At 36.0% G+C, this 270,970-nt stretch overlaps 9 protein-coding genes across 17 annotated transcripts in view; 8 read left to right on the top strand and 1 right to left on the bottom strand.

Annotated features, from left to right (window-relative positions):
• The window catches only part of unc5db (unc-5 netrin receptor Db), a 167,671-nt gene extending 110,158 nt beyond the window's left edge, over positions 1–57,513 (top strand). Inside the window, exons 5-17 of one of the 2 annotated variants that reach the window (XM_051110439.1) lie at positions 15,149–15,329; positions 17,139–17,306; positions 21,807–21,971; positions 22,418–22,450; positions 27,111–27,296; positions 33,607–33,963; positions 34,807–34,891; positions 42,340–42,511; positions 47,130–47,357; positions 48,677–48,826; positions 51,995–52,159; positions 55,177–55,355; positions 56,282–57,513. In XM_051110439.1, the coding sequence (XP_050966396.1) occupies positions 15,149–15,329; positions 17,139–17,306; positions 21,807–21,971; positions 22,418–22,450; positions 27,111–27,296; positions 33,607–33,963; positions 34,807–34,891; positions 42,340–42,511; positions 47,130–47,357; positions 48,677–48,826; positions 51,995–52,159; positions 55,177–55,355; positions 56,282–56,465 (2,253 nt within the window). In that variant the 3' untranslated portion in view covers positions 56,466–57,513. The remainder of the gene's footprint in view (positions 1–15,148; positions 15,330–17,138; positions 17,307–21,806; positions 21,972–22,417; positions 22,451–27,110; positions 27,297–33,606; positions 33,964–34,806; positions 34,892–42,339; positions 42,512–47,129; positions 47,358–48,676; positions 48,827–51,994; positions 52,160–55,176; positions 55,356–56,281) is intronic. The other variant, XM_051110440.1, reaches the window with a different exon arrangement.
• A 4,463-nt stretch (positions 57,514–61,976) lies between these two features.
• hdr (hematopoietic death receptor) lies at positions 61,977–68,449 on the top strand. Its single transcript, XM_051109136.1, has 10 exons — positions 61,977–62,190; positions 63,551–63,707; positions 63,791–63,919; positions 64,085–64,196; positions 64,640–64,731; positions 64,910–65,002; positions 65,084–65,124; positions 65,212–65,304; positions 67,539–67,575; positions 67,991–68,449. The coding sequence occupies exons 1-10, from the start codon at positions 62,170–62,172 to the stop codon at positions 68,281–68,283; spliced, it is 1,068 nt and encodes a 355-aa protein (XP_050965093.1). The 5' UTR covers positions 61,977–62,169; the 3' UTR covers positions 68,284–68,449.
• Positions 68,450–69,693: 1,244 nt separating this feature from the next.
• On the top strand, positions 69,694–73,750 carry LOC127164952 (lysosomal membrane ascorbate-dependent ferrireductase CYB561A3). 6 transcript variants are annotated; one of them, XM_051109141.1, is made up of 8 exons: positions 69,694–69,769; positions 70,236–70,305; positions 70,411–70,449; positions 70,594–70,790; positions 72,153–72,361; positions 72,609–72,763; positions 73,031–73,202; positions 73,388–73,750. In XM_051109141.1, exons 4-8 carry the CDS (start codon positions 70,604–70,606, stop codon positions 73,409–73,411), a joined length of 747 nt encoding a protein of 248 aa, XP_050965098.1. In that variant the 5' UTR covers positions 69,694–69,769; positions 70,236–70,305; positions 70,411–70,449; positions 70,594–70,603; the 3' UTR covers positions 73,412–73,750. The 6 variants fall into 6 exon arrangements, with proteins under 6 accessions (XP_050965098.1, XP_050965095.1, XP_050965094.1 ...); XM_051109138.1 differs by having other exon boundaries at positions 70,236–70,337; XM_051109144.1 differs by lacking the exon at positions 69,694–69,769 and adding an exon at positions 69,788–69,877.
• A 578-nt stretch (positions 73,751–74,328) lies between these two features.
• On the top strand, positions 74,329–74,739 carry zgc:153409 (uncharacterized protein LOC767650 homolog). Its single transcript, XM_051109146.1, has one exon. It carries the CDS (start codon positions 74,353–74,355, stop codon positions 74,662–74,664), a length of 312 nt encoding a protein of 103 aa, XP_050965103.1. The 5' UTR covers positions 74,329–74,352; the 3' UTR covers positions 74,665–74,739.
• Positions 74,740–77,109: 2,370 nt separating this feature from the next.
• Positions 77,110–78,425, top strand: LOC127164954 (histone H1). Its single transcript, XM_051109145.1, has one exon. It carries the CDS (start codon positions 77,181–77,183, stop codon positions 77,781–77,783), a length of 603 nt encoding a protein of 200 aa, XP_050965102.1. The 5' UTR covers positions 77,110–77,180; the 3' UTR covers positions 77,784–78,425.
• Positions 78,426–79,539: 1,114 nt separating this feature from the next.
• Positions 79,540–80,890, bottom strand: drd7 (dopamine receptor D7). The gene has a single exon (XM_051109135.1). It carries the CDS (start codon positions 80,888–80,890, stop codon positions 79,556–79,558), a length of 1,335 nt encoding a protein of 444 aa, XP_050965092.1. The 3' UTR covers positions 79,540–79,555.
• A 1,360-nt stretch (positions 80,891–82,250) lies between these two features.
• On the top strand, positions 82,251–116,121 carry loxl2b (lysyl oxidase-like 2b). The gene is made up of 14 exons (XM_051109134.1): positions 82,251–82,383; positions 84,335–84,706; positions 85,161–85,336; positions 95,836–96,047; positions 101,338–101,554; positions 102,273–102,456; positions 107,469–107,626; positions 107,725–107,892; positions 110,576–110,741; positions 113,024–113,264; positions 113,571–113,686; positions 113,843–113,979; positions 114,513–114,624; positions 115,084–116,121. Exons 2-14 carry the CDS (start codon positions 84,367–84,369, stop codon positions 115,149–115,151), a joined length of 2,295 nt encoding a protein of 764 aa, XP_050965091.1. The 5' UTR covers positions 82,251–82,383; positions 84,335–84,366; the 3' UTR covers positions 115,152–116,121.
• Positions 116,122–143,252: 27,131 nt separating this feature from the next.
• Positions 143,253–154,637, top strand: sfrp1a (secreted frizzled-related protein 1a). The gene is made up of 3 exons (XM_051111195.1): positions 143,253–144,185; positions 146,783–146,863; positions 153,154–154,637. The coding sequence occupies exons 1-3, from the start codon at positions 143,672–143,674 to the stop codon at positions 153,477–153,479; spliced, it is 921 nt and encodes a 306-aa protein (XP_050967152.1). The 5' UTR covers positions 143,253–143,671; the 3' UTR covers positions 153,480–154,637.
• A 2,462-nt stretch (positions 154,638–157,099) lies between these two features.
• On the top strand, positions 157,100–268,218 carry zmat4a (zinc finger, matrin-type 4a). 3 transcript variants are annotated; one of them, XM_051108714.1, is made up of 8 exons: positions 157,100–157,182; positions 166,562–166,657; positions 190,345–190,446; positions 202,271–202,360; positions 221,120–221,276; positions 233,171–233,395; positions 249,558–249,654; positions 267,192–268,218. In XM_051108714.1, the coding sequence occupies exons 3-8, from the start codon at positions 190,345–190,347 to the stop codon at positions 267,217–267,219; spliced, it is 699 nt and encodes a 232-aa protein (XP_050964671.1). In that variant the 5' UTR covers positions 157,100–157,182; positions 166,562–166,657; the 3' UTR covers positions 267,220–268,218. The 3 variants fall into 3 exon arrangements, with proteins under 3 accessions (XP_050964671.1, XP_050964672.1, XP_050964670.1); XM_051108715.1 differs by lacking the exon at positions 166,562–166,657 and having other exon boundaries at positions 157,124–157,182; XM_051108713.1 differs by lacking the exons at positions 157,100–157,182; positions 166,562–166,657 and adding an exon at positions 172,193–172,384.
• The last annotated feature ends 2,752 nt before the right edge of the window (positions 268,219–270,970 follow it).

Here is a 270,970-nt window from a genome sequence, read left to right as displayed (position 1 = left end):
TGGCGTATTAGTGTTTTTTTGCATTTACGCAATATACTGGAGCCAAACCTGAGAAAGTAGGAGGAGACTATGCTAATTGTGAATGAAGATGCACAAGCTTTCTGTTTCCGAATTCTGAATTCATTAACATACACATGTTTAACTATAAAACTGGACATTTGCGAAGCGTTTGTGAATCCAGAGGAAGGGTTTTGGAAAGGTGCGTCTTACGCGCAAATTGCTCAGAATTTACTCATGTATTTACTCAAGTTTAATGAAAGAGGCCCATTGACATTTACTCAGCCTTATGTTGTTGCAAACCTGTATCACTTTTTTTCTTTCTTCTGTGAAGTACACACACACACACAGCTAAATAAATAAATAAATAAATAGATAGATATAAATAAATAAAGAGCTGTTTTGATCCATATAATGAAAGTCAATGGGGTCCAAAACATGCGAAAATTATGACTATGGACCAAAAAAAAAAAAAAAAGAACTGATGTATTTTTTAAAATATCTCCAATTGTGTACAACATACAAATGAAAGTCATACAAATATTGTAAGTAACTTTTTTGGTCCATATAATATATGTCAGTGGGGTCTAAAACAACATGCAACCATATTAAATAAAAAAAAAATAGCTCGTTAACGCAGACGATTAATCCAGTTCGCCTCAGCGCCAGGCACTAGTCAAACGAGCACGGAAACGGTACAGGTACCAAGGGAGCTTCCGTAGAACATGTTGTCAGCCCATATGTCAGTAAAAACAAATTTACCTGTCCTGTCAGGCGTTATACTGTGCTCATAGCACACGCGTTTTAATTGCACGTACAAATACAGCAGTATCATTTCATAATAAAGCGCGAATTAAACTACAAGTATGCGTGTCAGATTCGCGTCACATTCAGTAGCGGCAGCTCTTAAAGTAACAGCAGCCAAAATATGCTAATAACCCAGCTGCTGTGATGTCTGTTAAACAAAGAACAAAAGGAAAAAAGAGGAAATCAATAACATTTGTAGCTTTAAGGATTCATCTGTATTTAATTTAGAATTTAGTGTTTGATAACTTTATTCAATTTCTGTATATTTCCTCCTTGTTGAAGGGCACAGGTAAATAATGGGTTTATGTGAAGATTTTTTTTTTTTTCAAGTTTACTTGCATTAGAAGACAAGTTGTTATTTAGTCTAATAATTGTTGAAATGTATAGCTCTCAATTATACTATAATTTTGAATGGCTATAGTCAGTGGTTAAATATTAGGGAAAAAAACTATTTCCTAGAGACATCAGTAGTATTGGTGTCAGTGATACTCACCTTCAGTCATAAAGAAGGTGGCATTAAACAAAAAATTAAAAAAATATTGTGTTTGTTGTTTCTACATTAATTTGAAGATTGAATGTAAAATTATTGCAATATAAAAGTCTATATATATTTCCTTATAAAGTATAAGGAAAAAAAATTGCGATTAATAAGTTTATTTTAATTGATTGACAGGACTACTTTCAGTTTATGGACCAAAAAAGAAAAAACACCCACAAAAGCATAAAAAAAGATAAGAAAGAAAGACATACAGATTTGGAGCAGCATGAGGTTGAGTGAATGATGGCTGGATTTTATTTTTGGAGCGAACTTCCTTTAAACAGAACTGCGACTGACTGTGCACTGACTGTTGTCGTCAAATTTGATAGATTGATTTCAGTTTAATACGCATTCGCTTGTAGTTAAGGGTCAAGTAGGGGACAAAAACGACAGGTCCACATATCATGGATTATGAGCAGGCAATATATCCGTGTACATGCGTGTGCGATTATAGTAGGGGGTTTGGTTCTTGGCAGCCACCAATGCTTTATGAATGATTCAGTGATGAAATGGAAGAGCTCTGTCAGCGTCTGTCTCCTCAAGAGCATGGTGGACAGAAACACAGGAAATCTGGGAAGTACTGCAAGACAAGAATCTCTCTTCAAGTACTTTGTCAACATAAATGAAGTCAGCTATAAGAGGGGCTAGTGAATAATGTAGAGTGTGGACCAGCAATTGGCGATCTGGTCCATTCCAGCACACCTCCACTATGAAAAATTTAAATCCAAGCTGTGAGTGCAAAGATTTATACGGCATCATTTTACCAGCATGCTTGAATGCTGACTCTGTCTCTCACTCACTCGCTCTGTCTGTCCTAGTAGAATGTGTTTGTGGTTTTAAATGGTCATAAACACCCCCTCTGAGAAATGCTCTGTAAGATATGTAAGATAGGCTCATATAGTTGTAAGATAAGATGTAAGATGTAAGATAGGCTCATATAGTATGATATGTGGAGCTCATACTCATGTAGTGTAAAAAATCCCTCAGAGACCCAAACTGAGCAAAAATCTGCAATTTGGTGCAGTTGCTGATATTATAGAAGAAAGAAAACATCATGGGGTAACAATTGCATGGAATTACATAAATACTAACGACTTTAATTTATGGGTAACCTATTCCCTTAAAAGGGTGTGTTGTCCTTTCAAAAGTTAGCAGTATTGATGTGTTGAATCTGAGTGGCAAATTATACACCAACATGATACTGTGTCCATGCAGGGGGCCTTCTTAGCACTTCGGTAATTACAACTCAAACACAAAAAAATACTGAAATGACCTTTTAGAAAGAGAACAAGTTTCCTGTTTTAGAGCGAAACTGTAAATATAAACGAGTTTCCCCAGAGAGCTGCTTAAGCCTCTCTGCAAAGTCGGTCTAGACTGTGTTATCATAAAAATCTTTTTAATGAGATTATGCACTCTGAGTTATGAGACTGAGGCATAGTCTTCATTTAGAGAGAGATTTTGCTTCCAAAACTTTCTGAGAAATATATTCACCTTCTTTTTTTTACTGTTTTAAGGGGTTCAAGCGCATAGTGCTGAAACTCTATTGTAATTGTTAGAGTGGTCACGGATCAGAGATGTAAAACAGACCAAACCGTAAGCCTCAGAGACTTGGTTTATGTTGTTGGAATCCTTAACTCACGCCGGACAAAACGCACGGCTTAGATTCAGTTGTGAGCTAGACAAAATTTTCAGGTATTTTGGATTTTGCAAAACCTACTTTTGCCAACTAGTCCTAGGTTTTTCTCCCGAACGGAACAAAGCCAGGGCTGAAAGATCTCTGGAGAATGAATATCAATAATTAAAATAAATGTAAAAAATATTGAGTTTAGTCTTTATTGTCTTAATCCATTAAGCCACATTATGCCATGTTTTGCGAAGGAAAACACTATATAGCTATATATATGTATCTTAATACATTAAGCCATATCGAGTGTTAATGGTTTTCTACGGGAGGAAAAAGCTTAACGAGAGACTTTGCGCATTGCGTTCAAGTCTTTAACGGAGATATCTTTGCCAAGCTCAATCTGAGGTCGCAGGACTAAAAATCACAGAGCTTGTCCAGTTGGAGCCGAAAAACACAAAAATCAGGGAAAACACAAAAATGGCTATGAAAATCACTGTGCCGGTCTTGGTCCAAAGTACCACAAGGGTCTATAACAGTAGTTCTCAAACCCCGGTCCGCGGGCCACTTGCGGTCCATCATGAATCCAAATGCGGCCCACCGAACACGTTGCAAAATAATTTACAGTTTTACAATTCATTTTTGTTTTTACATTAATTTACAAATGTACTAAAGAAATATAAACTATAATGTTTTTGAATGAAATAATTGTGTTTTTCATAAATTATTTTCAAACATGAGCAATAGGGTCTGGCTGCAGACATGCACCTGCTCTCTCAGACGCCTGCACTTCCGCAAGTGACGTAATTAGCAGTCTAGTTTATTTTTTACATTATTTTATGTATTTATTACTTTTTTTAATCGAATCTCTCAACATTTTACAACAGCAGCCAGGTGGTGAAGACGAGAAAAAAGAAACTAAATTACAATGTCACTTGCAATCGCCTCTCAGCTACCTACCACGTCACTTGCAATCCACACAAATTGTGCATGTTGACAGTGGAGACAAGAAGCTGTATTGGTTAAATGATTAAAACTAATTTAGCATTACATACAGGGTCCTGCAAGTCATCTGTAGGAGATCCGCAAATCCGTGGCCGCAGGATATGCACGAATATGAATGTGAAGCAGAATATGAACGAGAGAATATGAAGTCTCTCGTTAAGCGTGTTCCTCCTGTAGAAAACCATTAACACTTAATATGGCTAAATGTATTAAGATGCAATTAAAAGGTCAAATTTGATATACAGTTTATTAATATAATGTATATGTAGGCTATATAGTGTTTTCCTTCGCAAAACGTGGCATAATGTGGCATAACGGATTAAGATGATAAAGACTAAACTCAATATGCTCCTATGCATTATTAAAACAACTACACACAAGCAGGTGAGCCCAGAATAAACACAACGCCGCGTACATTCACATTTTCCCATAAAGAATAATCTCTACAGCTGTTTTTTATCGCTGTATTTTGTTTATATAGATTTTCTGTGGGAGGAAAACGTCTATTTAACGCATTGCGTTCTGGGCTCGTCTGCTTGCCTATACAGAGTTGGTCCTTTTAATATCACATAATGCCTTTCTTATGGCGCGTTCATATCTGCTGGTATATCGTTTGACAACAGTAAGGTTTATATTGAGTTTAGGCTTTATCATCTTAGTCCGTTTTGCCACATTAAGCGTTTGCCGGGCAAGTATAAAAGTGAAAGTTTGCGCATTCATGGCCATATGCTTGCTTTAAAGTACATTAAATTAATAAACTATATTACAAATTTGATCGTTTAATGGCACTTAATGTATCTTAATACATTAGGCCACATCAAGTGTTAATGGTTTTCTACGGGAGGAAAACGCTTAACGAGAGACTTTGCGCGTTACGTTCATATTCTGCTGTTCTGTGGCCACGGATTAGCGAGTCTTGTTTTAATCTCCTACAGATGACTTGCAGGACCCTGTACGTTATGCTATTAAATTAGTTTTAATCGTTTAACGACCACAGCGTCTTGTCTCCGTTGGCAACACGCACCATTTGTGTGGATTGCAAGTGACGTCGCAGGTAGCTGAGAGTGCAGGTGGTGATTGCGAGTGGCATTGTAATTTAGTTTATTTTTTTCTTGTCTTCACCACCTGGCTACTGTTGTAAAATGTTGAGAGATTCAATTAAAAAAATAAAAAAAATAAAATAAAGTAAAAATAAAATCGACTGCAAGTGACGTCACTTCCGGAAGTGCAGGTGTCTGAGAGAGCAGGCGTCTGAGGGTGCAGGTGCATGTCTGCAGCCAGACCCTTCTCGACATGAGCAGTATTCACGTTGGCCTAATTACAAATTTAACAAACAGTTCAGTCATGATCAGCAGCCATTAGTTTGATAAAATTAAGCATCAAAATGAACAAATTTGTTATTAAGGGAGAAAAAAAACGAAATGTGGAAAATGCCAACAAAGGAATACATACAAACAAGGAAAGTCGAAGTATCAACAGTGAAAGTATAAGAGTGCTGACTTTCGGCATCAACTTTCGGTTTGCCCCGCCACTCACTTAAAAGATGAATTGATAGATGTTCAGGCAAAAGGAAACGCCCATACTACGCAGCAGTTATACTCAGATTAAGTTTGAAAGTGCTTTCCATATTTGGATCAACATAGACTACATTTATGAACACACATTTTCTGCAGTGTCGCGCATCAAGCCACACTTCCACGCGCATCTTACAGACAGCATTTTACAATCGCAACTTCATTGTGCTGTTACTCCTTTTGAGGCGAATTTCACAAAATTTCACAAAATTGTAAATGATATGCGGCCCGCGAGACTTGCACTTGGAACATAGTGCGGCCCAGTGGTAAAAAAGGTTGAGAACCACTGGTCTATAAGGACATTTGCGTATCTCCAAAAACATGGCCGTCATTGGCAGATGAAATTTGAGCACTTATTAGACATGGTTATCGGAGGCCGTTTGGAACAAAACTTGGTGGGCCTGTTTGACTCACGGCCCCAAAGGTCTGTGAGACATTTGAAAGAAATCAGCCACCCGAGGGGCGGTATCATGTTTTCAAGAACGTAAACGATTGTACATTGCGTGGTTTTACGCACAAACACGCGATATTCATATTCATATGATAGAACTCCTTATTCCGGACAACTTTGCCTCTGTCAATCAAATCGTTTGTTAAATGATTGAGAAGATGTAATAAAAAACTACTTTTGTGAACTAGTCCTAGGTTTTTCGTACAATATGGAAAAAAATACTGCAGTATAATTCTTTGGTCTCTCTAGGTCAGTAATTATCAAAAATTTGAAATTGACCCTTTGGGAAGCTATAACACGGTTGTTTAGAAAAGGGGCCTGTTCGGGACCACAGCTGGCACTATAACAGTCATAACCGTTAAAAAACATTATATTTTTATGGTAAATTACCTGGTTTTACCAAAAATACTTTTTAAATCAGTGACTTAGATGATTACAAGCTTGCTAGATAATGTCCTTTTCATATGTGCTTAAATGCCTTAAAGTGCTTGTTATTGACTTGGAATGTGAGAAAAGAAAAATTACAAATAAGATCTCTTTAGTATATTATTGGTATAAATGGAGATTTAAATCTTCTTCATGTGGATCTCCTCATCTAAAGGATTAGACAGACTCTTCGGATTTGTCAAAAACTGGCCTTTGCAGTCAAAAGCCAGATATTTCATCATGAGCTCAAATGAAATTCATCCAAGGCCAAATGATCTGAGCTGATTCATATTTATAGCTCTATACACTTACTGCATGACAATCATCATCCAATTTTTTTTCGTGAGGAATTTTTGGAGTAACATCTGGGACAAGTTGGTGTATCAGTGAATTCTCTTCCTTATGCTTTTTTACCTTTTTCCTAATAACCTTTAATATGCTACAGGAATTTATATATTCAAAGAGCTGAATAGCTAAGTGCTCAAAATAGCTAAGTGCTCACTTCATGTGTTTCTACCTGTTTTCTGTATTTTTTCCCCTCCCCTCTCTCTCCTGTACTGTTCCAGCCACCATGAAAGTGAGTGATGATCCTCATGATCTAACAAGCCAATTACAGGCCCGTTGGAGCTGGGTGGTATCCTGTCTCTATGTGTTTAGCTGTGATAAGGCTGATCTGGGAAGCATGGTAATGTGGTTGTGTATTTAGGAGAGGAGAGGATGAAAGGAACAACCCTGTGTGGTTGAATTTACTTCTGCATGATTGACCAACACCATAATGGTCATAGAAGTGTTTGCCTTTTTTTCCTCTGTGTTTGCCAAGTCTTGGTTTAATTCTTTATGTGTGTGTGTTTACCCTTTACGTTTAGAGTTACTTTTAGAGTTGATGAGAATAAGAAAACAATGAGTCTGTGGAAAAATAAATAATTTGTGGACTGATACTGCAGGCATTAATTTAACAGAAATGACCTGGACCACTGATAATTCTTTCCATTACAAAAGTCTATACTGCATAATACTGCTGATTTGTAGTACCAAGGCTATTTATTTTGCATATTTTTAGATGTGCATAGATTTATTATTTCTGATATATTGGCGTGTGAAATGCCATGTTAACTCTTAAATGTTTTCAGTGTTTATTTATTATAATAAATATTGGAATTAAATTATTAATCACACTTTATATATCTATCTATCTATATATATATATCTATCTAGATTCTCAGTGGGTACGGAAAGTATTCAGACCCCCTTAAATTTTTCACTCTTTGTTATATTGCAGCCATTTGCTAAAATCATTTAAGTTCTTTTTTTTTTTCCTCATTAATGTACACACAGCACCCCATACTGACAGAAAAACACAGAATTGTTGACATTTTTGCAGATTTATTAAAAAAGAAAAACTGAAATATCACATGGTCCTAAGTATTCAGACCCTTTGCTGTGACACTCATATATTTAACTCAGGTGCTGTCCATTTCTTCTGATCATCCTTGAGATGGTTCTACACCTTCATTTGAGTCCAGCTGTGTTTGATTATACTGATTGGACTTGATTAGGAAAGCCACACACCTGTCTATATAAGACCTTACAGCTCACAGTGCATGTCAGAGCAAATGAGAATCATGAGGTCAAAGGAACTGCCTGAAGAGCTCAGAGACAGAACTGTGGCAAGGCACAGATCTGGCCAAGGTTACAAAAAACTTTCTGCTGCACTTAAGGTTCCTAAGAGCACAGTGGCCTCCATAATCCTTAAATGGAAGATGTTTGGGATGACCAGAACCCTTCCTAGAGCTGGCCGTCCGGCCAAACTGAGCTATCGGGGGAGAAGAGCCTTGGTGAGAGAGGTAAAGAAGAACCCAAAGATCATTGTGGCTGAGAAAGTTGTAGAAAGTCAACCATCACTGCAGCCATCCACCAGTCGGGGCTTTATGGGAGAGTGGGCCGACGGAAGCCTCTCCTCAGTGCAAGACACATGAAAGCCCGCATGGAGTTTGCTAAAAAACACCTGAAGGACTCCAAGATGGTGAGAAATAAGATTCTCTTGTCTGATGAGACCAAGATAAAACTTTTTGGCCTTAATTCTAAGTGGTATGTGTGGAGAAAACCAGGCACTGCTCATCACCTGTCCAATACAATCACAACAGTGAAGCATGGTGGTGGCAGCATCATGCTGTGGGGGTGTTTTTCAGCTGCAGGGACAGGGCGACTGGTTGCAATCGAGGGAAAGATGAATGCGGCCAAGTACAGGGATATCCTGGACGAAAACCTTCTCCAGAGTGCTCAAGACCTCAGACTGGGCCGAAGGTTTACCTTCCAACAAGACAATTACCCTAAGCACACAGCTAAAATAACGAAGGAGTGGCTTCACAACAACTCCGTGACTGAATGGCCCAGCCAGAGCCCTGACTTAAACCCAATTGAGCATCTCTGGAGAGACCTAAAAATGGCTGTCTACCAACGTTTACCATCCAACCTGACAGAACTGGAGAGGATCTGCAAGCAGGAATGGCTGAGGATTCCCAAATCCAGGTGTGAAAAACTTGTTGCATCTTTCCCAAAAAGACTCATGGTTGTATTAGATCAAAAGGGTGCTTCTACTAAATACTGAGCAAAGGGTCTGAATACTTAGGACCGTGTGATATTTCAGTTTTTCTTTTTAAATAAATCTGCAAAAATGTAAACAATTCTGTGTTTTTCTGTCAGTATGGTGTGCTGTGTGAGGAAAAAAAAAAGAACTGAAATGATTTTAGCAAATTGCTGCAGTGAAAAATTTAAGGGGGTCTGAATGGAACATGGAACATGATCCTTACTTACTATGGAACATGGAACATGATCCTTACTTAATATCCTAATACTTTTTGGCATAAAAGAATAATCGAGAATTTTGACCCATAAAATGTATTGTTGGCTATTGCTACAAATACAGTGGCTTGCAAAAGTATTCGGCCCCCTTGAACTTTTCCACATTTTGTCACATTACAGCCACAAACATGAATCAATTTTATTGGAATTCCACGTGAAAGACCAATACAAAGTGGTGTACACGTGAGAAGTGGAACGAAAATCATACATGATTCCAAACATTTTTAACAAATAAAGAACTGAAAAGTGGGGTGTGCGTAATTATTCAGCCCCCTGAGTCAATACTTTGTAGTACCACCTTTTGCTGCAATTACAGCTGCCAGTCTTTTAGGGTATGTCTCTACCAGCTTTGCACATCTAGAGACTGAAATTCTTGCCCATTCTTCTTTGCAAAACAGCTCCAGCTCAGTCACATTAGATGGACAGCGTTTGTGAACAGCAGTTTTTAGATCTTGCCACAGATTCTCGATTGGATTTAGATCTGGACTTTGACTGGGCCATTCTAACACATGGATATGTTTTGTTTTAAACCATTCCATTGTTGCCCTGGCTTTATGTTTAGGGTCGTTGTCCTGCTGGAAGGTGAACCTCCGCCCCAGTCTCAAGTCTTTTGCAGACTCCAAGAGGTTTTCTTCCAAGATTGCCCTGTATTTGGCTCCATCCATCTTCCCATCAACTCCGACCAGCTTCCCTGTCCCTGCTGAAGAGAAGCACCCCCAGAGCATGATGCTGCCACCACCATATTTGACAGTGGGGATGGTGTGTTCAGAGTGATGTGCAGTGTTAGTTTTCCGCCACACATAGCGTTCTGCATTTTGGCCAAAAAGTTCCATTTTGGTCTCATCTGACCAGAGCACCTTCTTCCACATGTTTGCTGTGTCCCCCACATGGCTTGTGGCAAACTGCAAATGGGACTTCTTATGGTTTTCTTTTAACAATGGCTTTCTTCTTGCCACTCTTGCATAAAGGCCAACTTTGTGCAGTGCACGACTAATAGTTGTCCTATGCACAGATTCCCCCACCTGAGCTGTAGATCTCTGCAGCTCGTCCAGAGTCACCATGGGCCTCTTGGCTGCATTTCTGATCAGCGCTCTCCTTGTTCGGCCTGTGAGTTTAGGTGGACGGCCTTGTCTTGGTAGGTTTACAGTTGTGCCATACTCCTTCCATTTCTGAATGATCGCTTGAACAGTGCTCCGTGGGATGTTCAAGGCTTGGGAAATCTTTTTGTAGCCTAAGCCTGCTTTAAATTTCTCTATAACTTTTTCCCTGACCTGTCTGGTGTGTTCTTTGGACTTCATGGTGTTGTTGCTCCCAATATTCTCTTAGACAACCTCTGAGGCCGTCACAGGGCAGCTGTATTTGTACTGACATTAGATTACACACAGGTGCACTCTATTTAGTCATTAGCACTCATCAGGCAATGTCTATGGGCAACTGACTGCACTCAGACCAAAGGGGGCTGAATAATTACGCACACCCCACTTTTCAGTTCTTTATTTGTTAAAAATGTTTGGAATCATGTATGATTTTCGTTCCACTTCTCACGTGTACACCACTTTGTATTGGTCTTTCACGTGGAATTCCAATAAAATTGATTCATGTTTGTGGCTGTAATGTGACAAAATGTGGAAAAGTTCAAGGGGGCCGAATACTTTTGCAAGCCACTGTATACCCGTGCTACTTAAGACTGGTTTTGTGGTCCAGGGTCACACACACATATATTTGGCATACAGGTCAAAGGGAATTGCAAAATTTAGATTTTTTTTGCAGCATAGTTTATACCGTATTCATATCAAAACAGGAGTAAAACAATGTATACTTAGTAATGTCATAAAAGAGCAAGACACTGTATTGAAACTGTCTCTGTACCAAAATGTAAGGCACAATTACAGATATAATTTAAATAGCTTGAAATACACTGCTGATAAGCAGGGCTTGTTATCCAAAGCATAATTAAAAAAGGTTTAGTAGAATAGAAACTGACCTCTTACAGGGATATTGTTAAGTTAATTAATAGTGATTTCTATTGCATCTGTTGTGACATCGAAAAGGGTTAGGGGTCAGATCCGTGATTCCACAGTCCTGGGGTTTCTGCAGTTGAGTACTTAAGCTTATAGCATTAGAATCACAGCTCACTGTAGCATTACAGCAGTTTACTCACCCTGAGAACTTGGCAGCCCTTGAATTACTTGAAAAATTGGACCATTTTCCACAAAAGCAGACACTTTGTGTTGCCCACACTCTCCAGCTCATTGTCTCTTATTCTCAAGACTAGAGTAAGCCCTTTCTGCCAAGTTCTTGCAAGGGTCCCCAAGCAAGATTCTGTTGCCATAAATAAACCACAGTATCTCGGTTAATTTTCATCTAATATGGATCTCATTTCACATTCAAAGAGATTATCCAATCATAGAACATGTCTTTTGCACATGGAAATCCTAAAGGTACAGTGTAGCAAAAACAGTGTGTTTATTTCTAAATGGAAGGAAAGGTGGACAGTGGTTATCTGGAACTTTTTGTCGGGTCCTATGAATTCTGCGATGCGGAAAACATGAACGAAATCACGGAATCCGGTCATAAAAACTTTAATTTTTTTTTGACGTTCACTGTGTTTTCAGCCTCTCAATATATGAGTACTTGAACACACAAACAATCTCTAGAATTGCTCTGAGAGTTACTTTATAAGAATTTTACCATTTCTTGTGAGAAAACCTATCATCATATGATATACAAACAGAAACTCAAAGGACTTCACAGCAAACCATCAAAATAAAAGTTTGGTTTAACTTAAAGAAACTGTGACAGAAATATATTACTGAACATAATGATAGTCATAATAAATTATTATTTTTTTAAAATATAAAATCAATTATTTAGAGATGCTTTTGATTATTAATATTTAATGTAACCATTAAAATGAAATGGAAAATGTGGTAAAAATAAAACAGAATTTGAGGAAAAAAATTAATAAAACATTGCATAGGGCCATTAACATTGGTTAAATTTGTAATAAATTGCTGTTAAATTGTGTAAGTTTCATGACTTCAATTAATTAGGCATGCTTTTTGATTAATAAAATTTCATTTAATCATTAAAACAGATTTAAAATAAAAAATGTAATCCAGAAAAAATGAAAACAGGAAAAAAGAGAATTTGGAAAAATAAATAAATAAATACAACAGAATTTGAAAAAATAAAGCTACTCAGCAAGAACCTTTGATTCAATAAATACAGCTATCAAGCATATGAATTAATTTTAATTATGTGAATTAATTTACACAAACACATTCTAGAGTTGAAACTGCAGTGTTTCGTTTAACCGAAGATCCATTTGAATTGTTTTACACTCATATACCAAAAATGGAAACTAAAGCGGTTGCAGAAATTTAGATTTACCTCTTTGTGCTATCAAAGGTTGGTGTCAAAAGCATTTTCAAAGCTACTGTAGGTGTGTCTGCTTGTGTCGGTCTTGTCGTTGTGTTGTGTTGTGCGTGTGTGGGTTTGATTGAATTCACAGTCAGTGAGGCGGCGTTATATTTCTGCTCCCTGAGGGCCGTCTATCAGAGCTGTTTAATCTTAGTAATTACTTTGCTGAAATATGAAGCAGTTTCAACAGCCTCTTCTCCACCATACACACACTTCACAGGTAAAAAACCTCCTCTAACATCACCAGCAACACTGATCCAAACATTTTCTAATACCTTGTTTTACTGAGTTCAAAACATTTTTGAACTCTGACCGGCTCTGACCTCCCGTCCCGCTTTTATGCACAACAGCCGCAAAGCCCCCCGTGTTTGCGATAACAGCGAGGTCTTCACTTCGACTGATCTCTTCCTGTCAAAAGGACCTTAATCAGGCAGAATGGAGGCACTAATGAAATCATGGGATCCTCTTGAGACTGTGGAAACTCCTCTGTCAGCCCTGCCACTGTTAGCCACGCTGTAATTGAAACAAATGTGCCAATTAGGCCATTCATTTCTCACATCGTCTGCCACACGTTTACCCAGCTAATTTGTATTTGTCCCCTACCTTTCCTCCTCTCACTCCCTCTCTACTTCTATCCTGTTTGTCGTTCTCTTTTTCTCCTTCTCTTCTTCATGTCTGTGCACTGCACCTTTTCAAAGGCTGAGGAAAAGTGGTGCTCTAGAATGCAGAGCATGGAAAATGTCTCAACAGAGAGGTCTGCTTTCACTGTGTGCTAATTGCCTATTTTAACTCCCAAGTTTCTCTGAAAACTTGTAAATACATTAGATGATAGATGTGCGCATCACGTCCATGCACAAGTAGTATTACTCCCTACTAAAAAACAGCGTGAATTGTGTGATGTGTTGGTTTTAGCTGGTTTAAACTGGTTAGCCAGTTGTCTTCACAGTCTGACTGACTGTAAAGTGCACAAAATCCCTTTTAAATCTACTGCCAAAACTTGACCCCCAAAAAACTGTATTAATATTTTTAAGTTTTACAGATTCAATTTTTCCCAAAAAAAAAAAAAAAATTAAACCTTGAAGGATTAGTTTACTTCCAGAATAAAAAAATCCTGATAACTGATTCACCCCCATGTCATCCAAGATGTTTGTCTTTCTTCAGTTGCAAAGAAGTTTTTTTTTTTTTTTTTTTGAGGAAAACATTACAAGTTTTTCTCTATATAGTGGACTTCAGTGGAGATCAATGGGTTAAAGGTCCAAATTGCTGTTTCATTTCAGCTTCAAAGGGCTCTACACAATCATCTGAAGAATAAGGGTCTTATCTAGCAAAACGAACAGTCATTTTCTTAAAAAAATTAAAATGTACATCATTTTTAACCACAAAAAAGTATCCTTTTGTCACTGATGACCTTTCCAGCGTGATTCCGAAATGTGTGAGGTCAAGCATTTGTGGTTAAAAAGTATTTATTTATTTTTATTTTTTTTTTTTTTAGAAAATGGACGATTGTTTTGATAGATAAGATGTTATTCCTCTGCTGGGATCGTGTAGAGCCCTTTGAAGCTGCATTAAAACTGTAAATTAGACCTTCAGCCCATTGATCCCCATTGAAGTCCACTATATGGAGAAAAATCTTGGAATGTGTTCAAAAAAATGTATTTGCGACTGATGAAAGAAAGACATCTTGGATGACGTGAGGGTGAGTAAATTTTAAATTTTTATTATGGAAGTGAACTAATTGTTTAACTGAAATGATAATATACCAAATGACTAAAATATTTTTTTCTCTATAATATGTTGACAACTGGCTGAAAAACACAGGTAATGAAAAGAAATTCAAATGGTAAATTAAAGCTTATCACAAGTAGCTTTTCCACAAGCTGAGGTAAACACTAAAATAAAGAAGGTGCATGTTTGCATAGACACAAATAATGCAGTAAAGATTCATTTAACAACATAAGATATAATATAAAACCCTAATGTACAAAACTGATAAAAAAAGCAGTTAAAAACAATTTCTATGAAATATCATTAAATGTGAAAATACTGGGAATGTCAATTATAAAATGGCTTTGCTCTTTTTCACAAAATATATATATATATATACATATTATGAATATATACATTAGATCGACTTTAGACTGCCAACTGTGTTTTTGCAGCTTTAAAGTGCAGGATCATAAACTATGTTATGAGCTATGAACATGAGGGCTAATGTGATTCTGAGAAATAATATGTGAACAGAGCAAACTTTAAAATGCTGTGATGAAAGTAGAGGAAGAGAGGGTAAAGAGGGCATCACTGCTGCTACTGCTCAGAATAAATGTACAAACAGCCCAAAAATAAATAACGGTTTTCATTGTTGTGTGGGATACAAACTATTTCTTTGTTGAATATTTATTTTGCTATTTAAAGCTTTGGTTATTACATGCTTCTCTTTTTGTCAGGTGGAGTGGTTGAAAAATGAAGAATTGGTTAGCTCCCTTGAAGACGATAACATTGACACTCGTGCTGACCACAATCTGATCATCAATGAAGCCAGGCTCTCCGACTCCGGCAACTACACCTGCCTCGCCAGTAACGTGGTTGCAAAAAGACGCAGTGCAACAGCTACTGTAGTCGTGTTTGGTAAGATGACACTGATATGCTTCACTGACTTGTGCTGTCTCTTCATCTTTGCTAAAAATACTGCTAAAAGGCACTCTGCTTGCAACAGGGTTGTGAACTCATTAATTATCACATTTTACCTGTTAAATTATTAATTGGTATACCTCTTTATGATCATTTTCACTTTTGGGTGTATTAGTATTATTTACTCAACCACATGACTTCAGTCTGTAATTGGTTTTTTTTTTTTTTTTTTTTTTTTCATGGCAGTACAATCAGTGTCAGAGTCAGTGGTTTAGAACAACAATAAAAGTTTTAATTTTTAAAAATGTTTTTGAAAAGTCGGTCCAACTTTATGTTAGGTGGCCTTAAGTACTATGTACTTACATTGCAAATAAGTAAGTACTAATAATAACTTATTAGTACTTACAATATACTTACGGTGTTCATATTGTATTGCAAAACTATTTTGCTGCTATTAAGGTGGGATACAGGTAAGGTTAGTGACAGGTTTGGTGGTATAGGAGGTTTAAGGGTGGGTTAAGGTGTAAGGGATGGGTCAACAGTGTAACTATAAATGTAATTATAAAAATTAATTACGGATGTAGTTACATGCGGGTATTTTTTTTAAATATATAAGTACAATGTAAAACATGTATGTACACAATAAGTGCATTGTATCAAATGATTAATTTAAATGTAAGTACATAGTAGTTTAGGCCATCTAATATAAAGTGGGACTGAAAAGTCTCTTTGAAAAATCGTACCCCAGATTTTTAAAATAAAACTGTATACTGAAAATTCAGCTTTGCCATCACAGGAATAAATAATGCATTTAAATTATTAGGGATGCACTGAAATGAGAAATCGAAACCAGAAATTCTGGATGCACTGGCCAATAACCAAAGGCAAAAAGGAAAATGCTTTGTAGTAAATATTTATTATTGTATTAAATAACAAAGTATTTTTGTAAGACTTTAATTTAACTCAATAATTTTAATGATGCTGAATTTTAAAAAGACGAGCTAATAAAATAACCACACTTTTACTGAAAGTATCACCATAAAATTGGACAGAAAATGCATTAATATTAAATTATTATTAAATATCAATATATTATTTTTTATTCAGTTCTATGCAACCAACAGAATCAGATAGAACAGTTTTTTCTTTTCTTTTTCTTTTATTTATTTATTTTTTTAATTAATTAATTTATTTTTTCTAATTATCCAAATAATGTGTAGTCCTACAAAACTTATTATCAAAGTATGTGAGCAGAGCATAGTGGGGAGCAGATCAGTGAACGAAAACATCATTTTACCAGCGTTGCTATGTTATAGCACAGTAGCGCTATTGCCGTTTTTCTTTTTCGCAGCTGAAATTTCAGTGCATCCCTGAAAATTGTTAATAATTATTAACAATTTTAAATTTCTATAATATTTCACAGTATTACTGTTTTTATTAGATTTTTCACCAAATAAATGCAGCTTTGGTGAGCATAAGACTTTTTACAAAAACATTTTTAAAAAATCCCTAATGATTCCAATATTTGACTGGTAGTCTTTAGCTGTATTTTATTATTTGCATTTATCATTTTCCCTGTTACGTAACCTTATTGGAACAAATTGTTACTAACATTGGTGTTAAATTATTGGCAGTATTACGGGTTGCGCAGCTAAGACGTATGTCAAACCAAGATGTAAGAGAAGATTTTCCTTGAGCCTATTAGTCATCCTGACCTCTGAGTGTTTTTGTGGCAGGGTGAGGGAAAGGTTGTCTCTCAAGTTCAGTTGTTGTCTTATTCAGCGGAAGATCTCTTTCTCTCTGCAGTGAACGGTGGATGGTCTCTCTGGACAGAGTGGTCTCCGTGTAGCGTGAACTGTGGGAGAGGAGTTCAGAAGCGATCTCGGACCTGCACTAACCCTGCTCCTCTGAACGGAGGAGCGTTTTGTGAGGGCATGTCTGTGCAGAAGATCACCTGCAATGCACTCTGCCCAGGTGAGTTCCTCATCAACCCCTATACAACCCTCAGGTGCAGCTTGTCCTCCAGCATCTAAAGTTACAGTAGTATTTAGTGTCAGTGTAGCACCTAAAAGCCATGTTTTACATTCATAATACACCAGACATTGTAGTACATTCTGTAATAAATCAGTGTAAGGGTATTATTATGGGTATTACTGAGGCTTTACTTCATGTATGTAAATGAGACCTTTTGTTCTCCTGTGAGAATGAAGAAATAATCTCTAGTTAGTATAATTTTATTAGAGGAGTTATGCATGTGTTCTCATCCTCGTGATATTTAAATCAATTTGTGAACCCATCTTTTTGATCTGACCACACACGATTACTGCTGGTTTGCATAATAAATTTGAATCTTTTCATTTTATTTAATAATTTGTTCACAATTAAGCTTCAAATGAGTGAAACGTTTAATTTGTTTAGTTCTTAATTAATCATGCATTGAGTTTATATATGGTATGTAATGAAAATTAAGAAACAAAGTAATTTTTATAGAAATTAAATAGGAAAACGTGTTCATAGCATTCTCAGTTGGCTTTTAGGTTGGGGTTGAGAAAATTAATTCCTTTGATTAAAAATCCTGTCAGTTTTTAGTAGAGAATGAAATTGTTTTCACTATAGGTCAGTTATTTATCAAATGTTAATTAAATGACACAATATACCATGTTGATTAATTGTTTATAATTAAATTCTTAATTTCTAAAACCTCTAAAGCATCTGTCCAATTAAGCAGTTAAATCTCACAGTATTTATTTTCTTCTCATATTGTGGAAATGCATCAGTATAAGCAGCAAAACATTATAAGCAGCATAAGTGCCTTTGCATATTCAGCTTGACAGTGTTACACAACCATACAAATGTTTGATGTTTTTAAACTATCTTGCACTCATCAAATATGTACTTATTAGTGCTGTCAAATTTGGTGTGTTAATGCAGGTGATTAATTTTTCCAGTTTAATGGCGTTAAAAATATTTAATGCAGGGGCGGAGCTAGGATTGGCCGCTCCACTCACAACTGCTGCTTCTGTCTCTTTTTCTTGACAAGAATTGTATTTATTTAGACGCAGAATGTCTTTACTATCACATCAAACAGTGTGATGTGACAAAACATCAAATGAGTTTGGAAACTGTACAGACGACAAGGCAGCTTCAGTAAAACGTCACTGAACTGAGGTCATATAAGATGCTATCATTCATGTCATATGTCAGCAAAAACTAATTTTCCTGTCCTGTAAGTCGTTATACTTTTCAGTTGCACGCACAAATACGGCAGTACATTCTGTAGCCTGTATCATTTCATTTCGGTTCTTAAAGGAGAAGTCCACTTCCAGAACAACAATTTACAAATAATTTACTCACCCCTTTGTCTTCAAGATGTTCATGTCTTTCTGTCTTCAGTTGTAAAGAAATTATGGTTTTTAAGGAAAGCATTTTAGTATTTTTCTCCATATAATGGACTTCAATGGTGCCCCCAATTTTGAACTTCCAAAATGCAGTTTAAATGCAGCTTCAGAGGACTCTAAATGATCCCAGCAGAGGAAGAAGCAGCTTATCTAGCGAAACGATTGGTAATTTTTTTTTTCGAAAAATTTAAATTTGTATACAAAAGCTCATGTAACACTAGCTCTGGGATGCGTGTTCACAACGCTATGTACTACAGAGTCATGTTGAAAGGTCACGCGTGACGTAGGCAGAACTACAGACCCAGTGTTTACAAAGTGAACGTGCAAATACTACTGAAGTGCAATTAAGTCAAACGCTGTTTACAAACAAAAAGGTACAACGATGTCGGATGATTCTGAATTTGTAGGAGAAAATGAGATAAAGTTTTCCGCCATACCCAACCTTTTTGAGCCGGGGTACACAGACGATGAACTTAGAGAGAGGAGACTGCTGCGGCGACACAAGTTTCTCAAGCCTCGGGCAGACCACGTTTAAACAAGACATAGTGGTGCATGTGTGGAAAATGTCAACCATTGCCAACAAAGCGGGAATCTCAATGCTGTCAAGAATGGACCGTATCTATTCCACTGTCCACTGTGGTAAGTCATGCGTGAACTTTCGATGTGATTCTGTAGTACGTAGCGTTGTGAACACGCATCCCAGAGCTAGTGCTACACAAGCTTTTGTGCTTAAAACGTATACAAATTAAATTTTTTTGAAAAAAAAACAAAAAAAAGACAGATCATTTCGCTAGATAAGACCCTTCTTCCTCGGCTGGGATCGTTTAGAGTCCTTTGAAGCTGCATTTAAACTACATTTTGGAAGTTTAAAATTGGGGGCAGAATTGAAGTCCATTATATGGAGAAAAATCCTGAAATGCTTTCCTTAAAATCCATAATTTCTTATGGAAGACAGAAAGACATGAACATCTTGGATGACAAGGGGGTGAGTAAATTATTTGTAAATTGTTGTTCTGGAAGTGGACTTCTCCTTTAATCCTGTTTCTCGCACCCCCTGCTCTGCATACACTCTGCATCTCTTTGTCTCTCTCTCTCTCTCTCTTTCTCTCTCTCTCTCTCTCCCTCTCTCTCACACACACCCTGCTGAGCCCTCCTGCCCCTTTGAGCTCCGACTAAACTGCCCTTTCGGTCCGGTCTAGGTGCGCCGGTTTCGCGATTTCTGCCGAGGGGCTCTGTGTAGAAATGCTGCTACATCTGAAAGCATGTGAAAATACCACATTTAATGTTTTTTACACCAAATTCTCACTTCATAATGCCAGTCGAGTGATTGAAATAAATCCTTCTGTGAGATGAGGTGGCTTTTTAGACAGAATAAGGGATGCTTAGTATTCATTTCTAAGCAGTGATAAAGGCATTGCGTTATTATATACTGTACTATACGGAAAATTATAATAAGAAGAACTCAGATAAATCATACATTGTCGTAGTTGTGTGTTTATAAGTCATGTTGAATCAATGAAAGAAGTCAAATCTTCTGTTTATTCAGCTGCAGCAATCGTGTCTTCTTCAGGCGTATCTGGAGTTTCTGCACGAGAGTGCCCTCTGGCCTTCGGATGGAGATTTACTGCTGATCACAGAACCGTGTTTCACTGAAAGATACACATGACAGTCGCAGCTTTTGATTAATCGCAATTGCGATTTCATTTCGATTTATCGTGCAGCCCTAGTAGCATTTACAAATCACAGTGTATCTAAAAGTATGAGTCAACAACAAACAAAGAAACATTTGCGCATTTCTGAGGCTTCACAAAACCAAGAAATCTTCCTATCATTTATCGGAGAAGGGACAGAGCAGTGTAGAATAAAGGTAAATTATGTGAGAAATTATGTATTTAAAAAAACAAAAAAACAAAAAAAAAACAAAGCATTAACACATGTTAGACTGCACCCCATAAACACAATAAAGCCTAAAAAAACAGCCAACCACTCCTTTAAGTTCACTTAAATTAGAAGGTTTTTTTTTTTTTTCTAATAATAAGTCTAATAAATATTAAAATTGATAGCTGTCAAGTATACTGTAATGTTGAATGGCTATAGTCAATGTTTAAATTTTAGGAAAGAAAGAATCATTTCCTCATCAGTAGTATTGGTATCACTGATACTTGCCTTCATTCATAAAAAAAACAAAACAAAAAAAAAACTATTAAGCAAATAATAAAAAAAAAATATTGTCTTTGGTTTCTACATTGATTTGAAGATTGAATGTGAAATTATTGCAATATAAAAATATATTTAAAAACACTAATGTTAGGTGGGAATAATGACGATTAATTTCTGAAAAATGTGATTAGTTATTTATTTAATCGATTGACAGCACTAGTATTTATTTGATCACAAACACTGTAAAAGCACTGTAAAAACAGTAATATTGTGAAAATTAATACAATTTAAAATAAATGTTTTCTATTTTAGTATATTTTAAAATAATTTAAATATTAAGTAATTTATTTCTGCAATGCCAAAGCTGAATATTCAGCAGCCATTACACTTCAGCGCCACATGATCCTTCAGAAATCATTATAAAATGCTGCTTTGATTCTCAAGAAACATTTCTTCTTATTATTACAGCTGAATAATATGACTAATATTTTTGTGGAAACCATGATTCATTTTTTTCTAGTATTCCATTAATAGAAACCGCATTTAAAATAGAAATTTTTGTAATGTTGCCAGCGTGTCCTTGCTGAATAAATATCTAGTTTTTTTTTCTTACTGACCTCAAACGTTTGAACACAACAATAATTTAAACAATATCTTTTTATGGCTTGGAAATAAAATAAAGATCAGATTAAAACTTTGACCTACAGATAATATCGAGAATCTGATATATTGACTTAAAATATGCTGATGTAATGTGTATAACCGTGCCGGTGTGGTCAAGAGTTGGACCATTAAAACACTTTTAATTAAGTTTATGAAGTCTCTAGAAATCTGCTAAGCTCATTGCCAAGTGCAGTTAATGCACAGAGCAGCTGTTCACCTTCCTTAAACGGCAACCCCGTTGTGTGCTCTGCAGTGGATGGCGTCTGGGAGGAGTGGAGCGAATGGACGATGTGTAGCGCGCAGTGTGAGAGGCAGCGATGGAGGGAGTGCAACGCTCCGCCGCCTCGCCACAGAGGCAAGATGTGTGAGGGAGAAGGTCAAAGCGCAGAGAACTGCACGGGAGGACTGTGTACGCAAAGTGAGTATGTGTCATTTCATCGATGACAACAGCGTCATCGTCATCACTTGTTGTTCATGCTATTGCTCACTTGGTCCTCGAAGCTCAAGTATGTGAATTGCATGTTTTGGGAACTGTGATAATTGTCTGCTAGAAGTGGATGAAAGTGACGGCATCGTGCCCCGTGTCCCTCTCAGTATCTCCCTCGTAGCTGTTATGATGAGAACTTTCTTTGATTTCTCCTCCTTAATGAAGGATGGAAACATCCTGTAGCCTAAGTGATCCAAAACCATCTGCCAGTAGCTTCCCATGGCAACAATGCCGAGCAACAGTATCCACAGCTGATGCTGGCGTAGCCTGCAGTTGGACATCTACCCGTGATGTGAATCAGAGAGCAGATTTGTAATAAGTATTACAGGGATGGACTGTAATTCTCTCTGTCTTGTTCTGTCTCTTTTTCCCTGCAGATGGGAAGCTGATGCATGATGTTAAGCCTCAGAGTGAGTTCCCCCTCCATCTGAATTCATAATTGCCTTAGAGATAAGGGAATAAAACAACAAAAATAAGATGTTGCTAATGTTAGGTGAACTACTGTTTGAATCGTTTTATCTTAAATATGCTTTTTGTGCACATTTGTGAATTTTAGTGATGGCTTTTTTTTTCTGCTTCTTCCTTAATTAAGATAAGCTAAATATGTCTTCAAATCTATGCTTGGTTACCTGTATCATTATGCTGACAACAGGTGTCATTTTCATCTAAGTGGAAAAAATGATGCAGAAGATTAATTAGCAAGAATCCAATCTGTCTCTCAATTTGAATTTTAGTATGGAAATTACAAACCAGCTAAAGCATCCACAGTGAATAAACTTTACAAATAAGAGTTTATGCAATGTAAAAATAGTTGTTGAAAATATGATCACAAATAATACATTTATAATATAAAATTAAAGTACAAATTAAGGACAAGTTAAAGTTTGTTAATTAAAATAATTGTAGAAAAACTGCCAGTGGGAGTTAATGGTAATATTCTGTAATATTTTACAATTTTTTCTCTGAAAACAGGATATTTTCTCTGCCAGTGGAACAACAAAATAGATTTTAAAAACTCTAAAAACGAAAATATAAAAACGAAATATTTAAATTTTATTATTATTTTTATTTTTTAAATGAAGTTTATTCATAAAATAATTGTAAAAGTGTTTATTTAAATTCTGCCCATTGGAATAACTAAATAAATTTGGTAATATTTTATAGAATTTTCTCTAAAAATAGGATATTTTCTCTGCCAGTGGAACAACAAATTAAATGTTCTCTAAAAATAACATATATACAGGGGTTGGACAGTGAAACTGAAACACCTGGGTTTAGACCACAATTAGTATGCCGTTTGGCCTCCTTTTGCAGCCAATACAGCATTATTTCATCTTGGGAATGACAAATACAAGTCCTGCACAGTAGCCAGAAGGATTTTGAGCCATTCCTTTTGCAGAACAGTGGCCAGGTCACTATGTGATGTTGGTGTATGAAAACATTTCCTGACTCGCTCCTCCAAAACACCCCAAAGTGGCTCAATAATATTCAGATCTGGTGACTGTGCAGGCCATGGGAGATGTTTAACTTTACTTTCATGTTCATCAAATCACTCTTGTCACCAGTCTTGCTGTGTGTATTGGTGCATTATCATCCTAATACATGGCACCACCTTCAGGGTACAATGTTTGAGCTATTGGGTGCACAAAGTCAACCTTCACACTCTGCTCTTATTGGTGGAATGTGCGATCAGTAAAGACTGGCCACCAGGCTAAATATAGCCATGAAACCTCCAACACTATATTGGCCAGTGTTTCAGTTTCATTGTCCAACCCCTGTATATATATATATATATATATATATATATATATATATATATATATATATATATATATATATATAAAACATATATTCATAAAATAATCATTGCCAGTGAAACAACAAAATAAATTTGGTAATGTTTTACCAATTTTCTTCTAAAAACAGGATATTTTCTCTGCCAGTGGAATGTCAAAAATCAATATTATCTAAAAACTAAATATTTTTAAATTAAGTTTATAGAATAATTGAATAATTGTATTTTAATTTTGTAAGTTTATTCATAAAAACTGTCAGTGGAACAACAAAATAAATTTGGTAATATTTTACCAAAATATTTTCTCTGCCAGTGGAACAACAAAATTTATTTTCTCTAAAAACAAAATATTTTAATATTTGACATTTTTTAAAAATAAGTTTATTCATAAAATAATAAAAACAAACTGCCAGTGGAACAACAAAATAATTGTTCTCTAAAAACAAAATATTTTTATTTACATTTTTTAAATTGTTTTTTAATTACATTTATTTATTTTTTTTATTTAGATTTGTACATGATTTTTTTAAAAATAAGTTTATTCATAAAATAATTGTAGAAAAACTGCCAGTGGAACAACAAAATACGTTTTCTTGAAAAAAAACAAAATACTTTTAATATCTTATAAGTCTTATTACCTTATGGCAATTTTTCTTCTCAGCTTAATTTATCAGAAGACAAAGACGCTGATTAAAAAAGAGACGATTCTCAGCGTAGTCCTAAATATTCTTGAGGTGTGCTTATCAACTTTTCCAGATTTTCTCCTTATCCATTTGACAGAATTTCAAAGTACTAGTCAACGTATTGTGTCCTTTCAGATTAGAGAAAGTGAGTGATTGGATGTGGCATTTGAACATGTGCTATATTTAGAGGAAGCAACGAGGTGTAATCATTGAATATTAACTCACCTCGTCAAGCATATTATGTCTTAATTTCTCCCCGTGTATTATTTTAACCATATTGAGGTACTTTGCAAAACATCATTTTAAATATGTATTAGTACCAGGTGCTGCTGCATTGTTACAGTGATGTGGCTCTGAGACTCTTCCGTGTGCATTGATGTGTGAGCTGGGTTATAATGCTCCTAATTGAATCTATTAAATCTGTTCCATGATGGACATGCAATTAATTCACCTTTACCCTTGGACAGAAACTTCTTTCCAGCTTGAAGCATGTAATCCTGTTCAACTTTCTGTAGTGCGTCAGGATATTTGAAATGCAGCGCTGTAGTTTTCTAAGCATATTCTTCCTCTCACGGCATGATTAATGTCCTCTGTGTCCTCTGTGATCTGGCGAGTTGTGTCTGCCCAACCCTCCTGCTGCAGAGGTCACTTGGGCCAGTGCTGTTAGATGCCAGCTGAACAGATGTATCATTGCGTGGGGTGTTGGCACACCACCCTGCCAGTTATTAAAGTAGTAAGAGCCCTGGAATTCACACCTCCCAAACTGCCCTCACGTGCCAAGCATATCTTTATACACTGCTAAACATGTGCATATTGCACCTGTTCCATTTGCACAGGTGTCTAAAAGATTTGCAAGCCTAACAGCGATGACCAGACGTGACGGCTTTAAATGTTTCCCTGTCACCAAATGTTATTTTTTTTGCCACCATCAATACATTTCACAACAAAACTGTTAAAAACTGTATTTATCTTTTTATCTTATCTTGATTATCTTATTTGACTATCTTTTTTTGTCTATTTCATAACAATAATAGCAGCAATAATGATAGCAATAACAACAAATACTACTACTTACAATTACTACTACGACTACTAATATTGAAATATTGTTAAAGATTTCTTATTAACGTATTTTATACTATTTCATAACCACATAATATAATATTATATTAACATAACAATAATAGTAATTCAATATAAATAGTAAATATTTAAATAGTAATGAAATAAAAAATTACGTTTAATTAAAATAATGTTATATATTACTTAATAACTTTTACATTATTTCATATAGAAACTTGCAAACATTTCACCTGCACAAATGTACAAAACTATTACATGAACCACATTTTGTTTTATTTCAGAACACAATAATATTATAATAATTATTATTATTACTATTATTACATGATTATTACTTTACTATTATTACTTGTTTTGTTTCATAATAATAGTAAAACTACTACTACTCTATTATTATTATTATTATTATTATTATTATGAACATGAACAATGTCTTGTTTTGTTTCATAACACAATAATGATAATTTATAATAATAATAATATTAATAATTGTTGTTGTTGTTGTTATTGTTATTATCATAATGAACCATATCTTGTTTTATTTCATAACACAATTATTATTATTATTATTATTAGTAGTAGTAGTAGTAGTAGTAGTAGTAATATAATATAATATAATATAATATAATATAATATAATATAATATAATATAATATAATATAATATAATAATAATACTTGTTATTATTATTAATATTATAAACAAGCTACGGTCCATGTATAATAATAATAATAAAAATAATTATTATTATTGTTATTAATATTATTATACATGAACCATAGCTTGTTTTATTTAATAATACAATAATAATAATAATAATAATAATAATAGTAATATTACTTTTTATTAATAAAACTACTAGTAGTAGTAGTAGTAGTAGTAGTAGTAGTAGTAGTAATTATTATTATTATAATTTATTATTAACAACAGCCTGATCATGTCTTGTTTTATTTCATATAATAATAATAATAATAATTATTATTATTATTATTATTATTATTGTTATCCTGAGCATATCTTATTTCATAACACAATAATAATAATAATAATAATAATAATAAAAATAGTAGAACTACTACTACTACTACTACTACTACTACTACTACTAATAATAATAATAATAATAGAAAAAATAGTGCTTCTCATTAAAGTAATTATTTATGCGATTGCATAGCATAATAACACTTTCTTCTTCTTCTTCTTCTTCTTCTTCTTCTAATAATAATAATAATAATAACAATTAATGCATACACAATATAATAGTAGTAGTAGTAGTAGTAGTAGTGTTATGACAGTGTGTATTAGTACACATCCTTAGTATTAGGATTAGTTATCGTTAAAGTAATATTTTATGTTTTTTAACACTACTACTACTAATAATAATTACAATAGTATTCTGTCCAAGATAACAGATGAAAGTACATGTATGTGCTCTTTGGCATATTTTCCTAAATTATTTCCACAGTAAATGCAATAAATGAAGCCTGTGTGTGTGTGTTTATGTCCTAGGTATGGAGAGCTCTATTGATGTTGCGCTGTACTCTGGTTTGGCTGCGGGGGTGATCGCTGTGGTCGTGCTCATCGTGGCCATCACCCTCTACAGGAAGAGTCAAAGTGAGTATGGAGTGGACGTCATTGACTCATCTGCTCTTGCTGGGGGCTTCCAGTCCTTCAACTTCAAAACCACCAGACAGGGTAAGAGTTCACTGTATGTGCAGCGGTTTGGTTTAATGAATTGATTTACTGTGATATTGAAGTTTATGCGCTGCTTGTCACAATAACAGGCTAAGCCACAATGAATGTTCAGACAACTCCAGATAAATTAATTGCTTGTAAAGGCGTACAGACACACATTTCATAAGATTGATTTATTTCACAGTAAGACGCTTATTTGACTCACACGAACAGTCACCCCTGAGCAAACGTGCACTCACACACAAAAAACTCCAAATTCTTTGGCGAGTAAATGTGTAAGGCATGCTACGTTGACTTCAATTCTGCCTTTTTGTCAGCTGTGCCGATAACTTTTGTTGATAAGACCACGACTGTAGTCACATGACCCACATTTGGTTCCGCTACACGCGTCCATATTACCGACGCTGACACTTCTGGGTCAGAGAAAGTGATAGCCATCGCCTCGCAGGGTAATCAATCCTGCCTGCTTGTGACAGCACAGTGAAAGGCTGCGACTAGCAGCTTGTGTTTACTGTGCTCAAGGCCTGGGATGGCAAAACCCCCCGCCTTTGCATGCAACAGGAAAGAGGGGATCAAGGCTCAGCTGAGCTGCATCTGTCAGGTCATCAATCCTATTTAAAAAGGCCAACGTTCTCCCAGCCTCCCACTGCGCCTTATTCCAACAGCCAATCCGGTTCCCATCAGAGCTCGTCGGAAAGACCAAACCCCATGCAATGGAAACAAGAACATGCTGGATGTTCGTTTAAAGATGGGGGATGTCGAATCCAAAAAAAAAAAAAAAGTTCAAAAGTTCCATGCATTTGAAGTCATTCTGATTTGCTTTTATTTCTCTGAAGGTAGGCTTTGTGTTATTCATTATATTTTGTATCACTTTTCCTTCTAACTTATTTCACTGCATAATATCCATGCAGTTTTCTCAGTATGTAATTATGATAAAGTTTCTGAAGTATTCCAGCTGACTCTCTAAATCACAGGTAACAGTATGACAGTCCGGACCTTTGCCCGCCTGTCTGCTCTTGAAATCTGAGTCATTTTAATCACGACTCTAATTCCAGATCTTTCCCCGCAAGGTGCCCACTACAGGCCTGTTTCATTAACTCCTATCATCCTGCTGTCTCGTCCTTTCATTTTTCTATGTAATTTTTTAAGATTTTCCGTCCCACGGTGATCATATCCTGCTTCTGAAGAGATAAGGGAGTGGAAAACCAATTTGTTTTGGATGAGAATTTGCTTTAATTTCTTCATATGTCCGGTGAAACTAAATCAGGTTCAGTTCTCTGCTGTAGTTAGTGGTTAATTCACCCAAAAATAAAAATGTTGTCATCATTTACTCACTCTCATGTTGTTCCAAACCTGAATTTAGTTTCATCTGGGGAACACAAAGCAATATATTGTGAGAAATGTCACAATATATTTTTTTTTGTCCATACAGTGGATGTAAAAATGGTTTTGGACCCCATTGACTTTCTATCTTCTGTAGAGCACATATGTGACCCTGGACCACAAAACCAGTCATAAGGGTCAATTGTTTAAAATTGATTTACACCTGCATTAGCTTTCCACTGATGTTAGGATAGTACAATATTGGTCAAGATACAACTATTTGAAAATCTGGAATCTGAGGCTGCAAAAAAATTAAATATTGAGAAAAATGCCTTTAAAGTTGTCCAAATGCATATTACTAATCAAAAATGAAGTTGTGATATATTCACTGTAGGAAATTTACTAAATATCTTCATGGAACATGATCTTTACTTAATATCCTGATTTTTGGCATGAAGAAAAATCGATCATTTTGATGTATACAATGTATTGTTGGCTATTGCTGCAAATATACCCATGCTACTTACGACTTGTTTTGTGGTCCAGGGTCACATATTGTGAAGAACATTTCAACTGTTTTTGTCCATATACAAAAAGTGACAACTGTTTGGAGCAACTTGACGAGTAAATGATGAGACAACTTTAACTTTGGGCTTTATATAATTCCAAAAGTGCATATGCAGCAGCATGTTTCCTACATTTCAGCATATTTCCACCTTAATTTGTTTCATCCTGACACCTTAGAACTTTGCAGGACCACTCAAATTCGTAAGACACACCTGTCGTCACCTTATTGCAAAACCTTGACCTGCCCAAGCATGGTGACTAGAAATATCCCAAACGCCTGACACCGATCAGCCCAGCCTGGGGTAATTAACGATTTTCCTAAAAATAAAGACCCATTAGCCTCCTGCTTCCCACCGCTCACTGTGCAGCAGCTGGCCAGCAAGGACTAAGTGACTCAAGTGTTAGAGCTACTTTGGCATTGGGATGAATCGTGGGGGCTCGGTGACGGTGTGCGTCTGCCTCAAACTAGAAAAGGTGAGAGTGCAACAGCGAGGGATGAAGACCCCCTTCCAAGAGCTGGTCTGAGTTCAAGCTGGGAGGTGACAGATTTAAAAACTTGAAAAACAAAAAGGTCATTTAGATATAGTTCATATATGTACGTCCTCCAGAGTAGCTAAATGAATTCATTTTACAGGAAAGCGCAAATCTCTCATGATGTCACTGGGGACTTAATGCCAACTTGTGCTGATGGGTGATGACAATTTAAAGATGTGACTATTAAAGGAGGAGAAAAATTTTCTTCAAAAATTACGGATAATGTACTCACCCCTTGTCATCCAAGATGTTCATGTCTTTTTTCTTCAGCCATAAAGAAATTATGAACAGGATTTTTCTTCATATAATGGACTGGTATGGTGCCCCGATTTTGAACTTCCAAAATGCAGGTTAAATGTGGCTTCAAACGATCCCAGATGCGGTTGTGAATTATCCCAGCTGAGGAAGAAGGGTCTTATCTAGCGAAACGATCTGTTATTTTCATAAAAATAGTAAAATGTATATACTTATTAATGTCAAATGCTCATCTTGTCTTACTCTGCCTGAACTGTTTTTTTCCAGTTCATGACAGTTAGTGTATGTCGAAAAACTCCCATCTCATGTTCTTTCTCAACTTCAAAATCGTCCTATATCACTGTTTTACCTTTTTTGTTAAGGATGTTTGATCTTCTTTGCATGTTCACTTTGCAAAGACTGGGTCAGTACTTCTGCAGCAATGTAGGATGATTTTGAAATGATTTTTGAAGTTGAGGGAGAAAATACGAGTTTTTTAACATACCCTAACTGTCTTGAACCAGAATACACAGAGTTTAGGGAGAGTAAGACAAGATGAGCGTTTGAGATTAAAAAGTATTTAAATTGTTTTTTTGTTTTTTTTTTTTTATGAAAATAACCGATCGTTTCGCTAGATAAGACGCTTCTTCCTTGGCTGGGATCGTTTACAACCGCATTTGGGATCGTTTGAAGCTGCATTTAAACTGCATTTTGGAAGTTCAAAATTGGGGCACCATAGCAAAATCCTGAAATGTTTCCCTCAAAAAACATAATTTCTTTACGGCTGAAGAAAGGAAGACATGAACATCTTGGATGACAAGGGGGTGAATACATTATCTGTAAATGTTTGTTGTAACTGTGCAACTGTTGCCATCTACTGGGACTAAAAATTTAGTAACATGGTGACAAGTAAGCTGAATGCTGTCAAAAGTGTCTGCAATGTATAATAAAAGTTTATGAAAACAATTACATTTGTTGCTCAGGGCTGCTTGCAAAATTTTAAAGGCCAGCCAGCAATGGGTCCATCGTGAAGCAGGGTCAGAAATGAACTTTTCCATTAAGGGTCAATATTTGCCCCCTGGAATTTTTTTTTTAATGGCATTTTTTACATTCATGAGGGCAATTTTTATAATTACCTTATTATATAAACCATACAATGTTATCTTTAATGTCAAGTACGTAAGGGATAATCAACAGTTTGCTGTGCATTAAAGGATTTTAAATGCACAACGCGGAGAACCACCTGACGCAAAGCAGAGTGCATTTAAAATCCTTTAATACACGGCAAGCCGTTCATTATCCCACTTATTCCATGGTTATTTGCGAAGTAATAGACAAGTTAAAACTAGTTTTGCTCTTTGCAGTGCAATATTTGACTGAATGGGTAAAAATGATTTGTCAGTTATCGTCAGTTATCTCTCTTCCTCTCTCTGTGTGCACGTTTGTGTGTGAGTGTTGTGTCTGTTTGTGTGCATCAATTAAAGCAGCGCGTAATTAAACTGACTTGGAACTACCTGTGCATTAAACCAGCGTTTCCCAACTCCTCGCACCCAAAGCTCTGCATATTTTGCATGTCTTTCTTAGTTAACACACCTGATTCTGATAACCAGCTTGTTAGAAGAGAGCTACATGCATGAACTGTGTTCCGATTGATCCCTACAAAGTGTTCATTGCTCCCTGCTCCCTGAGCAGGGGAAATCCGTTGAAGTTTACTTCACTTCTGAACATTCATTCATGGATTTGTGCTGCACCGCTGCCTGCAGCATCTTCACACACAAACTGGAGTTGAGAAACGCTGCATTAAATAGTTTTACTGCATACCTGCCAGCCAATCAGAATCCCGTATTCAGACAGACCATTGAATAATTAAATTTACCCAATTACTTTAATCTATATTTTAAACTGCTGTCAATAACAATAGACTGTTTAAAATTGATCTAAATTATACGTATAAAAAACCAGGAACTCATAGGGCTGCAATATTATGACAAAAAATATTGTAGATTATTGCTCTTCATATTGTAATAATGATTATTAAAATCGATATAAAAAAAAAAACAATAAAACATTTTTGTTTTGTTTTGGGCACATCACATTCTGGTTTTACAGACCATGTCAGTACATGACGTTAACTAAGTGTAGCACAAGCTACGAAATTAATATTTTTTTTTTACATCGTATCTGCACTGCACTGCGAGCATGCGCACTTAATGACAGCTCTGGCATTTTCAACTCTAAATGTAATTCTGCATATTGGTTGCCGCCGATAGCCTTAGTGCGCCGACATATAGAGCAACTGTGCTTGCAGCGATCCGAGTTCGATTCCTGTCTTGAGGTTCTTTGCCGATCCTGCTCCCCTCTCTCTGCTCAGTACTTTCCTGTCATCTCTCTACTGTCCTGTCCATTAAAGCCACAAAAGCACAAAAAAAAAAAAAAAAAATTCTGCAAATTGACACATTTCGTTCATTTTCACGTTTCATTTTAATCACGACAGCTGTAATACATTGTTTAATTGTGCAGGGGCATTTTTTGTCCATTTGTCTTAAATTATGGGGCCTTTTTGTTCATTTTGGTACCATTTTTCCACAAACCCTCATTAATTTTTTGACCCTGCATGGTAGCAATGAATGTTATCAAAATCGTCTGCAATGTATCTTTGATAAAGGTTTATGAAAACAAGTACATTTGATGCTCACGGCCATTTGCATAATTTAAATGGCCAGCTAACAATGGATCCGTCTTACAGAGAAAAAAATACAGGTGTCCCAAAACTTTTTTTTTTGGGGGGTCATCTGAACCTCTTGCTGTATACTCACTGAAATAATATTTCAATAATTTACAGCACATATGCAAACGAATCATATTTATGTTTTTCTGATTTTGGTTAATGGTCAAATGGCATACAGGTAAAGAGATAAAATATTTAATGTTTAATCAGTAAATGTTTTATTTTAATAAAAAGTTTTTTTTTTTTTTATTATATACTATATATATATATATATATATATATATATATATATATATATATATATATATATATATATACACACACACACACACACAGTATATAATACCATATATAGTAAAATAAAATTAAAAAAAAGGTAGATTGATAGATATTTTAATAGCTTTTATTCAAGTCAGTTTGGGGTGGAGATCAGGACTGAGGTGAAGAAAAAAAAAAACTCTTTCTTCTTCTGGACTGACCTTGTTTTAGTTAAAATGATCTATAACACATTACAAAAGTTAAAAATTGGACTTAGACTTATACTCTTTATAATCTAACACCTATTCAGAACCACATTGTAGGTAGTTAGATGTTGAAGAGCCAGTGATTTACAGTAAAAATAAACCTAAATAAATAATTTAGTAAGTGCCAAAGCACTTTCTTTTCTCACATACTTAATATTGTCCTTTTCACTTTTGTATTTTTCAAGATAAGACCTTTTTTCCCTTTTTCCAGCACTCTTACAATGAATATTTTAGCCAAAACAGCAAATTAAATATTTAATCCTTTTCTTTTTGCACGCCTTGGTTTTCAGGCCATGGTGTGTTGCACCACAGTTGGCCTGTCAGGACCCCATCTAACTGTATTCTTTTCTTTTTTTATTAACAACCCAAAATATCACAAACTTTGTTTTCATCTCCCTAGGTAATCCACTTCTGCTGAATTCCTCCATGCAGCCCGATATAACCGTCGGCCAGACGTACAGCAGCCCGATCTGTTTTCAGGACTCCATAGACAAAGAGCTCTTTGATCCCCTGCCAGACAAGGTCAAAGTTCAGAGCTCCTTTATGGTTTCACTAGGTGTGGCGGACCGGGCTGAGTACCATGTAAAAACCCATCCGGAGACCCTTCCTGCTAACCATCACCCAAACTACAGCACAGTGGAAGCAAAGAAGACCACAGTGATTGCTCCTAATGGAATTCACACACTCAGGAAGACTCAGTTTAAGACGAGTGCGGTGTTTGGGCACCTGGGTGGCCGATTAGTCATTCCAAATGCAGGTGAGAGAAATTATGTGTTTGTATTAGATTCAACTCAAGTTATTTTTATGCAATGATAAGGTACAGTACACCTATAGTCATTTATATTCTGTTAGCAATTGGTTTAGATGGAGTTCACCTTAAAATTAAAAAATACTGTTATTTGCTCTCCCTCATTTTCTTCAAACCTGCAAACTGTGGCTTTGGTAACTGTGAACAGTATGCAAAATATCTCTAATCATCTGTTTGCATCTAATAAGTGCACTAAAACCAAATGTTCTTTTTGGCTGATACTTGTAAAGGTCAACAATTCACTGAACCCACTCTCTAAGGTCCTTGTGTTGAAGGGTTCTTAGGGCCAGAGGAAAAACACTTTGTCTCACATCAGATTGAATGAAACTACACAGAAAAAGAGGAGTGAAGATTGACGATTTTAATATTTTACATAAAACCACAATTATTGTTATTTTTACTTGTGAATGTGCATGAGAAAGTGAGACAGGCAGACTACATAAAATCACAGCTATTGTTATTAAAATACATGAGTACTGTTATTATCTGTAGATTATCTTGAATAAATTTGTAAAGACGAAGAAGAGGATTACAAAGTATTTGTCTTCTAAGTGCATTAAAATCTACTGCTGAGAGTATTGTGTACATATTCACCTTTCAGAAAAGACTGTAGTCAAATATGATAAAATATATGAGCACTTCATGTGTAAATATAGGGACACGGAATCATTTTACAGTCTTTATACTGAAGGTTCATATTGGCAATAATTTAATGTATCATAGGAATCTATGTGTATTGTGTAGCTGCACATAAATAGTATCTCAGTGTTGTTGATGGTGTTGGTTTTGTAGGAGTAAGCTTGCTGGTACCTCACGGAGCGATTGCCGATGACACCTCTTGGGAAATGTACATGCTCATAAATCAAGAAGAGTCTAGGTAAGACTGTAGATGACATATCTGTATCAGTTTCATATTGCTGTATAAGTGTTAGCATTTCTTCTTAACGGTTCAGACAAAAAAAAAACTTTTTAAACTTATTTTTAAGACATTTTCTGTTGTTCAAGAAGCTTTTAAGTATAAACAGCTGGGCACTATAATGAAATATTCAAATGATGGACATATTTCATAAAATGTTTAATTTGCATAATCCGCATATCTTGCCAAAAGAGAGACCCAGATTAAAAAAAAAATTGAATAGTGAAATAGTTTCAAGCTATGTTCATGAAGTTTCTGAATACTTTGCTTTTGATGTTGAATAACACATTCTTTTTATTCACTGTAATGAATAAAAAGAATGTGTAACTTGTAGAAGTTTCATGCATTTGATTTCAGCTTCCAGCTATGTACTATTGTCTTTCAAGGGCATACCTTAATACAGCTGTAGGATGGTTCTTGCTATAGAACAGATGAAAATGACTCTGCTACTTATACCAATGATGAAAGTAAGTCTAGTGAGAATAGCTAAATATATGGTGGAGTGTTGCTAGAATGTGACTATATTGTTGCACTTAACTGTGTACCATTAAAGGGGTGCTATTATGCTTTTTCACTTTTTGAATTTTAGCCAGTGTGTGGTGTGTATCTTTGGGCATAAAAAAAAGATCTACAAAGTTTGATGATCTACAAAGGTGGCTTGATGTGTAGGGACGAGGTGGGGAATTAGCCTAACTTTAGGGATGCAGCGCGGAGAGCCGCTTCAACGAACTGCAGTGCTGCGGGTATAAACACAAGCATTGACTAGAGTGGCCGTTTCAGAGCAGTAGCGTGCCACAGATGTGTGCAGTGTGTGGTAAGACATTTATTCATCATACAGTGTAGATAGCTTCACTTATAACGCGGGTGTTTTTTAAAATGCATAAACTTGCACTAGAATAGGCTAGGCTGATCAGTGATGATGCTCTTTGATAATGTTAGGCTGCTTTTAGCCTTATGCTGGAGCTGGTTTCGGGCAATGAAACTAAGTATGCAAACAATTAAATTAGCACGATCTTGCAGGCTGACGATAGGACTCAACACTACTGTAGCATATTATTTACTCACTCTCCATGCATCTTAGGTGTATATGACTCCCTTCTTTCAGACGAATGCAATATGAGTTATATTAAAATTTATCCTTGCACTCCTAAGTTTAGAACGGCATAGAAGGGTGTTTCTCTTCATCAGTCCAAAACAAGTCCAATAATTTGCATCCATCCATAATAAAGTTGGTTAATAAAGGCCTCCTGTAGTGAATCAATGCATTTTTGTATTTATATTTATATTTATATGTTTATATTTATATTTATATTTGAAAAATATCCATATTTAAAACGTAAGAATCACTTAAATCTAGCTTGCGCTAACAGTTCACGGAACTTGCTTCTTTGACAAGGGCCGTGGCAGTGCTGAAATGCCGTCTAAGCTGTTCGCCAATTGCAACGCAGTGGGACAGCTAACCAATCACAACACATTTCGTTTTTCGGAAGGCGGGCCTTCATTAAAGCCGGAAATAATCAAGCCATTTGTGCCAGGCTGGGAGAAATGTAATGTAATAATGTAAATTATGTTAAAAATGTTGCGCTTTTCGAACCACCAAGCATGAAAGCATATTCTAGTACACCCCCAAAATAAAGTCAAGACTTTGTAAAAGAGCATAATAGGACCCCTTTAAATCAACATAACGTCTAGTTTACACAGTGGTTTATTAACAGTACTGCTTTGAAAGGTTACATATTTAAAGTCAGATGCTACTGCTTTAAATAGTTACACATTAGATGAAATAGATGCAAATTAAGTAAATGGCATTTTCAGATGCATTGACACAGTACGTTTATAGGTTTTTATAAGTGCGTTGTGGTATACAGGTATGTTGTAGTCTGTTTTATGAAAAGAAATTCCATTAGTTAGACTCTCTTGCCTTAAAATGAGATCTGATTAATAAATATTAGAGAGGGAATTTGACTTAACACTGAGTGTGTAATGCCATAAAAGCTCTGTCAAACAAGCAGGTTTTGACTTTGAGTTATTGTTAACTCTTTTGGGTGAAAAGCTGAAGTCTGATTATGTCACAGGCCGTGGCTTGATTTTCCTTTATCACACTGAATATGAAGTTCACAGAAGTGAATCTTTTTTATCCTGTTCATTGAGTGATCATTTTATGTGAGTTGTTTTGGCGTATATAGGTCATGGTCTACACCCCCACCCAGATCTTTCCCCATAAAACTTTCTTGAGAGTTTCTGAAGGTCTTAGATTTTGACACGTTGTGTATTATGTATTCTCAGCGTGTAAAGGTAATGACCCTGCGTGAGCCTTGATGTGTCTCTGGAGACAATATGACTGTTGCACTGTGCCAAAACCTGAAGGAGATCCAACATAACTTGCTGTCATTGCTCAGTCAGAATACATCTTCATAACAACACTGGATGATTGAGGAAACCGTTACAACAAATGAGTGTAAAATGGAGACGTTATGAGTCATTGTTAACTGCGTCTGTGGCAGAACACTGATTTAGCCTGGAGCGTTGAGTTCAAGGTGCACCTTGTGATTTTATCTGTACTAAAAATGTTTTACTTATAAATAAATGAAATGAATAGCACTTTTTACAAATTATTACAAACTCTATTAATCAAAGAAACCTGAAAAACATACTCAGCTGTTTTCAACAACAATAATAATAATAATAATAATAATAATGTTTTTTTGAGCAGCAAATCAGAATATTAGAATGATTTCTGAAGGATCATGTGATTTAGTAATGATGCTAAAAATTCAGCTTTGAAATCACAGAAATAAATTACATTTTAAAATATATTCATATAGAAAACAGTTATTTTAAATAGTAAAAAATATTTCAAAATTGTACTGTTTTTGCTCTACTTAATAATAAATGCAGGCTCTGTGCACTGAGCCTCTTCAGCTCACAGAGCCTGCATTTATTATTAAGAATAAAAAACTTAAAAAATTATTTAAAAAACATTTTGCTGTTCAAAAACTTTTGACTGGTAGTGTATGTTTGCAAAATCCAAAAAACATAATATGTATAAACAGCAGTTTCCAGCTAAAATGAACACTGAAGGCAGTAAAACTGCAACTTTCCTTTCCATTTCAAACTAATTATTACTATGTGGGCAGATTAATGGTTTTTATAAACTTATTTTTGCACAATTCATTACATAACATAGTGCATGATTTGTAAATGAACACATTTTAACATTTGCATCACATCAGCAGCATTTGTATGGCTTTACTAATGTGGTGAACTTGCTTGGTAGCTCACCCGGTACAGCACTGAACTTGTGCTCATGTCATAATGAAAGAGCACAAAGACTTGTAGAAGCATGCTAAAATGGCACGGTTGCTATAGCAAATACATTTTTATCTTGTTTGTCAGTACTATCAGTTGGTATTAAGAGTAGGGATTTGTGTAGACTGTGCACGTAAACCTTTTAGTGGCACTCAATGGAACTGCTGTGATATGCACAATAACCAACATAATAAAACATTTCCAGATTCACATTCATCTGTCTTGGATAAAACCGAACACACTTTAAAATGCTGCAAAGCGTACACGCAACGTAATATCATTTTATAGAAATTTTGATGATTGGGTTACAGGTGTGTCTGTTACAGGTGTGTGCTGTTACTACTAATAATACAAATAAAAAAAGTTTTTAGAGGAGCGTGTCATCTGAGCTCAATATTTTATCACACTCTAAATGTTTTTGAAACCTTTATTTAGGTCTGGTTTTTGTGGCTTATCTTGGAACAGTAGATTTTGTATATGCATTAAAGCTGTGACTGTCCTCAGCTCAGGGTATCATGTAATTCCAAATAATATCATAATACTGAATTCTATTTTTTTTAAATAATTTTTGTCAGTCATGATAGAAGTAACTTTGTATTATAAAGTGATAATTCAGTCTTAAAACAACAAACCAGTGCTTGTTCCAAACTGTATAATTTTCAGACAAAGAAACTGATTGCGTAGCTGCTCTTTTCCTTTCAATGCAAGTGGATGGGGATAATCAGGCTCCCAAGAGGACAAAAAGCATCATAAAAACATCAAAAATTAGTCCACTGTAAAATTAATGCACTGTATTTCAAAGCCTGTGTAAGTCATGTGATAACTTTGTCAGTCCAAGTCATTATTCACAGATATTCTTTATGAAATCTTCTTTTGACATCTTCCTTAAAGAGCAGTTTGGACATTCTAAAATAACTCCTTTTGTGTTCCACAAAGAAGGAAGGTCATTGAAGTTTCAAATGACATGAGGTTGAGTAAGTGATTATGGACTTTTTCATTTTTGTGGAACTATTCCTTCAAGTCAAGTTACTGATCAATTTGCCACACTAAAGTCACGGTCAGATGCCCAAATGAGAGAATGAATACATAATGGAAGCATTAAGTTTGCCTGTCGCCTCCTACAGTGTCCGCTAATGCTCCAGCACTCTGCCGCCTGATCCTCTAACAGTGACTCATCAGTCTTTTTGAATAATACTTCTCAACATAGGCCTATAGGAGCTTGCAGGATAAGACCCTTGATGATAAGGAGGAGAGTAGTAAAAAGCATGACAAGCTACTTAAGGTACTAGAGTGGAAACTCATTTAGAAGTGCAGTTCCTTATGCAACCCAGGTAATCTGCCCCCAGCCTTGACTTAAACATGCAAACCAGAGTTGTGTTGCAGTGAAGGAACTGTTTGCATAGAGGAATTCAGTCTTCTGTTTGCACATTGTATTTCTAAGTAAACAAGCAGGGTATTATTTGAATTATGCAAAGATTATGCTTTCGATTGAGTGGTTATGTTTTTTGCTTGTTCAAATACACACTAAAAATGAAAAGTTCATTGAAGGACAGTGTTTTTACCTCAAGGATGTCAGTGTCAAACAGATACCGTTGAGGGATTTCAGACATTCATCATGCATTATCCTTTGTACAGCCTCTTTTGGTTAAACCTGAATGCGGTTTGAATCGCATTGAAGTTCCTACAGACCTGACATGTCTGAATAGTAATTAGATGTAAATAGAAGAATACTTGAAGAGAGTTTGGAAGAGGACAGACTGATTGGCTGTAAAGAGTGGTTTAGTCCTTATTCCCTCTTCAGCAAAGCTGAATTAATATAGATTCAGATAAACTGTAAAAGCTTATGGCGTCCTTTGGGCATACTGCAAAAGTCCTTAAAGCAAGTTCTGCTGCTGTGGTGCTCTTAGTTTTTTAGTCTGTAGTGAATTTTCTATTACAAAGTGGTTCGTTGGAAAGAAAGAGAACAAAACTTTAGATGTGCATGGCACTTTGGTGTCCCATTGGTTTCTTTAAAGTATTTTAAAGAACCACTTTATGTTTGTATTTTATTAGATATGTTTGACAACTGTTACCTTACAAAATGCCTACCTGGAGCTTATTTAAATTGGTTTTTAATTTGCTCAGTTGTGTGTAAATGTTAACATCTATCCAAAGCTTATTGTTGAAATCAAAAAAGAGACCCCTATGTATATATACATGTTCATGTTGTATTGACTATGCGATGTCTGTCGACAACCAGCTTTTCCTTCCTTTCTGTTTCCCTTTTTTTTAACCTCTAAATTTGCATGAAAGGCCAAATCCTTCATTAACTCTTTCTCATTAATGGGTTTTATGTTATGGTTTGCCACCACAAGGAAAAGATGGAAGGTAGCGATAATGGCCAGAAGATCATAAGCAAAGACTAATGAATATGCAAGAGCTGGTAAACGACTCCAGTGCCCTCAGAGAATCAGTAGCTTCCACTAAATCAAGGTTCTCAGAGTCGTGTTTGTAATGATTCTGTAGACTGCAGACGTGACAGTTTTTATCATTATGTTATTTATGCAGGATAACAAGGGTGGTGAGCACAGTTTTTTCTGTCAGTGTATACTTTTATTGTGTGTTTTTTTCAGGTTTTTTCTGATCACTCTGTTTGGTTTAGCTAAATTTGTTAACTATTTAAATAACTGGCCAGAGGGGTAGTTTAAACAATTGAGTGTAACGCTACTGATGACATGGTTTGATTCCCAAGGATTGCGTGCACTGATAAAATGTATACTTTAAATGCAGTGTAACCTGCTTTGAGTAAAGCATCTGCCAAATGCATATGCTTGTTTGTTTATTTACTTACATTACCACTCAAAATGTTTCTGAATTTCATCAAGGCTTTATAGTGAAAACTCTACTAATGTTAAATTGTTGTATTACAATTTACAATAACTGTTTTCTGTTTAAATCATATTTTAAAATGTTATTTATTCTTGAGATTTTCAGCAGCTATTACTCCAGTCACAGCTTCACATGATCTTTTAGAAATCATTCTGATATGCTCAAGATATGTGCTCAAGAAACTTTTATTATTATTATTATTATTCTTATAGTTGAAAACAGATCTGCTGCTTAATATTTTTGTGGAAACTTCAGGATTCTTTGATTAATAGAAAATTCAAAAGAACCTCATTTGTGACCCTGGACCACAAAACCAGTCTTAAGTAGCACGGGTATTTTTGTAGCAATAGCCAAAAATACATTGTGTGGGACTAAAATTATCGATTTGTCTTTTATGCCAAAAATCATTAGGATATTAATTAAAGATCATGTTTCATTAAGATATTTTGTAAATTTTGTACGGTAAATATATCAAAAGTTAAATTTTGATTAGTAATATGCATTGTTAAGAACTTAATTTGGACAACTTTAAAGGCGATTTTAATATTTAGATTTTTTTGCACCCTCAGATTCCATATTTTCAAATAGTTATATCAGCCAAATATTGTCAGATCCTAACAACCATGCATCAGTGGAAAGCTTATTTGTGACCTTGGACCACAAAGCCAGGGTCAGTTTTTCTTTTTAGATTAATACATTATCTGAAAAGCTGAATATAAAAACTTTCCATTGATGTATGGTTTGTTAGGATAGGACAATATTCGCCTGAGATAAAACTATTTGGAAATATGGAACCTGAGGGTGCAAAAAATTCAAAATATTGAGAAAATTGTCTTTAAAGTTGTCCAAATTAAGTTCTTAGCAATGCATATTACTAATCAAAATATACGTTTTGATATATTTACGGTAGGAAATGTACAAAATATCTTCATGGAACATGATCTTTACTTTGATTTTTTGCAAGAAAAATTTTGACCCATGCAATGTATTTTTGACTATTGCTACAAATATACCCATGCTACTTACGACTGGTTTTGTGGTCCAGGGTCACATTTATTTGATATCTTTTGTACCATCATATATGTCCATATTGTCACAGTATTTTCTTAGTGTAGTTTAGTATTTTCTGAGTGCGTTTTATTTATTTCATAATAAATAATGGCGTGGGTTATCTTGAAATTATCAGTAATATATTAACATTTATCTCATTTGTTTATCTTTTTTCGTACTAGTGCCCAATCAGAGGAAAGGTGTGAGATTCTGTTAGGGCCAGAGATCACATATGGACCTCCGGGGCTGAACCTGTCCTATCCTGTTGCCATGACGATAGCTCATTGTGCTGAAGTCAGCGCTGAAAACTGGAACATTAAACTCAAGAGACAAACCAAGGACAACAAGTGGGAGGTAGGAACAAAGACATGACATCTCTGTTTTTCAGAGCAAATTCATTTTAAATTCTTTTCTGTGTGAAACAGTGTCAATTATTAGCAGTGAGCCAGTATAGTAGAATGCACTGGCAACCTTTATCAACAAGATTAAGGTTAAGCCAAAAATGATTTTAACACTTTACTCAGGGAACATTTATGTTCCCATTTAGATATATTTCTAAAGTCTTGTGATACAGTTAACCTGGCAACATGAGCCATGAACCAATTATAAGTGAAATTCGTTTGAACCACATCCCGTAACTGCTTGTGCCAGCCTTCGGAGGTGTGCATGTTTTAAAAATGTGTTGATTAGGCGATTGCACGCTCTTGACAAGAGATCCAGGGACAGCAGTTCCTCAGAGGAGGCTACGGCAGTGAAGTGCTCAAGGAAAAAACAATTACAGCCTGTAATAGCTGGGAAGACACACAGTTCATGGCAGTCAAACAGCAGGAGCATCGGTACAAGGCGCCCCATCAGACCCAGGATATATCGATCTGGTTGTACTAGAGGACCACCTGAAATAAGAGCTGACACAAGGCAATCAGGACAGGAGTCATGGACGGGACCTCCCTCCTGACCCTACTACAATCACTCACATTTGTCCCAGTCCCATGTGTTTTACTCCGGCGTCAGCCTCTGAAAACCTAAAACTGTCATCACGGTTTGAAAGTTGATGTAATAATGAAAGTTTGCCGTAACGGCACAGAGTTTGTTATTGAATGCGATTAGATAAATAACCTTCTTTTTTGTGTCTGACCACCAGCGTGAGTCATTATTTAGATGAATTTCAGATTGTTCCACAGAGCGATACTTATCCTTGAGATTACCACCAACGGTCTTCACGAAAATGCATTTGCTGTCAGAGTTTTTCCCTGGCTTTTAAGAGTTTTATTCGAAACAGTGACAGCTCCAATGTTGGTGATGGCTGAAGTAATTACATAAAAAACTGCTGGTTAAATCACAGGCTTGTCAACGAAAGACTGCAGTGGTACAAATTTATATCCCTTTCAGGTGCATCACATACTTTGTTATCGGAGTGTTTTTTCTGAGGAGGTCGTTTTGTTTGATATTTACGTTGCTTTGAAGAGCTCTAGTCACATGAATAAATGTTCGTCTGTCAGAAAAATGAAAAGAAAGCCTGTATTGTATGAGTGTCTGTGCTTGACTTGATGTTAGCCTAACCTTGTCAGAGAAATACAGAAGTGACCTCGCTGATTTGTGATTTGTGAGTGATTCTAAGTCAGTGTGACGGAGTGAATTTAGCTTTTTCCACTGATCACACAATTACGCTGGCAAAAATACAGGCTGAGCTGAGATTATTTAACACGCTGAGGTGGAAAAAAAAATCTTGCAGCAGCTGCAAGTCAGTCTGTATGAAGATGGTTTCTTTTGAAGGTCTCCATACCAATGAGAAAGTTATATTTATGTGATGTGTAACTTTTCATAGCACTGGGCACTGAAACAAATCCAATGCATCATTCATCTTGGTGAAATTGTCATTATTTGCCATTACATATCATAGTCTCATTTCTTATGTTAGAATGAGACTTTGTGGACAGCTCTTTGGCATGTGCAGCTGCTGATAATCTTGTTAGCTGATACAGAACTGATAAGGTTAATTAAGTTTAATTGCTAATGTTTCCTACAGTTTTATTGTGACAGAAAGAAAAGGCTGCTCAGTTAAAGGGATAGTTCTCTCATATGACTTTTCCCATCTATGGAACACAAAAGGATATATTTTAATAATAATATACTGGTGTCTCTTTTCTATGCAATTATAATAAATCTGGCACAGATGGGAAGTACTGATTACATGTAATCTGTAAAATTAAAAAAAATTAATACTTGAAATTAGATTAAATTACATTTTAAAATCAGACTACTTTTTATAGTTACTTTTAATGGATTACCTGATTACATATTATTTAAAAAATAGCAATAAATGATTCAGAATTTATTGATTCTCCCTAATTCCTCTTTTTCATCTTTTAACTTTTCCTTTTAAAAATAGTATACTCTTTTATATATATATATTTTAGAAAGTCTTTAAGTTTTGTGGACATTCACACAAAGTTCAGTCATTAGTCAGGTGGTAGCACAGCATTGACCACTGATTTACAAAAATCATTACTCTGTAGGTATTTAACCTTTTTTCTGTCTTTGGAAGGCTTTTGTCTTTCAAACACATTAAAATGCACAAATTCACAAACATTTTTGTCATCTGATCCTCTTTATTCTAATATATTTAATTGAAGTACCACTGAGATTTTAATAAATACATATTTCAAAAATTAGGTATCATATTTGGATGTTTTCTGATGTTGGTTAATGGTCACATGGTATGCAGGTACACAAATAATATATTTCATTTTTATTATTATTTTATTTTTTTTAAATGATTGATTTTAACATTGAACATTTTTTATGATTAAATTAATTATTAGTTTTAAACTCAGAAACCCCCTGTAGTTCCTTCACAAATACTAGTTTGGGAAACCTTGATGTATTATAATTTTTAATGCACTGCAATTAATGTTAATTACAACGAATAGAATATATTTTCTTGCTCTTTGTATTTTAATGTCAAAATGATACGTTTATCCTATTTAAATCAATCTGATAAATGATTTAGGTCAAAAAGTAATCTAAAAGCAGTCTAAAAGTAGGCTGATTATATTAAATAATTTATATAAGATGCAATTAAGTTACTAACTACAATTTTTGTCATGTAATTTGGAACTAGTACCAGATTACAATTTGACTAATGCTTTAAGATTAAAAAAGGGCACAAAATTTCTTTAAAGGGGTCATCGGATGCACAGTTCACTTTTACATGTTGTTTGAACATTAATGTGTGTTGGCAGTGTATGTACAAATCTACCCTATAATGATAAAAATCCATGCAGTGGTTTTTAATTAATCTGCAAAAATAATATCCCCTTTTTCAAATTGAGCCATTCTCAGAGGCCTGTCGGTATGACGTCACACTAACAGAGGCCACTCCCTCGATATTTGATTGACATGAGCGTCTTACCTCAGATCAGCGGTAACAGTCCGACCTCCATTTTTTCGATGGCGGAACAGGGATGTAAAGTAGACAAGAATATCTCTGATTGAGCGATTGAGGTGTTGTGTTGCTGGATGTGATAATAAACATAGTGATCGTCATTTACTCCCGACATCTGAGCCGCTGAAGATGCAGTGGATTACGTTTGTTTGTGAAGGGAATGCGTCTCCCGATCTACATAAATGCATCTATGTTCTCGCAAATCATTCGTGATCCAGCTTCACCTACTGCAGAAGTGAGTATAGGGTTTTTTTTTTTTTTCTATGAATCTCTGCAATCACCTTTCCTAATAACGTGCTAGTTAGGAGCTAAATGCGGCTAAAGTAAACAGGCTCGTCACTTCACAGAGAGAAGAGAGGGGCGGGGCGAGCAGAGCTCATTTGCATTTAAAGGAGCATCCATCAAAAGGGGTTGATTTTTGCAGAGCTCATTTTGACAGGGTAAAAATGTTGTTGTTTTACACTACCATTGGGAATTTTTAACCAAAGTTTATTATAGACTTTTCATTAAGACTCTAAGGAATAATATCAGCTTGTGGAAAATGGGCATCCCATGACCTCTTTAAAAGGATATTTCACTCATAAATGAAAATTCTGCACTTACTCTCAAGTTACTTAAAATCTGTTTGTCTTGAATGCCATTTGAAGAAGGTTACCACTGACTTGTATGGACCAGAAAAACAAACAAACAAAAAAAAAACACGGTGGTATTTTTTTAATTATGCGGTTGAGAATGAATGAATGAATGAATGAATGATCGCATTTATATAGCGCTTTCATTGTGTATTGCTATACACCCAAAGCGCTTTACAATCATATGGGGGGATCTCTCCTCAACCACCACCAGTGTGCAGCATCCACTTGGATGATGCAACGGCAGCCACAGGACAACGGCAACAGTGCACTCAGCACACACCAGCTACAGGTGGAGAGGAGAGAGAGTGATAGAGCCAATTCAGTGAATGGGGATTATTAGGAGGCCATGATTGACAAACGCCAGAGGAGGGAATTTGGCCAGGACACCGGCGATACTCCCCTACTCTTTACGAGAAGTGCCATGGGATTTTTAATGACCACAAAGAGTCAGGACCTCGGTTTAACGTCTCATCCGAATGACAGTGCTTTTTACAGTATAGTGTCCCCATCACTACACTGGGGCATTAGGACCCACATAGACCACAGGGTGAGCACCCCCTGCTGGCCTCACTAACACCTCTTCCAACAGCAACCTAGTTTTCCCAGGTGGTCTCCCATCCAGGTACTGACCAGGCTCAGCCCTGCTTAGCTTCAGTGGGTAGCCAGTCTTGGGCTGCAGGGTGAAATGGCTGTGGCCATATGCATGATGATGAGAAAATGGAAAGAAAAAAATAATATTTAATTACAACTTAATTATATCTTTAAAAGTTCATATATCTTGTGAGCTATATACCCATTTTTCATACACTATCAAGCATTCATTGAAAAGTAAAAAAAAATTTGTGAACGTGTCACGTTACCATGATTTGATCATCTCTTTCTTGGTTTACAGGAAATAATGTCAGTAGATGATGAATCAACCTCCTGCTATTGCCTGATGGACTCGCATAGCTGTCACTTGTTGCTGGATCAGCCGGGCTGTTATGCACTGGTGGGGGAACCCAACACCGATGCCGCCATAAAGAGACTAAGGATCGCTGTGTTCGGCAGTATGGAGGCCTCCTCCGTGGACTACAGCCTGCGAGTGCACTGTGTAGATGACACACCGCATGCCTTTCAGGTGACAGCAGGACAGTGAATATGTGGTCATAATCACATTACTTGAGCAGAATGCATTAGTCGGGTTCTGAAAGTAAAGATCCCATTCATTTTCATTTGGGAATTGATTTTTTAACTTACTTTGAGCTGTGGGGTAATCAATGAATTAGGTGACATTTGTTAAACATTAATTAAATTAAATTTATTTATTGCTAATTTATCATATTTAACAGCTGATTTCATGGTGAAAAACCACATAAACCATGATTCTAGTTTTATATAGTGCTCCATCATTTTAATTCAGTTGTCATTCACAGTGGTTCTTGGAATTGTAGTTCTTTCCCTCATGAAAGCATTAAAGTTAACCCTAAAATAAAAAATTGATGAGAATATACTCACCCTCAGGCCATCCAATTTTTTTTTGCTTCAAATCAAAGTTGTGATTCACCAGCTGGGTGGTTTGGTTCATGGATTATAACTCTTGATGACTTTTTTAAAAAGTTCCTATGGGAAAAAATTGGCTGCTGAAAAAGTGGGTGAGCACTGTTGCACTCATGTTTTAAATATCCACAAGAACTTTCTTGGTGTAAATATTTAAACGTGTGGTGCATCACAAGATGATTATATCAAAACTAGACTGCATTTGCAGTAGGATCCAGAAGTCCGAGACCACTGGTGAAAGTGTGGGTTTAGAATTATGATGGTTTAATTGTGTGATCAGAATGTATGGTTTGGTCAGTGCTATTTTCAAACACACAACCAGAGGATACAAAAGTCAAAGTCAATTACTGTTGTCTTGCATGAGTGCTCAGACTCTTGAGCACACACACACACAAAGAGAACACTCATCTTTGCAATGCAACGAAACACAAAGCAGTTTTGACAGATGAACACTGCCACGCTTGAAATCAGAGAAGCCAGTAATCAATTTAAATTCAATTTTCTTTTCAAAGCTTTAACCAGCACTTTGAAAGCTTTTTTTTTTAAATATTTCACAATGTTTATTAGCTGTAGATCTTTTGTTCCTTCCAAACACTGTACCTTTTTTTAGCCACTCAAGATCAAGTTAAAATAATATTTCTTGTAGTGAATATTAACTGCAATAAATTGACAAGATGTTCCACTTTAAATTGGCATAAGTGTTTTAGCCTTTTTAGCCATTGTAGTCATTTCTCTTCTGAACTGGTGAAACATTCAGCACCACGGTAGCTGAATAACGTGGTTCTAGGTTATGGTTGTCCAGTCTATCCACATTTTCTTTCTGTACCACTTTCTGCCCTTTCCTATGTTTTTCCCCAGTGTTCCCACTCTGTTTTTACCTGTACTTCTTTTTTTACAAAGAGAGTGGTCACTGCTGAGACCAGTAGAGGAGGTCAGCTTCTCGAGGAGCCCAAGACGCTGTTCTTCAAAGGAAACTGCCTCAGTCTGCAGGTGTCCATCCAGGATATCCCTCAGTTTCTGTGGAGCATCAAACCCTTCACCACCTGTCAGGTAACATGCTAGCATTAGTAACCTACTCTGACCAGTACTGTAATGTGCAACAAGCAGCTGCCTATATAACTGCAGGTAAAGCTAGAAAAATGCTGGCTTAAAAATTAACACTGTTGGGCTATTTGGCAGCCCACTGCTGGGTAAATAGTGGACAGAACACATGCTGGATTTTATACATTAACACATTTTCTGGGTTGTTTTTGACATAGTGCTGGGTTAAACAACCTGATATTGAAAGTTCATTCAAATAATATTAATGCAATCTGTTCTCTCTGTTATATATAACAGGAACAGTAGCATTTCAATACATCACTGCTGGTACTTCATAGGTCCAGTGTATGCTGCATTTGTAGAAGAATAGTGTTCCAAGTAGTTAGTTTTATTAGCAACATACAGTTGGAGTCAAAAGTTTACACACACCTTGCAGAATCTGCAAAATGTTAATTATTTTACCAAAATAAGAGGGATCATACAAAATGCATGTTATTTTTTATTTAGTACCAACCTGAATAAGATTTTTCACATAAAAGACATTTACATATAGTCCACAAGAGAAAATAATAGTTGAATTTTTAAAAATTACCCCGTTTAAAAGTTTACATACACTTGATTCTTAATACTGTGTTGTTACCTGAATGATCCACAGCTGTTTTTTGTTTGTTTGTTTAGTGATTGTTCGTGAGAACAGTCAAACTGCCTGCTGTTCTTCAGAAAAATCTTTCAGGTCACACAAATTCTTTGGATTTCTTAGCATTTTTATGTATTTGAACCCTTTTCAACAATGACTGTATGATTTTGACATCCATCTTTTCACACGAAGGACACCTGAGGGGCTCATATGCAACTATTACAGAAGGTTCAAACACTCACTGATGCTTCAGAAGGAAAACTTTATGAATTTGAAGATCAGGGTAAATTTAACTTACTTTGTCTTCTGGGCAACAAGAACATAGCTTCTGTAGCTTCTGAAGGGCAGTACTAAATGAAAAAAATATGATATGCAGGCAAAATAAGAAAAATGTACATTCTGATTCTGTTCAAAAGTTTACACCCCTGGCTCTTAATGCATCGTGTTTCCTCCTGGAGCATCAGTGAGCATTTGAACCGTCTGTAATAGTTGCATATGAGTCCCTCAGTTGTCCTCAGTGTGAAAAGATGGATCTCAAAATTATATAGTCATTGCTGGAAAGGGTTCAAATACACAAAAATGCTGAAAAACCAAAGAATTTGTGGGACCTGAATGATTTTTCTGAAAAACAGCGGGCAGTTTAACTGTTCAGGGCAAACAAGGGACTCATGAACAACTATCATCAAACAAACAAAAAAAAAACACACATCTGTGGATCATTCACGTAACAACACAGTATTAAGAATCAAGCGTGTGTAAAATTCAACTATTTTTTTTTCTCTTGTGGACTATATGTAAACGTATTTCATGTGAAATTTCTTATTCAGGACTGCACTGAATAAAAAAATAACATACATTTTGTGATTCCTCTTATTTTGGTAAAATAATTAACATTTTGCAGATTCTGCAAAGTGTATGTAAACTTTTGACTTCAACTATACATGTTAACAAAAAATGTAAACAAAATACATTTTTATCTCATTTGTTTCTACAGTTAAAATTTGATAGGAAAACAATATAATCCAAACCTTAATTTTATTCAGGATGATTCCTATCAGGAAGTGTTCTCTCAGAAAATAACACAATGACCCGTTGACAAATTTATCAGTTTGGCAAGCCAACACTAGGTTACACTGACCCAGCGCTGGGTAGGTTGTGAGTTTCATCATTTGTACTGACAGTTAAATTTACACAGCAGCTGATTTACAAAAAAAACTATCTAGCACCTGAAAACAACAGGTGAAATGACCCTGAACCCAACATTTGGGCTAAGAATAACATAACCCAGAATTTTTGTAGAGTATACATAATATGTGGTGAGTTTATGCGATTTAAGAATTTTGTCTTTTTTTCCCAGTCATTTAGTAAGATTAAAACTTGTTTTTAGAGAACTTACTTTAATTAAATATTTCTTACTACTCTTGATGATAGATTTATTTACTGGTTCATTGTTTTTATTCATTTTTATTATTTAATAAAAACAATTAGCAAGTAAGGTAAGAAAAAATAAACTGTTCTCTGAAAACAAGTTTTAATGATTTATGCAGTTTCGCATCAATTTTGCAAATTAACTGTCGTTTTAACATATTAAGAAGTTTGTACTGTACAACAAGACAAAATACAATGTTTTAAACACACCTACCTGTCTATTCTGTGCTGTTTTTATGATAAAAACAAAAATAAAATGAATAGAAAAATCTACTCTGCATGTGTGAACCTCTTATAGAAAGCACAGAGTAACAGTTTTCAGGTCTCTCTTTATATTAGGTGGCATTAACTACTATGTACTTGGGATGCGGGTAAGGTTAGGGACAGGTCTGTTGGTATGGGTCAACAGTACATGCAGGTATTTTTTAAAATTTAAGTACAATGTAAAAACATGTATGTACACAGTAAGTGCATTGTATCAAATGGTTAATTTATATGTAAATACATAGTAGTTAAGGCCATACAGCGCTACAAGTTTCAACTCTGAAGACTGACACTGTTCTACCTAGCATTCAGATAGACCGTGACATGTATTCGGCTCAAGGTTCAGGCATTTGATCAGTTCAGAGGTGCTTCTGTCTCCTGGAACATGCTTTTGTATGTCTACTCGTGGGAAAAATTAATCCCGGCATTAAGGCATCTGCTGTCCCATCAAGCATCTCTTCTGCTGAGGGTTCCTATTACTGTTGACATAGAGCATCTCGCAGGTCATTTCAATATGCAGGGCTGGAGAAGCGGCGCAGGAGAGGTCAAGGACACTCCCTGCAGACGTGCTACTTCACAGAAATTAATTATACATCAAAGGCAATTGCTTTCCCTTCCGCTGCCCTGCTCCCAGATACGGTGTGTTGTACATACCCCTGCACTGACCCCTATCATCGGAATTAACAGGGATTAGAGTTTGTGTCTCTTTTGTAGTGATGGTCTCAGAGACGAGTCTTTTAACACGCATGCTTCCACATTTTTCATGGATCAGGCGCTTTCCCTGACTCAGCTCTCTGATCTCTCTCTCTGTTCTTCTCTTCATTTCTGGTGTCCTCGTCCCGCTGCAGGAATTCTCCTTCACCCAAGTGTGGTATAGCAACCAGCAGCCTGTGCACTGTGCCTTCTCGCTGCAGAGACATAGCGCCTCAACCACCCAGCTCTCCTGCAAGATCAGTGTGCGGCAGGTCAGAGGTCACGAGCAGATCCTGCAGGTCTACACCTCAGTGGGAGAGGTCAGTTCACTGAGGTTTAATAACATCTTTGTGTTTCGGCTACTGTCATTATTTAGTCAGCCTCATGTTTATTTTTTAAAGACTGTTGACATCTTCCAAACAATGACAGTTTATAGTGACAGGCTGTCAAGCTCTAAAAAGAAGTGTCATGAACAGAAAATATAGTGATTTTTCACCTTCAGTGCAGCTCTCAAATCAAATACGCTTCTATTGACATCTAACCTGCACTCTTAAAAATAAAGATTCTTTATTAGCATTCTGTGCCTGCGTGAGAAGATTTAGCTGTCTATATTAGCAGCTTTTAATAGTATATATTCGTCATTTAGAAAGAGAAACCGAAACAATGATATACCAGATATACACAGATATACGAGACGTAAACAAAGCAGCGCTTGATTACTATTTTAAATACAAGTTATATAGATAACTTTATTCATTTTAAGAGAATGTTGTTATACAAATATTTGCATGTTGGAATGCTTCGGTAAGATCACGTAACATGAGAACAGCCTTCTGTTTGTGCTGTCTTCATTTAATTTCTCGTTTTCATCACTTTCGCTTTAATTATCCGGCTCTGACTCGTTCGCTAAACTGAACATCCAATCAGAGTTCTCACTTGCGTCGACAGCCTCAATGGCCCCGACGCCAATTCAACGTAACGGCCAAACTCCTGCTGACGTGAACCCAACGAGAGGCAACGTGTGGAACACACCAAACAAACTAGCTTGTCAGACACGCACAGAAGGCCCGACATTGCCCGACGGCCGATCCTCAGCTTAATGTGTCCCATATTTTAGAGTATTAAAATGTTCTTCATGACAAGAAAAAAAATGTCTCTTAAGAACTTTAGAACTGTTCACTGAAATGTTCTTTGGGGAAGAAGAAATAGTTCTTCTAGGGCATCACTGCTGGAAAAGTTGCCTATTTTGATTCAGAGTCACAGTAGAGTTGAAGAGTAATGTGAATAACGACGTAAAATTCAGTTCATTTTCACTTAAGGCTACAGTGTGACTTCAGAGGACTAGAAATATAGTGTGTGAGTCATATGGTGCTTCTTATGCATTTTGGAGCTCAACAGTTCTAATTTACAGGTATTGCATGGAAGAATTGTAACAAATATTTAGAAATTCTTTTGTGTTCCAAAGGAAAAAAAAACACTGTACAGGTTTGAAAGCACAATACGAGTTCATAAAAATGGCAGTTTTCATTTTAATTTAACTCTTTCTTTAAAAGTTGCTGTTTTTTGGGGACAGATTTACTAACAGCTTGTGCTGGTGCAATCTCTCGTTTGGCATTAAAAAAAAGACATGAAAAATTGAAATGAAACAGCATAGAGACAGTTTTTGCAACTGACCTTATTGCATATGCATTTGTAAGAGTTTCCCATTCAGATGCAAAATTTATGGGAGGAGAGTATTTAAATGAGTTATGCCATGTGATATTCTAAGGTTTGCGGTAGTCAGTTTACTTTACCGTTACTAAAGGGATATTTCACCCAAAGATGAAAATACTGTCAGTAATTACTCACCCTCACGTCGTTCCAAACTTGTAAGACCTTCGTTCATCTTCGGAACACAAATTAGGATATTTTTGATGAAATCCGAGAGTTTTCTGACCCTCCATCAACGCAACTGACACGTTCAAGCACCAGAAAGGTAGTAAGACATCGATAAAACAATCTATGTGACATCAGCTGTTCATTTGAGAGCTGAACGCATGGCAGAGACTGAGACAGAAGCAGGGGCAGACTGGGGCAAAATTTCAGGCTGGGAAATCTCAAACTCATCCAGGCCATCTCATACACACAGATTTTGAAACAATATTTTTTGTATGGCCATCCTCATCATCACATAAGGTTTAAATCCCTAGGCTGGGGCCACACAAAATAATTAAAGGTTAACTTTTGAACTTGTGATTAATTTTTAATCTCTTCATTTTCCCTCGTGTCTCTCATATGTGTGTTTACTTTTTTCCACTAATTTTCTTGTACCCGCCACTTTTCCATCTCCACCTTGTTGCAAAACAACCACCTCATTGTAATTTGTTTGCACATAGGCCTACGTTTATTTTAGAAAAATGCAAGTATTACATAGGACCATGTGTTATTGTTTTATCTTGCCTAAATTTTAAAATTAGTATAATAATAATGTCTTGAATATATATTTATAGAAAAATCTTAAAACTAAACATGCTTTTGCATTATCATGGGTCATGAAATGCACGCGTGGCGAATCACATTGCCAGTCAAGACTAACTGATTCATGATTTATTAGAGCTTTTATTATTGAATGGCAAATTTAGAAATAATCACTTTAGTACATTCAGCAGGCAGCAGAAACAACAAAAACATTAAAAATAAAAATAAAAAATTGTAGGGAAGCAGGCCAAATTGGCTGCCAGGCCACTGGGAATTCTCCCGGTGCTCCCGATGGCCAGTCCACCCCTGGACAGAAGAGAAGAAATTGTTGAATAAAGTCATTATTTTGGTTGTCTTTACGCACAAAAAGTATTCCTGTAGCTTCATAAAATTATAGTTGAACCACTGATGTTACATGGACTATTTTAACAATGTCCTTACTACCTTTCTGGGCCTTGAACGTGTCAGTTGCGTTGCTGTCTATGCAGAGTCAAAAGGCTCTCGGATTTCATCAAAAATATCTTCATTTGTGCTTCAAAGATGAATGAAGGTCTTCCGCGTTTGGAATGACATGAGAGTGAGTAATTAATGAAAATTTTCATTTTTGCGTTAACTATCCTTTTAAATGCCCAAATAATATGTCTCAACCCACTTTGCACTTGCCATAGCTGCAATAATTGTAAATTTGCACCACTCTTGGTAGTTTGCGTTGGACAATATGGCAATGAACTGGCTGCATCTGTGTTCTTGCTTATTGTCAGTAGTTTAACCGCAGAACTTTCCACTCCCATCAGCACTTTTATGGGATTGCAGTCTTTCGTTAATTTGCCTTGTTTAGTAATTCTGACCCAGCCAAAACCACGTTTTTTTTTTCTTTCAGAGTGAAAAAGAGACAGTCCCATTTTTTATGCAGGCAGATTGCACGGTGACTTCACAGACGGGGGCCAAAGCCTTCAAAATCCCCCTGTCCATACGTCAGCGGATATGCACCACCTTCGATACTGCCAACGCCAAGGGCAAGGACTGGCAGCTCTTAGCTCAGAAACTCCACATTCAAAGGTGAGCGCCAGAGAGAGATGTAGCCAAGGCAACAGGACTGATTGAAACTTATTGCAGCAGTGTTCACTTTGTTAACAATGCCCTTGAATAATAAGCTTAGACTGCGCTCCGCTTTGCTCGATCATTTCACTCAGAACTCATACTCCTCAGGCTTTTCATCTTTATTGAATACAGTTTCTGCAAAGGTTAGAAGTTAAAGAACCACTAGAGATTTGCAAGATATAAGAACCACCAGCTTCCCTTTATCTATGAAGCAATTGTGTGGCACATTGATAGTTTATACTGATTTTTATTTCTGTGTAGATGATCTATAAGCTGAACTTAAACCAAACCCTAAAACTTACTTTTTAAATATGAACTTTTGCATTCAAGTAACTCTTCAAAAGGAATCCATGCAAATGAAAACAGAACTGCTACAATCGAAGACATGTTTTTCATTCCTACTAATACATTGGTACTTTTAATACATAAATTCATCACAGTTATGAAGATATGAACTGGTATTGCAGCTCTGTAATTTGTGCCGTTTGAAATTAACAGCAATTCAGATTTATTCAGAAAGAAAACATCTTTTTACCTTTTCTTGAACCTATGTCACATGACTACTTGAGTTTGGAATTATATTACAACACTACCATCTACTGGCACATTGCAAAAATACAGCACACGTCATGTATTCATTTCAACTGTGGTCCCTAAAAACAACAGAAGGCTATACATACAGGCTATAATGCAATTCAATGTATTATTTATTATTATTAAATGAATAATTTATATCAAATATAATAAAAGGTTATCCAGATACGCTTGCAAACATCGTCTATATGACTCAGGCAGGATAGAAGTTTGACATATAAAATATGCTCTTGCTATGTAGTCAAATAATGTCATCTTCTATTGTGAAACCTGCGTTTCTTTCGGCACAGGAACCTGTCCTACTTTACCAAGCAGAAAAGTCCCTCTGCTGTCATTCTCAGTCTTTGGGAGGCCAGGCATCAGGACAGTGGAGATCTTGACTCCCTTGCAAGTGCTTTGGAGGAGATTGGAAAGATCCACTGTAAAAATCTGCCTCAGAGTCCAGATGAAAAAGAAACAGACTTTACGTTTTGAGGGACTCCTGGAGACTACATGTACGCCACCAGTTGTAATTCCTCAGCATTTACAATTTAGAGTCCAAGTGGACCAAGCTAAGGCATATCCAGTCTGAGAAAAGACCCGGACGAGATGCGACCAATCAGATGGTTTCACATATCTGTACATGTGCAAAGGAAGTATGATTTGGTATGAATTTGGCACAGATTCAACAGCTTCAAAATGCTTTTCTCAAAGCAAACATCAAAGTGCCAAGCCATCACATCTTACATGAAATTCAGCCTTAGCCTTTCCTTGGTGTTTATGATTTTAATTTTTTTATTATTGGTATTGTGTGGGATTTTATTGGTGGCCAGGTTGGAATGTTCTTGAGCATTTCCTTGCATTAACGTCATAATTAAAGGGATAGTTCACCTAAAAATGAAAATTGTGTCATTGATTACTCGCCCTCATGTCATTCCAAACCTGTTAGACCTTCGTTTCATCTTTGGTCCACAAGTTAAGACGTTTTTGATGAAATCCGAGAGCTTTCTGACACTGCATAGACAGCAACACAACTGATACGTTAAAGGCCCAGAAAGGTAGTGATGACATTATTTAAATAGTCCATGTGACATTAGTGGTTCAACTGTAATTTTATGAAGCTACGAGAATACTTATGCTTAAAGAAAACAAAAATAACAACTTTATTCAACAATTTCTTCTTCCCTGTCTGTCTTTGACATGCATTTACGAGAGTACCATGACGTATGTGTGTGGTGCTGCTGATGCAGGAACCGGCGATCTGATGTAAAACCCAGATGTGCTGTGCTTTGTTTACCTTGTGGTATTGTCGTGAACGTGCATCGACTGACACTGAAGAGAAAAATCTGTTAAATAAAGTCAATATTTTAGTTTTCTTTGTACACAAAGCATATTCTCGTAGCTTCATAAAATTAAAGAAGTTCACTTCCAGAACAAAAATTTACAGATAATTTTCTTACCCCCTTGTCATCCAAGATGTTCATGTCTTTTTTTCCTCAGTCAGTAAGAAATTATGTTTCTTGAGGACAACATTCCTGAATTTTTCTCCATATAGTGGATTTCAATGGTGCCCCCAAATCTGAACTTCCAAAATGTAGTTTAAATGCAGCTTCAGATGTCTCTAAATGATCCCAGCCAAGGAAGAAGGGTATTGTCTAGCAAAACTAAAAATTTTCTAAACAAACTGACAATTTATATACTTTTTAACCTCAAACGCTCATCTTGTCTAAGTCTGCGTGAACTCTTTTTTTTTTCCGATTCAATATGGTCAATACAGTTTTTCAAAAAACTCCCATCTCGTTTTCTTTCCCAACTTCAAAATCGTCCTACATCGCTGCAGAAGTACCGACCCCGTGTTTACAAAGTGAACATGCAGAGAAGATCAAATGCCCTTTACAAAAAAAAGGTAAAACAGCGATGTAGGGCAATTTTGACGTTGCAGAAGAAAACGAGATGGGAGTTTTTCGACATACCCTGACTGTACTGACCCGGATTACACAGACTATGTATGCGCATCTCAGAGATGAGAGAAGATGAGCGTTTGAGGTTAAAAAGTAAATAAATTTCATTTATTTTCAAAAATGACCCTAGGTCGCTAGACAAGACCCTTCTTCCTAGGCTGGGATTGTTTAGAGCCATTTGAAGCTTCATTTAAACTGCATTTTGGAAGTTCAAACTTGGGGGCACCATTGAAGTCCATTATACAGAGAAAAATTTGGGAAAGTTTTCTTCAAGAAACATCATTGCTTATCGACTGAAGAAAGAAAGACATGAACATCTTGGATGACAAGGGGGTGAGTAAATTATTTAATGATGTCCTTACCACCTTTCTGGGCCTTTAACATGCAAGTTGCGTTGTTGTCTATGCAGGGTCATAAAGCTCTTGGATTTCAAAAGATAACCAAAGGTCTTACAGGTTTGGAAGGACATGAGGGTGAATAATTAATGACAGAATTTTCATTTTTAGCTAAACTATCGCTTTAAAGAAATAGTTCACCCAAAAATTAAAATTCTTTCAGAAAGTTCGCTTTGGTCAGCTGTTTAGATCTGCCAAAACAAACTCAAACAAACTTTGTTTTGGCCTGATTTTGTTCAACATGACATAATATCAGTTTGTTCCCTTCAATTTCATGTAAAGTATATCGGGGCCTCGCCCTCATTTCCTGCCAAAACGGTATAACTTTTTCTTTGGAACATAATAGAAGATATTATGAAAAATGTTAATTCTGAAACAGTTTCAGTTTTTCTATTTCTATTATATGGACAAAAACTCATAATGAGAACTTTTATTTTTGGCTGAACTGCCCCTTTAATCTTTTCATATGTTTTCACTAGTGTTCCAGAGTTGCATAGTATTTATATCCCTTCTGCATGTTACTACTGATGTGTGCTTTGTTTGCACTATAGGATGTTTAGAGAAGGGAAGAGGGGGAATACACTGTTTCAAACTGCCTTTTTTTGCTCATTACACATTGTGATCAATGCTCACTGTGTTCTTTTATCTCCACTGTTGTTTTATTGTCATTGTGCCATCTTAATGGGATCAATTGAGGAATAATTCTGAATTTGGTAATGTAAAGATTCCAACGTTGTTTTTAGCTATGGCAGAATACTGTGCATTAAAAAAAAACTCATTTACACAGGCTAGGGGGGTAAAAATCAATTACATTGACTCAAAGCATAACCCACTCGCTCAAATGCATTACTCTGTTCCTGTGAGCGTGTTTGAGTCATCAGGGGCAGAGAGCAGGACGGTATCATGCCTTTTACAGAGCGTCAGGCCTGAGACTAATATTGACCAGAAGAAGGGTTTACTTAAGCCATGCAAACGGCAGCACATCCCTTTTGTTAACACTTATAGCTTTCTTTTGAAATGCATCTGAAAAGGAAGAGCTCCAAGAGACCTCTGTAAAATGAATCCTCTCTTATCTCCTCTGACCAAATTCCACCGTGCGGTGGGAAACACAATGGGCGAACACGGACCGGTGAGCAGTGAGAGTTATAATTAAGGACTGATAAAAGGAAAAGAGCTATGTGGAAAAATGCTGTCAGAAGTGAAGAAAAAAAGTTAAGGCCATTCTTTTCTAAGTCATCTACTTCATTAACCTTCTCTCTCTCAAACAGAAATGCCTCTAAGAGCTCATTTTAGTTGGTTTTCAGTGTTCTAGCCACTACAATGCTTGCCTCTGGTTTGAAAAGTTAAGCTTTATCTCTTACTCTGGATATTCTTTATATATTTTATTTGTATGTTTAATATAAGTTTAATGAAGGATTTAACTAGACTGGTTTGCCGGTCACTTTATTTTATGCTGAGAAGCACTGAGAACAGCGGCCTGTTTGACTTATTTATTGGTGCTTTTTTTGTTTTGTTTTTTTGTGCTGCTAAACCATCAGTTGTCTACAACTGTATCAAATATCACAAAATATTTTTATATTTCCCTTATTTTAATTTATCTGCAAATTCTCTAAAATTTTATGAAAACACAGTCATATTAATGAATTTTAAAGAAAATCACTTTGGTGCTCATTAATGTTCATACTTTTGTCCAAATATTGGAACAAGATGCTAAAAAAAAACACAAAAACAAATAAAATCTAGAAATGGCTATCAAACCAAACTTCAGATTTTGCCCTATCATTATTGACTGCATTTATAGAGGTACTATTTGACACACTAGTCAAAGCCTTTGAACGGTAAAGTTAACAATGTTTATCTGTCCCACGTTCATGTTATATTTAGGCCTTTGCTTCAAATTATGATTCTTGTGCCTTGTATAACTTCTGTAAATGGTGAATGTTGTACAGGTTAAGATGGCTCTGAATCATGCAAATGTACTGTAAGATATCAGTTTAAAAAAAACACTATATTACACTGATATGCAGGGGTCAAGAGCTTTTCTAGTGCTAAATATACTTGTTTGGTATCGCCAGGCCAGCTTTGTGGTATACTGTATCTATGATTATGAACATTTTGGATGTTTTCTGTACAGTAGAGTTTGCTGATGTATATGCAGTCTTTTGGAAATAAATGTACAGCTGAGGAGAGCTGCAACACTAGCAAACATGCCTCATGTCGTGATTTTCTTTCTAAGAATTGATGATTTTCTTTATTTTCGTATAGCGTCAGGCAATGGAACAGGATGATTTTTTTGTTCCTCTTCTTCAGAGCAAATGTAGTTCTTGCAAGTTAAACTAATATCCTGCTATCCCAACAAAAGCAATGTGATTCCTAAACATGGTCTTCTGTGTGTAAGAAATAAATCAGCACACTGTTCGCACAAAACTGTAGCCAATAAACATTTAACAATAAAAGTGTTATTTTAAGCAATACTTAAAAGTCTCAGACACAGTAATTTAGGATCAGAAATGGCTGATGCAAAGTCCACAGTTAGTCTTATCTCAAACAACCTCCCTCCTTCAGAACTGTCTTATCAATGGACACATGAGCGACTGAAGATTAAGCCCTTATAAGCATAGTAACCAAATGTTTGTTATTAATGCTGTATGGATTCTTAGAGCAACATTCAGAAATCTGAATAAAAAAATACATCTTAAAACCCTATTCAAAGAATATACAACTAGGCATTCTCAAACTGTGTGTAGTTATAGTCTATTCAGGCAAGTACGTTATAGAAAAGTGCTTTTGTCAGTAAATGTAGACGTAATTGGTTGTCTGGCATTTCTAGCTGAAAAAAAAAAAAGATGAGGGAATTAAACTAAATCAGTTTCCAGGAAGCAACAAAGCAATGTAGTGACCAGATTTGTTGAAAGCAAAGAAAGAGAGAAAGATGCTTTCAATGAGCCACAGTAATGCCTTACAACAGACCATACAAATATTGTAGTTTATCTGGAAAACAAACAATTAAAACTCTGTTGAAAATCAGTGTAATCTAATATAGCTAATGAATGGATCACGTGGTGGAGTGTACTTGCTGGAAGAGAAAGGAGTGACCTTTGTCTGCATTCTGAAGCAGCAGTATGAAATTCCCCTTAGACTTGGTAAATGAATAAACAAACAGGAGTCCCACCTTTCTCCGGGCGCACTGCTGGAGTATCAGTCAGTTTCCTGTGTTTTACACTGTGTCACTTAGCAGTCATAGTATCGCACTGTCACAGTCAACTGTCTGCTAGATAGCGCCAAACTGACAGAAATGCCCTTGCATTTCGGAAATTGATAAAAGTGCGTTCAGAGAGAGCGCGAAAGTTTAGACGTGTGGTTGATGGAGATTCACTTACTGGATTATTTGACTCACTCCAAAATTTACACGGAGAAAGATTATCTGGCCCTAAATACCAAAGAAATTACAGATAAAAAAAACCATTGAAATATTTAAACTAGCAATTCAACACGAAGTGAAGCTAGTACGTGATTCTTGTGGCAGTCAGGTTGTTCGCGACTTTATGAATCCTACTATAGCGAAGGCTCATGAATATTAATTAGGTCACGTGATTGGACGCAGAGAAGCTTATAAAATAGCGTCACCAGAAACCTAATTAATATTCATAAGCTGAGCCTCGGCCATAGTAGGATTTGTAACTTCGTTTGCTGTCTGTTCTGCTTTAAAGAAGCGCTCAATTCGATAATATAAGACCGGAAGTTTTCAACAGCTAAATACTCTGAGGTGCGTTATCAGTAGGATGGTGTTGGGACATGAACTTTCAGTTTTTCCGGAGAAAGTGACACAATGATTTGACTACTATGAGATACATAATTATCTTGGTAAGTGAATCCAACATGTATTTAATTTGTTTTTATATATATGTTCGTGAATGTCGTTATAGAGAAGGTTTAGAAGTTTAGTTTGCTTCATGACGCGTTAAATTGAGACGTGTTTAGACAGGTCGATGGCAATAAACGACCAGCCACTACAGATCCATGTCGATAAAAACTTTTAACTTTAAATAAGTAGAAAATTATTAAGAATTAATTATCTATATTAAGACTAGCATTTCTGGATCAAGATTTAGAAAGTCATTATCTCTATCTAGATTCCCATACTCCTTTAACTGTTTTAACTTATAATGACAGTGATAAAGATTTTTAATGTTTGTTTTTTTTTTTTTATTCTCTTCTGCTTAACAAGCCTGGATTTATTTTATCCAAAATACAGCAAAAGCAGTAATATTGTGAAATATTTTGACCATATTAAATAACTGCTTACTGTTTGAATACATTTTAAAATGTAATTTATTTCTGTGATCAAAGCTAAATTTTCAGCATCATTAGTCTTCGGTGTCACATGATTCTTCAGAAATCTTTCTGATATGCTGATTTGCTGTTCAAGAAACATTTTTTTTATTTGTGTTATTGTCAATATTTAAAACAGTTGAGTATTTTTTTTCAGTATTATTTGCTGAATAGAAAGATCCAAAAATCAGCATTTAAACTTTCCATTCATCAAAGAAACCTGAAAAATTCTACTCAGCTGTTTTTAACATAATAATAATAATAATATTAAAAGTTTTTTGAGAAGCAAATCAGATTATTATAATGATTTCTAAAGGATCATGTGACTGGAGTAATGATACTAAAAATCAGCTTTGAAATCACAGGAATAAATTGCATTTTAAAATATACTCTAATAGAAAACAGTTTAAATAGTATAAATATTTTAGTGTTTTTTTTTTTTTTGCTGTACTTTGGATCAAATAAACATAGGCTTGGTGAGCAGAAGAGACTTCCTTAAAGAGCATTAAAAATCTTATTGTTCAAAACATTTTTGACTGGTAGTGTATATAATAAAATTATAAATTAAAACAAAATTTGGATAATTATATATAGTGTTTTGACATAAAATGGCAATAATTTACCTAGAAATAATAGGACCGTTCATGGTCTCTTACTTAAATACTGAGATAATTTTCAAAACGTGTTTACCAAGTTTTTTTTTTAACAATTATAAACAAACTTATACCTGAGATGTAGCCTAAATGTGAAAAAGTTGTAGACCAATAGGTGTCAGTATAGGATCCAGCACCACTTCATCCCAGATCATAATTATTGACCAGAAAGTCTGTCTTTATTCAAATTGTATGTGTTCCATTTATCATATTTTTTTTAATGTTTCCTCTGTATATAGGTTTTGTTGTTACTAAATGTCATAAATGCTGCTAAAAGTCACTTGGATATGGCCTGGGCTCAAGGATCCATCAAGAACAGATCAAGCAGGGATGTTTCGTGCAGAGAGGGCTTGGAGTATGAACATGATAACATCTGCTGCCTGAACTGCCCTGCTGGTGCATAAGAATTTTTAAATCCTTTTATTCTGATTAGACGATGTCTTCTAGTATGTGCACTCACACCATCTCATCTTTTGCAGGAACCTATGTGAAAAAGGCCTGCGTTAGGCATTCAGAAAAAGGAGTTTGTGAGCCATGTGAGTTTGATAAATTCACTGAGCATGACCATGGACTGCGGATGTGTTTATCATGCTCCAAGTGCCGTATAGGTAATTCTGTTATTTGGAAAAATCAATATTGTCCCATACTCTCAAGTCTTTTAGTTTAGTTCCACGCAAATTCTTGGAACATACAACCCTTTATGGTTATGCAAGCCAAATCAATATTGTGTTAACACAATGTTCAACTTTTGTGCACCTTTGTTACTTCTGCAGATGAGGAAACCGTAGAGAAATGCACAAATACCCAGAATACACGGTGCAAGTGCAAACAGGGGTCATTTTGTTTACCTGACCAGCCATGTGAGGTGTGCAAGAAATGCAGCAGGTATGTTTTCAATGTAACATTTCATTAACACTCAGATTTTGATTAAAAAGTTATTAGTTGTCCACTGATGTTAGAGGGATAGTTCACCAAAAACTGGTGCAAACCTCCTTGGTTCTCGTGCTTCAAGCAAACATGTTTGAGCTTCCGTTAACCATATTTGATGTGCTCCATGTATGTGTGTTGATCAATATTTTAATGTTAAGAAACGTTTCACTCTTCAGAAGACTTTAAACAGCTTGATTCATGTGGCTTTCTTTTACAATTTAGTTTTAAAATGTCAAAGGTGGAACTGAATTTAATGGAAGAACAGAAACCTTTCATTTTCATTAAAAATAACTTTGTTTCAAAGATAAACTTTAGTCTTATGGGTTTGGAACAACATGAGGATGAATAAAAGTTTCATTTTGGGGTGATTTCAAGTTCATTTCTTTTGTTAAAACCAGATGCAAAGAGGATGAAGAGATTGTACAAAGCTGTACAGACATTTCCAACACCGTTTGTAGAAAGAGAAGCTCCTTGGGCAACTCCAACTCAGGTAGTAGAAAACCCTTGTTACTCTACATCCCAATAAAATTAGCTTTACTAGATGATTACAGCTGATCAAATGTAGTGTTTACACAAGTAAAGGAAATTATAATTGTTCGTTTAGACTTTACTCCCAACATTGTCTTTTGTGTTGTGTGTAAAGACTTTGTTTCCTATTTGTCCTACAGTGACATTCATTATTGTTGTGACATTAGTTGCAATGCTGGCATTGATTGTGGGTATCGTCTACTGGACAAAGTCAAAACCAAGTAAAAGAGCAGGTAATTTTTCGTCAGTTCTTTCAATGTTTCTTCTTATTTCAGTTGTTTCTTTGCTTATCACACAAACTTTTTCAATTACAGTAACATCAAGAAGTCCAAGGGAAATGGTTAAGATCTGTATGGTAGGTCAACAAGACATAGCTAAAACATTTCTCAGCTTTGACCACAGAAACATTGACTAACCAGATGACATCTTTCTTGTCCTGCAGGGTGACAGTGAGGAAGTGAAGGAGGAGAGGCAGAATGCCCACAACTCCAGGATGGATGACTCCTCTCAGTCGTTTCTTGAGGAAAACTATGTGGTGGGTACCAACATTCCTGCTTCATCGGAGACAGAGAAAGACAGGGGACTGGGGGACAGTCTCCCCAATACTGCCAACTCTTCACAAATTAGCCTAGTTATGTCCGCTGTGCCTAGTGAGCTCCAGTTCTGCCACACTAACCAGCCTCCAAGCTCTGCCATTGCCTGGCAGCCTCACATTTTGGTGAGAGTTGCAACTTTCTTTGTCTTAACACCAATTCTACTATCATAACCATCTTAAAAGCTTAAATCTCTGCTTCTTAATGCTTCCTAAGCCTAAATACTTTAGGTAATGTGGAGATAACAAAGCTTGCTGTGTTTTGTAGTATTTTCACTTTCAGGCTTTCTTAACATGAAGTTTAACACGCAGTGTTAATGTGTCGCAATGTTTTCACACTTGTTTAGGAGAAAAGCTCCTTTAGATATTGGTGATCATTCTTGTCTTAGTTCAGCTCTTTTGCACCTGAGGTCTCCTGTAACTCCTTATGCACTTTAGTGAAAAGTGATCTTTGTGCTGGTTTGGAAAATAGGTGTTGCTTTAACGAGCAACGTATGTTGATTTTGATAACCTGTCCACATATTCTGTATGTATCTGCCGAGGCCAACTGTTAAAAATATCATTTTTTTCTCTATTTTAAATATTTAGTTAAATGAAAACACAATACTAAGATAAGACTTTTGTCTACAATACATACGTCACCGTTCAAAAGTTTTGTTTTTTAAGTAGTTTCTTATGCTCATCAAAGCTGCATTTATTTGATCAAAAATCCAAAAAAAAAAAGTAATATTGTAGAATATTATTCAATAAAAAATATCTGTTTCTATGTGAATAATTTTTAAAATGCAATTTATTCCTGTAATGCAAAGCTGAATTTTTAGCATCATTACTCCAGTCTTCAGTGTCACATGATCCTTCAGAAATCATTCTAATATGCTGATTTGCTGTTCAATAAATATTTTCTATTTGTATTATTATCAATATTTAAAACAGTTGAGTAATGTTTTTCAGGATTCTTCGATGAATAGAAAGATCAAACGATCAGCATTTATCTGAAATAAGCTTTTGTAACATTACACTATACCATTGAAAATCTTTTGGGGGGGCGGATTATAGAAGTTAATTTATTTAGCAAGGATGCTTCAAATTGATTAAAAGTGATGATAAAGACATTTATAATGTTAAAAAAGATTTCAATTTTAGATAAACACTGTTGTTCATAACTTTCTATTCATCATAGAAACCTTAATTATCACTGTTGAAAACAGTTGACTTAAAACAGTGCTGCTTAATATTTTGTTGGAACCTCTGATATGTTTGTTCAGGATTCTTTAATAAACAGGAAGTTGAAAAGAACAGCATTTATTTAAAATAGGAATATTTTGTTATAATATAACTACCAAATAACTATATAAACTACCATTTAAAGTATGTGGTCAGTACATCTTTATTCTTACTTTTTTTTTTTTAAAGGAATTAATACTTTTTTTCACCAAGGATGTGTTAAATTAATAAAAAGTGATAGCAAAGACTTACATTGTTAGAAAAGATTTCTATTTTGAATAAATGCTGTTCTTTTTTTTAGTTTCTATTCATCAGAGAATCATGACCAAAGAATCACAGGTTCCAAAAACAAAAATATTAAGCAGCACAACTGTTTCCAAGATTGATAATTAAAGTAATAAATCAGCATATTAGAATGATTTCTGAAGGATCATGTGACAATGAAAATTTACCTATACATCACAGGAATAAATTATATTTTAAAATGTATTAAAATATTTTAATATATTTAATCTAAATTAATGTAATTGTTTTTTTTTTTTGTTTTTGTTTTGTTTTGTTTTTTTGGGGTCAAGTAAATACAGCCTTGATGAGCATAAGAGAATTTTAAAAAAATAAAAATAAAACTGATCCTAAAATGTTTGAATGGCAGTGTATGTATTAATACTATGTATTAATATTAGTTCATAGATACTGTATTGGTCGTAGATAAGGTAAGTTTGGTAGACTACAGTAAATTGATTGAAACACATTATAAGCCTTGTATAAACAATTTTTGCACTTTTGGTTTGTCAGTTTCTGATTGTTGACTTGGTCAAAAACATCACTACCTGTGTTTTCAAATTATGTTGAATTTTTAAGAGAATTTCTCCTAGTTAAAATGGCCTGAAACAACCTCTCTTATAACTGACTAACTTTGCCTTTAAGATGATAAATTCTTCCATCTCTTTTAGGAAAGAGAGTCATTAAGAAGACTTGTTCCTTTGAATGGTAAGGTCATACATTTCCTTTGTTAGCTTTCACTTTAACTTATATGGATACTTCACCCAAAAATGAGAAGTGTCATTATTTACTCACCCTCAAGTTGTTCCAAACCTCTATGAGTTTGTTTTTTCTATTGAACATTTGAAGAATGTTGGTAATCAAGCAGTTGCCAGTAGCTATTAATTTCCATAGTATGAACAAAAACTATACAAGTCAATGGCTACTGGCAACTCTTTGGTTACCAACATTCTTCAAAATATCATCTTTTATGCAGCAGCAGAAAGAAACTCATACAGGTTTAGAACAGCTTGAGGGTGAGTAAATGATGACAGACCTTTCATTTTTGGGTGAACTATTCCTTAAATTAGCATTCCTAAAAACAATGAGTTATGCTGCGGTGTTTTCACTCTCACCTTTTCAGGAGAAGAATCGTTGAAGAAAACCTTTGATTTCTTTGAAGAAATGGATGTCCATTATCATAACAGATTCTTCAGGTTCATCGGACTGAGTGATAATTCAATCAAAAGTGCAGACTCTCTCTTTCCGGAAGATAGAGTTTACGAACTGTTAAAAATCTGGATGGAAAAGGAGGGACTGAAGGCAGATTTCAACAGTCTTATTGAAGCATTAATCTATTTAGACCAAAGGCTGTCAGCAGAAAATATCATTTCAAAGGCAATTAGTAATGGTTGCTTTAAATATGAAGATGAATGACTGGAAACATACAAATATCATCAAAGAAAAAGCTTTTGAGTTTAATTTTGTGCATGGCTTACCTTATGTAGCCTTACTTCCCAACAATTTCAAAATGGAAAGTGTTTCACTGACATAACATTTCTTATGTTGGCCAAGAGTGTGTAAATTTTTAGATAAGATGCTATGCCGCTGTTACATTTGAAAAAAAGCTATTTAAGACTTGTAATATTATGAAATGTGTTGTGTTACTACATGTCTTGATTCCATTATTTTCCATTTTGTATACAAAATTGTGATATGATTTGGAATGTTTTCATATGATTATTTTGTGAACTAATAAAAGAAGCAATTCATTTGTACATACATTTTTCCCTTAATGATTGTGAATTCACATTTTAAGTGTATTTTAAGCAATCTTGCGGTTCTATAGAGCTCACATACTTCTATTTTACCTGAAGGATGTTCTTCACAAGTATGAGTAGCTAAAAACTGCCTTTCAGCTTGCTTACCACCAGAGGTCACCCGAACTTCTGGAAAAAAGCGATTTTAACCTCAAACTTGACAACAGATTGGAGAAAGTAGAATCCTCTGGTAAGTTTCAAACCACATATAGACCATTTCGCTAGATGTAAACATACTGGTCCCGATAGACTTCCTGTTTTTTTTTTTTTGTTTTTTTTTTTTTTTTGCTTTACACAAACATCACAAAAAAAATACAACCAACATAATATTTGACTGGATGAAAATGTTACATTAGCACCTTTAAGATGTATTTGTATATGTGAATTAAAAAAAACAGGAAGCACTTCTGGACCAGTGTTGTTCACATCTAGCGAAATGGTCTATACCACAAACCACAAAAAATATATGATCCATGGGCGTCGCTAGGTTATTTTTGACTGACTACTCAGCCCCTCTAAAAATTTTGCGATTGGCTCCATAAACTGTACACGAATTCGTGAGCGCCTCAGTTGCCTTAAAATTTCATAAGAAAGTTGCGACAAACTTCGGTTTGGTTTGGTGGCTGAGACCCCCTTAAATGAAAATCCTAAAATCTCCCCTGATATAATCCTAAATTATTCTCTGCATTATGCGTATTCATTGGGCTTTTGTGCATTGTGATGAAGTAGTGTGCAAAATCCATAACTTGTGATAAACCAAAATTCATTATTTTGCGACATTTGTCTTACCTAGCCAATGTAATGGTGTGGGAAATGAGTTCCGGGGGGGAAAATGGAAATTGCAACTGGATACTGACCTCGCAGAAAGTTTAATTTCCGTTAGAAGACAGATCTCATGAATCTCATGAGGTAAGAGTATTTCGTTTGTGTCCCTTTTTTATACGCATGTCGTAATTTATTTGGGTGTTTTGTCAAAAAGTACTCGAAATATAATATATAACACATAATATTTACAGGTTCTGTTCACTACACTTCCCATGAAGCATTGCGGTTAAACAGGAAATGTCATGTCGGCAAACAGGGCTGCGTTTCCCAAAAACATCGTAAGCTGGCTGGTTAAGTTTGTATACGTTGGTTCTTACTCTGGCATGACCTCTGCTAAAATCACATCATCTTATGTTAACAGTCAATACTGAAAATAGTTTGTGCGGGTACTTCGTCTGTTTTCGAGTGTCCTCATACTGGCATTACGTCACAGAAAGAAAAAACAACAACATTTTTATACACAAACTCTTACCATAATCATGCAAAAAACTACAAAAACTTTAGAAACAATAAAGCACTAAACATTAATACGGCGCGTCTTATTTTTAGAACAACTTTTGCTGCGTTGTTTCTTTTGCGTCATGGAAGTAATTTAAACAGTTCTCTATTTATTAAGTTCTGTATTTTTACGGTATTTGTAGTGCTGAGTGACATAATGTCCATTTCATCCTTATCACTGGTAGCTGTCCCTTTTTGCTCTTCCTCATTTTGTTACTGTTTGTTTGCCATCTGTTCTATTTGCAGACGAAATCGAAAATCATAATGGGGAATCATGAAAAGAGGAACTGAGATCAACAAGAAACGCTGTCACGAGGTTGTTTGAAATTTGTAATCTACCAGCTCAAGGTACTGTACATTCAGATGTGCTCCTCTTCTTAAAAACAACCGTCTACACCTTTGTTCTTTGTTTTAAATTCAGAGTCACTGTAGACTATTGGATTTTGAGATATTTTATAAGGTAAGTTAAGAAATTAGAAACTGGCTGTTAATGTTGTTTATGTCTTTGTAAACACCTGTAATTCCAATGGACATTTTGTACATGTGTCAAGTAAATTTCTCAGGCTAAATAACTTAAAGATTTGTGTATTGTCTGTCTCTGCAGCACTCACAGGATGAGAGGAATTGTTGCATTTTACCTAACCTACCTGCTGTGCCTGACATTCGGGATCGCCTGTGTGGCATTAGTAGCTCATTGGAATTATAGCTATCGAGGTGGATTTGCATGGGACGGCTCAATTAAGCAATTCAACTGGCACCCGGTCTTCATGGTCACTGGAATGCTCGTGCTTTATGGGAATGGTACGTTTGATTGAGTAATATTTTGGCTTGTGTGTCATGCTACCGTAGCTATAATGTGATAACACGACATTGAACAGTTAAAGGAGAAGTCCACTTCCAAAACAAAGATTCACATATAATGTACTTACCCCATTGTCATCCAAGATGTTCATGTCTTTCTTTCTTCATTCGTAAAGAAATTATGTTTTTTGAGGAAAACATTTCAGGATTTTTCTCCATACAATGGACTGGTATGGTGCCCCGATTTTGAATTTCCAAAATGCAGTTTAAATGCGGCTTCAAACGATTCCAAATACGGTTGTAAATGATTTTACCTTTTTTGTTAAGGGTGTTTGATCTTCTTTGCATGTTCACTTTGCAAAAACTCTTTGTTTTAAAAGTGGACTTCTCCTTTAATGTTGTAAAAAGTGTGTGGATGTTTTATAGTTAGATTTAAATGGTTAGTTCACCCAAAAATGAAAATTAGCCCATCATTTACTTACTCTCAAGGCTTCCTAGGTGTGTATGACTTCCTTCTTTCAGACGAATGCAATTGGAGTTCTATTAAAAATTGTTCTGGCTTCAAGAAAAATATCCATATTTAAAACATAATAATCAGTTTTGTCTAGCTTGTGCTATCACTTGTACATGGAAGCCGCTCCTGATGACGTAGGACGTCGGCTTTGCACATGCGCCGCTCAGAAGCGTCAAATGCGGATGCGCAGTCGAGAAAGCAAAACAAAACAACGGTCACGAATTAGAAGTACAAAACGAGGATTTGTAAAGAAAAATATCAAGGGGTTTCGATATAAGCCAAGAGGAGACTGGTTTTCCTTTGCTAAAGTAAGGAAACTGTGCCTCCTTTGTTCTTGTAAACAAACGTTGGTTTTCGCAAGACTTACAGGTGCATGCGCTACACATACGTCCTACGTCATCCGCCCGGAGCGGCTTCCATGTACAACTGTTAGCGCAAGCTAGATTAAAGTAATTATTAAGTTCTAAATATGGCTATTTTTCTTACAAAAACGCACTGATTCGCTACAGGAGGCCTTTATTCACTCCCCTGGAGCCATGTGATGCACTTTTTATTATGGATGGATGCATTTTATTGGACTTGTTTTGGACTGTTGAAAAGAAACATGCGCCCATTGCCATTATTAAGCTTGGAGGAGCACAATTTTTAATATAACTCCGATTGCATTCGACTGAAAGAAGGAAGTCATATACACCTAAGATGCCTTGAGTGTTGAGAGTAAATAATGGGCTAATTTTCATTTTTGGGCAAACTAAACCTTTAAGTTTGGCATGTTACATTTGAAAAAGGCTTGAACAGACTTTTTAGAGTTGTCATGATCATCAGTGTCTTTTTTCTTTGTTAACCAGCGGCCGTAGTGTACCGTATTCCTCTGACGTGGGGTCACAATAAGCTCCCGTGGAAGCTGTTACACGCTGGGCTTCTGCTCCTTTCTTTCATACTGTCTGTTCTTGGGCTTTGTGCGGTGTTCGACTACCATAATGCAAACCACACAGCCAACCTGTATTCCCTCCATAGCTGGGTGGGCATTTGTACCACTGCGCTTTTTACTGCACAGGTGAGTATCATGTTGTAAATTGTTTATGTAGAGTGATTCTGTAAAAAAGAGGTTTAATAGTGGATAAACTATGAACCATCTACATATGAATGTTAAATGACATTGTATCCAAAGTGTTTGAAAGAAACTGTTACTTTTTAACTGTTTAGATACTAAGAATGTAGTTTAACATATTTTATATGTAAATGGAGGACAACAGTGATATAACAATTACAGAAATTCTCAGTTGTTCTGATGCTTTTTCTAGTGGATCATAGGTTTTACTGCGTTCCTCTTGCCTTGCACTCCAATGACGGCACGTGCTCTTGTAAAGCCAGCTCATGTTTGGATGGGAGCAATCATCTTGGTGCTAAGCATTGTGTCCTGCATCTCAGGGATCAACGAAAAACTCTTTTTTGCACTGTAAGTGATCACACTACATAAACTGAGTAGGCATTAGCTGTTGAGGTAAAGATCTGATTTAACTGCAAGAACTTATATTTAACTGCATCTGTCTATTAATGTTAGCAAGATCTTCATCTGATCACTATGCTAAAATAAATATTTTTAAGATTTCAGGTATAAAGTAGAAAGAACAGGGTAAAAAAGGTGTACTCTTTAATGTTGAACTCGCATTCAGTTTAGTGTATTGCTGTGGCAAATGCGTTGTTCTATTGGTTCTCTTCTCAGAAAAGGAAACACCAATGGGACGCTGCCTTATTCTGCATTACCACCAGAGGCAATAACTGCAAATTCATTGGGAGTTGTCATTGTAGCATTTGGATTGGTTGTTTTGAAAATCTTATCCAATCAGATATGGCAGCGTCCTGATGAAGCAGGCTATGAAGTGGGAATTTACCAGGTAAAAGACAAAGGAATTTGTAATGTCTTTGTTTTTTTTGAGTTTGGTGTGCTTAAAATTGTGACAGAAGTAATGCTAATTATCTTGTCTTAGTACAAACCTATTTACATTCATAAATTAGTAGTCAAGAAAGTATGCAAAGTGATTTTTTTTTGTTTGATATTTTCCTTTGCTCTCATTTTCAGCCACTGGGTTATGATGGAAGCTGATGTCCTAAAGATGAAATGTCTGAAAGCTAAATCTGCATTCTGACTAATCTGCGCTCTTCAATGGAATCAAAGTCCCCTGATGTTACAACCATTAGTCTTCCTGTTTCTAATTATACAAAGCATTGCAGTTTTCCGCAAATCTTGTCTTTGTTATATGTTTGATTTGATTGTACTGCTGCTGCTGTTGTTGAAGCGCCTAAGGCAAAGTATCATATGTGAAATCACTGCTTGATTGTCAGTGGTTTGTGCTTATTTATTATTTGAGAAAACTTATAATAATAAATGATTGAAATCATTTCAATAAACACGCTGTTTACCTGTAAAGGAAAATCAGATGAACGAATTGCCTCTTTGTTCATTAAACCGGTTCAAACCGGCTGGGAAGGGCATTCAAACCAGGGACAAATCACCATGCGTCATCATAAGCAAATGTCCAATAAAAATCGAGACCGTCTTGAACCAATCAGAACACTCGGCAGAGGTGTATAAAATTTGCATATCCTCGCTTATTCCAATCAGTAATTCTTTGAAATTTACACACTACAACACAAATGTACTGCAAGAACGCACTGCATAAGGTCCCAAAAGGAATGTAAATTAAACTATATAGAAAAACTATGAAGTGATACAACCATACGACAACGAAAATGGATAAAGCAGGTCAGTCCTAATTACCGAAATGTCACGAATACCACAACATAAAGCACTCTATATATACGCATATCTTTTGTTCGAATTCATGATCTGTAGCTGTTCAAATTAAAGAAATTGACGCTCAATAGACCTACTTCCCTACTTTCATTGTTACGTCAGCTCCGCCCGCAGTGGGGGTTGTGGCAAGCATGGTTTCCACTAGGTCCGCTTTAAGGACATAATTCTCAGTCTTCCCTTGAAGCACCACCCATTTCAGGTTTATTCGAGATCGAGTTCAGTTTGTTATCATGTCTGGTCGTGGAAAAGGCGGTAAGGGGCTTGGTAAAGGTGGTGCAAAACGTCACCGCAAAGTTTTGAGAGACAACATTCAAGGAATCACAAAGCCAGCTATTCGCCGTTTAGCGCGTCGTGGTGGTGTGAAGCGTATTTCTGGTCTGATCTACGAAGAGACGCGAGGTGTACTGAAAGTGTTTCTTGAAAATGTCATTCGCGACGCTGTAACCTACACCGAGCACGCCAAGCGCAAGACTGTGACGGCTATGGACGTAGTGTACGCTCTGAAGCGTCAAGGCCGTACTCTGTATGGTTTTGGCGGTTAAATTTTACCTGGACCGGATTTTCAAAAAAGGCTCTTTTAAGAGCCGCCCAAACACTCAATTAAAAGAGCAAATTAATGTCTTATTGTCTTTTAGGGCAACTTTGCTATTCTTTTCTTTTCACTACACAACAATCAAGTTTTAAAATGGATAAAAAACCAAGCATTTTATGAGTATTTTTTACTAAATTAACTTATAGTGAGTGTTGTAGTAACATAAACATGATTTGACAGTGATCAGATAGAAATGTCAGGAAATCGGAAGTTTTCATATTTTATCTTCTTTTAATTATTTTTAATATTAATATTTCAATGTTTTTTTTTTATAATTATATTTTATATACTTTTTTTCATAATTATTACTAATTATAATTATTAATTATAATTGATTACTATTAATTATATTGTAATTAATGTTTATTAGTAAGATATTGATTTTAACAAATGACGCTGGAATGTGTCCTTGAACATAATTCGGTGATAAAGCACTAGGAGTTGTGCAAAACTGTGAATATTTATGGCTAAATGCGGTTGTCAGGCACAAGTACTTCCATAAGACATAATCTCGAGTGACTTGTTTTTGCTACTGCCTTTATAAAACGATTACACCATAAAAAATAAAAAGTCATTGAGTCTCTAAAATAGCGAATGACAGCACAAAGCGTTGCTGTGCTGTGCTTATCGGTTTATAAAGCGTATCATGTTCTATTCTACGTCGTCTAGTATCACTGCGCACTGTGCGCAGCACCCATTGCGGATGGTTATTTATGTTGCATGACTACGTTTCGTAATGTCAGGGACTTTATCTTCAAGCGGAGGAATTGCGATTATTGAATTGTCTTAATAATAAAAAAAATAAAAGAGTTTAATAAAATCTTAACTTTCAACAACAAACTCGATTAAGCACAAGATACATTTAATTTGAATGATCAAAAGTCCTGACCTGTAATTTGTGCATTTTAATTAAGTAAGGTATAAGACGCCTGATTGTAAATATGGTGATGGTTTAAAAGGCGTTGTTAGGCACGGCACACAATGTGTTGATTGCATTCACACGATACCACCTAATAGAATAAATAAGAATACCATTATTTTCATTTAAACATGATTTTATTAAGCAAATTCATTAAGTACCATATTCTTTGGCAGGCAGATATAACAGAAAGCAAACAAAAACAATACTTGCGCAATGGGTCAAAGTTGTGAGATGTAAAACTGCTGGAACGACTTACTGACCGATCACCACCCGTTTTATAATTTGTTTTTACCATTAACTATTAATAAAAGTCACACTTCTCACAGAAATTATCTTTTTGTGACCTGGTCGATGTTTTATTATTCTTACTAATATACTATAGCCGTGAGTTCATACGCTTTCAGGTAAACAGCATGTGATCAGATGTTGAATAACCTAGATAGCCTACATACAAAATCTTCAAATTTCGCCTAAAATCAAAAGTTGAGATTCTGTCACACGCATGCATAAAATATTTCATAAACACGTGTGATAGATAAAAATAATAGTTTTATTGTTTACAGTCAATCAACATCCCAGTACACAAACTACGTGCAACAATAGTTCCCCAATGGACAACGAAGCAACGCAGTGAAAACCCTCAGTTATTAAGCCTATACGAATAACAAGTGACTAAGTGGCCTTTTACAACCACTAAATATATTTAAAATAACAGTAAAGTGTTTTAAGTATTAAAATGTTGCAAAAATGATCATAAATTCATAAATTACAACATTATACACCAAGTTAGCTTCCCTCTGCTATGGCACTCCTCGACTGAGGAGAACACTTTCCCTTTAGACGATACAAACTCCCGTTTTATTACTAATAGGCAACGTCTTTAAATGTGTAATGTTGGGAAACTTGCTTATATATAAGTTACTCGAATTGTGTACTGGATGTACAGATATGATTATTAATAGATCATTGTTGAAAGAATCACCGTGAGATTAGGGGAGGTTGAAATGGCGACAGCGCTGATCTGTGTTACCTTCACTAAAGAAAAACGCTTCATTTTTTTATTCCGTGAGCTTTCTCAGTCTAAAACCACCACGAATGTATAGATTAGGGTCTTCTCTATGCAAAGTGTCCATCATTGTAGTTGTGATTTTCGAATTTGAATATATAATCTACAAAAGAACAGAGGAAGTGCGATATTTCCCGCTGCGACTCGCACTAAATTTGGACGCGTTTTTATTATTGTACAATAAACTGCGTGATGTTTTGCACAAAACATAAGCTGCCCTTAAAGAGGAAAGACTCAGCTATCGGAACGTGGTTTAAAGTCTACAATCCATCGCTCTTTATAGCGGAAAACCTTGTGTTTTTCAAGATCAGAAAACACATCTACGAACGACTCTGTCCTGTTGAGAGCGTCGGTTGAGGCAGTTGAGTCTATATGGTTCTCATCTCCCGTTTAAATCCCGCCCTCAGCTGTTGGATGTAAACATTGTTTGTTTGACAGCTCTGTACTACGTGACATCAGCTCCAAGTTTCCTGAAACTATGGCAGAAACTGCTCCTGCTCCCGCGGCTGCTCCGGCCAAAGCCCCGAAGAAGAAGGCGGCAAAGGCGAAGAAGCCTGGACCAAGCGTGTCTGACCTTATCGTAAAAGCGGTTGCCGCTTCCAACGAGCGCAAAGGAGTTTCCCTGGCGGCTCTGAAGAAGGCTTTGGCAGGTGGTGGATATGACGTTGAGAAAAACAACTCCCGCGTCAAGATTGCTTTGAAATCCCTGGTGAAAAAGGGGGCGCTTGTTCAAACTAAAGGCACCGGGGCATCTGGATCTTTCAAGGTGAGCAAGAAACCAGCCACCAAGAAGCCCGTCAAGAAAGTTGTGGCGAAACCGAAGAAACCAGCCGCGAAGAAAGCGGCGGTCAAGGCGGCGAAGCCCAAGAAGGCAGCAGTAAAGAAACCTGCCCCGAAGAAGTCTCCCAAGAAAGTGAAGAAACCGGCTGCGCCCAAGAAAGCCGCCAAAAGCCCGAAGAAAGTGAAGAAACCGGCGGTGAAGAAAGTTGCAAAGAGTCCTAAGAAGGTCAAAGCAGTGAAGCCTAAAGCCGCAAAGCCCAAGGCTACCAAGGCGAAGAAGACGGCCGCTAAGAAGAAGTAGACTGCCAGACCACACTCCATAAACCAAAGGCTCTTGTAAGAGCCACCCCATCTTCACAGAAGTGCAAATGTTCCTAATGCACGTAAGAAGGCTGATGCCTTTTTAATAGACTGAGACAATGAGTTTTGGGGTGGGATGTGACACTTTTTTGAGCTGTTTTGTTACTTGTGGCTTCTAAATATCACCAGCGCGAACGGGCAGCATAAATAACTGTGCTGTGGAAGACTTTTATCAAGATCGGTTTGTATAAACATATGACAGTCTCTACCTCCGTACCTGATGCACAAAGCCGATTACTTGGTGTAGATTTTCAATCCTTCACAGATTAGACAGACAGAAGAGTCCGCTGGTTGGAAAGTGTCCAAAATGTGCATACATATAAATACGGCTTGTTTAAAGTTCGTCGCGTGCGAGCGTGTGACTAAACAGGATGAGTGTGTTTTATCACAATGATTCATGTTATATTTATATTTTGTATTGGATTATACTAGACTTTCCTGTAAATACAGCAATACAGAACAAACATTTAATTTATTCATTGTCAATGGTTTGTTGAATGTTGCTACTAAAGGCAATATACATTCCATCAGTTTTTTTTTGTTTTTTTTTGTATACTATTGTTCTTAACATTTACTCATAAAACCTATATTTTGTCCAAAACATGTTTTAGTACAAAACTCTCAATAAAAACAAATATGGTAAAAGATGTGTGTTCATTCGTTGTCTTTGTTTGCTTAAGAGAATGTACATCAATGTTGAATTTGAATTATTGTTTTGTAAAAAAAAAAAAAAAAAATTAACTAAGATTTTAGTTTTTTAAATTCACAATTTATGTGAATGTATATTGGAATGTGAGTAACACTGAACGTGATTTCACCATTTTGATTTGTTTTTCACAATTTTGATTGTTTTTTGCCTTTACTAATTCACTTTAAATGATAAAATGATAAAAATGATATAATATATGTACAAATATTCCAAGTATAGTACATTAAATAATATGAGGAAACAAAAGCTGCATGTAATTTAAAGAAATTATCATAATGCTGATAAAAAAAGCTTAAGATGAAGTATTACAGGACAAGTTCCCTGAACTATTTTGTGTAAACTTTCCTTTATACATTTACATCTTGCAAGTTTCAGTTTATCAGTGTATCTTTAAGAATTTCCCGACCTCCAACAGAGTGGACTTAATTTGAACGAATCTATTCAATGAACAGTAGCTTTTTTTAGACACAAGGTCACAGTTATGCCAGACCGATATGTAAAACCTGTGAATTCTCAGGATAATTGTGTGAAATCACTTATTTTTCATTTGATCTCATTCGCCATGCTCAGAAATAGGGGAGGGGGAAAAGACTGTCAGTCTGTCAGTGCCTTTGCCCTTTAAGAGTAAACAGAGGACATTTCAAAGTCAGCTGTTATTCATTTTTAGTAAAGTAAACAAAAGCTGTCTTCAAGATGACAGACATATGATTATTATTTTTTTCATTAACTGAAACATATCCACATTTAACTGAAAAAGACTAAGCATTATTCAGGCAGAAATAATAGTTGATACTGCATTATGAGCTTTATATAATAAAATAAATGTGAAGCTCTATATGGAATTTCTCTCTGTATCTCACAGTGAGTGATCAGTTGAATGATTGTAGAAACAGCCCTCAAGAACATTTCTCTAAGCCAGTTCAATTACTCATAGTCTTACTCAGTTTGTTATATACATTAAAGCATAATTATTTTCAAAACACACCACCTAACATATTTACAGATCACAGTATTCCAGAGATGCTAGGAGATTCGCTTTCATTCTGAGCCACGTGTTCATCTTCTTTTGTAAATGGTATGATTTTATCCAGTGATAGTTGTGTTTCTCCATGACTTAGCATAGCAGGCCTTTCCCCATATACAAAGTTACATTCAGTCTCATAGGGGACTTCATCCATCTGTGACACTGTGTCAAAGCACATGTCTTTATCATTTTCCTCCCTGACAGCGTGCGGATGCAGACAGGGGTGACCAAAGAGGTGAACATCTCGAAGGTTCGTAGAGTCGTGATGGTACGACACCAGCTCGTTGCTGAGGTCAACCGTTTGAACCGTATTCCGAGAGCACAACTTCCCACATCCCAAGAGACTGGAGAACGCCTTGCGGAATTCTGCATTAAATGCATAAACTACAGGATTCAAGGTAGAGTTTGCCCACCCACACCATACAAACACATCAAAAGTCGTCTTGTTGACACATGGGATCTGCCCGGCGTTGTGTAGGCCAGGGTCACAAAATGGCACCATGCAGTTGAGAATGAAGAAAGGGAGCCAACAGCAGACAAACACACCCATGATCATGGACAAGGTCTTCAGGACTTTGGTTTCCCTCTTAAATGAGCTTTTTAACTTCTCTTCAGGTGCTTTATTGCAGCTCTGGCAGGACTGAAGATGCTTAATGGTGCACTCTTGCATTGATATCCTTCGGATCTGCCTTTGAGCTATGAGGAAGATGCGAGTGTAAGTGACAATCATTATGGAGACAGGGATGTAGAAGCTGATTAGAGATGAAGTGATGGCGTAAGTGCGGTTTAAACTGGCATCGCATTTTTCAGCCATTTCTCCCAGGTCTTCTTTATGGCGGAGACTCTTATGCCAACTCAGCTGCACAGGAATGAACGAGATCAGAACGGAGAGCGTCCACGCCACTCCAATCATGACAAATGCCACTCTTCTTGTCATTTTCTGCTCGTAGCTCAACGGGATAGCAATAGCCCAGTAACGATCCACGCTTATGATGCACAGGTTAAGGATGGAGGCAGTGGAGCACATGATGTCAAAGGCTATCCATACTTCACAGAAACTGCCGAACGGCCAAAAACCCACAATCTCAGCAGCTGCCTTCCATGGCATTACAAGAGAGGCAACTAAGAGATCTGAGACAGCCAAAGACACTACAAACACGTACGCCACTTTGGAGCGCAGATGACGGAAGCGTACCACTGCGGTGCACACCAGAGCGTTCCCTAGAAAGGTGGAGAGCACAAAAATGAAAAGCAGACAAGCAGTCGTGGAGCGAGTTATTAGCTCTGAGACATATCCTTCAGTCTGGTTTACCATCTTCCGGGATGTCCCTATTACCCTGGTTGCAACTTGAAAAATGAAGTCTTTTGATCAAGCATCCGATCTTCGGGGTACATTTGCAGACAGTTTAATATCCAAAGACTTCAGGAATTTATCCATTAGTGAGAGAGCTGCCTGCAATAATTGAACATTTCTGAAATAACCTTCCCTCCTTCCTTCAACCAGAGAAGTGTGAGAGAATACAGTGCAGAGGGTGAGACTAATGATCTTGGAAGTAGGACTAGGGGGAGGAGCCTAAGAAAATACAAGAGAGAGGGAGAATGTGACTGCTGTCATACATATAGTAGGATATGTATTATTTATTTATTTATTTATTTATTCTTGATATATTTTGTGTTTTTAATCACCAGGCTTTTTAGAAATAATATTATTCACTAATATTCATAATTAAACAAATAAAGCAAATAGAAAATCATGTTTCTCAGGACACATCTGCTGTCTGACTAGTGAATCCTAATTAGCATATATGGGTTAATTTAAAGTTCCGCGTTACTAAATGCAAAGTTATCCACAAGATGGCAGTATACGTGCATTAATATCCCACAAGAGAACAGTTCTAGTGATGGGAAGTGAATTATTTCAGCGAAACGATTCCTTCGAACTGTTCGTTTCAAAGAACCAGTTCAAAAAAGCAGTAACGTTCCGCTGTTGTTTTGCATCATTCCGTAATGTAGTCCCTGATCAACTTTTATTCGTTCAGATCAATTTACAGCCATGTTTAGGTTCATAAAATATATGTAGAACCTAACATAATTTGCATTGGCAGAAAATAATCGTACACAATTTATTTAGCAGAAACTTCTTTGCTGAAAAAGGTATTTATTAAAACCAATGTTTCGTATGTAACGTTAACATACTACTGTTTCTATTTCTACTGCATTATTTTTACATGGCAGAAATATTAAGACATGGATATTAAGCTGGACAGTGTGTATGCTAGTATGCTATGCCGAATTCCGGCACGAATCAAAAAGAATCATTAACCGGTTCACAACAAGATCGAATTAAAAAAGTATTCGTTCAAGAATTGTGCGAACATAAATGTGAGGTTCACTAACGACATTCGTCTTACAGTAATTAGTCCCAACCTAAGCAACAACACCAACAAGTAGCCTGCTATTAGTGAAATTTGTTTGCTTTCCCTCCTCCAGAGAACTTTCCACCAGTCATCCAAAGTGCTCTACCAATTATTATTTTTGGTTTAAAACAAGCAACTTCTTTTAGGCACGTACATAATGTCTGTTCCCTCAAAAAATTCCAGTTATGTGCCTATGCGACTGGTGGTCCATGAGGTCACCAGCCCACAGTGGTGGGCGTGAGGGGGCAGTTCAACAAGGCGTAACTTTGTTTCGACTTTCCTGAAATTGTAGATCAACCAGTGAAAGTTTAGGGGATGTGCAACAGCTGAGAGAAGCAGAGATTCACATTCGAAGGAGTATTCTACTGTGAAACTTGCACTCGCAGCAAAAGTAAGCTAACAACTGCATCTGCTTTGTTTTATTAAGCTATTGTATAGTCGTATTTTTTTTCCTTCTTTCAAAGAAAATGATCAGAGTTGTAGTGAATATTTCGTTTTAAAGTCTGTTACCCGAAGTTCTGGTTCTACAGTACAGTACAGAACAGTTTCCTTCTAAGACAGAAGATGGAAAAAACAATACTTCTAATGGTTACCTATGACGTCATGCTCGAGACAGTCTATAGGATGCAATTACAAGTAGTTTATGACTAAATGAGAAGTAAAAGTTGTGCCATGGTGTTGATTTATGTGATTGGATAATATGTATTTTAATGACAACCTCTTTACATTATTCATTATTAATGTACAGCCTCTGCAAAAGTGTGCCTTTGCTTTTGGTTCAGGTAGAACACTGGGTTATTGTTTTTAGGTAGTATTACACAGGACTGTGACCCCTAGACACGCGAACCCTTATTTCCTGTCAGAATCTTATTCATGGTGGTCAAGGGACTTGCTGTGTGGAAGTGCAAAATACTAACAGACAAGAACCAGGTCTTTAGGACAGGAATGTGAGGCAGTTCCAAAGTTGTAGATGGCTCAGAGCAATAGGTCTTGTCCAGGCGAACAACCTTTATACCAAATATGTTTCTAAATAAGCACTCTGGACTGTGTGGTGGGCTTTACGTAGGCTGAAATTCACTTTAGGCCAAGCACTTTTTTTAAAAGAACTGCCACATTAGGTTGTTGTAGAGCAGAAAATTGAAATTTCGTTGAGACTTCTGGTGTCCATGTCTGTTTGCCACATGCATTTGGACAATGCAACTGTAATTTAGTTTACATATTTAGGTTTAGTTCAGGTTACAGGCTTTACCATTTTGATGTATTTTAGACAAAAACGCTTTGAGAAAGTGAGCGGAAGTCTTAAAAAAAGTGCTTTTGTAGATTTGCCTCTTTTATCTTGGAGTGGCAGTCTTAAGGGAACACTTGGAAGCAAACTTTTTTTTTTTTTTTAGACAGACGCTTACATGAAAGTGGGTACAAAAGAACCAAAACGTCTTGAAGACTCACTCCATTAATCACTTATTTTTTTCTCCAGAGTGGAGTTCAAAAGTGTGAGAACCTTGTGTATTTAGCTTTTTAAATGTAACACTTTATTAATAATTTTATTATATAATTATATTATTAGCATTAGAATTAGAGGTAATTGAAATGGAAAAACAGCACTGGACATGTCTGTGCAAAACCTGATGAGCCATGTTATATATTTAAAAATGACTTTTTGCACAAAAAAACTTAACAATGTCACAAATTTGCTAGTGCAGATTCCTAAATAATTATTATTCAATTTACATCCTAAAACATTCTGTGTATTTGCATGTTTAAATCAGATTTGAAATGACAGTTTTTTTAATTGAATTTTGCACTCCACTGTGTATAAAATGTTTTTTCCCCCCAGTGTGGAAACCAATTACCTCATCTGCTCATGCTTACCATACTTCCATCAGCACGTCCAATTATGCCACTGAAAGAGAATATCTAACATCCCAATCAAAGTGTCATCTGTCAGACTTTTATGCTTAGTTAAACTGTATTTTCTAATATGATTCTTTTCCTTGGTATTCAAAGTGAATGTTATATTTTTCTGCTTAGGTCGTGACTAATGTAGAGGAATAATATGCTGCAGTGTGGACTAAACAAGTCTCTCTCTGTCCTCATTATTGCACACTTTGATGTGGGCTGATTTGGTGATGGGTGAAAATTCACATGCTATTCTCCTTGAGCTCATGACTTTCAGTGCTTTTGATTAAAAAAGTATAGATAAATGGCCAGCTGGAAATCTTAAAATACATGAATTATGTCTTTTAGCATCAGTAATGTCTTTCTGTGCTGCCTTTAAATAACACTAACAATAAAAACTATTTCCATTGCTTCACTTCACACCTTTTTTGTTGTTGTTGTTGCAGGCCATAAAAACCTTCTGAGCCTCTCTGTCATTATGCTGGCCCTCTGGTCTGTATCATTTGTACTATTGAGCATATGGAGATTCAGTCACGCGCAGTATGAGCACTTGGGTTACCATCCGGGCTACGAAGACCCTGCACAGGAGCTTTATACTGCACCAGAGCTTCCTGAAGATATACCCAAAATACAGCTACGTCTGGCAGGAGAGAAGCGCAAGCATAACGAAGGACGCATTGAGGTCTTTTATGAAGGAGAGTGGGGGACTGTGTGTGATGATGATTTCACCATTCATGCAGCCCAAGTTGTATGCAGAGAACTGGGTTATGTTGAAGCTGTCTCCTGGTCTCCATCATCTAAATATGGGAAGGGAGAAGGTAAGCTAGTGTTTAGAATGATATAGTGTGAAACTGATGCATTTTCCTCAAGTAAAATCACGTTGCAGTTAAAGAAATAGTTTACCCAAAAAATGAAGAATTTATGAAAATATACTCACCCTCAATTCACCTAATTAATTTCATGCTAAATTTATCCAAATTTGTTCCAATGAAGAAACAACTCATTTACATCTTGGAATGCCTGACGGTGAGTAAATTTGAGCAAATTTTCATTTTTGGGTGAACTATTCTTTTGATAGTACAAGTTAGCACATGTCCATGGACACCTTTTTTTGTCTTCAGTATATAGTTTTAAATGGACCAGCACTAAAAAAAAAAAAAAAAAAAAAAAATCATGTAGACTCATATGCATAATAATAAAATGCAGAAATATTTCTTAATGGAAAATTGATGCCTTCTAGAATATTTATGCACTGACTTCCTGTGTTTTTAGGCCGTATCTGGTTTGACAACGTTCACTGCAAGGGGAATGAGAAGAGCTTGGCCCAGTGTGAGTCTAATGGCATTGGCGTGTCTGATTGTAAGCATACTGAGGATGTCGGAGTGGTTTGCAGCGACAAGAGAATCCCAGGATTCAAGTTTGTCAACACCCTTACCAACAACGTCAATGTAAGTGAATTCAATACAGATGTGTTTCTTCTGTTATTGTGTAAAACTGTTCAGAGGCATTGTGCCCAATTAAATTTTTAAGGCAAATGGATTTTGAAAGCAACTTCCAAAAGTACAAATAAATATTTTTACATTTATGTTCCATGATTATCAAGGTACAAAATTAATAGTACCCCATTTTGGGGACAAAATATGTCATTTAGCGATGTGTGTACATGGCTGGTTAGGGGAATCTGTCAAAAATTTTATAAAATAATAATTTGTCAACACAACCAAATTTAGCATTTAATGAGAAATGTATTGTATATCCATTTAGATGTCGTCCCTTTGTGAAAATTACTTTTGCAGCTGAACTGCATACTAGGATATCTTTACAAATGCATTGTAAAATGCAGAAATAAGGTGCCGTTTAGCTGGAACTCGACTTCCAGAACAACAATTTACAAATAATTTACTCACCCCTTTATGTCTTTCTGTCTTCAGTCGTTAAGAAATTATGTTTTTTGAGGAAAGCATTTCAGGATTTTTCTGCATATAATGGATTTCATTGGTGCCCCGATTTTGAACTTCCAAAATGTAGTTTGAATGCAACATCCTGTTAGGTTCTGTACTGGAATTAGTTCGCCTGTTTCGAGTAATCGGGTTTTTTGAGTCGTTCGTTCATCTTATGGGGCTGTCACTTGATGCTGATTTTGCTAAAATGAACGAAATGCCTTGAAAAAAGATTTGTTCTTTTTGCTGAACGAGACTCAAAGGTCCGAGTCAGTAAAATGATCTGAACTTGCCATCACTGCTATGAATCTCGTCTTCGAATCACCACAAGTTCATCGTCTGTGTACTCCAGCTCAAAAAGGTAGAGTATGTCGAAAAACTCCATGTTATTTTCTCCTACAACTTCAGAATCGTCCGACATCGTTGTACCTTTTTGTTTGTAAACAGCGTTTGACGTGCTAGCACTTTCTTAGTCTTTGTGCGTTCGCTTTGTAAACACTGGGTCTGTAGTTTCATCTACGTTCCACATGACCTTTCGACGTGATTCAATAGTACGTGAGCCTGTGCTACAAAAGCTTTTGTGCTTAAAAAGTATACAATTTTTTTTTTTCCAAAAAAAAAGGCAGATCGTTTCGCTAGATAAGACCCTTCTTCCTCGGCTGGGATCATTTAGAGCCATTTGAAGCTGCATTTAAACTACATTTTGGAAGTTCAAAATCGGGGAACCAATGAAGTCCATTGTGTGGAGAAAAATCCTGAAATGCTTTCCTCAAAAACGACTGAAGACAGAAAGACATATGAAGATCTTGGATGACAAGGGGGTGAGTAAATTATTTGTAAATTGTTGTTCTGGAAGTGGAGTTCTCCTTTAATTTGTTTCCGTAAGCTAAAGAATACATGGAGGACCGAATCGATGCAGGACTTAAAGCCTAATATTCTGGAATAGCAACAGCAAATGTGTTAATAATGCATGTTTTGGATTTAGTTCATAATTGGGTCTCACTGGCAGTCAACTTTTCTATCAGGGCACAGGTGCAGGTTTTTGCTGCAGGCCCCCCATTAAATCGTTTTCCAGACAGAGGAAACTACGCCTGTGAAACTATTGTTGCTTTTTTTCCTTTGATCACTTTTCCAATTGCTCAATGCATTCTTTTTCATTTGTTTTCTCACCCAGAGCTTAGTGGAATGTTCAAATGCCTTTTTGGCATATTTTTTTTATGCTACTCCGATTTATGCTGCTTGGCTTTATTCATTTCATTTCTGTGTCCAGTTAGAGTAATAACAGTATTCGTTCTCATCCTTCGTATTCGGTCTCTTTCCATACACAAGCTGCTCAGAGCCGACAGTGTCATCTTGAAAGAATGCATTAAGCATGCAGAGAAATATTTTATGATAGGCGCTATTGTAAACAAAGAAAAGTGTAATTCTAGCCTTATGATGAAACGCAGACTCTAGAAGATGTGTCAAATAAGATTTCGGAAACTCGGATAGTGATTTTTAGTTTAAAGCTGAATGGAAACCTTAATGAATGATCATCTGAGCATTCATCACCACTCTAATTTTCAGCAAGAAAATATCTGAACATACTTACACATGCAGTTTTCAGAACGATATTGTGTCTGAATTTTATTTCAAAGTATTATCGCCTTTTCTAAAAGAATAGGGAATATGTGAGTCAAGCAGGGGCTAGGGGGAAGTCTAGACATCTTAGATCAGCTTCTATTTGGTAGTCTCCAGCTGAGAAACCTGGAGAGAAAGCCAGAGTCAGCTTTTCCATCTACTGATAGCCTGCACGGGCTCCACATTAAGGCAGTTAAATCACAGGGAGGTTTACCATAATGCTGGCCACATTCAAGTCATCTGGGAATGTTCATAGGCAGCCCACTGTGGCCTTCCTCAGGTTAAAATGGGAAAAGTGATGTAATCTATAAGTGTAGTGCAGAAATGGTATATGTGGAGGAGAGTCCAATGTTGAGACTTCAATAGAACACGCAGACAGGCCTTGGGGAGAATACGTGAACATCACATTTTCCAGGTAGTGATATGGAATAACTGTCATAAAAAGTGTAATATTTTTACAGTATATGTAATAATACACTGAAACATCATATGCATTGATCTAATTATCTTGTCAAGTTATTTTAGACCCTAAACCTGATCAAAGATACAATGTACTTTTCTGAACCCATCCAAAAAGCTGCAAATATTTATGTGCCTCAAATATCCAGTGACCCCGGTGAACATTCGGTAATCATGGCATTGGATGACTTGTTTACAGCAAGACTTTTTACTGTGAATGAACAAGATGTTCTCCCTGTTTGGAAAGAAACATAAGTTGTTAGCCAATCATATGTCCTTAGTAAATGTTTCCATGCAATGTACTACATTTATTTAGCTCTGTACTTGAAAACTAAATGACTCCATTTTTGATCATTCTAATAAACCTAAGCAGTACAAGCACTGTATAAAGGACCAATGCTCTTGTCCACCATTATCATGTTAGAGTGGGACACGCAAAAACAGCTGGAAGCCTGGACCATGCAGACACGTGTTATGCAATACCTTGATTACAATCACAGGGAATTTGTGCCTTTCTTTTCTAAGGTACTACATAGTTCAGAGGAAGTTGCATTATTTATTTGCCGAAGAGTTGACGACTGTGTTTCTTTCAGCTCTAGATGATTATAGAACATTCAAAGTGAAAATAAAGTCTTAGATGGGCTCAACATGACGTTGAAAGATGTATTTTGAAGGTAAGGCATTCAATCAAAATGCGTGTTAGAAATCATTTAGTTTTGTTAATACTTTTACAACAGCTGAAGGCAAAAATGGTCACCACCACTTCATCTCAGACAGATGTTGCTGGTCAGCTTGGAAAACACTGGAAAACACCATTATTTTTCTAGTGACTAATATGTTACTCATCTTTGGAGTCTGGCCCAGCATGTAGAATCATTTTTACTCTACAGTTTCCACAAATCCTTCTTTTTAAAAACATTTTTTGAACCTATAATTCACAGATATTCTTTATATGTCTGTAAGCATGTCCATTATGGAAATGTTAACAGTATATTCCCTGTACATTTCCTGTACACGTCAAAGGTCAAAATGTGACCTTACCTTCAGGTAAATAGAGGGTAAAGAAATATTCTTGGGTTTGATTGTAAATGCTTTTTTCCTGATAAATGCTTTTAAAAACTGAGAGATAAGTCAAAATTATATTTGAGGTAATGAACGGCATGCCAGAGATGAAAATAGCATTTCCGTATAGTCATTTGCTCAGTTAGTAGTTTCATTTAAGTCAATTTTCGTTGTGTTTATTTGTCTGCTTTTCCTCCCCTTCAAGTTACATACTTTAGGGGAATGACACTCCCTATATTACACAGGATGTTTATCACTATGAAGTAGCAAACAACCTCTGGCAATGAATATCAAACCACATCTAATGTGACCAGCACAGTCATTTGGAGTGGGAAGAATTGTTCTTTCAGTCTTAACCCTTTAAAGGGCAAAACCATAGAAATGCCAGAAAATTAATTTATTGCAGTTTTCCGTCTTTTTGGGACTCAAATAATACAAGTTAATTCTTCTTAATGTTTGTATCCTCCAGGATACGTCGCTGCTTTGGGGGTATAAATTCACTGAATACAGAACACTTGTTTATCAGTGCTTGTTACATTTTAAACAAATGGTTGTAGTTCCTGAACGCTTTGGAAAACAGACCTAAGGTTGTTGTTTTTTTTTTAAGATGACACAGATTATTGCTGCTATGCTATTGCTGAAAGCTTTTTTTATAAAGTATAAAAAAGTTATAACATAGTTATAACATAGTTTAAGTTTACAGTAAAGATAATGTAATATACTATTTTTTTATTTATATATAATATATATTTTATAAAATATGTTGCACTCTAAAATTGCTATACAATCAAAGCCAAACGACTAACCAAGTGATGTTCCAAATTTGAAGTTGATAGCACAAAAATTTAGTTTGGGCACTATACCAAAAAATAACCACTGGGTTACACCCAAACTCTATTGAATTTGTTTGATGCAGTTTTCTGTCAAAAATCAATCAATTTCTGTCACAATATCACTTCTTTTACAAAACAGTCACCAAATTATTTTTTACATATATAAAAAGGTTACGGTCATTGACGGAAATTTTTTATCAGTGACGGAAAAATCTGAAGGCCGTCCGTCATGTTGACAGATTACACTGAGGGTGATGTATTGTAATTTGTAGCTGTAATTCTCACCCCTGTCCAGTTGGTGGCGAGTGCGCTCCAGTGTAACAGCAGAGCACTGGATACAGAACAAAAACGAAACTGTAACAAATGTTTTGCTATGCGTTTGATTATGCACAGGAAGTAGCCTAGCCACATTAAAATCACATTAAAGTCACATATCACGCCACATTAAAGAGCACCAAAAACTGTATTTATTGCTTTAATTTCCTAATGAAATGGACAGAATTTGACATCTGAGATTTTGTTTCATATCAAACGTGGCACGTGGGAGGCACACTACTGTTCATTCAACAACTGAAAACAACATAGACCAAAAGATCTTTTGGGATTTACGAATCGATATTGGTTCATAAAAATACGATTCTATATAAATCGCTGTGACTGTGGGTGTGGTGTTATGCAGTCTCATCTGTTCTCTTCAAAATAAATGCATAAGCATATATAGTCCTGTAGGTTCAGAATTAAAAATGAAAATGTGAACAAAAATAAAAATAATTAAATGTGCTATAATAATTAAAATATGAAAATTAAAATGACGGTTAATAATAGATTATGACGGAATTTTTACCACCCTGTCTGTCAACCTCTTATATATATATATATTGATTTATAGCCCTAAAAGGGCAACGTATTGCCTGAGATACAAACATTTAGAGACAGATTACCAAAAAAATGTAAGCAATTAATTCACATAATTTCAATGTAAACCTAATAAGCTAATGCTAAACAACAGCTTTTTAAACAGGTAAGTCCCCCCCAACATGTGTAAATATGTGAACTAGATCAACTTTTATTGAAAGGTTGATTTCCCACTACAGGCGGCATGCAGTTTTAAATGCTGCCCGTGAGCTAAACCAAGACGTTATGAACAAGTCAGTGTATCTAAATATTCACAACAAACACCCTTGTTCAACATGAAACCAAGAAATGAGACCGACGCTTTCCCTGTCTCACCCCACAGCCTCTCAAATGTTTGTATCCCCCAGGATACGTCGCCAGTTAAATATATAGCATGCGACTATTGCTTGTGGTTTTTGTAGTACATTTTGCTTTTGACCCAAGTGGGAAACATTTTTTACATTTCTGAGGATTCCAAGATTTCTGTATATGTAAAAGTTTCCTTGAAAACCGACACCAATGTTCAGTGTTGTTTTTTACTCACATTCTTGTAGGAGACTGTTAGGTCGGAATTAACTGCTCAGACTTGCAGTCAGAAAAAGAATGAAAAGCCAATTAAACATGGGCACCAGATCAGTGGAATGGAAGATGCTACTCTAATCTTGCTATTTCAGGAAACAGATAATCATCACTTGTGCTTTGGCTCTCAGTCTGTCTGACAAGACAGTCCAGGGCAGTTGTCCAGCAAAGTCTGAGTGTTGTTTGTTAACTGTTGTCGATCTAGACTGTTTGGAAAAGCGCAGTTAGGGACAAGTGCATGTAAAAACTGTGAGCTTTTTGTTAACACACTGTTCTGTCATAAGTTGGGGGAGGGAAACTGGTAATGGGAAATGGGCTCCATCTGTAGAGGCATTCTTTAACATGTCTTTGCAAAGAGTTGAATAACCCAAACAAACAACAGCCATCTTGAGTCATTTGTGCTTTGTTCCATCCATTTAGCTTGTGACAATAATATCTACCATTTGTACTCCTTTTATGGATTTTTAGAGATTCATTTACATTTTTATTCTTTAGTAAAGTTCTTCAAAGACGATTGTGGAATAGTTTTATGATGTTATTTTTATTCTGTTTAGTTGTGGAGAACATGCTCTCTCACTCTTCTTTTCGTCTAAATGGAAAACAATGTGGGCTGTGTGACATTTTCCTTTTCACAATCTGTCTACCGGCCAGTGGAAGAATGCCTGTCAGTTCACCACTTGCGCCTCTGACTCCTTCTCCTGTATGAGCAGTAGGAGGGTTCTCTTTTTTTCTTTTTGAAAGACAGACCGGCCTCCTGAGACGCTTACTTACATCCACAGAAGGACAAGCCCTCACAAATCGATATCCCAGCTGCTTTATTTTTCTTTCCTAGCTGCAAAATCCCCTCCTCTTCCAGTTACCATGGAAGCCAGCCACACGTGTTTAGGAAATCTTTTTCTTCCTCTTTTTTTTTTAATAAATCACACATCAGGTGTTTTTTCTCCCAACCTGTTCTGAAATCTTCCACATTGCCTTTTAAGAAAAGAGTTAATTGAAACTCTGTGTAGCACAGATATGTGCACTGGCCTTTGAACTCGTTAATCAAATCATAAAGTCGCTCAAAAAATGGAAAAACTCATTTTTCAAGACAGCAAAGTTACTTTGTTATAACACATGGAAAATCATTTTTTATTATCCGTCAAACAATGTGTTATGTAACATATTTAAAAATTCATGATGCTGTGTTGGGATGATCACTTTGTTTGGAAGTTTTTTGTTGCCTTTATATGCCGTTTTAGCTGGTATTTTCCTGTAGCTTTTTTTATTTCAGACTTTGATGGGAATTTTTTGTTGCATCACACAGTAGCTTAGATAACAAAAACTGTTTATGAAAAGTCTACTTGGTTTTGCGCCAGGTCACAGAAGCCGCTTCTATATTTTGATGTCTTTGCTGGCCACAGAGTCCAATTTAGATTTTGGAAACGCACAGTTCTTCATCAAATCTGTTCAATCTGCAGCTGTAACCGCTTGGTCAGAGACATTAGTAAAAAGACAGACCATTCTCTTAATTTACAGAAATAACCATTTTATGTTTGAGTGTTTGGTTTTTCAGTTGTCCTTTTTGGTTTTCCCCTCTGGATATTTAAAATACATAATAGTCTTTAGGTCATATGAATGAACGTGTGTCATTCTAGAGCTCTATCCAAAGTGTATCCGTGTTGGAATAAACCCACATAATTGCACTGCTTGCATTTCCAGTGTGGCAGAGTAAGGATACCCTTTTACTCTGCCACATATTCTTCCACTACCGCATTCTCATTCATTTTTAATGAAAAATACCTCCCTTTCTGGTTTATGTTGTGAGGGGATCAAGGGAAAGAGTCTCCCAATGGTGACCACTTTATGTTCTCCGACACATTTAATGATAAATTATGTTCTACAGCAATGTTTCTTCAACCTTTTTTAGGCCTAGTGGCCCTTTTATGACTGGCCATTGCAAAGTCATTCTTTTTTCATTTGAATTTTACCTAATACAGTTTTATTGTGTGTGAGACAATGAAAGACAGCTTTAGCATCTTTAACTTTGGTTAAAGTTAACTTTGCTCTGTATTTAACACATGTACTAGTGTTCAAAAGTTTGGGGTCGGTACGATTTTTTCTTGTTGTTGTTAGCAAAGTCTCTTACGCTTACCGATGCTGCATTTATTTGATCACAAGTACAGTAAAAATTGTGAAATATTATTACAGTTGAAAATAACTATGATTTTTCTCCATATTTCTTTAATGAAAATAACCGATTGTTACTCTAGATAAGACCCTTCTTCCTCGGCTGGGATCATTTACAACCGCATTTGTGATCGTTTGAAGCCGCATTTAAAAACACAATTTCTGAAGAAAGAAATACATGAACATTTTGGATGAAAAGGTGGGAGTACATTATCTGTAAATTGTTGTTCTGGAAGTGGATGTCTCCTTTAAAGGGATAGTTCACCCACAAATGAAAATTCTGTCATTAAATACTCATCCTCATGTCGTTCCAAACCCACAAAACCAAATTAAGATATTTTTGATTAAATCTGAGAGCCTTGTGACCCTCTATAGACAGCAGCGCAACTGACATGTTCATGGCCCAGAAAGGTAGAAAAGACATCAATAAAATAGTCCATGTGACATCAGCAGTAAAGCCGTAATATGTTATGAAGCTTTGTGCCCAAAGAAAACAAAAATGACGACTTCAACAATTTTTCTCCTCCGTGGTGCACATTCACTGGAGTACCGTGATGCATGCTGCACCTTGTCTGCAAGCATAGAAAGATGCATGCTGTACATAAAAGTCTTCGTAATGAAGACTGAAGATTTCGACATAGAGGATGACTTGCAATTTTTTACCCAGCCTTACTAATTTGAACCAGAATATACAGACGATGAACTAAGAGAGATGGATGTTCTATGTCAGAATGCTGGCTCATGCATCAGCAGCACCACACGCATGAATGCGTGTCAAAGAGAAGAAATTGCTAAATATTCTTGTAGCTTCATAAAATTCCAGTTAAAAACATTGATGTCACATGGACTATTTTAACGATGTTCTTACTTCCTTTCTGAGCCTTGAACACGGTAGTTGCATTTCTGTCTATACAGGATCAGAAAGCTCTCGGATTTCATCAAAAATATCTTAATTTGTGTTCAGAAGATAAACAAAGATCTTACGGGTTTGAAACCACACGAGGGCGAGTAATTCATGACAGAAGATTCCCTTTAACACAACTTTAAACATATTTCACAAATATGAGATCAGAAAATTATCAACAGACCTCCCATGCTGAAGAAGGTACATGGCGCAATGGAATGTTTAAGACACTATATTTGCTGAGTCTTTCAAAACTCAACCCACATGGTCTCATAGCATAGGAATGTAGATCTACTGCTTAAGCTCTTCAAGTAGTCTTAGAGTCTATTGAAATGATTTAGCTTCATTCCATATGACACATTTACAGTTCATGTAGGCCTAGATACGTCATAGAAGAATTTAGTGTTAGTCCATATAGTTAATGATAAATAAATAAATGGGATAAACTGCATTTAGATGCTGTTATGTAAATCTAATATCATATGTGACCCTGGACCACAAAACCAGTCAAAAGGGCTGAATAAATTGGCTTTCCATTGATGTATGGTTTGTTGGGATAGGACAATATTTGGCCAAGATACAACTATTTGAAAATCTGGAATCTGAGGGTGCAAAAAAATCAAAATATTGAGAAAATTGCCTTTCAAGTTGTGCAAATGAACAAAATTAAGTTTTGATACATTTACTGTATGAAATGTACAAAATATCTTAATGGAACATGATCTTTACATCATATCCTAATGATTTTATGTATAAAAGAAAAAACAATAATTTTGACCCATTCAATGTATTTTTGCCTATTGCTACAAATATACCTGTGCTGCTTATGACTGGTTTTGTGCTCCAGGGTCACATATGATGAAGTACCTTCTGATATTCAATGTTGCATTAGATGTTCTCCATGTGTTTTAAGTTTCCAGACTCTCTAGTAAATTTGGGGAAAGAATTTGTACCATACACCTTTGCCTGATTATCAAGGTGTCTGGGATTATTTGATGTGAGCTTGAAAGCAGTAACCTCTTCTTTGCCTTTTTATCCATCTACTATATACGTCAGAACCCATTAAATGCATTTTTACAGTCTGGCTACAGACGTGAATTGTAGTTGGCTTAAGGGTAAACACGGCTGGAAGTTTTTTCAGTGGTGGAGCAGGTCAACAAGTCCTGCTGATAGGATGTTTATAATGAAGTGAAGAACTGTAAAACCACTTTAGTTTTATAGTAGCCATGGTTCAAGTGTCCAGTTAAGAGTTTCACAACCTGGGTATATTCAGTAATGCTGACATAGAACAAATGGAAACTTTACGCTGTTCAGAGAGAACCTTAATATATGAAAACAGAGCCTTAATAGAGTACAGACAGGATATTCCTTGTAAAAACATGTCTAATATGTCCTGCAGTTTGTTATCCTGCAATAATATAGGAATCATTGTATGTCATAAATCAGCTTTAGTTTTGCAGTGACAATACATGTCTTCTTTCGCCCCTTAGAGTCTGAATATTCAGGTGGAGGATGTTCGTGTACGCCCCATCCTGTCATCATATCGTAAGCGCATCCCAATAACAGAGGGCTACGTGGAGGTGAAGGATGGAGGCAAGTGGAAGCAGATTTGTGATGACGAGTGGACTCACATGAACAGCAGGGTCATCTGTGGCATGTTCGGCTTTCCTGGAGACAAGCGATACAACACCCGTGTGTACAAGTGAGTTCTCAGGTTCCCTTTAGTCGTGATCAGACACCTTCAACATTTCTCACATTAGCACAGTTTATTCGCTATAGTTTGGAAAATGGTAATAAAATATGGCAAGAACTCAGAGTTAAACTGTTTCAGAACAAAATCATCTTGATAATGTCAGATAACTTTGATAGAAAGGTATGTAATGGATTACAATCAACCAAAAATTCAGACAGCTGTTAGTATGACAATATTAAATAGGAAAGGATGTGATGTGTGGCTAAGTATGGTGAACCATACTTGGAATTTGTGCTCTGCATTTCACCCATCCAAGTGCACACACACAGCAGTGAGAAGTGAACAAACACACACCCGGAGCCCGGGGAGCAGCTGGGGCTTTGGTGCCTTGATCAATGGTCTCACCTCAGTCATGCTATTGAGGATGGAAGAGAGCGCTGGACATTTACTCCCTCCACCTACAATCCTTGAGACTAGCACCCAGAAGTCCATCTCTATAACTATCAGGCCACGTTTACTGTTTACACAACTCTCAATACTTTGTTGACCAATTACCAAGCAATGCTTAAAGGGATAGTTCACCCAAAAATAAAAATTTAATGTTTATCTGCTTACCTCCAGGGCATCCAAGATGTAGGTGAATTTGTTTCTTCAGTAGAACACAAACAAAGATTTTTAACTCAAACCGTTACAGTCTGTCAGTCATTTAATGGCAGTCAATGGGATCCACGGCTTTGAGAGTCAAAACAACACACACACACACAAAGCCAAATTAAACCCTACAGCTTGTGCGTGATACATTGAGGTGTTAAGACATGAAACAATCAGTCTGTACAAGAAACTGAACAGTATTTATATCATTTTTTACCTCTGATCCACCGCAATGTCCGAGTGTCCTGAGCTTGTTCCCAACAGCCAGCACATGACGGGACAACGTGCTCTGGCATAGGCGATCAGGCTCAAAATTTGGGAGTCTCTGAAAAATCAACACTCCCGGATGAGTTTGCGCAAACAAACGTAATCTTTTAGATTTAATGAGTTGCAACAATCAGGATAAGCACAATTAGTTACCATTTTGAGTAGCCGTCATACCCACAATCTCGCTGTGTAAACAATGAGTGACGTATATGCATGAAAGATCGCTTCCGCGCATGCATCTACTATGCCAGAGCATGTTGACGTGTCATGCGCCGGCTGTTGTGAGCGTGTTTAGGACACTAGGACATTGTGGTGGATCAGAGATAAAAAGGCTGATTGTTTTGTTTGTTAACACTTCAATGTATCATCACAAGCCGCAGGGTTTAGTTTGATTTTGTCTGTGTATATTTTTTTGACTCTCAAAGCCATTGATGCCATTGACTGCCATTATATGACTGACAGACCGCAACGGTTTGAGTTAAAAATCTTCATTTGTGTTCTACTGAAGAAACGAAGTCACCTACATCTTGGATGCCCTGGGAGTAAGCAGATAAACATCAAATTGTCATTTTTGGGTGAACTATCCCTTTAATTTTGTTCAGTCTGTTGTGTAAAATCACATTAGCAATTACAGAAAAAACACTTAAGCAAAACATTGTCAGGTTAAAGTGTCTGAAGAATTTTTGGGTATAATATATCAGTTTATTTTGCTATCCAGGCTTGTGCACAATTCAGAATTTCAGAATTGGCCGCCATTCAATTCATGAGTTGGAATTTGAATTGAATTGACTCCGCCCTACAGGAAGTTGAATTTGAATTGGAGTTGGAATGACAGGAAGTGGAATTAAATTCATGGCAATTCAAAGACATTCCACACAGTCATACAACAGAAAGAATGTGTTGAATCTCACATACAATTACATTAATTTTGTAATTTAATAGCATAATTTCATTGCACATAACTAGTCACTCCTCAACCCTGCATACATTTTGTTCCAACATATAGATAATGATCAAATTCTTGAAATAAATTACTCCCTCAATGTTTGATTAGTTTTGTTCAAAATGTTATTTTCATTTCAAAGTAATCAAATAACACAAAGTCGTTGTAAATGCAGTTGTCATTTATTCCAATACAAAACTCATTGAGCAACACTGTTGCATCTAGTCCTCAATAGCTCAATAGTATCATTTTAAATACTTGGTTAAAGCAAAGCATTCTGGGATATGGAGTCACGTTCCATTGTGTTCCACAAAATTACAATTCCAATAAATCAAACTTAATTATGTGTTCTGTGACTAGAGCTTTTAACATTCATTGCTGGGGGGGAAACATTTCCTGTTAATGTAATCTGTACAAGTAGTTCAAACTAATATCATTTATAGAATATGTAATGAAATCATATCTGACATATATTGTAAAGCTTCATTGTTAAACACTTCACTTATGTATATGAATTTCATTGAATTTGTATTGAATTGCAATTCTGCTTCCTTTAATTCAAATTCGAATTGTAATTCTAGATCCTGTTTTTGACATCAATTCAAATTCAATTCAAATTCAAGAATTGAATTGGAATTTAGGAGTCATTCTCAATTCAATTCTGAATTGTGCACAAGCCTGTTGCTATCCTCACTTACATAAATGAACTATGGTGTCCTGGACCCACTAGCAAAAAAATATCAAAAATTATATCTGGTGTCTGAGTAATTTTTGGTTTGACTGTATATTATAGAATATTGATTTTTTTTTCTACATAAAAGTACAAATGACTTTGACCTCAGAATTGCAATATTTTACATGGAGGTACTCCCCGTATGATAATAAATATCCTACTCCATTCAACTCCCACTACAGCAAAATGGAAACAATGCACTTGGAGTCGGTCATAGATCCAGGAACTCCTGGGGGTCCTTGAAGGTACTGCAAGGGCTCTGTGAGCTGAAGTATGAAACACACAAATTTCATAGTTTAGTAGACAAGTGAACTAAGTTATCCACAGTGTTGGGAAGGTTCCTTTGGAAATTTATTAGGTTACAGATTACAAGTTACCCTATTTAAAATATAATAAATAGTGTAACTATTTTAAGTACTTACTTAATGTAACTGATTACATTTCATTATTTTTTGATTACTTTTCTAAATTTAAATTTCTACATTTTTTCCTGAATCTTTCTAAACTGTTAATCATTTTCAGAACATTTAAAGCAGGCAGGGTTAACCTTGAAGTAGTACTCAACACTGATTACTGTCACACTTTCAAAGTCCTTCATCATTTAAATTAATGATTTAATTTAGCATAAACACTAACCCAAACTGGAAATAAAACAGTTATTAAATAAACATAGTGCCCTATACTGTGTCCTAAACTCCTGAAAAAGTGGTGTCTCATATTTCAGAGCAGTCAATGCAATTTTGGAAAGAAGTCAATCAAATCTGTATGTGTGTGAAAATATTCAGATGTAACCCCCTTTTGTAATGGTTAACATTTTCATAAGTAATTTTATTACACATTTTTTTCTCAGTAACTGTAACAGATTACAATTACATTTGTTTTGTAATTAAATTACATAATTCCGTTACTCGCCAATACTGGTTATCCAGTATAAGAGTATATCTTTTATTTCATTTTATTTTTTTTACTGAATGATGATGGACTGGATATTCAAGGAAAATTATTCTAAAAAGCAGGATATCTTATGATGTTGGTTGAAAGAATGTCCAAGTGTGCATTTTTATAATTTTATTACTGTTTCTAAATGTTTTATTTTTTGTTTTGTTATTAAATAAATGTAAGTATATTTTTTTTTGATCAATACTGTACAACTTTATACTAGAGCTTCCGTTGTTCACCATTTCCAATTTATGCTTACATTAATCATTTTAGCTTATTTTAAAAACTGAAGTAAAACATCCCTTTATCTAATTTGCTAGCTTGCTTAAATCCAAGCCAAATAATACATTGACTATCCTAGTGTAAAAAGCCTGACACTTTCATACCATAACAGTCATTTTTTGTTTGACAGACATAAATCTTAATCTGTTAGCTATTGGTAGGAAGCCTGAAAGAAAATACCCTCCTTGGAAGTAACAAAACAGACATGCTGCTTTTCCATCAACACTGGTCAGAGAAACCACTGGTTACCGCTCAAGCAAATATAGGCAAATGGACCTTATTTGAATCACATCATGAAGGATGTTTCTAGCAAGTCCTTTAAGACTTTCCTTGCAGATGAATCTCTACAGTTCTCCCAATAAATAAGAAAATCTGCAGAGGGCAACTCAAACTTAGACTTTCTGCTAAGCGATTACATTCCATACTGTTTTCGTAATGTATGACCCAAGAGTTCCATAAATCTTCATGAGCACTTTCATAACTGTGTGGAAATCACCACTAAATGCCTAGTTAGTAATTAATCAACTATATGAGAAAACATATAGGCACAATGGAAATTAAAGCTTTAGGGCTGATTGTATGATCTCAGACTTCTGCTAAGCTACGTGCTTGTCCGCACATGGTGTGCCTTATGAAATGTGCAGGCGCTGTCTGTTTTTTTAAATCGGTGCTTGATGTTGGGGGAAGGGGGGACACGTAGCCAAAGGCTGTCGTTTTTTCAGTGTGGAGCCAAAATGGGCTTCTCTTCAACTACCTCTGTCTGCCCTGTGGCTTTAAACTGTGCTTTCATAAGAAAACTTGGACTATCCTTTCAGAGGACCGTGCATGAATGGCTCCTGTAAATAATACGGCTCTTTCTCTGGCTGGAACAAGCAGACGATGTTCTCAAGATGATAAAGCACCAGCGTGGAAGTATAACAGCTTTTCCTACAGCTGTTCCCGCAAACAATATAAATAAACTGGCTGGTATATGTTCAGGCTTTTGTAACAAAAGTTTTTTTGTCCATCTTTAGATCAAATCTGTGAGTTAAATGCAATGTCTAGCATTTTTTATGCAGCTAGCAAAGCCATTGTGTGTTTGTGTCCACATTTGTTTTCCCAATAGTGGTTCCAGTGGGGATCTGAAACAGAATTTGGAGCAATTCCAGTGTGAGACGTTCTCTGCCTCTGAACTAAACAAAAACAAATGTGGATTGTGTATTTTTTGTGAATGATGGCCAGTATGCTTCTGACAGGGAACTGTAATCATCATGGTACTTCACATGAAGCCTGTTAAATATTCTCTTTGTAGGATGAGTAGCATTTTTCCTGCAGGAATATATGACGTCACTTCAGCAGCGTTTCATCTTTTTACAGTTCAATACGTATCAAATCTTTAACGCAGTCATGAATCATTTACTAGCCTGATTATGACTAGAATCTTCCACTTGGGCCTATGTGTTTATTTAATTTAATTCTTAAATTCCCTTTGCTTTCCTTCTCAGGATGTTTGCCCGCCGGAGAAAGGCAACCTACTGGGATTACTCCATAAATTGCACTGGAAATGAAGCTCATTTGTCTAGCTGTAAGCTAGGCCATACGCTCGCCATCAAAGCTAATAGCACGTGTGAGCAGGGCACTCCTGTGGTAGTCAGCTGCGTCCCTGGCAGAGCTTTCGCCCCGACTCCCATGGCAGGATTCAGGAAAGCCTTCAGACAGGAGGTGAGGCCAGATTATTCATTTCTTCCAAAAATACAAGAAGCCACATGTCCACATGAGGTATTGCTTTGTGGTGAACTGTTGACTCTCACCTTTAAGGAGACTGTTAAGTATGGAACAGAGCTCAGCTCAATTTATCTTCATGGTGATAGTGAATCCTGATCTAGCTTAAGCGGTTACTTTAAAGTAAATCATTTATACTCATTTAAAGAAGTTTGTATGGCAAAAGTGGTTGCTTTCGAGTCGATATTTTAAGTTGCCACAAACTGTGATTATACGAATACTAATGTTAGAGAGCGAAGAATAAGCAAAGGATATTTTTGAATCTCTAAAGCACTGTGATGACAGACATTTTAGCCAAAAATGACATCACTCTTTCCAAATTATATATTTAAGTAGTCCATGTGGAAGCTTGCCTGTTACATACCATTCAGCGAGGTCAGTGAGTTCATTAGCATGATGCACATCTGAACTGTTGAAAATAAATCAATACTTTAATACTCAATACTATTCAGCAAGGACTTATTAAACTGATCAAACGTGTTGGTAAATTAATTTATAATGTTACAAAAAAGAATCTTGAAAAATAATGTACCATAACATGCATAGTTGACTGAATTACTGTAAAACTTCTCAAATATGAATTTCCTTCAGTTACTTATAACCAAAGAATTTCAGCTCTTTTCCTAAGAGGATTCACTCTCTTCCTCTTCCTTCATAGCAACCCCTGGTGCGCCTCAGAGGTGGCGCTGTAGTTGGAGAGGGCCGCGTGGAGGTTTTGAAAAACGGAGAATGGGGCACAATCTGTGATGACAACTGGAATCTCATAGCCGCTACTGTGGTGTGTCGTGAGCTTGGATTTGGGAGTGCCAAAGAGGCACTTTCTGGAGGTCAACTTGGACAAGGTGCATATAGCTGAATTGGTTCTAGACAGAGCATTACAACCTCTGTGGCTTCTGTGCATTTGCTTGGGCCCTTTTTAAGTATTCATAGCACAAGGTGCTCTAGGGAAATGGAGGGGTAAATCTGATATATTGCTTGGCATAATGAAAGTCATTTCATTCATTGTGTTCACTGCAGTCACTATCTATCTAACACACCTTTATTTTGCAACTTGAATAAAACTGCTTTTATGACTCTGGGGGGGTCTGGGATCCCCAGGGGGGCGCAAGGTGTGGAAGAAAATAAGAATTGTATTTCAATGGCATTTTAGCGCCACATAAATAAATAAATGCCAAGTTCTGTCATGAAAGTCTAGAGGGCGCAGGCTAATGGGTGCTTAAAGCAAACTGATTTTGAAAAATGTAAAGATGGCTTCACATGTTATAAAATGGGTCCTCATGGGATCATCATGTTTAGGGGTTTTCAGACCTGAATAATTACACATTAATGCAATAATTAATACATACAGTACAGTGTCCGATAGGGCTGCAAAACAATTAATCGTTATTAATTTAAATCAAAATAAAAGTTTATGTTTACATATTATATGTGTGTGTACTGTGTATATTTAATATGTATATATAAATACACACACATATATGTATATATTAAAAAAAATATTTGTATGTATATATTTACATGTATATAATTCATATTATATATAAATATAAATATTTTATATATAAACCTAACATTTTTTTCCTTAAAGGGAACCCTGGGTATTAAGACTTGTATAGCTAAATATAGCATAAATGATGTCTCTCAGAAAACCCATGAAAGTTTTATGTTCCACATCGTTATATACATATTTTGGACTATGGGAGCGCCATTATTTTGATTACCTAGAACAGTTGTACTCTGTGAGCTACTGGCACTGAGCAACGCTGTTTCTACCGCAACAACTCGAAATGCATAACTTGGAAAATAAATTACTGATAGGATGACCACAGCTGCTGAAAGAGCTTGCAGGTGGCGATGGATATAAGTGTAGGCTTAAAGGAGAAGTCCACTTCCAAAACAAAGATTCACATATAATGTACTCACCACCTTGTCATCCAAGATGTTCATGTCTTTTTTTTCTTCAATCGTAAAGAAATTATGTTTTTTGAGGAAAACATTTCAGCATTTTTCTCCATATAATGGACTAATATGGTGCCCCGATTTTGAACTTCCAAAGGGCATTTTAAATGCGGCTTCAAACGATCCCAAATGCGATTGTAATGATCCCAGCCGAGGAAGAAGGGTCTTATCTAGCATAACGATCAGTTATTTTCATAAAAATAATACAATTTATATACTTTTTTTAATGTCAGATGCTCGTCTTGTCTTACTCTGCCTGGACTGTTTTTGTTCCAGTTCATGGCAGTTAGGGTATGTCGAAAAACCCATCTCATGTTCTCCCTCAACTTTGAAATCGTCGCTGTTTTACCTCTTTGTTAAGGGTGCTTGATCTTCTTTGCACGTTCACTTTGCAAAGACTGTGTTGATACTTCTGCAGCGATGTAGGATCATTTCGAAATGATTTTTGAAGTTGAGGGAGAAAATACGATTGGAGTTTTTTTCCGACATACCCTAACTGTCTTGAGTCAGAATACACAGAGTTCAGGGAGAGAAAAGCAAGATGAGCCTTTTAAATTTAAAAGTATTTAAATTGTATTTTTTTAGTGAAAATAACTGACCCTTCTTTCTCGGGTGGGATCGTTTATAACTCCATTTGGGATTGTTTGAAGTCACATTTAAACTGCATTTTAGAAGTTCAAAATCGGGGCACCATATCAGTCCATTATATGGAGAAAAACATAATTTCGTCTGAAGAAAGAAAGGCATGAACATCTTGGATGACAAGGGGGTGAGTACATTATATTTGAATCTTTGTTCTGGAAGTGGACTTCTCCTTTAAACCAAATGCTGTACCATCGATTTTCCCCACAAAGAGTGTAAACGCACCCGGATATCGAATGAAATCCATGCTGAGAAACTCCTTCAGTGGCTGCAGCATCATCATAATAATATTTTGATTTTTTATAATTTAATATTTAGACTGTGCGTATGACATGATATATGTGCGTATACTGTACATGGGATGGAAAACTTCCAGATAGCACACGTACGTCTGCAAGATGTCTGTTAAAGATCTCTTGATCTGGAAAGCATCTGGTGTGTACAAACGTCTGGCAGACGTCTGTAAGATGTCAGTTTTACATACATTCTAAATCATAAACATCTTAATACACATCTATACAATAGACACAATAGACGTATTGCAGATAAGCAAACTACATAAAAAATATGTCTTGCAGATGTAAATGCAGACGTCAAATACATGTCTCTGAGATGTACGTGTGCTATCAGGGCTGCTCCCATTATTATATATCAATCACAATCTTCACCTTTAAAAAGTAACATTGTCTTAGCACATAACACTCTTACAGATTGATTAAAAATAGTCAATGACTTACAAGTATATTTCTCCAAAGCAATGTCTGTTCGCGAGCTGAACTAAAACCGTTGCTGCACATTGCCGGTTGACGAACTAAATAAACACTGCGTATTAACAGAAGAGTAATAAAACTGGAATATTGAAAATGGCTTGTAGGTGTCAGCCGTACACCATGACCAGACAATGGGCAGAACAGTATCAGTATTTTATTTTCCGAGTTGTGTTGCGGTAGAAATAGCATAGCTCAGTGCCAGTAGCTCACGTAAATATATACATGTATGTGTTTGTATTTATACATACATAGTAAATATACACACTACACACACACATGTAGTATGTAAACATATACTTTTATTTTGAATGCAAGTAATTGAAATTAATAGTTTTGCAGCCCTAGTATCTGAATGTTTTGTAGTAGTCCCACCATGCTATATCAGTTAAAGGTGTTTTTTTGTTTTTTGACAAATTGCATGGTTCCATCTTTGTTTTAGGTATAAAGTGAAGTTTTAGGTCACAAATCTATACTTGTCCTAAAAGTGATCCTAATTGTATGGTAGATCATGGTCATATAGCCTGGGGATTGATAGGTTTAAGCTGAAAATATCAGTTCTTTCTCTCTTGAAACCACTAAATTCTCTACATTTTTTCCCCTATGATACCATCATGACATCTGTTTTAAAACTATGACTTGTCATACCTTTAAACGTGCTTTACTGTTTGAGCTACAAGAAGCTGTTGTGACTAAATATGTATTCATGATTATTTATGGGTGTGTCTCTATTTTAAAAAAAAACGTATTTGTCGCGATTTCTGCTCAAAGGGAAATGTATATAAATAGTTACAATTAATTATGATTAATTACAATTACTTATATCAGCTGCCAGTAGTAACTGTAGCAGAATCAATTTTCCATCAACTAATCTGTTCGCTCAGCGAACATTCAGTATAATCTTTATATCAACAAATTATATTTTCTTGGCCACAGAAAATAACTTTCTTAAAGTACCACTGCATTATAGCAAGTAGCTCGAATCGGAATCGTAAAGGGACATTCATTTGCAAGGCAGAATCAGAATCAAAACTCATGTAATTTGTGCACAATAGTTTATTAACGAAGGACTAACACATAACTAATCTAAACAAACAAACATGAAATCACTCATACATGGGGGAATGGTCAGTGAGAAGCAGTTAGAGAGAGACAAGGAAATGAAGCTATGAAAAGAGTCAGTTAACCACCTGCTGTGAAACCATCAGTGCTGTCTACAGCTTATACTAAACCTCTGTATGTTTAGTTAAGTGTACGATACTTGCATTGCCTTGGTCGTCGAACAAGTGTCCAAATGCAGTCTCTGAAAGTCTTGATGGTTTGGAGCAGTGGTGGGTTTGGAATTGCAATCACGTTCTTCCGGGTCTGAAGAGTGATGAACTCCAAAGATGTCCTGACTCATTGGTGACTGGGAGTTTCTTCCCATGTGAAAAGTGAAGAAGAACCAAGAGCTGAGAGGGACCCAGCTGAAGTCCTGTGATCTTTGGGGAATGGAAAGACAAGGCCGCAAGGCCTGGCGCACGCTTAGGGAAGTCCTGAAGAGTTCTAGCTCATCTTCTTAGGTTCTCCAAGAACCACCGACTGTCTGAGGCGAGTCATGAAGATGAATTCCAGGGTTGAGTGGAACTGTCTGGCTCTTTGTGGTCGAGAGCCACAGCTCTGTATGTTGGGCCTGTCGGGCCCGCCGGGCACGCCCTGTGCCGGCTCAGGCTCCCCGTGGGTTCCTCCACACGGGCAGCAATCAGAAGATGTTGCAGACGAAGGAGAAAGTGAAGAGAGAGAGAAGAGAGAGGGGTCGATACCTTTAAACTCTCTGGAGGCAGGAGTTCCATGAACCTCTCCCAGGAGGTCCATGAACCAATGGTAACTTTCACCTTTGGAGGGAAAGTTTACGACTCTTTGTCTGTGAGCATGGTATTTTGCATATGTAATTCGATTGGGTGTTGATGCAAAAACTACTAAGGTTTCTTAAAACACTAACATGTTGCAAAGGTATCAACATCTAATTTACACCATCTTTTAGATCATTAAAATACGAACTCAAAGAGTCCAAGCATGACATAGGTGGGTTATACTACTAGTCATCTATCATAATACATGCATAAAACAGTAGAAAGACAAATACAAATACAACAGACAAAATTAAAATACAATGCAGTAATACTGTACACAATGACCTGGGCTATGTGTGATAGGAAGGTCAAAGAAAGGTTTGTCTGTGAATGAGTAGGAAAGAGTCCATTTCTATAGGCATTGTGTCTTTCCTATAGAGAAATGTAGTGTGCTCCGTTTGCATTCCTTGAGGCCATAAAACCTGTGATATCAGATCGTTGTCCTGGCAACTGAGCCCTTTTGGGGAGTTAGTTGCTTTGGGGGGGTTGTCTCCAGAGCTCCAGCATGTAGCTGGCCTGTTGTGTTTAAAGACTATTTGTTAAATGTAACAATTAATGTATGTCTGATTGGTCTAGACGCTACATATTTTTCAGGAATGGGCCCTGTACATATGAATGAAGTAAAATGTTCTGGCTTTGAGAAGTCTGTCACTGAGTGCCCCTTCAATATGGACAAAGACTCTGAAGGCTGCAGTCATGAGGAAGACGCTGGCGTCAGGTGCAATGTTCCTGCCATGGGCTTCCAACAGAGGGTGAGAACTGCGTCTGTGGTACCTTTAAATCACTGAATACTGAAACGTATTTTTACTGTCATACCGTAACATGCCCACTGTGCTCTTCATTATTGCAGCTGCGTTTGAGTGGCGGTCGTACCCCCTTTGAAGGCCGTGTGGAAGTTTTAATGGAGCACAACGGTTCTCTGGTATGGGGAACTGTGTGCGGTGAGGGCTGGGGCACTATGGAGGCCATGGTGGTCTGCAGACAGCTGGGCCTGGGCTTTGCAAGCCATGCTTTCCAGGTATGTTTATTCTCAAAACCTCATCTGAAATGGACACTGAAGTCTTACATTATGGATGATCACACTGTGCTTAACCCTGGGTTACCATAAGAAATGACCCAGGGATAACTATTTCAAGTGTGATCCTTTTACACTGCTGGTAAGGTATGCCTATCCCTCTCACCAGATAATCCCTTGATCTTGGTAAATTGGATGTTGGCCCTTTGAAGAAATTCATGGTATTCCAACTCCACATTACTATTCAGCTCTTTTTGTATAAGCAGGGATGGTGGAAGACTGCTGTTAGTAAAATCAAAGCTCTGTGTGGGCTAAAAAGTTTTTTTCAGTGACGCCCTACTGTGATTGGGAATAAGCTTGAGAGATCTCTACTTATTAAGTAGCTTTATCCAAACCAGATCATATTAATTTCAGGCCAGTTCGGTCTTAATTGATCATCCTGTGACGACGGGATTCCTTTGGTGCCTGTTAACTGTTCCTGCTGATTGTAAATAAGAAATCGCAGCGTTCCGATCTTCAGGCACGTTGTCTAATCTAATGACATCGCATCTGTCAATTTTATAAACAGTCTAAAGAATATCCCTTGATTCTGTTTGTCAAATATGTCCATTAAGAAACTGTTTTTTAGTGTTTCTCCCAGCCGTTTGCTCTCTCTGCTGACTTGTACTGCATCCAAGAAGAAATTCTTTTTTTTTTACAGCCTGGGACAAGGAAACGTATGTACTTGTATATCTGAAGTCTGAAATGAATCCCAGTTTTGTTGGAGTGTGATGTATCTTTACATTGCTTTGATCCGTTATGCGCAGCTCGGCTTGAAGTCGCCCTGTGAGAATGATCGTTCTGATAGAGAACAACAGTAATTAGTAGAACAACCAGCTGTTTAAGACATGTCTGTTTTCCTCAGATTAACCTTTTTAAATACATGCCTTATGACAGTTATAGATGCTTGTGTTTACGGTTGCCAAGAGAAACCGTTGCTCCCTTTTGGTTTGACAGTGTTAAAGATAAACAGTTACACCTGGGAAACATTTAAGAGAGTTAGAGACTTTCTGTTCCAAGAGGAAATTATATCTCTTCATCAAATGGATCTTAAATAGATGATAAGATAGAACAAAACACTTGACTGCCGCAGGGTTGGAAAAAGAAGGAGAGGTCTGCTTTGAAGATATTTCTTGTGCTGACAAGTGATTTATGCCTGGAAATGGTTAAACAGTATGGACCGTGTTTGTGATTCTTTTAAATACTGAAATTGTTTGATTGGAAACGTATAAGCTCACAACTTTACAGTGTAGGTAAGTTTTGTTGCTCTGGATATAAAGTTTAACTATGCAATAGATACTGTTTAGTGTACTATTAGAGCTTTCCATTGATTTGCTAAGCTAGGACTTTTCTCTGTTAGAACAAAGAAGTCCCTTAGGTTTTGATATGCACCAATGCAATAGCACCATCTTGTGGTTATTTTGGGTTTTAATGTTAGGAATTTGTCTTTGTTGACATTTTTCCTCAATTTAGTTTTTTTTTAAACATCTGTGCTTTCATAAGGGTTCATTTAGTGCATGGATTTTTTTTCTTTACGCCAGTTTATAACGACACCTAGTGACGTTTTTCATTGTAATATGAAAAAGCAAAAATTTTTCAGTTACCAAAGCCATTGAGTAAATGCTCTATTCAGAATCAGCTTCATTTAATTAATAATTTTGAATTAGCTTTTATTTTAGTTTTTTAGTGTTCATTTTAATTTGAGTTTGTTTTAGTAAATTTAGAATAATTTAGAATAATGTGCGTTCATCATTTTTTTAATTACATTTTATTTTTTAGTAACTTTAGTTCTTCCACTTAAAATTAGTTATTTCAGTTAGTTGGGATAGTTTGATGTTTGACTAACCAAATTAAATAAAAAAACGAAAGTTACTAAAAATAAAACAATAAAAAAATCATTAATGCTCAAAAGCAAATAAAAAAAGACGAAGGCACAACATTTTATTTTACATTATATTTTATATTTCAGTTTATATCATAAGTTTTCAGTTTATTTGTTGACTATATTTCAATTAATAACATTTTTTTATTAGGTGCAGTGCTTAATTTGAGATCAGATTTTTGATGTATTTGGAGGTTATGTGTTGGTCCTCAACATATTTTTGACCAATCAGCTTTCTTAAGTTCAAAATCGCTCTCTTTGATTAGTGCTTACTGGTTAACCCACTCTCTCCAAACGTGCACTGCTCACAAAACATATTGTTTAGTGAGCAGCAGAATGTTTAGAGAGAGTGTAATAATACCAGAAATAATACCAAATCAAGTGAAAGGTGTAATTTTAGATTTAGTTCACTATAAAAACACTGTATTGATATAAAGGAAGTATTATATACATCTTAGGTATTACATGCATTTCATACATGTCTGCTTCCACAATGCTCCATGTAAAATAAAACAGCTTTTACTGGGCTATGAGTCAAATTTGTATCATATGTAGTCATATGAGTCACTAATGTGATTATACTTTTTTTTTTCCTCAAAATTGTAAAGCACATTTTTTGAATGAGTAAAAATGACTGGGTGCATCTTTAACAATGCAACAATCTGTGTAATAATAAATGCTGTGCAGTGCATTTGCACTTCCTTTAATTTCACCTGTGGATGAAATGAATGACTTAAACTAAAGTGTAATTATGTGTTTGTATAGGAGACCTGGAACTGGCCTGGTGCAGTGAATGCAGATTCAGTGGTAATGAGTGGGGTGAGGTGTGCAGGAACAGAGATGTCTCTCTTACACTGTCTGCATCATGGAGACTATCTCAGCTGCCCCAGAGGTGGAGGACGCTTTGCTGCTGGCGTTTCCTGTTCTGAGAGTAAGATTTGTATCATTATATACTAAATATTCAAATCCAATTAGTCTTAAATTTGTGCATTTTTATCTCTTGACATTGAGAGTGATTTTACTATATGTAGGAGAGAGTGGGGTGAGTTGAACCAGTTTTTATTTACAGTGTGCTTAAAGCGAGCACATGATAGTAATGGGTTCAAATTAAATATGTACATACATTTAATCCTTGGGAATAATTACTTTGGATCAAAAACAAACTGCTTTCAAACTATGGCTTGCCCCCAGTGTTGGGTATATTGAGCCTAGAGAGAGGGTAAGTTGAGCCACATGGAGTTAAACTGTGCCACTAATTATGCTGAAGCAAAACTGAACATTTTCACCTCCTGCCATATCAAAGGATAAGAAATTCAATAAAAATCTCAAAGAATAAAAATCTTTCATAAAAACTTAGACCAGTGACCAGTTTTCATAAAAGGCATTTTCAGAACAAAATCAAGTTCAAAACAAAGAGCAAAATAAAAACAGTTTGGTCTAAAATTAATGAAGTATAATGTAAAATTACATTAAAGTAATACTTTATAAGAAGGGACTTTATAAGAGCTTACCCCAAGACTTTTTGGCTCTAATTACCCCACTCCTACCATTTAAAGGGGTTGTTGGATGCAAAGTTCACTTTTACATGTTGTTTGAACATTAATGTGTGTTGGCAGTGTATGTACAAATCTACCCTATAATGATAAAAATCCATGCAGTGGTTTTTAATTAATCTGTAAAAATAATATCTCCTTTTTCAAATCGAGCCATTCTCAGATGCCTGTCAGTGTGGCATCAAACCCACAGAGGCCGCTCCCACGATACTTGATTGACTTACCTCAGATCAGCTGTAACAGTCCAACCTCCATTGTTTTGATGCCGGAGCAGGGATGTAAGTTAGACAAGAGTATCTCCGATTGAGCGATTGAGGTGTTGTGTTGCTTGATGTAATAATGAACGTAGTGGTCGTCATTTACTCCCAGACATCTGAGCCGCTGAAGATGCAGTGGATTACGTTTGTTTGTGAAGGGCATGCGCCTCCCAATGTACATATATTCGTCTATGTTCGCGCAAATCATTCGTGATCCAGCTTAACTTACAGCAGAAGTGAGTATAAGGCTTTTTTTTAACGAATCTTTGCGATTGCCTTTCCTAATAACGTGCTAGTTAGCAAGTTTAGCGGCTAAACAGGCTCGTCACTCCACAGAGAGAAGAGAGGGGCGGGGTGAGCAGAGCTCATTAACATTTAAAGCAACCTCGACCAGAACAGGATTTTGGAAAGGTAAAAAGGGTGTTGTTTTACATTATCACTGAGAATTTTTAACCAAAGTATATTATAGACTTTTCATTAAGACCCTAAAGAATCATATCAACGTGGAAATAGGCATCCGATGACCCCTTTAACAAACTTGTATCATCCAGCAGTTTAAAGCTAACCATATAGTCTCATATTATAACTCCCTAAAGCACATACACGTGTGTGATATTTTTCGGATTTGTGTGTAATTGTTCAGACACAAGAAGCATGAGTTCTTAAAAAAAAAAAAATACTTTGAACAGCAAAAAATTAATTTTAGTTACCAATTATTCCATGGGTTTCTCTCCATCAAAAGGTGAGTAAAATGTAGAGCTCTTCAAATATTTGTGGCCAAATCACCCCGCTCTCCCCTACATAATTCTTGTTACTACAGTTTATTTGTTTCTGGAGAAACACTGACCTCTGCTGGTCACTTTGAAAATAACATGCAAGCCTGTCATATGTTTGCATTGTATTAACATTAACAAAGTACACACAGGATTATATTCAAAGAACATATCCTTTCAGCTCCATTTGTACAAACTACATTGGGAAATCAAATGTTTTGGTTTGTCACACCTAGTGATAGGCATACTTTGCCAAATGAATGAAAGATTTCAAGTTTGGTGTCAGTGTATACTTTTAAATCTTTGATCTGTGGGCTCTTAAAGGAAGAATATACATTTGAATGTTGTATTGGTATTGTGTTTTTGCTATTTTAATACTGTGAGAACTTATGTGGCTGTTCATCTTGGCCATGACACTTCTGAAAAAGAGATTTTTAATCTCTTAATTAAAATGTAATTGTATTATTTATATAATAAAGGGTGTAATATGTGTTCAAAACTCATCTCTTTCATATAATATGGAGTTAAAAACAATGAACCACGTAATGTAAACCAATCTTTAAAAAACACTGACACAGTTCAACATCTGGTTTCAAACTTCAGCTAAGTGTTTTTTGATGTTCCCTGCAGCTGCCCCAGATCTAGTGCTCAACCCCCAGGTGGTGGAGCAGACCACATACTTAGAGGACCGTCCTATGTTCATGTTACAGTGTGCCTATGAAGAGAACTGCCTGAGCTCCACTTCCAGTTCCACCCCAGGCAACTCCTATCGCCGACTCCTCCGGTTCTCTTCTCAAATCCACAACAATGGACAGTCTGACTTCAGACCCAAAGCCTCCAGAGAGACCTGGGTTTGGCATGACTGCCACAGGTGAGGGGTTGGATAACTGATAAGTGAAATCATATTAATATGATTTCTAAAGGTTCACGTGGCACTGAAAACTAGAGTAAATTCAGGCTGCTAAAAATTCAGCATCAAGGGAATAAATTACATTTAAATGTTTAAACACTCAAACACTCAAAATTGCAAAAGTTTTTCACAGGATTACAGTTTTAACAGTATTTTTGATCAAATAAATGCAACATTTGTGAGCATAAAAGAGTTCATTCAAAAACACAAAAACTTCAAGCTAGTGAATTTTTACCTATAGTTAAATTTTTCATTTTACTGTTACAGGCACTATCACAGCATGGAAGTGTTCACCCACTATGACCTACTTAGCAACAATGGCACCAAGGTGGCAGAGGGACACAAAGCAAGCTTTTGTCTGGAGGACTCAGAATGTGATGAAGGTATAAAAGAATGTGCCTGTTTTTGTAGCCCATGACTGAAAATAACTTCGCCTCACTCTTACTGTGTATTATTGGTATTGTAATTGAATTGGTATTAAATTTACAGTAGTGTGATCAACTTTGATGATATGCTCTTTGTATTGTTAACTTTATTAGGAATTGAGAAGAGGTATGAGTGTGCAAACTTTGGTGAGCAGGGGATCACAGTGGGCTGCTGGGATACATACAGACATGATATTGACTGTCAGTGGGTGGACATCACAGATGTTAAACCAGGAGACTACACATTCCAGGTAATAATAGCTAATAGCATTTCCAGATAGAAGTCATTTTAGTGCCAAAGAATTACCCTGGTTCTTGGAAACAGATATTTGTGATCCTGGACCACAAAACCAGTCTTAAGTGGCACGGGTATATTTGTAGCAATAGCCAAAAATACGTTGTATCAAAATTCAAAAAGTTTTCTTTTATGCCAAAAATCATTAGGATATTAAGTAAAGATCATGTTCCATTAAGATATTTTATATATTTTCTACCTTAAATATATAAAAACTTAATTTTTGATTAGTAAAATGCATTGCTAAGAACATTTGGACAACTTTAAAAGCAATTTTCTCAGTATTTTGATTCCAGATTTTCAAATAGTTCTAGTATCTCTGCCAAATATTGTCCTATCCTAACAAACCATACATCAATGGAAAGCTTATTTATTCAGCTTTCAGATGGTGTATAAAATTTCAAAATTGACTCTTATGACTGGTTTTGTGGTCCAAGGTCACATTTGTGATTAATTGTTTTTACTGACTGTATTCACTCTTTCTGACAGATTGTAATTAACCCCAATTATGAGGTTGCTGAGTCGGATTACACCAATAACATTGTCAAATGCAGATGTCGATATGATGGTCACCGTATATGGATGTACAATTGCCATATAGGTAAACAAACATTTATGAATTATGCCTCTTCACATCTTGACATCTTCACATTAAGACATCATTTGCGCTTATTTTTTAAAAATGAAATGTAAAACCTTTACTAATGCCAGAAAAGATAAATTTTGTTGAATTGAACTGTCTGCATGTCAAAGAATCCACAAAAATAGTAAAAGACAGCTGTCTTTAACATTGATAATAATAAAAAATCAGGCATATTCAGACTGTGTGATACTAAAGACTGAAGTTATGGCTGCTAAAAATTCAGCTTTTGTCATCACAGTAATAATTACAGTTATTTTAAATTATAATAACATTTCACAATGTTACTGTTTTTACTGTTTATCATCAAATAAATTCACCTTTGGAGATTTCATTTTAAAACTTCTTAAAATCTTAAAAAGTTAAAATCTTACCTTCAAAAAATAGTAAATCTATAGTAAATGAATCTGTCTCTTTTAGGGGGCTCCTTTAGTGCAGAGACGGACACCTTCCCTGGCCTGATCAACAACCAGGTCACCCATAGGTAAAAAAGGGGTGCTGAGGACATCCAGAAACCACGACCAACCAGTGAGATTATCAAGAGCCCTGAACCACTACACCTCTCTAGAGGACCTTTCATCTCTCAGCAGTAATTCCATGGTACTCTTTCAACTATGCTCAGTGTCACCACATAGCCAGCACAGTCCTCTACTGTATTGCAATACAGTAGAGTAGATGAACATCACTTTTTTTTTTCTTTTTTCAATTGAGAACTCAAATTTGAGACAGGAACTGACTCTGAAAACAGCTCTTTGGCTGAGATTAACAGACTGAAATGCTGTTTTTCCCCTCACACCGCTGAGCCAGTAGCAATTCTGAAACCTCATTCTTTGCTGCTGGTGTTGAAGATGAAACTGTGGATAACTCTCAAGTGAGCTCACTTCAGACATGAAAGGAACTCTGGTGCACTTTTTATTTGACTTTTTTAACTTGACAGGACTTGTGGTTTAGGTCTTTTTGTAAACATTTTGTTAAAGTTAGAAGACTTTCCTCAGATGAGTCTTCTGAAAGAATATTACATAAATCTACAGAAAAATAAAGGCCTGAAGAGACCGTTTCCTTTTTTTTTAGTGTCATGCATTTCAGCTATATTCTTTGGCATTTCAAAAAAACCAAGCTGATGACTTCTGCTTATAGATATTATTGGTTATTATTTAAGTACCTTTTTGTTTTGTAGTGGAAACAACCAATGCATTAGAAAGATATAATGAGCCTTACAATATTTTCTATCAGTGTCAGCGGTTCATAAACACTGGCATCCTAGGAGCAGGTGACCCTGTGCAAACTATATTTGTTTTGTTTTTGGTTTTTCCCCACCCTGTTCTTGTTGTTATTTTGAATTGACTGACGGTGGACAATCATTATGAATTATTTCTGCCTAACTCTATCGAAGCTGACTGGAAACATCACAAGCGGTCTGATCCTTTCCAACTACTCAGACAAGAGTATTCATAGTATTTCACCATCCAAGCATTAAATAACTTATTTTAAGACAGGGATTTCAAAAGCTATTTCATAATTTGTTTTCAATGTGTAATGTCTTTCGTTTGTTGTCTGTCAATGGTGCTAACAGTATTATCCTCTGTTTTTTGAGGGACCATATCAGCTAATTTTACAATATGCTTACTTGAATGGATGTAAAAATCATGGATGTATGCGATGTAGCAGAATAAACGTACATTATTTGGCAAAGGAAAGACGATATACAGGATTCGCTTACTTGTTTTCCAGTGTGAAGACATCTTCTATTGCACCCTCTTGTGGTGAGTAACACATTGTGTTAGATGCTATATTCACTTCATCCACTAAATGGTGCTCTAACAAAATAAAAAAAGGTAGAGTTTTGAACTCTCCAGTACTGTTTTTGCACAGTATACAGTATATATCCAGACAATGTTTGCTACACTTTTATTGCATACTGTGTACCGTTTCACATACTGATAGGCAGAATACAATATACACGTGGTACGGACGTGGTACAAGAGCAACTGAGTAACCCCAAACCTGTTTATACTTGACCAATTTTTATTTCATACAGAGCAGCTTATGTGAAGATTAATGTCTGTGTAAAAACAACATATATTACACTGGGTAAACTTATACACCAGGGTCACTGAATCTGAGCATATTTCATTTCTGTTAGGTTTAACATAAGAAAATTCTTGTAATGGCTAGTTTTGAGATTAATGTTCATCATATTTATTGCTGCAGGAGATGTGGGAACAGAGCCATTTCCTCTCGAAGACAGATCATTTTCCTTAATCCCTATTATATGTTGGAGAGCTTTTTAAAGTGACAGTGAGAATGGTGATTGTTCTTACAGGTTAAACCTCAAGCATTAAATGTACAAAGACCACCCACAGATTATGAAAACAAGTGGCTTAAATGTTAACAAACAACAGTGAATGAGGTAAATATATTAATTACTGAATCAGATTTCCAGAACAGAGAGACTGGCTACAGACCTTCACTCTCAACCTCAAGTGCACTCTCTCTGGAACCAGTAATACAGTCCATTGTTTTAATATGGTAAGCCTACTGTTTGTTGTCTGTTTATAGAATAATTATAATAAATGATAGGCTTCAGCATTCATGCACACAATTATTGTGAGAATACAACCAGGAAAAATGGAATGAAAGACAATAATAATACAAACCCTATTTAGACAGTAATTGTTCCTCATGGGGATGCAAGTTATAAGTTCACCATTTACGGGGGTAGCCAGTGATTTTATTGCCGTCCGAATCCAGAATGGTCGGTGTTTGTCTCCTACCACCTGCGTAAAAATCCCCGGCCGAATCACCTGTTTTTTTGTTTGTTTTTTTTATTTTGACAAACACCAAGGTCGTGTGGTAATTTAATTGCCGTCCAAATCCACATCTCTGAGTTTACTAGAAATCGATTCAAAATTTAATATTGCCGAACACCCTACGGTAACTGTTAAACTTCACTGTAATTTGCATGAGTATTTATTTCTGAAATGCTGGAAATTATTTACAAGAACAAAGAGAAGAGAAAGAGAAGAAGGAGAAGAAAAGCACGTAAACATTCGAAATGGGTCTTATTATTATGGCAGCAGCAGGTAAGCAATCCGATTTTAAAATGGGTGTTATGTACAGTTACATAACTATATGGCGTATAATTATATACAACTATAGCACGTATATTTTCCTGTTTTTAAACAGGAGATTTACGCTTGGAATAATAAGTATACATTTTACATAATGTGTATTTTTAAATACATTTTACACAATAATAAAATTTATTTTATTTACAGCAGACAATCATGTGACTAGCCACGTGAGCAGGTTCGTAGGATCACCAGAATTAGCAGGTGTGTTCGACTTATTCTAAGGCTACAGACGGCGATCAACGAGAGTAGCCGAGAGCAGTCGCGGGCGGAATTGAAAACGGAGTTGTCAAGTCGGACATTAGGCTTGTTTGAGATGAGCAAATTCTGCGCAGAATCGATCACCGCAAGATGCATGCCGGTAAGAAATGTGTCCGAGTTACGTCCGCCTTGCTCTGATGCTGACGTGTGCCGAACAACTCTCGCGGCGGCGAGGCGACTGTGTCGGATTAAGCAGTCGTGCGCAGTAGCTCTCCACCAAAAGCACGATGGGAAACGACTGGATGACGACACAGCTTAAAGCTCATTGGTTCAGACAACCGCGATGTTGCCGTTCTTTTCTAAAATGTTTTATTTTTTAATCGTGATTATGTGTTTAAATTATGCATGAATTTTCCCAAACAGTATGCCAGTGCGATCTCTGCGTGAGATATGTGATTGTTGTCATATTTCCATAAAAATCTAAAATACACGTTTGCATTAAAGTAAAAATGGATGACAAATACGCCTTTCGTATAGTATTAAATAGCAAGCCCTTTGAGTGTCTTGTTCATCATATTTATTTTCATATAAAAACAACAGAGCGGAAATTATATCATGTTTATCAGCATCACAGCACGTGAGTGTGATAAAGCGATATCCGTCTTTGATCTCGTAGGTGTCTGTTCTACTTCGAGAGGTCAGAACTGTCCGTCTTGACTGCACTTATTTCACTCCTCCCCTCACTGCAGCCGCCTACTCTGGCCTAAATTTCACGGGAGGCGAGGCGCATCTCAAACGAGCCTATATTCTGCTCTCGTTAAGCCCCCTTCACACTAGCAGCGACTTCTGTCGCTGCATGTCGCCAGAGGCTGGCGACGAGGTTGCTAGTGGGCGTTCCCACTACTGGTTGCCTTGACAGCGAATCAGGTTTCTTGCCGTTAAATACAAACATCGAGGCAAAAGACTAAATATAATATAAATATAAATTAAATCTGTACATATAAAAAAAACGATCAAGAAGCAGAGCCTGCTTATTTCAACTGAGTATGTTTTTCTATGGCTGAGAGGAGAACGACCACATGAGCTCTACCGTCTTCTTTCCTATTGGCTGTCGCTCCTGAAAGTCGCTCTTCATTTGCATAAAGTTGAGGGATTCTCAACTTTGTCGCGTCGCTGGACACGCCCCATCCGGTCGCCAACGGTCGCTGTAGCTCGATGTCGCGCTTGTCGCCGGAAATCGCCAGCTCTCCATTGAAATAAATGGGATCGCGTCGCTTTGTCGCTGCGTGTCGCTTGTAGTGTGAACGGGGCTTTAGTGACGCTCTCGCGGTGCCGGCATGCACTATCACAGATGAAGTGAATTAAATGCAATATTTATCAAATGCACAGACTTTTCAAAAGCGTTTTCATGAGCAACAGAAACACGTTTCATATACTGCTTAATACAGCGCCATCTGAACAAGAATAATGATCAACATAAACATATACTATTTAAATACTAATAAAGTGGGGTTATATATGCTTTTATCAGTGTTATATGATATATCTGACTCAGTATAACATTGCGACTACAGTAAAAACACTTTTAATGTTCTAAAAACACAGATTTGTAAGCATTATCGGACTTCAGGATGTTAGAATAAACCCAAAACACACATGATCATTATGCGGTGAATCTGGCCAATCGTGAAACATCCATGTGGTCATCAGAGCTCCTGCAGCCGCTTTGAAAAAACTGCGCCGGCTGAGTCAGTCGGCTGCTCTCGAATCGCGGTACTTTGATGCCACACGTGACAGTCACGAGGCGTCGGCGCCGCCTCAAGTCGACAAAATTTCTAACCAGCATGCACTGCTTCAAGTCAGAACTTGATCGAACTGCGCAGCGCTGCGTTAAGTCGAACACACCTTCTGTTTATGCGTTGATAGTGTTGCCATAGAAAAGCATAATTCCGAGTCTGAGGACATGAACAGCTCCGAGTAGAACGTCACATGTTGTCATCTCGAAATTACGGTAATTATGATATGGCGTGAACGCAGCATTAGAATAAACCCAAAACACACGTGATCGTTGTCATGCGGTGAATCTGGCCAATCGTGAAACATCCATGTGGTCATCAGAGCTCCTGCAGCCGCTCTGAAGAAACTGCGCCGGCTGAGTCAGCCGACTGCTCTCGAATCGTATCGCGGTACTTTGATGCCACACGTGACAGTCACGAGGCGTCGGCGCTGCCTCAAGTCGGACAAAAAGTCAGAATTTGATCGAGCTGCGTAGCGCTGCTTTAAGTCGAACACACCTAGCTTCTCAGATGAATAAATCGCATCCGAATACATGAGTTGTATCACTGAGGTGCCATGTAAATTGCATAAAAATCGACGTCCACATGAGAAACAATTACTGTCCGAATCAGGCTATAGATGGTATTAACCATACATTACTTAACATAAAAATAAAGTGCAAGTATGTTTTATGGATATATTTTGGCCGTGTTTAATGCAAATGACTAGCTGCGGGCGTACGCTTCCTCAGGATTCATCCAGAATCGCCAACGCTGGAGCAAAGGTAAGAACAAATGCGTAAGCACCTGTTGTGAATCCAGAGAAAAAATTAAAAAAGATTTTTATCTGGGCACATAAATATGCAAACTATACATGAATAAGGAACTTCTGTGCCAAGAAGTTGCGTTATATAGCCTGTGGTTCGATTTCATGACAACAAGCTTTTCAGGTTCTCCTGCTGAACCTTAGAGCGTGATGCTTGTATCACTGTGGGTTGTATTTGATTTGCACCAAACATAAAACTTTGCCTTAAAGCCAAGGAGCTCAGTTAATGTCCCACTAGACCACCAATAGTTTCTTTCAAACGGTTTCATGTTTTGTCTTGGAATCTAGAAAACTTTTGACGTGATTTAATGTTTGCCTCTCCAAGGTTTTCTTCCAAATCTGGCAGACCGCAGAGATGGTTATGTCTGGACAGTTTCACCCACTTCAGCCAAATACTTGAAAATTCTCAAAATGTTATAATCTATCACACTTCTGCCAATTATCCTTGTCCAATTGCTCAGTTTGGGTAGGACAGAAATATCTTGGTGTCTTTTTTTCTTTTCTTTTCTTTTTGTACAATTGACTGTGCAATGCATGTAGGAACATTCAAACCTTTGTTCCCAAACTGATCTAGTTTGGTTTTCAGACCTCACAAAAGACATTTTCATGCAGCTAAGCAGCTGAACACATTTAACATATTTAAAGGGTTTTTGATATTGATTTTATTAGTTCAGTTTCTCGTCTGCATAAATTTATTTTGTACACATAAGCAGAACCAGATCTAATGTCACTATGTCTTTGTTACTTGTTTTTACTTTAAAGCCCACAGAAAAACTGGAACTGTTGCTGCGTACAGTGTGAAGAGTAGAATTTCATGTCTGCTGTCATGAGACGATAAGCTAAATTACAGTTGATGAAAGAACACCATGTCTCTTTCAGAGCTTAAACAATCAAATCCCATACAAAGAAAAGAGCAAGTCAAATTAAAACCACTCAGAAAAATCTGCATGCCAACTTTGTGCAGGATAGATTTGTTTTGATGAAGTGTCAGCTCAAGGCTTTGGTCTGTAAGCAGGGAGAAAAAAAAACAAAACAAAAAAAAACAAAGTGTGCAGAAACTTGGAATTTGCGCAGTGTAAGTAGCCAGGCTTTGTCATGCTCAAAGTTATGCTTCTCTGTCTAGTGATTTCACAATTGTGAAAACCTCTCAATGTGCTCATCAATCAGAAGAACATCTCTTTGTGTTCTCGCTCATCTTAAGGAACATTTGTGACTCAGGACCACAAAACCAGACATAAGGGTCAATTTTTTGAAATTGAGATTTATAAAACATCTGAAAGCTAAATAAATATGCTTTCTGTTGATGAATGGTTTGTTACGATAGGACAATATTTGGTGGAGATACAACTATTCAAAATCTGGAATCTGAGGGTGCAAAAAATTTGAAGATTGAGAAAATGACCTTTAAAATTGTCCAAATAAAGTTCTTAGCAATGCATGTTAATAATCAAAGTTTTGATATATTTATGGCAGGAAATTCACAAAATATCTTAATGGAACATGATCTCTGGCATTAAAAAAATAGATAATTTTGACCCATACAGTGTATTTTGGCTATTGCTACGAATATACCCGTGTTACTTGAGACTGGTTTTGTGGTCCAGGGTCACATTTGTTCTTTTCTTCTTCTATATGTAATATATAATATAATATAGAATAAAACGGCAGGGGACTAAATATATTAAACTGTTGGCAATATAGCATTAGTTATTATAGGACAGGAAGAAAAACTAAATACTTAATTCTTAATTCTTTTTTTAATACATAAAAAATGTTATTTATTAATTTTCTGTAGGATAAGCAGCAACATAGATCAGATCTTGTGTGGCAAATCTAGTAGATTGTAAAAAGTAGATTGCTTAAAGAATATGATCATCCTTTTTTAAACGTATTAGAAAAAGTTATATTAAATTAGATTTGATTATGTATACTTAGGGATATTAGGCAGCCCTCCAGCACATCATAAACAACTCCAAATAAAATACAACAGAAAACACAACCCATCATTAAAAGGGATAATCAGTTTGACTCATCTATGAGTTTCATCCTTTGTCCTCATTGAACTGTACCACAGACAGATGTTAATAATATTACATAAAACAAGTAAGTCATAAGGGCCAATAACAATAATGATTTTATTTGCATAAATGGAGTTATATAACTTAGATAAACAGTGGTCTACCACACTGATTAGGCACAGAGTAAGGCAGGACAGTGTAGCGTTACATAACATGGCAGAGAAACTTGATAAGATTAATTATGTCTTAACTAAATAAGACATGGTGTTTTATCATGCAGACTTGACTGTTACTCTACTTGGATGGGTGAGTTCCTAAAGATGCTTGACATTTTTCAACTGATAGAGAAACCTTTCTGCCTAATCCTAGACAGTTTTTGCTAACTATGATTTACAAAATGTCTCATCAGAGTATTTGCCTTTAGTAGACAATGACAGACAAATTGGGGGGGAAAATAAACAGAAGGCCACTCTAAAATCAACTTGAAATAACAGTCTAAGAATATAAAATAGCTTTTTACACAATATCAGACTTTGTTTAGAAAAGGTAATAACATGCTTCAGCATCAGATTCATTTAATGCATTTGTATTGCAGTATTGAAACTACAGTTCTTTCTTTTTTTTCGTTTTGTCTCAGAATGTAATTTAAAATGTCATTTAATATAACATTTTGTCATTTTCTTTTAATGATGGTCTTTTAGTATATCTTTTTAACAAAATATGTTTATGTGAAGTTTATCAACTTTTTGTATCCTAAAATTAAACCTAGAGTTTTCACTTTTTATGTTCATGTTGTTTTGTAATTTCTTTTGATGATGTACAGATACTACATTAACAGTGTGACACAGCTAGTAATTAGTAATTCAAATGTTAAAGACCACCCTCAGTCTGGATATCATTCTTTGCCAGATTTATTGTGCATCTCAATCTTTTTTCGGAGCTGTATGCGCACATCAGTAAAAAGTACAATCAGGACAGATCTTAATGACCGCACAAGAGTAGGTTTTACTGTGCTATACGGTTGTGTCGTCCCAGCATAAATCAAGGCTGTGGGCCACTCTGGTCAGTCTCTGAAGATATGCTGCTTCCATGAAAGAGCATTAATACAGGCTGAGCAATAAAACCCACCATTAAGCAGCATGGCATGTAAATGGCCACCCCAAATGATGCTTGTTAGAGTTCTGTCTGATCCTGGAGAAGCACAGAGGACAAATAAGCCCAGAGAGAGGTAATGAAAAGCCATATTTATAGGACAGGGAGAATAATGATGCAATTATTTAGATCCAGCTCTCTACTTGATTCTGACTGGTCACAACATTCAGTGGTCAGATGCTGTATCAGTCCGTACAGTATGAATTTCTGTAAGTCTGCTTTTAAACAATGTGAATTAATTAATAATTAATTAAAACATTTTTGATTGCATATAGACTTAAGTATTACTGTTGTTATTGGCAGGTTTCGTTGAGCTAGTTTTGTATGTAGATGTGGAATTTTTTTTTTCTTAGCGAAAGCTTTAAGATAACATACTGTTTAAATTATGAAAATGATTTCAAATCAGTTTTTTCATGTGCATGGATTTATTTATTTGGTGAGTAGCCAGATAAAGACATTTGAATCTATAATTAAGAGAGGCAGTAGTTTAATTAAAGGTGCTTTTCTAGTGGTGACTCTGCACTTTTCCTATAATTGTAATCAAAAGAGCAAAATCCTATCTTGTTACAGTTTTGGCAGAAAGTATAGTAAATTAAAAATAAGTAACTTATTTCCTTTCTTGGATTTGTGCATGGTTTAGATCTAATGGTAACAATATTTATTATGGTAAATGGAAAGACATGTTTTTGGACATGATGAGAGTTTAAATTTGGATGCCGATCAAGGGATCTGGCCATTATAGCCAGTAAATAGTAGAATCCAGTCTGAATGACTGGAGAACGTTCCTTGAAGCAATGAATGAATTGCGAAGGGAATAAAACTCTTTGTTTTCATTTTGTGTCAGCAGACCAGTGATGTGCCAATGGAAAACACAGAGAGACAAGTAGAAGTATTCAACATTTCACCAACCTCTTCCACCACAGCCCCTGCTGGAATTAAAGACAAGGACAGTACTGTTGTCCTGATATACTCCTTTCAGAATCACTTCACTTACATTTGTTAGACTGTAAAATGGCTCATGTGCTTTTGGAATTGGAGGGTTATAAAAATATTACAAGCTATGTAACTGAAATGCACTCTAGAGCTAAGTATTTCATGTGAACTGCAGCTTCATGAGAAAGCCAAGTATTATTATGGCATGTGTCTGTGTACCGTATGAACTACTCATAAAGTCTTATTAAATCAAGCCTGCACAAAGCATTTTTAGTTTGAAGTGCTTCATATAGTTTACTTACTTATTCAATCCCTTTTGAGTTTAGAATAAACTCCATACATAACAGAAATGCATAACATTCTTTGAGGGTTCAGAATTAATGTAATACTAGATCTTAAAGGGTCCTATTATGCTCTTTTACAAAGTCTTGATTTTGTTTTGGGGGTGTACTAAAACATGCTCTCATGCTTGGTGCATTATTTTTTACATAATTTACATTATTACAATACCTTTCTCCCCAGCCTGGCACAAATGGCTTGATTAGTTCTGGGTTTGATGAAGGCCTGCCTTCTGAAAAACGGAATGTGTTGTGATTGTTTAGCTGTCCCAGTGCGTTGTGATTGGCGAACACTGCACATGCCTATACTGCACATGTTTGTGGCGCATGGCTCCAAGCTCACTGCGACCACTTTAGTCAATGCTTATGTTTATCCCAGCTGCGCTGTGACTTGTTGAAGTGTCCCAGAAGCGGCTCTCCGTGCTGCATCACTAAAGTTAGACTAATCCCCCACCTCGTTCCTACCCATCCCCAACCATTCAAATTTCCGTAGTCGGGATTTATTCTAATGATATTCTAATGGGCCACATTTTGACATCACAACACCCGGAAATCAACGCTGTGGTCCAAAGGAGCCGTTAACTGTAGTTCTTGAAAAGGGATTTTTTTTTAAATGAAATATCTCCCTTTGGAGTGGAGATTGAGATTTGTAACTTTGTAGATCTTTTTTATGCCCAAACATACACACCACACACTGACTAAAATTCAAAAAGTTAAAAAGCATAATAGGAACCCTTTAAGTTCACCAAAAAATTAAAAATCTGTCATTAAAGGAGAACTCCACTTCCAGAACAACAATTTACAAATAATTTACTCACCCCCTTGTCATATAAGATGTTCATGTCTTTCTGTCTTCAGTCGTGAAGAAATTATGGTTTTTGAGGAAAGCATTTTGGGATTTTTTTCATATAATGGATTTGATTGGTGCCCCAATTTTGAACTTCCAAAATGTAGTTTAAATGCAGCTTCAAAAGGCTCTAAATGATCCCAGCCGAAGAAGAAGGGTCTAATCTAGCGAAACGATCTGTAATTTTTTTTCTACAAATAAATATTTGTATACTTTTTAAGCACAAAAACTCGTGTAGCACAGGCTCTGGGATGCGCATTCACGATAATACGGATTAGTGATGGGTCGTTCTTGAGCGATTTGTTCATTTTGAACAAATCTTTAATGTATTAAAAGTCACGCATGCGCAACATCCTGTTAGGTTCTGTACTGGAATTAGTTCACCTGTTTCGAGTCTTCGGGTTTTTCGAGTTGTTCGTTCATCGTATGGGGCTGTCACATGATCGACTCGAACCCGAAGACTTGAGAGATGAACTAATCAATTAGTTTTCCAGCTCACACTGCTTTGGTTGAGCTGATGGGGCTGTCAAGTGATGAACAAATGATTCAAACCCGAAAACTTGTCAGATAAGAGATGAGGTGAGCTAATCATAGACTAAAGACCGAGGTAAACAATGAATTAATCTTTTCTGTTTCTTATAAAATTATATTTTTGTCTTGTTGTGTGATCAATGTTTGTGTAAGCAGTAGATGTGTTAGGGAAGTAACACGTAACATTTTAATTATATTTTGCTAAAATGAACGAAATGACTCGAAAAGAGATTTGTTCATTTTGCTGAACGAGACTCAAAGGTCCAAGTCGGTAAAATGACCCGAACTTCCCATCACTACTACAAATCATATCTAAGTTCATCGTCTGTGTACTCCGGCTAAAAAGGTAGAGTATGGCGAAAAACTCCATCTTAATTTCTCCTACAACTATAGAATCGTCCGACATCGTTGTACCTTTTTGTTTGTAAACAGCATTTGGCTTACTTTTACTTTCTTAGTCTTTGCGCGTTCACTTTGTAAACACAGGGTCTGTAGTTCCGCCTACGTTCAGCGTGACCTTTCGACATGATTCAATAGTGTGTGAATGAACATCCCAGAACCTGTGCTACTTTTCTGCTTAAAAAGTATACAAAATTTTATTTTCCGAAAAAAATGCCCTTTGAAGCTGCATTTAAACTACATTTTGGAAGTTCAAAATCGGGGGACCAATCAAGTCCATTAAATGAAGAAAAATCCTGAAATGCTTTCCTCAAAAACCATAATTTCTTTACAACTGAAGACAGAAAGACATGAACATCTTGGATGATAAGGGGGTGAGTCAATTATTTGTGAATTGTTGTTCTGGAAGTGAACTTCTCCTTTAATTACTTGCCCTTATATAGTTACAAACCTGTAAAACCTTTGTTTATCTTAGGAACACAAGCTTTCTGACCCTGCATGTGAAATCAGTGGTTCAACTGTAATGTTATGAAGCTATGAGAATATTTTTGTGTGCAAAGAAAGCAAAAATAAAGACTTTTTTTTTAACAATTTCTTCTGTTATGTGTCAGTAGGCATGCATTCATAAGAGTACCACAATGCATGTGTGACGGCATTTTTACGTTGAATGTCCATCTCTCTTAGTTCATCTGTATATTCTGGTTCAAAAAAGTAAGGCTGGGCAAAAAAGTCATCCTCTCTGTCAAAATCTTCAGACATGTTTACAAAGACTGTTTTATGTACAGTATGCGTCTTCATCAGTAACGCCACACGCATGCGTTGAGGTTCTCTCGTGAACGAACGGCAAAGACTGACATGGAAGAGATTGTTAAATAAAGTCATTATTTTCATTTTCTTTGCGCACAAAAAGTATTCTCGTAGCTTCATAACATTGTAATTGAACCAATGATGTCACATGGATTATTTTAACGATATCCTTACTACCTTTCTGGGCCTTGAGCATGCCAGTTGCATTTCTGTCTATGCAGGACCAGAAAGCATGCTTAATTAATGCACAGATAATCACGAGTTAATATATAATTAATGAAGAACTAAACCATTTAGTAAGGATTACTACATCAGCAACTAATGAACATTCTATATGACTCATAGATTAAGTAATCAATAAATTGTTATTAGTTAAATGTGTCATAATGTATTAATTCCCTAATAACTTATTTTATTAACTAATGATGTAAATTCATGTTAATTACCACAGTGGTCAAAGCTATGTACTTCAACTTCCAGTTGTCTGCTTTAAATACTCATTAGCTAATGATTTGCAAATGTATCATTATGTTGTGACTTTACTTGCTGAGGCACATGACTATGGCACATGACTAATTCTAAATCCACAACCACAATGACATATTACTTAACAATTAGTTAATAGTTCTGTGCCTCAACAAGTAAAGTCATAACATAATGATATCTTTGCAAATCATCAGCTAATGATTAATTAAAGCAGACAAATGGAAGAGGAAATGTGTGGCTTCAACCCACTGTGGTAATTAACACATGAATTTACACTATTAGTTAATAAAACAAGTTATTAGGGAATTAATACATTATGACACATTTAACTAATAACAATTTATTGATTACTTAATCTATGAATCATATAGAATGTTCATTTGTTGCTGATGAAGTAATTATTAATAAATGGTTTAGTTCTTCATGAGTTATATATTAACTCATGATTATCTCTGCATTGGTTAAGCATGAATTAATGCATATTTGTGCACCTGTATTGTAAAGTGTTACCGAATTTTCATTTTTGGGTGAACTACTCCTTTAAAGAGTAAACCGACTTTTATAGATTTGTTTCAGGTAACAGTCTTAAAGAAATTTTTTCTCAGTGACTCTAAAATAGAATTCAAGCTACAGTTTGTAATACAAACTAAAGGTAAACATTACGTAATTATGGCAACACACAACAATCTGGTCTAAGTGGTAAATAATGCAACATTTTACAAGGGGATGTGACCGCTCTATTGAAGCAGTACCTTATCTAAGCTACAGATGGCAGTAAGTGCTATGTAAATGTTTGAGAAACATGCAAAAATGGAAATAGTGGCAATGATGCAGTGCAGTGTTAAGATAAAATCAAATTGGTTAAGAAAATGTGATTTAAACTAATTTTATCACATTGTGACTCATATTTTATTTATAGCACATTTGCAGCTCAACATGTCTCAATTTTTACACCAAAAGCCATCCACTCCATTGAGCTGACTGGTTAAAAGTTTAAACAACTCATGTTAGAGTGACCATGAAAAGATATAACAAAGTATTTGTGCTTGAATTAAATTGAATCTAAATATCTGTTATCTCCCAGATCTGGGTAACTCAAAGCCAAACTCAAACTTGCTGTTACATCAGAGTAGCACAGTGATGTGTATGAGCACTTAAAATGGTAGCTTTATGGGCGAAATAAAAAACACAAAAACAATCTGCAACAGATGTGGTGAATTTAGGGCACAGAGAGAGCTCTCTTCCACCGTTTCTGGAACCAGTCCAACAGCCAGACTTCAATATGCCAAACGTTAGGATGGCCCAGTGTACAAGTTGAAAAAGAAAGAAACGGTCGTGACAAAAACGAGGTCTTTGCTAGTTCTTTTCCACCATTAGTTTGCAAGCGAGAAATGAGTTACCTGAAGCCAGTCAGCTTCAGAGAAATCCAAACACTGGAAGAACTTTTAGCTGTTTGAAGAAAGAACAATTTCGACCTTTAACTCAGCCTTTGTTTTTGGACATATAATGGTCTGGATCAAAAGAGAGTAAAATCTCAGGTCGGTCCATCTCATCCAGTTGTGCGTGCAACTCTGACACGAGTAAGCTTCGAGCGCTTCCCTGCCCAGTATTTTTCACACTTAACTAAGCCATGCATCAAACTAGCCATCCAACTGTTTATAGATGACTTCATTTGGAGTGAGTATAGATAGATTTCTAGACGAGGGTTACCCTGGTTTTTGGCTGCTGCCCCGTGGCCTTGTAGATGTGCCAGCTGGTTTCTTTTAAAATGCGATTTATAACTGTGAGTCTAATAAATATAGACACACAACTGGAACACATTTTCACTTTTATTTACCAGAATATAAACCAAAAGTCTGTTTTACGTTCTGACGGATTTCAGTGTCTTCCTGGCTTCCAACTTTGTGTTTTGATAAATTGTTTTAAGCTGCATCTTCTGATGTATGAAATGTGTTAACACGGCAAGCATGCCGTCCAGTGGTAACAGGAATAATATTTAATAAATCATATTTTTGCAACCGTCTATGCAACCGCACAGAACTTGGCACAAAATAAATATATAAAGAAAGCAGTAACATGTGTTTGACATATCCTGCATTTAGCTAGTCTCAAACGTTGGTTTGGAACTAATGAGGCCTTGTTTTTGCTGCACATGGAAGGCTACTAGAAAATGTGCCCTAAACACATTAACTGTACTTTTGCTTGTGAGCCATGTTGTTTTGTCAAGCTGGTAAGCATTAAAGAGAAGCAAAGCATGTCTCTTAATGTTTATTAGCTGTTTAATATCCTGCTTAGAGTCTCTTTTATCATTCGGTTACATTTGATTCCTTTTTAGTCATTACATTCCAGTTCAGCCCACCAGCTTCTTTTGCTTTCCATTTCGAACAGTCAAGGGTAACATTAAGTCTTGTTATTCTAACTTAAGCTGTGACAATGAACCTGTGGTCAAAGTCTTGCCACCATCCAAAGTGATTTATAATGACCCTTGTTTTTCAAACCAAAACTTCAACTAAATGGTGTATGAATCAGATTCGCTTTACTAAATAAGGTTTCACGCCTCGTGGTAAAGCATGTGGCAAACGTGCAACGGTTATATGGTTTGCATGTTGCCAGTGACATTCATTGGCTCTGTGGGGTCATGTCTAGTCGTACCCAACAAGTGAATTTAATTTAAGTTGCATGTTTGAACCAGAGGTGAATTACTTCATGTTGCACTCATCTCTATAAAAGCTGTTAATCAAACAGTTACTGTGAAATCTGACAGTTTCATTATTCTCTCTCCCACACTGTGCGTGTATGTGGGTGTGTGTGCATCTGTGTAAACTGCTTGGCTGAGTGGTATACCTTCCCTTGATTGCTGTGGGTCAAAGATAAGACGTCTCATTTTGATGTCCGCATCAAAAAGTGATTTTGTATACATAGAAAGCATGTTAAATGCAAGTGTCTACTTTAATGTAATGTTTAAAATAACATTTGTGAAAATAAAATGTCAAAATACGGGTGAAATAATGTTCCATCGTCATTCAGAGGAACAGATATATTTACGTAAAAATGAAACTTATTTCTGGCCTTAAATATATCAAAGTAAAAAAGTGATCATACTAAGTTTTATTGTATTTTAAATTATTAAAAATGTATTGCTGACACGTGAGGAATACCTAATGGTTTGAAGTATAGTGACAAAGACTGATAAAGATTTAATGTCATCAAATGATTCTTGTCTGACAAGATTTGGTATATGAACTATTGTTACACTTGGTAAAAATTTAGGATAATCATTTATTTTTGCACAGAAAAAAAAAATGAAATGGGACACATTTCAATGTACAGAAAGAATATTTAAAGCTGCATTAAACGTTAATTGTTTCGTCTTTCATTCTCTACAAATGTACACACTAAGATCAATGCTGCAAAATCATCACATAAACACTTAAAGGGGTCATCGGATGCCCATTTTCCACAAGTTGATATGATTCTTTAGGGTCTTAATGAAAAGTTTCTAATATACTTTGATTAAAAATTCTCAATGGTTTTGTAAAACAACACCCTTTTTACCTTGTCAAAATGAGCTCAGCAAAAGTCATCTCATTCTAAGGGGTTGTTCCTTTAAATGCAAATGAGCTCTGCTCGCCCTGCCCCTCTCTTCTCGCTGTGGAATGACGATCTTGTTTACTTTAGCCGTGTTTAGCCGCTAAACTTTCTAACTACCACGTTATAAGGAAAGCCGATCGCAAAGATTCATAAAAAAATGCTTATACACACTTCTGCTGGAAGTGAAGCTGGATCATGAATGATTCACGCGAACATAGACGGATACACAACACCTCAATCGCTCAATCAGAGATATTCTTGTCTAACTTACATCGCTGCTTCGGCATCAAAACAAGGAAAGTTACTGGACTGTGACAGCTGGTCTGAGGTACGAGCTCATGTCAATCAACTATCGTGGGAGCGGCCTCTGTGGGTGTGACGGCACACCGACAGGCATCTGAGAACGGCTCGATTTGAAAAAGGGGATATTTTTATCATTATAGGGTAGAATTGTACATACACTGCCAACACACATTAATGAAAACAACAAGAAAAAGTGAACTTAGCATCCGATTACCCCTTTAAGTAACACTGGTATATGTTTAGCAATAGCCAACAATACATTGTATGGGTCAAAATTATTGAGTTTTCTTTTATGCCAAAATTCATTAGGATATTAAGTAAAAATCATGTTCCATGAAGATATTTTGTAAATATTGTACCACAAATATAGCAAAACTTAATTTTTGATTAGTAATATGCATTGCTAAGAACTTAATTTGAACTTTAAAGGTGATTTTCTCCATTTTTTTTGCACCCTCAGATTCTCAAATAGCTGTATCTCAGCCAAATCTTGTCCTATCCTAACAAATCACACATCAATGAAAAGCTTATTTTTCAGCTTTCAGATGATGTATAAATCTCAGTTTAAAAAAACTGACCCTTGTGACCGCACTGTAAAAAAATATTTGTTGAGTCAACTTTAAATAATTTGTTACCCCGCTGCCTTAAATTTTTATGTTCAGTCAACTTGAAATGTTACGCTGTACTAAGTGACAACTTGGATATTTGAGTTGATTCAACTTAACATTTTAGGGCAGCTGGGTAACAAACCCAGCTTTTAAGTTTAACAAACCAATTCTTAGTTTAGTCAACTAAATATATTTAAGTTGTCACTTAGTACACAAAAATTTTAAGGCAGCAGGGTAACAAATCATTTTACGTTGACTCAACAAATTGTGTTTTTTTTAATCATTTTATAAACATTAATAGTAACCCCTAAATGTGTGATGTTTGACACAGTTGTTCAGCAATGAATAGAAAAGCGTGCCTTAGACAGTTGAAACTAGTTGTTAATCAGGGCTGTTTAGCAGGGTTTTGAACTTTATTGGCTTTTCTCCCAAATGACTATACTTTTATTATTTGTTCTTCTCAAAATTATGTGATTCATGAGAAGCAAGGCTGAAGGTGTTGAAAAGAAATTGCTTGCTCAATAAAAAGTGTTTTTTCCCCTCCAGAACTAACAAATATTAAACAGTGCAAATTCAAAACATATTTTCTGTCCTCTGGATTTGATTACCGAAGGCATTAAGGTTGCAGATATGTTCAGTACAGTCATATTCATTTCATTTTGAATATGCTGTGTTTAAACACTGAGGTATCTAGCAAAGAGACTTTGTGTCTCAGAGTGCGTTTATCACTCTATCTCAGCTGTAACAGTATCTGTACCAGATATTTCTCTGGAATGCCTTTATATTCCTTAAAGACATTTCTTCTCCAAACAAGGACACAACATTTTTCTGCCAGCTCATTGTCAAGACCTCCTCATCAGGGTCATAAAAAATATGTTTCATTTTTTATCATGCATAAGACTCTTTTAGAAAATGTCTATGCATGCTTTTTCCAAAAATATATTCTGATTTATGCTGGATCAGTAACCTATAAGTAGTTTTACAAGGAAGCAGAGAACTGTATTAAAATAAATTTGATGACACAGAGATAAAACTGAAGTTTAAAATCTCAAAATACAAACAGCCTCTCCAAATTTGAATTTTATAAGACAAACTACATCAATCTCATGTATGACTTTGGTAAGTTGTGTAAAAGGAATGTAGCATGTTTCCAAGGCTTTCAATCTTCTGATTATATTTACAGTAAGATCTGATCCCCATAAATGGAAGGATGTGGATAAGAACAGAACTGAGAGATTTTAACAAGCAGCACAGGGAGGAAACAAAGCAAAAAAGCGACATCACGCTCTTGATATCTGAAGATAAATAGCTCATCTTTGCACACGTGATTATATAGAAGCCAGAACTTTTTTTTTGACTCACAAATCTGTGTCCATTTTAATACCAACTGAATGTTTTTGATAAATATTTTGTTTCAATTACCAGCATGTCAAGCTGTTCCTAAGCAAGCAAACAAGCATGTTGTCTTTCATTTTCTTCTAATTACTTTCACTTGAAAACACTTCTATTGATATAAGCAAAGAAAATGGAATAACAAAAGAAATGTTTTTCCTCTTTCATCTCAACTCATTGGGTGACAAGTATATTTGTCTTGTGAAGCAATAATGAATATAATTTTGAATTCCTTCTCTTAGCATCAAGTGAGATGAATGTAGCCATCTAAAGATTTATGAACTCCAGTACATGTTTAGACTGAAAAACAAGCCAAGCAACTGTCTTTGCAGGTTTAAACGATAGATTTGGCAACGACTGTGAATTTGGAGTGTCCTCACAGTTTAAATGACGCAATTCAAGACAGTTTGATTGTATACAAGAAGAGCATGATACAAGATGTGGAAGAAAACAAATGGACAAATGTGTTCATCTGTTTAGATAATGCTGAGAAAAAACAAGATTATATCCTAAATTCCTGATTATTACAATACACAGTCTTGTATCTCACAGGCTGGGATTTAAGGGAAATAAAAGCCTTTTTGATAAGTTTGAAATCCACCTTAAAATGACCCAAGGGTAGAGTCTACATAGGGTAGACCCCAGGCATAAAGTGAGAAGGATTGAATATGGTAGTGAACAGCGGAGGGGGTAGATGCGAAACCAACTTAGACAAAGAGCCCATTTTTCCAGGGTCCAGACGACCCCCACTTTTGCCATTCAAGATAAATAAATAAATAGGAATGGAGAAAGAAACCATATACGCCCCCTGAAAGGCTCTAGGTTTCGAGTGAGTGACAGATAATTGAAAAGACAAATTGTTACATTGTCTTTGGCCATGGATGGCATTTATGGGCTGATGTGAACTGTGAGGTCAAAGGTCAAACTCTGTGTCTGACCCCAAATTTGAAGGGGGTCCTCTTCATATACTCTCCTTTTCTTGGTTTCTCGCTCTCCTTCTCTTTGTTTGGGTTCTCCTTCGACCATTTTTTTTTTCAGTGCCCCTTCCCTCAAAAAGTCGCCTAGCTTTCTCTGGCTATGTTGAGAAGTGCTGACGAGGCATTTGTCCTGTAGTCACTCACCCATGTTTGATTTAATTGCTTTTCCAGTGCCTTGAAATGCTCTCCGTGGAATAAGCTCCTAGGGGCGAAAAAAAATACATGAAATCACTGCCAAACATTTTATATCCTAACAGTTTTAGGTTCCCGTGTAGCCTATAGATTTAGAGACCACGATTAAGTGTAATCATTGGAACGGTCTTGACCAGACAAGTCCGATTAGAACCGCACTTAATGGCATCATGTTGCCCATGGGCTGCCAAAACTCACATTCTTTTGACAGTCAGTTGAGACGAGGGGATGACCTAGTGCGCACCGGTGGAGGCAGCACTCCCATGAAGCTTGCGGGCTGGAAAACCCTCCCTTTTCCTGTCACATCCAGCCTGTCAAGGAACCGAACGCTGTTTTCTCTGGGAACTTTGGCACCAGGCAGGTGACCTCCCTCTTCCTGGCCTCCACTTCATTCTTAGCAGCACCTGGACCTATCATTAATCATACATCCACACTGGTATACCATACATGTTGGTCAAAAATCAGAAACAGATATGAATGAATCACGAATGGGTGAAGTACTTATATTTCACATTCGATCCACACTTTAAATGCCAACATTAAGGTCACTGGAAATATGTGCCTCTATATACATTTCTGCAAAACTGAAAATACGTACCTATGTGTACGAATCACTGCAGTTTCCAGCTGAAATTAACACTAGAGGCAGTACAACTCCGACAACTTTAATTCCATTTCACACAAAGTATGATTTACAGGTACAGAGTTTTGATTAATAAAGCTTAATTTTCACACAATTACTAGCAGAATATTGTGTTATGACTTCAAAACAATTTTAACATCCTCCGCGATTTGAAAACTGATACTTTTGAACATTGTCATCACACATACAGCTTCATATGCATGAGTTTTCTAATTCAGTAAGTTTGTTCGGTAGCTCACGCAATATGGCGTTGAACTTGAGAGATGAAAAGCTCTGGTACGAACCCCGTGAAACTACGGTTCAACAAAACAGGCCAAATCCGCATAAGCAAGTTAAAATAGCACGGCTGCATCAACAAATGCGTTTTTATATAAATTTTGCATTTGTTAAAACTATCGGCTAGGTTTAGGGTTGGGTTTAGTGTAGGGGATGTTTCCAACACGATACAGCATTAACCTATAGCGACACTCCCCAGATATTTGAATTCTGAACATCCGGAATACGTACATCAAGCAGCGTAATAAAAATGCAGCATTCTGTAACATTCTGTCCTGGAACTACGGATGAAAAACTGCCTTTGGGTAATTCTGGTACATTTACAGGAATGTTTTATGAATGTACAATGTCCCTGTTAACTAAACAAATTAAATGAAATAAAAAAAAAATAAAATGACTTTTAAGCATGATGATTTAATTTTAATAGTGTTAAATTGCTGTTTGTTCATAAAGTCATAGAGTTATTTAAAACAAAACTGTTCAAACTGACCCGTATTAATGTTTAAAGAACTTTACAATAACAAAGTATGGATAATGTTTACATGCTAAACTTGAATGTTTATTAAGCCTGATAACGCTGAAAGAATGATTAGTTGGTAACATTTCACAATAACGTGTCATTTGTTAACATTAGTTAATGTATTAACTAACATAAACAAGGAACAATACATTTATTACACTATTTATTAATCTTTGTTAATGTTATTTAACAAAAATACAGTTCTTTATGTTAGTTCACAGTGCATTAACTAATGTTAACAAGCACAACTTGTGCTTTTAATAATGCATTAGTAAATGCTGAAATTACCATTAACTAAGTTTATTAAATGCTGTAGAAGTATTGTTCATTCTTAGTTCATGTTAACTAATGTATAAACAAATGTTAACTAATGAACCTTATTGTAAAGTGTTATTACTATGTTTGTAACAAAATTTAATGTAACATAAAAATAAATGTTACTATGAGAATGTTTTATTTGTAACTTTGAGAGAAAATGAGAATGTTTTTTGTTAGTTGGGATACTGATATAATGTATTGTAAAAAAAAAAAAAAAAGATTTCAAATCCATGTTGCAGTAAACAGGCAAACGACTTCTGGGTAAAATGTGGAGGTTCTGAAAGGAAAGATTATTCAGTGGTTGGAATAACTAAATGCAACACACCATGTCTTCCTCGTTAAAATGCAATGAGTTCCTGATGAGACCACATTAAGGCTGCTTTGTGAAAAAAGAAATGCATAGAGATGGACAGATTCCCATTTTGTTTACAAATGGTCACCAGTGAGGTGTTGCTCTCAGTGCCAATGGCTTAACTCTTTGTTATAAAGAACACAATGCCAGTTCCATTCTGTTCAGTTCATCAAACTACTGTGTACGTGCCACACAAATAGTCTTATCTGCCATAATCAGCAGCCACTAAATTTGAGGGCCATTAGGGGTTATAATTTCTTTCATTAAAGGCACTAATTTCACAGCAGATCTCAACTGATTACAAAATAAATCTACTGAACGCTTGCAGTTAGCAGTGGAAGATTTGTAGTAATTTACTTACTCGCTAATAGTCTCAGGCGAACAGTGATTCACAATTAAATGCGCTGGAATGACAGCTTATATGTCTGGCACTCATTTAAGCTAACATCACTGTGAAATGTTGTTTATGTGATGTCTTATATGTGCTGATGTTAAACAGGGTGTCCCAAGAGCCCTGTTTAGCCTCATACTGAGTAGCGTGCAAAAGAAAGATGAGAGCCTTGAGGCTGCAGAGCTGGACAAATGTCTCTGCCCATGCATGAAGTCACAGAGCCACCGCAACACATGTTTCTATGTCTGGTGAATGTCATGCATCAGCTGACCTAATTCCTTTTACTTTAGCCCTTCTTTGTGCTGGAGGTCTCAGAGCCATGGGTGAAAAAAAGTTATTGTGGTTTCGATCTGTAAGTCTTATAATTATGCTGTTTAATTTATAGATCATAATGATTATTTACATGCTTTTTACAACCGACACCACTGTACTGTATGTACATGTAATGCATCAAAACAGATTTTGAAGGAAATTAAAAAAGACAAACTAATTGTCGAGGTCAATTTTTTTGAGAACCACATTTGAAAGTTTGTCCCATTAAAATCAAATTAAACAATAAACCCTTAAGGAATACTGAAGCACTTATATTGAAGAAGGAAATAAAACAACAAACCAGCTGAATATGATTTACAGATGAAAATATGTTTCAGTGGTAAAATACAGAGGAGGAAAAAGTGTGTTCTTTGGTGGCATGAGGTTCCTGTAATTATAAACAGATGGATGTCAAAATGGCTCTAAGCCCCAGCATTCCCTCCCAGTCACCAACTCGTTCCCCATATTTATTAAGATGTTCTGACATGGATTTGGTAAGGACTCAGTTTGCGGTGTTCCTCTTTGGATCGTAAAACTGGTTCGATATGAGTGCCCCCTGTGATTAAAATATGTAGGCTAATAACTCAAAACTCAAGAAACTCCTTTATTTATGATCAGCCTAAATGGTTGGTTGAATTTCATTATTTACATTTAACAATGTTTAATCCCTGTTGTTTGGAACCCTTTTTTCTGAAAACCACGGTTTTACAAATAAATATATTTAAAGTAGGACTGTCAGTTTAACGTGTTAACATAATTAATTAGTTATGAAAAAAATACCGCGGTTAAAATATTTTTACACAGTTAACGCGCTGGCCCCGCCCCCATACATATACAAAAAAAAAAATAAATAAATAAATATAATAATACTACTACTACTACTACTACTAATAATAATAATAAAAACATTAAAGGGATAGTTCACCCATTTTGTCATCATTTATCTCACCCTCATGTCGTTTCAAACCTTTCTTTTGTGGAATAAAAAGAAAGTATTTGGAAGACTGTTGGCAACAAAGCTGTTTTGGTTACCGTGACTTTCACTATATGAACAAAATATACTGAGATGTTTCTCAAATGATCTTCTTTTATGTTCCATAGTTCACGTTAAGCTGTTGCAGCCTAAATGTTAATGTGTAATAAATTTTATGCTGAATCAAATAAAATATTTCGTTCTAAAGCTACAATTTGTAATGTTTACTTGCTACACAAAAACAGCCTTAAATAATCTTTTCTGGGTAGTTTCACAATCAGATTTATTTTTTGATTAATATGTGATTAGTTAGATTAATTAATCGACACATCATGTAATTAATTAGATAAAAAAAAAAATCATCGGCTGACAGCCCTAAAGTCATCGTAAACAGGCTTGCATGGGGATAAAATGCAGTCATATTGTTATTGTGCATTTGGCTCGTATTTGTAAAACGTTATAAGTAAAGTGCATGCTGTCATAGTTTTGTGATTCTAAACAGACAGAAAAATAAGAAAAGGTGAGCTGTTACTCAAACACAAGCTGGTAATCATGTCTGTGAGGTTAGATGATATCATTGCTGTGCAAAAAAAAAAAAAAAAAGCGGGGTTGGTAAAGAGCGGTTATCAGTTGCGATGTTACTACCGTCACAGGACAGGCTCCTAAATGGGCTTTCTGAGGCAAAGGGATTTTCTCTGCTTTCCTTGGCTTTGAGCTGTGAAAGAAAAGTAACAGCATGTTTGTTTTACTGCTCCTCACTTTTTCCTCTTTTCTCCTCAGTGCAAATCAATCTGTCATCCCTGCCGGCGGCTGGAGAGAACATTGCGAATGTCTGAGAGTCCATCTTTTACTTTTTGGCAAACGTTCTGAAGGCCTGCGGTGCAGTGTGGTGGATATATTGTCTCTTTATCCCGAAAAGCCCTGGAGATGATATGGTGGTCTGCAGAAACAGGATTCAATTGCTATGGCCAATTAAATATGAATATTTTAAATTTTGTCTCCTGCGAAGATCAACTTAAAATGCATCACCCAAATCAGCTTGAGGGTCCTGAGACCGCTTCATAAGACTCATCTGGCAAGTTTTTTTTGTGCGTTCAAAACTGTCATAATTTTCTTTTAACAATACTTTTACTTTTTCCTACACCCACATAGCTTCCACATAAACTAGTTGTTTGTTTATAAACATAATGGTTGCTATGTTCCACCTTGGCAATCAGTGTGACTGAGACAGAGTTGGCTATAATTAATTTGTAATTTGGGCCTAGTTTAAACCATAAAATTAAAGATTTACAAAGCAGCCAACCCCCAAAAGGCACAAGGACGACACTGTGCTTCAACTCATTTGACAAGCCTTAACAAAGACACAAATTAAGCAACCAATTCAAGTCCAGCTGAGTCTTGAGAGACGAGCAATAAACCACAATCGGTTTCTCTACGGTAAAGCTGACTGCTTTCTCCCTCCTGAGTGATTATGGAGTGTGAACATGTTTTATAACTTGACATGTGACATATAAAAAATGAATCTCTCAGCCTAAATCAACAGGAGTGTAAGAACGACTATTTCCTTTTCTCTCTCTCTCTCTCTCTCTCTCTCTGTTTCCTCATCCCAACATGAAAGTTCAAGCTATCTGTTAAATGTTAGTCATTGGCTTTGCAACACATGCAGACAAGCACTCACAGGTTGGTGTAAAATGTGGAAATGCGGTATACAGTCTTGTGAATTCCCCAGGAGGTGTCAGGGCAACATTATTTTAAACGAGGCCTTAGACTTCAATTATTTTAAAGTGGGATAAGTTGTGAGTAAATGAAATGGCATGCGTATTTTCAGTTTAACAGGCTGCGTAAGCTACTTTGGAACTCGTGCGACACAGGTTTAATTAGTCCTGATGCGGTGTGTTGAGTAACTTAATTAAGAATTCTTATTTTTCACACATGGGTGTGGAACTCTACAAACGGGAGACAAAGACCTCCCATTATGCATCATCACATTCCTGCATTTAGCCGTCTATTCTCCTTTAAATCAGGAAAGTTGCTGTGTTTAGATGCTGCGGTTAGTATAAGATTAGACCCTTTCGTGTACCCGCATGCGCATTTTACTGATAATGATCTCCATTGTGGCTGAGGAAACCACTTTGCATAAGGTCCAATGGGCACTCAATACAACTACCGCAGTTTTGCTTTGTTAGTTTAAATGTTATGTTAAGAGGCCTACTGTTGGGTCACTTTTCCACTCACAGCCATTCAATTAGCATTCATGCAGGCATCTCTCAGTGTGATATTAGCTTGATCAAGCCCTTTTCCCTCTATACCAGAGGCTATACAAACAGAAAAGGCATTCATTTATTCAGCTTAAGAGACTCCCTAAACTCCCAGGCCAACCAACCCACCAGCCAAGAAATTCTCTGCAAAGGTGCTGGCTGAAAAATGCTTTAGCCGAAAGCTGTTGAGGGCTTCACGTTGTTCCTTCCGATAAGCAGCACTCCCTTTTCCTGACACTTCTGCTGTTTTAGCCCCATATCTTTCAATACGTTCACCCTCATGTAGGCCATGTCATGCTGTTTAGTTTAGCACAGATGAAGTGCAATCTCAGCAGTCATATGTTTAACCAAATTCATCATAGAAACATATAGTCTTTCATGCTGTTCTCCACACATCGAAAAAATTCAAATTAACGGAGCATGGTGGACATCATCATATATCTTATTTTAGCAAACTAGTATGAACAGATATCCGTTATCTTTATTTATCCTTTTTTCTTGAAGCCTGCTGAACTAAATAAACAAATATGAGTTACCGAGTCAGCATTTGATAAAATATATTAGAACGTACAAAATCAAAAGTGTCACCAGTTGAAATGAATTTGATTGCAGTAAATGTTATAATGATACTGGATGCTGGCAGGTTGTGACAAAATGGTCATTAAAATCATCATAAATTTAACACGTGTTTTGTTATGTTTAATATTCAATACATAAGGCCATCTAGTGAGAATATGGAGCTCACACTTGAGCAGGAAAAAATGGTTTATTCAAAGGCCCAAACATTTTTATTAAAAAATGATAATAATTGTTGCAGAGGCTGCTATTTATATGACTAAAAAGATAAAATTCTTGATTGTTTTTAAAAGCAATCAAATGCATTGTCACTCTGTATTTCTCAATAATATATCTTAGTAAGTATGCTTAGTTTTATGATCAATGCTCTGTAGTTTTAATTGTGGTGTGTAAAACATATAATGTAATGCAGTACAATGATGTTTGAGAGATGTTCATGTAAAAGTTGCTCATGCATGGATAATCAAGCAAGCAAGTTACTTCAATCCGGTAGCACAAAGGTTTATCTTGAAATATTAGTTATTTTTGCTATTATTAAATTATTAAAGATTTCCTATGAAAAACACAAATGTTACAACCTTAAAATCGACTTTTACAATTTAACTAAATGAAAAAAAATTACGAACTCAGAAGGCAGAAGATATGCAGAAAAGAGGTATGCAGATGCCTTAGAAATAAATGTAACAAATGATACAGTCTGCTTTATAGGGTTAAAACAGTGCTGTGTAAAGTTAAGTTAAAGTTAAGGAAAACAGCTATGTATATTAAATGTTGTAAAAATAATAATAATAAAAAAACTATTACCAGGATTCTCTTTGTGGTGGTTTAATCATCTTTTAAAAATAAACTGAGAAAACAAAAGGTAACCTTTGAATGAATGTTTTACGTACATACTGATCAGCTTCCTAATTTTCAACAGAGAGCTGAGAAAACATTTTGCGTGTCTTCTAACAGTTTATACACTCTTTTAGTGTAAGTTAAAAGCACATTATAATGACCGTGTTGCTTTAAAAATGTCTTGACAACGGGAGTTGGTGGTAATGAGCTCTGCGCTATCTTCAGACTTCATTATCTCATCAATGTGATTAGCAAAACAACTGCACAGAGGAGAGCTAACATGCGTCGAGCGATTTCACACCTCACATTTTAACTTAATTTGGCTCGTTGAAATACAAATGAGACCACGAACACAGAGCAAATAAAGTCTTGTGATATTATATACACCTTTAAACGCTCGCTATGTGAACAGAAATCACCTATATGGGGGTTTAACAACTATTAACGTAGGTTATTCTGCGCGTACTGAGGAGGCTGCATTGTGTGGAATTAAAAAAAGCTCGGCAAACCACGCAGTTCCGTGATAATGCGTGCATGTTTTACTCAGGTAATGGCTCTTGTCGGCTTTTCAGAATATGGTTAATGTAATTATCACGAGCTTTCAGCGAGTAACCCCTCATGCATTTGAATGCCTCGAATAATGTTATCGAAATGAAGTTATTAAGGAGCTGTTTCCACAGAAGGCGAGTGAGAGAAACGCACGCGGGCGGGGATATTGGCTCATTCTTTGGGTCATTGAATACTTTGATTGACACATGAGAAGCAAAAGGTGCAGAAAGTTTCCTATTGGTCGCCGAGGCGGTCTCAGTCTCCCCTGGTCTCGAGCACAGCGCATTTCAAGCAACTCAGCCGTGTGAGTCAGCAACAGCTACAGGGCTTCAGAGGTGGAGTTTCCACAACTTCAATACTTTGACTTCGGAGTCTTATAAAATTCAGAGGTATTTGGCTCTCCCTCCTCATTTTCTAGACAAAGAGGACTTCATTTCACTCAAGGCTCACCGCTTTGGGGGCTGCATTGACTGAGGAGCCTGACCAGGAGTTCACAATGAAGTCTCTTGCATCTTTATTCCTTTGGAGGATCATCATCTTGATAATGCCAATGGTCTCATTGGGCCAGACATCTGAGTATGTGTACGATACCTGGAAGCCAGAGATGTACCCTGGCGGCCGTATCTACGACAAGCCTCCGCAGTGTATGGACATCCCAGATGACCTGAAGCTCTGTCACGGTGTGGGCTACAACCAGATGCTGCTGCCCAACTTGCTGGAGCACGAGACTATGGCTGAGGTCAAGCAGCAGGCTGGGAGCTGGGTGCCCCTGGTGCACAAGAACTGCCACCCGGGCACTCAGGTGTTCCTGTGCTCCCTTTTTGCCCCCGTGTGCCTGGAGAGGCCCATCTACCCATGCCGTTGGCTCTGCGAAAATGTGCGAGATGGATGCACACCCATCATGGAAGCGTATGGGTTCCCCTGGCCTGAGATGCTCACTTGCGAGAAGTTTCCGCAAGATGAAGTGTGCATAAGTGCGCCCAACGCCACAAAGGCCTCCATTCCCACTGGTAAGTCCAAATGACTTTAAGTTTGGCCTTATTCGTTTTTATCAGGTGTGTTTTTACTAGAATAAATGTGTGGCTAATCAAAAACATGTAATTTAAATATAGACGAAAAATTGGCTAAATAAATTGAACTCACTGATAAACATGTAAGGTTATACTGACTGTTTCAGTGTATACTGTATACATTTAGTATTATTTTACCTACTTTACAACATTTCACCTTTTGCTGTGTGTGAGAAGTGACACCTGAACTTTTTAAAGGCAGTTGCAATGTTATTTCAGGGACTGGTGTCCATTTGGGGGTTTTCATCTAGACTTATCACACCTTTTGTTGCCTCTTAGCCCCTTAAAGACCTCATGTTTGCATCTGATTTGACAATTGATTCAGTTCTGGGAACATTTCTAGGTAGCGTGTTCCTTAGATCTGTAGAGGATGTAGGGCATGTGGCTTCTCAGCAAAGCATGATAGAGGAATATCTGGGTTTTTGCTTGTTTAACAGCTGGTAGCAATTGATTTCAGGGTGTTAGTTGAGTTGCAGGACAACACTGGGATGTGTTCCAACAAGAGACAATTACATATATATTTATTTGGTGTTATTTCACAACTGCTGCACCTAATTTTGAGAATAGATCCTTTTCTTTAGTGTAGTACCCCTATTGTTTCTAATGTAAAGTTATTTCAATACGACACCAGCAAGAACTTTGCCAGGCTTCCCTGCTGTGCCTGTTAACATGTTTTTTTTTCATAGCATAGGATAGTATGCTTAGCTCAGACAAAGAGAGAAATTTGAACAGCTGCTTTTATTTACTGGTGGCACCTAAGCAGAAAATTTTAATTTTCGATGCTTAGAACATAAACAAATACATTTCCACACTCTCAGAGACTCCCGTTAAAACCTCCCCTGGATTTTAAAGCAAATGAGGAAGGTTAGAGTATATCTTGTTGTAGTCATATGGACTGTTTTACCAGGTAAGTCAGGGCATCTGGCACCAGTCAGACTTTCCCTATGGAAACACTCAAGCCCTATAGTTGTACGTCCCAGACGAGGGAAAGTACAACTAGTTTATGTAGATGGCTCATAAATTACAAGGGAATTTCCATTTCAAAAGTTACAACACTGTGTTTTTAGAGTGAACAGACTGTGTGCCAGAACGATGTACCACACTGAGAGAAGATACTTTTGTGAATTCAGCCATCTGCCCTAGCCTGCTGTTAGTGACGCACAGTCCTGAGTGAGAGATCACTCGCATGGTGGCTTGGAAGTTGGAATACCAGAGAAGTTAATTTAATAAGCACCCCGTAGAGATCCTGTCAGCTGTTATCACATGCTGTCAGCATCACGGTCGAATGAACCCAAAGCCACAGATACATTAGACCCTCCCTCGCATATCAACCCACTGTAAGCTTCAAGCAGTGCCGGGTTAAAGAGAAGAAAGGATTTCCTCTCTTCCTAGTCTCTACGAGGGGTTAAGCCCTAACCATTTGTCCGCTGTTTTCTTGTGATTCCATGGTAATAATGCCTGTGGAGAAAGTAACACTCAACAAGAGCCACTGAAATTTGCACTCTGTTTTATCTTCCGCCGGGCGATTTAAGTTTACTGCTGATGTCATCATCCAAAAATGCAGCATTGCTTTAAAATACTAGTTTTTGGACAATTTTGATCTGCCGGCAGCTTGCAAGTGGGTGATAATTTGCATTACGCAGAAAACTTGTGACGTAAAAATGTTTACCTTTGGAATTCCCTGCCAACAGCTGTCTTTACAAGCTCTTTTCACCTGAGTGCAATTTCCACAATAATCTGTTAAATAGATGCAAATGAAAAAAACAACTAGTCACCAAAAATCTAATCAAATAAAATCAAAGTCTTGCAAAGTGTAAATAAAGGCAAACAGGAGTTTCACCCTGTTGAAAAAGAGATTATGATGATAATTTGTGTCAATCTTAATAGAATTAAATTCAAAATCTTAAAAGGTACTAAGAGAATTCACATTCAAGGGTTAATTTCACTGTTTCCATGACTATAGCGAGGCATCTGTGGAACAATAGTTGTCCTAATTACAATCAGCCCGTTATTGAGGTGTTGTCTCCTTTTTCTGGCCAGCTGAGCTTGTAACAATAGTTTATATACAAATGTAAAAAACACAGATCATATTTGTTTACTTCAAATTAGCATGTGACAGGCAAAAAATGGAATAAGCAAACATTTTTGATGTCTTTCTAAAAAGGTTTGATTTTAATCTTTTAGTGCTATGGGAAAATCAAAGCAAAACAAGAAATAAACTAACAATTCAAAGCACAGGATATATTACAGGCCCTTTAAAAAAAAAATAGAAGAAAGCCAGGAGAAATTCTCATAGACGTAGATAATTAGAGAAAGTCTGAATTCTCTTCTTTCTGAAAGAAAACTGCACCCCACTGTTGAAAGCCAGTTGCAAACTTTCCAAAGAGTTGCATACAAAAACAATTTGGGAAAAAACACCAAAGTAGACAAAAAAAAACAAAACAAAAACAAAAAACATTTGGTCACAATTACTCTGGATTTTGATACTATTGGTGAATTTCTCTGACATTTCACTGACAGCATTTTCTCTGTTTTAGGAAACCCTTCTGTTTGTCCTCCTTGTGACAATGAAATGAAAACGGATGTGATTCTGGAACACATGTGCGCCAGTGAATTTGGTAAGAACATCAACACACATCATGCATGCCTACACAGAAAAAACGCACATTCGTTCTGTTTTGCGCTCACACGCTGAACGTGCCAATTCTGCAGCCCATCTTCTCCTCTTGTCTTCTGTATTCTGGAAATGGAGTAGGCATGTAGGAGAGCTAAGACTGATATATATTAGTTCGAAAGAACAGCCAAAACCACACAGTCTTGAACCAAAAGTATTCACCTATTCCTTCAGCTTCCCCAGCAGCCTCATACAGATCCCTGTAGTTTAACATGCTCATCTTAAATCTGGTTCTCATGCTTTTGTATTAGAATAATGAGGGAAAACTTTATTCTTTCAGGAGCAGAAACCAAAGCAATTCCATTTTTTTATAATGACTTGCTTACCGGTATATTAAATCATTCAGTGTAGTTTAGCTTAAGGATGAGGTCCATCTTTCGCCAATGTTAAGTCATCATGTTGAGTCATAACTTTCTTTAGCCATAAATGTCGAGTGCCAGAATGCTATTTTATTTCATGGCCATTAACACTGCTTTTGGGACAGATTCAAGCACTTTTAGAATCACTGGATCACAATTTTGCTATTTTGCACATATTTGACTGTCATGACTGCCAAATCCACTTTTAATAGAACAATGCAATGGTTTTAAACACTTAAAACAGCAGCAGCAGAATGTTTTAACCCTTGTAAATCTATGTCATGGTTTAGATTACCCTTTGAGAGGCCACAACTGTTTAACTAATGAATTGAGGTAATTCACAGAGGCCCTAAAGTCTTTATTTGGCTGTTACTAACAGCTCTAAATTGGGATGTTTGCTGTCCTGTCTGGATTTGACAACAGCCCAGGGGTTGACCTCTGGGCAGAGACTGACATAGTCTGAGTTTACTCTTTGGTCATTGGGGTGAACTGGAGTACCCAAAATATTCCATCTCGTTTTTAAGAACTGCATTTTGTCCATTCTTAAACAATATATTCCACCTTACTTGTCTGAGACACTTCTTTTTTTATATATAATAGATTTTTTTTTTAAAGTAATTAGTAATTTTATTCAACAAGGATGCATTTAATTGATCAAAAGTGACAGTAGGGCATTTATAATATTTCACAGTCTTACAGTTTTCACTATATTTCTGATCAAATAATGTCTTGGTGAGCATAAGACATCTATATATGTATTTACACACACATGAAATCATGGGAAATTGGTGCATAGGTGGTCTTTTATTCTACCGTTACGAAAAAGATGGGTTTAATTTCTTGTTATTAGATTTTCAGTGACCGAACATTTATATTTGAGGATGGTTAACAACAATGACTGTTAAATGAGCCTATAACTGCAGCCATTAAGGCCAATCACAGCAGGAGTTACCTCAACAAAAGGAGAGCAGTGCGAGAGTGACTTCCTGCTTTCCTCTGAAGAGGAAAACAAAAGCTGGTTTTGGTTAGCCTCTGACAAAACCATAAAGTTTCATTCAGTGTTTGAAATGGGTAAGCTATCTCTGGAAAGCTGCCGTCTTTCTCTGGTAAGCTTTATGTAAACCAACCCCACTGACACTCTCTGTGTGACCTCAGTGCTACATTACTTACCCAGGATATTGCCAAAGACAGACTGTGAGGAAAAACAGGGTTCACGCTGTGAAATAACACTTTAAGTGATGAAGCAAATGTATGGATTAGTCTTTCCATCAGGCTTATATACATAGTGTTGTCTTTAGTTTAGTTTCCCTTCTGAAATTTGAATGCCAGATATTTGAAGAATATGGAAACCGAAGACAGAGTATAGGTACAGTTTATTGCCAATAAGCTTTGCTTTTCTATCTCTCCTTTTCAACACAACAGAACCGCATTAGCACACTTTAGTTGGCTGTCTATCCTGTGGTCAGTGATGCATGCTCGGCTTTCCTGTAGTAAAACTGTATGGTGTAGCACCGTTTTAACTGGAGCTCACCCCGAGCCACAGGTGCCATGTTTATGAATTGTTTCAACCCAAACTCTCCCTACTGAGTTTATGGCATCGTTACATCTGGCTGCGGACATGTCTTCAAAATGACAGAGGAAGGCAGGTCAAAGATCAGGGACAAAGGTTAAAAGGTTTTTCTAAGCAATGTTTATCAAAGACGAAATGTGAATACTTTCACAGATTTTTATCAGTATGATTCATTTCATTTCGGAAAGAACGTTAATTGTTACCGCACCATTTCTGAGATATGCTCTCTTTGTTTATATCTTATTTATCAAATATTTACTAAAGCTTTCAAGCATGAAGTACTTATTTGGACCATCTGAGATTGAAACATTATCTGCTCGGGTTTGTGTTTAGAATCTGATCTACTGCCAGTGTTTGGAAATGGTGGCTGCTTCATGTTTTTGTAGTATGCAATATGGAAGCATCCATTATGCACGGTGTTGGCACACAGTGTTTCCTTACTACATGGTTCAGTAAACTGGCTTTACTGATGTGGATCTATCTGTGAAGCCTTTGCAGAGTGGTGTGCTAGTCTGATATTGTCTTATCTCAAACGGCTTGATTTATATGGCGCTTTATTGTGGCTTGCCTATTTCGAGACATTGCATTACAGAGAACAACAGAGACTAACCCTATTATTGCTTTCCCATTGTTATTGTTCGCAAAGTGTGGTGTTACACATATTAGCTGTAAAGCCATATCAGCTGTACCCTTGTCCCTGCATTTGTAAGGATTACATTCACAAACACAAGGTGCAAAAGGAGTTCATGGTAGAGTTAAAGTGGGATTTGGACTAAGATAAAGTGTTTGCGGGAGGTAGGCAAGACTCTAGTCTGACCATTGATCATTCTTTCACCTTCAGACCATTTTTTTCTTTATTTCATCAAACACTAAGCTCCTTTATAGACTTCAGATCAAGCTGTAATCCCTTCCATGTGCACTAATAATACTGGGAAGACTGGCTTATTTCTGCAGGAGTCATTAGAAGTGAGGAGGTGTAAGATATGAGGTTATGGGTTGCAGACTAAAACACATTTCATCATGTAACTCTTTGAATTACAGTATAACAGCATGAAGAGCTGCTCTCATGACTTAAAAGGGGTCCCCCATGGGGGACTTTAACTTTCCTTGGCAATGATCAAGCATTATGTTTTCAAGCTCCAGGCTGCAGATGAGATATATAAGTCAAGGTTCAAGAGGATATGTTGAGGATTTAGTTTCATTGTGGTCTGCTCACTGACAACCAATGGAGAGCGATCGGATTGTTAAATCATAATTAGCAGTAAATCTCTATACTGATGTCTGCTTATTTTCATGGGTTTTCAGAATCGGTCTGCTAATTGGACCAAATTCTTCTGTAGGTGGCAGAGTGCCTGAAGTTCACTGGTGGGTCACTGATGTTAGACCGCTGAAGTTGATAAGATGTTACGCTTTGCATGGTTCTCCATCATTAACCCAGAAGTAGAAAAAAAATCACCTGGGAGGCTGTGTGAGGGAGCAACGGCCATTGAAGTTTCACTCTGGCAAGACCACCGTGGAGCTGACTTGTGCATAGGAAGGTTAAGGAAATGAAAAGATTAACAGGTTAAAGAGAGTTTACTGACAGATCAGACAGATTAAGACAAATCTAAGAATGTGGAGTAAGATTAAACCAGGAGTTAAATGGTCAAAAGAGCGGTCATGACAGAGTTTCCCAATGTAAAATTCAAGGTACACAATTTTATTTTACCAGTTTTTGTTACTTTTAGGAACATACAGCAGGGCTCTACACTTACCTTTCTTTTTAGGAGCACTTGAGCTTTTTAAATAATCTAAAAATCTGATAAAAAATTAGCCTTCCAATTACAAGGTGATATTTTACTCCTTGAAGTGATTTTTACAGGGGAATTTAACTTCTTATTAAAAGTATGTCATCTATGCCAAATTAAAAAAAAAATTATAAGCTTTTTAAAATTTCTAATTAAAACAGCAGAATAAGAATAAGTTACCAATCAAATTAGATCAGTATTAACAAAATTAATTTGTACTACAGAGGTGGCACAGAAGTACACAAAAGTGGCGTGTAGGTGTATTTTCATATGTTTAATGAGGCTCAGAGGTGACATGAGTGCAAAATTCCTAAATTCATGTTGAGATAAATGTTTTATGTGAATGTTTATGTGAATATAGAAATATTAAATGATTTAAATAACTGAGAAGATACTTTAAAAATGAAACTAAAACTGCCAGTCACTGATTTAATTACTGAATCATTCACTCATTTGATTCGTTTGAATTGTTGATTCATTCAGGAATAAAGCAAGTGACTTTCTTTATGAATGGGATAATTAAATCATTGACTCACTAGATTCGTTTAAAAACGCACTTCCATTCATGAACAAAACACCGCTGGGTTTAAATGGAGATGCGCAGCGGCTCAGTTGTGACTTGTTTTAAACGAAATCAGGCAATAGTGTTATAGTCAGATAATGTAAGTCACTTAATATTAACTTAATGTTTAACTGTTGTATTAAATCAATATCTTATTTACAAACTTCCTTTAAAATCATTAAAAGCTGTCACTCATCTTAGTTTATTGCAATCTCACAAAGCTCCATGATAACCAACAAAGTTCTCTACACTGCACAATGAATCTCTTATTTACTCTCTCTACATTTTGGTTTTGAAAGGATTTGTGAGATATGTCTGTGAGATACATTACTTAATGTTGCAAAAACATGTAGAAACCTTTGAAGCTCCCCTCAGTGCAAACACAAGTATGCTGATCGGGTCAGTCACATTGGTGCTACTAAATATTTTTTCGTAGTCACACGCAGTAGTTTTAATTCGCAAATGCGACTAAAATGGTCGCACTGTTAGAGTTTAGTTATTAGCAAAAATGATTAATTTTTATTTTAATTGTAAAGGCTATAGATACTAGACTTTTTTATTTATTGGCATTAGTCAATATTAGGTATAAGATTTAATTGTTCATGCTCATTTCCCCTATTTTTACATTTAGAGTATCTTTGCGGTCAAATGACGCTCACTTAAAATTTATCTGTAACACTTTACAATAAGGTTCATTAGTTAACATTAATGAATGCACTGTGAACTAACTTGAACTAACAATGAATGACTATATATTTTTTTAACTAACATTAACAAAGATTTATAAATAGTGTAATAACAGTATTGTTCATCGTTTGTTAATGTTAGTTAATACATTAGCTAATGTTAACAAATGACACCTTATTGTAAAGTGTTACCAGTTAATCTTTAAAAACACTAATAATTTACATTTAATTAATTTTTAGCAAATCTCAAAATTCATTTTCATATTACACATTATGTTGTGGTGTCTAAATTAATTTCTGTTATTTAAAATGATTTATTTTTGTTTTTAGTCTTTTATGTTTGTTTTTATATATTACATAAATTATATACAAAACAGTCATAATTATTCATTTATTTATTTATTTATTTTCAGTGGAGTAACAGTTGTATGGGGACCATTTCACCTACAGCCAATACATCCATCTAGAAAAATTCTGACCTTTGACTAATTGCCCCAAGCGTATAAGAGAGGTATTCAAAGGAACAAAACCTAGTATCCAGTTACGTCTAGAGGGGCAGAGGGCAGTGAAGCTGCAATTTGGGACATTCTTGCCCCCTGGGAAAAGAATACGGCAATGCGGGCGGTTTTGGTTTGCAAGGATATCGATGCTTTTTCTTGAACTTGACGGAGTTCATGACAGAGAGAGACCAGTATCATTATGGCTTTGCCCTGAGACCATTGGCAGAGAAGACAGGCCTGATATTGATTACACCTTCTCCTCATTTTTTTCCTCCATTCCTTCATCTCTCCTTTTGCCCCCTGCATTACTTAGCAGTCTAATCTCTCTTTTATGGCCTCAGACGTTTGGGAACTGCCAGTGATACCCTTTGCAACCCAAACCCTTCTTGGCCTCTCTGAACCCAGCACATGGCCGGAGGGATTAGATGACTTTGTGTAGATGAGAGAGCGCTGCACAGTCCAGGGATACGGCGCAAGATTGAACGAAGCTTTGCAATATCGTAGACCGCAACAGATGCAGTAGGTGGGTGCAGTGTTTAAAAACACTGTGGAGACGTTTCCAGGCAGCTCAGAATCTAGATGTCATTATGGAAATAAACACGAGGGCTTAATTTGAAGAAATACCGAAAACTAATATTTACTGGCAAGATGATGTAATCTTCAGTCTCCTCTCCACCCACTGGAGAAGATTCAGAAAGCTGATTGCAGTTCCCTTGGTTTTATTTATCCAAATACTTATCCATAACCATATCCATATCTGTTTTCCTCAGCCATAAAGACCAAGATCAAGGAGGTCAAACGGGAAAATACGGATCGCAAGGTGATCCTGCAGAAAAAGAAAAAACCCGTAAAGCTGGGCACTTTGAAGAAGAACGACCTGAAGAAGCTCACTCTGTACCTGAAGAACGGAGCCGACTGCCCCTGCGCGCAGCTAGAAAATCTCGGAAACACATACCTCATCATGGGACGCAAGGTGGACAAACAATACCTTCTCACCGGCATTCACAAGTGGGACAAATCCAGCAAAGAGTTCAAAAAGACCATGAAAAAACTCAAAAGCCACAAGTGCCCTGCCTTTGAGAATGTCTTCAAATAAACCTTCTCAGAGCTCCCACTTACTTTATGAACTTGCACATCCAGGCAACCCAAAATATTGTTTTATTTTTCATTGTCCATATACTATATATAGATATATTTCTCATGTATTTTATAGATCAAACACTTGAGGTGTTTTGTCTTGGATCTGTGCTGTTTAAGACTGAAAAGATAAGGAATGATACACTAGACAAACTCTCCACTACGACCAACTGATCACTTTTGTATATATCCAAACTGTTGATAATATGTTGTAAAATTATCAGAATACACCTGCAATTGATTGTTGATTTTTCTTTCAAATTTTTCTTAGAAAAACTCATAACTCTTTGCCAAACATGTTCACAATTTATTGATACAATTTTGTACACACTGTGAAGGTACATACCATAGAAGCCATTTCTTTAGGCATGTTGAGTATATTATAAGTTGCTAGAATTACTCAACATTATTTTGCAATGTGCATTGGTCACAGTCCATTATGTGATCTGTACCAATCAGTCATCAAACTTGTTTAGCAGTTCTCTGTTGACTCTGGTGAAGAATAAGAGGTCTGCTTTGCTTAAGTACTGACAAGATATATATATATATATATATATATATATTATATATATATGCATAACATTTATTGCACTGCTAAAGCCATGTATATGACAAATTGAACTGCCCTGTCCCATATGATAGGGTTGATTATAGATTCTGTTTGATGGTAGAATACTGTATACATAGGCCTATACTTTATCTGCTGTAGAACAAACTGTTTTCTGACTAGTAAAATTATTGTAAGAGCAGTACTCAATAGCATATAACATCAACAATACTGATAAAAATGTTCATTGCTACAGGACATTTTTCCATATAATCTCACAACTCGCTACTGTCATTAGTGTATAACGCTGTTAGCGTTGCAGTTGAAAGAGGTTTTATTAATTGCAAAACTCTTGACATTTTAGCCCACAGCTTTGTCTAAAATGCATGTCACCAATCATTTAAGAATGCATAGTGTGCATTGCATAAAGTGTCTCTTTTTCCTTGAAATTATTACCTTGTTGTGGTGTAGCACTATTAGTTTGAATGTTTCTCAATTCCCATTTTTATGTTGGCAATCATTTTGTACATAAAATTCTAGCACAAATATAAAATAAAGACTATGAAAATGTTCATGTCTTTTGCACACCATGTTATTTTGTACACCATGTTTGAAAAAGGCCGAAAACTTTTTCAAACATATTTGTGGTGGTCACTTACAGTCACTGTCCCATGCAGGGAATTTATGTGCTTAATATGTACAGAACATCCTGTCCAGTATTGTCACGCTAATACAAAACACTAGTTATTCATCGTAGAATTCAGTTTGCACAATCCGATTGTTTTTCATTTATTTGGCTTAGTTCATATTAGATCTGTGAATGTGATGCACTATAATCTATGAGGGACTTTTACATAATGAGGGTCATGCCATGACAGGTAGCAGCTGACTGGCACATAATTACAGAGAAAAGAGTACATGTACTGTAGCCAAGATAAATTATTCAGAAAGTGAAATTACTTCTATCTACCTTTCTATATAAATATATAATCAATTGCAGTATTCATCCTTACTGCATGTTTTTTAAGCATGTTAATCCCATCTGGAATGTTTGTAACAGACTTATATCAACAATGAGCACAAGTTCAATAAACTGCAATTTCACTGCCATGTTTCAGATGATTTATGGGCCACACTCTACATCAAAAAAACAAGCCAGCTCTGGAAACGATTGCATGGATGAGTACAATAGACTGTCAGAGTTAATCAAACTGTCTCTGTCCTCAGACACGACTTACAAATACAGCTAATTGTTGTTTTTATGCTCCATTTTACCTGTTTGGTGTTTTGAGAGGAATCCCAACCTAGACATGCTTTTCTTATTTGTTTCAATATGGTTATGATATGAAATGCTAGCTCTAACAAATCTCTTATGTTTCAGCTGTCAAACTGGTTTCACAGAGTTGATCTTGGATAATGGCATATCCAGCTACACAGAGCCAAACATATATCGCACAGCAGAGCTGTTTTAATAATGATGTATGATGTGATACATTTTAATGTTGATAATCATTCTTAACCTTTTGACATTTGTGTGCTCTAAAAAATATAAAAAGTTCACATTTTAATAGCCTAGCGCTCTTGCCGCACAATGACGCACTTTTTAAGGTAACAATAAACCACATCAACCGATCAAGTAACATGTTAAATCAATCAGCGAGACAACTACATAACCGCAGATTGATTGGTGTGATGTTCAAACACAGAATTATTATTGAAATGCCAATAAATGCAGAGTTCCTCTTAACGCTGGTAAGAAATAAGAAGCAAATTACTTTGGTGTGTATGTCAACAGAAAATCATACAAGAATGAAAAATGCAGGAATAATACCAAGACCAATCTTTGGACATATGGTTTTAGTAAATGACCTCGTATTGCAAAATGTATTTCAGATGTGGTTTCATCCCTGTCATAGTTACTGCAGCTGTCTTCAAAAGCCTGGAAAGAGTCCGGATGCAGCTTTGCCTTATTAGGAAACAATCTATGATTAAAACTCTCTGTTTCCAAAAGTCAGACAACGCCTTCTGCTTTTAATTAGTGTTTGTTAACGGGCCATATTTGCATATTTTAAGTGGGGCTTGTCAGAGTACAATTGTAAAACATTAGTGAGATGAGTTTGAATAATAATGAACGTTATGGACAAACATCATGGTTTTGATCAAGAGAAATATGTGACCCTGGACCACAAAACCAGTCTTAAGTCGCTGGGGTATATTTGTAGCAATAGCCAAAAATACATTGTATGGGTCAAAATTCTAGATTTTTCTTTTATGCCAAAAATCATTAGGAAATTAAGTAAAGATCATGTTCCATGAAGATATTTTGTAAATTTCCTACTGTAAATATATCAAAATTTAATTTTTGATTAGTAATATGCATTGCAAAGAACTTAATTTGGAAAACTTTAAAGGAGATTTTCTCAATATTTGGATTTTTTTTGCACCCTCAGATTCCATATACTGAAATTGTTGTATCTCGGCCAAATATTGTTCTATCCTAACAAACCATACATCAATGGAAAGCTTATTTATTCAGCTTTCAGATGATGTATAAAGCTCAATTTCAAAAAAGTTAACACATATGACTGGTTTTGTGGTCCAGGGTCACATATGTGGGCAAATAAATAGAAATAGTACAGTCCATAGGTTGTGTAACAGTCTCATCTACACGCTGTTCAATCTCTTCTAAATTATTAGCTTTATATTACTCTACTTTGTTGTTGTTATATAGCAGATCCGACAACTTGGCATACAAAAAGCTTGACACACTGTAAAACTGCAGAAGGTTATTACATCCAAAATAGATCGCACGTTACAATTTAATTTCTGCCTTTTCTTATCATTTTACGTTACTGCATCAGGGCTTACCTTCATTGGCTACTCAGGTGCTTAACCTCGATAGTGGGCGGGACTAACGCGCAAGCGGTAATCCCATTGGCTATTGCCCACCGTTCACCGTTTTGATCTCAGCAAATCTCCTTTGGCAAACACGAAGTTCAAACTATCTTGATTAATATTCATGAGTAAGGTAGAGACAAGACAGTTAGCTACTAACACTTCACCGTCTACCTGAGGAAAGATGTGAGCAAAACAGAGATGGTGTCTTCGACTTATTGTAAGTTAAATTTGCTAATTTTGTACCTCATTATTATTTTTTCCCTCAGAAACACAAACTGACAAATAATGTCTCAAACAGCACCACCGGCCCATGTTCAGTTTAATATGAAAAAAAAAAACATGCATTTTAAATCATAACGCTTGACTGACTGATGTTTAGCGTTCAGTTGGTATGCTTTCAAATTGTGCCCCATATGAATTTATCAGTTTAAACAAAAGGCTGATAGCATTTAAACATAAAAATGTAACATTTAAACACTTTTTAGGTCGTTCCGTAACTAAAATGATACTTAAAAGGTTTTGAGATGCTTTCATGAGATAGTCTGAGGATGTTCGTTTAGATTCCTTACAAATATTTTGTTATGATTAGTCTCTGTAAAATGCTTGCATCAAAGTATGCTAAGGTGCTTTGCATCTCCCAGTCACTTATCTCTCCATTTTGTCTCTGACTCCTCTCTTACTTACATAGGAATTTGCTTCATAATGTCCAGGAATAGATAACAGGCAACCTCTTGGTTAAATAAATGCTGATAAAGCTGGAAAAAGCCTTCGCAATTTTTAAAGCCGTAATATAAACTGTAAGTGCTACTTATCTTCATGCAGAGGCCAAGACGGATCTAACATAGTGTTCTGGTGCTACGTGGGAGGTCTGATCTTTCCAGCAACTGTGATATTTGATAAGTGGACACACTTATCTGACCTGCTTAAATTCTTGTAGTAGATGTGAAGATTTTGGTCATGCCAGCTGATATGACTAGAGAGAGAGAGAGAGGGAAAAAAAAAGTGTTTTCCCCTGTGTATATCATTCACTTTGACATATTTGTTAAATCAAATTATGCAGGCAGTCTTTGGAGCCTAGGAGCAAATTAGCAATAATAGTTTTGTGGTAAAGCACATGAAGCAAAGGTCAAACATAACCCATGGCAAGTGAAATATGAGGATGCCAACCAAATGTCAGTCTTAAAAATGGTGCTATTTCTGTGACGTACAAACATTATTTCCTGACATGAATGAATATTAATGTAACATATAAAAAGGTAAAAAGAAAAAAAAAATCACTTTTCAATGTACGTCAATTACTGATAATATGAAGAAACTTAGAAAATGAGTATAAAATGAAATTAATAAATGGATAAACTTATTAATCTTGCAATATACTGTAACATTCAAGTCCTCATACAAAAATCAGACACCTAATTTATAAAAACACCTTAAATCCTATAGTTTGTGGAAATAAAGATCTATTTAATATTGTTTTAGTAGTTCATAATGTTCCATTATTTGCTACAGTTCTCATATGAAAGCCTCTCTCGTTGCTGGAAAAAAAGACGCAATTTGGCAAACATTGGGTTTTATTTAACAGGTTCCTGTGTACTGACGTAGAGTTTGCAGGAGAAAGAAAAAATGACATTTCCTCAGTGCAGGATTTTCAGTTGAAAGTTCAGTATTCTGTGTTGCTATTGTTGGATTCCTTTGGGTATAGCGAAACCCTAAAGGGAACATTAATGTAAAAGTAATTTACAGCCTGAAACGTTTGCCTTTAAGCCTCCCAAAAACCAGACAGGGAATGAAGGTTAAGGGGTTGAACTCTCTTGAAATTAGCCATAAACATTACATTGAGTAATGAAGTGTTAAGTGACCAGGGAAATTAAAATGGTAGCATTACTGCAGAGGCATAAATGTACAGGTTAGCTGAGTGTTTTATTGAAACATGTCACACTAAAGCTTTCGGTCTGAGGGAAATGTGCAGTAATTGTACATTACATATATGCCGTATAATTTATGGTTTGCCAGGACAAAACATGATCATACAAAAGCAGCTTTATCTAGGTTTAAATATATAACTGACATACTTGCCGTTCTCTCTAACTCCCTTCTGGCCTCAAGGTGTCTCCTGACAGGAGTGAACACAAGTGCGCAGAGCTGTCCCGGACCCCTCACGCACTAAAAAGTGAGGGTGCTGAGAGAGAAACGGGGGCTGAAAGAGTGTAAGGGTGGGGGTGTGGGAGGACAGGGTTTGCCAGCTAAGCAGCTCAGGCAGGCAGCTATTGTTGGTGCACCTGGCCGCAAGACTCATTTCTAATTTATAAAGTGCCTCCCTGATCTGCCAAGGGGAGCTTTACTCCTGAGGCACCTCAGACCACTATTGTTTATTATTCTCCCCCAGCTCCCACTTACAACTGACTGCAGAACGTTGACCAGAAACACACTTGTGGCTCGATTTTTCATTTTAGCGTGGCGCTTGGGAGGTGAGTCATAGTTAGAATGCGTTTTATATCAGGCATATACAGCACACACATTTATTCATATTGTAAACACACTTAAACCCACTCTGACTCCAGCGCACACCGAGCCATAAATGTACATGCTCTACAAACTGCTCATTACATCGTTCAATCATCATTAGTTTGTGTGTATAGTACCAGCAAAGTAACTACAGTAAACTACACTTTCTCAGGAATCACTATAGTTATGTGCAGATTTTTTTTTGTTTGGTGCAAAATGATGGACAGGTTATTTTAAAAGACTATTTTTACTTGGCTTTTTGACATCAGACAGAGTACTGTGTATCTTCAGAACTGTCAAAATTAATGAATTACTTCTGTAATTTAAATAATAAAAATGTCTGTTTTGCAGGTACACATGAAATGTTTACTTAATTTTAACGCATTATACCTCATATTCTATGAAATATGTTGTGTTTTTTCCCAAATTCTGGTCCCCCACATATTCAGTTTTTTTTTTCTGTGTTAGTTTTTTTCTTTCAAGAATCTATTTTAATGGTTAAATGTAAAATATATTATTCAAAAATCAAGAAGCACATCTAAAATTAATTGAAATAGTTAAACACACAATTTAACAGAATTTTTTTTTTCTTAAATGTATTTTCATTTTTATCTAATTGTCTGTTTCCGTTAATTCTCTGGATTCCAATTTAATGATTACATACATTTTTAATAATCAAAAGCAATTGATTTTATTAAAAAAAAAAAAAAAATTCAGAAATACTGTTGTGTATTTACATTTTTTTTTCTGGATAAATATTCCTTAAATAAATAATTGTTTAGTGAAAAGTTGATTGACTTGGTTGTGGCAAGGTAAAAAGGGTTTTTTACACTACCACTGAGAAATTTTAACTTCTCATTAAGACCCTAACAAATCATATCAATTTGTGGAAAATGGGCATCCAATGACCCCTTTAAGTTTCTGTTTGTGTATGATAAGAAGATAGTTTTTTTTCTTAAAAGAAACAGTAAAATGCTCATGAAGTGACTATCAGAGCAGTTCTTAGCTGTGCATTTACTGAATGAGCACTGTGCTTCGTCCAAACTGATTGCATTATGTATAATCATTTTCTGTTTTTAACTGTCTTAAATTTATTTTAAATCAATTTTTAAATAATTTTTAAATCATTATATCAATCAGTTTTTTACATTTTACATTTTTTGTTTTATTGTTGTGATCATTGTTTTTATGATTGTTCTACTTCCTTTTTTGTGATTTATTGTTTTTATGATTATTCTACTTCCTTCTATGTAAAGCACTTTGAATTACCTCTGTGTATGAAATGTGCTATATAAATAAACTCACCTTGCCTTGTCTTGCCTAGAGATTATGTTTATGTACTCATATATTGAGGTGGTAAAGGCTGGAAACACTGGAAACATCTCACACGCTTTAGTATGAGTGTAGTAAATGAAACCGTGCATCTGCGTCTGTATTTTGTAGCTTAATTTTCACAGACACTAGTCCATATTGTGTTTTGATTTTAGTGTAAAGACCTACTTCTGATTTATTCATCCAAAGTTTGGCAAATTTCATGACATTCCACGTTATACAGTAAATTCGATTTTTATGACTGGATTCCGCAGTTCTGTCCGCATTTTCGGCATCTCAGAAAACCATGCGTTATACCCAATAAGTTCCACATGGTTTTGCTTTCTTAGTAAATGTCAATTTAAATAGATTACACAACATATTCCTCAAAAATTAATTTAGTCATTCTAAATCTGTATGACTTTCTCTTCCATTGAACAGAATAGAAGATGACCATGAGAAAAGTCCATTTAACTCCTTTTCTACTGTCTAGTTTAAGTGTTCTGATTCTGAACATGTTTTGTGATATTTAAATCCAGTTGTAAAGAAATGATGTTTTTTGAGGGAAAACATTTCAGGAATTTTCTGAAAATAACCAATTGTGTTGCTAGATAAGACCCTTCTTCCTCGGCTGGGATCGTTTAGAGTCCTTTGAAGCTGCTTTTAAACTGCATTTTGGAAGTTTAAACTTATGAGCACCATTGAAGTCCACTGTATGGAGAAAATTCCTGAAATCTTTTCCTCAAAAAACATAATTTCTTAACGACTGAAGAAAGAAAGACATAAACATCTTGGATGACAAGGGGGTGAGTAAAATTATCTGTAATGTTATCTGTAAATGTTTGTTCTGGAAGTGAACTAATCCTTTAAGAGGCACAGCTGAGGGTATACATTTATTTATATTGAGTTTATATTGACTTAAATTCTTCACAAAATCTGCTATATGTCATTTCGACTATTTTATGTCAGTTTAATGTGTCTTTTGTCAAATTTGGAGCTTGACATCCCCTGGTAATTTTAACACACAACTGTATCAAATTAACATCATGGTCTGCCTAACATCATGAAAAGCTTGTGTTAATCAGAAGAAAGTAATTCATACAGGTTTAAATTGACGCGATGATTTCTGGGTGAATTATCCCTTTATGAGGTCAGCTATGCTGTAATTTATAAACTTGCCTCTTCTTTTCACTGTGCATGCAAGGTTCCAGCAGTATACTGGATCCAGAACATAATGAAACAGGATTTCTGAACACACTTCCTATGTAAAGCACCCAAGAAATTACCTTCTCATTAAAGAATGGACTGAGATTAGATTCAAGCTAATGAGCTCCAACTAGAGTCATACCTGCTTTTTCTCCAGGACAATGTTTCTTTGTGCTCGACTTGGAGATGTAGAACTATCATCTTTCCAAGTGCCTATGGCTAGTCAGACAGGGAGAGAGAGAGCGAGAGAGAGAACCAGAGCAAGATGAGGAAAGATACCCATCTCAGAAGACCTTATTTTTCTTAATTTGACAGAACATTAGCTTGCTTATAAAAAATAAAATAAAAAAGGGAAAAGCAGAGAGAGAGGAACAGATAATGCTAGGGAGATTTTATCTGTTGGAGAAGTTTCCTCGAAGTTTGCCAGAACTCCCACAATAGTGTCTGTATCAAGTCTCCCCCTGTTGGAGAAAAGTGGAGAGTGACATGGCTTTTCAGCTTCTCAGTAGATCACAAAATGCAGATTGCCTTTAGAAAACGAAGAGGATTGACCTGTTTTTGAAGCTTCGGCCAATTAGACATTTGCCTTTGATAAAATTCATTGCTATTTGATAGTGCAAGGACTTCTATCTGTTTGTGTATGTGAATGAAATACACTTAAACACTTATGCAAAATAGTACTGTTTTCGTAGCCTGAGGTGTCAAAAAATAATAATAAAATGGCAAAACTGCAGTGATTATAAATATTATAATTTTTTTTATGCACTACCAATTCATGGTATGATTGATTGATTGATTTCATAAAATAGATCCAATAACAAAACGGCATTAATGCCAAAATAAAGAGAGATGAGAAATCCAAATTCTTAACCCAAACCCCATAGTCTGTAAATAAACAGTTATAGATATTAATACTATTATTTAACAAGGATGCTTTAAATGAATCAAAAGTGATGCTAAAGACATTTATAATGTTACAGAAGATTTCTATTTCAGATAAATGCTGTTCTTCTGAACTTTCTATTCATCAAAGAAACCTGAAAAAATTCTGCTCAGCTGTTTTCAACAATAATAAATATTTTTGAACAGCAAATCAGAATGTTAGAATGATTTCTAAATAATCATGTGACTGGAGTAATGCTAAAAAAAAGGAATAAAATAATGAGGTAAAAACACAGGAATAAATTACATTTTAAAATATAGTTAGTAGTAGAAAAATGTCTAAATTTTACTGTACTTTGGATGAAATAAATGCAGGCTTGGTGAACAGAGAAACATGAAAATCTTACCGTTCAAAAGCTTTTGACTGGTATATGTCCACGTTTATATTTACTGAAACTACTGCATAGAGAAAGTCTATCTGTGAACAGAAACATCTATTTAACTTAGTGATGCATCAAATATGTTCCGATGATGATTGTTAATTGCAGATTACTTACACTGTTGTAAACCGTATATTCAAAAGTCAACCAGGCCAGGAACGAACTTGCTTTACTTGGGAAAAGAAAATAGTCTTGTCTGGCATGGCAGGTGAGGTGGTCATTGTTCGCTATGATTCACTTACTGTGATCTCCAGTGTGCAAGGAGGTGAGACGTTGTTGGACATTTACACTCCAACCTGATACTCCATCTGGGAGGAAGATGGGGACTTCTCATTGCTTTGAGCTCAAGTATGTGATGAAGAGGGATTCCAAGACTAACAGCACAGTCACTGGCTCTTCTCCATCCCTCTGGGCAAGGCTGGCTCCCATCATGCACTTCTCTGCCAGCACCTCATTGGCTCTGACTGCCTTCTCTAATTGCAAGCACCACGCATTCCCAGAATGCCTCTCACAGTTTTCCAGCTCACATTTTTTTTCCTTTAGATTTTATGTTTAAATGGAGTCAGACTAGAAATGCGGTTTAGGGAAAGTAAGAGCTTTGATTTGGAATGAAATAGTACCAAATGAAGTGCGAAAAGGGAAGTCCTATGTACTTTGCTGTGGTAATCCGCAATAAGTACTCTCTTCCTTCCAGTTTTCCTGCTCTCATCCCCAGACCACACCTGGAATTTTTTTTTAGTCATAAACCTTCTGTAGTTAATTCATATTTTCCAGACCACCACAAGAGGGAGACAAAATCGTTTGCAACAGCCCACTTTGATGTTAGAGAAAAGGCCCTGGGTTTCTTTTTTAATCGTTTAACCATTTAAATGAGATCATATTGATTAAACTTAGTTTAATAGGGGCATTAAAATAATCAGTTGTAAATAGTACTTGATCTCTTTACACGCGTTCTATCTCTACCATAACCAAGCACATCCTCATGTATGTAGTTTGATGGATGCTGTATTTGCTCTCGGGCGCATTGATCTGTGGGTGTTTGTGGGCAGATTGTATGAATAGCCCTGGTCCTCTCTGCCCACAGTGTTCTCAAATCTCTTGTGCTCTTTTTAACTTGATAGAGACAATGATACTGTAAGAAAAGATAGTTTGTCTGTATACTAACACATAGTATTGTTGATATACGGTACATCAAGGAATGAATGCTCTTTTTAACAGTCAGCACACAGGAATATGTTTATTAAATTAGCCTTGAACGCTGGCACAGAGCGCTAGAGGCTGTCCTTGCCCTTTCCAACCCTCAGCATCACCAGTGGTGGCACACAAGAGCTCGCAGCTGAGTGACCTCAATTTCACAAGGGCCTGCTTCTGCTACACTACTGGTGCACACTTGGAATGGTGTCAGAGGAAGAAAAATCACATCTCCTCACATCATTTCCTTGGGCGTAATCATTCACCCTTACTACTTATCAATCTTTAAAAATACCTGTGCATAAGTGACTGACAGCCCTGCAGAATCAACCATGCATTGATAAGACATCTTACCTTTAAATTGAATTTATTTCACTTCTAGCTCCAGGTTGAGGCTGCCTTCAAGGGCTTATCTTAGACTGGCTTCCCTTATCCAGGCGTTAACCCTTCGAAAGGAAACAACTAAATTGGTCTGGGTTCAGCCTGAAAACCACTTCAAGCATCACCAAGAATGAGGTCTTGACACCTGCGGGTACATTGAACATGACATCACTGTGAATGTTTTAGCCTGAGGTTATAGCACTCACCAGTTTCTCTGCAGTATATAAATAAAGTGCTTTGTATAACAGTTCTTGACATTTCCACAGGTATATTTGGAATGTATATATATCTCAAAAAAGGTGTTGGAAAACATATTGACCAATAATAGTGGGATTTTTTTTTTTTTTTTTTTCATGCAGAGGAAAGCAGATCCAATATGTTCTAGCAGAGATCTACAGAAAGAAAGTTTTAACCACAAAATCTCAGTTCAGACTTCTCAGAATTGTGAGGAAAAAAATCTGAATTGCGAGATAAAAAGTGTGAATTGCCTGTTTTATTTTTATTATATCTCACAGAATTTAACTCAGAAGAACTTTTCTTTCTTGTAATTGCAAGTTTATATTTGCAGTTTTGCCTTTTTTCTCAGAATTGTGAGAAACAAAAGTCTCAATTGTAAGATAAAAGGTCGCAGTTACCTTATGTATGTATGTATGTATGTATTTGGAGTTTCCTCTGAGGAAGCAAGGGAGGCAGTGCCTCCTCAAAATATTGGATAAGAAAAAATTTGGAGTACAAAAATAAAACACCGCCAGTATTACAAAATGTAACATTAAAAAAATGTATAAATTACTCGTTTTCTAAATAAACATTGTCCAACAGTGACACCAGTTTTACTAAAAGCTCTGACTAACAGACCCCCTAAGAGTAATGTGAGAGGAGGCAATGCCTCCATCGCGATATGATTGGATATGACTGGTTATGTTCGACCGTGATTGGTTCATGGTTCATAAATCCCGCCTCTTGTGTTCGGGCGCGTTCGGTGTTCCCGAATCAGTCTGAATGAACAATATAATGATGTTAATCATGGGAAGGCTAATTTTAAGAAGTAAGTAAACAACTCACACACTAAGCTATAACCACATTGTTACGTCAAAATAAGACTTAAAATGCCATGATATGTGGGAGTTTTTAGTGAGTAACCAGCTTGGGGAAATTTAAAGTAAATCTTGGTGTCTGTGACCAATATTTACAGAGCTTTGATGACTGATGATCTGACAAGTTACAAGTTAACTTTTAAAAAGAATAGCTGATTATAAGTTCACAAATAAAATATATCATTTAAGTTATTGTTTTGAGTTATTATTCTAGAATACATGTATATATAATATTTATTTAACCAGGAAAATGTGACTGGGACATGAATTTGTATTTGATTAACAAAAAAAAGTCCTATGGCAGAAACAAGCTTCCATAAGAAATGCCTTTGTGTCAAATTCAATGCAAAATGACATAATTGGTTGAATGTGTCTGTATTGCTGAATGCTTTATTGTGTTCACTAGAACAGTCTCCTAAATCCTGCATTACATTAGGTTACAAAGCATGAAAGATTAAAATTTGGATCAAATCCTGCTGTTTCAGTTGTCACACTGCATGTCCATCTGCATGTACTATATAGAAAATTTCCTTAGTGGACTGATCATTTCCCATCCCCCATTTCTGCTCTTTTTCTTTTCTCTCAGTGTTTGTGTTGGGGGATTGGAGTTGCCTAAGGAAGAAGCTGTGACATCACTGTAGGTGACCTTGGTTCCCCGTCAGCCACAGCCGTATGGAAACTGGTATGAGTGTGTGCGTATGCATGTGTAAAAACGTGTGTGCGTGCGTGTGCTCAGGCAGAGAGCTGTGCAGTGGCTGTGAAGCAGAACATTAGCTTAACTTTTGAGGTGCATTTGCCTAAAGCCTGAATGAAAGAGCAAACCTGGTCTTTACATGTTGTCTTCTCTTTTCTTGTTCGCATCAAGAAGGCTGCAACCTGTGTCATAAATACTTTTAAAACTGACATAAATAGCTGTGTACTGAGCTTAGCAACCACATTGTCAGTGTAATGAGCAAAATCTCCATTGTAATGCAAGAAACATGATCTGAAAATCATCCTAGTTAACCTATTTTGCTGCAGTATATCAAATGCTGGCAACTGTTTTATTTATTTACTTATTTGATGTATTTTTAAATTATATTATAGTCCTTTAATCCTGCTTAACATCTTTTACATTTAAAATGAGCAAATAAATAATAAATTACATTAAATAAAATAAATATTTAATTTCCAAAACCAGATTTTCCTGAGTTAGAATGAGTCAATACTGAATCAAAATGCAGTCTACAAAATATGGAAAAAATAGGGCACAATGTACTGCATTAATATGTACAATTTTTTTTTTTTTTTCATATGGAGTGTTTTACCTGTTGTATTTTGTACTTTTTATGCTTTTTTTTTTATAGTGGCCATGACTTTTTAATGACCCGCAGATGACAAAATGAAAAATACAAGAGACAGGGTCATGAGTGTCATCTGTAAAGGACCCCAGGCTGGGTCTAAAGTCTATGTCCTGACATGTCACATTTGGATCTGGCACGGACATGGACAAACTAATTTTGTCTTAAAAAACTGTTTCTCATTCCGGGCTCCAGAACATGGAACAGATGCAGTTAGGAAAATTGTATGTTATCTGCTTTCACATACAATGGGCATTTTTTAGCCTAATTTATGAGCCACATTGTCCCATATTCTCTATTTGCGCTATTTAAAAAGAGTTTTTAATTGCTTCAGCCTTCTCACACCACCGCACTGCTGTTTCAATCTGCCATGAATGCTTTGATCACTTTTGTGATTTATTTTGCTGGTATGAGATGGCTGTTGAACAGTGAAAGTCATGCAGTAACCAGCAGCTTCTACTTTTGAATTCTAGATGCCTATTTACCCAGAATTCCTGTAGAGAATGTAAATGAGCTGATGGGAATTTGAATGTAGGCAGCTATGAGACTAAAAGTGGAATAAGAAAGGAAGAATAGAATATACAATCCACAGGAGATTTTTCTCCAAGGCATTCCCAGAATCTCAGTATAGTTTTCTTTGAAAATGAGAAGTCGGCTTATAACTCAGATTTAGCCTTTTTACTGTAATAAAGGAATCTATTGTATGATTGGGTTGATATAAATAAGAACCTTCCAACAGGGTGGATTTTGTGGCAAAGAACTGCTTCTAACGAATCGTTTGAGAATTGTTGGAAAATGAGGTGATACAAAATGCATATTTTGAGAAAATAAAAGCGTTTTGATCTTACATGCATGTAAACCTGTAGGACTCTTCCAAAACAATATTAGGAACCCTAAAAATGGCATAATAGGGGCACATTAAAATTAATGTCTAAGCCCTTTTAATTTTTTGAAAAATTATTTTTTTTTTGACCTTTAAGATATGCAGCTCTTTTAGTTCTTAGTAGGCCAGACATCAAAAGTACTTTCAGTTATTCTGATGAATTATAAGTTAAAAAGAAAATTCTCCCAGAAATGAAAATTCTGCCATCATCTACTCACACAAGTGCATGACTTTCTGAATTCTGAATATACAATTAAGCTGAAAAATACAAAAATTGCAAAGTGAGACAAATCTTCCGGTCAGATTAAAATGTCTGCATAGAAACCAGTGAAGAATACATCTGATCATATTTGCATAAAAGCATAGATACACAGATAAAAGTATCTGCTATAGTGCATAAATGTAAAATTTGAGCTTGTGATTTTGCAAAGGTCTTGTCATTTTGTGTGCAATATGTGTCAGACAGTTTTTGAACAGTCTGTTTGAGACTCAGACCAACAGCTGGTCAGTTGCAAACGGCTTTGTGCTTCTAATCTGTCCACAGATGAATCCTCAAGACATTTGTGCCTTCCCCATTTAGATAGTTGTCTGTTCCTTTTAAATGGTCACACCATTTATTCCAACAGAAGCATCGGTAGCAAAAATGGCATGAAATGAAGTCCGGATATATCAGGTGTATGTATGTAATAATATACGCAACAATAGTGGGGAACTGGCACACTATGGTAAGGAAAGAATACATTTTATTTAGAGACCGCACATTTATTCCGTCACACTTTGGCCTAGATTATACACCTCACAAATTTGGAGCACAGCCTCTCAAACTTGGTTTAAGTGGGGTTGTGAAGCTTGTTGAGTGAATACTCACACATCTCCGGAGTGTGACAGCTCATATAAAACTGACCTAAGTCTGGGCTGGCTTGTTACCAGACATGGTGACCTGAAAATGAGATTTGAGGCTGAGTGACTCTACAGACACAGGAAGTGAGTGGAGCGATTTTCACTTGTTTATGTAAACCCAAGGATAAAGCAGTCAATAAAACACGTAGACAAGAAACACTAATGACAAAATGCAGTTCATTGAGATAATTACATCAATAATGAGCAGACGTCATAAAATAAACAATGCTGAGCAGAATGAACAAAATCAATTGGGCATGTTTAAATGTGGATGAGTCTATTATGTCACAATATGAATCCTTTTCCTTTATTATGATAGAATTGTAATTTGACGTGAACAGATGTGTGGTCGTCTATCTGGTAAGTGGTTTTGTAGCACTCAGTAACAAAAGGGAATATTTGGTGTTTTGCAAAGGATCTCAAAGTCGAGTTTAGCCTGAGGCCACATTCTCTTTAGTGTCATCCTGATGAACTGCTCCCCACACAGCCTGGCATCACTTCAAATCATAATCAAAATTCACTCTAAGGTCAATGGATTTTTCAGAGTAAAAACATGCAGTATGTTTTCTTTAGGACCATTTCAAGGTAAACATTTACACATGAAAATGCAGGCCATGCTCTATTTATTTATTTATTTTTTTTAGTCTGTTGTCAAGATATGAAATGTACTTCATTTACAGACCCATGTTCGAATAAAGAAAAATAAGCAACAACAACAAACAAGAAATCTTGCAGCAGTAGTTCCCAGAAATTCACCATAAAAATACAGTGACGATGTATGACAGAAGGCTAATAAATGAGATTGTAAAATAACTGCAGGAGGGTGAACTGCATTAATTATATATATTTATAACCACATAAATTATAATATATATATATATATATATATATATATATATATAAATTATATAAATTTTATATAATATATATATATATATATATATATATATATATAGTCAAGATCAAAAGTTTACACCCCCTTTCAGAATCATTTAAAAATGTTAATTATTTTACGAAAATAAGAGGGATCATACAAAATGAATGTTATTTTTTTATTTAGTACTGATTTGAATAAGATGTTTAGTCTACAAGAGAAAATAATAGTTGAATTTATAAAAATGACCCAGTTAAAAAGTTTACATCCCTTTGATTCTGTATACTGTGTTCTTATCTGAATGATCCACACCTGTTTTTTTTTGTTTAGTGATAGTTGTTCATGAGTCCCTTGTTTGTCCTGAACAGTTAAACTGCCGCTGTTTTTCAGAAAAATCCTTCAAGTTCCACAAATTCTTTGATTTTCCAGCATTTTTGTGTATTTGAACCCCTTTCCAACAATGACTGTATGATTTTGAGACCCATCTTTTCACACTGAGGACAACTGAGGGACTCATATGCAACTATTACAGAAGGTTCAAACGGCAGAAGGAAAAACCATGCATTAAGAGCACGGTGGTGAAAACCTTTCTTTTTTCTTATTTTGCCTACATATAGTTTTTCATTTAGTACTGCCCTTCAGAGGCTACAGAAGATAGCTACATGTTTCCCAGAAAACAAAATAATTTAAATTTACCCTGATCTTCACCCCTGGCTCTTAATGCATCATGTTTCCTTCTGAAGCATCAGTGAGCATTTGAATCAAGCCTATGTAAACTTTTGAACTGGTTCATTATTTTTTCTTGTGGACTATATGTAAACATCTTTTATGTGAAATATCTTATTCAGGTCAGTACTAAATAAAACATAACATTTTGTATGATCCCTCTCATTTTGGTAAAATAATTAACCTTTTTTTAAATTATTCTGAAAGGGGGATGAAAACTTTTGACCTTAACTGTATATTGCAGAGATATAAGGCCTGCAGTACCCACACTTCCAATCTTTGTACTTGACTACTTGTCTACTTACATGATGTATTTTCTGTATTTGGCCCAAGTGTTCAGTTGGGCATGAAGACCACAACCATGTGATTACCAAACAACTTTTGATTACCCAGTGGGACACACTTCTACAACAAAATGGTGCAAAAAATCCAAGTAAAGTTTTCACAGAGATTTATTTGTGCATTTTGACTGTCAGGACTTTGCCCTTAAAAATAATCTTGCAATTTTGGGATATGTGAGTTCCCGAACATGATAAATGATTTGATCCGCTTAGCCTCAAATATTGCTAAGAAGTGTGGATAGGCTGTGTCTGAAAATGCACACTCTCCGGTATTTCTTTTGATTAAAGTAATTACTTTGCGATCAATAAATATGTTCTATATGGATGTAACTACATTCTCCATGATGTTGTTATCATGTGACCTGCCAACATAAATTGTGTTGCTTCACTGTCATTCACAAATCTTCTAATTGGATAGTAAAAAGACCATCATATGCACACTTCAGAATCTCGCTGGAAGTATTAAGTCATTTGAGGTATTTTCACCTGGCATATTTCAGACATTTGGGACAGTTTTGCACACTTGCTTTCTCTTATGTCCACATGCCAAATGGCCAAATCTGCAACTGTGGGTATTGGAACAGGCCCATAAAGATTTATTTGCAAAAATTATGCCAAATGATAAATGACTAAAGAACTTACCATACACTGATAATGACCACATGCAGCAGATAAATGGAGTTGAATAACTCTATGAATAAGGACTTAAGTAATGATTTAATAATACCATTTTCACTGGAGAAAGCAATAGTATGGATAGAAGACTAATATTTTTTAATTTTTTTACAAACACTCAACTTTTCACTTCACAGCACAGCTTTATGAATTGTATAACACCACCCATTTACTGCAGAGGATCCATTTGTAAGTTATGTAATATTAAATTTCCTCAGATCTGCTCAGATAAAGAAACAAACTCATCAACATCATCAACATTTTCGGTCTAACTATTCCTTTATCAACTAAATAACATATTAAGTGACTTTAAGTGACTAGTATTTACTTAATAAAGCATATTTGTAGATATGGTGACTTTATTCACATTCATCTTTCAGCTTATCTCTGCCTTTTGTTTGTGCACTAGTGTCTTATTATTTATCCCAGCTTGTAAAGCCACTACTGCAGAAAAAAACTACTCCAGCCATCCAGCCAATGAAGGACGGCGGGGCGGAGAACGCTCTGCAATTGAACTAAAGGACCGCAGGCAGCTGTACACGAGCATCCTCTATTCTACACACGCGCCCACATCACACAGTCAATGGATTACACCTTTTCTCTCCAAGTGCAACACCATCTGACCGTATACCCGACACACTTATACGAGGACTACAGCTTAGAGTTACAGGTATGATTATGAAAATGAAGTCAAAGTCTGTGCTAGTTTGTTTAGCGGTGATGATGAGCGCGGCTCCAAACTAACCGTTCTCTCGACACTATTGGAGATACTTATCAAACACATGAGCAACGTTAGAAGACCGGGTACCTCGTATTCTAAATTTATACGGTGTGTTATACTTTCTCACATTTATTGACGCTGTGACGTGCAAAAAGCCAGGTTTTGCGCAAGCTCGATGAATGTGTCGCGTGTTGTGATGTTTACATGATAAGGGACACATGAACTGTAAATACACCTCATAGTATAATACTTGGTGTTTTATTTTGAGAGACCTCAACAGTATCATTTTCTTATGCTCTTTGTTATGCCAAGAAGCAATGATGACCCCGAAAAGGTACATTTCGGAGGCACTTGGCACTGTTGACAGATTGCCCTCGGTTTCGTCAATCTCACAGCTGTTTCATTTACAGCAAACGATCAATTATGTATCACTGTACAGTCCTGAGAACCCCGCTGATGCGGACAGTGGCAATTTTCAGACAAGTGCGCTTTGATCTTCGTTTTCACCTGTTGTGATCTGTGTAATTTACTGAGACAGTTTGTTTGTAGTAGTGTCAACCCTTGAATATATTAGGATTTAGTGTAGTGCCCTGGGCAATTGTGGGATTATTACCTGTCCTGTCTATCCAAGAGAGCGACCGATTGATTTAGACTTATAATATGACAAACAATTATAATAGAATGCAAAGTAAATTAGATTAGTATTGTGAGTATGAATCATTTTCAGTTTTCTTGCTTAGGCAGGTTTTCTTTACAATTAGGGTACAGGTTGTACTGTACAGTGCATTGGTGCTTCATTTTTATAGTCTTTGCAAGTTTAGAAGACACTTTCCATAAAAACACTATGCCCACATAAGTAATCAAAGTTATTTTAATGCATGTTTTTGCATAATACATTTTGCAGTATTAACACTGTTATTTTCCTGTTCGTTAGTATGAAGCTGCTTTAAAACAGTTTGTATTGTATAAAGTATTGTATTAATAAACGTGACTTCACTTGCTTTGAGGAATTTAAGAACAATCATTTGTATTTGTTTAATGTTTTTTAGTCATTGTTATTAACTTAATGCATATGCATGCATTTTCTTTTTTAATATGCATTTTAACAATTAGTTTTTGTATTTTAAGCCTTTGAAATGAGTCTGTCCCTTTAAAGTTTCTCCTCCAGGTGCTGCTTAGATCATCTTTGTGTGGAACAATGCTAGCATTAATATTCTCTTTCATATTCCTTGGAGTGCAAATACGTGACATAGAAGCAGATGTCTTTTTCGTAATAAGTGGCTTACCTCTTCTTTAACCCTGGATGTGTACTTTGTCCAAGAATTCAGATGACATTTGCTGTAGCTTGTTAAGAGCCAAATCTAATTTCTTTAGTTTAAACTTGTCTATTTGTGTGTTTTAAATTCTGGAATTATCATTTAGGATTATAGATGAAAAATACATTATACATGTAGCCATTGATAAGTGTACTGTCTAACAAGCTGGGCTAATAAACAGTTAGGAGAGAGTAGAGTGAGAGTAAGATGTGAATAATTGATGTTTTCTTGACACTGTTTTTCCTGTGCAGAGAAAAGAGGCTCATCTTTAATTTTTATTATTATGGCGTGTTTACAAATTAAGATTCCCTGCCTGCAGTGGAAAACAGCATAAAGAGAGAGGAATGCCAGATATAACAGCTTCACTCTTCTCGCATTCATTCATTATAGATGCATCATAGTCCGAACCGTCCCGCTGTAGTGTGGTTTTCAGTGATAAGGGAGTAGAACAACTTCAAAGTTTGCTCATTTTGAACGTTATTTCCCATCAGCATTCACACGTGAGCCTTCCTGCCTCATGCAATGGTTTTAAAATTAAGCCGTTTTCACAGTATTGGGGCAGTGAAATTGCACAGCGGTGGGTGGTTGGTTTGTTTAAATCATCCATGCACCACAAGGTGGCTCTGTTAGTGTAGAATCACCTCAGAATTACCTCTGGTTGGACTCCTGTGCAAAGCGTGCCATACATACAGTTGCACTTTCTGTTGAGGTTGATCTTTGTGGATTGTCCTAATCACAGTAATGACTGCCTTGAACATCAGAATTTGTGATAAAATCACAGTAGTTGAGATTTCAAAAGCCGTTGTTTAGATCACGATGTATATCTTTTATAATAACGAGCTGCTGGACTCTTTGAGACATACTTTAAAAAATATTCTAACATAAAAAAAGAGAAGAATCTGCTGTCTCCATAACCAGAGCATCATAATTCGTCTCCCAGGACTTCTGAGGCACAAGTGACAGCCCATTGCCTCTCCAATACTGTTTTTTCCATTGGGAGGGACAAAGCCCACACTTAAAGAAGCTTATGGAGAGGAAAATGCCTTGCCAAAGCCCAGGGATATGATATGATATTATCTTTCACTATTTCTGCTCAGGAATTAAGTAGCAAAGCTTAGTTTTTAGACTCCCAGGAATGTTTACAACAAGACTTACAGCAATACTAGCTATCCTTAATGCACCATGAATACATATGCTGCTAAAAAAAAACCTTTGAAATGCCAGACATGTTCATATTTCTTGAAAATATTGAATGATACATAGTCATTTGTTTTATAAAGTATGTAGAAAAATTCAGTGGTTGTCTAAACATACTGCTTACATCAAATCTTATTATATTGTTTATCTGCAGTAAGGGTTATTAGCTTTGAAGGAGTGAGGAAGGTTGATTCTCTGTGTCCTTTATTTGAACCCTTTCTTCTTTTTATTAGATGTTGTTGGAGTCCGTGGGGTTCTAGTCTGATGAAGAAAATGAGTTTTCTAATTTAATCGAATTTATAATACATAGTCCACATAAAAAGCCCTATTCTAGACATGTTTGTCGTGTGGTTTCACACTGAGGCTGTATATTCTTAGCTGGCATTGAAAGCACCCTGCAGATATTAAAGGTGCAAAAAAAAGGTAGCTCCAAATTAAATGGCACAGTGCATAACCGACAGCGGTGTTCAAGGTTGATTTTTGTTCTTACACCCAGTGAATGCATTGTTGGTTTAACCTTGCAGTACATGTTCTGAACTGTTTTCCAATGAACAAGTACTGCAAAACATGATTTGTGTAGAATTCAATCAAAAAGTCACATTTTACCTTGCTATTTCATCTTGCTTTGGGCTAGGTGGTTCATAGCTCAGGTGTGAAATAAGTCAGCACTCTTCCATCTTAGTTACATTACAGCATTGGAATGGTGTTTCCATATTATGTAGTGGAAACTGGATAAACATTCATCAAAGATTTTTGGAGTATGATTAACAAGAAAGAGTATTTCAGTTATATACTTTAAAAAATCATGTTTAATTAAATCTTTGTAATTGTGAAACAATGACAGCCCCTTAGTGTATTGGTTCTCAACCCAAGCCTACTTATTTGGAGAATTAATATTAATCTGGGTGTGCAATATTGACAAAAAATATATTTCTGTATTTTCTGGAATTTTTTTAGTTAACGATAATTAGACAAAATTTTGCTGAGTGTGCTGGTCTAGGTCTGGTCTGGCAGGATTGGGAATGCCGTGCACAGCTGACTCTAGATTCTGTGTGGTAGTTAGTTTGCAGGAGTAACACAAATGAACTTTTCCAATAAGTTTAAATTGTAAAAAAAAGTAAAAATTTTCATCTTTTATGGGCATTTTTATGGGCATTAACGATATCAAAATCTCACAATATGATAATATCTCTATATGAAGTCCACAATACAATATTTATTGTGATATTAAAAAAAAAAAAAAAAGACAACTGATGTCTTGGGGGGGAAAAAATTGTTCATTTTAAAGTTTAATAGCTCAAAATTAAGAGCTCCAGCTCTTGTTCTTAACTAAGAAAACTGACTTGTACCTGAACTTTAAAGGGGACTCTTTTTATTTGTGGTGTACTGTCTCAGTCTAAATTACATTCACACTGGTGTTTTAGAGTATAATAATAATGACAACAATTTTATATTATTATGAGAGTAATAACCATATATTGTAAAACAATTGCACTGTAAAATAAATAAAAATGAATTTTTCATAGGTATATTATGTTTGCTTTACAATACTTCTTTTGTAATTTCTACACTTGAAAGAGAGATTTTCAATTTGGACTGCGGTAACGTTACCCATTTAAGCCGCTAGCTGTCAGCAATTCATACTGCACTTTTTAGCTTTTATTTTGACAGGAAACTCTATTTTCAGTGAAAACAGGCTTACAAAAATGCTTCTCACGTAATCATCTGCCGTGAAGTTGTAACTGGTGGCTGTCACTTTCCAAAACTTGGGCTAAACTCACAGCACATGCAGTTAACTACATTCACTGTGAACTGAGCCATTCTAGGTACAGAAAACACCAGATCACGAGCTGATTGCCTGAATGAAGTGCGTGCTTTGCTTTGAAAGTTTAAGTTTCTTTTAAAAACTTAACTTTTTGCCCTGAAGATGATATTGAGACATTTTTGCTATTGCGATAACACGATATTGATAATACCATCACATCCCTAATAGTAAGACATTATAGGGCTGTTAGTAATCAAATGAAATCAGTATCAACAAAATTTGTGTTTGCATTGCAGAGGTGGCACAGATTCTGCACCTGAAGTAGCATTTAGATGCATTTACACAGACTGTTTAATGCTTGACATGAATGCAGTTAATGCATGATTAATGCTGATGTTTAAAAAAAATTTAATTACTGATATTTAAAATGATTTTGTAGGAAAAACAGAAAATATACTTTAAATATAATGCTAAAATCACTGGTAGGGGGCAGCAAATCATTGCATGAGTGAGTCATTGAGTCGTTCATTCAACCGATTCATTCAAACAGCTGATTGATTCAGTTACAAAACACTGTTGTTTGTTGCTCAAAGACGCAAAACAGTTCTGCTGTGCCTTTGTTTGCAACTATTTTCGTTGATGAAACAGAGCCAAAAACAAGAATTTGTCAAGTCAATAAATATGAACTTCTTGTTTATCCACTGTGAAGGTTTCTAACTTCCATTTGGGTGCTTTCATGTTCAGGTCTCCATAGAAATCCATGTTAAAATGGGGTAAAAAAAAAAATAGACTGAATTGAAACTTTTTTCCGTTTAACTAAATATAACAATTGGTGCAGGTTTAACATTATATTATCGGCTCGAAAAATATGTTCATTTGACTAAAAACACCACAAGCCAAAAAAGTAAAGCATAACTCCTGTCGGGCGAGACTTCCATGTTCAGAAAAAGATGGATTTGACTGTTTTATAAAATCTGTTCTAAATTCTGAAATCTAAATGTGTTTTAATAGACTAAGCAACACCATAAAAGTGTGTATGCTTGCACCATCTGGGTGTGTTTTTGTTCAGTTTTTGCAATATACTCAATAATGTCAAATTGCATATCGTTTAAACAAAAATGTTGATATTATTGTAGAATATATGAAGAGTTCAGATGCAAAAGCCTCTAAATCCATCTGACGTCTTTCTTTAAAAAATGCATTTTTATCAGGTGCCGATGTATAGGTTTCTACCTAAGTACCAGTAATTCTGATTGGGCTGAGGATGGGATTTTAGCGAGTTTGAAGTAAAAGTATTTGATAGACGTATAATATGTGTCGAGAGCATTCACTTAGTATCATTATCTCATTTTTGACTGAGATGGCTTTTAGGGGGTTTTGCATCTGAACTCTTCTCATATATCTAGCACACTACTAAATATTAATTCACGAGTTCACCCTTACATCTTATCTGGTTGAGCAAATAGTAAGCATATTTTGGCATGCTGTCCTAGGGGAGGGCTCAGAGCCCGGAATATGGCCCGAACCCAGAGAACTCTAAGAGTGAGTAGTTGGGGTGGAGGGGGGATGCCGGAAAACCGTAGAATGACGGAGGCAAGTCGGCTGCGTGCGTATATATGACTTGTGCTAGTTCGGATGATTAGCTAAACGAGTTACACCTGTGCCGAATTGGTTGATTATCTGATCGTCCTCCTCCCGAACCTTGTTATTAAAACATCATATATTTTTAAGTCATCTTGAGGCCCCTTTGTGGGCCCCAGCCCACTAGTTGAAAACCACCGTCTAAGTGTATAGTAGCAGTGCAATGATATTTAAATTCTGGCTGATACAATGGGCCTGATAATTAGTTTCATGTACTATTATTTCCCAAAAATGAATTTGAGATAATTGGCAGATCTCCTGCAGCATTGCAACGGGCCCCCTAAGGGTCACACACCTCCTGTCTCTCTGGTTTTGTTTTTTGGCTCACATGAGGCCCATCTAAATGTTGCACGAATTCCAATTAATGTGATAGAACAGGATAATGATGTTTGACCTTCAGCTAGCCACAGGGAAGAAGCGATGAGCAATGTTTTTGCTTTGAGAAATTGACATTGAAGCAGTAGCAAGTTTGCAGAGGTGAGGAAGAAAAATAAGTGGATAAATATTTCCTCTTTAAGTGAACCAGTAATTATGTTTCGCGTTGGTTGTGTGCTAAATCTAGATGTGCTTTAAATTTCAGATATGTGATGGGATCTATTGTAGGTTGATTGCAAACAGGTCTAGCTCACTTAAATTAGTTAGATGGTGGGTTATTGTAGCATGGCCACATTATTACATAAAGCCATCTTAATTTACGCCATGATAATCACTCACCGTGGCAAATGTATTATCTGCTGTCAGGAGCAGGTCGCTTTCCTTCATCACGCTACAGTAAATTCTATCACATCTCCTTGCTCCTCTGCACATGACAGCAGATGTTTTCCCCATCCCCTGGACACGTAACACCACTGTCTTCTGGTGGAAAAAGCATTTTGTACTATGTCCACATAACAGCCCATGTCCATGATGCATCCAAAATTCATGAGTCTGCCAAAGAGAGATACTTTGTTCTTGTGCATCGAAACATCTGCTGTGTAAAAGAATCTCCTGTGTCGCTTTATTTTATAAACCATTTGGGGTCAGGAGTGGACCCGACCCACCCAGCATTTGGCGTATGAGGCTGTTTGTGGAGTTGATGAGAAGGCAAACAGCATCATTTTTCTCTTATTATTTATCTTGGCACATATTGTACACAGGTTCTGAATTATCCATAAGCACTCCAAGGGTAGTTTCAAAGGCCTGTCAGGGAGACTAAACAACTATGTGAATACAACACAACATTAGAAAGATTAGCAGATGAGAACAGGCAGATGCTGAGCAGTGCAAGGGTCTCTTTTCTTTCTTTTACATTATTTATCTTATTTTCTTGAGACATATCTTCTTCTGTCAGTGCTGTTTAAGCGGTACGAGGAGCTACTTAGGATGTCATTTTGTTTAGGCAGAGGGGAACAAATCTTGTTTCTTGCCCTGAAGTTTTGTTTGCTTTTGGCTGCTTATATACCTACTTAAGGGATGTTTTGATCCTGAACTTAACTTTTCCAAACTGTCACCAAGTTTCATAAAACATGCAGGGCTCAACGCTAAGGATTTTTTCTTTTTTCCAGTTGGGCAAGTGGTTCAAATTTTTACTTGCCCGGTCAAAACATTTTTTACTAGCCCTGCCACAAAAAAAATAAAATAGTGTTATCATTGTTTTTGACTCATGTTATCTTTTATTTTACTAAATAAGCTTATATGACACCATAATTTTTACATACCATTTTTCTTTGGTTGCCGCTGTAAACAAAGCAGCGCCATGCTTATGAACGCTATGGATTATACAGAGGCAAATGGAAAGAATACGGCATGTAAACTTTTCTTAAAATAGTCAGTTCCCCTCAGAGACACATTCCTATATAAACCCCCGTTTTAATAGTTAGGATAATATTTCCAATATTTCGCGCATTGAACCGTGATCTTGCTCTGCCTGCTACAGTATTTTTCCTATTTGCGTTTGTCTTCAGCATCTCTGGCCTCTGTTAACGGCATAGGTTAATGGATGTTTAAAGAGTTCGTAATATTTCCACACACGACATTTTAAAAAATGATTGCATGCAGTTTGTGTGCAAGCCCGGAAAAGATTGCTTGAAATATGTCCGATAGATCGTTGCATTTGTTCTCCACTGTATGAAGCAAATATAAATTAATCATTGTCAAAGCTACAAAGTTAATCGTCAAGACAAGTATTTTGACATACTTTTGTAGGCTATTTGTCCATCAGAGACCGTCTCTCTGTGATCGCTTGAAATTTTAAATTAACAAGTAGGGGTGTGATGAGACACTTATCTCACGAGACGAGACGAGACACGAGACTGGGTTCACGAGAACGAGACGAGACGGGATTTTTAAACTTTTCTTAAGAAATCCTCAATGATGAAACTGAAAAAGGCAAAATGCAAAAAAATGTAGGTGCATTTTGAACTTTATGAAATTAAACTTCCATTTTAATGCAGTAATAAACAACATTTAAACAAACTTCACGATTCTGGATAAATTGAGAATCCCAGTTGTTTTTAATAAATTGGAAACCATGATTCTCACAATTCTGCAGAAAAAAGATTAGAAAACTAAACAAAATAACATAATTTACTAGTGGTTCTGACAAATTGTTCATTGCTTAAGTCTTCTAAAAACATATGCACTTAAACAAAATAATAATAATTAAAAAAAACATTCAATGAAGGAGTCAGTGTCTCACTTTATTAAGACTTGAATTAATGATTTAATGACATACTTTTTTAAGCGGGCAGTTGTCGTCACCTCCTGGCGGAAGAGGATAAGCGTTACTATTCATACACGTGTTAAGATACTTTTGTTTTGAACACTGTAAAGTGTTTATACCCAAACTATAAACTTTTATCCCAGTACTTCTGTTATTTAAATGTCTGTAACACAGCAAGAATGATTATAATGTGGTTGAAAAGACTGTTTGCGTTGCTCTTTCTGTCTTCACATTTACGCCGACCCTCTGATTCATTAACATGGGCAGAGGCAAAACGTGCTTCTCACGCTCCACTGACACTTGCGATTGAAACAGTCCTAATAAACATAGCTAAATTGTTGTCATTCAGGAATAAGATTGCGTGGGTGTTTGAATCGAGATCTCCATATTTTAAGGATTAATCGTGCAGCTAAAATATAAACACTGCAAAATGTTTTTGCAAGGATATTGTCACGAGATCTCGCGAGATCCGGATGTCGACACATCCCTATTAACAAGGCTTAAAAGCACGTGCAAATGATAAACTTTCGTGATGAAGAGGCAGTGACCCAATAGGTCGTCTTTCACGCTGAGCCCGGGCCACCGTCAAGCACTGACATGGATTTGATATTATACTCTTTTTGAGTCCAATTTTTAAATCCTGCTTTATAGTGATCTTATAATGTGTTTCTCTGATCATGATCAGAGATCATGATAAACTGGAGTTCAGTAACACTCCTGAGAGATGTAGATCTCATTTTATCTCTGTGCTTTCATAAATATTCACTTTGCTATGAGCTTTTGTCTTAATTTTGTCCCAATTTTTAGTTGAGTGTATATGTTTATGAAGATGAATCCTCTTGTTCTGTTTAGAGTTTCTGTTTTAACTAATGATATCAAGTTTAGATAAAAAAAAAAAAAGTTTTAAATGAGTAATAATTTAGGTGAAAATTTGATTCAGTTAAAAAAATTCATACATTCTCATATATACATTTAAAAGTTTGGAGTTAGCAGTTTTTAAATAATACTTCTGTTCCACAAGGATGCATTAAATTGACCAAAAGTGCCACTTAAGATTTATAATGTTACATTTCCACAAAAACATTAGGCAGCCTAACTATTTCAACTATTTCAACACTGACAATAATAGGAATTGTTTCTTGAGCAACAAATCAGCATATTACAATGATTTCTGATAGATCATATGACACTGACAGGAGAAATGGCTGCTGAAAATTGAGCTTTGCCATCATTAGTATATTATTACAGATTTAGAAAACTGTAATATTTTTACTGTTTCAGAGTATTACTGTTTTTTATTGCATTTGTGATAAAATAAATGCATCCTTGGTAAGCCTTAGAACCTTAAACCTTAAAAAAAGAGAAGTATACAATTTTTATTTATTTTTTGATTATTTTATTTTTTTAGGTAACCTAAAACAAAACTCCATGGCAGCTACCTGCTGCCTATGGTAATTCTTCTTATTAGTACAGAGGACACACAGACTCTCTCCCTGTGATTCCAGTTGCTTTTCTCTGTGCATTGGGATGTATTGCCTCAGAATGCTAATGAGCTCAAGTAGGACATGAGGACATTACTCAGCAACCAGCACTGATGCGTGTGTGTGCCTGTTTAAAGCACCAGCAGGGATTGGAAACATACAGACTTGGTTTAGATGCTTCTTTATTTGGTTGCATCCCTTTGAGCCTTTTTCAAGTCACTGAAGAAAAAGCCAAATGCAATATACTTAAGCAATATCACATGAATAAGTGTGTTGCTGTTCTGAATATCACTTTTTGGCCTGAAAGTCGAGGTCAAAGAATCCAAAGCATCAAGCTGGAACAGAGTTTATGAGCGAAGTGACAGTGATTTCCTGCAGTGAGTGAAATCTGAAAGTGTTTTTGCAGTGTCTGGAGTTTCTTCAGCTGAAGAGACAGTAGAAGACCTTGAAGCAGCTGGCGTCCACCACAGTACCTCCCCTCACTGATTACAGCACACCTTTGACAGCCAGAACATTTGTCAGGGCCGCCCACTGCACTGGCCTCTTTGCACTTCCTGCTGCAGCCCACATGCATGCTCCTTACTATGGACACATGCACAGTATTTCTCTTCGTCCTCTTAGGTGCAATTGAGTGTGGTTTGGGAGTTTGAGTGATGGACGGTAAGATCTGTTCACTCGGCCTTGCATAGTCTTTAGATGATGATTCGTTTTTTCTTCTCTATCGTGACGTATATTCAGAGCAGGTTACTTTTGGTATTAAAGGGGTCATTGCATAACTTCACTTTTACATGTTGTTTGAACATTATTGTGTGTTGGCAGTGTATGTACAAATCTACCATATAATGATAAAAATCCATGCAGTGGTTTTTAATTAATCTGTAAAAATAATATTCCCTTTTCAAATCGAGCCATTCTCAGATGCCTGTCATTGTGGCATCACACCTACAGAGACCGCTCCCATGATAGTTGATTGACATGAGCGTCTTACCTCAGATCAGCTGTAACAGTCCGCCCTCTTTGTTTCGAGCAGGGATGTAAGTTAGACAAGAATATCTCAGATTGAGCGATTGAGGTGTTGTGTTGCTGGATGTAATAATGAACGTAGTGGTCATCATTTACTCCCAACATCTGAGCCGCTAAAGATGCAGTAGATTATGTTTGTTTGTGAAGGAAATGTGCCCCCGATTTACATATATCCATCTATGTTCCCGCCAATCATTCATGATCCAGCTTCACTTACAGCAGAAGTGAGTATAAGGGGGGTTTTTTATGAATCTTTGTGATTGCCTTTTCTAATAATTTGCTAGTTAGCAAGTTTAGCGGCTAAACACGGCTAAAGTAAACAGGCTCGTCTCTCCACAGAGAGAAGAGAGAGGCGGGGGGAGCAGAGCTCATTTGCATTTAAAGCAGCCTCGACCAGAATGAGTTGATTTTGGCAAGGTAAAAAGGTTGTTGTTTTACACAACCATTGAGAATTTTTAACCAAAGTATATTATAGACTTTTTATTAAGACCCTAAAGAATCATATCAACTTGTGGAAAATGGGCATCCGATGACCCCTTTAAAGAGTCTCAGCTGACAGCTTTTGTCAATTTTTAAAAGAAATTTAAACAGTAAATATCATTTTGGGGCTCATTAATGTGACAGATTGCTGTCAGTTCTAGCTGTTCAAACGCGAATCGACCTCTTCCTGCTAGTTATAGCATGAAATACACATGAACGAACATCAGATGGTATGTTGTAGGGATGTGACGAGATCTTGTGGCACGAGATCTCGCAAGATCCGATATGTCTCGTGAGAATCTGACTGGTCTCACGAGAGTGTGACAGTATCCTCGCAAAACAATTTACAGCGTTTACATTAGAGCTGCATGATTAATCGTTAAAAGATTGCGATCTCTATTCAAACACCCATGCAATCCTATTCCTAAATGACAACGATTCAGCAGTGCCTATTACGACTGTTTCACATTGCGCTGCTTACGCTCCACTGACGCTTACGATGTGAAAAGACATTAAAATTTGCATTCATGATGCTGCTGATCCAAAATGAGCAACACAAACAGTCTTTTCAACCATGATGATTATTATTTCTGTGTTACAGACATTTAAATAACAGAAATTCTGGGCTAAAAGTTTATAGTTTCTGTATAAACACTTATTGTCTACAGTAGCGATCAAAACAAAATGTTGTCTTAACAGTGGAAAGTTGTCAATACGCCATTTTTAAGTTCGACTGTACTGACGTTAATCTATTAACTTTCCTGTCCGGTTTGTTTGTCGAACAAAATGGCGGATTCATGAGTATGATTGGTCGAATCAAATTCCCGGCAAAGGGTTCCTTGTCATTGGACAGTCAACATAGTCCAACCCCTTTTTCGAGTCTTACGTCATGAAGAGAAGATGTGTTGTTGAGAAGGAAAGGGGAGGTAAATGTTTTTGATTAAAGATTACAAGGACAAATGATTCATTTAAATTATGTCCACAAAAAATCATTTATAATAAATAACACTGCAAAAAAACTTTTTTTTTTTTATTTCATGGTGACTTTAAAGACTACATGGAACAGCATTAACAAGTACAGTTCAGTGGAAAATGTACTAAATACACAATTGTTCAAAATATATTCTATATTTTATATAAAATATATTGTTGTCATAAAAATGCATTAATAATATTGTTATAATTACTAATCATTCTTATTGATTTGGTGCTCCAGAAATATTTTAATGTCAGAATTAGTTGTACTGCTTTTTTACAAATAAATAAATAAATAAACTAAATGCAAAAAATAAAATAAATAAATCTATTTTAAATTTTTCATTAAAGTTCTCCATGCAAGTTTGATGTTCCTTGGCAGTCTGAAAATCTGTTGTAGACTTTCTTGTTTATATCAGTAGGGAGGTTCGAGTCAAGTTATTTTTATTTGTGTAGTGCTTTTTAAATTTTGTTCTGTGATCCATGTTGTTTGACAGCAGCTGAGGCCGGAAAACTTTTTGATTAAAGATTATAAAAAAAGCTTTTGAATAACATGCACTGATAAACTGTGTACGCTAAAGCCATAGACATTTTATTAAGAAAGGAAATAGGGTAAATTTATATTATGTTGTCTTTTAATCACATTTACATGGCAAATAAGTGAGGGGGAAAACTGTTCAGCTCCTTTAGCCCCATTCCTCTCTCTAAGCAGGCCTCAGACTGATTAATAATGCAACTGTTTTTTAGATGTGTGCTTTGTGTGTGTATGTGTTCGTCAGAGCGATGGAGCTTGGGCTCCAGTGATGGCATTTTGCCTATTTTGTTCTGCTGAATTTATGCACGGTTTCCCTTCGAGAGCTCCTCTCCCCACACCCTCTTTCTATTTCTTCTCATTTTATTCCCTCTGTCCGTTCCCCCCCTATTGCGGCAGCAGCTCTGGTTATCTGTTAGTGTTTTTTTATCTTCATCGCTGCAAACTTATGCTGCTGGAACACCTGTGCGAACTTGTTGTCTGAATTTAGCACGTCTACAGTCCTTTGCTGTGGAAGGCTGCCTTTGTGATGTTGGGTAAATTGAGGCCACAAACAAAAGGAAGCTGAAAAGCATGCGTAGTATCCTTAATGTGTGTAGCATCCTTTATGTTGGTGTATGGTTTTGCAGATGCATTATAAGTTACAACAGCAAAGTACTTTCAACATGTCCCTCAACGGATGAGAACAGAGTATCAGAATCTGAAATAAAAAATAGAGCAACTGGGCTCTAAATCTGATGCAGATTTAGAAAATATCTAGATTAGCAAGGAAAGATTATAAATAATTTCATTTGAATAACTTGAATATGGTAATGGTGTAATATCTAATATGTACGCATGAATTAGTGTAACAAACCGACTCTATTTGGAAACTATTCAGTATGGTTATTTATTCTGTCTTCGAGAAGTTGCAGTCATGTGTAAATCAGGCCATGCTAAAAATGTGACAATCCCAATGTCTTAATCTGGCTTTCAACAAGAGCTGCTGTGCAAAAAAAAAAAAAAAAAGGCTACGAGAGAGGAACCAGCAACACCAAAGCAAAAATCATTTTCAAGATGGGTTTATTTAGTGATGATATTCCATCTTATTCCAGACTGATCATGCATACCAATCTATAAGTCGTACTAGAGACTTGAAACCTGCCTACGACGTGACCAAGGCTCGCCCCCGATTGACCTGACGGGGACGCTACAGCGAACAAAAGTACGAAATCACTCATAACTCCTAAACTGTCAGTCGCAGTCTCAATTGTCTTATGTCGCTGGACAAAACACATGCCTCAGATTCAGTCGTGCGGAACGAAACTGTTCGACTGAGAGAAATTTTAAATAAATCGGCCACTGGGGGGTGATATCTCATTTTTCAAAGTCGTAAACAATTATACATCACACAGTTTTTCGCACATACGCACAATATTCCTATCATATGATAGAACTCCTTATTCTGGACTACTTTGCCTCTAAAACCACTGCTGTCAATCCAATTGTTTGTTAAATGATTAAGAAGACGTAAAAAAACTACTTTTGCGAACTAGGTTTTTCGCTCAATCTGGAAAAAAACACTTCAGTACTATTCTCTTGACTCTCTAGGGCAATAATTAACAAAAAAAGTTGAAATTTACCGTTTGGGCAGCTATAACGGGGTCATTTAGAAAAGGGGCCTGCCAAAATTTACGCCAAATCTATAAAGCCTAAAGGAAAACTCAAAACTTCACGAAACCTGCTGAGCACATGCGACAGGTGATTGTAAACAAACATGCAAAGTTTCAAAGTCTATAACAGTCAAAACCATTAAAAAAACATAATATTTCTATAGCAAATTACCTGGATTTGCCCAAAATGTTTTTTTAAAATAATTGATTTAGGTCGTTACAAGCTAAATAATGTAATTTTTTTACAACTTTTTTTTTTTTTTAACAAATGCCTAACAACGCTTGAACCCCGGAAATCGCCACTTGCAGCTATATTGCTATTTGAGCTAAAGAAACAAAAGGATTTCCATGTTTGAAATACTTGATGGAGATTCCCATTTAAAGTTGGGACCAATTTTCACTATTAACTAGTCACTTATTAGCATGCATATTACCAGCATATTGGCTGTTTACTTATAAAGCACATATTAATGCCTCATTCTGCATGACCATATTTTAGAAGGGGTCATGAACTGCCTTTTTTATTGTATTGTACTGTTCTCTGAGGTTCAATTATAATATTATAAAGATTTTTACATTAAAAATCATCATAATTTAGAAGTAATAGGCTTTTTTTTTGTCCTTTTTTGACAGTCCGTGGCAGATTGTAAACTCTTAAGAAAATACCCACTGTCAGTAGGTACCATAAGTGGATAAAATATCCACTGTGTGATGAATACTTCTCTTATCCCTTATTTACACTGCACACGTCTGCGGCGCAAAGGTGGGTCGTTTCCCCCAAAACTAGTTACTGTGCCCCCCTTTTCCATCCTCTCCCCTGCTTGCTGAACGGGATCGATTTCAAAAGTGAAGGTAAAACCGGACAAACAGCGGCATAAGAAAGCGCTTGCACGGTTTTGTGAGTATTGTTGACCAGTTGTCAAAGGGATCAGCAACAGGCGATATCTCTGACTATCGTTGATACGCAATACTATCCTCAAATGGCACAACCCTAGTGACCGCATAATAAAAACTCACACTTGTGTGGTGCGACATTACTGTTGGATCCAATATAGACACAGTAACATCTTTAATTGCAAACTTTCTGAAATTCCCCTGTCAAATTGTGCCTTGTTTGTAAATGATTCCAGGTGAAATGAAGTGAACAAAGGACCAAGTTCTTACTGACGCAGTCAGTAGTTAAAAAAAAAACATTATCCACTCTTACCTAGCGTTGGGATCTGAAGGAAGGTAATGCAAAGACTGTTTTTCCACAATTTGGGACTGTACAGCGTCTTCTTGTCTTCTGAGCCATCTTTATTGTTTTGTTTTTGTGTAGACCTGCATTTGCCTCTTTCATTATTTACACTACATGTGTAAATCAGGGGACGGAGCTAAACAAGCAGTGATGTAGAAGCAGGCATTGATCTTCTACGAAGGCGATGTTTAGCCATACTATTATGTCATGAAGTTGCACGTTCCACAACCCTATCGTTTTGGCAGATTGGCTTCAATATCGATGTCAGTACAATTTCTCTTCAACCAGAAAGTTTTGAGCTCTGAAACTTACAGGATGTTTTTATAGTACAATGACCTCTTATGTCAAAAGATCAAGGGAATTTACTTTTCTCAGTTCATGACCAATCATGGCCAATCAAGGTTTTTGGGGGTCAGTTAACTTACAGACAGGTTCATTAGAGCAGGGTTGGAACTGAAGTTTGCCAGAAGGGCAATTTATTTGTAATATTTAGCATTTAAACATTCTAGTACAGCAACAAAAACATCAAAATAACTTCTAAAGTGTCCTGGGGTCACACTATAGTGCAAAAAAGTTTTAAACAAAGTTTATCTTCTTGGAGGAGTGTGTTTGATCAAGGGAAGGGAAACAATGATAATACTGATATTTTGAAAAAAGGATTAGAGAAACACATCAAAGATGGCAGCTGCTCAATCTACCAGCACTTTCTTCAAATTATTGCTTGTCCTATTGCAACCTAAAGAAGGCTTCCTTTGCAGACAGTATATATTTAGATTGAAAGGCATCAAAAGCATGTCTGAATCCAATGTATTTATTGTTTCCTGTCTACTAAGATGCCTGGTGGATTTTTTTTAAAACCAGCATAGATATGATATCCCACAATTCAGTGTGTGGGAAGATGTGTGTAAGCGAAACTATGTGCCCTTCAGAAAAGATGGCAGCAAGCATGCCGCATCCTTCCACATGTGCCTTTGAGATGAATAGAGATGCTAACGGACAGCTCTCTCCAGGTATTACAGACCCCATTGGCCTGAACCCAGTTTTCATAGGAGGTGCTTCATACAAAACTGCTGTCTGTTAAATCTGTGACTAACTGTGCAGCATGGCAGCTGCTTTCAAACACAGTCTGCAGGCTTATAAAGTCAGTGCAGCTGTTAGTAATTGGTAGTAATAAAGACACTCTAATTGGTCGATGAGGCAGAGTGTGCAAAGGGCAACTACAAAGTGATCAGTTCCTTCATTACCCAGGACACACAAATAAATTGTACAAAAGTTCAAATCTAAGTAAAGCTTTTTACAGTATGTCTAGCATTTGCCAAAAATAAAACTTATAATCGGAGCGCATTTCTAGTTATGGTAAAATGTTTCCAACTGTTCCTTTATCTCCTTATTACTTTTTCCCTCCACCTGTATCTGGCTGCACTGGGAATTTTAGGCCTTTGACTTGTTTACTTATAATCTGCAATGCGCATGCTATTTAAGTTAACTTTGTGTAAATGTGTTTTATTTTTTTGTGCTTTGCAGTGAATTTCTATTTGAATGCATTTATTTTTATATTTTGTCACACGAAGGTCTTTATCTGTTGCTCTAAAACCCCTGCGGTCTGTTTATAAGCCGTTCTGGGAGTGAATTGCAGCTCCAATAGAGGCATGTCGTGTCCTCATGCCAGTTCGGTGTTTTAATATGTGTGACGCATGCTGAAATAATTAAAGTGACAGAAACAACGTGTCTTCATGAATAATTAATGTGACACATGTTTTCATGACAGCACACTGTTTTCCCCAAAAGTACATCTAATAGCAGTAGAGCAGCTTCGACTTCTGTCATTTTTAAATTCGTAGTGCTTAGTGATGGAAGTGTATAATAAAGTGCTGAAATATAATAATGCTAAAATCATTTTTTTTCCCAGATGAAGTCAACAGAGGTGGATCAAGGCCTTTTCACAGACAGTTACTGCAAAGTTTGCAGCGCTCAGCTCATCTCAGAGTCACAGAGAGTGGCACATTATGAGGTGAGATCTGCTTTCTGTCTACATCCTGTCTGCCTGTACATACAAATCTCTCTCTGTCCTTTTGTTTTTTTGATGTTAGTCGTTTTAGATGTTATCTAAAGTGTTCTTGTAGGGACAACCCCATGGAGCAATCAGAAGTTAAGTGTTTTCAAGGACTGAGTGACAGCTAAATATAGCAATAAATATAACTACTAGCCTGCTTTCTGGACATCTTCTATAATTACTCATGAAAGGTTCTGTGTGCACATCCTCTGATCTGTGTTGTGAGGAATAGCAGCTTAGCTGTATTACAGAGTGTTTCCCTGTGGTCACTAAACGGTGAGTTATATGGCCACTCGTCAACAGAGCTGTAACCTGAATGGGTCCAAATAGGAACATAATGTTTTTGCCCAGGCAGGCATAGAGTGCAAGAAGAATATTGTATGCTGGTCAGTGTAAAATATTAATTCTGGGTTTGTTTTGTTTGTTATTACTGAATGTGTTATTAGCTTGATTGTCCCATGTTTACTGAGTGAAGCAGGCCTCTTAAACCCTGTTGTTTCCTGCCAATGCCCAACCTTAAACATTCCATCCATTTCAACAGTACTGCACCAGAAAAATTGTGAAAATTGTCCTATGAATCCCTTAAAGCTGCTGGTCTCCAACAAATTAACATTTTATTTTCTCTGTCCATCTAATGATTTTGTTTACAAATATCATATGTGTGTGAACTGATTGCATTGAATCTTATTTAATATAACTTTCAGTTAGTGATGCAACAGAATTTTGAAAACTAAAAATATTTAGCTGAAACAGCTAAAAAAAAAAGTTTTTAGCTTGGCTGCAGAATTTTTGGAGGGTCTGTTATTGACAGAAACAGTTGCTGCTTTTTCAGTGATGTGTTTTGGTTGTTGGCATACTGAAAACTTGGATAAGCTACAACAGGTAAACATGTCAACAATGTGGATGCATTTCATGGGGCCAAAAGTGAGGCAAGAGTAGCAAAATATATTTTTGGTTGAAAATATGGAAAAGTGCCTTGTTGCAGAAGAACTTTTACTACTACTGGTTAATCGCCTGTGAACAACACCCTAAATACTTCAATGGCCCAAAATGTTGTTACCAAAATTTTAGTTTCAGTTAAAATTTTTGGTCTCCGTTTTCTGCAGAATTAAAGGGGTCATCGGATGCCCATTTTCTGTAAGTTAGAGTCTTCATGACATGTCTGCAACATACTTAAAGCAGTCATCGGATGCAAAACTCACTTTTACGTGTTGTTTAAACATAAGGCCATTCTCAACTTCTTGTCGGTTTAACATCACACCGACCAAGGCCGCTCCCACGATAGTTGATTGACATGGTCGTCTTACCTTAGACCCGCCCTGAGTGAGCTGTGAGCTGTCCGCCATTGTTTTGACTCTGGTGCAGGGGAAGACAAGAATGCCTCTGAATGAGCAATTGAGGTGTTCTGTTGTTGGATGTAGTAATAAACATAGCAGTCATCATTTACTCCCGACATCTGAGCTGCTTAAGATGCAGAGGATTAACGTTACTTTCATTTTTGAAGGAAATGCACCCGGTGATCTATATAAATGTGTCTATGTTCACTCTAATCATTTGTGATCCAGCTTCACCTACAGCAGAAATGAGTGTAAGGGTTTTTATGCATCTTCGCCTATCGCCTTTCTTAATAATGCTAGTTAGCAATTTTTGCGGCTAAATGTGGCTAAAGTAAACATTACGGCTCGTCACTCCACAGAAGAGAGGGGCGGGGTCAGCAGAGCTCATTAGCATTTAAAGGAACATGCAAGAAAACATTTTACTCTAAAAAGGGCTGATTTTGACAAGGTAAAAAGGGTATTTTTTTACAGTACCACTGAGAAATTTTAACCAAATTATGTTATAGACTTCTCATTAAGCCCCTAAAGAATCATATCAACTTAAGGGAAATGGGCATCCGATGACCCCTTTAAAATTCCTCAGTTATCCTTTTTACTTTGTCAAAAACAGCTCTGTTCACAGCAACACATTTCGGTGTATGTCCCTTTAAATATTAATGAGCTCTGCTCATCCCGCCCCTCTCTTTCACAGAAGAAGAAAGGCAATTTACAAATAATCATAAAAAATACACAAGTGTAAAATTTACTTGTTTTGGGGGTGCAGCTGGATCACAAACAGTGGAACAGTGTGGCGGACAGTGTACAACTGGCTGAGGGCAGAAATATGTTAATACGGGACAGTCCGTCAGTGGTCGTAGTCAAAGCCTGAGCAGTATGACATGACATTGCTCAGAAAATCAACACGGCTTGATAATTGAGACTGTTTAGGTTTTTTGGGAATTAAAAAAAGGAAATGGATTTTTATGTCCACACACTGCTAAGACACATATATATTCAAACACCATATAAAAGTGAATGTTGCATCTGATGTCCCCTTTAATTTCAGTTTCTATGTTTTAAGAATTTTTTTTTCTTTTTGGTACATTACTAATTTAGTCTTTTCAGTGAAAAAAAGCTATCTGTGATGCATCTGAAGCTGCTGGGTAAATTACTAAAAACTGCTAAAAAGCTAAAATCTTTTTGCTAATTTTTGCTTAATTTTTTCAAACCTCCACAGGCATTAAATGAAAAATGCTGTCATGCTCCTAATTTGGAAAGACATGCAGTGGGCATGTGGATAATTTCTGATAAAGACAAAAAGGAGAGTTTTTGTCTGTCTTGCTCTATCTCACCTCAGACAAACTCTAAAATGTGTTAGATTCGAGCTCAGATATCCACCGACTGTTTATCAGAGACAACATTAGTGAAAAAAGTTCAGATTTTACTTTGGATTGAACTATCACTTTAGAGAGCCACATGTCTCTGTCTTAATTAAAAGGGAGGTCTAATGCTATTTCATGCATTCTGACTTATTTACACTGCTAAAGAGTTAAATTATCATGGTAAACATGAACAAAGTTTTATAAAATTAGTATTTCTGTGGCAAAGACACTCCTTCAGGGTTCGTATAAGTTTCAGAAAGATTTTTCTTTCTCCCAATTTCTGTATTTGGAGTCCATATATAGTCTACTCAGTCCTTTCTGTCATTCAAAACAAACTTAAAATGTGCTTTCTTGAACTAATGAGGGGCTTTGATACAATTTGTGGCTTTTGATTTAATTTAAAAACAAATAATTTGTGTTTGCAGTGAAATTGCCCTGAAGCTCATTTTATTGGGAATTGAACTGTAGAGGCAGAGTAGAAACATCTACAGAGGCTTTAGCGCTCAGGTCATGGTTTTCGAAATTATGCTGAGGGCACAATTTTTCCTCTGCGATGAGCTTTTAATCCTCACTCCTGAAACATCAAAGACTGAAAGAAAGAGAGCCAAAGACAGAGAGAGAGGAGCAGGACAGATTGGAGGAGGGAGAGAAAATCCAGACATTTGAACTGAACAGTTTAACAGCAGCTGTATTAAAAGGGACATTAATAATGCAGAAATACAATCATGAACAGGAATAGCACTTCCAGCATTGGGTTTCATTTTATAGTCCTCAAGGCACCAATCCAGGGTCTCTATTTTATGTTTTCAAGGTTATTCCATACCTTTTCATGTGTATTAACAAAGACTGTGAGACTATTACAAGCACAGGTGTGATAAATGGTATAGTTGAGCTACATCCAAACATCTTCATGATGTTAAATCCAAGTATCTGGTATAAAATGCTTTTAAGGATCCTTTTAAATATCCAGTCACTCTGCACTGCATATTGTTGTGCTGTTATGATTGCTAACACCATGCTTCAAGGTGACTTTTTTGTTTCCACAGTTCCGTTACTGACATCAGGTATGCATTACCTAAAGCAAACAGAAGTTATCTGGTGTCTTTTAAGCAGTAAGCGAGGTCTGTGGCCTGTGTCTCCTATTGAGTGTAATCTCTCTGGTGCGCTATGCGATTTGATTTCTTTTTGTTGTCCCGCTCTCTTTCTGTCTGTTTGTGTGCCCTTGGCTTATGTGTTTCCTCCATGCAATTCCAATCAGAATTCTCTAATCTTACATATGTATGAGCGCATAGCGGAGAGCGGGAAGACTGCAGGCTTTTATTTACGCTTGGTCATGGTGATATTATCAGCGTTCAAGGACAAACCACACTCTCATTGGCCTAGACCCTCTTCTACAAGATTGGAATTGTCCATGTGAATCTGATTCACACTAAAGACTAAAGAACAATAATCAGAAGTGAACTTTTCTTATTTCATGTAACTACTCATATGCATATATCTATTTGAACAGGAATTGGTCATTATGTATTGCTTGGAGGTTGATTGATTAACATTCACAAATAAACAGTGTTTATTTGTGAATGTTTTAAGCAAATTCCCAATTTTGCACATAAGTTAAATTCGCAGCTTTGGATGGAAACCCAACTAATATTAGTGTTTAACCTAAATTCTTTATAATACATTTTACCATATTTTCCTGTAAAATTGGAACAGAAAATAGGTGAAAAAACTGTATGTTTCAAGGTTTTTTTCCCCTGTGACCTTTTAAAGCAAAATTTTGAATGTGTGTATACACTAATAAAAAAATTGATGTCAGTAAGATTTTATTGTAAGAAAAACTTTTATTCATTAAAGACGCATTAAATTGATTTGTAATGATACAAGAGTTCTCAGAATTCTGGAAAAAAAATGGAACAAGCAAGAAAAATGTATCGCTAATTATACAACAATATTCAGCAGAACAACTGTTTTCAACATTGATAATAAAAAAGTATTATGTGACACTGAATACTGGAGTAATTGCTGCTGAAATTTATTTCACAGAAAACATTTATTTTAAATTATATGACGTACTTACTAAATAATATTAAATAAAATGTTTCTGTTTTTAGACACACTTTTAGTGTGTTTTCAATCAAATGCAGACTTGGTCAGCATAAAGCGACATCTTTAAAAAACCTCATATCATAAATCATAAACCTTTGAACAATCAGTGTTGGGAAGGTTACTTTGGAAATGTAATAGGTTACAGATTACAAGTTACTCTATTTAAAATGTAATAAGTACTGTAACTTTTCAATTACTTTATTCAAGTAATATAACTTATTACATTTGATTTAGTTTTTTGATTACTTATCTACATTTCTAATATCAGACTTTCTTTATCACTTGAGTTAAGATTATAATAAGTAAGGGATAATATACATATTTATTTTGCGATAACAACTGGCTGGATGTACATTATCCCACCAATCAGAATCAAGCATTCCACAGAGCCGTGTAATAATTTAATTTAAAGAACAGCCACCACAAATTTAGACTTTCTCTTATTTACTTTATGAGATCATTCTGAGGTTAAATACAGATTTGAAATCATAACAAGAAATAGTTTATTAGCTATGATACTGGTTTTGAAATCAAATGTTTGCATAGTTATGACATGAAACACTGGCAACTATAAAAATGCCTTGGAAAAGAAAATAATCTTAAAAAAATAAAGTATATAAGAATAAGCATCCTATTCTGTGTCCTGAACTCCTGAAACAATGCAATTTATGACAGAAGTCAAATAAATCTGTATGTGTGTGTGTGTGTGTGTGTGAAAAAATTCTGATGTAACCCCCTTTGTATTCATTAACATTTTCAAAAGTAACTGTAATTTAATTACACATTTTTTCTCAGTAACTGTAACTAATTACAATTACATGTAATTCCGTTACACGTAACTAGTTACTCCCTAACACTGCGAACTATACTGTATGTATTATGTTATGTTAAAGCCTGCCCTGTAAGCCTCCTTCTGGTGCAGAGTATAAGACAGATATTGTAATAATAATCACTGTTTATCTCAAAATGTGACTTGATATCTTATGTGACTTCATTTCTTAAACCTGTTGTCATTTTTATTCTGCTGGAAACCAGCTTCCACAAAATTAGAGGAAGTGTGATCCAAAACAAACAAACAAATCAGTCTAAATGGCCTGATGCTATAGGATATAGACTGCCTTACACATCTTGTATTGTGAGCTAAACTTGTCGCTGAGCTGTGAAAGGTCTGACTTTGATTCAGCATAGCTCTATTAAACACATCTACTCTGTTATTATCTAAGTGAGGATCAGTAATGTCTTTAAATATGGCTCTAATTTTGGCTTCCTCAATTAGCTCCTGTACAGCTGGCTAAATCAGGAGGTTCTTGCTGGCCTAACAGCCGTTAGAGTCGTATAAAGAAAAGAAATAATTTCTCTGTAAGACGCTTCTTAAGATAGTGCTAATTAAAACAAGTTAGAAGAAAATGGGGATGCATGAGGCTAACTAATCAACGTCATTCTCATCCCTTTTTTCAAATGCAACATAAGATTTGTTTTTCATATGATAAAGGCACCAGTAATTGTATTTCTTTAATCTTGCATCTGAGGTAAAACGCTCATGTCAATCAACTATCGTGGGAGTGGCCTCTGTGGGTGTGACGCCACAACGACAGGCATCTGAGAATGGCTTGATTTGAAAAAGGGGATGTTATTTTTACAGTTTAATTAAGATCCACTGCATGGATTTTTATCATTATAGGGTAGATTTGTACATACGCTACCAACACACATTAATGTTCAAACAACATGTAAAAGTGAACTTAGCATCCGATGACCCGTTTAAAGAGTTAGTAGCTCATATTGTACAGTTATAGTAATGAATCCATTGTCAGCTGATTTGACTATTTAGTTAAGAACAAAGGCAGCTATATAAAGGATGTTTGCCAAGCCAACCTTGACAACTTGCTTTCTAGGATATACAAAACAGATCATTTTATGCATTCTTCAGAGGTTATGCATGCAGTTACATTATCCAGTGTTTTAATGCTTATTTTGCCTGTGCTGTGACGACTGCGTCCAGCACGCATTTGCAGTAAAGGCTGTAATAACTTTTCTTGCACAAACTCCAGAAAGGATAATTGCACCATAAATGTTTTTCTGTTGATTCATTGTCAGAGCGGTGACTTTACAGGTTTGTTTGTGTCACTAATGACTGTAACAGTGAGGTCAAACCACCCATAACAGTGGGGGATTCAGTGTTTGCAGCAGAAAGATAAAATGGCATCATTCAGGTCTTGAACATATATTTAGATAAAGAGCAAAAATGGCGCACAAAACACAATAACCTTTGATAATGGCCATTTATTTTGTCAAGAGTATAGAGATTTTTTGTTCTTATTTTGAATTGGTATAAAATTCCTAAACAGTTAACACCATATTGAAGACACAAAGCACCTTGCATTCATTAAGGAAAGCATTAGATGGTTTTAAATCTTGCTGCAGTGAATTTTTATGCTTTGAGGATCTTACAGATTATCTGGTAAAACCAAAGCCGTAGCATAATTCTTCATTGTCTCTGCTGATATTTTCTTTAGCGCTTAGAAGTGGGGAGGAGCAGCAAACAAATTGGAAGAAGATGGTGTTAATGGACAGAACAAAGGCTTGTGAAGATCTGATGAAATATGGATGAGGGATTGTCAGAGAAAAACATGAAAACATATCATGTGAAGAGTCCTTGGGTCTAACTGAAAGTCTTTCATACCCAAGACAAAGACTGATTGCTAATGAACTCACTTTTCCACACTTTGATCCCTATTTAGATTCACCCTGCACCACGTTTTCAGAATGTCAAGTCACATCTTTCTGTTTGATGCTTATGATTTTTGCTACCAGTAAAGTATTTGATTTGTCTTGTATTCAGTGGCATTTTGTCTTTTGCCTATTTTAAGGCTGGGTATTCTCAGTAGTACTTTTCAGTATTTTGTCCTTTTAATAATAACAAAATTCATGTTTTTTTTAATGTTGCTGAAAGGCACTCATGTTAAAATATGTCTGAAGGTTTATTTGAAATGTTTCACAAAATAATGCAACAGTCACAAGAAGCTCTAATAGCCTGTCCTAGTGTTTTTTTTTTTTTTGGGAATCTACAGAGGTGCTGTGATTATTGTCTACAAATCTTTCGTCAGCAGTAAATATGATTGTACAAGGAGGTTTTGACGTGATTCTGAAATCCCACTCAGTTTTCTGGCATACTGTGATAGTCTTCCTGCTTCCAAAACTGGGTCTAAACATGACTAAGCAACCAGAGGCCAAATAGTGAGAATGCATACAGTGCGCTGGAATATATGCAGTGGATCTGTGCCATGTTGATAACCCAGTTTATTTGATGCAGATGACTAATTAAAATTTATAGCTAGAAAATTAGTTTTTCAGCACCATCTGTTGGATTTTTTTCACCTTCACACATTTTTTTTTTAAATATCTTGGTATACCATTAGAAGTGTAACTGGAAAACGATGTAAATGTATTGGTATTTTTATTTGAGGGGCTGATTTTTTTTTTTTTCTTCTTAAACTGTATTTCATAGAAATGTGCATCATTATTTTCCCACTGGTCTGTTTGAATCTAGGACTCTAGCCATGCAGTAAACCAGTACTGACAAACCCCAGCACAAGCAGGATTTAATATGTTGAATAAATTAGGCTTTTCCTCATAAACCGTTTTTCCTTTGAATTATGTTGTCGGATTGAAAAGATATGAGACAAAATTTAACTCTATGCCTGTGTGCCATTGGGGTTCCTCTAAAATGTGTCTCAGCAAGTGGACTGTCTTTGTGCCACCAAACAGTCTTTGACTGGTTTTAATTTGTGCATGCTTACAGCTCACATGCTGTTGTGTCTCTAAAGAAAGTCTGCTTTTTCCTTGATGAATCCATTAAAAAGCCCTTCAGGAAAAAGAACATACACTACTAGTCAAACGGTTTTGAACAGTAACATTTTTAATGTTTTTTTTTTATAATCCAAAATGCAGCAAAAGCAGTAATATTGTGAAATATTTTAATATTTAAAATAACTGCTTTCTATTTTAATATATTTTAAAATGTAAATTATTCCTGTGATCAAAGCTAAATTTTCAGCATCATCACTCCAGTCTTCAGTATCACATGAATCTTCACAAATCATTCTAATATGCTGATTTGCTGTTCAAGAAACATTATTATTATTATTATTATTATTATTATTATTATTATTATTATTATTATTATTATCATCATCAATATTTAAAACAGTTGAGTAAATTTTTTTTCAGGAATCTTTGATGAATGGAAAGATCCAAAAAATCAGCATTTATCTGAAATAAAAAGCTTTGGTAACATTATACACTATACTATTCAAAAGCTCGGAGTCATATTTTTATTGAGTGTGGGGGGGGATTGTATAAATTATTATTTGTATCTAGCAAGAATACTTTAAATTGATCAAAAGTGATAAAGACATTTAAAATGTAACAAAAGATTTCTATTTCAGATGAATGCTGTCCTTCTGAACTTTCTATTCATCAAAGAAATCAGAAAAATTCTACTTGGATGTTTTCAACAATAATAATAAATGTTTTTTTTTTTTGAGCATGAAATCAGAATATTACAATGATTTCTGAAAATAGTTATTTTAAATAGTAAAAATATTTCAAAATTGTACTGTTTTTTTGTACTTTGGATCAAATAAAAGCCTTGGTGAGTAGAAGAGACTTTAAAAACATTAAAAATCTTACTGTTCAAAAGCTTTTGACTGGTAGTGTATTCTACAATTACACTACTTATCTAAAAAGATAAATTAGCAACAAGGGTATCAGAAACTTAAGCATCAACTACAAATGTTTGAGCAAAGATAAAACGGTGTTGTAGGTAAAATTGTGTCTGTTTCAAGTGAATAAAATCCTGCCCTCAGTATTGACAGGGTCATCTACTTTTTAACTCACTTTGGATATGAAAACATAAAGTAAACCCTGAAGGAGACATGTCTCAGCAAACAGTTCTTTACCAGTGGAGTGTGGTTCCCTTTACAGTAATGAGTCTTGAAAGCTTTCTCTATTTGCCAGTTATTTTTCCCCTGTGCTTACCCATGAGTAGAGCTTGATGTTTTCCTCTGGCCAAATGATAGTGGGGTTCAGAACATCATGTGCTTTTTGTGCTTAGGGCTAAACTGTGGCCCTCTAAATCTATTGCTGTGACAGTTCAACCCCAGCCTGAGTTTACTTCAACATTTGAGACTAGTTTTGTCTGCCTCCATGTAATTACAATAGCCAAGACTCTACCCTAAGAACTAGAGTCAAGAGTATTTTAATGGTAAACATCGGGTCAGATTAGTCCACAAGTGTCATTCCTTTAAATACAAGTTTGTTACTGAGGAGTGTGGCTGTGGAGCGTCCTGTTTATTAATTGTGATTACATCTGATGATTTCTTGGGGATAATGCAGTTAATATCAACCACGATATACACACACATGCATATATAAATATATCACTAAGTTTCTTATTTATTCATTTATTTATTAAGGAAAATCAGTTGATGGCACCTTACTATAACACACTGACAGGCAAGAATGGATGCAGAAAATTTGCATATTTATTGCACACTGGGAAACTGAGAAATTATAGATAGAATTATTGCTGAAGAGGTTAAAGAGAAATATGTTTGTATTTGCACACACTTAAGGTGCTGAAGCAGCATCATTCTCGATAAATCTTGAGTTCCATCTGTCCCTTTCGATCTCTCTGTTTCATTTCATATTTACTCTCTTGAGGGGAGAAATAGGAGGACCATGCTAATAAGATTCTCTCAGGCAATCTTCAAACACAAGGTGACAGATCATATTTTTGAACCACATTCATCTGTAATCAGTCAGGTCTGTTTCATCCAGGTCCATGTGTCATTTTTTGAGAGTCTAAGAAAAGCAGACAGAAAATCTTTAAAAAGATTGGAAATGAGTGGCTTTCAATGCAGATTATTCCAGTGCCACTTCCTGTCCTTCATTTCCACACTTTGCTTATTTCCTTTGTGTTGAGGATGAAGTTCAATTACCCTCTTGTCAAACAACATCATTTTCAGGTAAACTGAGCAGTGAATTGATTTGGCCCACTCACTGAAAGCTGTGCCATCAAACCCAAGTAATTGATGGGTTTGTGATTTGTGGCTCCACACTCACTTAACGCCAACCGCAGTAATTATTTATTGGCCTGTGCATGAGATGGGCACTGCTGTACACTTCTCACTTAGTCCCTGCTCCATCTTTCTTTGGTCATTTTTTAACACTTTTTCGTCTCAATTAATAGATTGTGCAGTTTGTCCCATGAAAGTAGACTTAAATAGACAAATCATAAACTTATAAGTACTGTAACTTATAAGGTATAGATCTTTAACTTTGTTTTATTACAGCCATCTTATTCACTTATAATACTATTATTGCAGAATAATCTGATTGTGTACAAGAAAAATAAACATATTTAAAGGGGACGTCGGATGCCCATTTTCCATAAGTTGTTACAATACCCTTCTTACCTTGTCAAAAACAGCTCTGTTCACAGCGAACCGTTTCAGTGCATGTGCATCTTTAAATGATAATGAGCTACTGTTCACTCCACCCCTCATTACAAAACTAATCCACTGCATCCTCATTGACTCTGGATGTAAAAGTTAATATAAGAGTCTTCATTTTCTCCCAACATCAATTACAAAACACCTGCATTGCTTACAAGACATTGTTGTCGCTACAGCTGCTTGAGTGTGGAGAAAATGGCGGACAGTGTACAACTGGCTGAGGGTGGAAATATGCAAATACAGGACAGTCTGTCAGCAGCCATGGGTGGGGCCTGAGCAATATGATGTCAAAATGGCTTGATAATAGAGACTGTTTAGGTTTTTTGGGATAAAAAGCAAGTGAACAGGTTTTTTGGATCCACACACTGCTAAGACACATTCATGTACAAACACAGTGTAAGTCAATTTTGTATTAGATTCCCTTTAAATAATTTTTTTCCTCCCCTTTCGTCTTTTTCAGAGCCGGAAACATGCAAACAAAGTGCGTCTGTATTACATGTTGCATCCAGTAGATGGGGGATGTCCAGCTAAGAAACTCAGAACAGATGACGTGAGTATCAAATCACATATCTTTAATTCAGTTTAATTTAATTTAAATTAGTTTAATTTAATTAAGTAAATAAAAAAGCAACCTGCATTTGTGGACAGTTTGGCTCTTATTAAAGCAGAACTCCACTTCCAGAACAACAATTTACAAATAATATACTTAAACTCATGTCATCCAAGATGTTCATGTCTTTCTGTCTTCAGTCGTAAAGAAATTATGGATTTTGAGGAAAGCATTTCAGGATTTTTCTCCATATAATGGACTAAATTGGTCCCCAAAATCCAAAATTTGAACTTCCAAAATGCAGTTTAAATGCAGCTTCAAAGGGCTCTAAATGATCCCAGCCTAAATGATCCGAACTTCCCATCACTACCACGAATCACGTCCAAGTTCATCGTCTGTTTACTTTGGCTCAAAAAGGTAGAGAATGGCAAAAAACTCCATCTCATTTTCTCCTACAACTTCAGAATCGTCTGACATCGTTGTACCTTTTTGTTTGTAAACAGCATTTGACTTGCTTGCACTTTCTTAGTCTTTGCGTGTTCGCGTTGTAAACACTGGGTCTGTAGATCTGCCTACGTTCCGCGTGACCTTTCGATGTGATTCAATAGTACGTAGCGTCGTAAACGTGCATCCCAGAGCCTGTGCTACACAAGCTTTTGTGCTTAAAAAGTATAAAAATGTTTATTTTCCGAAAAAATGACAGATCGTTTTGCTAGATAAGACCCTTCTTCCTTGGCTGGGATCATTTAGAGCCCTTTGAAGCTAAAATGCTTTCCTCAAAAACCATAATTTCTTCACGACTGAAGAAAGACATGAACATCTTAGATGACAAGGGGGTGAGTAAATTATTTTTGAATTGTTGTTCTGGAGTTCTCCTTTAATGTATCATATTTCCTGTCATGTAATATCTGATAGTAGTGATTAGTGATATTAGTTTCTGTATGACAGGATTTGTATTCTAGGTGGTATTTAGCATTTTTTAAAGGAGCGTTCACGTAGGATGCATTCTTGCATCTAAAAATAGCTAGCTGCAGACATTTCAAAAGACACCTGTCTGACACACAGAAACACCTTTTTGTCAAGTACTACTTGGATTTTTATTTATTTTTATATAGCTGGGAATATTTGACTATGGTTATGAGTGAAATCATAACTCGTTCTCCTAAAATCAATTGTATTGCAGACCCCTGAAGAGCTTTAGCAACCCCAGGTTGGCAAACCTGCTTTGCAGTATGTTTGTTAGCGCGTTGAATACTCTGACTGGTGCCCTATTTATGGATGACTGTGGAGGTGATTCAAGGGTTGTAGCACGTCAGTCCAGTGATTCATCACAAGGAGACAAAAGCTTGCCGTGTGTGAAATGTTTTGATCAATCTGGTTTTGTACTGCATTGTCACTTTCAGTTATTAGGTGATTCTGTGGGTGCTCAAGCTTGGGTTTGAGAATGGAGCAGGTTTTAAATGACGGCCAATTAAATTCATAAAACAAACAAGAAAGTTCAAGAAACTCAACTCTGAACTTAAGCCATTTTCTAAGATGAGTCTCGCTGAGATGATAGTCTGTCTGCTGTACTTCTCTCAGTAGGATAAAGCAGGTTTTCTCTTTATTGCTGTGTTTGATGGGCTATTCACTCAATGAGAGGGGTTCACAAACATAAGGTTCTGTGAATGTTGCTGGGATCAGCCTTTTTGCGTTCTCGGCTGGGCTGAAAAAGTCTATGATGCCTGTGGTTTTTGCAGATGTTACGTGTTCTTTAGACAGCTTCCAAACAGACCAACAAAGCTCTCACCGCAGGAGGCCAAATGCACATCTTAATGTTTATGTGAAAGTCAGAGAATGTGAAATCATAGCCATCGGCTATGGGATATGGTTAGAATGAAATGATATTGAACGCTGTGTATGTTTTATTGATATTCTGTATAGTCATAGAAAAAATATATATCATTAGACAAGCTATTGAGGTGAAAATACTGGCAGAGAATTGCAGTAATGAAGGCGATTAGTATACAATTATTATGTAGGGGACGGCCACCTTCAGTGGCCAGATTTCAAAAGACCGCGTAGTGCTTTGGAGTTCTTCGACTGAACTTTAACACTTAGCTTGTATCAGATCAATAGTCATGGTAGATAGACATTCAAATAGTCATCGAGCTCCATGTATCCATGTGTTGTCTGTCAATAGGCTCTGCAGACAAACTCGACTTTGTGCAAGTTGGACAGCAAATTTTAATGAGCTATTACCTACTGAAGCTGATGTTAATGAGGTAGAAATATGGACATGTCTTGTCAATGAGTACAGATCATAGGCCAAAACAGGCATTTTTTCAGAAGAGGAAACAGTACAAAAATAAGTGGCTACATTTAAGAGACTTAGGGCCAGATTTACTAAACAGGGAAAATTAGCTTTAGAGAGGAATTCCATAAAAGCGAAAATTCTGCAGGTGATTTACTGACAAGGCTTACATTAAAGAACACAGACGCAACATCTCATTTGCATAATGACCAGTGCAATCTACCAAGAGCAGCACAAATTACCGCCTGCTTTAAGAAATGCTTTTTTCTGGGTGTTAAATAATGGCGCAAATACCAGTAAATTGACGAGTACAAATCTTAGTAAAACACGTTGCGTGATTCATTTAAATGCTCTCCTCTCATAAATTTACTGATTCAAAGGAAATATTCAATAAGGTGAGTCGCAAAAATATCTGTGTCCATGCCTTTTCAGTGCTAATTTCCCACTGCGTGTCTTCAGTAAAGTAGTTTTTTAATGCCAAATGAGGGTTTGCGCTTATGCAAGCTGATCGTAAATGTAGCCCTTAATAGGGCACTTTCACCCTTGGTTGAATAAACATTACTTACAGAAAAAAAAAATCTATTTGATATTTTTATTTTAACAATATATCAGTTTTTATCAATATATGAAATGTATCAATATTTTGTTTGAATCTTATCAAGTTACATTTATTCCAAATAATAACTTTATTTATTAATAAACAATCATTAACAATTTAAACAATATATTCAGGGGTTCACATAAGTGGTTTACAGGTCCGTAAGAGTGACAAAAATTAAAGAATTTTAAATGCACAACGTGGAGGCATAGAAACGCCGTCCGCAAAGTGCATTTAAAATCCTTTAAGGCACTGCAAACTGTTGATCCCGCTTATTCCATGGTCATTTGCCATGTTATGGACAAGTTAAAATTAGTATTGGTCTTTGCAGCACAATATTTGACCAGACGGGTAAAAATGACTTAGTTATTTTCGTCAGTTATGGCTCGTTAGGCTCTAGCATTCTGCCCACTTCAGATCAGACACGGAGATGAAATAGTGCAGTAAGATCACATTTATTTGAATGAATTATAGCATTTATTTCAAATATTTATCAGTCGAGACAGAGAGGACAGTTGTATGTGTGTGCGCATGTGTTACCTGCGAGCTGCGTCTGAGCATCTCTCTCTACAAAGAGTTAATTACTTCAAAAACAGTGATTTCATCACCTTGTTGCTGAGGAATGAAATGTATCGATCTAGTATCTAGGCTGTTTTGTTAATACAAATCGCAGAGAATCGTTGGCAACAACTCTATGTGTGTATGTAGGGCAATCTGTGATTTCCAACCTCTCTCTCTCTCTCTGTGTTTGTATGCATCAATTAAAGCAGTGCATTAATATAGAATGGTGATTAAACTGACTTGGATCTACCTGTGCATTAAATGGTTTTACTGCATACCTGCCAGCCAATCAGAATCCAGTATTCAGACAGACCATAGAATAATTCAGTTTATTTAATACTCCCTTTTTATTTTAAAATATAACAGTGTTACCACACTTTATTATTTTATTTAAAAACAAAACCTAAATAAAGTCCAATGATATTGTTATCACTATTAATCTTTTTTTTTTTTTTTTTTATAGTTATATGTAATGGGTCACACGATATGCAGTGTGAGGACCAAACCAAATTTCCAGGTACTCTTATGAGAACCCAGCTAAAAATATGAATATATTTGAATATATTTTATTTGTGAACTCATGTTTAGCTATTCTATTCAATAGTTAACTTTTAACTTTTTTGGAATTTTTCAGATCGTCAGTCATCAAAACTAGGAAAATACTGATCACAGACAGAGATTTAATTTAAATTTCACCAAGCTGATTACTCACTAAAAAATCCCACAGATCGTTTTCATGCCATTTTAAGTCTTATTTTGATGTAACAAAGTGGTTATATCCAAGTGTGTGAGTTGTTTGCTTTCTTTTTGAAATGGTCTACTCGTTAACGCAATTATATTATTCATTCAGACTAATTTTGCAAACGAGCAGGAATACAAGGGGTGGGGTTTATCGCATGAACCAATCACAGCTGAACATAACCAGTCATATCCAATCATATCGTGATGGAGGCATTGCCTCTTCATTACTGTTTTTTACATTATTCATTTCCCATTATGAATTATGATACAGCTTGGTTAGATTCCTTTCTTACCACTCCAGGGTTTGTTTTTTAATCGCAATGACACAACCTCATTCAGGCACTCTCAGACTGGTTATTTTAAGGCAGATCCGAGCATGATTGTCATGTTCATATATACCTAAATGAACTATTTATATATGTCCAAACAAAGGCATGTTTCTCAAACAAAGCTATGTGACTCCATGAGACCTGAAATATGGCATGTGAGTCATAAAAAAAAATTCAAATACTTTTTTTTTTTTTTTTTTTTTTTTTTTTTTTTTGAACAGAGAACTGTTCATTTAAGTCTTTAGTCTGAATTAATTAAATTTGAATGTTTAGAGTAAGTTAATGTGTTAATCCTCTTACACTCTCTTATCACTAATCAGTTAATGCACTTCTGAAAATCAGTATAAAAATAGTGCAAGATGAGGAATTTTTGTGATTACCTTTTCTGTGTCATTAACCTATAAACGTGATAGAGAAAAACTAAGTCAGGAGGCGTTCAGTCAAAATCAGCACTTTTCACAGTGGAAGCGAGGGAGTAGAGTGGAACTGAAAGCAATTATTTTTCCACTACATTGCTCTTTCTGATATTTATAGATCAATGAACTCTACATGGCTACTGTTGTGTGAATGCTGTTGTAATGTTTTTAGCTCCGCAGCAAGAAAAAACAGCTAAAATATTTGTGCCAGCAATTTTACTTCATCGTAAAAAGCTTAGACGTGCTGATTTTCTTGATTTCTTCAATTCTTCAATGTTGTGTGAACATTTTTTTTCCAAGCCATTCTTTAAAATAACATGCAAAAACTACACTTTATCAAATGTTAGGGGGAGTGCTGAAATCTTAATAGTTAAAGGTGAGTAATTTCATTGTATTGTCAACCACTCCAGTTGTTCCTGCCAGTCAGTGACTGCACAGTCAATGCCTACACACAAAGCGCTGCTTGCCTTTTCTTTAGATAGTTTCCCCCCTTCTGTTTTCCCAGAGCACAGGGTCTTGTGAGGGTAAATTGGCCCTTGACCAGTGAAAAACTAAAATTCACCTGCATTAAGAGTCAGTAAGCAGCCAAGTTCTAACAAGCTGTCCTCTTCTCTCTCAACGCCTAATAAAGCGGCAGCAGATCGTACAGGAGATCACTGGTCACATCCATCTGCTTAACACAAATCAGCTGTCTGCAGCAGCTACTAATAGCTACATGGTCCCCTAAGGACACTTAAAAAGTCTCTCCCCAAGTCTCCAGCACACTGTAACTCAATGCAAGGGCTGTGGCGGAGGACACAATTAGCGGCCTGGGACAACTTCTGCACTGATCGAATAGCCCATCGGATACTTACTCCTATTTAATTAGCGGTGATTAAATCAACCCCTGCTGGGGATCATGTTCCTAGGGGAGAGCAGGGCAGACGGCGCACGTGTGGAGGACCAGAACGAAAGTAGAGAGAAGAAAGTGAGCTGGAACTCGAGCCTGGATCTTCAGCTTTTGTTCTAGACTGTGTTTTACTCAGTTAATGACAGATCAGTAACTGTGTGTGGAATGTCCAGACAGTCTGAGAGTGACACAGCAGTTTCCTTTTTATATTTACATTTCAGTTTACATTTCTTTCTTGGGTATCAGCAGAACTCAGTTTAACTTATTTGTGACCCTGTACCATAAAACCTTAAGTAGCACAGGTATATTTGTAGCAATAGCCAAAAATACACTGTATGGGTCAAAATGATCAATTTTTCTTTTATGACAAAAATCATTAGGATATTAAGTCAGGATCATGTTCCATGAAGATATTTTGTAAATTTCCTACCACAAATATATCAAAATGTAATTTTTGATTAGTAATATGCATTGCTAAGAATATAATTTGGACAACTTTAAAAGGCGATTTTCACTGTGTTTTGATTTTTTAGCACCCTCCAGATTTTCAAATTAAAAAGTTGTATGTCGGCCAAATATTGTCCTATCCTAACAAACCATACATAAATGGAAAGCTTATTCATTCAGCTTTCAGATGATGCATACATCTCAATAAAAAAAGAGCCTTATGACTGGTTTTATGGTCCAGGGTCACATTTTTGTATTTTCAGTTTTCTTTTTAATTTTATTTTTGGTAGTTTTAGTAATTTTGTTAAGTGCTTAAGTCTTTTTTTAGTTTTTGTTTTTCTTTATATTTATTAATAAAATTTTATTTCATTTTATTTTGTTTAATAAAAATGATTTTAATAGTTTTAACATTATCAACACTCCCTGAATTGACTCACTTGCCATAGTTTTAGGCAAGATTTTTGTTGACATTCCAGAAATTTTCTGCAGACCACAGGTCATTTTTTTTTAAGAAACACTGTACTATCTGCTTGTTAAGTCATGATGTAGTGAAAACTGTTTCCAGGTCCAGGTTTTAAATAAGAATACTATCTCAGCCAACAAGATCTCACTCCCAACTCGTCACATACTGACACTTGGTCAGGACCCCTTGGCATCGCTTTTTAACGCACAGGGTAGCCCTTTAGTGTCACTTTTGGACTTTGCGGAGTGCTCCGCTGCTTTCGGTTGTTTCTCTTATGCGTCAGATCAATTAAAAGGTTTGCATGCATTTGTAAAAATAGAATATCATTTTATTTACATTTATGCTTTTATAGATATTTTGGAACACCTAAACCTATCCACCTCTGAACCATATAAAATGCATAACAGGCAAATAAAAGTACAGTCACAGGTATTTATTGCAAAAACTGACCATAAAAAAGCAGATTGAAAGTATTACAAACAAGTCGCATTGCATTCCAAATCTTTTAAAGCCATATGATATCAGAGATAATCATAATGTTTTAATCATTGAAAATGATCCCACTTCCTTTAAAGTGCTCACATCTCATTTAAAAAGATACTCCTGAGCATTAGAGCCAATGGCATTTCACAACCAAAGCTGCGTAATGCTTCTGGCAGCAAATCAATTGTGATTCACATGCAGTTGTATCTGCCTGTTGTACCCTGTGTTTTATATTGACAAATGGTTAGGTTTAGGGGTAGGAGTTGGGTTACATGCTCATAAATGTGTAAATAAAATGTTATGAATGTTTATATTGAAAATCACATCCCAACATATATGCAATAATTTTTACCCAATATATAAATTAATCATGACAGTAACATTCCCAGTGCCTATCGTGTCTGTATATTGATGCCAAAGGTTTTTATTTAAAGCAATCAAGGACCCAGCATGTCGAAAAAGTTGTACATTAAATTGTCTCTGGGCTCAAAGAGTTTATATTTTTCCAATGTTTTAAGAATTCAGAAATGATAAAACACTGCCTGGCCATCTGAGATTTCACTATGAAGAAAAAGATTATTATCATGAATTGTCAGTACTATATCAGAAAGTAAGTGTATTAGCAGCGTTTGTTGTTTGCTTTTAGGGTCTGATGGAGCGATTGGACCCAGAAATAGTGATGTACGAAGACAGAGTTAACAAGCAGATACTGATGTCCTGCTAAACGTGAATGAAAACTAAATCTGTCGCTGTTTTCTTATGGCATGGTATCTAAATTTTAGCCTTGTCAGAACCAGTGCTGAGACATTAAGCTTTGGCGCTAATGTGGGTGATGCAGATTTGAATCCATTTCCCAAAAACTGATTGCCTTAATATAGACATTGCATGTCTTTTAAAAGTTAAGATCTAATATGTGCCTCAAATATAGGATTGGTTTTAAAGTCTCCTTTGGAAGCTGACTGATGCGATGTGAACTGACAGCACTGTGCTTGCCATGGTTGGCATAGCATCTTGTTCTCATGGAGACGCAGACCAGACTGAGTCATAGGTTCTCTGACCTTTTTTTTCCTTTATCATTGTGTTCTGTCTCAAAGTGGACACTCTTCCATTCTTGCTGGAAGAAAAATATAAGAAATATAAGTGAATAATCCATAGACGTACTCCAGTTAAAAGTACATTGTGCTTGTAACAATTGGTTTTGAGCGTTCTGACGCCACGAAGCAAAAGCCACGCTGCACAGCCATACAGCTGTATATACTGTGTGAACAGAATTAAACCTCAAAAGGTTTTACACTAAAGCAATCTCTGCAAAGCCCCCAGAGCGCTTTCACCTGCAACTACTGCCTGGAATCCTCAGACACATTGCTGAACTGCGGTCTTTCATTGTTCGCAAAAATGTACTCTGCTTTTATGGATCAAATAAAGGTGCACAGGCTTAAGCATCAGATCTAAAACCTAACAAAAAGAAAATAACTGAGATAAAATCATATGCCTTTTGAAAGAAAGGTACAAAAGGTAAAAACATCCAAGCATTTTGTCTTAAAGGGGTCATCGGATGCTAAGTTCACTTTTACATGTTGTTTGAACATTAATGTGTGTTGCCAGTGTGTGTACAAATCTACCCTATAATGATAAAAATCCATGCATATTCCCTTTCAAATCAAGCCATTCTCAGATGCCTGTCGTTGTGGCATCACACCGACAGAGGCCGCTCCCACGATAGTTGATTGACATGAGCGTTTTACTTCAGATCAGTTGTAACAGTCCAACCTCCATGTTTTGATGCCGGAGCAGGGATGTAAGTTAGACAAGAATTGAGCGATTGAGGTGTTGTGTTGCTGGATGTAAAAATGAACATAGTGGTCATCATTTACTCCCGACATCTGAGCTGCTGAAGATGCAGTGGATTACTTTTGTTTGTGAAGCTAATGCGCCTCCCGATCTACATATATCCATCTATGTTCGCGCGAATCATTCGTGATCCAGCTTCACTTACAGCAGAAGTGAGTATAAGGGTTTTTTTATGAATCTTTGCGATCGCCTTTCCTAATAATGTGCTAGTTAGCAAGTTTAGAGGCTAAACGCGGCTACAGTAAACAGGCTCATCTCTCCACAGAGAGAAGAGAGGGGTGGGGCGAGCAGAGCTCATTTGCATTTAAAGCAGCCTCGACCAGAATGGGATGATTTTTGCAGAGCTGATTTTGGCAGGGTAAAAAGGGTGTTGTTTTACACTACCATTGAGAATTTTTAAACAAAGTATATTATAAACTTTTCATTAAGACCCTAAAGAATCATATCAACTTGTGGAAAATGGGCATCCGGTGACCCAATTAAGGTTTAAGTTGCGCTTATGGATTTTTTTTTTTTTTTTTTTTTTTTTTTTTTTCAATGCATTTAATATGACATTGTCACCAAGCCATTTATTTGTGGCAGTTTTATATTTTAGTTTTTTTATATCAGTTTTTGTGTTTATAAGTGTATATTTGTTATATTTTATAATATTATATACAGTTAATATAAAGGCAATTTCACACTCGTAGATGTGAGATATGGCTGTATATTGACACGGCTGTGATTCGGCCGAGTGTGATATTGCATTTTTACAACAGTTCGACGGCACAAGTTTGTAAATACTTAAAATAAATAACAACTGAGTGTCTTTAAAAGCCCTCTTTTGTGCGAACTACTTCCTTTTGACAAAGTTTGACAGTTGAACAGCTGAGCCCAAGCCTCCGTTACTAATTTCAACACATCACTTTAGAACTAGAAACGAAGGAATGTTGAGTTGCTTCATTAAAATCTTATTGTATTACTGCAATAAAATCTCACTGTATTACTTAGAGTATTATGAGAGAGATGGACTGAGCGAGTGTGATTAACATACCTGCATCTGATACAGCATTCATTCTTCAGATCGTTCTCTCCACAATAAACATTAGTTTGAATGTCTGCTGAGGAAAGCACTATCTTTGTGATAACAGTAATATCCTTTCATCTGTTAAGGGTAATTTTGCTGCTCAGTGCATGTGTTCGCTGCGTCAAGTTGATGTTGAAACTGAAACGATGCTGGATTTGGCCATCCGCCATGACACTCCTTGTAATAAGTACCACAAATTACAAACTGAAACGGCAGTTGGAGTTCTGATATCACTCTAATATCGCACTCCTATCAGCCAGTCAGATTCGAGGACTAGAAACAACTGTTGTATAAATTATTTTAATCTGACGCTGACATTGTATTTGTATATAATATTTGTTACATACAGTTGTTGGATTTTATTTTTGACAGTTTAATATTCTCACAATTTTATATAAAATATTTGTTTTATTAAATGCAATTATTTTCTTACATAAAAATATCACACAAGGTTTGTACATGAAAGAGTACACTGTTTCTTTCTATTTGAGACTCGCTGATCTTCTGTGTACGTAGTCATATCTACTTCTCTCTTCTTGGTATTTGAACAGCAGTTACAAATTCAGCATCTCTTTACCCACAGCCTGGTTCTGCTGTTCCAATCAGATGGTTATCAGCCTCCTGATTATTCCATCACAGCCCTGATGAACCCTGTCAGACTCTTAACAGTTCTGTCTCTGCTTAGTTGGGCAATAGGCAGTCATTTGTCACTTTGAATTGACTTTATACGATACTGCAGAGATATGCAAAAAGGCAGGACTGTTGCACAAATGAAGCACTAAAATATGAGACAAACCAATTTAACTTTAGCTTTCCAACTCCTCTTTTATATGATCTCAATACAGTCTCTGACATAAGTTCATGGAAGTGCAGTTAAAGTGTCTGTAATGTAAGTAAATTGACAATATGTATTATTTTTCCATGTTACCTGCACCAATATATTTTTATTTGTCAGCAAAAGTCTGACAGATGATGTAAAACATGTCACACAGTGGACTTTTGTGAAAACTACAGATTGTACTTCTACATTTTTGTATTCCTGCTTACGGATAATCAGATCAAGCCCGATGCATTGTGGATGTTGAAGTATTCCTACCTTTTTTTGCCACAGCTCTTTTTCTTTAAGACCTTCATTCATCTTCAGAACACAAATTAATATATTTTTGATTAAATCCAAGTTCTTTCTCCATAGACCGCAATGCAGCTACCACATTCAAGACCCAGAAAGCTAGTAAGGACATTGATAAAATAGTCCATGTGACACCAGTGGTTCAACCGTAATGTTATGAAGCTACGAGAATATCTTTTATGTGCAAAGAAAACAAAAATGATGTTATTCAACAATTTCTTCTCTTCCATATCATGGACTATTTTAACAATGTCCTTGCTACCTTTCTAGGCCTTAAACGTGATAGTTCAGTTGTGTTGCTGTCAGAAAGCTCTCTGATTTCATCAAAAAAATGAAGATGAATGAAGGTCTTGCGTGATTGGAATGACATGAGGGTGAGTAATTAATGACAGAATTTTCATTTTTGGGTGAAATATCCCTTTTAATGCTACAGACATGAAAACATTGCCTATGGTGTCATGTACTGCTCCCACTCTCACTCCCTTTTCTTTGCCTGCTTTATTTCCTGTCTACCCTCTACTGTCTCTATCAATAAAAGCCAAAACCTAAAATGCCAAAAAAAAGCTCTAAACTGAGTAGAGTTGGCAAAGGTATTCGTGGGCATGCATTCAGAAAAGATTAGCTATTGCAGAATCTGATGATGGTTGAATGCAAAGAGGCTTCATTGTTGCATGTGAATAAGCTGCATTAGAAAACAAGCATTCAACGAGCATTAATCTTGAGTGGAAAACAATGTTAAAGAGCATGTTGTCTACCTAGGTCAGAGATTTGCAGAATGTTTATTTTTAAAAAAAGTGGATTTGTGTAAGTTATAATACTTTGTCCTGTCCAGCCTTAATATGTAGTGACAACATAAGTAAAATTTTTGCTTGTTTGCTTATTGAAGTTCCACTGAGGTTATTATGCGAGTAAAGCTCTGTGGAAGACACTGTTTTGTGTTGACAGAAAAGTGAATTTACCGCCTTCAGATAAAAAAGATTATTTTATTGCATGAATGAAATAGACACAAATCCGTTTTGCTGAAGAGCAATGCGTCTTTCTTGGTGTCAGGCTGTGAATTGCTGGGTAGACATATATTCAGACGTGTAATTATCTTCAGCTTTGCGCATGGCTTTAGAATAAGTGAGCCACACGTATCTGAAGAATCACACTGGAGATTAAATCTGGGGGGAACCAGCTGAGTCAGGGGTTTTTTTCTATAAAAAAGCCCTGGATGTCATTTTTTGGTTCAAAATGTTATCAATATTATTGAGGCACGTACATGTTTGTGTGTTTTGCCTTAGACTCTGGATTTGATGATTGAATATATGCATTTATTTTTCATTTATCTAAAAGACAACATAAATTGTTAACAGGACACAGTTTACTTTCATAACCTGATGTATTTCCAAGTGAAAAAGGACAGTCAACATGAAAATATATGAAGAGTTCAGATGCAAAACCCCCTAAAAGCCATCTCGGTCAAAAATAAGATGATACTGAGTGAATGCTTTCGACACATATTATACGTCCATCAAATACTTTTACTTCAAACTCGCTAAAATCCCAACCTCAGCCCAGTCAGAATTACCGGTACTTAGGTAGAAACCTATACATCGGAGCCTGATAAAAATGCATTTTTTAAAGAAAGACGTCAGATGGATTTAGAGGCTTTTGCATCTGAACTCTTCATATATAGTTCAGCACTCTATTTGGAATTGATTGGGCTGCACACCAGAATGCCTTTGATCCCAAAGTAGTTACATTTAGTCTGCAAGGGCTAAGTGATGTAGGCAGACAAAGAAAGTTGTTTAGTAGGAAGAACATTTGGATGCAGTTTATAACATTTTGTTAAAAAAGTTGATTGATTGTTAATAAAACCAGGAATGTGCTCTAAGGAAATGCATTGTCCCGTGAACATCTTTCCACTTGTTTAAATTTACCATTTAAATAAATATTTAAATTAAAGTCAGAAACTTTATTCAGCGGTTTTCTTTTAATTGCATGTTCATTTGCATAATAACAAAGTCAAACTTTTCCACAATTCTACACTCTAAACAGTGCAGTGTTAAAAACAACCCAGCGTTGGGTGAAATATGTTTTAAATGTTTAACTCAACCTTCTGGGTAGTTTTATTTAACTCAACTATTATGTAAAATTACTAGATTTCTTGCTTAAAATGAACCCAAAATCACTGTAAAAAAAAAAAAAAAAAATAATAATAATAATAATAATAATAATAATAATAATTTGTTACACTGGGGCCTTAAAAATTTAAGTTCAGCCAACTCAAATAAGTTTAGTCAACTTGAAATGATAAGTTGTACTTAGTGACAACTTAGATATTCGAGTTGACTAAACTAACAAATTGGTTTGTTAAAATTAAAAGCTGTTTGTTACCCAGCTGCCTTAAAATTGTAATTTGAATCAACTCAAATATCTGTAGTTGTCACTTAGTAAAACTTAACATTTCAAGTTGACTAAACGTTTTTGAGTTGACTCAACTCAAAATTTTAAGGCAACGGGGTAATAAATTATTTTAAGTTGACTCAGCAAATTGTTTTTTACAGTGTAGGTTGGAAATTAACATTTATTAATATGTTCAATAAATGAACATTTATTAATAAGATCAATAAATAATACATTTTTATTTTTGTTATTTTTGAATTGCTTATAATCAAATGTTCACCTTTTGATTATTGCTGATGCCTCTAGTAATTATGTGTCTGATCTTTAATTTACAACCGATTTTGGATTAATTTTAAGCCAGCCATACAGTAATTTTTAAACAATAGTTGAGTTAAAAAAAACTACCCATTTGCTGGGTTTGTCCATATTTCACTCAGCACTTGGTTGTACTTAATCCAGCATTAAAATGGTACAAAATTACCAGTTTTAACAGTTCAACTACTCTCAGCCAATGCAAATTTTCTGCACAATGGTCATTTTTACCATTGTGCAAATTAAAATCATGTCGAAAACAACCATACACAGTAATTTAACAATTAAACTGCAGTACTTTGAGCCAATGCAAATTTGCAACATGGTGACCTTCCCCTTTTGCAGTTGGCAGTCATTAACACCTGTGTTCTTTATCAAATTTGCTTTTAATAGAGTCATTCTGTTTTGCTCTTGGCAGTGATTTTATGTTGCTGTATTACATGCCTAGTGAATGTCAATGTAACACAAAGACCACACTATTCTGAATGCACTGTACGAGGACTTGTGTGGGAGATTCTGTTTTTTAATGCAGGTGATGTGGTAATAGATATACTGAATGTACAAAGTACACATACTGGAGCACAGAGCAAGGTCATTTGGAGAAGTGCTGTGTTGGTGTGTGCTGTGTGTGCAGCTCCCTCCGTTAACACTGAGGGTGCATGGCTTCCATAATACTTACAAACAAACCTGCTCACCAAAAATAGCTTCAGTGCGTACTTACAGTATGCAAAAGCAGTATATTAAGTAAAATGAACAATACTGACCAGTACAAAGCCAAAATGTAGTAACTACACCCATACTTGAACTGAGAAAAATATCTTATCTTGATCTTATTGCTGTCTCGCTCTATTTAAACATCTTTCAAGCACAGTGTTAGCAATGCAGTCTCTTCAACTCTGTAGTTTAGGAAAATTGTGTTTCCTGCTCAGACAGAGAGTGAGTTTGTCTGTTTGCATGCTTGTGTAAGAATGCCTCCAAGCACAACGTAAGCCTGTTTTCACTCCACGTGTCATATCATTTTGCCCTTCCTATGGTCCAAGGCTCCATGTGGCAATGGAACAAAATTGCTGGAAAATTTATGCAAATAAGCTCCTTGTTTTATTCATAGAGCTGGAAACTGAGCTGTAGGGCAACCATTGTTTTTGATTACTATCAATATAAAGTCTTTCCCTGTAATTACAGTTAACAGCTACAACGCCTGTGAGGAACATCTAACAAGGCCAAAGACTAGCAAATTTCACAGTGGAATCTTAACAAAATTACAGTGTTTTAGGGAAAGGAAGAGATAAAAGTAGGTATAATGAACAAAAGGAAAAAAAGATGTCACATCAGGTTTGTCTGTTTTGGGGATGTTGGAGCCCTTTTAGTAGGTTCAGCCAAAGTAGCAGTTGGGATATCAGTCAGAGGTGTTGTAGAGGGCAGAACATCGGTTATCATCTGACAATACAGCTTTGTTTTATTTATTCACGATAAAAAATACAGTAAACTTTTTAACTTTAAAAAATAACAAAAATTTAAAGTAAACTGTATTTTTTTTTTCAAATAATATTACAATTTTAAATGTTTTCGATTTTAATATATTTCAAAATGTAATTTATTTTTGAGGCAGCCATTACTTCAGTCTTCAGAGTCACATGATCCGGTCTTCAGAAATCATTCCAACGTGATTTGGTGCTCAAGAAACATCTTATAATTATATAAGTGGGCAAGATACCAGTAGAAATTTGTCAACCGGTAGAGATTTTGGACTATCGTCTCTACCGCGGTTACACGCTCATGTGTGGTCATAAAAACCTATTGTTTGTATGCTTTTTTAAGCATTGTGGTTTAAAAAAAAAAAAAAGATTTTAAGCCCAATCAGCAGTGAAAGAGACCTCATTTCGCTATATACACACACTGCCTGCTCATAGAGCTCAGGAGTATTTTTGCCTCTTTATAGGCCTTGGACAGTTAAATACACACACTTGCATGTGTCAAAATGCCCGTCTTTGTAAACACAGTACTTTAGTTAGTTATTAGGGATGTAATGATATCAAAATCTCACAATGCGATAATATTGCGATACAAAGTCCCCAATGCGATATTTAAAAAAAATAAAAATAAAAAACTAATGAGGAATTGGAAAAAAAAAAGGTATAATCCGTCTGGTGGAATGATGTGTACATTTTATATGGCGACAATTGAATCAGTCCTGTGTTCTCCATTTACTGTTTGGTATAGCTCTGCTACTCAGTGTGATAAGTTCAGGCTTCAGAGAGTAGTGAGGATGGCAGAATGCATTATTGGGACTGATTTACCTTCCTTGCAAGATCTGTACTTGTCACAGGTTAAGAAACAGGTTCAGGGGATTGTTTGTGATCCTTTACATCTTGCATTAAATCTCTTCAGACTTCTACCTTCCGGAAGGCGTTATGGTCTGGTTAAAATGAGAACTACCAGATGTCAGAATAGTTTTTTTTTCCAGTAGCTATAAAGATTCTAAATTCTACCATGTAATTTTGTGATATTGTATTTATTTTAATTATTTTTTTTATTTATTTTTTGTTCCTGTTTTGTGTGTGTGTAAGAGGCCTCATACCAGGAAAAAATCCCTTGTATGTTGTGCATACCTGGCCAATAGGGCTGTAATGATACATGTATTCGTACCAAACCGTCACGGTACGGGCATCTCAGTTCGGTGCATGAGGCCTTACAACGAATACAGGCAATTCACCCTCAATCCAGAAGGGTGTGCCCGCAGTAATGCAACTCTGATAACCACCGGCAGAAGAACAGCGAATGCTTGAAAACAAAGCCCACATGACCATGCTGATTCTGAACGCATCTCTCACTGACAAAGGAGTATAACGTAACTTTAAAGGCTTGTGGACTCAACTGTCTGTGAAATGGAGCTTTGTGCTCTTGTATCCCACCTCTCTCATTTGGCACAAATCCAAATATTCCATAATATTTCCATTATTGCGATGCATCCTAATGCTAAACTATTATTTATCATGTAAATTATAGACTTTGTACTTCAGTCATGTTCTAACGGTGACACAGTGAGGCAGGCACGCTCATGTTTGGTTCACTGTGTTTTATTTTGATAAAGTACCAACTGCGCTGTCAAGTTAGCAATGCTAGAAGCCTGGAACTGATATGTTTTGTGTTTGTGTGCGCCGGCGCGATTACTTAAACTTTCCTTACACCATAAAATCAACTTAAACAAACAAACAGAATGTCACTTTCTGCCATTTGAGTCTCCTTTCTGTCACAAAACTGAAAGCAAATATAGCAAATATAGGCTACGTTACGTGTCGCCGATTTTTTTTTTTTTTTTTTTTTTTTTTTTTTTTTCCTTTTAACTAATTTAAATATATTTCAAGTATTTATTCAGTTAACTAATTTTATAATATATGACATATTTGATAAAATATTTTATTCCTTTGTACTATTGTCTGTTTAAAATAAATGAAAAGAAACTCAGCATAGTAACAGTGTTGCCACAGGTTGTTTTCATTCATCATAATGAATGAATCTTTTTTTCCAAGTCATTTTGTTCACTTCAGCAGAATATAATTAAAATGTTACGTGTTAAAAGCTATATGACGGTATGAAGTCCCGGAAACAGAACTGATTAGTTCACCTCATGAGTCTTTGGGTTTGAGTCGTTAGTTTTTTGTCACGTGCCCGCTTCCCGGCTCAGTATCTTACAATGAATACAAACGTGACATTAACTATATGCTGTTATTATGTAGGTATCTTTGTTTTATCAAAGTGATTTTTCCTTATAATACAGATAAAGCCTCTTTATTACCACATTCAATTACAGAAATCCACAAATGTATAAACTGTGAGAAATAAAAAGCTACAATTTGAGACCGGAAACGCATTACTGCAAATGTGTTTGTAAGGAAGGTTGAGAATCATTAACTTATTTCTCTATCCACGACTCGGACCCGAAGACCCGAGGTGAACTAATCGTTTCTTCTTCTGGTACAGACTACATAGTGTTAATAGGGCTATCACAGGATGAATGGACGACTTGAGCCCAAAGCCGAAGACTCAAGAGCTGAACTAATCATTTCTGTTTCCTACGAAGAACCAATAGGATGGTGCACATGCGCGGTCAACACGAAATAAATGAATCCCTTCCTGAGATGAATCGTTCGTCCCAAGTCATATTAAAGATGAACACTTGAAATTATTTAACATTTTAAATGAGCATTTATTTATATCTGTTTTTTATTTTATTTTATTGAACAATATTGTATAGAACTTTAATATCTGATATTCAGTAATTGCCAGCTTTTTGGTATAGGCAAGAAACCGTGCATCCCTAAAAGTGAGTTATATCGGATCATCAGCCCAAGCATATTCTGGTGAATGTATAACAGGGAAAATTAACTCGGTCATGAAATGGCTCCATAGATTCCACATCTTGTATTTGATGTAAAATATGTAATAGATCTTACTGCAGGCAGCGGGTGAACTTTCTGCCTGTGGTGGTTCAATCAAATTGGCCCCATTACTGTTAAATCACCTCCATTTGCATCCCACCAGGACCCACATAAGCAATCCCAAAGTAGCCAAGACATTTCCCCCCCTCTAGCTCTCATTCTTCACTTCACTCTCATTTGTAGCTCATTTACCCTTAAGCGTTGCTGGGGGGTTTGACCTCCAGGGTTAGGAGGAGAAAATCGGCTTTGAGAAATGTTGTGCTAAGCTTTCCACTTTAAGATTTCCACTTTTAACTCCGTGCCCTTGCTCTGTCTGACCTTCTGACCATGATAAATTTGTCTGATGTGTTGCAGGGGAGTGAGGAGGGAGATGTGGATAAGAACAAGTGCTGTACACTGTGTAACATGTCCTTTACTTCAGCGGTGGTAGCGCAGTCTCATTACCAAGGCAAGATCCATGCTAAGAGGCTCAAACTTCTGCTGGGGGAACAGCCTGCCATAACAGCCAAAGGTATGTGCTGCACACACAAGCGCACACATAGCACTATAAAGTTCTTTCAGGAGGGTGTTTATACATGAGGAGATCTGTTGGAGATGACTGCGTGTGGCTGGAGGAGCAGGGCAGGCTTTTGGAGGAGCCGGACACTCGCAGCATTACACTGCACATCAGTGCTCACCGCCTACTTGCCTACAGGGGTAATTGACCTAAAAATAAGGCGGAAGAGTTTGTATTTGTCTGTCTGTGAGCTTTACAGAAGCAGCCAAGTGAAAGCAGTGTGTTTGAGAGTGCTGTTGTCACACTGTCTGCATATTTGTGTTTATGTCTGTGTTCATTCTTGCATTAGGTTTCTGTCGTGCAGTGCTTTGCATCTTAGGTTTCTGACCTGTTTACTCCACAGTAGCGGTCTGCCAAAAATGAGCAGGAAACACTCGGGGGATCTGTGGGCTCTGAGAAATCCTTTGCTTGTAGGAGGATGCGCAAAGGATATACAGTGTGTACAGTAGATAGAGGCTTCGTGTGTCATTTCGATTTGAGCCGTTGGAGAGAGAGACTGCACTGGCTTTCAGTTCCATTCAGCATCCATTAGTCACCAGCTTTCCGACTGGCTGTGCCTCCAAATGCCCAATGTGTTTATTAATTACACTCTTCACTGGACAGCTGTGCCGCATATGGCATAGTTAGGAGGCCCACCACATCACATCCAGTGTTTAGGATCAATTACACAATTCTAACGCTTGAGATGGAGCCACAGTCTGTCCACTATCTGTGTCAAACTGATGTAATCTAATGGGCCTACAAGGCAGACTGGTGGATGAAAACTATTGTGTATCCTGTGGGATATATTCTTATTCTTATTATTCTTATTATTCTTCTTATTATTAAAACTTATTTTATTATTTTCGTTATAATAATTATGTTTATGATTTTTCATATTACACATTTATTATAACAATAAAATCAATTTAATTATAAAAATACTGATAAATAAAAATTAATAATAATATTTAATAAAATATCTAAATACAGTAAATAGTAATATTTATTGTTATTTTATTATTATTATTATTATAACATTTTTTTATTTGGTTGTATTTTTATTATATTATGTTTTATTATAATAGTAAAATCAATTTAATGATAAAATACCCTCTAAATAAAAAGTAATAATTTTTATTTAATAATAATTTATAAGTTATTATTATTATTATTATTATTATTATTATTAAATATTCAAAACTTATTTTATTATTTTCATTATAATAATTATGCTTATGATTTTTCATATTACACACTAATTATAACTATGAAATCATTTTAATTATAAAAATACCTCTAAATAGAAATTAATAATAATAGCAATATTTATTATTATTATTATTATTATTATTGTTATGATTACAAAACATTTTAATTTTTATTATAATAATTATATTTAATTATATTATTTAATTGTATTATATTATATTATATTATTATTATTTAAATAATGTAGAAACATTTTTAATTTAGATGTATTTTTATTATTTTTATTATAATAATTATTCCTATGATTTTTCAAATATTACACATTTATTATAACAATCAATTACATTATAGAAATACCTTTAAATAAAAATTAGTAGTAGAAAGTTATTATTAGTAGTAGTAGTATTATATAGATTGTTATACTTATTATAATAATTATATTTTACTATTATATTTAATTATATTATGTAATTATATTATATTTTGTTATAATAATTGTATTACTTTATTATAATGCTTATATTACACATTCATTATAATAAAAACTGTTTAATAATAAAGATACCTCTGAATTATAAAAAATACCTCTAAATAAAAATTAGTAGCAATAAATCAGTAGTAGTAGTATAAAATATCTAAATACAATTAATGGTCAAACCTACTATTATTATTATTAATTATTACTACATATTATTCTTATTTTAAAAATCTATATTCAATAAATAGTAATATTTATTATTATTATTATTATTGTTGTTGTTGTTGTTGTTATTATTATTTTTATTGTTATTATTACTATTTTAATTATTAAATTAATATAAAATTAATGAAATGATACATTTTTTACTTAGATTTATTTTTTCGTATAATAACTATACTTATGATTTTTCAAATATTACGATGTTCAAATATCATCAATTTAATTATAAAATACCTCTAGATAAAAAGTAATAATGATAGATTATTATTTTTAAAAATATCTACATGCAATAAAAAGAAATTATTAAGAAGAAGAAAAATAATTTTCGTTTTTGTAATAATTTAATATTAATATTAAAATAATAACTGTTTACTTATCACCCTTATCACTCTTATTTTTGATAATAATTGCAAATGTATCCATTTCTTATCACCCTTGTGGTACATTTTCTTATTTAATGGTCTTGTGTATTGCCATGTTAATTTAAAATTCAGAGGTTCATTCTTTTCACAGTCTGGTTTTAAATGCAAGGCTATGTTGCATATCTGGTTAAAAATGAATTACCACTGTAGTCTTGTTTCTTTCTTTGCTCTCTCTCTCTCTCAGCTTGTTCCTCCCATGTTTCCTGTCACTGACTGATGCCATCATTAGCTGTGCCATCTGCGTCTGATGGCTAGAGACAGACGAGGCTTGTGTCCCACTCCGAGGGGATTGAGGCAGACCATCAATCCCTCTGACATGTGGCATACTGAGACAGACTAGCTCAGGCCCAGCTTAACTGAGCAGAGAGGAGTTCTCTTGAAAATCAGTAAGCTTTTCAATGCCCTGGCAATCTGGAGACAAACTGTAAACATGTCACAGTGTCGCTTCAAAATGTATGCACAGTAACCAAAAAGTGCTGGTGTCTTTAGAGTGTTTTTAGAGAAGCGTTTCGGAGGGAAAGATTATTGGAATTCTTAGAAATGTAATCGTTTCACATATGTTGGTTTAATTTCTGAAAAAATGTTTTTAAAAATGTTGTGTGTTCATTTATAAAAAAAAGAACTGTGGATCCAAGTAATTTAAAGGTTACTGATGATAGTTTTGAGAAGTTAGCTTGTATTATGTGATGTGTTAGGATCTGTGGATCTACCACAGTTTGTGTGAAATAAAACCAGGGCATTCACAGGCCGCTCTTATTGATTTCTGCATAACACACATAAGTGACGCGGCTGAGTGAAGCCAGTGACCCGAGCCCAGCTCATCCCCTGGGAAACACAATTGTTTCAGTCGGACATCAGCCAATAACACAAAACATCCTGTCTCTTTCTCCTTCTCCTCCTCTTTTGTATTCAGTAAGACAAATGAGAAACCACTGAAAGGCCGTGTGTATTGACCTACATGTACATTTGTTTATTTGTACATGACATTTAGGAGTACTACATCCATCTTATTAAATTACTCAGCAGGGTGGTTTGCAGTCAGGTCGCGTTGCCTTTGCATCCTGTTACTACAACAAACATCTTTGCCTGTAGTCAATATGGGAAAATTCTGTTTTGTATGTGCATGTGTGTGTTTAGATACAGTAGTTTATTGTGGAAACTGGGCAGGCTACCTAATTATAATTTAAATATAATTACAATTTCTGTTTGTTAAGACTTCCAGAGTCTCCAAAAAGCTTTATTGAAAGCATTCACGTTGTAAAATTTCAAATATGTGGTCAAAAACTCCCTGCTTATATAAAGCACGGAACTAGATGAGATTCAGCAGTGAGAAAATTGCACAGAAACTCAAGTGAGGACTTTTTAGAGAGGAAAGCGGATAACTGCAAGGATTTAAAAAAAAAAAAAAAAGCCTTTGATCCTGTTCTGGCTGATCCAGAAATGGAATCTCTCAAGCCGTACACCTTCATTGCATTAGGATAAGATTGCATGTGAAATGCACATTTGGGGTTTGTGCCGTTTTATTTATTTACTTATTTATTTATTGCACACTGAAGCTGTTTATAAGGCTCTAGTGTGATTTGTGTATTTGAGAGGAAATATATTTATAAATGTATTATTAATTTAGTTAGAATGAATTTAGTTAGAATATAGACAATCTAATATTACACAAATGTAACTTTATATTCAATGGAATTTTGGTGTTTTGATGGTCTTATTTATTTTTGTTTTTTTGTGTGTAAAAAAAAGTACAATATGCATCAAATGGTTTCTGTTAAATGGGTATGTACACTACCAGTCATAAAGTTTTTGAACACACTGAGATTTTTAATGTTAATGTTAAAGTCTCTTCAACTCACCAAGCCTGCATTTATTTGATCCAAAAAACAATACAATTTTGAAATATTTTTACTATTTAAAATAACTCTTTTTTTATTTGAATATGTTTTAAAATGTAATTTATTCCTGTGATTTCAAAGCTGAATTTTTAGCATCATTACTCCACTCACATGAATCTTCAGAAATCATTCTAATATTCTGATAACCATAAGTAATAATCGCAATTACAATTTCAAGGGAATAATCGACAATTATGACTTTTGTCATAATCGTGCAGCCCTAGGTATAGTTTTCATCAAAGAATCCTGAAAAAAAATGTACTCAGCTGTTTTAAATTATAAAAGATAATAATAATATTAAATGTTTCTTGAACAGCAAATCAGCATATTAGACTGGAGTAATGAGGCTGAAAATCTAGCGTTGATCACAGAAAATTAACTACATTTTAAAATATATTCAAATAGAAAACAGTTTTTAAATAGTAAAAATTTTATTTCAAAATTTTGCTCTTTTTGCTGTACTTTAGATCAAATAAATGCAGGCTTGGTGAGCAGAAGAAACTTCTTAATAAACATTAAAAATCTCACTATTCAAAAACTTTTGACCTGTAGTGTATGTGCCAAATCGTGTTTGGAAATATTAGAAAAATCTAGTCATAATGATTTTTTTTTTCACATGAAACTTCTGAAACGATATAACTTAGAAAATTTACAATAAATCAGGTACCATGTGAAGGCAGCATAAACTTGCAAACTGCAGCTGTAAAGTTTGACCAAGCATCATTTATAAATTTAGACACACATCGTCTGTACTTTGCATGTTCGTTTATTAAATACCTCAGATATTTTGTTTGTTTTCCCCCACGTTTAACTGTGATGAAAGTGTGCAGACGTGTGGGTGCACTCAGACTTAATGACATGCAACAAATGTCGCAGAGACGTTTTGTGCATAAGACTTGTGCAGGGTTTATGCTTGGATGAATGATCTCTTCGAAAGTCCCTCTCCATCTTTATGTCACCCAAATCCAGTAGCTGTCTTTGTGCCTGCAGTAAATCTCCTGATAGATGACTCTTCCCTTATTGCCTAAACTGTCACCTGGAATTACCTGAAGTTTCTCTGTTATTTCCTCCCACAGAATCTCATTAATGTTTGAAATCTCCTGCCTGCTGGTGTCAGACTATTGTTTGTTATAAAGTAGACAGAAAACGCATTGCCGGTGAATCTTTTTCACTGCAGCAGTGGCCATGAACTGAATTTTTTGAACGTGAGAGTCTTGAAATGATTTCAATCAGTGCATTATGAACATTTTTTGTTGTTGTTTTCAACCTTCTCAATCTGCTATCTCATTCTCTGTCCCTAATTCCATTTCTGTTATATATATATATATATATATATATATATATATATATATATAGCAGGGATACTCGGGAGCCTTCTAAGTGATTTTAAAGTGCTTTTATGCCGCAGTAGGCAAAGGACAGCAAATAAATGGAAGGATGGAGGTGTATCTGCCTTTTGGGGATCAGACATGCTCATCGCTCCTCCCTGAGCTTGTGAATAAGAGGCACAGTGGGGGAGTGGATAGTATGGTGCTAATGATACACTGAAATAATGTAAAAGAGCTGGTTTCATGCCCCAAAAAGAGCAAGGAGTAACAGTTATGAACAAGGTTTTGGCCACCCCTGGTGACCATGAGAACATTAAGTAAAACTGAGATAGCCGTAATGAATGACTTTAGTGTCACAGGCCTGTGGCACCAAATTTAATTCAGGCAATACAGAAGGACTGTTAAAGCAGCAGTCTGGTTGCAGTAATTACGTTGGGTGAGACATTGCCGTCTGCATTGGGAGACTAGTGATGGAGAGTGATGGTGTTATTGAGGACATTCCCTGAGAATATTTTCACTTATTCTTTATCACTTGAGGCTCAGTGTTTCAGCTAATATGCTTAAATATACCCAGTGAATTGCTGTGCGATATTTCTGGAAAGACTTCACACTGACAATTAATCCTCATGAACAGTAGTTTATGTTCAAAAGTTTGGGATCATTCTTTTTTGTTTAAAGGAGACGTGTTATGCCCCTTTTTACAAGATTTAATGTAAGCCTCAGGTGTCCCCAGAATGTGTCTGTGAAGTTTCAGCACAAAATACCCCACAGATTCATTTTCAAAATGTCCATTTTGAGTGCATGTTTTCATGTGTGTCTCTTTAAATGCAAATGAGCTGCTGCTCCCCACCCCCTTTTCCAGAATTGGGCTGTGCCTTTACAGCTCGTGACTCAGAAACTCTGCTACAACAACATCTGTTTGGTTTTGATTGTCATGTCTAATGTGCTGAAATCACATATTTTAAACCATATTAGTTTAAACTTCTGATACAAGGTTTTCTGAGAGCGCACATCCATAGCATGCACACAGGAATTGGCTGCCACACAGCATGTGAGTACTAAACTAAGTGAGTACTAAACTAAGGGGGGGATTTGGGAAACGCTGTATTTGCAAAGACTTTATATATTGGAAGACTGTGCACTCCTATTACTTATGAATGGGAGAAAGTGCAATGCCCAATATGGAAAAAACAGCAACATTACACACTAAAAAGTGAAGTCACAATCAACCAACCACCCCTTTAAGCAGCTAAACTGTTTTCAAAATTGATAATAATGTGAAATGTCTCTTGATCTCCAAATGACTGTTAGAATCATTTCTGAAGGATCATGTAACACTGAAGGCTGAAGCAGTGGGTGCTAAAAATTCAGCTTTGCCATCACAGGAATAAATGACATTTTAAAATACTTAAAGGGGTCATCGGATGCTAAGTTCACTTTTACATGTAGTTTGAAAATTAATGTGTGTTGGCAGTGTATGTACAAATCTACCCTATAATGATAAAAATCCATGCAGTGGTTTTTAATTAATCTGTAAAAATAACATCCCCTTTTTCAAATCGAGCCATTCTCAGATGCCTGTCATTGTGGCGTCACACCCACAGAGATAGTTCCGACTTCCACGATAGTTGATTGACATGAGTGTCTTACCTCAGATCAGTTGTAACAGTCTGACCTCTTTGTTTCAACGCCAGAGCAGGAATGTAAGTTAGACAAGAATATCTCCAATTGAACGATTGAGGTGTTGTGTTGCTGGATGTAATAATGAACGTAGTGGTCGTCATTTCCTCCCGACATCTGAGCCGCTGAAGATGCAGTGGATTACGTTTGTTTGTGAAGGGAATGCGCCTCTCGATCTACATATATCCGTCTATGTTCACGCGAATCATTCGTGATCCAGCTTCACTTACAGCAGAAGTGAGTATAAGGGTTTTTTTATTAATCTTTGAGATCGTCTTTCCTAATAATGTGCTAGTTAGCAAGTTTAGAGGCTAAACGCGGCTAAAGTAAACAGGCTCGTCACTCCACAGAGAGAAGAGAGGGGCGGGGCGAGTAGAGCTCATTTGCATTTAAAGCAACCTTGACCAGAATGAGATGATTTTTGCAGAGCTGATTTTGGCAAGGTTGTTTTACACTACCATTGAGAATTTTTACCCAAAGTATATTATAGACTTTTCATTAAGACCCTAAAGAATCATATCAACTTGTGGAAAATGGTCATCCGATGACCCCTTTAAAAATAAAGAGTGTTGTTTTAAATTGTAATATTTTACCAAACAAGTAGACTGGCTATCCAGGCTTTTATGAATGACATGTGAGCAGTGTTTCATAATGAGGGTCTGTGCAGAATAAGAATATATGGCATTTTAGTACACACATATAACAATGAATCAAGACACTCAGCTCCACATATTCTATTTTACATGCAAAACACAGTGACAGTGACACTCACTATTAAGGCAAGGAACTATTACTAGGTTGTTACTATGTGACACATGACTCAAAGGGAAAAACGAACACAACAAATGTGAAAAACAATCTAGTAAATAATGTCAAAAGGCTTGGTGACCCTGGCATGAAAACCTTTGTGCTAGAGATGTGCAAAAATAAAACATGGCATCCTATATTGTAGAGGGATGGTTTTATGTTTGTTGGAAACAAAAACTTTCCTGTTTTTCCGTTTGATGGATGTCATTCTGTAAACCCCTGAGCTTGTAAATCAATACTCCAATGTTTCAGTGCCGGATTCTGCTAATATCCATAGTGTTACTCTGCAGGAGTCTGTCAGGTACTCCAATAACTGCAGCCAGGGCTTAAAGGAGTTTTATGAATTACACATAATGTGCTTTATTTTACTGTCACTTTTATTCAGTTTGTATTTGCTTTGCTCTTTGAACATTTTGTTTATTGTCAAGGCAACATTTGTTCTTCATCGACAGCTTAGCCTTGCCACACATGAAATGCTATGTAAATTTCCTATAAGAGGAGTGTGACCACACTTCAGGCAGGATTTAATTAATTTAATGGCTTTAATGCAAAAAAATTGTCTTTCATTGTGCCAAGAACTGATGGGCACTGCAATAAATAATATTTCTTTGCAGAGAATGACCGTTAGTTAAAAATAAACTAGATTAAGCTTTCTCAAAATGAAGTTGCCTGCTCATGTACTGTCGCCTTGTGGCAGCTCATTTATCTTCTTTAAATTTTCATCTCATGTAGCATTTTAATTTACGGGATCAAATTTAATTTTTGCAGTAGTGGTTGTTAATTGCCTAAATTAAATTTTGTGTCCCAACTACAGCATGCATTATAGTTTTATCAACCCTGCTGTGAAGGATGTAAAAGACGAGTGAAAAACAGACTGAAGGAATAATGCTTGTGTTTTGGCAGGGTATACATTTCCTGGCACAACGAGGGTACTTTTTAACACGTCTCTTGTTCGTGGTTGTCCCAGTTTTTACAAATATGCTAATAAATCAAAGCTTTGTCAGAAGCTTATGTGGAGTCTAGCCTCTGCCATAGCTTTTGCAGTCACTGCTAATATAGTTTATATATCAAATTATATATAAAGTTGCAAATAGGCCTGAAGAACAGAGTTTGTGTAAATGTAAACAAACTCTTTATCAGGTCAGTTCACTTTCACCGCTCAGTGACATCTATGAACACTAATAAAGTTAGACAGGAAGTGGCCCATTCTCTCCAATTGTCCTTTCTGCCAGATAATAGGATGTGATGTCATGGCTGAACAGAGCTTGTGTAAACATTGTCCATGGCAGAGTGGACAGCCACTGAGGTGTTAAAACTGATTGCTAGGCCGGCATTATGATTCTCTGGTGTGTTTTGTGTTTATTTGTGTCTGCTCTGTGGTGATGCCGCCATCCATGCATAAAAATGCATAAGCATACAAGAAATTGAAGCATGGCTTTGTGTGTGTGTGTGGGTCAGACTCAGGACTGTCAGAAACAATGCAAAGCATCACCTTTCTAATAAAGTCAGTGACAACAGCTTGTTAGTTATGTAGCAGCAGGACACATCTAAACAAAAAGATGAATAAAATCCCAGTAATTGTGTTGTTGCTGTCAAGATCAGAAATAATTTCCAACTAGAATCACTGCAGTGAACAAGAATAAGACACATACTTGTGTTTGTTTCATTGGGTTATCCGAATAGTAAAATGCCATTACATAGCTAAGAAGAATTTGTTTTATAAGTTCCTCTTTTGCTTTCTGAGCATGTACTTACAGAAAATCCAAAAATCCTCAAGCTATCTGGATTGCAACCAGGGTCCAAAATCACTCTTCAAGCGCCAAATGAGAGTAAAACTTGGCTTTGGCAAGTGAATAAAACAAAGTTTATTGCCAGTTGGCGGTTCATTTTATTAGAAATGGCAATATTGCATGATTTAAAACGGATAGTGTGCCCCTTGTGATGTAAGCAGTAGAATCAAAGCAGTACAAACTGTAAAACCTTAGTCCCAACCCTCACCTCTTTTGTTTATCTAGGATAAAGGCATTTTTACCCAGAAAAAAACTCCTGTTGTGACAAATGTATGCAATATTCTTCACGTTAAGCCTCTAAAGCGGCAATAAGAAAAATTCTGTTTTTGTGGCATTTGCATGTCACTGAGAGATAGAAATGGCAATGTTGCAAGTGACATTTTCTGTGATGTTTTGAACGGAAAATATTTTGGTTACACTTTATTTTGATAGTCCACTTTATGCATTCTACTACATAAAAGTAACTTTGCAACTACATGTCAACTAATTCTCATTAGTTTGCAAATACATGTCTACAAACTCTCGGAGCAGACTGTTCGGTTAGGTTTAGGGTTAGCAGAATAGGCTGACATATACTTGCATGTTTAGAAGGGTGTTAGATATTAAGCAGACAGTCTACAAATTCTCATTGCTAGCTGACATGTAGTTTCAAAATTACTTACTGTTAGTAGAATGTCTAAAGTGGACTGTCAAAATAAAGTGTTACCGACGATTCTTGTGATTTTTAGCATACTTCAGTCACATGCTTTTTATTTCAGATAAATGCTAATCTTTCGATCTTTCTATTCATCAAAGAAAATGCTAATCTTTCGATCTTTCTATTCATCAAAGAATCCTGAAAAAGAATGTACTCAGCTGTTTTAAATATTGATGTTAATAATAATAATAATCGCAGGAATAAATTACATTTTAAAATATTTCAGAATATTACTGCTTTTGCTGTATTTTGCAAATAAATGAAAGCTTGGTGAGCAGAAGAGAATTCTTAAAGAAAAAGAAAAAAAATCTTTACTGTTCAAAAACTTTTGACTGGCAGGGTATATTTACAATAAAATAATGCAAAATACCATTTCATTTCAATTTCTTCAACACTGGTTGGCAAAAACTTTGGACCCAGATTCCAATAAACATGTACAGAGAGTGATGGAAATCTAATTTGCAATGAATCTCTCCCTCAGTATTTAGGGGTTTGTACCAGAGAACACAGAACCTTGGCCAATGCCAAAAGTTTTATATAGCAATCTACAGAATTTACCATCTTGTCCCTCGTTGCCAGACTTCTGCAGATTTACCAAACACACCTCCCCAGCATATTTTGCTATTGCACTCAAATATAAAGCGTTAAAGGGTACTTCGGATGCAAAATTCACTTTTACATGGTGTTTGCATATAAATGTGTCTTAGCAGTGTGTGGACACAACCACCCTACAATGATAAAAATCCATTCACTCCTTTTTTAAAAACAAAAAACCTAAACAGTCTCAAGTAGCAAGCTGTTTTGATCTTCCTAGCAGTATGATGTCATACAGCTCAGGCCCCGCCCACATCAGCTGACGGGCTGTCCCGTATTAGCATATTTCCACCCTCAGCCAGTTGTATGCTGTTCGCCATTTTCTCCGCGCTCGAGCAGCTGTGACGACAACGTCTCGTAAGCAATGCAGGTGTTTTGTAGTTGGATGTAAAAGTGAACATTAGAGTCTTTATTTTCTCCTGACATCAGAGCTACTGAGTTGGTAACATGCCAACGAATGTGCAAAAAATGGAAGAGAGGGGGCAGGGTGAGCAGTAGCTCATTGTCATTTAAAAAGACATGCACCGACAAGCGTTGCTGCAAACAGAGCTGTTTTTGACAAGGTAAAAAGGGTGTTGTTTAACATGACCATTGTGGAATTTTAACCAATGTATGTTGCAGACATTCCATGAAGATACTAAAGAATCATACCAACTTTTGGAAAATGGGCATCCAATGTCCCCTTTAAATATACAATAAATAATGTACTAAATCGTTATTCCATTGTAACTTTTTTTTTTAGAGGTGCCACCTAGTCCAGTGAAAACACCCTCCTCAGAAACCTCTCCCGTGAGCTCGACTCGTCAACACCGGGATTCTGATCGCTACTGTCAGCTGTGCAATGCTTGGTTCAACAATCCTGGAATGGCACAGCAGCACTACGACGGCAAAAAGCACAAGAAGAACGCTGCACGTGCAGACCTACTGGAACAACTAGGGAAGACTTTAGACATGGGAGAGATGAAAGGTACAGACTCTTAAACTCTGTCTTAATGGCTGTTTATGGCTGCATGATTAATTTTGTTGTTGGTTCATTAGATGATGAAAGATTTTGTATTGCTTTACTGTCCTGCAGGTCTTTGATGGAAATGAGAGTGCTGATTATAATGGCCAGTGCAGCTGCCTAGAAATGAATTGGTTATGCAAAATTACATACTGTGTCATGTAATTAGACTTAAAATGACTAGGTGTGATGTTGTTATATGGTAATGGAGGTTTATGAAGAAATGAATTTAATACATGCAAATATTTTCCCTACGTTGTGTTTCACAATGAAACAACCCACCCCTGAAGTATTTACAATGTCCAAAAGTCCGAGACCATTCATTAAAATGCATCTGTTTAAATTTTTCTTATTAAATATAGAATTTAATTATTTTATTAGTGTAACAATTAAAACATAATTTGACAGCCACACTCAAAGTCACACGATCCATCTTCATCAAACATCATAATGTTTTTAGTTTCTTTGCTTGTTTTTGAAATTCCTATAAACTGTTTTTGCTTTCAGTGTTATGGATTTTTCTGTTTCTTTTTGATTTTGTTAAGACTTCTATCATGCAGCACAGAAATGTCACGAATATCAGCTCCTTTTCCTTTGATGCTGATGTCTTCAAAAGTAACTGCATTTCCATTGAAGAACGAACAGTTGTGACTTTTTATATGACCTCTTTGTTACACAAAGAATGAGAGCTCAGTGGCAAACTGTGAGGTCACAAAGATTGACCTGTGTTGCTCGTGTTATATTTCACTTTGCTTATTTATTGAAGGCTATTCCCAGCTCAGAGCAGTAGTCGGTACCGTGGGGCTCACTTCCTCGACAGATTAATGAAACCGCTCACATAATACAATAAAACTTCTCAATGTGTCTTTTACTTCCCTCGCTGCTTCTCCAGCCGGGGCTCCAAGAGAATAAAAGCAATAGGTTTGTGCGTCCAGAGACTTTGATACAGGCTATTAATTTCTGAGGGATGAAGAGTGTGCTCTGCTATTGTCCCATGGCTCACATTATGTCAATAACAATTATTAATAAATTTTCTCTCAGGTGAGCGGGAAAGGGGCCAGCGGTCATTGCTGTGAGGGATTCCACCACCTAGCAGAACTATTAGGTAACATGAGATGTTTCGTCTCATTAGAGCTTAAGGGACTCAGTCTGGTACAGATCAAAGCTTCAGAGAGATTGGCGCTGTGAGACTGAGATGAGCGCTGAGCTGAGGCTGGGTTTAGTTTGTTTGGACTGAAGGTTATCCCTAGCTTAGAGTGATGGATGGTGAATCCAGAGCATCCTTGTTAATGGAAGAGACGCTGGAGACTTGGCCAGGCTCATGGTGACTATTACACTGTCAGCACAAGATTAAAATGGAAAACAATTAGGGTGAGTGCTGAATGAGAAAATAAACTGGAGATTTTTACTTCACTTGAGGATAGAAGGTACAGCATTTTCCAAGATCACAATAGATTTATGAATTATTTTGTCAATTCACAAGCAAGATCAAGGTTTTAGGAAGCACTTTAAAGTAGGGGAGCTCACTGTCTTTGTTATAGTTTTCCTTTAACCGTAAATGATTTTTGCTCTATTTATTAGGGATGCATCGAGATTGCAACATAGGCTCATTGGAAAAACGTGTGTCTATGTATATTTCTGCAAAACAGAAAAAACATACCTATATGTACGAATCACTACAGTTTTCAGTTGAAATAAACACTAAACGTAGTAAAACTCTCAACTTTTATTATTTTTCAGACAAAGTATGATTTACAGGTGCAGAGTTTTCATTAATAAAACCTAATTTTCACACAATTACTTGCAGAATATTATGTTATGACTTCAAAACAATTTTAACATCCTGCGTGACTTGAAAAATTATGATTTTGAACATTGTCGTCACACATAAAGCTTCATATGCATGAGTTTTCTAATTCAGTAGGTTTACTTGGTAGCTCACGCGATACAGCATTGCACTTGAGTGATGAAGAGCTCCGGTACAAACCCTGTGAAACTACAGTTCGACAAAGCAATTCAAATCTGCATAAGGAAGTTAAACTAGCACAGCTGCATAAACAAATCCGTTTTTTGTATCACTTTTGCATTTGTTAACACTAACGGGCAGGTTTAGTTTTGCGTTTGGTGTAGGGGATGTTTCCAGCATGATAGAGCATTAAACTTTAGCAACACTCCCTGGATATTTGAATTCTAAACAGCTGCAATACATATCTCAAGCAGCATAATAAAAACGTAGCAATACATGCCTGTACCTGTACTAAACGTGCAGTAAGGTATGTAATTACAGTGTTGCAGAAATGTATATAGAGGTATGTATTTTCATGAGCCTGGGTTGCGAATTTTTGAAAACGGCATTTTTGGTTTTCGGCCAAAAGATAAAAATGGCAGAAAATATATTATGCGCTGCAGCGTCGTGTGGCGCTGTTTAATATTCTGCTCTATGAATGTGTATTCCGCTCATTTCTATGTAGTATACTTATTCCTCTTTGCAATAGCGCTACTGTAACATGGTGTAGAACAGCAGTACTGGGCAGCGCTGGTAAAGTGATGCTGAGCTTCTATGCTTTGCTCACATGTTCTGATAAAAGTAGCTTTGTAGGACTATACATTATTTAATTAATTAATTAAGTGTTATATCTGAATGCTGCATTAAAAAAAATTATATATTGATATTTAATATTAATATATTTTCTGTCCAATTTTATTGTGTTCTGTTAAGTAAAAGTGAGGTTATTTTATTGGCCTGTGTTTTTTTTAATTCAGTATCATTAAAATTTTTGAGTTAAATTAAGTCTTACAAAATCACTTTATATTATTTAATAAAATACTAAATAATTATTATAAAGCATGTTCTGTTTCGGTTTTCAGCCAAGTGCATCCAGAATTTTCATTTTGGTGCATCCCTACTATTTATCCAAAAATTTGATAGAATTTCCCCCACATTTTCCCAAGCGATTTCATTTTAATAACTAATGGTAAAATAATATTTAAAGGAGAAGTTCACTTCCAGAACAAAAATTGATTTACTCACCTCCTTGTCATCCAAGATGTTCATGTCTTTCTTTCTTCAGTCGTAAAGAAATTATGTTTTTTGAGGAAAAATTTTCAGGAATGTTCTCCATATAGTGGACTTCTATGGTGCACGCGAATTTGAACTTCCAAAATGCAGTTTAAATGCAGCTTCAAGGGGCTCTAAACCCAGACGAGGAAGAAGGGTCTTATCTAGCAAAACGATCAGTTAATTCCTGAAAAAAATTACAATATATATACTTTTTAACCTCGAACACTCGTCTTGTCTTGACAGTTAGGGTATGTCAAAAAACTCCCATCTCATTTTCTCCTCCAACTTTAGAGTCCTTTAAAGCCCCATTTAAACTGCATTTTTGAAGTTCAAACTCACGGGCACCACTGAAGTCCACTATATGGAGAAAAATCCTGAAACGTTTCCCTCAAAATACAATTTCTTCACAATTGACAACAGGAAGACATGAACACCTTGGATGACAAGGGGGTGAGTAAATTATCTGTAAATTTTTGTTCTGAGAGTGAACTTATCCTTTAACAGCAAAGAAACTGGTAAACTGAACAAATGTAAAACAAGGGCTGTTCTTTTTAATTTAAAAGATTTCTTTAAAAAAAAAATCAACAGAAATATTAAGCAGCACAACTATTTTATACATTCATAGTAATAAGAATGCCTTTGTTTCTTGAGCACCAAATGAGCAAAGATTTCTGAAGGATACATTGAACTAAAGACTGCATTTAAAATATATTAAAATAGAATACAGTTATTTTACAGTATTACTGTATTTTTAATTTAATAAAAGACTACTTTCAAAAACATTAAAAAACAGGTAAAAGTTAAAACAAGAGATTAAACAAGAGATTCTGCTGATTCAGATGATACTGAATGTCATTTAACATCAGCCTAATCAGTTCAGTTTTCACCAAGAAATTTTGAATATTTTTATCTCCAAATATTTTTTTATTTCTTCTTTAACTGCTTTATATTTATACACCATGACTACTTTTTTCAGTTTCAGTTTAAAATAGTTTGAGATGTTACAGCCATCTCCAGCCTCCCCTAAATATCCATTTTCAGTTTGCATTCGTTATCACACACTGTCATTTCTGCATCAGGAAGACCTGGACCAAAATGGACCATCTTTCATACACATTTCCTCTTCACTGGGTTAAGGAGGGAAAAATGGATGGGCCAAACATCTCTGCAATTTTCCCCTCGGCTGCCCGTTCTCACTGTCTGCCCTGCAAGGTCTCTCGCTAATGTCACCTAGTCATTACTCCAGCCAGGAAATGTCAGCGCAGACACCGCAGCATTCAGTAGTACGCCTCTGATGGCTTCTCTCCAACGTGATTATCAATTAGTAATGATGTGGCAAATCACCCTAACGGCCAGAGCAAGCGAGAGAGAGAGAGTTTGGCAGAGAGGGAAATGTTGCTGGAGAACTTGCTGTCTAATTCATCGGGCTGGGAGCTGCTGGTGGCAGGCTCATCTTTCACACTGAGCGTTAGCACCTACAACACTTGCCTCTGTCTCTCTTTCAGTATCCATCCCATGTTTTTTTTTTCTACTTGGCTTCTGTCTGCTCGCCTTAGATTTTTCTGCCTTTTTCTCTGTTTGCATATATCTGTCCCGGGCATCCTTTGAGTGTTGTCTGATGTTCAGAGCATCAGAGAGGGAGGCAGCAGTCACACTTTGAAGACTGCAACATCATGAAATATTCATAGCTTTTCTGTTGAGCGCTATGTCTGTGTGGTTTCTCATGAATGTGTGTGTGCATCTGTGAGTGCATGGCACGTTTTCTCTTCCTGTGGCTTTAAATTGCAGCACCTTTTTATTTACACAAAAGGAGGGCTAATGGTTACTTCTGTATTCTGTAGATTTTTTGGGGAGGGTAAACATCTAGGGGTTCTAATGCATTTTCTTACACTGAAGAAAAGGAGCCACTATCCAGGTGATGCCAGATGAACATTATAACAAATTCAGAAGTTTTTTTTTTTTTTTAACTTGAACCATGAACTTGAGCTGTATGCAGTTATTGGTGCAGATACACAGCTGATGATGCACTGTTAAATATGTTAGGACAAAAGAAAAGAGCAAACATTTAATACATATAACATTTTAAATGATCAATTATTGATTGAAATGAATTTATTTCTGTCAGATGGGTGAAATAAGTTGACGAGTGTTATATATAATTATTATATTTATTAATATGTACACTGCCGTTCAGAAGTTTGGGATCAGTAAAATTTGTAACATTTTTATAGAAGTTTCTTATGCTCATCAAGGCTGCATTTATTTGATCAAAAATCCAAAAAAAAAGAGTAATTTTGTGAAATATTATTTCAGTGTAAAATAACTATTTTCTAGGTGAATATATTTTCAAATTTAATTTATTTCTGTGATGCAAAGCTGAGATTCAGCATCACTATTCCAGTCTTCAGTGCCACATGATCCTTCAGAAATCATTCTAACATTCTGATTTATTATCGATGTTGAAAACAGTGCTGCTTAATATTTTTTGGAACCTGCGATACTATTTTTAGGATTCTTTAAGCATTTATAAAAAATAGAAAACTTTTGTAAAAATATAAACTTGGTCAGTACATTTTTATTCTTTCTTTTTTTAAAAAATGTATACTTTTATTCAGCAAGGATGTGTTAAATTGATAAAAAGTGGTAGTAAAGACTTATATTGTTACAAAAGATTTTAAAAGATTATATATTTATAAAAGATTATATATTTATATTTTGAATAATTGCTGTTCTTTTTAACTTTTCATTTATTAAAAAAATCTTTAAAAAAAAGAATCACAATTTCCAAAAAAATGTTAAGCAGCACAACAGTTTCCAACACAAATATATATATATATATATATATATATATATATATATATATATATATATATATATTTGTGTTGGAAACTGTTGTGCTGCTTAACATTTTTTTTTAACTTTTTTTTAGGATTCTTTAAGCATTTTTTAAAAATAGACAATGTTTGTAAAAATGTGTATATATATATATATATATATGTATATGTATATATATGTATGTGTGTGTATGTATATGTATGTATGTATGTATATATATATATATATATATATGTGTGTGTGTGTGTGTGTGTGTGTGTGTGTGTGTGTGTGTGTGTACTTGTTGTTTTTGCTACATTGTCTACATTGTACATTTTGCTACAAGGATAGTAAAACCTGAAATTTTTGACATTGTGGGGACCAGCCTGCGGTCCCCATGGGTACAAAAGCTTATAAATCATACAGAATGAGATTTTTTGAGAAAGTAAAAATGCAGAAAGTTTTCTGTAAGGGTTAGGTTTAGGGGTAGGGTTAGGGTAAGGGGACAGAAAATACAGTGTGGAGAGTATAAAAACCATTGCGCCTATGGAGAGTCCCCACAAGGATAATAAACCAGCCGTGTGTTTGTGTGTGTGTGTGTGGAAACTGTTGTGCTGCTTAACATTTTTTGGAGCTTGTGATTCTTTTTTTTTTTAAGATTTTTTTTAATAAATAAAAAGTTAAAAAGAATAGCAATATAATAATAATTCAGCATATTAGAATACTTTCTGAAAGATCATGTGACACTGAAGACTGGAATAATGGCTGATGAAAATTCAGCTTTGCAAAACCATTATTTTAAAATGTAATAATATTTCACAATATTACAGTTTTTTTCTGTAGTTTTGATCAAGTAAATGCAGACCTTTTTAGAGTTCATGATGTACTGTTTAGATGTTATTTAAATTCATAAGTTTAAATGTGTTAAATTGAATTTAAATGTATTTAATACAAATGTATATATTCTAATACATATTTGAATATCTATAAAGTTATGCATTTATAAAAAATATGTTTAAAAAAAAATCTATATTTTAAATATTTTCTGTTACTATTGGTCAGGGGAATTTCTCCTTTTATCTCCTCCTTTTAAGTTTTACATTCATTTAATCGTTTATGGCTTTTAAGGACTCCATTTGTTTGTTCAGATATATTTAGTGCATAGAAATGTTCTCTACTAAACTGCATCCGTGCTGTGAAATGTTTGTGGTGTGCAGTAATAGGTGTCTAAAGCCTGTCAACTTTCAGTTTTTCAGAGGTGAACTGAAGAGCAGACCTCATTTGATATCTCTTCCTCTTTTGCTCTTCACTCTCACTCTCGTTTTCCTCATGCACGAGTGTGTAGTTGCTATTTTCACCCTCGCTTTCATCCAACCCATCCTTTTAACACTTAACATTGCACACTGAACAAAACCCAACTCATTAGAGGGCCAATCCATAGTCATTTTGAAGGAGAGGCAGCAAATGGGGATTATTTTCCTCTTTCACGGCACTCCGTTAGACAGTGGAAGAAGCCCTTGTGATTTGAGCTGTCATTGCAATGTGTTGTGTTAGTTAGAATTATGCATAGTAGCCTTTTTTCCCCGTCTCGTGCAGCTATCATAATGCAGATTTCTTGCTGACAACATTTGATATTTTTGAAATATAAATTGTTTTAATTTATTCTGTGTACTCTTTTTACTCCTACAAATTGACATGCTTGCAGTGGAACACTGCAGAATGAAAACTTTCCATAAAACCTTCTAAACAGCAACATCAAACTGATGGTTTCACCATATTTTCATGCTTTTCATCATGATCTCATACTTTTATAACTGGCATATATTTAGCAGTGGAGTGACTGGAATGAATGTTGAAAACTGGACTTTAGTTAATGCTTTGGTTTGCCTTTGAGGAAAAGAGCTTTAATTTCAAACACTTTATCAATCAAGTCTACTTAGCTGTCCTCATTATAACAGAGAATGTTGATATAATGCAAACTGATATGATTTCAGAAGTGATTATGGCTCTTTTCTCTGAGTTTCTTTTGGTGTCATCAACAAGCCAATCAGGCAGCGCCTGTGACAAATTCCATCTATCCAAACACAGTCCTGCTGGTTAATTGGAAAGACAAGTTTGGAGATATAATTTGGCTCATCTGGTAATCAGCATCTTCACTCCAAAGGACGGTGCAATTACATTCTTCCTGCCTTGTGCTTCAGTCTATGATTGGTCTTACGTGCCACCCTGAAACCAAATGAGGAGTGTTGATAGATTTCATGTTAAGGCGACATATTATCTGTATTCTCTTAGGCTTTGTTGAAATTATATTTTTATATTATATAAAAAGGTCTAATTTAACACATCTTGCACCAGGACTGTCAGAATTTATTTAAAAAGAATAGCTCACCCCAAAAATAAAATTCGGTCATCATCCTTATGTTGCACTTTTTTTTAAACCTGTGTTTCAAAATGTGTACACTTTAAAGAATTCCACTTCCAGAACAAAAATTTACAGATAATGTACTCACCCCCTTGTCATCCAAGATGTTAATGTCTTTCTTTCTTCAGTTGTAAAGAAATTGTTTTTTTTTTAATAAAACATTTCAGGATTTTTCTCTATATAATGGACTGATATGGTGCCCCGAGTTTAAACTTTCAAAATGCAGTTTAAATGTGGCTTCAAACGATCCCAAATGCAGTTGTAAACGATCCCAGCCGAGGAAGAAGGGTCTTATCTAAAGAATTGTGTTTTTTTAATAAAAATAATACAATTTATATACTTTTTAATGTCATACACTCGTCTTGTCTTACTCTGCCTGTTTTTTTGTGGTTCATGACAATTAAGGTATGTCGAAAAACTCCCATCTCATGTTCTCCCTCAACTTCAAAATCACCCTTTATTGCTGTTTTACCTTTTTTGTTAAGGGTGTTTAATCTTCTCTGCATGTTCACTTGCCAAAGACTGGGTCGGTACTTCTGCAGCGATGTAGGATGATTTTGAAATGATTTTTGAAGTTGAGGGAGAAAGTACGGTGGGAGTTTTTCAACATAGCCTAACTGTTTTGAACCAGAATACACAGAGTTCAGGCAGAGCAGGACAAGACGAGGGTTGGAAATTAAAAAAGTATTTAAATTGTTTTTTTTTTAATGAAAATAACTAATTGTTTCGCTAGATAAGACCTGTCTTCCTCAGCTGGGATTGTTTACAACCACATTTGGGATTGTTTGAAGCCACATTTAAACTAATAGAAAATTTTCCTCAAAAAACAATTTCTTTACGACTGAAGAAAGAAAGACATAAACATCTTGGATGAAAAGGGGGTGAGTACATTATCTGTAAATGACCGAAGTTAGTTTCTGGAAGTTATTATTATTATTATTAATTTGCATCATTTAAGGGGCAGTTTGTTTTCTGCAGGAAAAAAGAAAAGGCATACATGTAAATGGTGACCAAATTTTCATCTTGGGTAAAATATATAAGGTACTTTTACCACATAATTGAGGTACTGTAATTATTAATATGTGAATGTAGTCAGAAGATGCTAAATGAATTGTGTTTGCAGTGCTAAATACGGGCACTAGCCGTGGGCTTTTTCAATTTGATATGGTTGATATGTTTTCTTCTGGAGCAGAAGTGGATCAGTGTTTGCTGAATTACCCACCACTTAGATGCCATCTGCGTGTCACTGTACAAATATGGGCATATTTTTCTCATTCATTCTTGTTTAGCATATTTGTGCTCCTGTTTAAATTCACACAGCTGAGCTGATGACAAATTGAGGCAGGCAGATTGTGTATTTACAGTGTAAATGTGCTGATTCAAGCAGGTTAGTGGTTGATAATGTGCTGAATATGGCAGGATGCTGTGAATTTGACCTCTGACCTCATGATCACTGCCAATGCAAAATGATGTAGTAGTTGGAACAGCTTTTATTTTACAGAATCCTCAGAATCATACTGTACTAATTTCTCTTTATGAACATATGCTTGGGTTTTCTGGCTCACTGAGGGAGTCAAAGCAAGATCTGTGCTTTACCATTAGGCCGGCAGATGCCTGGAGGTAAAAATAGATGAACCGTTGTTGCCTTAAAGTTCATAAATGATCAACTTGCCAGAGAGCTTGTCCTGTGGAGGCAAGAGTGGAAAAGCATGTGGGTATGGTAAAGCATTTTTTTCATTAGTAGGAGTAGTAGTAGTAGTGTATACTGTATATGTATGTGTGTGATTTTTCTTAATGTTTTTGAAAGAAGTCTCTTTTGTCTACCAAGGCTACATTTCTGATTTTATGATGTCTTAAGGATTATTCAGCATTGTCACCACAGGAATAAACTACAATTTAAAATATATTCAGATAGAAAACTGTTTTTTCGAAATTGAATATTTCACAATATTACTGTTTTACTATAGTTTTGCTCAAATAAATGCAGTCTTGTGATCATAAGAGATCTTTCAAATGCATTAAAAAGCCAATATGTAGTTAAAACCTGTTTGCTACACATTGGTGTGTTGAAATCCCAGCTGTGGTGAGTGTGTCCTGGTGTCTTCTATGATTGTTGATGGCAAAAGGAATGGACTCTTAAGTGTAATGATTAGTGACTAATAGTTTAAATATTATTCCAACTAGTTTACGTTGGTTAAACTATAGGATCGACAGATGGGGATCTCAGTAAGAATGTCCCAGGGCATGTCCCAGTTCAGTGGTGTTATGATCCCTGACGAGACCAGAAGCCTGAGGTGATAATATCCCTGAAGGCTTCATTAAACTTTATTGTGCTTTAGGAATTCTGCAAGCTGTTTGTTCCATTCCATCTACTTCACATTTTTATTCTGAATAACACACTCAGCCAAGTGGTCAAAATGTAATTCCTAATGCATAGAAGAATTATTTCCTTAAAAATTCTACATTTCCATTTAAATGCATCCATATACTATGAAAAGCGAGTGTATTGTGCTTTGTGAAAAGTATGCATTTTATATTTATTCCAAAATAATAATTCAGTGCAGTAACAGTTTAAACAATATATTTTATCTGTGAACTTATATTCAGCTATTCTTTTTAAGAGGTAACCTTTAACTATTTTTGAATTTTTCAGATCAGTCATCACAGCTTAGTAACTACTAGTCACAGACACAGAGATTTACTTAAAATTTCACCAAGCTGATTACTCATTAAAAACTCCCACAGATCATGTTTTCATGTCATTTTAAGCCTTATTTTGACGTAACAAAGTGGTTATATCTGAGTGTGCAAGTTGTTTACTTACTTTTTAAAAGTGCCCCTATTATAGATCATGAAAGGTTTATATTTTGGTTTTGGGAGTCCCCAATAAGAGGTTGACATGCATGCAAGGTCAAAAAACACTTTCATTGTCTTATAATGTGCATTTATTTTTTACCTTATTTGCTCAACAACTCCCAAACAGTTCTCTCAACGATTCATTTCCTCCTTTGTGTGACGCTAATCTGTGGTGATTGGTCTGATGACCAAGTCTGTTTTGATTATCGATGTTCATGATTCAAGATATTCATGTCTTTCTTTTTTCAGTCGCAAAGAAATTACGTTTTTTGAGGAAAACATTCCAGGATTTGTCTCCATGTAGTGGATATCAATGGTGCTCAATGGATTGTTAAAGGTTAAAAAACAGAAGGTTAAAAATCCAGTTTCAATGAAGCTTCAAAGGGCTTTAAACAATCTCAGCTGAGGAATAAGGAACTTATATAGAAAAACAAGCTATCATTTTCTTAAAAAAAAGTTTTCCCAGGCAACAAGTGGGCAGGCAATATGCTGACGCTTCATGGATTGGGATTAGTTTTAAAAATGACTCATTTCAATGATTCAGAGTCAACTCTTTCTTTTAAAAGACCTTTAAGTACTTTCAGATTTAACATTTTGCAGGATGTTTTCATTCGCTTAAAGCTGTGTGACTGCATTAAAGGTCATTTTCAAAAATCCTTAATGAGGCAATTTTAATTAGTCTTCCTATTAACACCATTTTATTGTTCATTCAGACTGATTTGTCAGCACGGAACGCACACAAACACAAGAGGCTGGATTTATCGTATGAACCAATCACAGCCGAACATAACCAGTCATAACCAGTCATATTCAATCATATCGTGATGGAGGCATTGCCTCCTCTCAGATGATTGTCTCCCTTTCATTCTCAATTACCCCCCACCAAACTATGCAAGGGTGCCCAAACTTGGTCCTGGAGGGCCTGTGTCCCAAACCTGCCCCAAAATACCTGCTGGGAAGTTTCTAGCATGCCTAATAAGAGCTTGATTAGCTGATTGAGGTGTGTCTAATCGGGGTTGGAGCTAAACTCTGCAGGACACTGGCCCTCCAGGACCAAGTTTGGGCACCCCTGCTTTAGTGAGTCTGTTAAAACTCAATGGGCTCAGGGGAGGTGAGAGAGACGCGGACTCCCACTGTAACTTTTTATCTGCTGGTGTCACTGTTGGACAGTGTTTCTTCAGAAAAACGACTGATTTATACATTTCTTAATGATATATTTTGTAATATTCGTGTTGTTTTTCGCTACAAATGTAATATTTTGAGGAGGCACTGCCTCCCTTGCCTGCTCAGAGGAAACTGAAACAAGGGTAGCAAAGAGGCAACATTCAATCTCATCTATTCCACTTGTGGTTTCTCTATTCCCGTTTGGAGGATATTCCGTGCTAACCGTAATAAATCTGAAACAAGGGTGACAAAGATGAGAGAGACTTCATAGGAGTTACGCACTGGTTGACTCTTCATTGCTCGTGTGTTCCGTGGGCGGCGTGACAAGCAGAACGGATGGCTAACATTGATGGATGCCTGGACGGTGCTCCATTATTTCACCATTTCAAAAAGCATTTGAGAGGCGGCCTGTCAAAAGGCCAGCTGGGAGTCACCACAAGCTACACAGTCCCGCCACATCCTCTCAATGTCAGTACCCAAGAGTGTGTGTGGGTGGGGGGAAAAAAGTGAGTGGGTGTATTTATCCCACCAATAAAATACACTGGTTGTAAAGGGTGAACAATATGGTGATCAGCATGCCCAGACTGAATCTGTACCCACAAAACTCAGCAGAAAGTCTCTTTTATGCAGAATTCTGCAGGAATATTTCTGCCCAAAAATCAGTGCAAAGAATGCAATAAAAATATGTAAATTCTTTCTAGGCCATCCGCCTGAGACAAACCGTGGGCACATTGTACAAATGTGAAACTGCTGAAGTCAAAAAATATTTTGTTTATGACCGTGCATCTAGGAGCCTTAAAAAGTTGTGGACGGAAAGGACATTTTTTGCTGTGCTTTTCAGTTTCACTGTTGCTGATATGATTAGCAAGTTTTAAAAACTCCTGCTGGCTGCCCAGTGGCAGAAATAATCAGACTCTTGGGTATAACACAGATAGACACAAGGAAGACTTTGTTCCTGGTCTGTCAATGTCAGGTTTTTTTTTCTTCATATCAACAGAGACAGCAAACTCTAGATCAGGGGTGGCAAACATCGGTCCTGGAGAAAATAATGTCTTGCTGTTGATTCAACATCATGCCTAATTTTACTCATTCTCATACATCTAGAGCAGGGGTGGTGAACTCCAGTCCTGGAGAGTCGCAGCCCTGCAGAGATTTGCTTTAACCCTAATCAATCACACCTGAACAAGCTAATCAAGGTCTAAAGGGTTACTAGGAAGCTACAGGCAGGTGAGTTTTAATTAGGGTTGGAGCTGAACTGCAAGGCTTCGACTCTCCAGGACTGGAGTTCGCCACCCCTGCTCTAGATGTATGAGAATGAGTAAAATTAGGCATGATGATGAATCAACAGCAAGACATTAATTTTTCCATGCCCTTCTCCTCCGAACGTTGTTTATGGGTTTAACTCAATTTGGAGAGAAGGAGATTGCAAAGGCCATTTTTCAGCTGCAATATCATTAGTGCAACATGACAGCAATTACACGGGACGCTTAATCCATAACGGGGGTGCAGGCAGGAAACAGCACTGATAGAGAGCCAAAGTGCTGCTGTGTCATGTTAGTCACAAGCTTTTTGGTGCCCAAAGTCAACACACAAATAGGTAGAGTACCAGAGAGTAACTAACTATAAGTAGCAATGCTACTAACACAACTAAACATTTTTTAGTAGTGTGAATACTTTCCCAACAGGTAGAACTGTTGTGTGACAGAACACTGTGTTTTCAACATCAAATATGAAATTCACCAATTTTTGAGGTAGTAGGGTAGAACGGGGCTAAAGGCATCCCCAGGTAAAAGGCGCCTTTGATATAATTTTCCTCTAAACCACTAGATGGCAGAAAAACATGGCTTGGCACTTTCTAAAACATTCAGTTTTCAACATACACGTGCAAAATTGTCTGATCCTTGATGTGATCACGGGAAGCAGTGCAAAGTCGATTCTGTGCTTGCTTGATCTAATATTTGATGTTTTTAAAAATGTTGTAGATTTAAGCAGCAAATGAGAATTGCTAAAATTATTCAATATATCTTGAGACAAAGGTCTTCTTAATGATTTTCAGTTTTGTTTAAGATAATTGAAACAGCAGTTTTAAATAACAAATTAATATGTAAAAGTATGGTATTTGGGGTAAAAAGCGCCCCTGCTGCTGGGGCTAAAAGGCACAATAATTAATAGAAGGCTGACTTTTCCATTTGTTGACATGACATTGTTAGATTCAGATGGTAAATATCATATATGATGTTGGGTGTTCATCTTAGAGATGATCACCATGTTTAGAATGAAACCATCATATTTAAAAACATGCTATTAATCATATCATATAATAAAATATCATTTGTTGTTACTACTGTAAATCTATATTAAATTATGGGATCTCCTTCAATGCTTTCAGAATCTTTACATTTTGAAATTGTTTTGTTTCTGTATTTTAAAATATATGTTTTATATTAACATATTTCAATGACAGTATATTTACTGAACAAAAATAGTTATTTTATTTATCAAAGTAAGTAGAAAATAGCACAAACTTTGCTAAAGTGACTGTTTTGAATGAGTATTAACCTGTAAATTATTTAACATTATTTATGCTAAAGTATTTGTATTAATACTGTGTGCCTTTTACCCCATCCTGGTGAGCCTTTTACCCACCCCCCCCCCCTCCGGACACCTTTTTATGAGAATTTTTAAACAAAATAAATGGCTTGTATGATTTATTTTCACACAAAATGTGTTGCTCCATAAATGTTCAATACGAACCTATGTATTTTTCTGCAATCGTACGCTTTGGGCACAGTGAAAAGCACTTTTTTTTTTCTTAGGGGGTGCCTTTAGCCCCGTTGTACCCTGTTTTTGAATTCGTAATATAAATTAGCTTTCTTAGAATCTAGTTCAATTTAATGCTAAAAGTATCTGACAGTTCATATACTACTTAAAATTCTGAGTAGCTTTAAAGTTTTAAAGTGGGTTCCTCATCACTGAATAATAATATGAAGTGTTATTCAGCCAAGTTTCACTCTTCTCATATTTCTTCATCGCTGCATAAGACCGACACGGTTCCTGACTTCTCCTCTCTTGCCCTTATGGGTGCGACAACATCAGTATCCCAAGCTGCATTACAAGCCACATGGCCCTCTCAAATATTTATAATGTCACTTGACGCACACACACGAGAATACAGGAACCTGTCTCCTCAAAGGTTCCCCCGCCCTCCCTAGACATGGATCGCATTTCATGGAGAGACCTTCCATTGTAATTTCATAGTTGTTCTTAAAAGCACAAATAAATAAATAAAAAGGCTTGACATTTCTATATTTATATCTCTTTAATTGATTCTCCACACTCACACACACACATTCCCTCAGGGTACGGTAATCAGGAGAGTTGATCAGGCAGAACTGCGAAACACAGCCGAGCAGTGACCCGTGCTGAGCCTCGGCTGACTGAGAGAGATAGAGACCAGCGTTATCTCATTCCCCAGTTAGTCCTTCTGTTCTCGGGAATGACATGATAAGGCTTTATTGACCACTCTGCTTTCAGCTTAGCATGGTGGAGAGGCTGTGGACAAAAGATAGTCAAAGGATATGCATGTAATGTTATTTTTTATGATTCACCTCAAATATAATGAAATCGTTTTGTCCTCAAATATAATGAAATCGTTTTGTCCTCTAAACGCTGTAAAGATGATGCCACTGAAAGATGTACATGGTGAGATTTCACAGTTGAAATTTCATACTATGACTGCCATGTTAGATTATGTGCATTTGAATTTGTATGCTAAAACACTCATTTGTGTGTGTCTGTTTTCTCTGTAGGTCTAAAACGCTGCTACACATGTGATGTCTGCAGTGTCACACTGAATTCAGTGGCACAGTATCATGCACACCTGCAGGGCTCCAAGCACCAAAACAAGTAAGTGTCAACGTGGACCTTGTGCAAAAAATAATTTAAATAATTTAATTGATGCAGTATGTGTACTTTGTGTATTCTGTTTAATATCAGTAAAATAAAAATTAATTAGGCAGAATTAAATGTAAATTAAAGTAAAATTAACTATTACAAAAGGTAAATAATCGTGTAAAATAGCTAAAAGTAAACCTTGAGTAAAATGTCACAGGACAAAGCAACATTGATACAGTCCATCTCCATGCTTAAGGTTTACCAAAATGTTTTATTTTACTATAATGAAGTAAAATTGTATGTTTACTATAGTTATAGGGATAGTTCACCCAAAAATGTAAATTCTATCATTAATAACCCTCATGTTGTTCCAGACCTGTAAGTCCTTTGTTCATCTTTGGAACACAAATTAAGATATTTTTTATAAAATCTGAGAGCTTTCTGACCCTGCATAGACAGCAATGCAACTGACACATTCAAGACCCAGAAAGATAGTAAGGACATCGTTAAAATAGTCCATGTGACATCAGTGGTTCAACCGTAATGTTATAAAGCTATGAGAACACTGTTGCTGTCTATGCAGGGTCAGAAAGCTCTCAGATTTCTTCAAAAATGTTTGTGTTCCAAAGATGAATCAAGTTCTTACAGGTTTAGAATGACATGAGGGTGAGTAATTAAGGGGTTAGCTCACCTAAAAATGAAAATTAGCCCATTATTTACTCACCCTCCAGGCATCCTAGGTGTATATGACTTCTTCATTCTTTCTAGCGAATCCAATCAGAGTTATAATAGAAATGATTTTGGCACTTCCGAGCTTTCTAATGGCATAGATGGGTGTTTCTCTTCATCAGTCTAAAACAACTCCAATAAAGTGCACGCACTGTGGAGAAACCAAACCATAACAACAGTCATGATTAGAGGTACAAAACAATTTTTTTTTAAGAAACATGTTAGAGGATTTCGATATAAACCAAGAGGGGACTGGTTTTCCTTTGCTAAAGTAAGGAAGCTTCGCTTCTGTAAACAAATGTTGGTTTTTACGAGACTCACAGGCGCTTGTGCACCACCAACGTCCTACGTCATCTGCCTGGCAGAGCTTCCGTGTACAACCAGTGAGCACAAAAGAAAAAAATGACCAGTGAGTGCAAGCTAGATTAAAGTGATTATTACGTTACAGGTTATTATAGGAGACCTTTATTCACCCCCCGGAAACATGAGAGGCACTTTTTATTATGGATGGATGCACTTTATTGGACTTGTTTTGGACTGTTGAAGAGAAACACCTGCCTATTGCCATGATAAAGCTTGGAAGTGCCAGGATCATTTTTAATATAACTCCGATTGGATTCATCTGAAAAAAGGAAGTCATATACTGTACAGCTAGGATGCCTGGAAGGTGAGTAAATAATGGGCCAGTTTTCATTTTTGGGTGAACTAACACTTCAATGACAGAATTCTCATTTTTGGGTAAACTAACACTATAAAATGTGTGTGTGTGCCTCAGGTTTGAGCTTCCACTGAGAATAGCAAGTCAGGTTTGATTACCATTAACCATCAACACTGGATGGACCAGCGAACTCATGAAATATGACATAAAGAATTTGCTTATATGAGTTTGCTAATGGAGAATATTATAGTGACTGATTTTAGTGGAACTATGTATACAGTACTCTGTGCATCGAGTATTGTGTGTTTCTTTTCCATTCAGTATCTATCAGTGAACATTACATATTGCAATTGCAACTCGTACTAGGTGATGATGATAATAAAACAAATGGTGCGCAATAGTTTAGTGAACTAGACAGATTTCCTGGAAGTGGTAATAGGTTCCAGGGCATTTTTGAATGCACCTAGATTGTTATTGAATTTTTGGACTGTTCTTCTTTAATTTATCCCTAAAATTGAGTTTTTGCTCCCTTTCATGTACTTGTAAATTGAGATTTTCTTATGCTTGCTCAGTCTCTCAGTCCTCTGAATTGGCAGTCAGACTGTTTGCTCTGAATTTCCCCCTTCTTTCAACACTCCGCTCCAAGCGTATTTGAAGCAATTACTCCATAATTTTGGTACTGACCCCAGTTGCTCTGTTTACACACACATGCGGGTCATTAACTGTGCAAACATAAGGAGCACATCCAAAATTGAGATTTTAGCGAGCACTGAGACTAGACTCTCAGTCAGCTCTCCATCACTTATTAAAAATCCTTCTCAATTTCTCCTCACTAGAAAGAATCTACAGTTCTATAACTCTGAGCTCTTAAAAAAAAAGTGCAGCCTGACTCCATCTACATCTAGTAGCTGTCAGACATCCAGCCCTTTTATCATCTGCTGCCATCATATTGGATGTGTTCCCTATCCTGTGGTCCAGTAGCATATGTTTTGGGGGTGTTCTGCACTCTGCTTGCTGATCCTTATCCAGGTGGTTTGTTTCGAGTGGACCACCTCAATGAGTTGACTGATTGAGATACAAATACAGACTGACACACAAACACATATAACCAAACGCATATAATATGGGGCCCTTGCAAAGCAAAAAACATGGACAAAATTGAACTTCATCTTCAGAGTGGATTTGAGATTTCACAAGCATTTCACTATTTTATTTGATACAAGCAATCGTCAGATATACACAGAAACTCAAAGGTCTTCACTACAACTTGCCAAAGTAAAAGTTTGGTTCAGAAATTATGACATAATAACAATGATAGTATACACACACACAAGCACAATGAGGAGTTTTTGCTCTTTGTGGTGGGGTGGTGAAACAAATGGCCCTCTCGTGATATGAGTATCGATAAGTGATCAATAGACACACTCCGGGTCTCCTCAGACAGACTAAATGAATTCTCCTGCCTCTTCCCTTCTCCATTCAATCAAGCAAAATCCTAGCCAGCAAGCCAAATATGTTTCCCCTGCCAAATTGAAAACAACCTTATATTCAGTAATTCAATTCAGCTCTAAGGGACGTAAGCATTATCCACACTCCATTGAGTATTTTAATTTGAGGAACACATTTCTCTTTCTCTTATTTCACGGCATGGCATTGCTGATGAATTTTTATCTGTGATTGTGATGGAGTAGGTAACAATAAACTCTTGTCTCATATGAACGCAACATATGAAATGCTCTGTATATGCAGCAGCTCTGTCACAGTAAGGGCTTTCTGTGTGACTCACACAGGACAGTTTGACATTTGAATATTTCTAAGTTAACGTAAATCAATAACAATTACAATTTTAACAATATTTTAAGCGTGATTTATGAGATCTTCTGTATTTTGAATCCAGTTTTTCTTTGTAAAATAATTTTTGTTACAGTACTGACAATTTGTTACGGTAGTGACAATTTTATCGGACAACACCCAAAAAAAGACAAAGATGTCACTACTGAAACTTCACCAAATGTTTCATTCGTGACTGTTTTGGTATTGACAATTTTAGATATTTTTGAACCTAACTCAAAGATGAGGCTCAGCACATGGTTAGCTACAGTAGCACAGTTCTAAACAGTTGTACACATAAAAACTAAATGTTATGGAATACCTGCCAAAAAAAAAGTGTTTAATTATAGAAAAATGGTGATCGGTAGTAACATTCTTTAAAGTTACACACAGATTTTTTATACTTTTGAACACTTTTACTTAAAAATGATGGGGTCTATCTACTTACCATGTAGCTATGAGAGAGAGTGACACATAAATATTTCCTGATCATAAATGTAGGTTTGTAGTTAAAATCAGTCTCAGCCAATGGACTAAACGTTTCGTCAATTCTTTTTTTTTTTTTTTTTTGGGTTGTGGAACAGCAGTTTGCACCAATTCTGTAAAATGGCACATATATCTATATATATTGATATTATAAAAAGTAAGCAGTAATATTGTGAAACATTACAATTTAAAACAACTGTTTATTTTAAAATTATTTCAGAAGAACAGTATTAATTTTAAAATAGTAAAAACGTCTAATGCATCTTTAATGCATCTTTGCTGAATAAAAGTATTAATTTCTTTAAAAAAAAAAAACAAAACATGAGGTGTGAGAACCCAGAAAATAATAGATGTGTCAAAGCAAATATAAAGCATGCATAACATGATTTAGTTTAATGCTGCTTTATTTACCAGGACATCCCAAGCAAAACAAGTTTTCCATAGCATTTATTCTAAAGACCATGAAACTTTACAAAAGGTTCAGAGTAAACTTTTAATAACTATTTTCTTGATTCAGTGCTTGTCTATACTCTAAAGTTTCTGTAAGATACAAAGGTTTTAATGCTGGTTACACAGACAATCAAGTGACCTGTGACACAAGGGTTGTGTGTACATGTGATTTCCTGATTAACACACAGAGAAGACAGATAAATAAAGAGGCTAGGGGATATGGGCAGAATAAGAAAGAGGTAAAAGACTCATTCCTCCTCCACTCCAGTATCAATAGGTCAAACCTGGACGACAGGCTCATTACCATGGCATCACTACAGTCCTGTCGCACCATCCATCAGTGTCCCTCCATCAGATAGCTTGCAAACACAGGAACAACACACTTACTACATAAAGAAACATGCCTTTCTCCATTCTCTTTGTCAAAAATACTCTTTCTCCTATGCAGTGTTTGGTCTTTCTGACTGATAACTGCAACTGTTGTTTCATGTCTTTCGTAAACTGTCTCAGAACTAACAACCATATTGATGTTCATTCTTACTAATATTTTTTCACGAGGATCCTTTTTTTGTATTTGGTAATGTGTAATTTCAGTAATTAGTACCAATACCATTGCAATTTTATGATTATTGCTTTTCTACCACAAACACACACACACACATTATTGTCAAATAAAACAAAGGCATTTAGCCTTCAAGTATTTGTTTTTTTTATTATACTAATTAGCCTATCAGTCTCTTATATATCACCTGCAGAGAGATGATAACAAAGACTATTGTCTTTGACTGTTTGACTTTTTATTGACTTTTTATAGTGCAGTATCAATTTGGTACAAAAGTATGGGTACATTTGACTATTCACAGCCAAACCTGTAGGGTTTTTTTGTATTGTAAATTGGGCTCTCAGTTTAACGTGTTAACTTAATTAAATAGTTATGAAAAAATAACGCGATTAAAATATTTTTATGCGGTTAACGCACTGGCCCCGCCCCCAGACATGTACGTCATCTTATATTTCATACAGTTGACTGTTGTCGCATCTCCGACCAACACACAGCAGTGTTTAGTTTCTGAATGAATTCACGTTTTGAACGAATCGTGTGAACCAATGATTCAAAATCCCATTCATAAAGAGAGCCATTTACTTCATTCCTGAATGAATCAGCCGTTTGAATGAATCGAAAGAATAAATTAATGAGTCATGAAGACATTTATCGCCACCTGTTGGCAGATTTAGTTTCTTATTTAGAGTATCATTTCATTAAAAAAAAAATAAGAAGAAGAAGAAAAAGAAAAACATTAAAGGGATAGTTCACCAAAAAAAAAAAAAAATTGTAATTCTGTTATCATTTTCTCACCCTCAAACCATTTCAAGACTTTCTTTCTTCTAAAATATTTCTTTCTAAAGCTACAATTTGTAACGTCTACTTGATACTTTCTCATTTAACACAAAATAGCTTTAAAGGGGTCATCGGATGCCCATTTTCCACAAGTTAATATGATTCTGTAGGGTCTTAATGAAAGTCTATAATATACTTTGGTTAAAAATTCTCAATGGCAGTGTAAAACAACACCCTTTTTACCTTGCCAAAATCCGCTCTGCCAAAATCATCCTCTTCTGGTCGAGGTTGCTTTAAATGTTAATGAGCTCTGCTCACCCCGCCCCTCTCTTCTCTCTGTAATGTGACGAGCCTGTTTACTTTAGCCGCATTTAGCCGCTAAACTTGCCAACTAGCACGTTATTAGGAAAGACGTTCACAAAGATTCATAAAAAACCCTTATACTCACTTTTGCTGTAAGTGAAGCTGGATCATGAATGATTCGCACGAACAACGACGGATATATATAGATCGGAGGCGCATTCCCTTCACAAACAAACGTAATTCACAGCATCTTCAGCGCTCATGTCAATCAACTATCATGGGAGCGACCTCTGTCGGTGTGACGCCAATGCCTCAATTTGAAAAAGGGAATATTATTTTTACAGATTAATTAAAAACCACTGCATGGATTTTTATGATTATAGGGTAGATTTGTACATACACTGCCAACACACATTAATGTTCAAATTACATGTAAAAGTGAACTTTGCATCCAATGACCCCTTTAAAAAATCTTTTGTGGGTATTTTTACAATCAAATTTATTTTGTGATTACTTAGATTAATTAATCGAAATATCATGTAATAAGATTAAAGAGTGTAATCGTCTGCAAGCCCTAATTGTAAATGTTTACCTCAACAAGTTAAATAAAAAAGACTCCCACAAATGGTGACAACAAATCTCAATTTACTAGCCGTCACAAACAACAACTTAAAGGTTATGAAAGTGCCCATAAAATGCATCAGGGATCTCGTCTGTCTCCCCACTGTTTTTCAGTTTAAGTCATTAAAGGTGTTGTTCAGTACATTAAACTGAACGGTGCACAGTAAGACGCCTACCTTATAACTTCTCATCACTGTCCCCCTCCCCCAGCACTTCTCTACCCCAACCGCTGCTTTTAACCCTGCTGGTTAATGAAGTCTTTTCATCCTGGTCCCTCTCCTGTCCATCATCTCATTCCCTGTACAATTCTCCTGCTCAGCAACCTTACAGCCAGGAGGATATGTCTCCGCGCAGCCACTTGACAGCTCTTTGATTTCACTCTCATCCTGTCTGCAACAAGCTATTTGCCTTCAATCTCGCTTACCCCATTTTCCAAACACCATCTTGGCTGATTTGTTTGTCTCACGCAAGAAGTAAGCTCCCTGGGGTAATCTTGATTTTTCGGTGTAAAATAAACATGTCTACACTCCAAGCGCCGATAAAACATGAAGTATTGATTTTGTTACAGTCTGAACAAATAGTCTAAGACAGTCTTCAAACAAAATTGTTTGCTTTTGGCATCATATTATGATGAGGACTTACTTTGTGTGACAGAAGTTTAAAAACAGAGACAGAAGCAGAGCATGGAGCTTTTTTTATTTATTTATTTTTTTGTGAGGTGAACAATTTTTCATTGTCAAACCGTGCTAAAGTCCCATTAATCCCAGTATATCTCACTGTAAGAAGTTTACAAAAGTTCTGTATCCTAGTTGCATTGACATGATTTATTTCATGTCAAATGAGTATTGCCTTTTGAGAAATTGAGATTGATTTGATACATTTAAAAATTCTCTTCTCTACTTAACTAAGATACGCTACTTGTCTTGACAAATTACAATGTAGAGAAGACAAATGTTTAATAGTGACTATGTTTAATGGTCCTGCTTCAGCTGTAAATTAAAAGGATAATATCACAATTACTTTAATATAGTGTTTAATTTAATATAGTACTCCCATGTCATCCAAGATGTTCATGTCTTTCTTTAGTCGAAAAGAAACCCTTGTGCAACCTTTTGGACATTTTTTGTCCCTTTCAGTTTTGTTTTTTGTTTTTTGATAATTTTGCCTGTGTTATTGCCAGCTGCATAAATTTTGGCACAGGTGTGTATTTTTATTGGAATTTTACTATTTCACCCCCCATTTCCTTTAATAAATCTATTTCTTCCATGACAACTCTCTGAAGATTTTATCATGGTAATGGAAAATAACCCACAGCAGATCTATACAGGTGGAGCTGTGGAAGGTGGAGGGTTTCAGAGGAGCTCAAAGCGCACTGCTGCAAAAGGCTCAAGTAAATGCCAACCAGCCATTTAAAGGTAAAGGTTTAAACTCATTGGCTGTGTACGCGACGTGAACCAACCAGGTTGTGCCAAATGGTATAAGGCTGTGAATATCATCAGTTACATTAACACCTGTCAGCCATCTAGAGTTTCATGAAAGAACTACGCATTTTGCACTAGGAACAAAAATAGTTCTTCTCAGGACCTTAAGGATAAAAATGTCCCCACTGATACCCATCACAACTGCTATTTTTAGCACTATTTAACTGTAAAATTATGCAATTTTTGTTAATAGTTAAAAATTAATTTTTTTTACCAGATGGTGCCATTTTTTTAGATTTGGCCAATAAAGCAAATACTCACTTTATTTCTGGTTTCTGCTTCTGCATATTATAGAGCCAATTGGATAAATAATGCAGCTAAAATTGTGTGGGTGTGTTGGTATGGACATCAGAGTGTGGTTTCATATGCGTGTCATAAAAAGAAATTGTGTGTGCTTGTAATATTTGAGAGAGGAAAACTCTGCTGCAAATCACAAATCCAACCACTGTGTGGACCAGCTGAGTTTTGCTAGCATCTAATGGGGAAAATTTGTTACTGTGCCCGAACAAAATGTTCCTGAAAGCTCATTTTTTGAGATATCAACCTCAAATTTGGAACAGATTTATGGCTTTGATTTTCTAGCAAGTTTAGAGTTCAATATTTCATAAAATATATATTTTAGATTAAATATTGTCCATAAATCATTTTCATAAACTTAAACCTCTATAACTTTTTTTTTGTTTCACTTTTTAAACTTTTTCTACTTCAACAATAATCTGCCATGGGTTTTCTTTAAAATGAGACCCAACTTAAGTCTGTGCTCCTTAGCTTCAATTTTTTATGATCGTTTTTTGACATGGACATTTATGTCCACTAAGGACCTATGTGTAACTTTTTGTTGACGCACAAGGGTTAAAGTTTTTGAGGAAAACATTCCAGGTTTTTTCTCCATATAGTGGGCTTTAATGGTAGCCACCAGTATCTTGTCTAGTGAAATGATTGGTCATTTTCCAAAAAAAAAAAAAATACATTTATATAATTTCTTAATCACAAATGCTCATCCTACACTAGCTTGACCCCACACATTACGTAGCCACGTTGGCAAGGTCACGCATGACATAGATGGAAGTACCGACCCAGTGTTTACAAAGCGAATGTGCGAAGAAAGTCAAACACCCTTTACAAAAAAAAGGTAATACAGCAGTGTCGGATGATTTTGAAGTTGGAGGAGAAAATGAGACAAATTTTTTTTACTCTACCTTACCTTTTTGAACCGGAGTACACGGATGAAGAACTATCCACGTGTGACCTTTCCAACATAATTATGTAATGTATGAAGTCGTATGCGCATCGCAGAGCTAGTGTTTGTGATGAATAAGTAAATACATTTTTATGATTGTTTCACTACATAAGACCCTTTTTCCTCGGTTGGGATCGTGTAGAGCCCTTTGAAGCAGCACTGAAACTGCAATTTGAACCTTCAACCCGTTGGCCATGATTGAAGTCCACTACATGGAAAAAAATCCTGGAATGTTTTCCTCAAAAAACTGAATTTCTCTTCGACTGAAGAAAGACAGACATGAACATCTTGGATGACATGGGGATGAGCAAATGATTCTGGAAGTGAACTAATCCTTTAACATTTATTGATTTGACAGGGCTTTTATAGATAGCAGCCCACAGTGGATCCATATATACATTTTATCAGTAGGCCTATATGTGTTCCCACCAATCCATGACCTTGGTGTCTCTGATTGTGCCATTATCCACCAGTTGACCTACAGAAACATGGCTTTAAAGGTGACATTGAAAAAACTGCTGTGGCCTTTTGCATGACTTATTCTTTAAACATTGTATTTCATCTTGAAAAACCACCCTTGGTTTGTATAGACTTGTTTGTTTTTATACAGACACAGTTGACTCATCCATTTCATTATTTCTTTGAAGAGTGAAAGTGTTTCCCTTCAGAGTGTCAGTGATCTGTGGGTTTGTTCTCCTTTTTCTGTCTTCTCTGATTTGCATTTACTTTTCTTTTATACACAATGGGATGTCTTGAGGAATGTCAGACAAAAACATGACCTCAAAGTGCCTTGCTTTCTTTTTTATGGGCTTTTTGCTTTAATTTAGAAAGGACAGTGAAGTGGAAGTAAAGATAAAAGAAAAAAAACTCGAATTTGCTGTAACATGGGCTAAAAGAAGACAGGAGATATGCACTACACCCCTTTTCTTATGTTTTATTTTCTACCTCCCATAATTTACAGGTCTTCTAGTATTCTTACTGTTCACTATGAGCTTCGCTAAAATAAAGATAACAGAAACAACCAAAAAGATTCTTGATAACCTTTTAGTAACATTCAGTCAAATGTTATTGAAAGAACCATTTTTCCTACTCTTAAAACGTTCTTTATTGGCATTCTATGAAGAAAGTATTTTTTTGTAAAATGTTGCTGTTTCTTTCTGGTATCCATTAAAAAAAACAATTCAGCATTGACTATTTAGTATGTACAGTAAATGAACTGTACTGCAGATCACAAATCCAACCACTGTGTGCACCAGCGGAGTTTTGCTAGTATCTAATGGGGAAAATTTGGCACTGCACCCGAACGAAATCTTGAAAGCTAATTTTTGGAGATATCAACCTCAAATTTATGATTTATGGCTTTGATTTTCTAGCAAGTTTAGAGTTAGAGTTCAATATTTAGTATGTACAGTAAATGATTGTACAATGTTAAAATATCACTATAGTGGGCAGATCCGTTCTGAGGACCCTACACATGAAGAGCAGCTTTTAACATACACAATCCCACAGCTTCAATGCAAATTTTATGCCCCAAGTGCTTCCTCCATTTTACATCACAGCTGCGATTGCAGAAGATCAGACCATGACTCTTTGATGTCTCTATCCTGAGACACCCACCCTCCACTCAGAAGCATAATAGGGAAGCTGCTTGAGCATTGCCTTAGGAAAAGAATGAATCACCACTACTGCAGCTCACTCAATCTCAGGGTCCTGCTGCCGGAGTCCTGCTCATGCAGAGGTCTGTGTAACTGAAATCACACTGACCCAGTGTCAGCGTCTCTGAATCAAAAGTACAATGTCACTTTGACATTTTATGAAATGTTTTTGTCAGTTAACACTTTATTTTCTTTACAAAACTGAAAGGGAAAGAACATTGTTAAATGTCTTTGTCTCTATTGCTTTGTAAGAGAAACCACAAAACACAGCACGGGTGAAAATCAGACCGTTCCATCATATTTAAGTTCGGCACTTGAAAATAACACCAGAGGGAGGAATGAAGGGAAGGTGGGAGGGAGAAGGTGGATGGAGGTCAGCGTTGGTTTGGCAACAGCAATTTCGTTTGAACGTGGGACCCAAAGCTGTGAAGATTATTATGTAAAATTCTGCTCCAGGCTACTTCGTTTGGCTTAATTTGGGATGTGAGCACTGTAAATTATTAACAATGGACAGCATGTTTTGTACGGCTGTTTTAAGCAGAATGGCAACAATTCAAATGCTTTATGAAAATCTCATGATGGAGGTAGGCCTACTTTATGTGTTTGGCAGAAAAAAACTTGACCTGTTAAGTAATCAGAAACATCTTGACAAAAAAATAAAGCTTACTTTTGTTGCAAACAAAGTTTAAAAAAAAAATGCAAGCAATCAGATGTAGCCAAAATTTTATTGCTTGGATTATTTTTGGCAGCTGATAAAATGGCAAATCGCAATAAAGCCTAATAAAAACTCACTGAAATACACATGGGCTCTGAATTGCCTCAGCAACTGGATAAATATGCACCAACTGTTTGATCTTGCTTTTTTGATTTTGTAGAATAATATCCATTGAGACCATCGTCTATCCAATGTTTTGCTTTGTTGTGCAATAAATGTGCACTACATAAGTTTTTGAGGTGAAAATGGCTACATTTTATTATCAAGTGAGTACTGGCAGTTTATGCTTCTTGTTCAGGTAAAATTATGACCTTTGTTCATCTTCAGACCCACAATTTACGATATTTTCGATGAAATCCAAGAGCTTTCTGACCTTGCATAGACAGCAACAATAAAATAGTCCATGTGACATCAGTGGTTCAACTGTAATTTTATAAAGCTACAAGAATAAGTCTTGTGCACAAGGAAAATAATGACTTTATTCAACAAATTCTTCTCTTCCATGTCAGTTCAAAATATTTGTGTTCCAAAGATAAACAAAGGTCTTGGAACGACATGAGGGTAAGTAATTAATGACGGAATTTTCATTTTTGGGTGAACTATTTATTACTCACCCTCATGTCATTCCTCATGACGTTACGTTAATGGTAACCTCAGTGGGTCTTGGTGTAGAATGACAGACTAAATCACCAGATTCATCCATGCAGAAGAGCTGATAAAAAAAATAAAAAATTGTGTAATCACAGATTGTGATAGATAAGCCAGAATTCTGTTGTGCACCTTTATAAATCACTTAGAATCTTATATCATCATGAATCGCTATGATGTATGATGCATATACTAATGTAACTCTCCAAAGCAGTGTTTTTTAATTAAAAAACTTTTCAAATAGAGCAGTGAAATATTTAAATAAATAGATGTGATTAATCAATACAGAAAAAAATGTGTGTGAGGAAATAAAATTATATACTGCAGTTTTACTGTATTTAAGCAATTCACACAAGAGCACATTCACAGCCACATTCATACAAGAGCAGAATACAGATGTCGGTCCTGTATTTGAGTCCAAAATGTGGTTACGCTTACACACAGTACAGTTATTTACGGGTGTGACAACCGCGTTCTATAACCAAACTCACACCTGTAAATTTTCAGGACTCACAACTGCATTCTCAGAACACACGCACTGTGTGAACAGAACCCACATTGTTCAGTGTGAGAGAGCCGCTCTGCTACACAAACGTGCGTCTACCATGTGTTGCGTGCTTTCATGTGTTGTTTCAGTAACTTACAGTGACAGAGAAATGAGCTACGTGTCATCTGTTTTATATCCAGTCTCCATCGGAGCCTCTCCCGTCAGTTTTGTGTTTTGTGCGTGGTTCAAATGCTTCTCTCTTCACCCAAATATAAAAGCTGCTGTTGGTTAATTAAGGTTTAATTAATGAACTTGCGGCTCAATTGCACTCTTGTAATGTCATAAAATGATAAAACTTTCAGTTTATGGACGTCTCCATCTTTGATATTACTTTGGTCACTTTTGCTATGGTTATTAGTAAGGAATACGGGTCCGACTCTTGTCGCACGTTCATACAAACAGTGTTCAAGACACTTTTGTAAGATGCTGTGTGAACGGGACATTTCAGAACTCACACTTGTAAGTAAATGCGGTTGTCAATCCCAAAATCTGACAGTGTGAACACAGCCAAAGAGAGAGACTTGATTTAGGGAGGACTTTTCATTCACTTTAGACTTGAAGCTGTACTGGAAAACAAGTGGGGGGTGAGGAGGTCTTCCTAGATTTTACTGGACTGTTTTACAGAGACTGTGTACTGCAGAATTTATGTGAATAACCCTCTGAGGCCTGGCATTTGAAAATGAAGGATGGTTTTAGTGCTGATGCCTGAAATGCAAATTGCCCTTTGAAGAGGCATCTGGGGTATTTCATTACTATGGCAAAGATAAACAGTCCTCTCCCTCTTACTGTATCAAGTGACCTGAACCTCGTCAGAGTCCTTCGAAATGTCACATGAAGTGGTGTTTTTCGCAGGGCTTTGTGTCCGTTCTGTGGCTCACGTTGGCTGTAACAATACTGGGGTGCATCAGAGATTAAGGTTGTAATTAGAAGCCTGAAGTGCTCTCGCCGGTGCTGTTATTGCTCCATGCAATCAGTTCCAGTGTTACTCTAATTGTGGGCTTAATTTAACATAATGAGCCATGTAAAAAATTCTTCACCAAATGCATTTACCTGTCATTGCTGCTTTGGTTTATGGTTATACATCACATATAGTGCAAATCTCTCATTTTACCTCCTTGATACTTTCATTTCAGAACTCGGAATTTCTAATTTTTTTAGAACATATCACACTGTCATGGTAGATTTGCAGCATATTTTTAAAGAATGTTTACATTCTCATTTAGTCACTTGCGTTTCAAATACAGACTTTTAGTTGGATCAACACTGAGCAGACTATTGTAGCATGTTCTGTGGCCACTCCAGTGTAAATATAATAAGATGTTTAGGGTAATTTATGGTAAACTAAACAGTTTATGTTGCATTTCCCACCATCCATTATTCTTAATGTTTAAGGGTACAGTATCAAAAAGGCTCTTGATATCATCTAATCGCAGTTTTATACCTCTGAGTTTAGCTCAGCCATAATCACAATCTTTTGACATGGCTGTTTCTAGTTTGTAGTTTCTTTTGTTACACCACCACCTCCATACAGACAAGTGTTCTCCATACAGCTCTTGATATAGTTTACTGCTGGATCTTGACTTCAGTCTCAATAGCTCTTACAACTCAATATTGGCTTTTCTGTGGCTTCAAGACCAAGTATTTATCTTGTTTGTTTGGAGAGGTTTGAGCGACAGCCAGTTCAAAGCAACATCTGAGTAGATACAGCCACTTGTTCTTGATAGATGAATCAACAGTGCCCTCAAATTTCGAACTTCTAGGTTGTTCTTTGAGCCTTCAGAGTGTCCTTGAGTGTCTTTTATAATGATCCCAACATGGTCTTATGGCAAAAACTAGGGATGCACCGATACCACTTTTTCCAGTACTCGCCCGATACCGATACTTTTATTTTTGCTACTTGCCGATTCCGAGTATCGATACCGATATTTAAAAATTTACCGGTAATTTTGTAAAATATAGGGTACAGAAACTAAAAGAATATGTATAATGTTAGTTGGTCAACTTCATTTATCAAATAGATACAGTCAAACCAAAATTTATTTAGATCACATTATCATAAACTGTGTCCTGCACCCACTAGTAAAAAAACAAAACAAAAAATTATCAAAAGATGGTGTATATCTGCTGTCTAAATAATTTTTGGGTTGACTATATATCCCTTAGTTATTTTTATTTTTACACTTAATTATGCCAATTAAAAATGTGTTTTGTTACTTTCACTGTTTTTTTTTTCTTGCTCTATGGTACATCATCTTCAATTTAATAGTATTAAACTGCTCCATTGCAGCGGCTCAGTACTGTAATCACGCGAACCACTCATTATGAATCTCCTAACTCTGATATTTTCAGAAATATAAGTCGCGTTTTTTCATCTGAAATATGCTGCTATTTGGGCTATAATCCAAAGTGACTCAAATAATGCAGAAACACTCGTGAAGCAATCAAAACATGCGCAAGTACAGTACTGCCTATCGCATTTCACATAGGCTGCTATAGTTTCACTTTCGCCGGACAGTCGTGTATGCTTAAGGCTGGAAATAAATTATGTTTATAGCGAATGCCCCTATATATTTTTTATATTTACGAATTCATCAATAAAGATCACGCAACAGCAAGCGCTCTCTCTCTCACTCCCTCTCTCTCTATACCGTTAAATAGCTTGTGCATTGATTTACTTAAATTGCTTTTGACATATCTCACCGAACTACAAACTTTCCAGTGATGTCAAGGCGGGATAGTAACTTGACAAGCCGGCACATCTTGGCCGCTGCGCGCTCAATCTAATCTGCATGCTTTGTCTATCAGCTGACGCGCACCAGTTATACAAGCTTAATACTGAATGTTTAACATTATTATATTACTTGCATACATATACTTCGTAGACATCCTTAATCTCCAGTGACTCCATTCTGCTGTCTGTTGTTTTGTTGTCTGTGTTTCTTTGCCTGCATACGCACTTGTCACATGATGTGGTATCGGCGTTTGGTATCGGGGCATTTTTACGAGTACGAGTACAGGAGCTCAGCATCGGGCCGATACCGATACCAGTATCGGTGCATCCCTAGCAAAAACGTACTTGGGGGAACTTTTTCGCGAGATGAGAAATACGTACTAAGTACATATCACTGCAGTTTCCAACAGAAATGTTGACTGAGTGGCGCTAAAAGTGTGTTCGTTTTTTTTTTTCCCTGGAACAGATGAATGTACATATGGTACGTTTTATGTTAAAGGCTAGATGGTATACAGATGTACTGTACAATAATTGCTGTTTATTGTAAGGGGTAGGTGTAGACGTTAATAAAATACAATCTAATAGGTAGAATTTTTTATTTATTTGACATAAACTTACCCAATAGCATGTGAACAAAAGCGAATGTAAAGTAAAAACACAATCACAAGCATGCCGTTTTAGCTTGTTTTTCGATCTTTCATCTTTCAGCTCTTTCACTGCGAGTCATGTTTTTCACAGGATTTGTACCCAAGGATTCCACATCCTAAGTCCAACTCTGTGCTGCCTTAGCTACAGAACAAGCTTGTTACGACCTTGTTGTGTACACCTACCCCAACCCTAAACCCATCCTTACTGTATTAAAAATACAGTGTTGGTAGCATAATCTGATAGGTAGCACTATTTGTCAGAACACCGGAAAGCAAAACATATGGAGCTGTAATCTGTGTAGGAAAACGATTAAAAGTGCTCACTGTTTTTTTACTGCCTGTAAATAAATAAGCTTTCCATTGACGTATGGTTAGGAAAATACAATATTTGGCCGAGATACAACTATTTGAAAATCTGGAATCTGAGGGTGCGAAAAAATCTAAATAGTGAGAAAATCGCCTTTAAACTTGTCCAAATGAAGTTCATAACAATGCATATTACTAATCAAAAATTATGTTTTGATAAATTTCCGGTAGGAAATTTACAAAATGTCTCCGTGGAACATGATCCTTACTTAATATCCTAATGATTTTTGGCATAAAAGAAAAATCGATGAATTTGACCCATCTGATGTATTTTTGGCTATTGCTACAAATATACCTGTGCAACATAAGACCGGTTTTATATTTTATTGATATCTGAAACTTAAAAGAAAAAAAAAAAAAAAACTTGCACAAATTCCAACTTGATGGCTAGATTTATCGGCTTCATCCTTGAGTTGTTGACCTTATTCAATTTTTACCAGGGTTTAAAACCAGTTTAGAGTCGTAGAATATTTCCTGACAACCAGAAGACAAATAACACCAATTTTCCTTCTGAAGATTTGTCTTTTGCAAGGGTAAAAGTCACTTATCAATATTTCAGTGTAAATATTTAAAGAGACGTTAACATGGTTTACAGGATATAGAAACGATTTTGCTGGCAGATTACAGGCCTCAAGCATAATTTCCCTCTCATCTTTTACTGTGAGATATCAAACTTTTTTTTTTTTGGGGGGTCCTCTATGGCTGCATCGATGTAGAGCATTAGAGTCAGAATTATGGTAATGAGTAATGACATAACACCCTCATGTTTTTACACAGCACATTACCATCTTTTGTTCCTGTGAAGTTTTTCACAGATTTTTGTGCAGCCCTGTCATTAAAGGGGGAAATGAATGGGTTCTTTTGAGTAGCGTGTGGGGTACATTTACTGTGTTTTGACTTAAGATTTCAGATAGAGACACGAATTAAACACCAGCCAACCACTCCAAACCCTAAAGCTGAGCTCTGAAAGGTTTTCTGATGAAATTAAAGGGTTGGATAGGTGAAAATGTAAATGTTTCTACATTAATGTGATTCTCAGCCACAGTGACCATGATATCATATGGTATCATCTGACCTTCTGACCCTTCTTTTTCTCCTTCCAGCCTAAAAAATCAGCTGTGTGTCCAGTGAACCAATAGGAACAGGAAGATGATTGGATTGATGTCAGACAAGCTGTGATCAGCTTGCCCAGGATTTTCTGCCTCTATTCTGTCCTCCCTCTCTCCCCTCCTTTTACTCTGTTGTCTTACTCAACTTGACTGCAAAAGAAGATTGAAGATCCTCTTAAAGTCAGCCTTTAGTCATCCCGAACCCTTCCTCTACCTCCCAGCCTCCTCTACAGCAGCTCTCCTCCTCATGACTCAAAACACAGACATCAGACTCTGAATCTCTGGAGGAGATGTGACTTCATCCAGTGACACCCATCTGGTACTTCTGTTATCGCGCCAGACGTTTATATAGCTAATCTCAGTCAGTTGTTGTGTGCATGACTGAATACTGTATTTGTTGTCACTTTCTCAGCTAAGCAATATTTGTCCAAAATCTGCCAAATTAATAGTTAAAATCATAAAATGAACATAAAAAGAGAATGCACTCTATAGAAACTGTTGTCCGCATTTATTTTTATGTCTCGCATTTTTAATGCACTATTTGTTGTTTGTGTGCAAACAATACACGTTATACAAATATCTGTGTGTTTTTGGCCTAAAAATGTGGCCATTTGGGACAGGGTTCTATAGAGACTACATTTATTAGATGTGTTTGTTGTATGTATGTGTTTTCTGTAGATAGCTGTTTGAGAATATTTATAAGCTAATGTGAGCCTATTCAGATTTCTGGGCTGGGTTTTTAATACATTTCTGACATTTTGAACAGAATGAAAATTGGAAAACAAAGATCAAGCAGCTAACGCTTCATACGGTTGTTTGTCGCTTACATTATGCGTTTTCTTTTACATGTCACAGTGAAAATTAAAAGGTGCGTACGAAATTACTGTAATAATTGTAAAAATATTATTTAAAAAGGTATTTTAAAAGATAATATAGTTATTCAATAGTCATTACTCCTTTGCACTACCTGTGTTTTTATTTGTAAAAAAAGTAACAATTGGAAGATTTACTTTAAAATTTATTTTATGACTTTTTACTGCACAGCTCTTTGAAATATTTCATTCTGATTGGTCAGTTTTTGCATTCCAATGTCAAATATTTCTGCATAATGCCTGTTGCCTATGGCAACAATGTATAACTCATCGTTCATCCAGGTGTTCTCTGCTCTGTGCTCATGGTCTGTTTCTCTGTACAAGTGAGCTAATGGTCATTTCAACCCAGAGCAACTCAAAAAATATGTATGTTAATATAATGTAAGTACAGTTACATGTGGAATCCCATTTTCGCCATTGAATAAAAAAGGTAACTGCAAATTTTTATCTCAATTCTGACTTTTTTTCTTGCAATTTCGAGTTTATATCTCGCAAGTCTGACTTTTTTTTTCCTCAGAAATGTGTCATATGAACTCGCAATTCTGATTTTTTTTTTCTCTCAGAATTGTCTCATATAAACTTGGAATTCTGACTTTTTTTGTAAGAACTGTCATATAAACTCGCAATTCTGCCTTTTTTTTCCTCAGAATTGTCATGAACTCGCAATTCTGACTTTTTTTCTCTCAGAACTGTCATATAAACTTGCAATTCTGACTTTTTTCTAAGAACTGTCATATAAACTTGCAATTCTGACTTTTTTTTCTCTCAGAATTGTCATATAAACTCGCAATTCTGACATTTTTTTTTCTCAGAACTGATAGATATAAAGCACAATTTCAAGTTATAAAGTCAGTATTGCTAGATATAAAGTAAGAATTGTGGGATATAAACTCAAATTTGCAAGAAATAAAGTCAGAATTGCAAAATATAAACTCGGAATTCTGACTTTTTTTCTTGTAATTGCGAGTTTGTATCTCACAATCATTTTTTTTTTTTTTTTCTCAGAATTGTGTCATGTAAACTCGCAATTCTGACTTTTTTTCTCTCAGAACTGAGAGATATAAAGCACAATTTGAAGTTATAAAGTCAATATTGCTAGAAATAAAGTCAGAATTGCAAAATATAAACTCAGAATTCTTACTTTTTTCTTGCAATTGCAAGTTTGTATCTCGCAATTCTGACTTTTTTTCAGAATTAGGAGATACGAACTCACAATTGCGAGTTCAGTCCAGTTCTGAGGAGAAAAAAAAAAGACTGATATGTTCACAGAATTGCAAGTTTATATCACAATTCTGACTTAATTTCTCAGCATTGTAAGTTTATATCACGCAATTGCGACTTTATTTCTTAGAATTGCAAGTTTGTATCACGCAATTCTGATTTTGTTTCTCAGAATTGGAAGTTTTTAACTCGCAATTGCAAGTTTATCTCTTACAATTCTGGGAAAAAAAGTCAGAATTGCAAGTTTGTTTCACACAATTCTGAGAAAAAAAAGTCAAAAGAGAAAAAAAAAAAAGTTTATTCAGTGGCGGAAACGGGCTTCCATAGTTACATTATCATCATCTCAAAACAAACTCCTTTAAAGTGATGAAAGACGCTTGACAGGGTTAATTTTTTTTGTGATTTTTTTCATTCTCTTTTTAGAAAGATGTCAATGTTTATTCCTTCTTTCAATCAAGAAACAGCAAAATCACTTAAGTGACATGATGTGAGGAAACATTTTATCAAAGCCAAACTTAACATATTTAGCAGAGTTAGTCGGATGTAATTGGTCATGGTGTATATAAAGATTTTAATATTAACAAAAAACAACTCAGTGCACAAATACCGCTCACCGCTCCGCCACAAAGATGGATGCATCGTTTCATTGGAACTAGTTCCCTTTAAGAGAGCAACTTCCTGTTCTCCCTCTTTGTGCTCTGGGTCATGTGATCAACTGTGTCTGAAACAAAATAAAAGGCACTTCGAATCACTTCGGTTACGTTGTTTTGATTTCTACCCTCATTCGTTAAGACATTTAGAGCAGAGATGCTTTTACAGTAGATATGCTCAGTGGGAAATTACTCTGTGGGACGTTGTTATTTCCCAATTTCAGCAGCAAGAAGTGGCACAGGTTCATAATTCACTCTGCAGTAAGCACAAGCCTTCATCAAATGTAATTAACATTCAGACGTTCCATTTCCGACACTAATTAAGCTGCAGCATGACATGAAATTGCCTGCCAGAATCCCACTATGCTTCCGATACTTTACCTTAGATATTAAGAAAAAAAATCAGCTGTTGCGCTTTACTATCCTCCTTTTCCTCTCAAAGGACCGATATTCAGACAGCCATGTTCATTCCAAGCACCTCTCCACTTTCGGTCTCTCTGCGAGTCAAAGCTATTTATTTGATAATGAACTTTTCTAATGAAACGTTCCAATGCTGTGCCCCCCTTTCATGCATCCTGACCCGTAGAGATAGATTATTCTAATTAAGTGATGCCGGCAATGGCGGCACCTCATCACAAGGCCTGAGTCATTAATTCTGCTCATGAGGAAATTTAAATAATGGAATGTAAATGGGGAATTCTCCCAAAAGGGAGCTGACTGTGGGGAGATGTTAATGTGGGCAATGACAGTGTGTAATAAAGCAGCTCTGTCCATCCCAAAAAAGTCCAGTGACTGGCCTGAAGAAAAAAAGAAAAAAAAGAAAAGGTCATTCAATATGAAAGCTTTGATGTACTTTCAGTCTCACATAGGTGTGCTTACAGCATGGCAGAGCTATCTACATCTGCCTGATTGTTATTTTTGGTATACAGGTAAGTGCCTTTTAGGCCCCATAGACCGCAGCTCACCAGAGCCATAAATAATCCAAGCCCCTGTTCTGTGTCCTTGCACTGGAAAAGCAGATCTATGGGAG

This window comes from Labeo rohita, chromosome 5, assembly GCF_022985175.1.
Source record: "Labeo rohita strain BAU-BD-2019 chromosome 5, IGBB_LRoh.1.0, whole genome shotgun sequence".
In the NCBI taxonomy this organism is placed as follows: Eukaryota; Metazoa; Chordata; class Actinopteri; order Cypriniformes; family Cyprinidae; genus Labeo; species Labeo rohita.
The sequence above is the reverse complement of the archived record's forward strand: the minus strand, read 5'-3'. Positions and strand labels throughout refer to the sequence as shown.

What these genes read in the sequence shown, in the direction of transcription:
- drd7 (XM_051109135.1), bottom strand. Translation starts at nt 80,890, where the DNA reads ATGGTAAACCAGACTGAAGGATATGTCTCAGAGCTAATAACTCGCTCC.
- LOC127164954 (XM_051109145.1), top strand. Translation starts at nt 77,181, where the DNA reads ATGGCAGAAACTGCTCCTGCTCCCGCGGCTGCTCCGGCCAAAGCCCCG.
- zgc:153409 (XM_051109146.1), top strand. Translation starts at nt 74,353, where the DNA reads ATGTCTGGTCGTGGAAAAGGCGGTAAGGGGCTTGGTAAAGGTGGTGCA.
- loxl2b (XM_051109134.1), top strand. Translation starts at nt 84,367, where the DNA reads ATGCTGGCCCTCTGGTCTGTATCATTTGTACTATTGAGCATATGGAGA. An exon ending in CCCTTACCAACAACGTCAAT is followed by an intron (nt 85,337 to 95,835) that starts GTAAGTGAATTC and finishes TTCGCCCCTTAG; the next exon opens with AGTCTGAATATTCAGGTGGA. An exon ending in GGAAAGCCTTCAGACAGGAG is followed by an intron (nt 101,555 to 102,272) that starts GTGAGGCCAGAT and finishes CTTCCTTCATAG; the next exon opens with CAACCCCTGGTGCGCCTCAG.
- sfrp1a (XM_051111195.1), top strand. Translation starts at nt 143,672, where the DNA reads ATGAAGTCTCTTGCATCTTTATTCCTTTGGAGGATCATCATCTTGATA. An exon ending in AAAGGCCTCCATTCCCACTG is followed by an intron (nt 144,186 to 146,782) that starts GTAAGTCCAAAT and finishes TCTCTGTTTTAG; the next exon opens with GAAACCCTTCTGTTTGTCCT. An exon ending in CATGTGCGCCAGTGAATTTG is followed by an intron (nt 146,864 to 153,153) that starts GTAAGAACATCA and finishes TGTTTTCCTCAG; the next exon opens with CCATAAAGACCAAGATCAAG.
- LOC127164952 (XM_051109141.1), top strand. Translation starts at nt 70,604, where the DNA reads ATGAGAGGAATTGTTGCATTTTACCTAACCTACCTGCTGTGCCTGACA. An exon ending in GCTCGTGCTTTATGGGAATG is followed by an intron (nt 70,791 to 72,152) that starts GTACGTTTGATT and finishes TTTGTTAACCAG; the next exon opens with CGGCCGTAGTGTACCGTATT. An exon ending in GAAAAACTCTTTTTTGCACT is followed by an intron (nt 72,764 to 73,030) that starts GTAAGTGATCAC and finishes TTCTCTTCTCAG; the next exon opens with AAAAGGAAACACCAATGGGA.
- hdr (XM_051109136.1), top strand. Translation starts at nt 62,170, where the DNA reads ATGAGATACATAATTATCTTG. An exon ending in CTGCCTGAACTGCCCTGCTG is followed by an intron (nt 63,708 to 63,790) that starts GTGCATAAGAAT and finishes CATCTTTTGCAG; the next exon opens with GAACCTATGTGAAAAAGGCC. An exon ending in TTCTTGAGGAAAACTATGTG is followed by an intron (nt 65,305 to 67,538) that starts GTGGGTACCAAC and finishes CATCTCTTTTAG; the next exon opens with GAAAGAGAGTCATTAAGAAG.
- zmat4a (XM_051108713.1), top strand. Translation starts at nt 172,298, where the DNA reads ATGGATTACACCTTTTCTCTCCAAGTGCAACACCATCTGACCGTATAC. An exon ending in AGAAACTCAGAACAGATGAC is followed by an intron (nt 202,361 to 221,119) that starts GTGAGTATCAAA and finishes GATGTGTTGCAG; the next exon opens with GGGAGTGAGGAGGGAGATGT. An exon ending in GGCTCCAAGCACCAAAACAA is followed by an intron (nt 249,655 to 267,191) that starts GTAAGTGTCAAC and finishes TTCTCCTTCCAG; the next exon opens with CCTAAAAAATCAGCTGTGTG.